This window comes from Echeneis naucrates, chromosome 16, assembly GCF_900963305.1.
Source record: "Echeneis naucrates chromosome 16, fEcheNa1.1, whole genome shotgun sequence".
NCBI classification, from domain to species: Eukaryota; Metazoa; Chordata; class Actinopteri; order Carangiformes; family Echeneidae; genus Echeneis; species Echeneis naucrates.
The window spans coordinates 16,409,216-16,692,576 of NC_042526.1; the positions used below are offsets into that span (position 1 = coordinate 16,409,216).

The 283,361-nt window shown below is 41.5% G+C and overlaps 21 protein-coding genes, 2 long non-coding RNA genes and 1 other non-coding gene across 35 annotated transcripts; 10 read left to right on the top strand and 14 right to left on the bottom strand.

Moving 5' to 3' along the window:
• The first annotated feature begins 1,153 nt into the window (after window positions 1–1,153).
• LOC115056055 (methionine aminopeptidase 2-like) lies at window positions 1,154–7,698 on the top strand. Its single transcript, XM_029522300.1, has 11 exons — window positions 1,154–1,328; window positions 2,127–2,240; window positions 2,475–2,537; window positions 3,220–3,322; window positions 3,570–3,731; window positions 3,915–4,096; window positions 4,305–4,399; window positions 5,343–5,439; window positions 5,532–5,635; window positions 6,734–6,849; window positions 7,022–7,698. The coding sequence occupies exons 1-11, from the start codon at window positions 1,154–1,156 to the stop codon at window positions 7,272–7,274; spliced, it is 1,464 nt and encodes a 487-aa protein (XP_029378160.1). The 3' UTR covers window positions 7,275–7,698.
• Window positions 7,699–9,083: 1,385 nt separating this feature from the next.
• LOC115056054 (netrin-4-like) lies at window positions 9,084–17,038 on the bottom strand. Of its 2 annotated transcripts, none has more exons than XM_029522299.1 (10): window positions 16,716–17,038; window positions 15,962–16,518; window positions 13,920–14,192; window positions 13,007–13,133; window positions 12,598–12,786; window positions 11,626–11,833; window positions 11,354–11,466; window positions 11,156–11,224; window positions 10,534–10,707; window positions 9,084–9,996 (listed from the first exon to the last, which is right to left on the bottom strand). In XM_029522299.1, exons 1-10 carry the CDS (start codon window positions 16,774–16,776, stop codon window positions 9,854–9,856), a joined length of 1,914 nt encoding a protein of 637 aa, XP_029378159.1. In that variant the 5' UTR covers window positions 16,777–17,038; the 3' UTR covers window positions 9,084–9,853. The 2 variants fall into 2 exon arrangements, with proteins under 2 accessions (XP_029378159.1, XP_029378158.1); XM_029522298.1 differs by having other exon boundaries at window positions 15,962–16,521.
• A 7,569-nt stretch (window positions 17,039–24,607) lies between these two features.
• Window positions 24,608–24,696, top strand: trnay-gua (transfer RNA tyrosine (anticodon GUA)). Its single transcript is given in 2 exon segments — window positions 24,608–24,644; window positions 24,661–24,696. It is a non-coding gene; the product is annotated as a tRNA-Tyr (tRNA).
• A 1,936-nt stretch (window positions 24,697–26,632) lies between these two features.
• Window positions 26,633–35,573, bottom strand: hal (histidine ammonia-lyase). Of its 4 annotated transcripts, none has more exons than XM_029523598.1 (21): window positions 34,833–35,573; window positions 31,807–32,236; window positions 31,564–31,624; window positions 31,296–31,323; window positions 31,136–31,210; window positions 30,975–31,047; window positions 30,754–30,820; window positions 30,609–30,646; window positions 30,378–30,503; window positions 30,075–30,214; window positions 29,843–29,890; window positions 29,508–29,655; window positions 29,298–29,393; window positions 28,910–28,968; window positions 28,741–28,821; window positions 28,496–28,561; window positions 28,252–28,417; window positions 27,909–28,043; window positions 27,263–27,371; window positions 27,065–27,134; window positions 26,839–26,973 (listed from the first exon to the last, which is right to left on the bottom strand). In XM_029523598.1, exons 2-21 carry the CDS (start codon window positions 32,051–32,053, stop codon window positions 26,839–26,841), a joined length of 1,968 nt encoding a protein of 655 aa, XP_029379458.1. In that variant the 5' UTR covers window positions 32,054–32,236; window positions 34,833–35,573. The 4 variants fall into 4 exon arrangements, with proteins under 4 accessions (XP_029379459.1, XP_029379460.1, XP_029379458.1 ...); XM_029523596.1 differs by lacking the exon at window positions 34,833–35,573 and adding an exon at window positions 32,497–32,720 and having other exon boundaries at window positions 31,807–32,251; XM_029523599.1 differs by lacking the exon at window positions 34,833–35,573 and having other exon boundaries at window positions 26,633–26,973; window positions 31,807–32,053.
• On the top strand, window positions 34,450–44,393 carry LOC115056848 (ETS domain-containing protein Elk-3). 2 transcript variants are annotated; one of them, XM_029523603.1, is made up of 5 exons: window positions 34,450–34,471; window positions 37,792–38,003; window positions 39,826–40,623; window positions 42,879–43,001; window positions 43,842–44,393. In XM_029523603.1, the coding sequence occupies exons 2-5, from the start codon at window positions 37,797–37,799 to the stop codon at window positions 43,938–43,940; spliced, it is 1,227 nt and encodes a 408-aa protein (XP_029379463.1). In that variant the 5' UTR covers window positions 34,450–34,471; window positions 37,792–37,796; the 3' UTR covers window positions 43,941–44,393. The 2 variants fall into 2 exon arrangements, with proteins under 2 accessions (XP_029379463.1, XP_029379462.1); XM_029523602.1 differs by lacking the exon at window positions 34,450–34,471 and adding an exon at window positions 34,843–35,234 and having other exon boundaries at window positions 37,795–38,003; window positions 39,826–40,629.
• A 943-nt stretch (window positions 44,394–45,336) lies between these two features.
• Window positions 45,337–72,373, bottom strand: LOC115056847 (cyclin-dependent kinase 17-like). The gene is made up of 17 exons (XM_029523601.1): window positions 71,991–72,373; window positions 62,943–63,091; window positions 57,495–57,659; window positions 56,729–56,862; window positions 52,933–53,058; window positions 50,785–50,841; window positions 50,507–50,621; window positions 49,621–49,715; window positions 49,374–49,436; window positions 48,782–48,905; window positions 48,460–48,580; window positions 47,672–47,769; window positions 47,414–47,519; window positions 46,951–46,993; window positions 46,670–46,760; window positions 46,424–46,498; window positions 45,337–46,230 (listed from the first exon to the last, which is right to left on the bottom strand). Exons 2-17 carry the CDS (start codon window positions 63,067–63,069, stop codon window positions 46,193–46,195), a joined length of 1,578 nt encoding a protein of 525 aa, XP_029379461.1. The 5' UTR covers window positions 63,070–63,091; window positions 71,991–72,373; the 3' UTR covers window positions 45,337–46,192.
• A 2,439-nt stretch (window positions 72,374–74,812) lies between these two features.
• Window positions 74,813–78,529, top strand: ucmab (upper zone of growth plate and cartilage matrix associated b). Its single transcript, XM_029523713.1, has 5 exons — window positions 74,813–74,889; window positions 75,086–75,148; window positions 75,245–75,340; window positions 78,241–78,339; window positions 78,432–78,529. Exons 1-5 carry the CDS (start codon window positions 74,832–74,834, stop codon window positions 78,527–78,529), a joined length of 414 nt encoding a protein of 137 aa, XP_029379573.1. The 5' UTR covers window positions 74,813–74,831.
• Window positions 78,530–79,597: 1,068 nt separating this feature from the next.
• Window positions 79,598–96,772, bottom strand: camk1db (calcium/calmodulin-dependent protein kinase 1Db). The gene is made up of 11 exons (XM_029522195.1): window positions 96,376–96,772; window positions 88,758–88,889; window positions 87,643–87,717; window positions 86,154–86,292; window positions 85,643–85,769; window positions 85,322–85,397; window positions 84,138–84,250; window positions 83,497–83,575; window positions 82,677–82,764; window positions 82,401–82,563; window positions 79,598–81,571 (listed from the first exon to the last, which is right to left on the bottom strand). The coding sequence occupies exons 1-11, from the start codon at window positions 96,468–96,470 to the stop codon at window positions 81,420–81,422; spliced, it is 1,239 nt and encodes a 412-aa protein (XP_029378055.1). The 5' UTR covers window positions 96,471–96,772; the 3' UTR covers window positions 79,598–81,419.
• A 1,339-nt stretch (window positions 96,773–98,111) lies between these two features.
• Window positions 98,112–112,473, bottom strand: dhtkd1 (dehydrogenase E1 and transketolase domain containing 1). Its single transcript, XM_029522194.1, is given in 18 exon segments — window positions 98,112–99,048; window positions 99,150–99,235; window positions 101,556–101,722; window positions 102,317–102,399; window positions 102,497–102,661; window positions 103,776–103,882; window positions 103,960–104,110; window positions 104,243–104,382; window positions 104,477–104,561; window positions 104,649–104,961; window positions 105,711–105,909; window positions 106,071–106,242; window positions 106,756–107,025; window positions 107,173–107,367; window positions 107,494–107,705; window positions 108,514–108,666; window positions 112,250–112,291; window positions 112,294–112,473. Coding segments are annotated over 18 exon segments (2,763 nt in total). The 5' UTR covers window positions 112,415–112,473; the 3' UTR covers window positions 98,112–98,946.
• On the top strand, window positions 98,687–102,419 carry LOC115056002 (uncharacterized). Its single transcript, XR_003841749.1, has 3 exons — window positions 98,687–99,065; window positions 99,157–99,258; window positions 101,360–102,419. It is a non-coding gene; the product is annotated as an uncharacterized LOC115056002 (long non-coding RNA).
• A 5,241-nt stretch (window positions 112,474–117,714) lies between the features above and the next one.
• LOC115055964 (CUGBP Elav-like family member 2) lies at window positions 117,715–145,074 on the bottom strand. 3 transcript variants are annotated; one of them, XM_029522115.1, is made up of 14 exons: window positions 144,962–145,074; window positions 134,181–134,371; window positions 131,104–131,186; window positions 129,468–129,516; window positions 128,813–128,947; window positions 127,858–127,937; window positions 126,440–126,601; window positions 125,365–125,428; window positions 124,373–124,507; window positions 123,661–123,789; window positions 122,622–122,798; window positions 122,309–122,452; window positions 121,639–121,818; window positions 117,715–120,682 (listed from the first exon to the last, which is right to left on the bottom strand). In XM_029522115.1, the coding sequence occupies exons 1-13, from the start codon at window positions 145,072–145,074 to the stop codon at window positions 121,691–121,693; spliced, it is 1,590 nt and encodes a 529-aa protein (XP_029377975.1). In that variant the 3' UTR covers window positions 117,715–120,682; window positions 121,639–121,690. The 3 variants fall into 3 exon arrangements, with proteins under 3 accessions (XP_029377975.1, XP_029377976.1, XP_029377977.1); XM_029522116.1 differs by lacking the exon at window positions 144,962–145,074 and adding an exon at window positions 142,303–142,575; XM_029522117.1 differs by lacking the exons at window positions 123,661–123,789; window positions 144,962–145,074 and adding an exon at window positions 142,303–142,575 and having other exon boundaries at window positions 122,309–122,458.
• A 3,783-nt stretch (window positions 145,075–148,857) lies between these two features.
• taf3 (TAF3 RNA polymerase II, TATA box binding protein (TBP)-associated facto) lies at window positions 148,858–156,547 on the bottom strand. The gene is made up of 7 exons (XM_029523747.1): window positions 156,193–156,547; window positions 155,485–155,727; window positions 153,289–155,111; window positions 153,121–153,203; window positions 152,277–152,547; window positions 152,033–152,139; window positions 148,858–150,844 (listed from the first exon to the last, which is right to left on the bottom strand). The coding sequence occupies exons 1-7, from the start codon at window positions 156,356–156,358 to the stop codon at window positions 150,730–150,732; spliced, it is 2,808 nt and encodes a 935-aa protein (XP_029379607.1). The 5' UTR covers window positions 156,359–156,547; the 3' UTR covers window positions 148,858–150,729.
• A 2,548-nt stretch (window positions 156,548–159,095) lies between these two features.
• tasor2 (transcription activation suppressor family member 2) lies at window positions 159,096–175,054 on the bottom strand. Of its 2 annotated transcripts, none has more exons than XM_029522983.1 (22): window positions 174,616–175,054; window positions 174,197–174,345; window positions 173,960–174,055; window positions 173,769–173,841; window positions 171,987–172,078; window positions 171,732–171,869; window positions 171,289–171,422; window positions 171,161–171,177; window positions 170,872–170,971; window positions 170,687–170,781; window positions 170,469–170,575; window positions 170,250–170,322; window positions 170,081–170,152; window positions 167,751–169,898; window positions 166,627–166,942; window positions 165,983–166,439; window positions 161,880–165,290; window positions 161,231–161,353; window positions 160,930–161,083; window positions 160,720–160,825; window positions 159,725–159,906; window positions 159,096–159,518 (listed from the first exon to the last, which is right to left on the bottom strand). In XM_029522983.1, exons 1-22 carry the CDS (start codon window positions 174,647–174,649, stop codon window positions 159,418–159,420), a joined length of 8,178 nt encoding a protein of 2,725 aa, XP_029378843.1. In that variant the 5' UTR covers window positions 174,650–175,054; the 3' UTR covers window positions 159,096–159,417. The 2 variants fall into 2 exon arrangements, with proteins under 2 accessions (XP_029378843.1, XP_029378842.1); XM_029522982.1 differs by having other exon boundaries at window positions 166,627–167,380.
• A 2,189-nt stretch (window positions 175,055–177,243) lies between these two features.
• On the top strand, window positions 177,244–181,734 carry asb13b (ankyrin repeat and SOCS box containing 13b). Its single transcript, XM_029523045.1, has 6 exons — window positions 177,244–177,441; window positions 178,359–178,558; window positions 178,636–178,786; window positions 179,442–179,576; window positions 180,257–180,448; window positions 180,548–181,734. The coding sequence occupies exons 1-6, from the start codon at window positions 177,399–177,401 to the stop codon at window positions 180,694–180,696; spliced, it is 870 nt and encodes a 289-aa protein (XP_029378905.1). The 5' UTR covers window positions 177,244–177,398; the 3' UTR covers window positions 180,697–181,734.
• Window positions 181,735–182,927: 1,193 nt separating this feature from the next.
• Window positions 182,928–189,625, bottom strand: LOC115056312 (neuroepithelial cell-transforming gene 1 protein-like). The gene is made up of 12 exons (XM_029522641.1): window positions 189,363–189,625; window positions 188,074–188,140; window positions 187,768–187,827; window positions 187,033–187,140; window positions 186,774–186,941; window positions 186,605–186,667; window positions 186,425–186,521; window positions 186,252–186,328; window positions 185,796–186,053; window positions 185,416–185,586; window positions 185,142–185,328; window positions 182,928–184,186 (listed from the first exon to the last, which is right to left on the bottom strand). Exons 1-12 carry the CDS (start codon window positions 189,506–189,508, stop codon window positions 183,855–183,857), a joined length of 1,734 nt encoding a protein of 577 aa, XP_029378501.1. The 5' UTR covers window positions 189,509–189,625; the 3' UTR covers window positions 182,928–183,854.
• Window positions 189,626–192,192: 2,567 nt separating this feature from the next.
• LOC115056313 (uncharacterized) lies at window positions 192,193–197,546 on the bottom strand. The gene is made up of 3 exons (XR_003841784.1): window positions 197,332–197,546; window positions 194,339–194,396; window positions 192,193–193,188 (listed from the first exon to the last, which is right to left on the bottom strand). It is a non-coding gene; the product is annotated as an uncharacterized LOC115056313 (long non-coding RNA).
• Window positions 197,547–203,487: 5,941 nt separating this feature from the next.
• LOC115056621 (vegetative cell wall protein gp1-like) lies at window positions 203,488–209,867 on the bottom strand. 3 transcript variants are annotated; one of them, XM_029523194.1, is made up of 9 exons: window positions 209,741–209,867; window positions 207,935–209,048; window positions 207,184–207,298; window positions 206,619–206,799; window positions 206,024–206,038; window positions 205,287–205,370; window positions 204,594–204,664; window positions 204,232–204,367; window positions 203,488–204,118 (listed from the first exon to the last, which is right to left on the bottom strand). In XM_029523194.1, the coding sequence occupies exons 1-9, from the start codon at window positions 209,816–209,818 to the stop codon at window positions 204,095–204,097; spliced, it is 1,818 nt and encodes a 605-aa protein (XP_029379054.1). In that variant the 5' UTR covers window positions 209,819–209,867; the 3' UTR covers window positions 203,488–204,094. The 3 variants fall into 3 exon arrangements, with proteins under 3 accessions (XP_029379054.1, XP_029379053.1, XP_029379052.1); XM_029523193.1 differs by having other exon boundaries at window positions 207,184–207,301; XM_029523192.1 differs by having other exon boundaries at window positions 207,184–207,319.
• Window positions 209,868–210,147: 280 nt separating this feature from the next.
• On the bottom strand, window positions 210,148–215,968 carry slc35b4 (solute carrier family 35 member B4). The gene is made up of 10 exons (XM_029523078.1): window positions 215,713–215,968; window positions 214,302–214,415; window positions 214,118–214,220; window positions 213,961–214,010; window positions 213,739–213,820; window positions 213,513–213,573; window positions 212,628–212,737; window positions 212,401–212,476; window positions 212,222–212,297; window positions 210,148–211,953 (listed from the first exon to the last, which is right to left on the bottom strand). Exons 1-10 carry the CDS (start codon window positions 215,787–215,789, stop codon window positions 211,704–211,706), a joined length of 999 nt encoding a protein of 332 aa, XP_029378938.1. The 5' UTR covers window positions 215,790–215,968; the 3' UTR covers window positions 210,148–211,703.
• A 682-nt stretch (window positions 215,969–216,650) lies between these two features.
• golt1bb (golgi transport 1Bb) lies at window positions 216,651–219,516 on the top strand. Its single transcript, XM_029523457.1, has 5 exons — window positions 216,651–216,768; window positions 217,330–217,421; window positions 217,528–217,706; window positions 217,798–217,879; window positions 219,073–219,516. Exons 1-5 carry the CDS (start codon window positions 216,744–216,746, stop codon window positions 219,109–219,111), a joined length of 417 nt encoding a protein of 138 aa, XP_029379317.1. The 5' UTR covers window positions 216,651–216,743; the 3' UTR covers window positions 219,112–219,516.
• A 3,805-nt stretch (window positions 219,517–223,321) lies between these two features.
• LOC115055985 (L-lactate dehydrogenase C chain) lies at window positions 223,322–226,390 on the bottom strand. 2 transcript variants are annotated; one of them, XM_029522165.1, is made up of 7 exons: window positions 226,057–226,390; window positions 225,442–225,559; window positions 225,097–225,270; window positions 224,847–225,020; window positions 224,638–224,755; window positions 224,124–224,247; window positions 223,322–223,993 (listed from the first exon to the last, which is right to left on the bottom strand). In XM_029522165.1, the coding sequence occupies exons 1-7, from the start codon at window positions 226,288–226,290 to the stop codon at window positions 223,826–223,828; spliced, it is 1,110 nt and encodes a 369-aa protein (XP_029378025.1). In that variant the 5' UTR covers window positions 226,291–226,390; the 3' UTR covers window positions 223,322–223,825. The 2 variants fall into 2 exon arrangements, with proteins under 2 accessions (XP_029378025.1, XP_029378026.1); XM_029522166.1 differs by lacking the exon at window positions 225,097–225,270.
• Window positions 226,391–230,054: 3,664 nt separating this feature from the next.
• Window positions 230,055–234,883, bottom strand: tmpob (thymopoietin b). Its single transcript, XM_029522930.1, has 6 exons — window positions 234,289–234,883; window positions 233,983–234,100; window positions 232,863–233,018; window positions 232,608–232,717; window positions 232,423–232,523; window positions 230,055–232,032 (listed from the first exon to the last, which is right to left on the bottom strand). Exons 1-6 carry the CDS (start codon window positions 234,520–234,522, stop codon window positions 231,648–231,650), a joined length of 1,104 nt encoding a protein of 367 aa, XP_029378790.1. The 5' UTR covers window positions 234,523–234,883; the 3' UTR covers window positions 230,055–231,647.
• A 27,234-nt stretch (window positions 234,884–262,117) lies between these two features.
• Window positions 262,118–264,947, top strand: LOC115056755 (parathyroid hormone-related protein-like). Its single transcript, XM_029523448.1, has 3 exons — window positions 262,118–262,511; window positions 262,690–262,808; window positions 263,410–264,947. The coding sequence occupies exons 2-3, from the start codon at window positions 262,705–262,707 to the stop codon at window positions 263,798–263,800; spliced, it is 495 nt and encodes a 164-aa protein (XP_029379308.1). The 5' UTR covers window positions 262,118–262,511; window positions 262,690–262,704; the 3' UTR covers window positions 263,801–264,947.
• Window positions 264,948–266,985: 2,038 nt separating this feature from the next.
• On the top strand, window positions 266,986–267,909 carry LOC115056241 (galanin receptor type 2). The gene has a single exon (XM_029522531.1). It carries the CDS (start codon window positions 266,986–266,988, stop codon window positions 267,907–267,909), a length of 924 nt encoding a protein of 307 aa, XP_029378391.1.
• An 11,832-nt stretch (window positions 267,910–279,741) lies between these two features.
• Window positions 279,742–281,178, top strand: LOC115056404 (shaker-related potassium channel tsha2-like). The gene has a single exon (XM_029522810.1). It carries the CDS (start codon window positions 279,742–279,744, stop codon window positions 281,176–281,178), a length of 1,437 nt encoding a protein of 478 aa, XP_029378670.1.
• The last annotated feature ends 2,183 nt before the right edge of the window (window positions 281,179–283,361 follow it).

Here is a 283,361-nt window from a genome sequence, read left to right on the forward strand (position 1 = left end):
TGGCACAGCAGACGGGACAGCTCGGTTAATAAGAGCGGGGCCGCCCGCCTGTAGGCATCCACCGGGCCGAGGTCCCGCATCGGTGCAGCAGGTGAAGCTCCGGGTCTCCCGGTCCCGCACGTCTCATCTGGCGGCTTTTCAGGGAGCTCGTCGCAGTCTCTGCTCTCCATCTTCCGATCACTGCACGCATAACGGAGGGAAATGGTTAACAACGTGTATGAGGAGCACGGCGGTGATCCGTGATGAACAGGGAGGTGACCTCAGAGTCCGCTCCTCCAGCTCAACTCCTCCGGCCGCCGCACTTAAAGGAGGCAAAACGCAGCTTCGAGCGGCTCTAACTCGGTTTGGTCTGGCCGGCTGAGGACAGATGATTTCAGATGTTAATCTCCGACAGTTTCTTTGACATTGCGGTTCGCCAAATCAATCATTGACCCACCTGGTCAAAGAAATACAAAGGCCCTGCTCTGTGTGCCGCCACCGGACCGGGACAAAACATTACCCCCCCCCCCCCAGAAACAAGATAATAATAATAAAAAACCCCACACAGGAATTAGTTTCAGGCTACAGAGAAACCCGCAGTGTGGGCTCCTGGTGTACAAAATAAGAGCGCTTTCCATCCAGCTCGGACTGATGTTGGTCCACCTGGTTGCCTGGTTACACACTTACAATAAATACCATTAATGATCGAGTCCAGGAAGCGGCTGGGTGGGGGGGGGGTCGGTGACAACAATACATAACAAAACACCGCTCACGGGATCAGATAAGGTGTCCATGTGGGACACCCGGTGACCTGAAGCCGGGTTCAGAGGAAAGTGCGGCTCCAGCAGGCCATGCATGTGACACGATGGACTCTCAAACAGCCATTTCAGCCTTTGCAGGATTCACAGGGATTGTGCTGTTCACCTAGAACTGTCTGTCCCTGAATGGGATTTTTTTTTTTTTTTTTTTTAAATCTCCTCACCCCCCCACACACACAGAGGAAGAGGAAATCTGATGATAAATGAAAGTTTTGTGCTCCTCCGGGATAGAGGAGGGATCGTCTTCCCTCTATCCGGGTCAAGTTGTTGCACAGAGATGGTCTAATAGCTCATTATTGGCTCAGCTGTCTCCAGCACGCTTTTCCGCTTTGACCACTGGAGGCTCTCAGCAGCTTATGCGTCACTTCATCCCTCAGTCACTGATCATGGCGGAGACGGAGCCACAGCACGAAGTGGACCCTCAACTTCTTAATGGGGACGACTTGAACGAGGAGAAAGAAGACGCTGATGCACCAGAATCAGTCAAGAAGAGGAGAAGAAAGAAGAAGAGGAGCAGGACCACCGCGCCAGGTAAAGAGACACCACTTTGCGGTCCGAGAATCGATGAGAAAATAGCGCAAAACAGTCTCCTCCGGTGCCGCTCGGCACGGAGCGAGAGCATTAGATATGCAGGACAGGAGACTTTTCATCCTGTCAGGTAGTGTCAATGTCCAGCTGTCCCAAGTCTGAGAGAGAGGCAACTGAGAGGCATCAGGAAACGGGACATTCTCAAAAAAAAAAAAAAAAAACAACCTAATTCTACCTCAAAACAGATTGAAAGAATTCATTTGAAGATATGGGTGATGGAATAAAATTTCATTTTTACTCCAGATTAAATATGTTCTATCCCATAAATCCCCCTAAGCTGCATGAAATTATGTAATGGAAGTATCAACAGTTTTAGTGCAATAAGATGACAAACACTCTTATTAAAAAAAAAAAAACACCATGAAGATCATTGCAGCTTTCCTGCCTCTAAAAGGGGAAACATAAATTCCCCCGAAAAGCCTCAGTTGTTGAACCTGACCTAAGTCAAGTGTGGTCCACACAGCACTGTCTCTGAAGGGCTAAATGTCATAATGCTGCAAGGTACATATGCCCTTGAGGGTATTGACTCCCAAGCTATAGAAAGAATTTATGCACAGACCCTGCCAAGTTGAGATTGTAGTGGATGCACTTTCTTTAAATGACTCTGAACCGCAAATTATTTACTCACTCTGTCTGTTTGTGTGTGTCTCTGTGTGCATGGCATGCATGTGCACGGGCCCCACTGGTGTACACGTGCGTGTTTACCAGCACATGCATGCACAACTGTGTGTGACTTTGCAGCAGGGACAAATGAGGCTGAGGGGGGCGGAGAAGCTGGAGGTGTTGGGGATGTGACAAAACAGTTGGAGCTGCACACACTGGAGGACAAAGAGCGGGAGGAGGATGGAGAAGAAGGTAACTCATCGTCACCACCATCATCAATATCGCCATTATCATTATCATCATCATCATCATCTGCAGTGCTGATTTTGCTGAACTTTAAGACCCTGGAAGTGCATGGTGAAATTCAGCCGGTCATATCTGCAATGAGATATCTGATTTTCAGTAGCATACTGGGAATAATGCCCAAGCCCCTGTCAATATTTCTCACTTTTCAGACTGTATTGAAACTAATGATGCTTTCAACAGATGGGGATGAGGGAGAGAACTCAGCTGGAAAGAAGAAGAAGAAGAAGAAGAAAAAGAAAGGACGTAAGCTTTTTTTTTTTGTTTTTTCTGAGTGCAGCATAATGCGTCTCTACAGTGTTACTACATATTTGGCTCTTTTCACTTGATACAGAAGTGAAATTCAAACTACAGTTCAAATCACAGTTTTATTCTGTTACATGCTCTTGAATGGATTAGATAGCTCTGGAGGAGCATTGTTCCGACTCAGCTACAGTACAGCCACATCATGAATCAAAATGAATGAACTCATTAGGTTAGTACAACAGGTGCACAAAAGCAGTTTGACGGGGCTTATAAACGTCATGCAAGTTCCGCGTTGCCGTACTGACACTGGGGGTGCAAGACAAATTGGTACAGGATCTTACACAACAAACAGATTGGGCTCAGTTAATGAGAGCAGATTCAACTTTAACAGCCAGTAAAAACAGTAAAGTCAGTCTAACAGTCCCAACTGAGAGCAAGTGATCCTAAAAAGGTGCTAATTATATAATCATCACAAGCTGCTGTAAAATACAAGTGCTTTTGTATTGGCATGGATGTTTCTTGCAAACAAGTTCCTCTTCCCATGGATGGCTCACTCAGATCTGTGAGTCAAGAGCAATCATTCTTTAGCTGTGCCTCACACTGATGTGAGGAACATAGGAAGGATAATTCCTGTTTTTGCTGCTGATCCTCTGCTTCTCCTTTGCTCCTATCTGGGCCACAGTGAAGGGACAGACTGACCCTCCCTCAGTCCCTATTTGTGAGCTGTATCCCAACGGAGACTTTCCAAAGGGAGAGGAATGTGAATACCCCCCATCAAAAGACGGGTGTGTGACCTCCACATTGTTGTCCACTGTGTGACATGATTATCGTTTATTTAGCTCTTTCTGTGTTGCACTTATTCACGTTGGACTCCACTCCACAGTGGGGCTTCAACGTGGAGCGTGCAGTTGAATTATTTCTCAAACTTGTCTTCAGTTAAAAAATTGAAGGGCTTCCCGAGATTGTGTTGTATTTATACAGTTTGTGTATGCGTCCGCTTCTCTCTCGTGTGCCTACCAACCCCTACGTCAGGCGCAGTGCAGCATGGCGGATCACCAGCGAAGAGAAACGGGCACTGGACAGGGCCAATGAGGAGATGTGGAGTGACTTCAGGCAGGCGGCCGAGGCACACCGACAGGTCCGCTCCTACGTCAGGAGCTGGATCAAGCCAGGGATGGCCATGATTGAGATCTGGTGAGACTTACACTGAAATATTGTCCCTGAGAGTCTTTGAAATGACTTTAATCTTGGGTCCTCATACTGACTTGAAATGGTCAGAACTGCTGTGTGGGTCCAACCTTTTTTTTTGCTCCTTTATCTCTTCTGACACCAGTCCCATTGTTCCTGTCCCTTTGTGTCGCTCTCTGTTTCCGGCAGTGAGAAGCTTGAAGACTGCTCCAGGAGGCTCATCAAAGAAAATGGGCTAAAGGCTGGCCTGGCCTTCCCCACCGGCTGTTCCATCAACCACTGTGCTGCTCACTACACCCCCAACGCAGGAGACCCCACCGTGCTGCGCTACGACGACGTCTGCAAAATTGACTTTGGAACTCACATCAACGGTAACAGCTCACTAATTACCTTTTTAAGAACTTGTGGAGCATTTATCACAACAGAGTAAAATGATAATGGAATTATAATTCTTACTGCCTGGAATAAACCGTCCTCATACGTTAATTAACTTTCCCGTCTTCTAGACTGAGGGATGCTGTGTTTCTGCAGAAATGAGCACCTTCCTGTCATGAATAATCAAATTGTTTGGTCTTTCAGGTCGAATAATAGACTGCGCTTTCACTGTCACTTTCAATCCAAAGTATGACAGGCTGCTGGAGGCCGTAAGAGATGCAACAAACACCGGTATCAGGGTAACCACATCTTCTTCTCATGCGTGATGCGTCTTTGCTCTGCTGGGTACATTTTACATAAAATCCTGGAGAAATGAGACTCATTTAGTTCAGTATTCACACCACACCGGTGTTGATATTCATAAATACATTGCAGTGAATTATGAACTTACTAAGTCTCTAGAGTAATACCATGGTCACAAAAACGTTTTTAGTTTCTTACAATTGATTCCGAATAAAATATGACTCAATGTGACTTGATTTGGCACAAAAGTTCTGTGGTAGGTTCATCATGTGTGATACTTGAATGTTCCCACACACCAAAATTGAAGAGCAGATGCATAGTGTAACTAACAGAAATGGTGTAGATACTGTTAGAGGCAGATAAAGTGTGAGAATTTCATATAATCAATATGTGCAGCAAGTACAGCAATAACATGGCAACAATCCAGTGGCTAATAAAGTACAGGCAAATGATCATTTAAGTTTATGTTTGAAATCTCACCCCTTTTGGATACAGCTAATAAATAATAATTTAAAAAAAACTAAGACAATACAAATTCAAAGCATCTACAAAACAAATATACTGAATATATATACTAACTTCGAAGTGCATTGGCTCAGTATCAATTTGTAGAAGTTTACAGATACATACAAAGCTGGGTAATAAATATTATGTAGTATCTAAATGTATTAGCGTTTAAAAGTTCATTAGGATTGTGTCTACCTGTCAAGTTGCCTCATATGATGAATGGTGTGTTCCTCGCTTCAGAGTTATTTAGGAACTTCTGGTTTTCTGCCTGCTGGAGAGTTTGTGTTCACCTCTAAATTATTCGAGCGCTGCTTATAAAAAAGACACAGCACAACTGGGGGTGACAAATATTTCTCACTCTGTAGGTTGTCTGTGCATGAGGAGTTCGCTGTAATTTAGTGATGCGTGTGCGTAAACACTTCTCCGTCCCAGTTTGCAGGAATCGATGTGCGCCTGTGCGATGTCGGTGAGACCATTCAGGAGGTCATGGAGTCATATGAAGTGGAGATCGATGGGAAAACATATCAAGGTAATGTGAGGCCGTTTTTCCACTCTCACCTCATGCACGGGTTCAGTCTGAGTCCGATTTGTGAAGCCTCTGCACGGTTGTTCTCTGCACAGTGAAGCCGATCAGGAATCTCAATGGTCACTCCATTGGACAGTACAGGATACACTCAGGGAAGACAGTCCCTATCGTCAAAGGTGGAGAGGCCACAAGGATGGAGGTCTGTATCCTCATCAGCACAACAGGATTAAAAGTTACTTCATCAGAGACAAGTGGGTGTGACTACATCCTGGGGCATGAAGCAGGACTGCAGCCTTTTTCACTGAAGTGCCTGAAATTAAACCTTCCTTAGCTGCTTGACCTTGCATATAAATAAATCCTTTTTAATTCTTAAGTGTAATTGGAAGAACACGCGGCTGGTTAGGGTTACAATGGGTTGTGGAGAAATGTTCCAATTCACTGCTCTAACAGCTTCTTAGTCACCCTCGTCAGCACTTTAATTACACCTTTAATGGAATTACCAGCCGCATCGAGGAGCAACACGTGTTAAAACTCCAGCTTCTCATTTCACTGCAACGGTGCTGAAAAGTGGGCATCCAGAGTTCATTAACAGAGCCGTGCTTTCGCCAAAGCTTTGCACTAACTAATCTAACTACACTGGACTACACTGAGATCCCTGGCTGGCTCACGTCTGCACAGCTGCAGTACATGACTGTATTTGGACAGAACTGAGCATTTTAATTGGGAAGTTGCTGCGTCAAGCTTTTTACCTGATGCTTCCAGGATAAAGGGGGGTTGGGGGGGTGCTGATGCTGATGTGGCAGCTTTGCGTATTGTATTTTTAGCTGTGTGTGTGTTGGTGTAACAGGGACATTACCCTCCTCTGTGATCAGAGGGTGCACGACTGTAGTGGCAGCTGGGCGTGCCATGGGGGCTGCTAGCACTTTGACTGATTATCGGTGCAGTGAGAGAGGGTGTCGCAGTCTTATCAGCTAATACCACAGGGACTCTAACAACAGCCACACGCTGATGGAGACAAAAGCGCCAATGAAACTCAGCCCATCAACTCACAGGAGGCGCTGCTCCTGAAAGGACACTTCTGTCCTTAATAGGCGACACACAAATACACAAATACACAAATACGTCAGCCACTCAAAACTTGAGGCTTTTGTTAGCATTTGCTCTCTGCACTCCCCCTGAGTGTTTGTCCCATTCACTAATGTCATACCCATTCAGTGCCACATACTTTAGATACATTTAGATGGAAACTTAAAAAAACTTTAAAAGTGAAAATGTCTTTCTTTCTGCTGCCTCTCAGGAAGGTGAAGCTTATGCCATCGAGACATTTGGCAGCACAGGAAGAGGTGCAGTCCATGATGACATGGAGTGTTCACACTACATGAAAAACTTCAATGTTGGGCATGTACCAATAAGGTCATTGTTTTAATCTTATTGCTGTGTTGAAATTCACAATATCCAGTTTGAAAATTATTCACAGAATGATCAGTTTTTTATTGACCACATCTGCGCGTTTGCATCTATAGATTGAACCTTGAGTTTGTTATGTTTGTCTCACTCCTGACTCCATGTTCTCACTGTGCCGCAGACTTCCGAGAGCTAAACACCTCTTGAATGTGATCAATGAGAACTTTGGCACCTTGGCATTCTGCCGCCGCTGGCTGGACCGCCTGGGCGAGAGCAAGTACCTGATGGCATTGAAGAATCTGTGTGACCTTGGCATCATAGACCCGTACCCACCTCTCTGCGACATCAAAGGCAGCTACACTGCCCAGTACGAGCACACCATCCTACTCAGGCCCACCTACAAGGAGGTAGTGAGCCGGGGAGATGACTACTAAGCATGTGCCAGAGCTCGAGGCAAACCAGGAGGAGCATGACAGCTCAGAGACAACAAACCTCTTCAGAATGATAGCAATTATGCAATATTTCTCAGACCTAAATTTCCACTGCTTGAGTACCTTTAGATAATTGTTAGCAAGAGCAAAAGACTTGTGTCATGGCAGTAGCTTACTAGTACTACTTTTTTTTCCCCCAAAGGACCGAGCCTGTAGACACTTCTTTATGAAGTGCAGTGTTGTCATTTTTAGTTACATTTTGACGTGCCGCTTTTAGGAATTATGCAAAAAAGAATATATGCAAGGGAATCATGCAAAAAAAATGTTTTGGTGAACACTTTGCCTAAAATGCTGTGCTTCATTTATTTATAGAAATAATGACAGTATATTTCTATATTTATTTGCTCTATTTTAATTTGAGGCAGTTTTTATAAGAAATAAATTGTTATAAATCTTGCATTGAATACTGTGTCCATATTAATGTAGCTGTAGCAGCTTAACATAATGAAGTGCATTAATACTAGACATGCATTCACCAGTTTATTAGAAACACTTAATGCAGTCTAATGCAAAAGTCCTGGTTTATTTAATGTAGCTTATAATATTAGTTTTTAGTTTAAACTGTTCTTGAGGTGTTGGTTGGGTTGCTATTATTATTGACATTGGAAATGTAGGTGTTTATTATTTTATCCACCACAAATGTTATCCTTCCAAATTATAAAGTTTTCTAATCCCCTTGAAAACAATTTTAACCCAAGCTGAATGTCGTAACCTTTATGAAGATGAGTCTGTTGTATGAGATTGCCTTAGTATTATATAGGTCTACCCAGTAAAGCCAGAACTCAGTGTGAATGATGATGTAAAATTTATTTAACCATCTAAAAGTGTATTTTGCTCATTTAACCAAAGGGGGGCAGTACTAAAGCATGGGTCAAACATCAGTCGACCACCTCTTCTCATAAAAATGTCACAGGAAGACACACCAGGCTATTAATAGCTTCCAGCTTCAGCATAATGTGAGCATGGAATGAAATAGACTTTTCCCAGAGGCATTAAAAATGAGCACACTGACTGCTGAGTTTATGTGGTTTAGATTTAAAAAAAAAAAAAAAAGGGGGGGGGGGGGGACGTGTGGGACACACAGAAATAGCAATACAAATATGACAATGACGACAGAGCACATTCATGTAGCCCAAATCACCACTTTGTCCTTAACAAGAACATTTTTGGTCCATCCTATTTGGTAAAGTCTTTCTGACAAGGACATGGGTGGTGATGTTATGACAGAGGGATGCTTCATGTCTCTACACACTGTTTGTCCTTCTCCTTGGAGACAGTGGACCAAGCCTATTCTTAACTGGGCCTAGCTCTGAAAGGGCCTGGGGGCTCTGGACCTGATACACTGTGATGTCAGTGAGTACCCAGGCTTTTAATACATATTTATTTTGGGGCAACAGGAGTCACAGGCCAAAAAGAGAAACATATGCTGAGAGAGCATGTGCTATCGTTCTCACAAACACACACACTGGCTCCCACAGGGTTGGGTTCAGAGGGGCCCTCTCAAGTCAATCCTCCTCATATGGAAGTAGGTTTTTTGAGGCAAGTAGAACATCCTTAAAGAATTGTATCTGAATTAAACAACCTAACAATCCACTTTTGTAAGTAAACCAGCTGTAAGAGCACCCTCAATCTTAAGTACTTTGGCTGCTTGCATGTGCTGCAAACCTGAGAGGGTGGAGTGGAGTGTATTTTGCTCTTGTCAGACAGCAGGCAGGCGAGTGTGCCAGAGCAAAGAAGAGCTGTTCAGATTAAGCCGCCTGATTCCTTTAATGTATTTTTTTTTTTTCATCCTCTCTCCTCATCCAGGAGTTACTTGTTCAGACCTGTACTGTCCCAGACTCACTGCCAAGGACATCAAGCATATGCACAGATCCACACTCTGATGTTGACTCATTCATGATTTATCACCAATATGTGCGAGGCCACAAGGATAATTCAGTCATGGCCTTTGCAAAATTTCAAAGTAAACAGCTCTCAGTGAGATAGATAGAAGAGGACGTGACTGTTTTGGCTCATCGACTCTGACAGCAACTTTGGCCAGGAAATAAAGTATAATTGAGTATTGAACATGCACTCCCTGTTGCTTTATAAATAACCGGGAAGAATGAAGAACTGAGGGATGCTGTGACACCAGAATGAGATTCTCACGTCAGCTTGGCCTGGATGAAGGTCTTACTTTGTTTTCCTTGACCCTTAAGTGACCGTGTGTGTGGAGGTATCTCCTTACAGTATGTGCTTACTTTTACCACAGTTTTTCAACAACCTCAGATTGGTAGTGTTGTGGGCTTTTTTGGTTGTGGAGTGGACGTGGGAAAACAACTGAACAGTGAAATCCCTATACGGGGGGCATTGCTTTTTTCTCTTTTTGTGTTCACTTTAGAGTCCAAACAGTGCCTGTTTCAAATACTCCATAACACATGTTCATCTTGCCCATTATTTCACTCATCCCATACATCATCTGTATATAACAGCTGATCTTCCACCTTTCCATTCCTCTGTACTTCACGTTTCTCAGCGATGTCCTACCGGCGGCCGCAGTCTCTCTTGAGCATATGGAAGATTTTGCGCCCCAGACTTGACTTCCAAGGTTTCACAAGACTCTTGCTATTGACCATGAGTCGACTGGTCCTCCAGTCTTCATAACCTGCCACTACATACTCAGATCCTGGAGAGAGGAGGGGGAGAGAGCGTCAGTGGATTTCAACTCTACTAAGGATGGCACAACAATTCACAGAACAGAGAAAAAAATCCCTTAAGTAAAAAAAGTACATCATTATATAAATATAATAAACAAGTTAGTCAAATACTCTGCTGTGTGCTTGGTGACTGTGGCCAGATATGATTATTATGAAGGGTTAAATGTGAAATGGTCTTATACCACAGAAGTGTCTCTAATCCTTAAACTGCAAATGTGTATTCTAATCTCAAAATCTCTGTAGGAATGACAACGATCTTATATTCAGCTCAAGGGTGGCAGATTATGGGCTCAAGAGTCAACTAATTATACTTAGTGTATAAGCAACAACATTTCTCAATCGAAGTGCTGGCGGCAACTTTTAACTTGATTAAGTTTAAGTTGTTAGACTTTTCTTATAGACTGTTTCTTCTTTTTGTTATTTTCTGTTGATTCTTTGAATCTCAAGAGCACTACAAATATAATATATTATTATTGTTGTTATTGTTATTGTTATTATTTGCTGACCTGGATTGAGGATGGGGCAAGTACAGCCTTGGATGGTCCAGGACTCTGGGTAAAGGGTGACACTTCCCCTCTGGATCTTCATCTGAGGGTTCTGGTACAAGATCTTCTTGACCTTGACCTCTACCTCTGCATGGGAGCCTTTGTCGTGAGCTGACATCACCTTCACCAGCAGCACTGCAAAGGAAGCGCTTCAATAAATCACTGTCAACAAATTAGCTCTGTGGAAAAACTTCCCAGCAGCTACTGACTTCACACTTCTCAAACCTTTAAACTTTGGCCCTAGTGACCTTTTCCTTAAGAGATTTTTTCGGGTAAAGTTGAAATCTGCCCACACAAGTGCTCATTGGGCACGTTAAGATGCATCTGAAAACTGAAGGGGCTAAATGCACTCAACATCACATTTTTCTTTTGTTCACAAAAAATACCAAGTGTCCCTTTCAGTTAAGGAATTGCATCACATAATATCAAGTGAAACAACCGGGAATGTTTTATAACATTTAACTTATAAACAGATCTGTTGGGTTTTAAGTTGCCACAGATTTCATATTATCATTGAATTAACCCACAATCCATAACTGTCAGGATTAATGCTAAATCAGTGACTGCATCAAACACAACTTACCGTAGTCGTACTCTGCAGCACAAAAGAGTTTCGGGCTGCCAAGGGTTACTTCTACACATTCACATTTCTCTGGAAAACAATCAATAACATTAATGTAAATCATCCCATCATGCTGAGTAGATTTCAGGCTTTAAAAAGCTGCATTTGTATCTGTGTTGGCTGATGAGGGTGCAGAGTGTGATATGACCTGCGACTCACCCGAGTGGTGCAGTGCAGAGAAAAGCTCCTCTACCCTAAAGAGTGCCTTCTCACTACTATTGCTGCTGTTTCCCATGTGGCCAGTGGCTGTATAGAAAACCTCCACATCTGAGCTGCGTTGCAGAGGCAAAACCAGTCAGATCCAGGGCTCTGCTCAGTGTTAACAACCCAGAGTGCACTCTGCTTGCACTCTGGGTTTAATTCTAGCATGCATCAATGTATCTGGCTTTACATTTTCTGATTCGTATAGCGATATAGGTTGTGGCTCTCACCCAGGAATGCAGTCACCAGTGTAGGGGTCACAATCCCCTGTGCAGTCACATGGACGGCAGCCGTATTCATGAAGCCCCCAGTATCCGATCATGCAGCTGTCACAGCGGGGGCCTCCGACCCCAGGTTTACAAGTGCATTCCCCACTGCTAGGGCTGCAGAGAGGGCTACCCCCTGAGAGGACAGAGCCCACAGGGTGGCAGGAACAGGCTGCAGAGGGAGAGAGGAGACAGGACAAGCTTGTTAACATCTCGGTGCCTCAGCGAAGAGGCAATCAAACAGTACATTATGTATATCCATGTGTGCAAATGATGAACATGCTAGAACAATAACTGACATATTTATTGTCTAAACAGTGAATTGCCACCGCAGTATAAAAGTGATATATGTTTTATCAATCTCGTATCGCAGGTGAACAGTTGAATGCATGTACTCAACATGCTTTAGTCGGCTGCAGTAAAAACAAATAGCAAGTCACTCCCCCTCTCACTGAATGGATGGTCCCTGGTGATGACAGATTGTTTTTTGTTACAGATTTGCTTCATCTGTTTCCAAAAATGGCCCGTTTGTTCTTAAAAATGCTGCAGCATGCCTGGTGGGGGGAGAGGGCAAGAATGGGAAAAATGTGCTCGCGTGGACCATGGGAAATTCCTTCATTGTTTGCAATAACAGTCACATTCCAAAACAGTAAGGCCTTCGTCATTCCTGCTAAGGAGCAGGCCGGAGTTATCTTACTCTCACATTATAGACATGACAGTGACTTAGAAAAGTGCTGAGGGAAAATACCTTTATCAAAGAGAAATCTATCTGCTTTAATCTGGAGGGTAAAAAAAAAAAATCAATTCTCCAAATATCAAAGGCTGCTTCTCTTAATTGGGATTCTCATCTGGCATTCATCCAGACAGAGTCATGCTTTCAGGAACAGAAAAGCTACACTCTGGGGGGAAAAGGGGGCAATTTAAAAAGGGCCTCACGTTTGCAGGAGTCGGGAGCTGTCTTTGGACGACTGGGGTCCCTGAAAAAGCCATTCTTACAGCTCTGGCAGTGACGGCCATCTGTGTTGTGGCGGCAGTCATCACACACGCCACCACTCCGTTGTCCTGATGCCAGCCACAGTCCCCGGCTTAAGTGACAGCTCTTGGCGTGACCGTTACACTTGCACTCTGTGTTAAGATGCACATACACAAAGAGATATTTTCCTTTGCTCGGCTCATCTTGCAAAACTTAGCGATAGCAAGTGACAGCTCTTATAGCTGCTGACATAAAAAGAGGAACTGCGCCGTTATTCATCAAGCATCAGTCTAAAAGGTCGCATGTGACATTATGATACTCATTTTGGAGATAAGTCTACATGCTGTGTGATTCTCTTGCCCCATCACTCACTCTGGCACTTATGTGGTGTCCCTATGATGCCATTGGCAGCCTGCCAGGGTCGGTCATTGTATAGAGGTGCACAGCGCTCACAGTGGTCACCAGCTGTGTTGTGTCTGCAAACACACTTGCCGTGGACCTACCAAGCAAACACAACAGGCAGAAAATAAACCATTCCTTCGATGTTTTTGGAAGCTGAACGCATCTCTAAATAGTCTCAAGTATAGCAATAATATATTGTATTGAGTATTTTCCTCTTTTGAATTTTATCTGTGTGTGTTTGTATGTGTCTCAACATCATTGCAAATGAAGGAAACTATGAGGACAGAAATAAACAAATCCTTACAAAAGGTACAAAAACATACATGACATATTTACTGATGCTGATTTCAAATTGCCTTCCCCGTGTTCTGTGTGATAAGTGTGTATTGCTACATAACCACAGTGATTACATGCTATGCAGCGTATTACTGCATATCTAACTTGTTCAAACCCCCCCAGGCCACGCTAGAATTAAACTGGTGCTCCTGTTCTCCATTTACAGTATAGACAATAACATGACAGAGACTTTGGGCTGTTAAAGCATTAAGATGAATACTATAATGAAGGTTTCCACATCTTTAAATCCCTCTAATGGTAGGTAAAGCTATGTCCTAATATCCAGTCTTCACTGCAACCCACAGGTTGTACAGCACATACCAGCCCACAGCTGTGTAACAAAGGACTGGTGGGAACAAAACCTCAAACCATCTACTCCCAATCTCACCACATCAACAAAAAACAGAGACCAGCGAAAACCGTCAGCAGGCTTCATCAAGACAAAACATCTTCACAACAGAACAAATTGTACAAGCATATTTGTTTGATGAAAGCCGGCGCACCTGCAAGCTGTATGTTACACAGAATCAAAACCAGAAAAGCTCACCATGTTACTGGTCTTCTGGGGGCTGGGCTGGTAGCCCCTGGCTGGAACACAGTGGTCAGCGTGTCCATTGCAGAGGCAGCTGCCTTTGACGATAAAGTCATATATTGCGTAGTGGTTAGTGGGGAGCACAGAAGAGCCAGGATGTTTGGCCTGACAGGGACACGGCTGCTGCTGCAGCAGACGGACTCTTAGGTTAGTGATCATGAGTTGGTCTTGAGCAGCTCGTCCATAGGGATCCACTGAGTGCCAGGGGGACAGAGCTTGATAGATTACCTGGAAATAGTAATAGACATGAGACTCTCTGAAAAACATTTGTTGTTTCACTGGTGAAGAAATTATGACATTGCTTTCTTATTTTAGTGATACCAAAAAATAAACAGGCATCAGTCTGGCTCTTTAAACAGTTGCTATTCTAAGTAAATCTGAGTAAACTCCAATGTAAACATGGACAAATGCCTCTTGTTCCCCTTCATTAAGTTTAATGTTTATCTTTCTCAAACAAACTGTATGTATTAAGGTGCTTAAAGATTTTGTGGAAATGTTGAATCTCCAAAATGTCTGGAACTATGAGCAGCTTTTTCTCCTCTAATTTAACCACACTGAACACCTCAAGCAGCATCAGCCCTGTATGTACAGTGTTTATAAATTATTACCTGCAAAAACACAAATATAATCTTTGCTGAAATGATAGGTGCCATTTTTTATTATAGTCTCAATCCATACTTAATAACATCCTACACTGTCCATCTGTACTGTTTACAAGTGGAATGCATTGATGTAATTTATTTAGTGGGTGCATGTCAAGAACAAGTGTATTCACTGTAAACTCGCACCTGCACTAACAAAAGGTTGTCTTGTGATGGCGGTGCATACATACTTCATGTCATTACTGCAAGCAGAGTGTATAGTATGGTGCTGTCTTAGTACGGAAAATGTTTACATTTTCTTGTAACATTTTGGGGATGTCTCTGAGCCTTGAGCAACAGAGACACTGATTATGATGCGTGTGGGGTTTACACCATGGAGCTGACAAACTGATAGACACATACTTGCTGCAAATACACTGCAATTATGAGATCAGTCAAAACCAAATATTCACTCAGACGCGGCCCTCCCAACATGGTCTGAGGCACTTTGGAGTAAAACTAATCTCTAGCTGACGCCGTCTGTGTGACTGGATGTGTCTGCCCATGAACTATCTATATCTGCTGCAGCAGGTACAAGTCCACATTGATTGACTGTTCAGTGTTGACGGTAATATCAACTTCATGATTAGATCTGTGCAACTGATAGCTTGACCTCAAGTCCCCATGCAGAGTTAACTAAATTATATGAATGTGTTGATAATAAAGACCATTCATTCCCAGGTGCTTGTGGTGGCTCTGTTCTTAAATTCAATCTGAGCCAGACTAAGCATCATCTCAACTTTCAGTAATTCACTTTTAGTTTTCACTCAGTAGGGATGGATCTAGAGACGTGGAGCTGTGCTGGGAAACTACTGCACACTAAAATACTCTCAAACAATGAAACCTGTAGCAAATCGTGTCAGTCCTGATTTGTTCAAATCAATGCTGCTGAAGTTTGTAATGTTAATTGGGTACATAGGGGAAAATCAAACAATGTTTTTTTTTCTCCTGCAAAATAACCAAATATATTGGTAGGAATAGTTTTAAAACAGGAGCAGAAATATTTGGGCCCTTGGCCTCCAAAAAATGTGGCCCTCAGAGCAAACTTAACTGAATAGCTCTGTAATAGATCATCTCAGTGCCAATAAATGGACATCAAGAGTGCTGGGGAAGTGTGCGTCAGCACCAACTTCCCTTCACCTAGTGTTGCTGTATGACACCTCTGTGTGCCTGAGCAGGCAAAAGCATCAGAGCAAGGTAGAGCAAGAAATTGAAATATAAAGCATAACAGATAACACTCCAAATCACTGAGCACTTAGAGTCAGTTCAGGCTGTTTCTCTTGTTTGCTTATTTTGGCCCCATCACACACACACACCCTCTCGGTATTGTCACACTTCATGAACCTGTGGACTCACCTCTCCTCTGGTGCAGGGAAAAGCTCCTGAATATTTGGATGTGCATGTTGCTTCGCTCTCTCCGACCGTTGAGCCCTCGGTGAGGCCAAACGCCTCCTCGCAGTCCCGGGCGTAGTACCGGAGGGTCTTCCACGTGCGTCCGTGATCCTGGGAGCGCTCCAGGGTCATGGCAGCGGGGCGGGGGGAGCGGAACAGGAGGATGAGGTGGGTGAAGAGGAACCGAGTCTCCAGGTCCAGCTGGAGGGTCTCCTCTGTCACCCCCTCCGCAGACTGCCACCAGGTGTCGGGGTAACGGAAGGAGGAGTCGCTCATGGCAGACGGAGGGTGCGCCTGGCTGGGGATGGCAGAGCTGCACTTGCCGCACTGAGCCGCCGGGCAGGCGTCCTTCCTGCGGGGAGCGGCTGTCTGCCGGTAGAAGCAGTAGGGCTCGGAAAAGTTGGAGCCGCACACTGTCTGGGCGCTCAGCACCCTTCCCTGGACCAGGTTACCCATCTGTGGGTTGCAGGATCTGCTGGAGCAGCTGCTCTCCGCAGCTGGATCTCTCCTTCGGGGCGTCTCTGCTGAGAAAAGTGTGCGTTTATTTTTGTATAATCTGTGTGAGGATGACAGAGCCGTACGTGTTTGCTCACTTAGATAGACAGTGCCTTAGGGGCTGTTCTGCTGCAAACGGATCGTGGTCACACGCGTTTGTTTCATTTACTCACATCCTCACAAATTACACGCGCAAAGGTTTGAACCACAAGTCTACACTCACCGTCTGGAAGAGGGGAGGATGCGCACAGCGGAAAAAGGATCAGTAAACTCCACAGTCTCATCCTGAAGGAGTTTAATTTTTGGACGCGAGCAGGAAGACACCTCCACCAGCTTGATCCAAGGAGTCCCACCTGTTAATAATCCGAAATTGCTCTAAAACAGAGAATAAACTAACATGCTGCTGGGACGTAGAAATGAGGAAACATAAATGACTGGAGTGCAAACGTATCTGTCTGTCATCGTGACGAAATGCCACGTTAATCTAAAGCAGTGCAATCCACGAGTTATGCAGTCATTATCCTTTCATTATTCCACCTCACACACTTCAAGGTTCAACTCTGCCGTGTAGAGTTCATTGACATTTGGGGATATGAAGAAGCAAGCACCGCCCTCCTCTGGATGTTTCCCACACCCCTCCCCTCCCCGATTCCTAAAAGCACTCCTTAAAAAATAGAAATGATATCAAAACCATCTCTGGAATGTTTGGGGGAAACATCAATCACCTTTTAATCTGAGAAGGGGATTGAAATAAAGAAAAGGGTTGTTACTCAAATGTGAAGAAAAACACACATTTACTGAACGATGAAGGAAATTAGTTGTCATCAGATCTACAGAGGAAATGAAATGTTTAGAGATGAAACATTGACTGCGGCATTTTGGCTGCTTCCATAAAACTACACAAGTACTGAAGTGTGTCACTGTTGCATTCCTTCCACATATCACCACTTATTTCTAACTGCCACTCATTAACCACGCTTTACCTGCCCCTCAGACAGACAAGTCCTGGACCTGAGGGGTCACATAACCCTCGACCCCTGTAATCATCCAGTTGCATGCCTTTTTTTAAACTTTAACACTGACTTCATCTATTGGGGAAAAGGAGACATTTCAAGGGGGAAAATACTGCATATGCATAACAGCCTCCTATATGCAGCTTCATCTGTGACTAACAAGATTTATCATTCTCAATTCATACCATGTAAAAGCTCTAAAGAAAAACTGGAGCAGACAGTCAAAGACAAGGCAGGCTGACGAGTAGAGGTGACAAGGGAGCAGTGTCATTTGGAATATACATTATACCTGTGAATACATGCGGTCAGGAGTGATTTGTTCTCGTTGTGAATGTGGCCTGTCACATGAATCATCCTCTCATATTTGTGCAAGTTAAAGAAGGAGAAGGGGAGTCATGAGCACTCTCCGTCACTTCCCTAAGGCATCCTGGCCCTGATGGATCAGAACATTCCTGGAATACTGTGACTCTCGTGACAGTGGTGGCCTCTTCTCTTACAAGGGGACGGGGTTCGTGTCTGTGTGTTTTTAGATTTGCATGGGTTATTTCAGGCGTCTCCAGACGATCCACCGGGGCACGGGCTGATGCACCTTGAGCTGTTCTCTTTGCACATCATTTGCTTGTTTTTCAATCGTAAAATCCCAGGGGTCACCACGAAAAATGCTGCAGGAAGGATGTCTAATCTTGGCCAGTCTGTGGTCTATTCCCCTGACAGGATGAAAGCAAGGAGCATTACAAACAAATTCCTTCAATCTCTTTAACTCCAGCTGTTTGTTGTTTTTCTCTGTTATGGCTCAACAGAATTAAAGTCATGTCATTTGGGGAATAATACACTAATTAGTTTATACTTCGCTTATGTGGTTTTTGGCAAAGACTTCAGTCAAAATGCTGATAACTCTTAAGCTACTGCCAGGAGTTTTTATCTCAGGTTAGCACTGGAAATATCAATGAGGGGAAACTAGCTACATTTCTGCAGCTCTCAAATTAATGTGTTATAGCTTGTTTGTTTTTACAGAACACAATGTGAAAAAGTGTCAATTTGCTGTTTTATGAGGGTGACATGTCAAAATATATCATGCCGGAGACACCACCAGACTTGGCCAAGAAACAGTCCAGAACATAGTGCCCAGTAAGACCACAACTCATTACTTGTGCTTATAGAACATTATAATTAATGACTTTAGGGGTGCTGTTGGGCAGAATTTGTTACTTTTAAACAGAACCAGTTTTCCTGAGCTCAGGTAACAAGCTGCCAGTTAAAGCTTCATATTTTACTATATTGGCAAGAGAAACTTCTCATTTAACTCCCAGAAAGGAAGGAAATGTTCCCCAAAACAATGCCTTCAACAGAAGGCATTGTTTTATGGGCTTTATATCCAGGAAGTATTCCACTTTTGTTGTATTGTAAAAGTTTCTAACTGGATACCACAAGAAAAGGTTTGTGCATATAAATGCAGTAGTCAACATGAGGCCGGATGATACCATGCAGCAGAGGGTTTAGATCATCCTTGTGTTGTCGGTACTGGACCTCCGCAACCAATTATGCTGCTGTAGTTTCATCATCTGATAGGCCAATAAGATGACACACTCAGGCCCGTTCCACTGCTTCTGGCTTGTTTTATTTCCAGACTGTAAAAGGATATGGCTCCCTCCTCCCCCCTCATGCTGCCATGTCACCTAGTACCTTCAGCTCACTGAACTGTCTCAACCCTTGCAAATAATCTGTCTACTCCCCTGTAAAAGCCAGACAAAAAGCCAGACATGCTCCAGGCGAGGAGGCTAGGTGCCGTGCCCGCGGGCTAGGCATTAAACGGAGGGAAGGCTCCCGAGACCCCCTGTTACTGGTTTTTACGCTTCCATTTTTTATGACGTTTATCACTGCTATCTGTCTGCTTCTCCCTAGTCATAACATTGCCCTCACCCATGTTTCATCAGCAGGCTCAATCTGTAATGAAAGAAAAAAATGAAACAAGGATCATTTTCTGTGAATATTAGTACTGAATTTCAACTCCTCCCATTATGTAGCTCATTTATTTTATAAAAAGACTGCAGTAAGATTCGACATTAATTAGCACAGCAAGTGGTTCACTCAGTCCGCCGTACACACGTTTCCCTCAGGAGCCTCCTCCATCCAGACGCCTCTGGAAGTTTACATTCTATATTTTATGTCACCTTTTGACATCCTGTCTCACTGCACAGGAAAGACTGAACAGATGACTGAGCACAGGCTTGAATTAACAGTCAGAGTGGCCAAATATACAGGGGAACTGTGGGAGTTTCACGTTCATAAAAGCCAGACGGGCGGATGTGTCATATTTTAGTTTTTTAATTGTTATTGGAGGAGAGCGGAAGGCCCAGAGACGGCTAACGCTTCACTGTGTCCCGTCATCCACCATGTGGCAGGAGTAGAAGGAAAAAAGAAAACCTAGAGTATCATTAACAGTGGGGAAAGTGACACTTTTTACTACTGTACAAACCACAGGTGCATGCTCTTCTTTGGTGTATTGAAAAACTGATAGCTGAAAGAGCGAACCTGCAGGAAACCAGCTACAATACATATTTTAAAATTACATAAATTACATGATGTTACAAATTTCTCAACATTGAAAGGTTTCTCTTGTCCGATATCACTGGAAAAACAGCTAAAAGAATGCAGTTAGATTTCTAAACAGACGTTTTGGCATAGGTTTTTGTTATCACTGGGCCTCCATCTTTAACATCAGTGCTAATTCAGTGTGTTTTTAAATCGTTAATCATTTTTGGCTGGCAATTGTTCTTTCGAAAACCAATAAGTGCAGATTTATTTATTGAATGATTGCCAATTTTGCACATATGTTGACATCAGTCAGCATCCTCTACATCTTTGGACAATCCGTGAATCCCATTACTAAGAATCATACGTGATGCTAAAAATGGAGACTGTGTAATGTGTGAGAAGCAAAACAGGAGAAATATCTCACCACTTTTCTTAGCAATCACTTCACACATGAACGTGGCCAAAATCCATGGCACCGTCTTTGTCTTTAACTTGGATGCATGATTTTCTCTGATGTCGGTCCTAGAAAATCAAGATATTAGCAGCAGCTTGGAAACGACTTGGAAGTTTGTTCCATTTGTGATAGCGATGGACAAGTTGTAATTTATTATATTCTTTAAAAAGGCCAGTTGGCACATTAAATCAACAGTGAAGTGTAAGAGTTTCTTGTAGACTGAAAATGTGATGGAAAATATGTAAATCAGCAGAGGAAAAGCATGTTACTTGTTATATAAAATTGGCTGTTATTCAGGTGCTTTTCAACATTTACCGTCAGCACAAAACCGTTCAATGAATTAATTTGAGTTACAAAGGACAGACTAGAAGCCTATTCAGTAGTCAGCATACTATTGACCTGGAGAATGGAAATAGCACATAATGGTGTGGTTGGCAGAGTGTCAGACTGTTATCAATAAGGGAGTTTGTGATCCTTATTAGGTAAGAATTAAACAAGGAATACCAATGAGAGGGGCACGGCAGCATAGTGGTTAGCGCTGTTGCCCCACAATAAGAATGTTGTGGGTTCGGATTTCCTCCCACCATCCAAAGACATCATGTTTGGATTAATTGGTGACTCTAAATTGTCTGTAGGTTTGAGTGTGAGTGTGAGTGGTTGTTGGTCTCTGTCTGTCTCTGTGTGTTAGCCCTGTGATGGACCGGTGACCTGTCCAGGGTGTAACCCGCCCTCACCCAGTGTGAGCTGGAATTGGCACCCCCCATGACCTTGAAGCGGATAAGCAGTAGAAGATAAATGAGTCAACACCAATGACAGAGTTTTTTTCATTGCAAAAATGGATAGCTGGCCATTCAGGGTGTAGCCCTTTCCCCGTAGCAAAAAGCCAAGTTCACAAGGGAAGACCCCTGAGGTTGTGACAGACAAGTGACCTTGGACTTTGGAGGATGCTTTTTGCTTGTTCCAAACTGAAACTTTGCTGGGACATTCCATTTATACAATTTTTCACCAACTTGTTGCATTTGTTTGTTTTTGAATGCATTTCTAGTGATAAAAAATTACAATAAGTCATAAAACATTTGAAAGTGCTGAGATAAGGGATTATTACTACAATATGCTATAATATATTTATGTTTGTGACATGACGTCTGCACGTGTGGTTGATGTGAAATGGCCTAAAGATCCACTTTGGTTGGCGAGCAAGGGGAGGCTGTTAGTGGTTCCCCTCAGATGCTCCGTTGAGAAGTAGACAGGACATAATCTCAGTAAAGGATGGAAAGGATTTGACTACTGGAGCCGCCTTGTGTTATGAGAGGAATGTCTGCTGCTTCACCAACGTGATCTTGCTTCACACTCCTGGCGGAATGTACCGTGTCTAAATGTGATGACATATCAGTAAGCAGAGATGTACACACAACCAACTGACTGACTACTTACCATTGAAAGTGTGAAATAAACCTGGATGAAAGTCATCATTGTTTCCACCTTGTTGCTTAACTAAATCATCAACATCTGTCTCTCAGTGAACCAGTGGCTGGTGAAAGAAGTGCTTAGATACTTACGTAAAAGGCAAAGATGTATGTATATAAATGTGTGTGTCCAACCTACTATTGTGTTTGCTTTTTCATACCCTTAAGACTGTGTTTCTATATTTGGTCCTTGTTTTTTTTGGGTATATCAAGCATATGTATGGAAGGAGATGAAAATAAACCTGACCCTATAAAAAAAGTAAAAGAGTTCACTCTGAAATTTGGTGAAGTAGAAAGTAAACGTCAGTTAAGTACAAATGCTGCACAATTTCTTAATTTAAGTATAGTAAATGTACTACGTTACTTTCCTCTACAAACCTGTCCTTGGTAAATGAGAGCTGTCCTGTCTGAAGGCACTGGCACTGCAGTTTGTTTCACGGTTAGAGAATCAGACAATCATGACCCAACACATTACGGTCTACAGATACTAAATTAATTAACTTTTCACCGTTTTTCCCCTCACTGTGTTTATGAATAAATCTAGCTGGAAGAGAAGGTCGGCTTGTATCCAACAATTTGGTGACTGGAGAAAACATACAATGATTTTCATAAGACAGAAATTGGATCTCTTGGTATATCATACTGCAGGGTCGCCCATTTTTCATTTGTTAAAATGGAGGAATGTTGCCACCCAGTGGTGAAAATTGAATTTTGGAATGAGGTAATCTACTAGCCAAATGGGTTTATACCACAGGTGTGCAAATAACAGCAAGGAGCAAGGCTTTGGTTCAAATCCCAGACCATGCAAGCAGTTTACCGTGCTTCATTTCCTACTAGTACTTGTCATGGTTGGACCATAACTCAATGCACTCAATTTAATTACCTCATCATTTACCAATACAAAGAAAAGAGACAAACTAACAATGTGCCTCTGGGTGTATTATGATTGTATATGGAATCTTAGGAATTGCAGTTAAGCAAATGTTAAATTTTTATAATCAACTAGTCTATTTTTCAGCAATGTACTTGTCTCCCTCTTGATTCTTTTGTGGGGCAATTTGCAACAATCATTTGGTAAAGTCTCCCGTTGAATATTATCCTTGTGCAGCCTAGCCTGGAGAACGTAATCTATTTTTGCAATGGTCGAGTAGTTCTAAGTAAGAACATTAAGTACATGGGTGTAATGGAAAAGGATTCCCAATCTCAAACTAAAGAAACAAATGTTCCATGTTCAAATTTGAAATGTTAATCTAATTTTTGTTGGTAAAATTACCTATGTGGAAACATCCTGCACCGATCTTTTGCTACTGTACCTGCTTATTAGCCTTAACTTGGTTCTTAACTGGTAACCTGAGGTTCAAGGGGTGGTTTTAATGTTCCACAGCACAGTCAGATTTTACTATCTTGACGTAAACCCAAATACAAATTTAATACACAGTAACTCCAATGTACAAATTCACCTTTACCTACATTTCACAGTTAACCCTCTGGAATGCAGAGACAACAGCAAAGTGTATAATGCTCATTTTAAGAGATAAGGCCTCCACAAACATTACAACAGGCACTGCTCATGGCACTGTAAAAGATGGCAGTGATGACAGGACAAATCAAATTCGTCTTTGTTCAGTGACCTCACTTCTGTTCAAATGTCCTCCAGGTGTTGTCCCTGAAATAAACTTTGCAATCACAGCTTTAAGAAGAGTTCGGACTCTTCAATGGCATCTATTTTTTAGAAGTAGCAGTTAGACTAGCCCCCAAATAATGATTTTGTTTAGGTATCAATAGTTAGACGAGCAGATAATGAATGATGCCTTAGAGGAGGTAGAACCTCTTGTGGTTTTGTTTGGTTCTGGCTTCATACATTGTCTTTACTTACCTCTTCTCCTGTGTTAGCTGGAGGATAGCCAGTGATCAGAGGTCTAAGCAATGCATCTCAATTTTTTCCCAAACACACTGCGGAGTAGACACACATTGCACATTAGAGATACACTACTCCACGCAAAAAAGTTACAAAGTTACTTTAGTGCTTCATTCAACTGACCAAGGATACAGTCCTGAGTTCAGCCTCTGCTCGACACGTATAGATCGTGTTGTTCTGCACTACAGCAACTACAAAGATGAATCAAACGTTTAATTGCGTAAAGAAATGTGACCCAAAGAAAAAAAAAGTATCTAAAGACATTTCTGTCACCAAACCTTTCCCACGACCATCTGTTTACAGAAGGAGAAGGTAGGTCTCGGTTCATTCTCATATGGCTCTTGTTTTAGTTACAAAGTGGGCTGGAGCTACAGGTGACATTAGCTAGCCTGAAGGTAGCCGTAGCACAAACATTATCTGCCTTTTTGCTTTCAATGCGTGAGAGCTTTTCAGTCAAGATTTTAATGTATATTTACATCATTTGCTCCAAAAACTAAACTTCGGGCAGTTTAGCATTTTCATTCACTGAATTAAAGCTAATGCTAATTACCGAAGTCGGCTAGGTGGGATGGCGAATTAGACCATTGCTAGGCAACCGACGTCCACTGCACTTCCGCCTTTTAGTTGTTAGCCATATTTACGGCGAAGGTACAACGAAAAGAGTAAAAATGTCTTTTCCCTGCGTTAGTCGAGCTTTGAATACGGCAGTTTTGGAGCACTGACAGCGTCCCTTCGATAGCTCAGTTGGTAGAGCGGAGGACTGTAGAGGCGTTGTAGCTGAAATCCTTAGGTCGCTGGTTCGAATCCGGCTCGAAGGAGACATGTTTTTTTTTTTTTTTTTTTTTTTAGTGGTGTTCCCTATCAGATTTCTTGGTTTCTTATTTCTGCCATATCAGTGTTTGTGCTTTTAGCCTCTGCACTTCCGGGACTTGTGGTAGGTAACGTTATAGAATGTTTTGGTCGATGCATTAAAACATCAAAATGATAAAACTTAACAAACCCTCCTCACTAACAAGTAGCTTTATGAGTCCAGACTGACTCCATGATGTGGAGATTACATGCTACAGGCCTCCTTCTTCTTATTGACGCTAAAGATGAACGTCTATGGCCTAGTGTGTTTGAAATTATTGTTGTCCTGTTGGCAATTAATTTTAGACAACTCAGATGTCTCCCTTATTGCATGATGGCAAGAACCTAAATATCCAAGTTCTGTAAAACGTCTGCACTCTATATAGAATATACAGTGGCGCAGATAAAAGTTTGTTGATAAACACTTCCAACATGGACCTGAACTGTAGGAGGTTAAGTGAGGTTGGGCTGTTGCCCTGGTGTTACCTGTAAATGAGGTGGATCTCAGGAGCCACTGTCAAACAGTGTGTTTGTGGTTCCTGTGGAATCGTTACTTGTTTGGAAAAGGTTGCGAGTGCAACAATGGAAATGAACTTGTTGACCCACCAAGGCCAAACACATGACAAAGTCTTTATTGTCGGCACAAGCGACTGCTGCACTCAGTGCTATAATCTATCATGAGTTGTTTGTGTAACCTTTGAATTTTCTGACCTAAACTGCTTTTACAAGTCTGTGAAATGACCCATCTTCCTTTGGTTTTTCCCATCTTCACCTGAAGGTGGCAGAGTGGCCTGTTAGAACAGACAGGTAGATGGTGTTCAGCTGTACTGGGAAGCTTTTGACAAACTTACTTCCCTTTAGAATAAACATATAATGAAGTTGCATGTGTGCGACATTACTTCCTATTTACACTGCGTGTATTTTAAATTTAGACACACACAAAGAATTTGTTGTATTTAAGTCAGTGAACTTGAAAATGGAGGATGGAAGTCTTCTGTGAAGAGGTTATTCATTGTTTGGGCTGTTCATCCATTTATGAATACATATTTACCAATTGGTGAATTGGATGAAACAGTCAGCAACCGATTAAAAAAATGTGTGGTGTTTGTTATAGTTACTGAATTATTATTGTCCGTTTTTCATGTAAAATGCCAACATCTTTCCAGGCCCTTAATGTCGGCAATTTAGTCAACATATATTTTTATTTCACATTTTGTTTGATAAAGCATGAAATCTGAATGCCACTGAATGGTTAGTAGTGAAGTCTTGTTCTGTACAATACACACACACACACAACTGACTTCCTTTTCCAATAATTATCTCATGACCGCTCAGATTTACACTGTGACCCTCCAGAGGGGCCCGTCCTGAGTTGGGAAACACTGGACTGTGTATCAATAAATCAAGTAAGCTGGTTGAAACTGGTTCTACCTTGACCTGATACAATGGTGAAAAAGAAGTACCCGCTGATGCAGAGACAATCTATTCACGTATTAATATTTTTGCATTGCTGTATTGTTATTTGCATGTCTGAGTGCTTTGTCAAGCATTTTATGTCATATTTTAAATTATGTCAATCCCAAATATAATCATGAGAAGAAGCAGGTTTCTCATAATTAAACATATAACTAAAGAATGCGGCTATAAAACATTTATTGTTGTTTAAGTTGTAAATGTAAAGATGTTCAGGATTTAACGATCTGTGTTGCCTTTATTATTTACATTTTTTTAACAAAACTGAACAATATTATCTTTGTAAAGGAGGAATTCATTCTACTGGATTAGGTTGTATGGATGTCACTGATAAAATGCACATTGAGTAAGTATATGAATATGCATATATATATATACAGTACCAGTAAATATCTTCCCTACTTATGTGAATGGCAAAGTGTGTCCCAACGTTTGACTGGTAGTGTATTTACATTCTTAAATTACCAGCATATCAAAGATTTAAGATTATTTTAATGTCACAAATCAAAGCCTACGTACAAGGGTCAAAACAACTTGGATCTTTAAAATCAATATTCAATCAAGCAGTCTTCATTCAAATTCAAAAAAACGTCAAACATTTTTAATTATAGAAAATTTAAAAAATTGTGAAAATGAATTCACTCATGACGGACACGCTTCCTTGGTGATGCCGGTGGGGGCTCCAGGGAGAAGGCAGTGGGAGAGACGGGACGGGACTCAGGGATGTACTCTGACTGATACTTGTCAATGTAAGGCTTGGCCACATTCCATACCTAAATTCAAAACATAAACATACAGTTTAATCTTTGTCCCTGAGAAGCTTAAATGTAAATTAGCAGTTGGTCCATAGATGTTTGCACTCGCCTTCTGGTCAAGTAGGAGACGGTGAATAGCTTCAATGTCTGGAGACATGAATCTGTCTTTAATCCACGGCCTGTTAATGACAGAAGAGTAAAGAGAGGGAGGCCATCAGAAGTGGAACAGGAGATAAATATTAACTATCCTGTTCATAATTTCAGTGGACTATAAGTTGAGTACCTTGGCCACATTTGTTTGACTTACTTGACCACACTGCGCACAAGTTCATAGACCTTCTCCAATGGAGTTGTGGTACGAAGTGGGCGCAGGAACTCAATACCCTGACAGGCCACCAGCAGCTCTATAGCAAGAACTAATCACAAAAATTAGCACTTAGATATTATCGGCATTTAGTTATTTTTTTTACCTGTAGTTTTATGTTGAACCACTGTATACACACTGATTTTAGACCATGCAAATGTTTGCTGACGGAACTTCATCCATAGTGTAAACTATGATGTTACCTTTGCACTTTTTTGTTACTGAATCACCAGTAACTGTCCTGTTTTTGTCTTTGAAAAAGAGGCAGTGGCTGATTTAAGCAATCATATTAAACTGGACATTGCCAAAAAAGCTGTTAGAGCTGTTTTGTTTATATACAGTTACTTTTGCTTCCAGTGTATTTGTGATTTATTACTTTGAGGTCACATTTCATATATTCAATCATTTTATTGACTCTTTATTTGGTGGTGTCTATGTGAAAAATTTCACCAGAGACCTACAAATAGAATCAGGCAATTGATCTAAGGGCAGTTTGTAAATGCGATAATAGGGTCACACAAACTTAGCAAAAACATCCGAATGTGCACTGTCAGGTTACTAGTAGATTATTAATAATGGCAAGTCCAACCTTGTTCCACATGCTCTATGACCCTCAGGGCCTTCCTGGCTGCCCAGCCTCCCATAGACACATGATCCTCTGTGGCAGCACTAGTGGACAAGGAGTCCACAGAGGCTGGATGGCACAAAACTTTGTTCTCGGAAACTAGACACCAAATAAAAAAGGGCAATAGAGTGAAGGGTAATTCATAAAGAGTCAGCACTTAATGTTAAAATGCCCTCCTGCTTGAAACAGTTTTTGTAGAAATTATTCTTCCTGAGATAGATGTTTAGAATTAAATTCAATCAACATGAAAATGTATTTCAATATATTTGATATGAATATCGCTTGTTTAATGTGTGTGCACACCAACCTAAAGCAGCAGCAGTGCAGTGGGCAATCATGAAGCCTGAGTTGAGTCCTCCATCGTTGACCAGGAAGGCAGGCAACTCACTCAGAGAGGGGTTACACAACCTCTCAATCCTTCTCTCACTGATAGAGGCCAGCTCATGGACCGCTATGGCTAAAAAGTCCAGAGCCTAAGAGGAAGGAGAGGCAATGAAGAGAGTAACAAAATCGACAACTAACACCACAAATGTATTTTATGAGTCACAAACCTTAGCTGGGTATTCGCCATGGAAATTCCCACCTGAAATGGTCTCACCTCTTTCTGCAAACACCATCTTATACAGCTGTTAAAGAAAATAGATTGCAAACTGCTTTTCCAAACAAAATCCAATGTACAATTTGTGACAGAGCATAGACGTTGTGGTTGGTCTAATTTTCAATTTAGAGTGCATAAACAAAGGTGACTCATTTTTATTCTAGCAAGAGATTTGGTTTGCAAGTCAGGGAAGGATACAGGGTTGTCAGTGGCACTGTTGATTTCTGTATTGATGATGTTCTGGACAAATGTTATTGTGTCATTGGTGACTCCATGAACCTGTGAAAAGAAAGATTAGAGAAAGGTTGTGCTCAAAATCTCCCCTGGCCAAAACTTGTAAGGTAAAAATCAACTTTGCTTGAGGTACCTGAGGGCAGCATCGCATGGTGTAGGCATCCTGGACCCTGTCACAGAAACGGTGGCTCTCTGGAACAAGCACACCAACACTCGTACTCTATGTTTACGTGTGTAAAGCAGGCACAATATTGTAATACTGTTTTTAAAAGTCTTTTGGGAAAAACAGTGTTCCAGCTCTAGAGCCTTGATCAAGTGCAGTGATAAAAGTATTTCTTAAAGAAATTGTGACAAACATGCAACATCCACAGTGGTGATCTTTCAGCCCCACTTATGTTTTAAGACAGAACCATTTGGCTGTGAGGAGTCATTGTTGCCAAATGTTAAGCGGGTAAAGATAAGCATGTATGATTAAAATGTAATATCTTGTTGCTTTTCTGTTTTAGAATCTGTCCTCTGACCTGCAATCTGGGATGGATGGTGGTCGGAATCCAGCAGTGAGCGGAAACGCTGGGCCACCTCTATCTGTCCTGGGTGGGGCCGCAGCATATGGATGTCTGTTTGGGAGGAGACGGAAAAATTAGTGACAGCAAGATGGAGGATCCTGAAATTGGAGGTGAACACTATGATTTAGTCTTGTGAGTTCGTTGAGCACCACTGATACTGCTCACCACTGTCAAAAGCCTTGGTGGTGCCCTTTAGCACCTCCAGGGTGAGAGCAGCAATGATGTCTGCTTGCTGGGCGATCGCCTGGGCTCGCTCCACCGCCTCTGCCCCCAAAGAGGTGATCATCTGCGTCCCATTGATCAGAGCAAGGCCCTGTGAGGGAGACACAGACATATTCTCCACATAAAGCAGCTATCACAAGAAAGCAGAGCGGTGTGCACGTCATTGTGCTACATTTTTGTTGTTAGAGAAAAGTTGTTCTTTAAAATTATGATAATGCCAAACAACTTTATTAGGGGCAAATCAAACATGAGCATGTGTGGTTGCTTTTAAATATTACCTCTTTTGGCTTTAGAGATATTGGCTTCAGTCCATGGGCGTCCAGGACCTGGCCAGAGATGAAAGGAGCAAAAACATGTAAAAGGTCAAGGGACATCAAAAAGCAAACATGAAGCAAACATGTTTTCCTGTTGGATCATGCAATCTATCACTTTCAAAAGGTAAGTGCACATTTCCTTCAGCATTCAGCAAATTATTGTCTTACAACCATGAAAAAGTGATTCTGATCTTACATATTTGGCATCTGCCCATCCACTCTTAGGAGACCACATTTTACCCTCTCCCATCAGCCCCAGGGCCAGGTGAGAGAGGGGCGCCAGGTCACCACTAGCTCCCACTGTTCCCTTCTCTGGGACAAATGAGAGGCAGGAAGCTGCAGGAGCAGAGTAAATAGATCAAGATTCATATCAAGAATCATGTGACAATCAGCTTCCTCCTATAATCCTTTAAATTAAGATATAATTTGTCTGTTATCTCAGTGAACTGAAGCTGATTACTCAGGAAAAGTGAGGGAGCTGGGCGCAGGATGAACATACCATTGAAGGCCTGGATCATGGCAAGAAGGGTTTCCAGAGAAATACCACTGTGGCCTTTGGCTAGAATATTGATCCTCAGAGCCAGCAGCATGCGAGTCCTCTCTGGGCTCAATGGGTTTCCCACACCTGCACACCACAGCTTATCATTGATGATGCTCACATAGATGAACAACTTGTTTGGAGATTTTCAAATCTAAACAAGATGGTGAGCTTCATGGAGACTTTTATTACCTGCTGAGTGTGACCGTACCAAGTTCTCCTGCAGCTCCCTGCAAAAAAAAAAAAAAAAAACATGGTCGTGGACAAAATTACTATATGAGAAAAAGCACATTTTCCAACATTTGACAGATAAAGTTGATAGTAAAAGCATCTTTACTTGAGCTTGCTGACAGGAATGACAGTTCGGGCAAATTTGCCAAAACCTGTTGTGATTCCGTAGACAACTGATGGCACAGAAGGAGATACAGGGGTGAAAACACAGAATCACAAAGAGAGTACAGAGACTGTAGTTTGGCAGCAGCTGGTTAATATTCAAATTAATGTGTGCAATGCCTTTGCATAGAGACACTTAAGGGTTTTATTCTTAAACCGTCTAACCTTTGTTTTCTTTGACAATGGTATCCAAAAGTTCTCTGGATTGCACAACTTTTGTTTCTGCCTCCGGAGTCAGCTGAAATTTTCAGTGAAGGGAATGATTGCAAAATGTCAAAGATTAAAAGACACAAGCAATACAACAACTGCAATTTGTCGATTATTACCTTTATCTTGTAGAGCCCCCTGCCTAGGTTGACCAAATCTGTTGATGTCAGGCTGTTACCATCCAAGTAAAGATACTGTACGGGGAAATGTGTGTTACTTTGAGGAAGAAATATATGACGTTTCATATTACAGCAGGAAATGGGTGAAGTGCAAACTTACGTTTTCAGGTTCTTTGTATGCTGCCGTTCTGTTTCACATAGTTTATTTAAGGATAACATTCAGCAAAATGATAATAAAAGACCTAAGTTTTCTTACTGAAATAATAAACCCCGTGTTATTGCATTTGACAATAATTAACACAGATTTATTGTACTTTTCTAAACGTTAGCGTTACCCATAACTGAAAACAATGTAATTGTGTTATTATCCACATGATTTAGCCACCATATGCCCACTATATGACACAAATACACGAGTTTGAGGATACAGATGAGAAACTCCAGGCTCCCATGGAATAAAGTCAGGAGACATGGTATCTCCTTTAATGGCTGAAAGCAAAATACCACAAGTTGTGCAGATTATTCACAATTGATTAGTCATGTAATTACGTTAAACTTTTTTTCTACTTACGAACGACAAAGTATGCACAATTACGCGCGGCTGGAGGTGAAGGATCACCTTAAATATGAAGGACAAACTTCTTATGTTTTGTCATGCATACGGTCATTACCAAGTTCGACGAAGTCATTATCCTCTAGCACATCCTCGATGGTGTCATCCGAGTCCAGCAAACCCAAACCCTGGCACCTGCGCACCACGAAGCGGGTGTCCTTGAGCACCGCGATGCCTCCGTTGTCCGGTTTGTTCTTCGTGTAGCGCTTCAGGGCCTCTTGCGCGAGCCACTGGATGGTTTTGGTGGTATCCCGGCACGGCACGGCCAGCCATTCATCTCGGATGTGGACGGTAAAACGAGGCATCGCGCTTCGGCGGGGCTCTGCAGCAGTGAGCGCTGCTCGTCGCTGCGCAAAGTAGGACCCTCCGGCGCGCCAAGTTCAGCCGCCAATCAGACGCCCCGCTGCGGAGTCCCGCCTCGCCGCTGTCTCACCTCTGGGACCCACTGACCCCAGGTCAGTCACACAGATCAATGAAGTTCTTTTTTTCTGTGCAGACATGGTCTGTATTGATTGACAGGTAACCGGAATAAAGCAATTATTACTCTACTATCTAAAATCCAGTATCTGCTGCCTCTGCTTGTTGTCTCAGTCAACTTTAATCTCAAAATGATTGATGAAATTATGAAAAATAACTGGAATTGAACAGTGAGGTAAATGACACCTTTACTTTTTTTTTATTTTTTATTTTTTTTAGATATTTTGAATGCATGTTAATGACCAAAAAAAAAGGTATAAAAAAGGTGTACCTTTTTTGTCATATTTCATATGACATATTTCTTTCCTTGACCTTGGGCTTTTCTCTGCCTGCATGGGTTTCCTCTGGGTACTCCAGTTTCCTCCCACCGTCCAAAGACATCATGTTTGGGTTTACTGGTGACTTTAAATTCTCCATAGGTCTGCGTGGGAGTGTGAGGGGTTGTTGGTCTTTGTCTGTCTCTGTATGTTGGCCCTGTGATGGTGACCTGTCCAGGGTGTACCCCTCAAATTCTGATACTTACTTACTTATATACTCAATAAACAATAAATATAAGTTACTAATAGCTATGGAACACGCTCTTACTGGAAGACACTGAAGGAATGGCATTTATTCACAAGGCCAAGCTGTTCAAATTACATCAGATCAGTGTACTTCGAACTATTTCTGTTGCAATGTACGCAATCACAAGGATCCAATCTATCTCCCTGATTTGCTGTGTAGAATGGACTAATCCAAAATGTCCTCAAGGTCATGGAGGTTTTTGAGTTTTTCTATTTGTGATAATTGATTCAAACGTTTCATTTTGATGCACTTCAAACTGATTAACTGTTATGTTTTTGTTTGTTTGTTTATTTCTTTAAATGGTGGGATTCAAGAGGTAGTCAAGATCTACACCGCAATAACTTGCATGGTTTGTGTCCACAAGAAAAAGGTTGCATGTGTTGATAAAATCTGAGCATGTGTTCTTCAGATTCCCACTTCATACAGGTGCTGCTAGCACTGCCACCTTTACTGAAACCTGTACCTATGTGCTTTCCATTACAGACTAACACAAAACATACTGTACAACACAACCAGACTATTGTTGCTAAAAAATATTTGTATTATAGTCAAAAATGTATAATATGCAATAAATTCCATCACCTTCCTCCACTGCTGTGGCAGCTTTGACCTTCACTGAATCAAACACAATAGTAGGTCTGATTCACCAGATCCACAGTGTGGTAACATTTTCCCTGAGTGGCTGAGATCGCAGGCTCTGGTTCAACAAACTCACTGAGGAACAAATGAGTGTGCAATCTACACTAAACTGTGGGAAAACAGATGGATCAGATACAACGCCAGCAAAAATGTACACAATCTTTTTGCCTAAATGTTAGAATGTCTTGGTGTCCCTTTGGACAAAGTAACAGGAGCATATATTTGCAACGCTCCTGGCTTAACGGGATGAGGACCTTAACTCCATGCTGTCTCCCTTTGCTATTGCAGTTATTCCTAATATCAAATAAAGGAAACATAATAATATCACACAAGCAAATCCTACAAGAGATTTCCAGTTTTAGCAGGCTAACCTCTGCCTCTGCCCTGCAAAGTAGCATCAAATAGGGAATTAAATCAATAGGCAACAACCGAATTATTCATCATATGGTAAATAATTTAATATATCCTATCTGTTCTTATTTACAAACATATTCAAAATACTTCAACAAAATCAATGCTATTCCTGCATGTGTATTTTTATTTGATCTTTGATATTTGATTTAATTTACTGACATAAAAATTATATTCTATACAATGGCAAGTGAATAATTCAAATGATGTAACATCACCATAGAGGCTTAATTTACAGAGTTACAGAAGTAAGGGGAGCTAATATTGCTAACTGTAATGCTTTAATGGTAAACTCAGTGGTTTGACCTTTTTAAACTAATAATCCACATCTTAACATTGGCCAGGTATTTTGTTAACATGAAGATTTTTTACTTTACTTTACTTTACTTTTTACTACTTTCTCTGAAATCTAATGTTAGCAAGGCCTGGCTATCCAAAATTATGATTCTGTGGGATCCATTGATTACTCTTGCAGTTTTACATATTTAAACACATATCCAGAAAACTTTTCAGCTTAGTTGTGCCAACTAACTGATGACTCATGACTATTGTGTTAACAGTAAAGAGAAGTTTGTTTGCGTTTATCCTAATAAAAACGCACACACTCTTTTCACCCAAAGTTCAAATTTCCATCAAACTCACATCAAATCACTACAAATCCATTTCTTTTTATTTTTGGTCTGCTGAAGGGCAAGAAGCCCATTAATGTTGTGAAAAAGGGCTGAAATTAAAAGTGGCTTGGTATAGCGATAATGAGGGAAATGAAGATTTATGAAGTCACCACATTATTCACATAATCCAAAGTATACACTCTTAAACCACTTCCTACAAGAATTCATTCCTATTGCTTGCAAGCTGTGTTGAAAGAAAATAAAAAATTGACTGGGTTATTTCATTTAAAAGTATTTCACCAAGTGTCCCCGTATCCAGATGCTGGTTTCCTGCACTCCATTGTAATGTAGTGAAAGTAAACAGGGTGAGACCTAAACTCACATGACTCCGGGCCCGTGGGATGGAGAATGGTTGAAGTTAACGAGGCGCGCTTGAAAGCACCACGTCGCTCGCCCTCGGACTGATGATGTCAGTTTACGGACTTTAGGAGTTTCTGGAGGACCATGTGTGCCGATCCTGTGTGAGCAGGCGGGAGGGAGGAGAGGAGGGGAGGAAAAGTGTGTTTACACAGACGGCAAACTGCCTGGGGAATCGTAGGGGAGAGGAAGTCAGCCGGCTCTGTCTGCCTGCTCCAACTTCCTGCTCAGAAAAAGAAAAAGCCCAGGATCCTATTTCAGTCCAGCACAACTGTGCCGACCAGAAGTAAGCATGGAAAAACAAGGGATCACTCCAGCCTCGCCGTAAAGTTTCGCGGAGGGACAAAGACAAAGTCAGAGATTGCAGGTAATGTAAAAATCTAATTAACCGACTCTTTCCAATGGACGGCGCTTTGTTGGCCGGTGATCTGAGTTGTCTGAGCGGTCGTCCGAACTTCATGTGAGCTGTCTTCACCTAAAGCCCTCCGATCGGGACAGCTTTAAAGTTTCAGGACAGTTTTGGACACATTTGTGCCTTCTTCCGGTCCGAGCCACATCTTGAAAACGAGTCAGTGAGGGCAGAGGAGAGATCCAGACCTCAGTAAACTCACGGAGTCTCCAACTTTTAACTCCGGGACACAAGAGGAGCCTCCAAACATACGGAGGCAAACAAAAGGCGAGCAGGGCAGAAAAACAGCCCGGCAGCCGTCGCTTCTGTTTAGAGATGCTTTTTTTTTTTTTTTTTTATGGGGCCCCTGTTGAATTTTCCACCGTCTGCGAACAGGAAGAGAGCAGATTTAGTCATGGCTAAGTAATGTCTGCACACACCATCTAATCTCATTAGGAGTTTCCGTTCAGCCAACACACTGGATGGCTTTGTGCGCACGGCGAGGGTTCTCACACTGAGCATCCGCAGCAGGGCTCCCCATCCCCGGCCAGAAGCCCCCACAGTGTCCCTGTCATTTCCCTGAAAAGAGCTCCAGCCTCGGATCTCAGGGTGACGAGTCACCTCGCTGTTGTGGCTGCCATGCAGGCTTTTATCTGCAGCGTTATCGCTATGATATACATGCAGTGAGTCAGCTGTGAGATTATCTTCACTGTGTGGTCTTACACATCCTGCTCCCTGCTGTCTGAGGTGTTTCTGCCCTGCACCGGCTGCAGGAAACTCACCATCTTGCATCTTGCATAGGTGTATGTGTAGAAATCACACTGGCCAAAGCGTAGACCTGTCAGCATGGTGGCTCTGTACTGCTAGGCTCTGCTTGTGCCTCAAAGCATTTAAAAGCCAAATCAAAGTCTGGGTCCCGAGCGGGTTTAAGGGTGGAGCTTTGAAAAGGGGACAATGATTTGATCTTTTGACCTTTTTCCTCTGGGACTCCTGTGGGAAGTGTGGCAGGACTGGGGAAATGCTCCCCTGCTGTGGGATCCCCTCTCCTCAACATTTGTCCTTGGAAGTAGAATAGGAGGAAGTCCTGACTTTGACAGGTTTGCAGTTTCACATGGCAGATAAAAAACTCAGGGGATAGTTTTTGTCGGAAGCGAGTGCAGCCCTCACCGCCTCCCTCCTGTCTGGGCAGAGACACTGTGCGCAGTGGTTGAAAGGCTAATTTGTTATCATTGCGATTGTGAACATCATTCACTAATCACTCCACACACTGATAAGACCAAAGGCAGCAGGAGATGGCAATGCAGTCAGTCCAGTTGGACTGTGGGCAGCGAGGAAAACTTCAGTGCTACAGCCAAAACCACACCTGAGCAATAATTAGACAACCGCTTTTAAATCATCTTTGAGGAGTATACCCGTGCTCATTTTTCTAAAGAACCCGATAGCCAAGAGAGAATAGGATAAATAGAACTGAGTCAAAAATTGGCAAAACTATGATTAAAAAATAGTAAATATGAGACTAATGAATTTATAAATTAGCGTGTCAATTTCATGTCTGTCTCAGTCTCAGTCTGTGCCGTACTGAGATTTGAATCAATACGTATGTCTGATGTAGCCCTATTCATCACTGACTGATCAGAAACTATTGTTTGAAAGAAGAACCCAAGGTGACCTTGGTTTCACAAAATTATTTGCTTTGTCTAATTAGGAGTCATATACAGTTTGAGAAAAATACGATTTGTGAGTGATGCCGGAAGGTTTTGAGGTTTATTCATTGATAAATTGCTCAACAATTAACCAATTATCTAAATAAATTATTATTTTATTTTTTTTTTTTTCATTTGACCATTGGTTTAATCGACTGTTATAGTCTGCGGTGACAGGAAAACAAGCCCCCTCATTATTAATATGTGAGCTGCCAGCAGGCAGACAGGAGCTTCAAGGCTGCACATTCCTCTATTAAAGGAATAACCCACCCTGGGCCCGTCATACTTCCTGTGGAGAGAGGGCCAGGTTGAACCGCAGCATATTTCTGGCTTGAGCTGTTGTTCCTCCTTATATTTTTTTTTCTCTTCTACTGCTGCTACATTACACTGCACTCTTTAACACACACTGTTCTATTCATCAGCGCTCTCCTGTCTGACACCACATGTTAAAGCTCAAACAGGCTGGTCCTTCTTCAGCCTGTAAACTCATTCAGTCCGTGCAGAGTCACATAAAAAGGCTTTTGTTAGCTTACACAGGTAAAGATAATGGAAAGTCACGAGCACAAGAGGATGCTGCTTGTTTCCCTTGGTGGTTTGAATTTTACTTATTCCGTCTTTGCTGCCTCAAATGTATATTCAGTGTGTCTGCAGGTAGTTTTGGCATGTTTTCTATATACTCTGACACCTCTGAGTGGTTTTTTTCTAAATGTGTCCACGAGAAAAACTCCTAACCTTTTATCATTAAAATGAACAATTAGAGATTAGTGTCTGCCTGTCTGTGTCAGATTTCTTCCCTGTCCTCACGCTGCTCATGTGATCTTAATGTCTCCCTGAAGGTATGGACAGTGCCATCACTCTGTGGCAGTTCCTGCTGCAGCTGCTACTTGACCAGAGTCACAAGCACTTGATATGTTGGACGTCCACCGACGGCGAGTTCAAACTCCTGAAGTCAGAGGAAGTGGCCAAGCTCTGGGGCCTACGCAAGAACAAGACCAACATGAACTACGACAAGCTGAGCAGAGCCCTGCGCTACTATTACGACAAGGTAAAGCAACTGATCACATATAGCAGCTACTTCTGTGTATTTGCCCGGCTAATCTTCCCACAGCAGCTGTTGTAACTGATGGAACCATGTAAAAGTTGTTTAGTTCCACGATAAATTATTTGCTGTGCTTCTCTATTAACCCACAGTCTCTCTTGATAGACACTTCCACTTCCTCTTTCTTGTCAAATGCACAATAGTGATCTGGTTATGATGTAGCACTGTAGCACTCCTTCAGAGCGACAGTTTGCCATTTTGGGCTGAAATGGTGTCCAGCTTCTATCAATATGTGATGTGATTACTTTACAACCCCTTAAAAAAAAAAAAAAAAAAAAAAAAGTTGTGCACTGTGTTAAATGTTAATGAAAACTGAATGCAATGATTTGCAAATCTCATTAACTCATATTTTGAACGAATATACTAGCTACTTTTGAATTTGATGGCAGCAACACGTCTCAGAAAAGTTTGGAAAAGGGTAACAAAAGGCTGGAAAAGTATGTGGTACTGAAAAGAGACAGCTGGAGGAACATTTTGCAATGCATAACATTCATTGCCAACAAGTCACCAGATTGATTGGGTATAAAAAAGAGCATTTTAGAAAGGCTGAGTCTGTCAGAAGTAAAGCTGGGCAGAGGTTCACCAGTCTGAATAACGGTGCCTACAAAATAATGTTCCTCAATACAAATCCTTCAACGCTCATCATTTACAGTACGTAATCTCATCAAAAGATTCAGAGAATCCGGACAAATCTCTGGCCACAAGGGACAATGCTGAAAACCAATTTTGGATGATGGTGACGTATGGGCCCCCCCATACAGGCGGCGCTGCGTTAAAAACAGTTATGGCTCTGAAATGGCGCTCACGAACACTTCCAGAAATCACTGTGTGAACACAGATCGCTGTGCCATCCACAAAAGCAGGTTAAAGCTCTACCATGCAAAGAAGAAACCATATTTAAACACGATCTCTTGGCTGAAGCTCCTTTAGAATGGACTAAGGCAAATTGGAAAACTGTTCTGTGGTCAGACGAGACGAAATTTGGAGTTTGTTGCAGAAACCACACAGAGACGCTGCATCCTCCGGACGAAAGAGAGAGACCATCTGCCTTGTTGTCAGCCCTCATCTCTGACGGTGATGTGGTACCTTAGTGCCTATGACATGAGCAGCTTACACGCCAATGTTGATAGGTACATACAGGTTTTAGAGCAATATGTGCATCAATCCAGATGACGTCTGTTTTCCGAGAAAGACTTGCATATTTCAGCAAGACAATGTTGAACCACATACTGCATCTATTACAACAGCGTGACTTCGTAGTAGAAGAGTACGGGAGCTCAACTGGCCTGCCTGCAGTCCAGACCTCTCACCAACTGAAAACATTTGGTGCATCGTGAAACAAATAATGTGACAAAGACCCAGGACTGTTGAGCAGCTAGAATCCTATATCAGGCAAGAAAGGGACCACATTCCTCCCCCAAAACTCCAGCTAATGGTGTCCTCAGGTTCCAGATGTTCACAGGCTGCTGTGAAAGAAGAGTCATGACACACAGTGGTGAGGATGGCCTGTTCCGACTTTTTTAAGATGCGTCAATGCCATCCAATTCAAAATTACCTCCTATTTTTTTCGTAGAATGGTAAATTTTCTATGTATGTTGTCTATGTGCTATTATGAGAAATATTTGGGTCATGAAATTTGCAAATCATTTGCTCTGTTTTTATTTCGATTTTACAGTCCCCCTACTTTTTGGGAATACGGGTCGAGTTATTATTTAATCAATTTGATGGCTACATTGTGTCTCAACAATAATGATTGTCTGTTTCACAGAATATCATCAAGAAGGTGATTGGCCAGAAGTTTGTCTATAAGTTTGTGTCCTTTCCTGAGATCCTGAAGATGGACCCGCAGGCAGTGGAGATGGGCCTGGCCTCTGGGCGGTTTCCCCTCCAGGATGGAGAGGCACCTGAGCTGGAGGTGGAGGAGGAGGAGGAAGAGGAAAGTGAGGAGGAGGCACAGAGGAGGACCCTGGCAGCCCTGGAGGCGCAGCAGTGTCGCAACGACTACCTCCGCTCGGGTCTCTACTCCTCCTTCAGCATCAGCTCCCTGCAGAACCAGCCGGAGCTTCTCCGTGCCCTGCGGGAGCGCCAGGAGGAGCCACGCTCAGTCATTCGCTTTGGCACCAACGCCAGCGACAGGGGCTCCCCTCCCTCTGCCAAGCCTGAGTCCTACGTCTCCCACAGGCCATCCAGACTCGCCTCGCATTCCCACTCCCCGTCCTCACCCCACACTCAACCCAGCCAAAGCTGGAGCCCTGCCCCCAAGGAGGAGAACGAGGAGGAGGAGGAGGAGGAGGACTCTGACCAGAGTGCTCAGCCCCTCAACCTCTCCTCTGGGCACAGGGAGCGGGCCCTTCAGCCACCTGACAAGAGAGGCAGCAGCAGTAGCAGAGGGGGCTCTGTTAGTAATAGTGGTAACCAAGGAGATGGACTCCCACCAAAAAGCAAAAAGCCCAAAGCTTTGGAGATCTCCGCCCCATCCCTGCTGCTGGCAGGGACCGACATCGGCTCCATCGCCCTCAACAGCCCAGCACTCCCCTCTGGCTCCCTCACTCCTGCCTTCTTCACAGCACAGGTGAGAATCGTCCGAATGATGCCAAGCCATCAGGAAGCACACTGAATGCATCTGTTTGTCCCCTCTGGTGTAGACATGAGTCAGATGGTTGAGAGTCTAATTATGTTAGTGCCTTGGGGGGACGATGGCCCATTAAGTGTCTTTCAAGGTGTTTCCCAGCCTTTTGCCCAGCGTACACCCCAATGACAGCCAAGAGCCTAAAAACAGCCCCATTTGTCCAGTTGTACAGAAATCTAAGTGGTTTAAATCAAATGATATAAAGTAAACCTGCAAAAGTTTAAAAAAAAAAAAAAAAGTCACCAAAGTTCATGTGCCTTTTTCCGATCAGTCATCTTACAGCTTTCTTGCCACAGTGTAAATGAAAGATGCCTTGAAAGTTAATGCAAATAATGACTACAGGTCGTGATGACTTATAAACCCTTTGAAACAGATGTTGTGGCTTCACAGCAGCACGGTTTCCAGAATTCAGCCTCATCGAACTAGTTTGTGATGAACTGGACTGAAGGTCAAAGAAATTGAAATTGCACGTGCGACACGTTGGTGCGAACCTCTGCAACAGTGTTGGGAGTGAACAATATTTTATCCGAGTGAAAAATTCTGATTGCACCGTTGATTTAATACCCTTTTTAAATGCATTTAACCCATCTTTCATCTTCCAAAACACTGAGATGTTGCACTTAAAAATTCAGTAACAGCTGAAAAAAACTAAAAACTTTGGACTTGTAATGTTTGCTGGGTTCAAATCAACCCTGGATGTTACTGATGGCTGACATTATTCAGCACGTGCTAACACATCCACATCCATGTTACCCTATCAAACATTTTTACAAGTTCTCTTATTTCATTGCTCAATAATTTAAGACAAACTGGAGAGTATGTCTCTCCACGTCTCAGCCACAGCTGGAGTATAGCTCGCCCTCTCAGAAGGAAGACAAATGATGCTATCTGTTTCCGTCCCCTCCGTGTAGCGGTCTGGCTGGATAGATCCCATCATTTCCTCATGGCCAGAGTCAATATGATGTCAGAATTAATGTGTTCAGGGAGCAGCAACGGACATCTGACACAGGCTGGCATGTTTAGTGGAATCACTTCTACCATATTTTAGGAGTCATTTGACCCAAATTTTCAGAGGAACAGAGAAGGAAAGGTATTGAGAAGGTAAAGGAGTTTGACACGAGGCCAAATGTGCACTGGAATTTATGCATCGTGCTGACAAATGCAAATTTCCAGTCGTTTACTGAGTCATTGTGTTTGGTTTAGGAGATTGCTGCCAGAATGTTTGTGTGCTTCTATGGAGAAATATGTTTACAGTAAAAGCAAAGACATGAGACACACATCGGTAAAATGTAAAATGGGAATTTGTTTGTGTGAAATTCAGTAGTTTAACAACACAACAACATGAATATGGATTCTTCTGTGATTTTTTTTTTTTTTTTTTTTTTGGGGGGGCGGCGCAAATTTAAAGCCAACTTTAGCCCAATCGAGCTGTGACATTTAGTTTCTTTTAATCTTTGCCATGCCACAAGCATCAGCTGGTATTTAATAATCTCCCTCAGTTAATGATGTTTACGTTGGAGTTGCTGCAGAGTAGAATGACTCTGCCATGTAAGAGGTTTGTCCAGACTCCAGACATGAAGAGGTGTTACTGCTGCTCTCTGAACTCTGTTTATCAGGGTGCAAAGAGGGGGACCAGAGGAAAACAAGCGATTTACAGAAATCTTCTCCAACTTATGAGAGCAGGGAAGAGGCCCTAAGTGATGCCATATGCTCCAATAATTCCATTAATAATCGGAGCAGGGCTGCTCCCTCCGCAACACTGGCTCACTTCTCAGAGGTGACACAGGGGAAAGTCGGGGGGAGGTGGAGAGAAGACCAGAGGAGAGAGGGAGAAATTGATTTCATATGTTTTCTCTCTAGTTGGTGTTCCAAGTGCTTCACGAAATCCCCCCACCCGCCCCCCTAAAAATCTACAACCCCCACCGTCCACCTCCTCTCCTCCCCACGTCACCCCTGTATTCTTGGGGAGAAACCACAGACTTCCTTCCTGCTCCGTTAGTTTATTTTTCCAAACGCCAATACACGTCCATTTACCATCTGAGCATGTTTTGCATTAGCAGAGCCCTCAGAGAAATGCTGTCCAACTAGTCGCTCTGTGTTTGTCTTTAAAAAAAAAAAAATCATTTGTCTTCACTGGTTTCTCTTATTTACACAAAAACCTCCCTCACGCTCTCCCTCTGTTTCCTCTTCAGACTCCCTCCGGTTTGTTACTGGCTCACAGTCCGCTGTTGTCAGGCATCCACTTCTGGAGCAGCCTGAGCCCTGTCGCCCCGCTCAGCCCCGCCCGGCTGCAAGGCCATAGTTCCCTTTTCCAGGTAAGAGAAACGCACATACAGACAAGACGGATGGACAGACAAAAAGGTGTGGACGTGGATAGACGGGGACAAAAATAGCAGGGGATGAGAGCAGAAGGTGTGCTGAAAGGATTATTGTTCCCTGGTCGTAAAGCTGAAGAGGAAGTTGTGTGACTGTGCAGGTGAAATTAGTGCTGTAGCGAAATCCCCGTTCGCCCCAGCTGTTGTATACAGATGCTGCAAAAGATGAACACACACACAAAATTGGTTCATCATTCTAGACAACTTTGGCTCCTTCGAGAAGTTAACATTTTCCCTTCATAATGTCATTGAACTTAAGTGTCAGTTTGAAGTCCTGGGAGTCTAGATCTTACAGATTTAGCATTATTCAATGGCAGACAGAAAATGTACATAAAACAAGATGTTTTCGAGATCTGCAAACTGTCAGACACCAACGGTGGTGAAACGAGTCGACTTAGTGAGCCGGTCCAACAGAGGTGTCCTGTTTCAGCGCTTGTGAGAGAAAGGAAATCCTGTGAATACTTCCTGTTTGAGCCCAGGGGAGCCAGTTTGAACAGGGTGGACTGGTTTGAGAGCTGCTCCTCATTTGTGAAACACACACACCGGATTCTTTGTGCACAAATAATGTTGACTTCTCCTTCTGTTGCGGACGTGCAGGGGACAGACGAAAAGGAAGAAGCACAATGAAAAAAAAAAAAAAAACAACTGAAGAAAAAAAAAAAAAAAAAAAAACAGGAAACCAGTGCAGTGACAAAGCTGCTGTTCCTCACCGGAAAGCAGCTTTCATAGAGCCGCCGTCCCCTCCTAACTAACTCCCAGCCCCTTTCTCTTCCTCCACAGTTCCCCAGTCTAATCAACGGACACATGCCTGTCCCTCTGCCAAACCTAGAAGGAACACCCTCCTCCCTGCTCCTGTCCCCCACCACCCACAAATCCTGATCCCGGACTGTGAAAAACCTGCCATTGTCGTCATCCATCTCTTGTTGAAGGCCTCTCAGTCATTATCAGCAGCAGTGATCTCTTCCGTCTTGTCAAGAAATTGGCTTAAGGAACATCCAACGAGACAGCATGTGAGCTCACTTTTTTTCTTTTTGGTTCTTTTGTTTTTGCACTCGAGTTACTTCAGATTCCAGTGGGTGAAAGCACTTGGTAAAAAGCCATATGCCATGATGTCTATGAGGCATCTTGGTCCTTTGTGATTAAATAAACTTCCACATGACTCAGTCCGCAATGGACAGTAGTGGTGCGTAGCTAGCTGCAAAAAGCTAACCAGTCGCACATTCTGAGCAGAGAGCTTTGTTGTTTTAATCTTGTAATAAAGGAAAAAAAAGTGAAAAAGAAGTTAAAAAAAAAAAAAAAAAAAAATTCTTAAATGTTCATCACAATGTGAAACTGGTTGCTTCACTTGTGTGTTATTGTATGTAATGTATGCACTATGCTTCTCTGATAGTACCGGCTGTGCCTTGTTGTCCTATTTTTCTTTATTTCTAAATCTTTTAATGAAGACGAGATTTCAAATCAATGAAAACCCTTGTAACACTTCTGTTTTTTTTTTTTACTGATATACAGTATGTATTCTGTATATTTTTTTGTATTGTGAAGAATGTCTTGTCATTTTCAATAAACAAAGCATTGAATGCTTCAACACAGGTGCCTTCAGATTTTACAGCGGCGAAAGCGTTACAGGAGGAAAAGCAAGTACAAACCAGTTCAAGTAAAATCCTGTTTAAACTTTAGATTTAATTTTCTTAACTCTGGAAAAAAAAGCTCAAAGATGGGAGGACATCTGCAATGAAATCCCACAACAATAACGATTATCTACAAATAAAGAGAAAGAATGTCTTACAAAACATCTTTTGTAACACTGTTAAACAGACTGACTCAGTATCTTATTCACTAGGGGCAGGATTATAGCTAGTGCTCCCTGAATCAGGAGTTCAGTGGCCATGTGCTTCCTCATACAACAGAGCAGGCATGCAACATAATGATGGAGGCAACTGAGGAAAAAAAAAAAAAAAAAAAAGGACCCATTTTTACAGTTGATGGAGATGGGAATGGCAGAAAGGAGAACACACGTTGGTAAAGACAGCTAATTCCAACACTGGGCAGGAATTCACTTTACATCTGCGCTTTGAAACAGATCAGAGGAGAAAATGTGTCAAACTGAGGCAGGGAAGAAAAAGGACAAGGAGGCTGCTCTTTAGTTAAATATTTGGGATTTCCAAAGAATTTAAGAGGCGTATCTAACCCTGTTATGCCTCTGTTCATAATTCCATGTTGCCTTTCTCTTCCTGCATTTGTTCATTGGTCACGACAGAGACCACAGCATCCTGGAATGATTTGCCAGCATCTGACAAAAATGGTCTTTTTTTTTTTGTGTGTTTTTGTTGTTTTTTTGTTTTTTTTTTTATTCTCCCCACAGAGCTTGGCAGCACTGCTCTCGTATTAGCCTCCAGTTAGGATAAAACTGAGTTATTACATCAAAGCTGGCCTCAGAAACCTTCAGAATAAACGCTTTCAAAAGATTTATGCTGTTAGGAACAGAACTGTGGCAATTGAGACATGATCAAACCCTCCTGAGCTGCTACAGAAACATCCCTGTCTGTCTCCTGGTGGGCCATACACACAGACACACAGACACACAGACACACACACACAGACACACAGACACACACACACAGACACACACACACAGACACACACACACACACACACACACACACACACACACACACACGCGCACACTGAGGAGCTGTGAGGTGGACATTTTATGTATGAAAATGGAAATGATGACAAAAAATGTATCACTAAAAATACCACCACTTCAAGAGAAAAAAAATAATTAAAAATCTATATACATTGCATGTATTCGTTAAAGTGACTGAGCCCGTTAGATTTCTAGACAGTAGTTGGATTTAGCAGCAAATTCTCTTCTCAATAAATATAGATGTACAGTATATAAATGTCTCTTTTGGGCCATAATCAGGCCAAACCTGGGAGGGTGTCACTCTGTGGAGGTTCCCAAGTTCTTTTGGGGGGGAAGCGATGATGATTATGATGGTGATGATGTTCCATGCCAACATCCGTCTCAAGTTACTGATCCATCAGTGAGACCGTATAGCCAGGACATCCTTCCCAAATAAAAATAATAAAAAAAGTAAAAAAAAAAAAAAAAAAGCAGTCCAGAGAGTCTAAAACAACATGCTTTGTCTTCTGCTCTTTCCGTTGCCTGAAGGAGAAAGGGAGAGGCACAATTAGACATTTATTTATTTTACAAAAGCTAACCAATCACTGCTGACTGTGTTGCTGAGGCCAATCCTAATCATGCACCTGTCCTTTTCCTTAGTCCATCAATAACCCCCTCCCCTCTTACAGTTTTAAAACGACCAGTCAAAGGACTGACTGCTGCGTTGTCTGCTCACCTGACTCGGGGTGTAAGTTCCGGTAGCCGGGATCTTTCTGCAGCTGCACCTCCTTCAGTGTGAATATGGATATGTCTGCCAGAGAGGCAGAGTCCGTCAGTGCTACAGAACTTAAGCCTTGCCAGCACAATAATGTCTTTGTTATGAGGCTATAACTGATCCTTGATGTTCATTGCAATATCCTTCAAATTGTACCTAACAGGGACTGCCAAGTCTGCAATACTGCATTGCCATTTCATGACTCACTCTCTGGCAGTGTGTGCACACGTGGCCCCAGGCTCCTGAAGTACGGCTGTCTCATTGCTTCATCAGCAGAGATCCTCTTTTTTGACTCGTACTAAGAAATTTAGGGCAGTAAAAGAAACACATGATCATTAAAGAACAATGAATTGGGTTGGAAGTAATTGTGTATGAGCTGATGTGCTCTGATGAACATCCTTCCAAAAATACAACTCCAACATACCTGCAAAATGTGTCATGGTGCTTTTAATGTGGCATTAATGCCTGACAAGTACTGAGAGACTCACTTTTAAGAATGACATCAGCAGGTCAATGCCATCAGTGTCCAACCTGCAGCAAGGGAGGAGGGGGGGGGGGGGGGGGGGGGGAGAGAGAGTAGGAGCAGGGAGGTCAGCAGAGGTGGGGTGACTCACAGATGCGGGTGAGTGTAAGGAAGGAAATGGTCAACTATTCCACAGGATTTCCTTACAGGAAGCGACAGAGAGCACACACTGCTAACTAAACAAACCAATAATACTAATGTCCAATTCCCTAAAAAGTTCCACACACAGCAGCAGCGCTCTCTGATACCTGGGTCTGATCAGAAACACTTGCTCATTTCCATCTCCAGTGATTAGAGGGCTAACAAGAGAAGTGAGGGGGTTGTATTGAGAGACTTCAAAAGTGTATAACGGTTAGAATATACTTAGATGAAACACCGTATAGGCTGTCTACACACAGAAGATGCAAAGACAGCAGAACCAGTTTTACCTGGGAGCGTGGTTAATGAGGGGTTGGGCCTTGTACTTGGGAAACTTGTAGGACTTGAACTCGTCGATAGAAGATATTCCAGGCCAGCTGTCTTCTATTGGAGTGCCTGTGGGGGGACATTCAGTCGACCCTGTTAGAAGCAGGCTTTACTGCGGCAGCTGGAAGGGCTGCCAAAGGGGCTACATGTTAGGGTTGATGTGATTAAAGGCTCATCTGGAAAGTGTGAGCGGTTCCCTGTCAGCAGGGGGCAGCACTGACCTAGAAGCCTGAAGATGAGGTGCAGCTCGTCTTCCACCGTGGAACCTGGGAACAGGGGCCTGCCGGCAGCCATCTCGTAGAATATGCAGCCCACACCCCTGAGAGGACGCCACACATGGTAGAGATCTGAGTCTGAGTGAAGCTTTGACGCACCCAGACTAATGCAAAAGGTCACCTGCAGTTAAACTAACACTAACTTCTTGCATCAAACCCCACAAATTGTTCAAAAATCAGCGAGGTTCAAACTGTCTGATGAAAGAAGCAGGCAAGATTCGATGTGACTTGGGCTGCCAAAACAGATGCGTCCCGTATTTGAAAATGACAAGATGCGTTTCTCTGTCTATATCTACAAGAATGATCTTGTTTGCGTAAGGCATTATAATGCGTAATGTAAACACAACAATTACTTCATTTTAGTTCAACATCAGGAAGTTGGCATCCCTAGATCTGACAAAGTAGCAGAGCACTTTGAAGTACAAAGTACCATTTATAGTCAAATTCCTGAAGAGTCTGGATCCTTTCTTTAGCACCGTGCGCCACATCAAAGTCACCTGTCTGCTCAGAGGAGCATCAACCAAGTGAGGAAGCTCCAAACATCTGTGCTCATTTCACAAATCACTGAAGCAACCCAAGGCTTAAAATCATTTCATAAAAAATTCTCTGTAATTGAGGACTGTTTTTGCCTCTGAAGTGTGTAGCGATGCGGGCATAGACAGAGAGAGAGGCCTGGAGTCTGATCAGTGTTTTCAAACAGTTGAAATCACCCCTGTTGAGGGAGGCCCACTCACCACATGTCTATCTGTGTGGAGTACTCAGAGGAGCCCAGCAGCACATCGGGAGGCCGATACCACAGTGTTACCACCTCATTAGAGTATGTTTTAGTGGGCACAGACTTGGCCCTCGCCAGGCCTGTGGAGCCAAGACATGAAAAATAAAAACAGATCCAAAGGACACATTTAATAGAAATTCATATGAATGGTTTCATGGCAGAAAACTACACTCAGCTGTTTCAACTGTGTTCAATTCAGTATTAGCAAAATACAGATGATTGCAGTTTTCAATGATTTAAAGGCTGATGGCTTTGTGACGATTGATTGTTTTGGTTTTTACCGAAGTCGGCCAATTTGAGTTCCCCTCTGTCGTTGATGAGCAGGTTTTGCGGCTTCAGGTCTCTGTGAAGAACTTTCCGTCTGTGACAGTATGCCAAGCCTCGAAGTATCTGGAAGAGAAAGATCTGGAGAAAGACATGTTTGATCCTGATGGTTAATTCTGTTTCATATAAAGGTGATATAAAAAGGAAAAAATACATAATAAAAGCTGATTCTGGACTTCTACTTTATCAAAACCCCTGTGGGAATGGATAATTCAAGAGAACTTGTTTGTCTTGTTTGTTCAACAGCAGAAAGGGTTTATCATTGTGACATACAAGAGGCATGCATCCTCATTTTGTTTCATTACATAATCATTTTTGTATTTAGGGATTTCTATCTCTTTTCATAAAAAAAAAAATGTAAATACATTTAAACACCACAAAGCAATTATTGGTGAGTGAAGTAAATAAACGAATCAGACTAAAAATGTATGCACACTCCACCACCAGGGGGCACTAAAACAGCGTTCTTCACATTGACAGCAACAAACAACCAAAGTCAAGGAAGTTGATGAAGCTGGCCAGGCCAGCAGGCCGCCTGTGGAGGCTCACCTTGACATTCAGCATGCTCAGGATGTTCCCACAGTCGTCCATGTACTGCTTCAGATCCTTGTCCTGGACGAGAGAACGAGGGGGGGGGGGGCGGCACAGACAGAGAGAGGGAGATAGAGACAACAGTTGGTAAGCAGGCCCTTATCTGCACAGGGTCATGAATAATAATGAAGTAAAACAAATTCATTTTAGCTAAATAACATGTGAGTCATGCAGAAAGTGAGGGCAGAGGCTTTGTTAGTCTCACCAGGTATTCAAACACCAGTGTGAGCGACTTGTCTGTGTGCACGATGTCATGCAGGGTCACGATGTTTGCGTGTTTCAGGTCCTTCAGTAGTGACACTGGGGGAAAAAGAAAAAGGCGACAGTTGGAGCAATGAGGATGTTTAATTTTTCATCTCCTTGTCCTAGTGTTGATGATACGGTCTGTTTGTTCTCAAATGTTTAACATCTAATGTTTCAATGTTTCAACAGGAATCTAAATCCACCGCACTTAAATTCTTGACTCGTGTCTTCTGCTTTGTGATATTCGACTCATCTTCCAGTCGCAGTTCAACTGTTAATCAGTTCAGTATCACACTTTGTAATATCCTGATTTGTCTTTTAATTTAATATTGTGGTGTTGTGGTATCTTTTATCATGAGTGCTCATTATTAGACTATGTTGCATTCACTGTGGTACAGCACAAACATTATTATGTGTTTGGTTTTTATTTAATGTTACTCGTACCTGCGTTTGTTTTTCTGACTAATGAGCTGGGTTTTTATTCTCATTTCTCTTTTTTGGTGGCATCCTGTTTTATCCCTTAACTGTTATGTCTCCCTTCTACCAGGAAATATTACTTCCAACCAATTTAACTATAGCTTTTTGCTGAGTGAAGAAAATAAAAATAGCAGAGAAATTTATTATTACTTAATCAACATTAAGCTGTGAATCCATGTGAGACCATAAGTGAACAGAAGATTTCACGGTCACTAAGCAACTACCCATAATACATTTCTTGTTTGCATGTGTGTTTGTTTTTTTTTAACTGGCTAAAAAATTGCAGAGACACCAGCTCATCAGAAAAGGCCGTAAACTTCCACCACCATATCCACGTGGCACTGTTTGGGCTTTGTGTATAAAGCTCGTACCTTCTCGGATCGCCGTGCATGGTGCCCCCTCCTCGTGCTCCAGTCTGATCTCCTTCAAAGCTACAAGGTTGTCTGTCAGCTTACTCCTGCCCTTGAAGACTGTAGCGTACGTGCCCTGGAGGATAGAGGGGGGCAAGAAAAGAGGTGAGGACAGAAAGCTCGACTAATACAGCATAGTTTTGTTCCATCAGAGGTCAAAAGCAAACTTTAGAACTGTGTCAGTCCATGATATTTCACAGAATATGAGAACATTAGCACCTGGTGGAAAACTAACGTACCTCCCCCAGTTTGTCCAGTTTGATGTAGGTCTCCAGCTTCCCAAATCCAATTTCTGACTAGAAGAGAAAAGGACACGCAGTGTTAATGAGGGTAGTGTCTTTATTAGTACTGACAAGACACCACAACAAATCCTTCTGATGGCCTCGCAGCGACGGGGGGGGGGGTAAGGAGGTCACGCAGCCCCAGCCACCATCATCGCTAATCTCTTGTGACAAAGGGCTGTTGGCTTTTACAAAGTGCTTGTTTATTGGCAGAACTTTATATTTATAGAGCACATTCAGCACTCAACTATAAACTGAATGTACTAATTTCTTATCAATTTGGCAAAACATGATTTGGTTTTTGTTGTTAAAACAGGAGGACTGGATGCTTTTGTTATGGTAGTCAACTAACGTTTAGTTTGAATTGAAGAGGTGATGTAAGTGCATATCATGTTCTTAAAAAAAATGAGACGATGCACATTCACTTGATAGTCACTCTGCTACAAGAAATAAATACAAACTTTTTAATAACCAAGTTGCGGTTTTAATTATCAATAAGTAAGTGGTTTAAGATTTAGATCCACAGGTCCTTGTCTTGACAAAAATGACAACCAACTTTAAAACTAAAGGCAGCATCAGGCTTTGACCCTCTGTACAGAAGAAAAGATCCTCATAAACTGAGAGGTCTGGTTGGTGAACACAGACTGCAGGGGAGCATGTATGCAAATGTGGTGGCCTAGGTGAGGCTCGGCTCGCACAGATGCGCATTCAAATTTAAGAGCACAAACTCATTGTTGAGGCAGCTGACAAAGTGAATGCTGAGGTGTTTGTGTAAAAATGCACGTCGACAGGCTGAGAGGATGAGAACGGTCTGTGGTCAGGCTGTGAGCTCCGTCTCTCCTCTTCAGGTTAAATAAAACATCAGTCTCACAGCTTTGTTTTTTTTATTTATACTCTCAGTCCGTCACTGACGAGCACTCTCCTCCTTATTCTCTCCACTTCTGTCTGATTCTCCTACACACTCCCCCGTGAAGTCAAGACTCCACTCTTAGGCGTAGGCAGTGTTTTAGTACATTTATATAAGCGCAGTGAATCGCTCCTGATTCTTGTCCTGACAGGACATTCATTCACCAGCAGGACACTGCTGGTTAAGATGACGGCTGCGAGGATGTGATGAAACATTGAGTTTAATGAGTCATTGCTGTCTACTACGTGAGTTTGTGCCACAGTTTCTACTGAGGGAGATGAAGTAGCTAAACAGCATGTTATCATCTTTGTTAACAACTGATGGGTGACACGGCTGTGTTTAAAGTACACTCAAAATCCACCAATTACATAACAGTCTATAAGAGCCATGCTTTAAAGCCTCTGAATTATCCTTCTGCAATTCACAAATGAATTGTCTGTAAAATGTCCTTCCATTTTATCAGGCTGCATCCTCCTCTCTTCTGATATAAAGCATGGGTTTAGTTTAGCCTTCGGTCAGAGCTTCAGTTTTCATTTGTTGAATCTGCCGATTATGTTCTCGACTGTTCAGCCTCTAAAATGTCAGAGATGAAATAATCTATTCGAGAGTTTTCTCTGTCAACTTTAAAATCAAAAAAGAGTTGGTTTCTAATCAAATGACACACAGAAAATCCTCATAATTGAGGAGCTGAGATGAGGATACCGATGATTTATAGATGGTAAAATAATTTCTTCAATAAAAGAATGATTTATGTGGGATGTTGTGGGAATATGGCTTCTTATTAAGAAACATTGAGATCATCTCTCTGTGTCTTTTTGAGCTAAAACAATGCAACTAATGGGGATATGAAATACTTGCTTTTGTTCCTCCCTCCAACCTATAAATTCAGACAGAAGCTCTGAGAGGATCATGGCATCTCTGGGGAATCAGTGTTTTGCTTAAGGGCACTGAAGCAGGAAGTTTTCTTGCAAACAAAGCAGTGAGAAAACGGAAAGATGATTCCCCTGCTGTGACTCCTTTCCACCAATTTCTTACTTTATTTTTTTGGGAATTTTGCTCCGCAACAGCTGACTGTATGGAGACAGACATGAAACAGGTGGGGGGAAAAACTGTATTCTACAGTTTGTGTCTTAGCCATTAGTCATCAGAGACACTTCTTTTTAAATTTTCACCACTCTATCTATCCCTCCCCTCCTCACCAGTGATGCTCTGCGGGAGCGACGGCTCAGCGGCTGGTCAAAGGGTGGGCTGCTCAGCTGAAGCTTCTCCAGGTAACCGTCAGGTATCCGGATGTCGGCCGGCAGAGATAGACGTTTGTTTAGGTCCTGCACGCGCGGATGCACACACACATGCACACAAATATAAAAAAAACAAAACAAAACAGGAGATCATTAAAAACAGTGTCAAAATGAGGCCAACCATGAAAAAAAAAAAAAAAACTGAAGTAAACCCTGACCAAACACAGTAAGCCCTGAATAAATACCACTGATTGATAACAAGACCCAGAATAAACTGGTAGATTCTGCAAGAGCCAGCTCGAGACAGGCAGTCTTAGGCCTCACTGGTCAACAGAGCGGCTACTGAGTGTATGTGTGCGTGTGTGTATACACTGTATAAAGACACGTAGAGCTGCATGCATCTATACAGTTTTGTGTAGACTTGTGTACATATTAAAAGCTGCCTTCAGCGTTCAGGGTAAATTCTTTTTCCAAGCAGCAAAGTCCTTAAGTATGATCCTAATGACTTGTTATGTAAAATCAAACACACATTCACAATACGTCTGGATTTTTCCCATCATGCATTACCTCTGTTTGTTAGATTATTGTTAATCCGGTCTCCCGCTCTCTCTCTGCTTTAAAATGACTTCCGCCCCTATGAAATAACACTGGACGCTTAGCAACTCCCTCCTGTTAAATACAACAACATGGCTCTTTGAACTTTCCACATTTCAACAACAAGCTCATTGATCAATGTGTAAGTGAACGCGCTGGAATGCTGGACACACGAGCTGTGACACTGACTCAGCTTCTTGTCTCTTTGTCTAAAACGGACCCGTTCATGCCCCACTGAATTTAATGCTACAGAAGACACACTGACACATAATTCAACAGGTTATGTCAGGTAATGTCTGTTTTCACCGCTGTGAAGATTACACATATAAATATTAGTTTGATCCTTTTACCTGTTTTACAACAGTGAACTGAATATCTTTCTGTCATGTTGGGACAGAAAAATCACTCGAAGGACGTTAAGTTTTGGGTAGTTGTGATTGCAACATTTCCTCTTTTAGGACCAAATCTGCTATAAATGCAACTCTGTCTGTTTTTGAACCCCACTGCACACACTGTGGTGCGTGCTGTAGGCCCAGGATTGGCGGTCTGTCCTCAGGGCCAGTGATGAACATCCATCGCCTGACCTTTGCACCCCCACCCTCCTCTACTTGTCCAATCAACCCGGCCTAATCTGTTACAACGGGGCCCATCTGGACCGTATTAAAGTAATCCTTGTGATGTAATCCCAAAACAGCACTGCTTCCTCTACAGCAAGAGGACAATCCATTACCTGACCTCAGACAGTGGGCCTTCTTCACCCTTCCTCATGCACTTCCTTCCCCCTCCTCTTCCGTCTCTACTGTCTCTAATCTGAGTGTGACAGCAGCACAGAGACATAAAATGGAGCCACACAGTGAGTTCGCAGTTGGATCACTTCATGAACAACAGGCCTTCAGTCAATTGTGCTGCCCCCAACGGCATGAACAACACAGAGTGTTTGATGGCCACGAGAAAGAATATGAGTGTAACTGCGTGTGTGCTTCTGGTCGGCAGTTTCTCTTTGTGAAACAGTCACAGGAAGTGTGAAGTACACTGCTTGCAAGCACTCTCAACACAGAACGTGAGGTGATGCGTCATGTCTTTGTGCACAGGTAGTCCAAAGAGGAGTAAGCTGCTTACTTGCACATTTAAAGGTTGTCTGTTTTTTTGTTTGTTTTTTTTTTTTTTTGGAGTTTTGCATGCTAGGTTTCTTTGAGTAGTTGCAAGACTGCTCAAAAATCTCAAGACGTCTTTTCATAAACTCAATCAATAAACACTTTCAGAGGAAGTGTGTGTTCTTCAACCACAAGACTTTTACCCTCATGAACACCCGGCAGGTGTTGTGCAAAATGTGGTTCATTGGAAAGATGTCAATATCAACGACACAAAAAAATTGAAACAAAACACAATAAAAATGGAATTCAATTCAGGCACAGTACTTTGAAAATATTCACCAGAGATTAAAGGACTTTCTCTTCATCTTTATATGTGAGTTACCGATTACTAAGGCTCAAACAGCCGGGCTAAACAGCTTGGCTTTCTCCCACAGTTCAAAGGAACAAACCTTAGGTTCACTGGTGACTGTAAATTGCCCATGAGTGTGAATATTAGTTTGTGAGGCCTATGATGGACAGGTGGCCTGTCCAGGGTGAAACCCGCCCTTGTCCTATGTCAACCGGGATTGGCTCCAGCCCCCGGTGACCATGTACAGAGTTGGTGTATAGCTAAAGGATTGATGGAAAACAGCCATGCTGAAATTGAAATGAGACTGAGAAACTGTCGAAGTGATTTTGTTTCTTTAGTTTTCTTTAATGCTTGATAATGTTAAACTGAATAAAAAGGGAAAGAAAAATGTGTGAGGGAAAACCTTCACTGACACTGCACTTTCACTATATCACTGTTGTTCCTTAACTGGGGAGTCATACATCCATACAATCCCATTAGGAGCCATTAAGGTGGATTTAAAGGGCCTCCTGTTGGTTATGTTGTGAAGAAAGACAGTTTAAAATGGACATATGTCAATGTTAATTAAGATAAGACTTAGTTCTTGATTATGCATAACATATAACAAATGCACGATGCATCAAACACTGACCACATTTTTTCCACCACATGAACCTATGAAAGCATCTGATGCAAGTCTGTGTCATAAAACAGCAAAGTTCAAGCAGACCCACTGAGCAGACTTTATCTGTCACCTTAAACAACAGCAGTGTCATTTCTCCTGCAGCTTTTCACCACCTTTCATGCTTCCACTGGATTAAAGCTGATCAGGTTCTCAATTTGTGTGCACGTCTGTCTTCCCATATGTCCCTTTAAATCTACCTCAGAATTTTCATCTCTGCAGTGAGGCACAGAGATTTTTTGTTTTCAAATCTTTAAACTTGACAGTATTTACAAAAATTCTGAGTTCAGAAAATCCTTGTGGTGAAATGAAATCCCTCTTTAACAACAAAAAAAATTCTATTAATAACAATGTGAAGTGTTTCCATAATGTGTTGACATTATGCAACCACCAGAGGAATGTCAAAATCTGGCTGCCCATGACTGACTCAGTGTGTATGTGTTTGTTGTGTGTGTGTGTGTGTGTGTGTGTGTGTGGGTGTGTGTGCTTGCATGCGAGAGAGAGAGAGAGAGAGAGAGAGAGAGAGAGAGAGAGAGAGAGAGAGAGAGAGTGTATGAGAGGGGGTTCAGTGGGTGGAGGTGATGGCTAGTGGAAAACCTTTACAAAACACATTTCAGAAGTATGCTCATAAGTACAGTATGTGGACACATACTCTGTGTGTGTATGTGTGTGTCTCTCTCATGTTGAGATTATGTGGGCAGCGGAGGACTTTTGCACATTGTGACACACTATGAAAATACACCTACACTGAGTTACAGTGCAGAGCAATGCATCGTCGTGAAGAAAAAAAGCCCTTTGTTAAACGCTGAGAATCTTTTGTGTCTTTACGGATTAATTATCACTATCAATTAATCATCAGTGACAAAGTTGAGGATGAACTGCTGAGCCAGGTAAAAGCCCTGGCCGTTAAATGTGTCACAATTCATTCAAATAGCAACATGTTCAAACATCAGTGCACGTCAATTGTGGCCAGTCACTGGCAACCCATGAAGGTGAACTTGATTTTTTAAAAAGCAGAAAGGCTGCGCAGGGAAAAAGTCAGTCTGAAGAAGATCTCACCTCTGCAGAGATACGCCTGTTCCCTCTGTTCCTCAGACAAACGCCTGTGGGCGACTGGACCTCGTCAGAGGAAGTGCCTGACGCCTGGTCGCTCTCCCCGTCCGACCCCATCTTCAGGTTCTCATGGACAATATCTAAAACAGACGGAGAGAGATGGAGGCAGTGAACGAGGGTTTGAGTGTGAGAGGCCTGTGGAAACAGGGCAGGGCTCAGCACCAGGAAAGAAAAACACTTTCAGCAGCTCCACTGTTCTTATCAAGCTCCTGGCTTTGTCCAACACATAATATACATGAGAAGCGAATGAGTTTTGATCAGTTCAACTGATAGATTTCATTTATTTCATCGCCACAGGCAAACCCATTTATCACACTGGCACTGTTTCCCCATGTCTAAACAAACTCAGCTTTCATACATATAAAACAGGCTGCCAGCTTCTTGTGTTTATCTTTACATCAGGAAATGCCCAGAATTTAAATATTGTCTCCGGGCTGAGGTTTACTTTGGAGTCTCATTTATTGTAATGGTTCGTTGCATGACTGAACGTGACAGTTGTATTTCTTGATTTATGCGTCTGTCCATGCTGGCATGTCTAACACGTTTTCACACATAATATTTCCGACTGGGGCTCAGCCGACTCACATCAGCTTCTACATTTGGACATTTGTGAGCTCTTTGACAGTTTCACAACTTAATCAGGGATAAAATCTAACCACTGCTATAACTTCTACATGGACAATGTAAGAGCCTGTGTGTGTGTATGTCTCACCAAGGCGACTACCATTGCGAGGCATGACCATGAGAGACCCCAGCCCTCCTCCAATGACACTCTGAGGTCGTCGCAGTGGCGGCTTTTTGATGGAGCCTGTGTACTGGTGAAGGAAGGAGTGGACACTGTGGGCTGACGGAGGACGGCCGTTCCTCACTATAGGCTCTGCAAACAGAGGCAAAATTCCCTTTAAAAACTGATGCGCATTTGAGTGTGAACTGCAAGGAGAGATGGTGAATTTTAGCGACACCAATAACTATATTTAATGAAGATCAGCATTAGTTTTGATACCAACAAGCGCTTTTATATAAATAGAAACTTTTTCTTGATCAAACCTTAAATGAAGAGTCCTTGAATTTTTATTAAATTACATTTATATTTAATTCAGATTTTGATATACATTTTTGTACTTTTTCAAAAAGGAAAATGAAATGCCCCATTAAAGATTAAAACAATTTCCTTTAGTGCTGTTTTTACACCAGTTTTGGGTTCAATCAGCTGGACAAGATTTGGAAAGGAAAACCAAATCTGCTGCATCAACAGCACAGATGTTCGTCAAAAGCAGGACTCTCTTTAGAGCTGGCAAAACTGAGCAATCAAAAGACAAGGGCCCTGATTGAAGTGTATATTTCAGCCTCTCATGGATAAATATAAGGCTCAAAACTCCTCCGCAAGTTGGGCTGTATTTTTTGCGAAAATGTATATAATGGATGTTACACATTTTGGCTAAGGGTATCTGATTAGTTCTCTTTATAATCATCATTTGGTTGACAGTTCATTAAATCTTTCATGATAATTGGGATGTCATGAGGATTTGAGGTGATTTTGCTGTCAAAGCTTTGTGATGCAGTGTTTATAAACGACTGGCTCCACAAAACAACACCAGACTGCATGAAATAATCACTATCGTTACGTAAGAGCTTTTAAGTGTTAATCTGCAGCTGTATAGGTTTTCATGTAATATTTTATCTGCCGTGACTTGATAAGATACACATTGCGTGATAACTACTACAGCACATAAAGCATGTGCTTCTATAAATGGATTTTATGTAAGAAGACTGAATTTTAATTTTCTTTCTCAGGGTTTAGAGAACAGATCAAAAGTGTCGAGCTGAGTGAGAAACAGTCCGACTAAGTGAAAACATTAAGGAGGATCCAGGATGGATGAATTATAAAACTTAAGGGCTGTAAGATATGCAAATAATAATAATAATAATAATAATTATTATTATTATTACATTATTAAAATGATCATTGCATTGCAGTTATTTTGCTATTGCATTTTCTACTTAATTTCTTTATGTTTAAAGAATATGGTTTGTACTCCTGAAGCACTGCAACACTGACTATGATAACAATGTACAACAAATATTTACCGTTATCACAACAGCAGCATAAAACAAACAAACAGTTCCTTGTAATTTGGATGAAGTAATCTAACAGTGTGATTTTGATTATAGTTTGATTTATTGTGTCATCATCATCATCATCAGTAGTTCAAACAAAAACAAAGTGATTTGATGTAATCTGATGTTAACAAGCTTGGATTTTTCCAGAAGATCACACTCTTGCACCAAACTAGACTAACACGTGTGAACAGAGCCGACCACAGTGTGGTCTCTTCTCTCAACCAGTGTAACTCTCATCCTGTAAACAGTCAGTATGAAAAGAGAGAGTTTAGTTTGCAAACAAAATGCCTTGTGGTCCATGTTGTATAGTTTGTCTTGGCAGAAAGTGTCTGACAAAGAAGCAAGTTGACAAAAACCAAAAGAGGAGCCAAGAGAGTGGGAAAGGATCTTTTCTGTACAAGCAACACCTATTGAAATATCGACTGCAATCGTGAGCCCCAGAGAAGCAGTTTAGCAGGACGGAGCTCAGACAGAAGGATACTATAGGACACATGCAGCAAGGGCAATGGGGATTAGGACTGGACATAAGGCAACCGAGTCAATAATTCCATCAGAGATAAGAGAGATGACTACAAAGCATATACATCAGTGACTGTTAGACAAACTTGAACTTTACATATGTGGTCAAAATGCTATTTGTCACAGACAGTCAAGGTTCAAGTACACTCTAAGTTCTTTGTGCTTTAGAAAGCGATGAAACCAGCAGCCAAATATGCAAACAGGCTGAGTGGTCTGGGCTAGTGAGCGGAGAACAGGACTGGCAGATGAGAAAGACCTGATTTTTATTGTAATGATTTTTACATTAATGTGATTGTGAAGCACTTCGATTTGTCAGGTATCGGATTAGTCTTCCAGTTCACTTTATCCTCTAAACAGTAAATCTGTTTTAGCAGATAAGGACTGATACCACAATACAAAATGAATTGCCCCGCAACTATTGTTTTTATTATCAATTTATGTATTGACTTGTTCTTTGATTAAAAACTCAAAAGGCATTCAGTTTATTATCATAAAAGATAAAATATTTGCATTTGAGGAGCTGGAATCAGGGTCTCTTTAAAAAATGAGTGCAAATGATTTTTGATTTCTGATCAATTATTACATCATTTTTTTAAATTTAAAAATCATGTATACACTTATATTTACGTATGGTTGACTTTATCGGGCCAAATCTGAAAATAAAAAAAAATATATTATTACAAGAGCATCCTAGACAGTGGACAGAGACCTGGACGAAATCATATTGCCAATATTTTGATTTAGATTTTCCCATGACAGTTAAAACAGTAAATCTTGGCTCAGTGACTATCGTCTTGGCTTTGCTTTGCTTCCCTTCCTACACCTATTTAGACTGATGCCGCCCTTAATGATTTGCCATCAGCCACTGGCCCTGATTTTCAAGCAACTACGTGTTATCTGTCACATATATCTTCAACAGGAACATGCCAGAGGAACGAAAATAAGACATGCACTTCACAGGGTTTCACATCATCATGTATCTACACGGTCCGTAACAAATGGTTTCACTGTGTTACCAGTTTCAGCAAAGATGCCACAAAAATCTAAAGTTGGCATATTATGTATGTCCTATATTTATTTTTTGTATATGTTTTTTTTTTTTGCACTCAGCAACATTGTCTGGACTTGGAAGTGCATCAGTGTGCAAAAGCTTCAGGAAGTTTAGATGTTTCATCTCATCACCCAGCGCCATCAGGCAGCTGTTACTTTTCAGTAAAACAATGAATCCAAACATAAAACTAGAATCGTAACGAACTATCTTCAAACTTGTGGAGTCAGCCACTTTAAAAATAAAAAAAGGGATTTTTTTTCTCCCAACTATCCTCCAAACTTTAGCAACTTTAGCGCTGTATATTAAACATTTCCTAGATTGCCTGTGAAACTACAGAAGTACACAGCCCCCATGTGATACCCAGGTCCTTATGCCACCTCTCTTATCTCTGTGCAGCTGCTTCTGTCGCTGGCCGGAGTTATTTGTGTTATATAATCAGATCAGGACCAAAATGCATTCCCCAATCTGAGTTAAGATCACATCTCATCTGGCCACTCCATTCAGTCTACTCTCTACCCCACTAAATGTTACACGGACTGCTAAAATGCCCTCACCCAACCACCCACACCCACACACACACACACACACTATGTTTCTGTGTCCCCACTCACTAAGCACAGAACACTCTGGCCAAACCTGGTGTTAATCACCACACAAAAAGCTCTTTACAAAGCCCAGTTAGTTCTCAGAGAGGGGGGGTGGGGGGTGGCAAGGGGGGCTGCTTGGACGAGACGATCTGTTTGATTGAAGAAGGGGAAGAAAAAAAACTTCTTCTTTGGACAAAAGATGAGAGGAAACTGAGGACAAGTCTGAAAGCAGCTCAGCGAGGCCAAAAGAGACGAAGAGGAGCTGAAAGATGCAAAAATAAAAAACATAAAAAAGGGGTGGGAGACATCAAGATGCCTGACTGGTTTTACCAAGCCATCCAAGTCGCCGTGGTGATGTCATGGAAACCCTAGAATGTTTCCAGACCATGAGCACCATGGCAACAATGTGGTGGCACACCAAGGACTGCTGCCTTCTTGCTTCCTACAGAGTTCATGAATATCAGCAGAGATAAGGTGATGTGGCGCCCTGCCTTATTTTGACGCCTTGAAGGCCACAGCCTTCAGTTGGCTCCAGATGAATGATATAGCCACGTACAGTGTGAACAGCAATGTGTGAGCAGATGAGTGCAACACATAGACTGACCACAGTCAAAGTTGTGAAGTGGAAAGAGTTGCAACACTTTTTGTTAAGAGCTCAATGGTTTAAGGATCTCCAAAGGTTTATCAGTGCAAAAGTTAATTCTGTTGTGGTTTTTAAGAAATTACAACTGTTAGAGATCTAAAATAAACCATTCAGCAGAAGTACAGTACAGGCCAGAAATTTGGACACGCTTTCCTATTCATTTGAATGAGAAGGTGTGTCCAAACGTTTGGCCTGTACTGTATACCTTTCTGATTCTGGGTCAGTATGAGATAGACTTTGGATTTGGCTTTTTAGTTGTAATAAATTCCACTGCAGCATACATAACTGTGCTGAATGTCTTACATGTTGGTCTGGTGTTTGGATATGAATTCTTGGATTTCATTGCTTTATCCTTCACATGTCCTGACATCCTCCTTCCACTCTTCATGTCAGATAACCTTCACTCAACCCCTGAACCACTTTTCTGCAAATGCAGTAGTTAGACTGTCAAGTACCTTATTTATTCACTGATGCAGAAATAAGTCAATCAACATCAGAATCCCTAGCACCCACAGGAATCTGCCAGAAATTATTAACTCATCCACACAGTACTACAATTTGTTTTATTGTGTAATATTAATACTTAATTCGTCAATATTGAAAATCAATTGAGAGACTAATTAAATGCAACTCTGAGTACTACATCAGTCCAGACTTTATGAAGTCTATAATCTTCAGTTTTTCTTACAGCTTTGGTAAAGACGGGTTTACCTGTGTCATAATTTATCTAACATTATTATCATAAAGAGGAACATTTCTCAGAGCTGTAGCTGTCAAAATAACAGTGACGATGAATCAACGCCCTTCTAAAATAGCTTCAATCATGTAACTGGAATTTCTTGCATTCAAAGCTGCATGTTTTTAAACAGCTGTAAATTTCTACAGCAATGCTAGCTGTACCACCTGTGGTTGTAAATTTCTTAAACCCTTGGAGTCATAATTACAGTCTTAAATGTAGTTAAATAAATGTGTATTATATGTGTTTTGTGAGGTTACTGTGACCTTTGAGCCCCAAATTTGAATTTGTGGATACTTGAATGTGAGTGAATCTGAAGAAACTCCTTTAATCTGTTACAGAGATGTCACATTTCAATTGTCATTAGATACTGCCTGCACAAGAATGTGACAGACGGACGGACGGACGGACAAGCTGAAAACGTGACGGCTGTCACGGGGTCAGTGTCATCCATGAATCTCTCCATACATGTAAACATCTGCAGTCGCTGCTGTAAAACTCACCACTGTCCTTCAAACCATTCTCCTCAATGGTCATCTGCTCGGCCAGCTCAGATAGCGACTCGTCAATGGTGTGGCTGCCTCGAAGCGTCTGAGAGAGTCGCCTCTTGAACCGCTTCATCTTCTCCATTGAGCTCTCAGGTAGGGGAGGCCTGCGGTTGACAAAACACAAAAAATGTATTTGAGTTGAGGTAAAAATTTGTGTCAAGTAAAAAAAACTAAGTTATTATTTTGGTCACAGAAGAGTATTCCCGCAGTCTGGAAGTTGAAGGGATGACTAACATGAACTTCTTTTAACTAAAAAGAATACATCTCATCCTTTTACAGTCATGATTCACGATCAACACTGAGGGAACAAACAAAGACGGACCAATTAGCTCTGTGACATTTAATATGACTCAGCTCATTCAGGCACGTTACTTTGCATTCTTTGCCCTGGGAAAACATGACGAGTTGGTGAGAGATTCTTGCGGCCGAGTTTAGAGTACAGTCCCTGGCACAGCAAACTATAAAAGCAAATCTTAAACCTGGGATTTGCTTCTGAATGGAGGACTAGTCTGGGCCACATTGAGTCCACATCACACATTCCAGTTGCATTTACTGAGTGCATGAGAGTGACTGAGTGTGAGAGCCTGTATTTGTGTTTGTGCGTGTGCGTGCGTGAGAAAAAGAGAGAGAGAGAGAGAGAGAGAGAGAGAGAATTTGAGTGAAAGTATTTCAACTCCTGACAGAAGATATCTGGGAATGTTTGACAGGAACAGATTACGAGCAGCCTCTCCCTGTGACCTAAATGTGTTGTGATCATGACTCTACTACAACTGCAAGCCTGGACCTGTGTCTGTCTGTGACGATGGTGGTGATGATGATGATGACAACGATGAGTAAAACCAGACATGAAAACACATGAGCAGTGCAAGCCCTGGGGGCTCAATGCCTCTCAATGATTCCCCAGTGACAGCAGATTTTTGTCTTCCAAATATCTCTCCTAACGCCAAGAGACGGCTCGACTCTGTAGATCTGTCTTCAGTATGACTGAACATTGACTTCATGTTGGCAATAGACACTTTTTTTTTTTTACCTGTGTGATTTTATAAAATAAAGTAGTCACACATATTTTGAGATAAGTCTTATCTCAAAATAACTCTTATCTCAAAATATCTGTAGTATATTATTGGCATGTAATACTCATATTTGAAATGCTGAAAATAAATGCTTGGCATTTGTTTTGTTAAATGAATCAAATTTTGTTTTTGATTATAGAGCACGGAAAAATACAACATAAGAGCCTAAAACATGACGACTGCAGTTTATCGGAAGACAAAAGTGGTTTCAAAACCATGGTGACTTCAGTTCAAAACTTTCATTTCACAAGAAAAACTCAGTGAAATCAACAACTGAAAAAAAAAAAAAAATCTGGGTGAAAATTAGGCCATCCGACTCCTGTATCGTCTTAGAGTGGCTTCTCTAAAAAGTTTGTCCACAGAGTGTTTTGAGGCTGTGAGCCTGTTCCCTGTACACAGTGGACAGCAGCAGCCGCATGTCTGAACTGGGCTGCCATCCAAAGCAAACTGGGACAGTGCAAAGAAAAAATGTGAAACCGTAGAGCAGGAGCAGTTAAAACTGCAGAGGAGAAATTCACACAATATTCACATCATTGACACTTTCATAGGGCAGTGAAAATCTGAACTGGAATGTCCCTGGATTCAGTTACCGGTTCAGTTTCGGACCATGATCTTCCTCGTTTGGTTCCAGTCAGGAATGTTTACCACACATTTTCCTCTTCTTTATATTGTCAGAAAGGCAAAAACGTGTTGTCCATGGTCAGAAACTCAGTCAAACTAATATCTGGATATGCCGATACGACGATCAGAAAAACTGATGTGAGAAAAGAAATTCACCAGTTTAACTCTGCACTCCCACACCTTCAGCACTCAGGGTGAATATTTTAAAAAGAAACCATCTAAAAGAAATCAATGCAGCAGAGCCACATCATGCATGCTTCTAAGATTACCCATAATGCAAATGAACAACAGACCGCTGGGACAGAGTGCATTCAGGTGCATTACGCTAGTAACTGCATCTCATTCTGAAACTCAAGCAGAGATGTGGAGCAGTTGCAGGGGTGTGTTGCTTGCCTCCTGATTTCTGTCATTTACGGATCCAACCCACGCCGACTCCAGTGACACAACCTGAGACAATTCATCAGATTTCACATACAGTAACACTCCCCAAGACTAGCTGTGACCTGTTTTCTGAGTGTCCCCACCTCCTTCATGTAAAAGGCACAAGACTCTTTTCAGTCACAGCCTCACTTTTCATCTGAGACTGGTCAGAAAGTATATTTTAAAATGACTATCTTGTCCGCCACACCATTCATCTTAATTTGTTCCTCTGTGTGCTATTAGTCAAGTAACAATCAGTCAAATTATTACAAGCACTAAGACAAGCAGAACATCCAATCAACTGTCACAGTAGCTTCACATCAGTCAGCTCTGCCTCGTCATGACACATCAGCTCCAGCACAGGCAAGCAGTCATCGACTGAGCAGCTCTCAGCGTTACCCACAATCCTGCAGCAGATCTGAAACACAGCCAGGGGGGAGAGACAGCACAGTCATAGCTGAGTGGAAACAATTTCTCCAGCAGTTATGGGGTGATGGAGATAAGGCACACATCAAAAAGTGTTCCAGTTGATTTTTTTCAGGCAAAGATATCTAACACGTTCTTGTTCCCACTTCTTAAATGTGACTTGTTCATTTTTTGTGCTAATATGCGATTTTTCCATGTTAAAATGTCTAAAAATAACTAGACCCGTGTTATATATTTTGATGTGCACTTCACATCATATTTCTATCAATTCACACACCTACAGAAACATTTATATCAAACCAATTGGTATAAACTGACAATTTGCTGTTGACTTTTTCAGTCCACCTCTCCCCAGTTTCCTTGGAGATATTTAAGATCCGATAATGACCGTGGATGTTATAACTTGGATATGACCTCCTCTTATCCAGCACACTGGGCTGATATGAATCACTTTCTGAAGGCTTCATGGAAACTCACAGTGTACAGAACAGCAGCAGAAAGTGGGGAGTGGGGGGGTGGTCCACTGTGCGCCCCCATTCACTGGCCCACATTCCTGCTCTGGGATTGAGTGGGGTGCTTTGGACATGATCCCTGTTCCGAGCCTCAGCCTCCCTTTCTTAAGTAGGCTGGATTGAAGTCTGAGCTCCAGGCCCGCTGGGAGGAGGAGGAGGAAGAGGAGGGAAGGAGGGGTGGTGACTGGAGTGGAAGGGTCCGAGCACCGCACTGATTCGGGATTTGTTTCCACGGCAACCCTGCTGCTTTTTCCATGTTGAAAATGCAGAGCGCAGCAGGAGACAGCACACCCTATAGCTGCCCCCCTGCCACACCACTATGTTTTTATCCCCTACAGCATCTGCCACTACACCACTTTCACAGTACCAGACCAGCTCTATATCTTCAGCTGTATGCTTAGGTGCATTTCCCATGTCTGTTTCCCTGGCAGCACAGTAAGCAGACGATATATGGGGGGGATGCAGGATAAACAGTAGGGGGGGGCTGAGTTAAGGATGCTGCAGAGGTGACAACTGACATATGCTTCATATAGATTCTGCCTTTTTCCTGCTGTGCTGATGATGCAAAGAGGGCTACATTAATGGTAAGACCACAGTTGCTCCTGTGAGGAATCGCCTCCCCCACAGCACACCAACACAAGCAAACATGACAGCGGAAATGTCTGCAATTGTTCCACTTCTGCCAAATAAACCAATCAAACCACATCCACCATCCCAGCTACTGTGTGACTGCTTTCTGGGCCACACACAGAAACAGGAAAGCAAGGTCACCACCTCTCCATGACCCCTCCAGGCTCCAGTAAACCACCTAACATCGCTGAGTTTCAGTTTGACAGGGGTCCTAGAAAACTCCCAACTCTCCTCCCCCCGGTTGCTTCACTCACAGAAAGAGACAGGGAACAAGGGTAACTGTTGGCATGAATCATGGGTGAGCTCAGCCTTGCTTTTCTAAAGAGCAGCCTTTTCTCATCCTGGCCAAGACAATAAGGACATGAGTGAAGTAGCTGGCTCCATTATGGAGGCCTTACATAAAGGCTGTATTGTGCACTTTCTGAGCAGACGCGGGAGGTAGCGGCGTGCTGAACAGAGAAGCGCTGAGCATGACAACCAGGCATGCCGCCCCCACGCCTTTCCCTGCACACACTGCAGTAGGTGAGGCTTTACTTCAGCAGTTAGACTTGTTTGAACCTCATCGTAGCTGAGGACACAAAGGCTCTCATCATATTTGAACTCTTTTCCAGCCGCACTGACGCTCATTCTTTCCTCAGCCTGCTTTCGTGCCTTTCGCACGTGTCACCTGCGTCCTCAGGGCCGAGTGGTGACAGACAGCTGGTGTGCATGTGTGTGTGTTCTGCAGGCACCTCAGCCAGGGCCTGTGATCAGAGCAGGGCAGGCCAGACCAGTGACGCACAGCCACAGCTCTCAGAGGCAATAAGATTCAACGTTGGCTGATTAACTCTGCTGCCATGGTTACGGCAGCTTGAGTGACAGGCATGCTCCTCTTTAAGTCTTCTCTGTGACCTGCAGTCAGATAGTAAACGGCCAGGTTCAAAACTGCAGGTTGGTATCTGCAGAGTTGTGGTATCATTCTGTTACTCAAGGACACACATTTATGTGTTGTTCCTGCATTTAAGGTAATTTTCAATTGTGCATTTAGTGTAATATTCATATTGTGTTGACGACTGACTAATTTTTCATTTTTCACAACAGTTGATGCTTTCAGCCTTTAAAATGACTGAATTTGCTCCTTTCCCTGTTCTGTTGTTCTAGAGCCCTTCTTGGGTTTTGTGATCTGTATGTTTAATCTTAATATAGTCTAATATTAATCATTTTGTGAATCCTTAAAAATCATGGTCAGATCTTCTCATTACTTGCGTGACCTGACACACACACACACAGGTTTCAGGGTGATTTGTGGCTCATCTAATCTGGAAAAAGACAACCTCTGCCAGAGCCAGAAGGAATTAATGTGGTTTTATGAGATGCAACATTTACCTTTAGGGAGAAACCAGCGACACAGTGACGCACCCAGCTAATGCCAGACACCTAAACACTGAGGCTGTTGTTTAGACCCTCAACACCTCAATGGCCTGATCACAATCAGGGAGTTAAAATGATCCATTCTCAAAACTATAGAGGCCACAACTGAATCATCAACTCACCACTGCCACTATTACTGTGGACACTGAACCAAATCACTTTAAGTGGTGTTATGACTGTGTCAGACATTTGTCAGTAAATGTACACACTCACGCGCAGAACACTATGTTGTAGGTTGACTGAAATGCAAAGTTTAGTTTTTGAATGTCTTATTAAAGAATTGCTGTTAATTAAAAAATGGATTTCCCTCCAGAAATGTCCTGATTAGAAGATTAACAATGACTTTGAAATTAATTAAATTAAAAAAAGAAAATCAAGGCCCACTCATACTTTACAGGAACGAGATTAAAGACCTGAGTGAATTGTGACAGATAGGCTTATTAATCTTTCTTCTTAATATTGCTGCTACTCCTTTTTCTCAATGTTATATTCAGATAATAAAGCCGTGTTTATTCAAGATAAAAGGCCCCATGATTATCACAGACTTCTGTTTGGCTCATTACAAAGATAGTCGTCCAGGCACAGACTTGTCTGATCTGAGTCAAGTCACCTGGTGTGCGCTTGAGAGCAGAGCATTAGCATCTGAGAGAGCGACAATTAGCCTTCCCCTCGCTGCCTGTGTGTCTGCTCTCATCCTCGCACCAGCAGCCCAGGCAGGTCCTGAGAGCCTTTCACAACTGTTAAAAGGGAACCACAGCGCAGACTCCTGTCTAATACATCACAATGTATGTTCCCATATCAAAATTCAAAACACAAGCAGTTTACAGTAGACTTTGTAGTCATTGCACACACCTGTATGCCAGTCACAGTTACACATACCACATGTTTGCAATGCATGGAAGATTGTTTTTATAATTAAATACTTTTCAGCTACATAACTAGTGAAAGTGAAATGTTACTATGAAGCTCAAACATGTGAGTGAACAATTTCAAATAACAGCTGTTAATTGATTTATTGCAATAAAGTCCCAAATATTACATAGTTTTATCTTCTTGGGTGTAAATATTTCACTTTATATTCTGAGTCAGAACAAGAATATCTTGGGAGAAAACATTATTGTGGTTTTAAGATATATAAACAGATGTTACATCAATCAGCTGCCAACTTTAACACATTAGTGATGTTGCTAAATTGCAAAAGAAAAAAAACTAAATACCAAAGATGTAGAAGCCAAGTAATCAATCAATCATCAACCACTATTTTTTTTTCTTTTTTGTGTGTGTGTCCATTAATCCATCATTTCAGTTCCTGTCTTTATTATCCTACTGATCTATGCAGCAGAAGAAAAAGGGAAATATTGTGGGAAAACCCATTGTTCTTTCCAAACAGTGAGCAGAGAGAAACTCTTGAAGATTTAAATAAAAATGGAAAATCGATTCAGACAGGACGTGACATGCATTGTAAGCTGTTGAAAAGCAGTCTATATTCTCAGTGCCTGATTAGAGAACCCCACTGAGCTGATGCTGCGGGGTCCTGGATGTTTCCAAATTCTGTCAATTAAAAACTCAAACAAACAGATCTAACGTGTTTTTTATTAAACCACTGTACACCTAATTAGAAAACATTTGATGCATCTCAACAATGTGAAACCACTCGGGCTGTCATAACGTTGGTATGGATGACAGTTTAAGTACGTCTGTTTCCAAATAAAGATCAGACAAGTGTTCAGACAGCTCCTGCAAACCCTGCCAAGAGTGATGGGAAAAATGGGCAATATTTGTCCCTCACCTGTTTCAGACATTAATACCACAGATGACGACCCAGATATGTGGCGTTAGTTATTACTGTATAACTCAATCAAACAGGTTCTCAGCCAGTTGGCTCAAGGCTGGAGGGTGGGTGGGGGGTGGAGACTTTACCAACAGGCATTTCCACATTCAGATGGAGATAGAGAATCTGGGAGCGACAGCGGGAAAACTTGCAAGCAACAACATCCGCCCCCCCCATATGGGGCTACCACATGTGATAGGACGGCGCTGAATGCTGGTTCGGGCGTTCTTATGTTAATGCAGCAGAGAAAAGAGTTTGTATTCATGGCTATCTATAGACAGGAGAGGTGCCTGTGACATAGCAGCTGCTCTCCAGAGAGTGGTGACACATTAACCTTCAGCCAGCTGTCTTAGCCTGCCGCTTAAACATGAGCTCACACACATACACAGAAAGAGCCCACAGTTGCATTAGGGAATAGGCAATAGGGAATAGGGAATTCAAAATAAAGTTGATGAAATTCGGTCTTAATTTGAGTATGAAGTTCTGGCAAAAACACATCCCTTCACATGTAAACCTGCGCACACCATCACATGCTGGACCATCATCTGATCTTCACTGGGACTCAAGGGATCAGCACGACGTAGCTACAGCTGTTTCACAGTAGGTCAGGTTACCCTGCTCTCACCACCCCCAAGGCCTTCACCAAGGGAACGGCCCCATGTCAAACCAACACACGGGCACATGGCCTCCCCCGCCCCAGCAGCTCCCTGCACTCCTGAAGCTACAGGGCTCGGCATCAGGTGGTTCGATCCTGAAAGCTGACACACCTGAAAATTCCGAATGGCAAACATTTGGCAATAGAGCTCGCCAGCTTGTAGCCATCAAACAACTGAAAAGCTGCTCAGAAGAAATGTGCAGGTCAAAGTGCAGTGACAGCTCTTTTATTCAGACATCCGCAAAACATTATGAACTATAAGCACTGACCAACAGGGCCAGACATTCAACATCAACACAATACTTAACTTAAAACTGTAAGCTCGGCCAAGATAATAATTTAATGTCTTTAGTTACACTGCTTAAAAATTCAACCTGGCTGTTCGGGATGTTTTTTAGAGATGCTATAAACAAATCTCAGTGAAACTCAAGTCAGCAGACTGACTATTATAATGTTTGTCAAAGAGAGATTCGTTCCAGGTTTCAATAGTCTGCGTTAGTGTGAGACAGATACCTAATGAAGCGTAGATAATACAGTATCAGTGACAGCAGCTATAAAAGAAACATGATGGGAGGACGACAAATCTGTAATTACATCAGCCCAAGGGTGTTCTCACACCAAAATGAACTTTCTCATCAATTCACCACAAGAATCGCCCATCTAGAAAAACGTCTTCATCTCTGGACATTTCTCTCTCTCTCACACACACACACACACACACACACACACACACACACACACACACACACACACACACACACACACGTTAACTCCCTGTAAAAACAAGAACAAGACTTCATTGAAAGCTGGCAATCCTAGAAGCTGCAGGAGTCTCTCTGTTCCCTGAGCAGGCTGTCCTGGACTCCATACCTACAGCAGCTGAAAGAGCTTAAACTCTTACTTCTGTGTGTGTGTGTGTGTGTGTGTGTGTGTGTGTGTGTGTGTGTGTGTGTGTGTGTATGTATGTGTGTGTGTGTGTGTATGTGTGTGTGTGTTAGAGAGAGAGAGAGAGTTCACAGACTGGTACAGTTGTTTCTGAAGTAGATGGTGAAAATATTCAGAGCAGAAGGACAGGACATTTTTAAAAATGTGGGTCAGTGAATGTTTTGGTAGCAAAATATGGAAGATGATACACGGAGAAGGCGACAACCCGCCGGCCGACTGTTTGTGTTGCTCCGGCTGATATCTGACAACAACTGACACAAATGTTTAACCCGCGCGGGCCAAAGCGGTGGACCGTAACCTCCCTGAGCCGGGGCACTGCGGCCGCTGACCGGTGTGAAGGAAACACCGCTGCATTGACACCGAGCGTGTTTTTTTGTTATCAAACCCATGCTGGTGGAAATGTTGACGGACTCGGCCGCCGCAGTTTCTCTCTGCGGTGAATCCACACTAACTACGCCGACAACCGTGAAGGGCTCTCACCAGAAACGAGGCGCGGTGCTCCGCCCGGAGTCCCCGACCTCGGAGCTTCTTCTCAGGCCGGATGCCGTCGTTCCCTCCGAGCGTGAAAAAAAAAAAACACAGAAAACCCGGCAGCGACCACTTCTCCTCCTTCTCCTCCTCCTTCTTCTTCTTCTTCTTTGTGGTCTCGGCTGGTGGCGGCTACTTTCTGGTCCTCAGTGTCGCTGATATCCGGGGCTTGTACCGACCGGCAGCATGGCTCCTCCGCGGGTCTTAAAGTTCGCCTGCCGGCTGAGAGTCGGAGCTCCGCTGCGGGTCCGTCCTCAGAGCGGAGGCACCATGTCAGTGTGAGGCGGACGGCGGCGATCACTGGCTGATTTGAGCGTGTCCTCTCTCCGCCTGCCCGCCTGCCACCACAGCCGTGTCAAGTCCCTGTCAGCGGGGGAGCAGCGCCCCCCACTGCCGCTCCGGGCGGCGGCACAGAGGCCGACACAGCGGCCCCACAGCGGCCCCTGCTGGAGGGCCGATACACTCCACTGAAATCATTAGTCTACCTATCGAACTAAACCAAACACTGTTGCAAACGTATATTTCATTTCCCCCACAACATACAGAAAAACAGAGAGAAGCCCATTAGACTAGTGTCAGTGGTGGGAACAGCTCTCAGGAGATGTGGCCTCAGTATCTCTTCACATCCTCTATTCAGTTTGATGAATGAATGAGGTGGATGAAATAATAGGACCACTTGTCATCATAATGTCATCCTATAAAATGATCATACAGAAGAATCAGTAATTTTCCAAAACAATGTCTGTAATGCCGACCTCAATGAGGAAATGATTCACTGCAGGAGCGTGTTAATGGGAGAATGGTGTTGACCTGCTGCCACCTATTAAACTGTCAGCTGAGTGTGCATCATCAGAAACCGGAGTCATCAGTGTAAAAGAGGTGCCTGTGCAGCATCAATCTTTGTCACACTTTTACAAATGACTGAATCTGCTGTGGTTACAATGCTAGTCAGAAATAAATGTTCATTGTGAGGAAAGACTGGCGTCTCAAGTTTCAACATGTTAAGACACCTTTCCAACACGTTCCGCAGTATGAAGGTTTCACTATGACAGGCTCCACTGTTAGATTTAAGAAAGTCAAAAAATTTTTTTCAGCCATCACACTTTATTTATAAAGCTAGTAATGCCAGGGATTAACATTGATAGGAGCCAATTTATGTTGGCCCTGAGGTCAAACAATCAACAAACGAAGACGCACATACATGACATTTAAAGATATATACGGTCAATTAATGTCAGATCGTCAATTAACATATGATTATATTTCATTTTGTGACAGCAGCTCCTTATCTGTGATATAGTTTGAGCTACAATGTTGTTCCAAGGTTGTATGAAAAACAGGCCTTTTCAATTAAAACAACTTTGAGTTTCCGTCTTCAGCAATATTTTTTCAAATAAATCATAACCACAGAGTTATTTTGTAATGATGAGAATGTAAAACAAATCTTTGACAGGATTTTACTGTGTTTACCAGCAGCTCACGTCATTAAATCCACTCCCGGATACTTCAGCCTGAGAATCACAAAATAAATTGGACCTAAGTTTATTTACATTATTAATTTATTTGGAGTTTGCTGTCAGAAGTAGGTTAGCAACAACATATCATACCCCCGTAGCTGGGTTACTTTCAGTCACCACCAGCTGTTCTTTTCCTTCTCATGAGACATCTTCTTCCAACTTAACCCGATCTAGCTTTGCTATTTAATGGTAATGCTGCTTAAACCTATGGTTTAGATGTAGTAAATATGTATAGAACATTGTCATTTAAAATGATATAATTGTACCTTTTAATTAATTCATCAACAGGTTATTCATATAGACATGCGATGTTAAAACTTGTTGAATGTAAATTTAGCCTCTTACAAGTGATGGTATATTATTGGGAATTATTGTAAATCAGTATATGAAGACATAATTTTCAAATTTCTGCATTCAGCTTCATGTCAAAAACGAATCCATTCCTGGGACTCTGGCCTAACTTAGAAATCATCTTGTCAGTTAAAACCTCGCAAGTTCTGTTGCATTAACCATCTCCATTCTCTTAAAACATCATATTCTGTGCAGATAAGAGCGATTTCCTCCTCTTACATGTTTCTTTTCATTTACTTGAGCAAAACATTCTCACTATACTTTTTCTCACACCCCTCCCTCAACTCCTTTCTCCTTGGACTGTCCCACAAAACAATTTAAGGTTTCTGGGGCACGGCCAGAATTCAGTTGGGAAAAAACTCAAGCAAACAGATGGCTGCATATTTTCTTGCACTCAGGAGCAGAGAGAGTGGCCTTGTTTAGGTGCCCATTTCAGCTCCAAAGAAGACATTTGGCAAAAAAAAACCCCAGCTCTTCTTTCCCAGGGCTTCTTTCAAGTCACTTTATCTTTTTACAGAAATGTAAATGTTTTTGTTGTCTGTCATCCATTTTCTCTCAAGTGAGTCCAGATATTAACCAGGTGAGTTCTGCATTTTTAGCCTGTGGTGTCATATCCATATTGAGCCCTAAGTTTTCTCCTCCATGACTACGAGAACAACATCATAAAGTAAATGTTAAGTTCACATGAACTGGCACCTCAGGGGAACGCTTAATGACAAAAATGTAAGCTCAAATCCGAACCCACATCACCCTCCTGTCCCCTCTCCAGCTTATCAGATCTGCTTGGTCACTCCCTCTCTCCTCTGACAGGCGGTCAACATACCTCATCTCTCCCACTTCACCTCTCACGCGCTTCTTACTCACCTTTCTCCCTCCTGGTCTCAGTCACTGCTTGAATCCCAACGGGTCAGACACAGAGCTAAAGATGTCCTGGACATATGTGACCCTCCTGGCTCTCCTCACTCTGTTTGTTGCACTGTCCTGTGAGTCTGTTGCCGAGAATTGCTGGATCTAGTTTTTTTTTGTTGTTGTTGTTGTTGTTGCATTTAATTTGCATATGGATGAGGAGTTTCTTGTTTAGACACATTTCTGATAGCAGTCTGGTTCCTTTGTTTTCCATGGAGAGGTTTGCATGAAGGCTTAGATTTTGTGCTTTTCATGCTTTGCTTTTTGATGCAGTGCCTCCAGAGGCCGACTCTGCAGCTGTGCTGAGCAGCACAGGCAACGCTAAAGATCCACAAGGTGAGGGTCTGCATCAGCTGCACCTCATCTGTTGTTCATCCTCTGTTTTTCCACCCGCCATGTTGAGAACCGAAACTTCTCCTGCTTCCATTGCAGTTCCACCGAGGGGGATTTTCATGAAGGAGGCCGATGCATCACATTTCTTCAGGAGACGCACGAGACGGGGGGTAAAGTCACAGGACGAGATCAGTGGTGAGTTCAGATCTTCACTCATACTGATTTATACAGTTACGCCAGAATGGGTATCATCATATGTCATCAAGCTGACAAATGATTCATGAGAAAGACATTTATTCCCATTAAATCATTAGGTCTCACTTTCAAGAAATTAGCATTTACAAAGAAACCAAACATTTCTTTATAATATGAATTACTTGTGCTCTTTTATCAACACCTAAGTCTACAGGACTCTTCTGTGTTTGTACTGTATTACCCCAGTGATGGACTTATTTCTCTCATTTCAAAAACCTTTAGCTTGGTACTCAGTAATAGATAAAAATCACCCGTTAAATTTACGGTCAGAGAAACAGGTTTACTGCTGTCTGAATGTTTTTTTATGACTGTGGCAGCCAGCAGCTGTTAACTGCTTTCTGGACCTGACCTGACCAGGGACCACCTCAGACCTGTCTGGTCCCACAGCAGCTCTGCCTCCTGTGCCGGAGGCTACAGCAGGAGTCACGGGCCAGCATGGAGCTCAAACACACTCGCATCAGCGTAGAGCTGTCAATATCCTCAGTGAACGTTCAGAGAAAATTCACACACAGCACCGTGTTTGACATTCTTGGGTGATTTAGTAGCTCGCTTACCTACTGTCCCGCCAACAGGAAGGTGAGAGCACACGCTGTCACTGCAGCTCTGAATAAAAGTTATGTAACATGCTGCAGGGCTGTGTGCTTGTAACAACAACAAGACACCGTCTGTAAAGGAGGAATAAATTGAACACAAAGCCAAGAACACAGTGAAAGGGCTGAGATGGACGAGTGAGTGGGTGAGCGGTTGGGAGCTGAATGAGGAATGTGCCGACACACAGGCAAAGCGGGGTCAGAGAAAAACCAACTACTAAAAGAGAGACTAATATATTGTGCTGACTTTGAAGAGCCTGTGCTGCAGAATAATGACTGCAAAGGAAAATATTTGACAGATTTATTAACCAAAGCTAGAGAAAGAGCGGTATAAATATGGGGGAATTTTGACAACAACAGAAAAACATCTGGAAGAGCTAACAAAATAAAAATGGACTACTGTTGTCCCCATTCCACTTTTTTCATCTCCAGGTCAAAAAAACCAATCAGAAAAGTGCTCTGTAAAACTTACAAGGATTAAAATGATTTACAGCCAGGTGGCTGAGCTCCACCTCACATTGCGCGCACAGGCTTGTTCAGGGAATCCCCTTAAAAGGTCAAAGGTTAGGACCTGACTTTCAAAAGGTTAGCATCTCGATCTTAAACCTTTCCTATTCAATCTGATGGCTCTTTCTAATGTTTCTTTGAGTTTCATTGGAATTAACCTGCCCACACATGACAGGCAACTACTTCTGCATGCTGTGGTCCTCTTCATGTCTGAACTTGCCAGTCAGAAAGGTCACATGGAGGCTATTTGAAGTTCTTGGCTTCACTTCTCTGTATCTATATTATTAGTTTCAATTCTGAATTAAGCTAGATGTTGGATTTGGTAGCAATACAGTTCAAAGGTTGTGCCACACATTTTTCCTCTGAAAATAACTCCCACATCACAGTGGCTTGATTCCATTTTTTGTGTAAAAATGCTTCCCAAAACTCAGCCAAAGTTGAGATACGTAAGACAAAAGCAGTCTTGGACAAATCAGTCACTCATTCAGTCATTCCATTCAGAGAGTTTCAGTGGGATTTGATCAGACTTCAGCAGAACTTGATGATGAGCAGATCATTTGAATCAGGTGTGTTGGAGCAGGAAACATCTAAAACATGCAGGACAGTGACCCTTCAGGACCGGAGTTGGACACCTCTGATCTAGAGGATTATCAATGAAAGATAAAGGAATTATGGCCATGGAGTTTAATGTATCCAGGTATTATATCAGCAAAAACCAGCAGACCAGAGACAACTAAAAGTATCCACTTGTATTGTGTAACTGCTGCTGCTGAAGTCTCATTCGTTCATTCATTCATCTTCAACCGCTTATCCGTTTCCGGGTCGCGGGCTGCATTCTCATACTAGTTTTAATTGAAATTCACTTGTGGTTGGATTTTGTCTTTCAATCACATACATTCTAATTGTAGGTCAGGACCCAGACAATGTACGCATGGGCTTTGTATGGACTGCCTTTCTTGATCAAGACAGAATTTGAGATATGAGTCATTAACTTCTTCCACCACCTTGTGCGCCTAGGTTTCATGTGTTTGTGGCTTAGACACAATCAGCCTCTGAATCATAGCTTTACCACGAATACCAGTTCGACAAAGTTCAGTACCAAGACCTTTATTATTAATGCCACCAACAACAGTCACAGGACAAATGTTTCTGCAGAATGAGCATTTCAGGTAGTACAGAACATTTGAATTTACTTGTGTATTAGTATATTAAGAAGCAGTTTGAGTGCAGGATTTCTGCTATGACGAAATGTCTAATATTGTCGTATTGGCACTTATTTACATAACAGACTTGAATGTGTTTTTCACTCCTGTCATTCTTAAAGCTTTATTAAATATTTCAAAGTGTGCTCAGATATTTTGGCTTCAAACATTGATAATTTTTTTCAATAGCCTTGTTGCTTTTGTGATAAAAGCACAAATCAGATTAATATGAGCTCCAAACATAGAAACGAAGAAATATGAAAGCAATGAGACGCGAGTCTCGGAGAAGCAGATTTTAAATAACTCTGCATTTGATATGCGACCAATGCTGTTCCTGTATAGCTCTTCTTGGTAGCTTGTCTGTCAGACCTTTCGAAAGATGATATTTCTTTACATTTTAAAATAGTTCAAAGTCATATATTTATGTCTTCACCTCTCCTTTCTCAGCAATAGCAGCAGCTCTGCGAAATGATATGAAAATTTACTTTCCAAAGGCTCCTTTATTTATAAGTCATTTCATCACTCTCCTCTCTGCTTGCAGCTGAGCAGAGGCTGGTTTTGGCTGCAGATGAACGGAAAAGAGAGTTTCACGAGGAGAAGAGGAATGAGTTTGAGAGTTACGCTGAAGAGGAGCATGATGGTATGTGAACTCTTCATCTGATGCAGCTAAAAGGGATCAGCTCATTCAATGCACCAGCTCGCTCATCTACTTAAGCAGTTTCAATCTTTCAGAACAAAATGAGAGGACCAGAGAGAGCACGGAGCAGTGGAGGGAGTTTCACTACGATGGGATGCATCCTCCCCACGAGTACAATCGTCACACCATCTGAGTGTGTGGAGCAGGAAGAGACGAGAGGTGGGATGCTGTGAGCTGACAGGATATCACCACGGTGATGCTCTTTACCACAGACTTTGACCCCTGTGACAGATTCACACCGGTTTGATTTCCTCACTGCCTGGGCTCTGTTAAAGTGATAAAATAACTGCCAACCCTTTCAGTTTTTCATTAGATTTCATTATTTTATTTCTTTTTTGTCTTTAATTTGCTTTGCCTGAAACTGTGTTTGATGCAGGTGATAAAAAAGGTCATAAAGCATTATTATTACGATTCTTATAACAAGTAATTAAATATTCTGTTTTATATGTTCGTGTTGTATTAACAAATACTTAGTCTTTTTATTTAGAGTTGCAATTAACGTCACGTGGCTCAGCCATTGCTTGATTAAAAAATGTAGAATATTTTTAATAAAAATCTCTATTAAAAATATATATATATGATTGAACAAGCACAAATGCAAAAAGTTGATTATTATTGTCACATTTGAGAAGCTTTTGTCATCTCTGCTTAAAATAACATTAAAAGGCGTTCACACACACATAAAGGTACAGTAAATAAACACAAACAGTACCATTACTTGTGTTTTACGATTGATTAAAGCCAATTCTTCATAATGAAGTCTGATAAAACTACGCTATCAGAAATCCAAACAGATTTATTTGGTATTACAGATCCATTGTATTGAGGCATGCTTAACAGCCCATGTCTGTGAAACATCAAATAGCAGCATTATTTTAAAACTGGTGACATCAGTTAATTTAAAATCCACTCTCATGCAATTAGGAAACATTCAGTACTTGAAGCCGACAAACCAAAGTGAAATATGCATTTTTAGTAGAAAGAGAAGAACTATCCTGGGTTAAATAGAAGCATAACAATTTTTAACACTCGTGTTCACACATAAGTGTGAATACACTGTACTTACTCATGTTTACTATATGTTTGTAATGACATTAGTTAAATATTTTAGCTTAGTTATCCAGTTTCTAATAATAAAAAAAAAAACTGACGTGCATACCCTAACTTGATATTTACTCTTCATCAAAGAGGCAATGACACATGCAAACAAACCTTTTTAATACATGAATCTCTACAACTCCAAAAACCAGTTCAGTAACAATATGTAACACATGCATACTGAGGGGGTGCTTTTTTTTGTTTGTTTTTTAGTTTGGGTTTTTTTTTTTTTGTTTTGTTTTTTTTTGTCAGTTTTTTGTTTTTCGGTGGGAAGTTGGGACCAGGGTGCCGGAAAGACAAAACTAAAACACTCAAACCCAAGCAAATTGTGTTGTTGACATCTCTATTTACAGTAAATAGAGGCTTAAAGTCCATATGCTGATATTCACCACAACATTTTTCGATTTTGCACAGTGACAAAGCCCTTCATGTTGGGCTTGTTCTGGTGGAGTGTTATTTTCTCCCCGTCATTCAAAATGAGTGATTTAAAAATAAAATAGAGGTACCACAGAGAAAATGCAAAGCCAGGTCCCTTCCCTTCTCTGTGTGAAAGAATGAGAAGGAGAATGAGTCCTCCGGCTAAATTCAACAGGCTGGTATGAAAGCACAGTGATTAAACAGAGAGTGAGCTGTTTACAGACCAGCCACTTCATGAGCAGGAGCAAGCACAATATTTAGACTACTTGACTGTACACTACTGAAAGGACAACTCTGCAAGGGGAGGAATCCTTATTAAGATACATTTTGGTTAATTTGTCATTTCACATTTTTACTGCAGACAAGAACACACACTTCACTTATAAACACTTCCCTTAAATCTATTTTGCATGGCCTTTAATGGGAAAATTACTGTTCAGTGTGAGTTGCACGATGCATGGTCACATGTTACAAATGATGGACTCAAGAAAACTGTCAATCTCTCCTAATGGCACATTAGCGTAGTATGCAGGATTTAGAGGTTTTTCTTTTCCGCTATCTCCCCATTGCCTCCCCTGCAGCCCCAGCACCGAAAGAGGGGTTTGGATAGCCTCATGTCAGAGCACATCCCTGAGAAGTAATCACATCGCGACAATACATGATTGCCATCCTGTGGTCAAGTAAGACTTCACAGTCACTTTAAGATTGACTGATTAATCAAATAAAACGAGTAACAACTATTAGATACGGTACCTTTATAATTCAGTGAAATAATTTTTCAGTCCAGTATAATTTCTGCAAGTGGCATTCTTACAAAAGTCACAATATGTTGTAAGAAAATAAATAATCCAATACATTAGTGCAACGCACCGGCCCTCTCAGCGATCACACTCCATGACCAACCTTCCATGTCCACACAGTTGGAAACAAGCGATTACACATACTGTCATACTGTTGCGAGTCATATGAGTCTGTGAGCCATTGTAGCAAAATACCACAGAAAAAGAACAATGAGAACTTCAGAGTGCAGATAATATCACAATTATTTACCAACAGCTTGAAGCTTATGTGTCACTTGCATAACACAAGTCCAATCAGTTCCAGGCAGGATATTTACACAAGCCATACCGAGGAGCGTCCTGTCTCAAGATGCTCACAGTCAAAAACGACAGCAGCTTTAATAATTAGTTCCCTTTAGTGTGGCACTTCCCAGACCAGCTGCTTGTTTGTTTGCCAGCCATGATCGAGGCTGAACATGCCTTCCACAATAACTTCTGTTGAGCCTCTGCCCCTCTGCACTTCCAGGTCTGTATGGCAGTGGGAGGGGAAGCAGCGGGGTGCCGTGCTGAGCCAATGCTCCTGAAATTCCTCCCGTGGTTTGCAGAAACATGGTGGGAGGGTGCGGGATGGGCAAACTGGGCAACAATGTTGAATCACGAGGTCTGGGACGGCTTCATCCGATCTCAAAGCTCCGTGGTCTCCCAGCTCACCTCCCGCGGAACCTGGCGTCATTTAGTCCCAGTGTGGATGACGGTGACAGTGGAGGGTCGAGGCCGCGACGGTTCGGCCATCACCGGCAGTTCCTCTCGAACAGGAGAAGAAGCATCAGAGTCCTGATTGTACACCTTAACAGCAGATGGCATTGGAGCTATAGGAGAACCTGTGGAACAAAATAAAAGAAATGTGAGGAATTATTTTAACAGTTCCCTTTTTTTTTTTTTCCCCAAAGTCAGAGGCATTCAGGTTAAAAGGATGACGGTGGCAATACAGGATGCTGGTCATCATCTAAGAGCTCTGACTTTACTGTACAGTTACTAACCCTAACCCTAACCTTAATTTCTTAAAAAAAAAAAAAAAAAGAAAAAAGAAAAAAAGAGAGGGGTAAATAATTTCTGAAAAAGCTGGGCACTCTTTTCCATAAATGGCACTCATAAAAATGTATATATATATATATATATATTATAATTAATAATTGTTTGGCCTTACTTTCATAGTTTATTGCCTGATAATTTGGTTCAGAACGTGAACATTTATTGATTCATTTATATTGATTTAAACAAAGAAAGGCCAAAAATGCTCACATTTCAATACAAGAAGCAAATAATGATTGTCTGCCAGTCAAATAATCATTTCACCACAAACATAGGGAAAAGGGACGATGACATAATCCTATTTTTAAATTAACTAATTCATTCAACTCATTAATTAATCAGATTAATCAGATTTTTTTTTTTAACAGTTCGACAGTTCGATTTGAAATACAGTTCTCAGTTTAAAAAATATCTTAATTAAACGCTACCAGACATATTGTGACCACATGGCTCATGTCTAACCCAGTTGACTCTGTTAATTGAAAACAACACCTCAAGAGCTTTTTTAAACTAATCAGCGTGACGGAGGACGCGGCAGAGTGAACAGAGATCAGCTGAGTGCAGCAGTAAGAGACGGACATGTCCATGTCAACAGAGAGCAGCTGGAGTGGCACTCACAGTTCTTCAGGGAGAGCGGGGCGCAGTCCACGGACTGGCTCTTGGCTGGAGCTCGGCTCTGAGGGTTGGGCGGCGGGTTGTTGCTGTTGATGCTGCTGCTGAAGCTGGTGCCCAGTTGCAGACGCCTCATATGGCGGACGACAGCTGTCGCATTGAAGGCTTGCTGTAAAGAAAAAGACGTGCATGTTTTTGCAATTCCAAAACAAAGAGAATCGTTAGTCTGTCATATTAAAGGCAATACGTTGTATGGAAAAAAAGATGCCATCTTCTACTTACCCTCCATTTGCTTTTGGCAAAGTTTTTGCGTATCTGCCGACTGACTGACTCGTGTATGTTCTTGCAGAGAGCCGTGTCTCCAGCAATCCTGTATATTAGAGTAATTTCTCTTAAAACGTGAAAAAATAACATGAAATCACACAGAAACACACCATTGGCAAAGTTATTTATATTAATGTCTGTAAAATATTGGGCATTCATCCTCAGGCCACTTTCCTACTTGCTTCATTTATTTCCATTCTTCTAAAACATCTGTGATTGATGGAGCGCTGTTTTTACAGCAGGTCACACACTATACTGCGCGCCGTCCCATTAATCAAAATATCTGTGTGTGAAACCTCGTCGACGAAACTCATTTCTCTCTGTTATGACACCTGTTACTGGTGTCACAAAGCACAGATTCGTATGTGAAGGACCACCTGCCTGGGACCCAAAGGCGTATTAGTAGCAAACAGACTTTCACATTGGCTGCTTCAGCTAGAGACAGCGGCCCACGCCAGCCTTCTCTTGTTAGCTCCGGCTCAGGCCTGGGAAGACATCCTAATTGTTCATTAGAGCTTCCACATTCTTCAAGGATCCTTCAGGACGCCAGCCACTAATTGGAAGCCATCTATTCAGCAGATTTCTCCCCGAGGGCTGGCAGTGCTGAGGCAGAGGTGGGTTTGCAGCTCGGAGCCATGGCGACGGATGATAGTGGGAGGACATGCTCTCTACGCGTAAGCCTGGAAATCTGAGCCTTACTGTTGTTTAATCGCACCAAAATGTGCGGTCACCTGTGATAGTCTGGCTGAGGCGCAGTGTGTGTTGGTTCATTTCTCACCATGGGTGCTGAAGGGCCTGGTCACACGTGAATCTCTTCTTTGGGTCCTTCTCCATTAGGCAGCTGATGAAGTCTTTGGCTATGAAAGCAGTTGAAAAAAGGTCAAGAGGACGTCCAAGTGAGAAAATCTCACATACTCTGCTGCACTCAAGGATTCAAATGTTTATTTTAAGTCTGGTGTTAAAAAAATTTGAATAATTTAGTAATAATTATAAAAGAAAAAGGCACAGATACGAAATAGCAGCTCTGCTATTTCAGTTCTTGAAATCAACTACTGTCTATATACAATTTTATAAATGTCACTCAGATCAGCTGACACAAAAACTCCTGTTAAGGTCAGGGTTAGGCTAACCCTAATCCGTCCTGTTGAAAAATCTAATTAGTTTAAAGCTATAAACGTAAAATAAATGCCTACATTTCTACAAACTTACTACAAACTTACCAAAAAAGGCATACAATTTTATTATTTAATGATATTTATGTTTATGTTTTTCCATTTGTCTCAATTTGCCTTCTACAGTTTCATGAGTTTGTCTGCGTGAAGGGAACAAGATGTAATGTTGTCATGTTGAACTGTCATACTGAAGCAATTTAGTTATTTCAGGTTCTTATGAAAACACAAACAGTGCGTCGTAGCTCACCAGAGTCTGATATGTCATCCCAGTACGGTGCATCAAACTCATAGTCGGCCTTGAGAATCTGCTCAAAGAGCTTTGAATCGTTCTCGTCGTAGAAGGGAGGGTAACCACAAAGCCTGAGAAGATGAAGATGGTGGATTACACAACAACAATCCATCATGTAAGTGTCGTCCTCCATCTGACATTAGAAATTTTAACCCAAATCTAAACAGGATTTGCTATGGCCTAATCTCATTCTCTGGCAGGTTGATTTTTCATATCGCACGCAACAGGAGATGCTTCTGGAGGATTAAAGAGTCCGCATGAAGACTAAGAGGGAACAAAAACAAAGCATTTTCATATGATAAAGAAAAAAGGAGACATGCAAATCGCAGATATACAACAGAAATCCATGCTATGTGTTTAATTAGCGCAACAGTATAAATGAGTCAACAATGACCCGCATCATTTGTGAGGGCTTCGGAAACTGTTCCATCTCAAAAATCATCTTTTCTAATTAGATCAATGTTTTCTTCTTTGCTAATGAGCGACACCGCTTTTTTAGCTACTTTTCAGTGAGAGCTGTAAAGGCTGAACAGCAGCTGGGGGGATCCCGCAGTTGTATCGTAAGAATAATATCTTTAACATGATTTCATGTTTCACATCTTTAACCTCACTGTCATGTGACCTCAGAGAGTATTACATTTGTCACGGTGTCACTTAGGTCCAAACTGAAATTTTTCAGTTTAGCTTAGTTATCCAGTTTGAAATTTTTGGAAGAATAAAATAATAGCCAACGATACAATAACTTTTGATTTACCACTTTTATTTCACTTAATAATGACCCCTCAGTCGCAGTTGAACTCTGTTAGCATAATAAAATAAATTGAATGCTACATGCATTGCTACATGCTACAATGACTGGAAAAGGGACTAAATGTCTACACAAAGACGATTTAAAGGATTTGTTTGTAAGTTTCCTTGGTCGGTGATGCGGTTGTGTCATAAGGTTATCATCCCCTCTCTGAGCTAGTTACCAGGTTAACATCAGCGTATGGGGACATCTATTCATCTATATGTCTCAGAGAGTAAAAGAATGAAGTTTGAAGTTGAGCAGTTTTTCTGAAGTGTGAAGTGGTAAAACAAATGTTAGCCTTTTTTTTTATACATAATGTTTTTAATCTTATTTAAATTACGTGAATACTCACAGAATATAAGCGATGACTCCAATAGACCAGCAGTCCACAGCTTTACTGTAGGGCTTCTGTGCTAAAACCTCAGGAGCTGCAACAATGAAATACATTCTTAACATGGTCGGACAAACTAATACTCATGTAGTGAAAAAATGTGAACCGATCTTTGCCCAGAGGCTGAGGCTGGAGAAGAATGTGAGTGCAGGGGTTTGCCTGCAGCAGATGGCTAAGGTTAACCTGTGGTTACTGGCAGATTAGATCAGGTCATGTTTATTCAACTAGAGCATCTAATTACGTCAGAGCAGGTTTAGACCAGAGCTCAGAAGGCTTCCTCACCCACATAACCTGGAGTCCCACAGGCGGTAGCCATCACATCACCCGTTCCCTCCATCTTTGACAGGCCAAAGTCGCTGATCATGATCTTTGAGTCATCATGAGGACTGAAGTACAACAGGTTTTCAGGCTGAAAACAAAAAGAAAGAGTCCAACAGTGTCTGTCTTTGTTTTTCCAGAAGAGCTTTTCCACTTTTAGATCAGATTTTTCAGATTTTAGATTCATTTCAGTCACAGGCACTAACATGTCAGAGAAAATGTCAAACAAACTCCCCTGGATTTGACATTTGTGAGAGGAGGGAGTTTTGTGTCTCACTGAAGTGTCACCACTTTTACTGAGAAAGTAAATCTCTGACATTTAACGACAGTGAGTGATCCACACAGAGAGCTCATGTAATATGGCTCACACATGCTAAATGGTCCCCTTTCAGTAAGACTGGAGACTTCTCTCTTGTCTTCAACATCAAATACAGGGAATTCTGCGAAGCACCAAGAATATCAAATACGGTCGTACCTTCAGGTCTCGGTGCACTATCCCCATGGAGTGCAGATAATTGACTGCATCCAAAACCTGCTTAATCAGCCTGCTGGCATCCATCTCTGTATAGAAGCCCTTTTCCACGATGCGGTCAAAAAGCTCACCTCCAGATACCCTGTCAGCACACAGAAAACAGCAGCTCTGGTTTGTGTAGCAGTAAAACATAATAATGAAAACGTAGTTCACATTGGACTTATAAAAATCAGTGATTGTAGAGTGCTTCACAAGGGGAAGGGAATCTAATAGAATATCAAAACATTAAAATTTCAAATGAACTAATACGTTCCCATACACTTTTTCATGTCTCACATACAAGACAAAGATTTGAATGCATAGGCCTTACACATGTGCATGTTTGCTGATGTAAATACAGATTCAAGTCTGACTCATAAGAAACAGATTTTTTTTTTCCTGCCTACACAGATTTCACTGGTGCTTGATACATTGCACATTTAAGAATGATTGACTGCATAATATTCATAGGCCAACAAGTGTTCTCCACTAAAAGCTGCCAAGTTCCGAACATACAGAAGCACCTTACATACAGCTGTAAACACGATGCAAATATACGCTGGTCCTCCCCCTACATTAACAGTCTCAATGTTATAATACCTTTCAAAACAGGAGATTTCTCCAGTGTGGATCTGTGGGCCTATTCCAATATGTGCCTGCTCTCAACCTGAGCATATACGTCCCCTGATCTTCAGCAGATTAATTATTTACTGTCAGTGTTCCTGAACTCTAAGATAGCCTTCCTGTTGAAACTTTCTTTAAAGCTCTACTGAAAGCGCAATTTCGCACACCTGCATTTCTTATGTTACAATTTGCAATAATGACAATCTGCTGTTACACCTGAAGGCAACATGATTCACCTTTCAGAGGTACACACAGGGTTTATATTCTGCACTCGTCACAAACTACGAAAAGATGTGGCGAGACAAAGTAAGGTTCTGGGTCTGGTTTTCTGGTTTCTTGGATTCTCTGTGAAATCTTCAGATTTCGCATGTTCTCCCAAAGGAATCCAGATTGGTTGACTTGTTTAAAAAAAAATGTACATATTTTTTAAAGCTGTGGACGCAGTATTACTTGTTCCTTTGCTGAGCTGATTGTTACACGGCAAATGGATATTTGGGGACTTTCAAATATTGGCAATTACAATTGACATTAACAAAGCGAATAGGAAGATTTAGCTAGGTGCCAAATTATTATTTTAATGTACTTTTGGATTCATGCAAACTTTTTTTTATTTCAATATGGAAGTTATCTTGCTTTTATTGTAGTGTGTATGTTACAGAAAGACTCTCATTTAAAGCATCACTGAGCTCACTCAGATATGCAGGTGAGGGTAAAAATGGATCAAGGACATTACGGGCACCCAGTTCAAGCAAAAACGGAACACATTATCCAAATGATGGGACACAAGGGGCTGACCTAAAGAAACAAAGTGGTGGATTGATGTACTTACAGCTGCATTATGAGGTACAGGTGGTTTGAGCTCTCATAGATGTCCTCCAGTGCCACTATATTTTCGTGCTTTATCCTGGTGAGAGAGAACAGAAAATTCACTTTGCTTGCTCTCAGCCTCGCCTCACAACAGCACAGGCCACCGATGAGGCCCAATTAGCCTTTTCTTTTGTGAAAGCGACACCCTGCCACCTGAAAACAGATTTGTTTTCTTTGTGCTTTCTGTTGAAACACATTCCCTGCTTACACTTTGTGTGTCTTTATGCACCTTCGCCATGCCTGTCCAAAATGAATCCAGCAAAGCATATCATTCACACGAGGGAGAAAACCTTTTGTGTGTGAGGGAGAGCGAAGGGGGATGCTAATCAATGAGTCGTGAAGCAGCAAACCCGTCACTAGCAGCACCTGAAGGAGATAATACAGGGCAGCTCAAGATGCTGGGAGTCTGTGTCCTGGCAACCAACCAGCAAGGTTTTAGGGGGAGAAAAACGCCTCGGCAATGAGAAATGCAGATGACCGAGCGTGTTAAGAAGGGCATGGGGCTGAAAAAGAAAAGGTGAGGGTGGAGGAGGAGGAGGCTCAAAGGACTAAACAATCATCAGAACTTCCTTTCCTACTTCAGTACATAAAATTGTGTTGCATTTTATAGGCTTTTACAGTAACAGACACAAACAAGAGACGTGAAAAGAGCGGCGAAAAACTCAAAAAAAAAAGGAAATGAGAAATAAAACTTGAAAGAAGAGACAGAGGGAGGAAGTCAAAGGATAGCAACTGTAGCCAGGCAACTACGCCCAACAACCAACGTGCTCTCTGCAGGAGTGACTGCTGACTGAGCTTCTCGGGGGATTTACCCATCACACCCTGCAAGAGGACGAATTGTCACCTACTGTTACTGCAGTCCTACCCTAGCCTGTATTGGTCCCAAAATGGTGGGTAGGTGCGATGTGACGAGGGCGTCACTTAAGCCTGACAATGACTGTTGAATAAGAGAGCGAGAGAGGCAACCCAAATCTGAGTAATCAGTCAGAGCTTCCTCCTCCCCGGGGACGATGCAAATATTGGCCCTTTTTCTAAGAAGTGAAAACTCCCCCTGTGGCTTAGCCAGCCAGTACCTACTTCCTGAGCACGGCGATTTCATTTTCAATGCTCGTCTCCTTTCCCTTCAGCGCTTTCTTTGGGATGCATTTGATTGCAACCATCTTCCCTGTGGCCTTCTCCCGAGCCATCACCACTTCGGAAAAAGCCCCGCTGTTGGAGAAAAAGAGAAACATGTTAGTCCCGCTTTATGTGCACTCAGGCAATATTGACACAGAAAACCTATCGTCAGTGAGTAGACAGAGCACTCAGAGGCAGACAGGCCAGAGTACACAAACAGCATATTGGGAATATTTACTGAGAACTGGCACTGTCCCCCAGTAGAGCCAAGAGCCGCCTGTGTTGGCTTACGCTTGGTGCTTGTGTGCAGTGAAAAGCATGGCAAACACTTTTAAAAGAGCCATTTAGGATGGCTGATAGCGTGTCTTCCTTGGCCATCTGTCTATATACATGAGAGCCTTTAAAAACAAATGCTGAATTAAGGGAATATTTGCTGGAGCAATGTGTATCTGTTGCTATGATACAACATCCAGTCCATCTTAATAAATCTCCCTGAGAATGGAGCATAGTTTTCTTTTCTACCTCTTCTTTTCATTACACACCTTCACAGGTGCCTTTTTTTACTTCATTGAGCCCGTGAGGACAATTTGATGTGAAAAACAAAAGAAACTTAGATGGAAACTTTTTTCTTCACTTTTTTTTGTTTAATGTCTCTTAAACTCAGCTGTTGGTATGAAACCACAACATGTACAATGATAATGTAATAAAGACGACATACTGTCTGCTGCAGTAGAACTGAGACTTTTGGCAAATCATCGGCTTTCCAAAGGTGTCGTGAAGACAAAAATCTGAGGGGATTGACCGCCTCAAACAGAAACACAGCCGCCATCAAAAGGTCCATCATGTTCTCCAAGTGCAATCAGTCCCAGCCGACAGGCCCAGGACTCACTGCAGCTCACTTCACGACATGTTGCAGTGAGCTGCGGCCACTGTGGCCATCAAATCCATCCTAATCCCTCAGTCCACCATCACACAGGGAGGGGGGAGGGTCAGTCAGAGCCACAACACACAAGTACACACTGCAGAGCAACACACTACCTGCTCACCAAGCCCGACCCCCCGCGTGATGAGCTGGGAGACACAGAGCAAACAAACAGAAGAGTGAGGCCTCAGAGCATACGCCCTTCTGACTTTGACCTCATTCTGGCGTGTGGGACAATATGTAAATTCAAGGGCTTGTGTAGGAGAACTGGTTTGTTACAGCACATACCCACACAGGCGCACGCGCACACACACACACACACACACACACAGAGGCCCTCCCCGCACAATTGTTGCTGTGAGGACAATGAGCATCATTTCTCTATTCAGCGCATGTGACCGACTCCTACAGCTTTGTGGTCATGAAGAACTCCACCATCAAGTAGAGCTTGTCAAGCAACTATCGCTCTGCTTTTTCAGAGCACACTTTCTGCACCCCGAGACACAAACCCTGATGGAAACCACAGGAAACCTGTGAACTAACAGAGAGGTTGGTAAAGCATGTAGCACCATCACTTCCTGTGAATGACAACATGACAGAATCCAAGCCTGTGACTTCTCTTGCTCTGTCAGAGTACGAGGAACGACAAACTGCTGCGAGCACCTCGGAGCAGTCAGTCTGTGAATTCATGGCTCAGAGAGAAGGGAGGCTGTGATGTCTGCTGAAGACATGCATATGGTGATACATGCACACACTACAGCTGATGAGATTAGACAAAGCAGATACCACTTTCATCTTAGCCCCTTTTTAGCACAAATGCTGAGCATTTGATGAAGATAAGGATTCAATGTTTCCTTTGTTGTCCCACAGCAAATGAAATGTTTCCAGATGTCTGACAGCTGCTCAGCCACTTTATGGCTATTTGTTCAACTCATTTTTAATCAAGAACGCTACTTAAAGATCCACCAAATAAAAGGATTGGTTAGTCATAATACCACATAACACATTTTCTCTTGAACAACCCTTGACGTGATCTGAGGCAGCATAAAAGGAAGTGAGGAAGCTCCTTATGAACTGGTCCCTCAAATCACATCATTCTACCAGGCAAAATAAATAATGATTGTATCAGTGTAAAATGTCTCCAGTACCGCAGACTGCACAGCCAAGTCAACATCCTGACTCACTTGGCTGAAGAGAGCACAGATCTCCGTGACATGAGCTGTGTGTGTGTGTGTGTGTGTGTGTGTGTGTGTGTGTGTGTGTGTGTGTGTGTGTGTGTGTGTGTGTGTGTGTGTGTGTGTGTGCGTGTCACAACTACACCACACTATGTTCAGGATATCGAAGCCAAACCGGCTTACTAACGTGAGATGTGGGCTGCTCTCTGTGTGAATACCTCTGCTGATGCTGCTGGTGCAAAGCAAAGTCTTGCATCAACCATTGACTTGATGGAGGAAATGTTTCTATTTTTTTGTTTTATTTTTTGTTGAGTTTGTTTGTTTTTATAGAGGGGGTAGGAGGGTCTCTGTGAGTGAGGCTGCTTTATTGACATTCCCGGGCAGTGCATGCTTTGCGGTGCTGCTGAGTAATCACACTGAATCATCTTGTGTAAGATGCATTACAGCAGCTCGTTACGCAACATATGTGATGGAAAGGTCCAGGTAGAGCTGCTGCTGGTGCAGCTGCCGGTCAGTCACCCTTCAACAACTTCAGCCAGGAATCGGACAGGTGACGAGATCATTGAGACCTCCTTTTTACAGTTAAAGTTAGAGATGTTCAGTAATCAAGTCTGATTTGACAAATTACTTTTAGAAGCATGTCCAGTAAACTAACTTTTACACATTTTTGCTGAGACTCATCATATTTGGTAATAAGTTGTATTGGCAGCAGCCCATTCTGCAGTTACACAAAATGCTTATTTTTAACAGACTTCACACCACCATCTGTTCTGCTGAGATATGCTACTCTGTCTGCTCACTCAGAGTTTTAGAAACTATAGATTCTGTCAGACAAAATATGTGATGTGTTTTTTTCTCAACTCAACTTATGCATTATTGTCGCCATCATCATCACAATCATTGTATGGAATATATCACAAGTGCCAAAATGCTGCCCTTGAAAATCTGGGATCCAGGATTTGTTTTTCTGTTTGCGCTACAGAATCTGAACCAGTGCCAATTGGCCCGCTGCTTTGGTCCAGATGGAAATGTCTCAAGATTTACTTGAATAGACCGCCCTGGCCAACACTGAATTGGCCATTTATTGTGCTTTTTATGCACAATCAGTGACGGAAAATCCATGTGAAATGATACCGCTGGAGTGAAGGCAAACTTAGCCTCTGGTAAAATGCACAAGTACCATCCATATCTTTTGTAAAAACTTGTTTCTTGATACATCTCCATAGAAATACTGTCAACAGTTTGGTTCCCAGTTTTGCTCCTCACAACTCAGACCAGCCAAAACCGGTTTTCTGTCATTCCAGGTAGTAAACAGCATTGATCTTTTGCTGCAGAGTTAAATGAACTGCAGTCATACAATTCAGATGAAATCCAGTAGCTCCGGCAATCCCAGCAACTGAAACTGGAAACCATTAAATGCCCACACACAGTCGACCTGAGGCTAGTTTCCAGGAATTTGCACTTTGTGTTCACCAGACTGTTCATCAAGCAGGAAAGCTGATAAGAGTTAATGTCACTCATAGACATCCAAAAAGCACATTACTCGACACTGAGGGGAAACATTTGGCAGAAATGCATTGGAAGCCACAAACCAGCCTGATAGTGAGAGGCTGAGTTATTTTAATAAGATGAAAACTGCCTCCTGAGCTCCGATATTTGGCCATCTGAGGCACTTCAACACGACAGGATGGCTCTGTAGTCATTCAGTGAGGCAGGACGGGCATGAATACTGAATATAATTCAGGAAATGACTACACACCCAACAAACTACGCATCAGTAAATTATTTCACTCTCCATCATTGCAGCCCATGACAAAGGTCATCCTCCCACACTGAAATGAGCTGGTGGGAAGTGGGAGATAGTGTCTTCTTCAGTAGATGCAACCAAGGACTTCCACCTTCCTGGTTGCCTAGCTGCCATTTTCACTTCTTTCAGGCTACTTTCAAGGACCCTACGAGTCGCTTTGTATCAGAGAATGCTCAGTGCTGTGAAGGCAACACTTTAAAGCATCACAGACAAGCCAGGGTCAGTTTAATATTGGTAATATTGGTGGTAGAGGCTTCTTTATTCATTAATATCAAATTAAGAAAATGTGAGTTTCCTCCCTCTTGGTTGTAAGGAAAGATAAAGACTTTAGCCTCATAGGGCAAGAAGTGACATGAATTAGTCAGCAGCTGCAGTGGGAGCCGACAGAAGATGACTGCACTTTCATCTCAGGCAGTGGGATTCTGGAAATACATGACAAAGCACTTATCAGCAATGCAATTTGAAAGCATAATTTAAAAACATTAAGGTAAAGCTCAAAGTTTTATGCTTGAGAGTCTTGATTTGCTGGGTTTTTTCAGGGCAGATACTGAAATTTGTCAGATTAGTTCCCCCAGCTCAGAGTGCTTTAGCATGTTTTAGCTTTTGGGCCCACATGCTTCCATTTTGGATCAATTGCAAGACTAAACTATCTCAAACATTTCTCCACTGCAGCCACTCGCTCTTTATTGGCCAATATTAACCGATGGTTGAACTGAAAGTTAATGCTGATGAATAAAGTGTATCAGCCCATGTGAACTTTAACCAGTGTCCACAGCAATACTGAGCTTTTTGGACGAATGTAGTTTTAATTATGAAGTGACTAGTCCACATTAAATACCAATAAAAAAAATTTTGCAGCTGTAAAGTGGCTTTCGATGCCACAGCAGGGCCTCGCCTGTTGTGGGCTTATGTAAAAATGAATGTACTGAGGAAAGATCTGAGAAAAACCATTCTCTGAAAGCTTAGTATCAGTGGTTTGTCTGACGTGGGGGATTTCAAAGCGAAAAAGTTGGATAAGTGCATGTTTAATCACCAGCCGGGCTCTAGTGTGTTGTTAAAAGCGGTCCTAAACAAACAGCAGAACATCCCTGCTGTGAGCGGCAGCCCTGCCTCATGCCGCACATTAGCAGCACTTTGCCCACCTGGGATCTGAGGGCGTTTGTGGTCAGGTTAGTTAATTTGCTTCCACAGAGTATCAGCAGCTTACAGGTCTGAAATTAGCTGAGAGACAAGTGACGGCGTGCAAGGAGAACGGGCTTCCGCTGCAATGATCTCATTAGCTCATAACATTCAAAGCACAGGGAAGAAGTGTGTCCAAAGCCTGAGTGACACGGGAGCAGACTTCCTGCTCCAAACCTGTTAATATCTCATCGGTTTGTAACGTTCGCGCACACAGTGGCCTCTGACCTCTGGTTCTCCCTTTGCTTCATAATATGTTCACCTGTGAGTCATGTTTTCGCCTTAGCACACCAAACACGTTCCAGTCAGTGGAACTAAACTATGACAATAACCTGAAAGATTGTGGCTATCATGAACACCTCATTTCAGACTAATGACTGTGAGCTGTGCACCATTCAAAACATGAAAAAAAAAAAAAAACAAAGAAGATTTTAAGGTCGTGCCGATAATGCTACTTTATACTGGTGGGAAGTTTACATAAAATGAAGCAAATTTGATATATTAATGTTAAAGTCCATGAGTTGAAAATCAGCATGCAAACTAACCAGCGGATGTCGGTGTCTGATAAATGCACTGCAGCAAAGCCTACTATAATTTTCTATTGAGGTACAGAAGAATGATTAATGAACATCAAGTGGACAGAGCTCTGAAACTTAACACCCAGTGGACGACACACCGCAGAGAGATAAACAATCTCTGACACTGATGGGGAAACTATACGGGGACTCTAGAGCGAAAAGTTACAGCAAGAAGAGGGCAGAGGGGGATAATCTGTGCCTCTTCCTCTGGACAAGAGTCCTTCTCATCCATTTTTAATCCAGGTAAAGCTGCAGGGCCGCTGGGCTTTGCTGCCCTCGGCGGCCTATTGTGAACCCATGCTGTGCAGCAACACAGCACTCCCTGATTAAGATGCACAGGAGCTGGTAAATGGGACTTAAAGTCAATCAGGACAAGTACAGGCTGTGCAATATGTAACATAAGGGGCCGAACTGTGACACACTGGCACCCCGAAGCAGTTTGTTGGGTTGTGGGCGAGAGATCTGTTCTTCCAACCTGGGCCATTGTGTGGACAGTAAATCATGATGATTCACTTGTGTTTTTCAGAGGCCTTTCACACGTAAATGGAAGCCTTGGGGAAATGAAAGCTGCCTCCAGGTTTGAATGCCTTACGGTTTAGTCGAACAGCTGAACTGCACTTTATGAATCACCACACTCTGTATGAGAATTTTATGCTGCTGCTCCTCATGAGAAACCACAGAGCGGTTCACATAGTCAGAGGATGGGGACGAAGCCAAGAAGATGCCAGTTATTCCAAAGCTTTCGCATGATGAGTTTGCTTATCTTATAGCAGCAAACCACAATGAGAGCTTCCTCTAGTTTATGAATGACCCCCTTCTCAGGCCTTCTTTTCGGCCCAGTTTCACACCAGAGTCTGAACTCAAATAAAAAAAAAAAAAGCAAAACAAAACAAAACCACACACACACACACACACACATTTCCCAAGGGAGACATGGGCCTTTCCAGAATCCAGAGTCAAGGGAGGAGGGACAAAGACCAGCAGGGAAATTAGAAGACTATACATTAAATGTGTGAAACCACCTTGTAATCGATCACAAAGCCGACAGCCTGAGAGTTGTGCGGCGTGCTCAGTCTAGACCGGTTACCAGCAGCAGATCGGGTCCCGTATGCAGGGGAACACTCGGATTCCCCTTCAGCCGCATAACTTATTCAAAGAAGAAGAAAAGACGCGAAGTCAAGCAGCACTAACAGTGGACCAAAATAAACTGTGGAATTCGCCTCCTCTGTTGTCCCAGGGCAAGAGAAGGACCTCGACCAAAGGGGTGCTTGAACTGCACGAAGAAGACAAAGGAAGCTGAGCCTGAACAGCTCTCTTCAGAGAGTTTACTGTACAAACAAGTGCCTGATGGATCCATACACCCCAGACACAATGTTTCTCCAATCTGGGCCCGTGTTTGAAGAAGAGGAAGACTTTAGGTCATCACAGATGGTCATGCGATGCTGATTTCATGTCTTTTGTGAATGGAAATAGGCCCCTTGTCTCTGTCACACTTGTTCTGTTTCACTAAACGACCCCAAACAAATGGCTGCCGGTGCAAAGCCCGGATCAGATCAGATCAGATCAGATCAGATCAGGTCTGGTCTGGTCTGGTCTGCAGGGCCAACAGAAACAAGGTGCAGTGGTTGCTGAATGAAATGTTACATAAAGAGGGAGCCTGATCATCATGACCCTCCTGGGGACAGTTCACTGATTCGGACCCTTAAATTGTGCCCCTGAGCGGGCAGTGAGTGGACCAGGCCCGGTCTCCGTGTGTCTGTCCCCGACTCTCAGTGACTTCAACACGGATTCAACAGCTGTCAGTCTGCGCTGCGCTTCCGTTTAACCGCACAATGTGTCGTTGTTGCCTGGCGCTAAATTTGCACAACTGGGTACAAAAGTTTCCACAAAGCAAAGGCTGCCTTATCTGGTTACTCACGTCCCGAGGACTTCCTTGAAGTCAAAGGTTGTCTTGATGTCATCGACGTGCTTTTTCCAAGAGCCATCGCCGGACTCGCCGTTTTCTTTCGCCATGTCGCACCGGGGTGGTGGCAGAGGAGAGGAGGAGACGCTGCCGGAGGATCACCGCGGCCGCCTCATCCAACCAGAGCAAACAAAGAAAAAGAGAAAGAAATGGACCAGAGAAGTAATGCACTTCAGTGTTTCACCACAGGCTCCCTGGCTGTTAGTCAAGCGGACTCCGTGTGTTCTTCAGCCCGTGCATGCAGCCAGCCGAGCCCGGGGAGGGAGGTCCGTCCTACCGGGGGAGCTTATTTGACTAATCTGTTTGACGTAGCGGATCCCGAGCCTGAGCTTCCCCGCTGCTCAGATCACTGTGACGGGGAAACACTGGCTCTCCCTCCTCCTCCTCCTCCTCCTCCTCCTGATGTGGCCGGGCGGGATTCAGGCAGAGAGAGGCGGGGATGTGGTGAGCTGAGGTCGGGCTGCTGCTGCCGCCGCCTCCCCATCCGACACCTGCGACCATTAAAGGGTTCGCACTGCACCAAATCCCCGGCAGACAGCCCGGGTCTGTGTGTGCTGACAGCCGCCCTCACAGCTCCAGTCCCCGGCTTGTTGCCCCATCACAAGCTCCCATTCAGCGGGAGCAGGAATTTAAAGGCAGGGGCGTAGCTGGGAGTTGTGGGGGCGACCCCCTCACCCAACAAAATAACATTTCTAGACATATTCAGCATACACCCTGATGCGATGCCATTTTGTTTCCACTTTTGTTTAAGCCAATACGAGTTTCTTCTTAAATGAATATTTTGTTCACCTACTAGCACCAAACCATCAGCGGATTTGGAAACATTGTTCTTTGATTCTCGATCTTTCTGGTGTGGCATCTTCCAGCCTGGAAAACCAGAGCAAAAGAGATCAGAGGTTCAGGGTGGTGTCCTGAAACTTTACCATGAGTTTATATATGCTAGAGCTGCAACAACTAGCCCACAAAGGGATCAGTTTATCAGATTAAATAGAGTTTCATATTCATTCAATGTGCTTCTAATTTAACTATTGCTGTTTTATTAGATTTATTCACAAAAGACTCAATAGCTGTGGTGACTTCATTCTCACTTTGCTCTCTTTATTTCATGGCAGTCTCCAAGGCTGGAGATCGGCTAAGTTGCTTCACTAATCGGCAGTTTATGAGAGGATAAATAATTTCTAAGTGGCAAGCAGAAACTCAGCTGCCTGGATCAGCTCCAGTAGAAACACTGGAACACTTCATCACACTCATGTCTTTATAAAAGGTGGTGAAGATATATACATTCAGATCAATCAATCCATGAGGAACTCCATAAAACTTGAGTCTACAAATACAGTCCTGCAATAAAGACTTTATGAAAGCTAGAAACCTCAGTCTTCACATCTGTTATACAGTCTAAGTTCATAGACGTAAATGGGGTGGCCAAAATAATAGAAACCTCTGTTTGTATAAAGTGATCACAGTTCACATGATTTTATCAGTTTAACTAGAATTGAGTACCCCTAAATTCAAGTAAAATGAGTGTTTAACTAACTTCAGTTAGATCAGTTCCTCATCATGTGGTGGAATGAAATATCCAAATCTGTCACTTGTGCAAAAACAGCAATACAGGGTCAAAATACATTATCACAGTCACAGAGACTCATTATCATGCAACAGTATATCAGACTCAACAGGTGAGACAAGGCACGCAAAGTTGAAAATAATTTATTTCAAAATATTTTCATTTGAATATTCAGTTTACTGTTTATTTACATTAGCCCTTCAGTAACAGTGCTGTGAACACCAGTGGGAGTTCAAACAATCAGATACTTTTGAGCACAGATCTGACATCACATCTCCAGTTTATCCCACTCACAGGACGGGTGGGATCCACAACTAACGGCCACAATGGTAACATTTCCTCAAAATGTAATCTGAAAGTATTGCAATTGTTCTGTAAACGTGATAAGGTTAATGCTCTGGGATTGCAACCAAGACACGTATGTGTTTTGAATCCTGAGATGTGAAGCCTGCACATATTTCACACAGGCAAGACACACTCCTGAGGGCTACAAATACCGAGGTCAGCTAGAAGTAGCTCCTGTTCTACAATCGCACTGTAAACATTGTCTCCAAGGCCTCATTCAGATGAACCAAATTAGCTGAGGTGTTTCGGTTTTTGTTTTTTTTTTTTCCCTCTTACCATCATGCCTTTAAGCTAAAATGAACAAAACTCATGTTAATTAGAGAGAGGGGGAAAAACAAACTAAATTCAGGCCTCAACTTTGAACCACATACATAATTAAAGCCTGTTTGACTATAAGAGTGCAATAAAATGATTAACACTACTCTCTTTAAAACGTTAGAGTTTTTCTTTTAATTACTGATTAATTTGGTGTAAAACTAGAGGTCCCATGTATCTGTGTCTCAGCAGCTCTTCTCTTTAGTGATGAAAGTGTGAAGACCACACCAGATTCAGTATGTGGTACCTTACTGCTGCTTGTATACTGTTCATTATTTGTGTGTTCCCAGTCTGGTTGGGCATTAGGAGAAGGTAGCGGTGAGGATGGCCTCTTGCTGCAGATGATGGAGGGTCCCGATACCAACAGCAGGGGCAGGCAGAGCAGGTCGGCTGACTAACCGCAGCTGAGGAGGACAGACGAGTGAGTGCTGTGTGTTCAAATTCAACACCTCAGCAACTTTCCACAGAGCTTTATATTGCTGATATCAGTCCAAACACCGCTCACCTTGCAGGCCAGCTGCTTTTCGAACCTTGGAGCTACAAAAGACCAGGGGCCCATGTTCTGAGGTTCCTCCTGGCTCCAAATGAACTCTGAGGAGGAATCACAACGAAAAGTGAGTAGAGCTGATGGTAAAAGAGGAAGTAGTTTGCAGCGTTTTTCAGGACAAGAAAACAGCCTTCACTTCAATGAAACAGAGACATGAAGTGAAACCTAAACTTTGAGGTTTGGTTCAACAAGTTTACAAACAAGTCTGAATCATTTTATTAATATCTATTTTTCCTGGGTCTTACGTTATTTGTTGCAATTTTCCTCAGTTTTTATTTTTCGTCACCTGTAACACACTTTGAACCTGGTTTCTTGTTTAATATTTTAGAATAATAAATGGAAATTTTATAAGAAAAGTTATTTCAGAAAAGACAAACTAAGGATTACGATCCATGTTGTTGCACTGGCAAAATTTCCCATTAGGTCAAACCAACAAACTCCTCGTTGTTGATCACACAGCCTTCAAACTTTGCTGCTGTGGATCATGAAGCATGTTAGAAAATTGAGGGATTGACCTAAACCTCAATAACAGACCGCATCAAGTTACAAAGAGAGGTGTAGGTTGGATTTCATCAGTGGGGAAAACAGCCAATCGCTGCAAAATGTTCTAAAAATATCATCCAATAATTAATCATTATGACCAAACTGTATTTGTAGTCTCTTCTTTCCATGTATGTATAACCAAACAATTACCTTTCATCTCCTGATCGAAAATAATATTTTGATCAATAGAAAATTTTTTACTAAATATCCAACTTGCATTTCTAAAGTCAATGTGTCATTAAACTCCTTCAAGTAAGATTTATTTTGTAGCTTTGCAACATTAAACACACTATTATTATTAACATTATCTAAATATTCCAGCTCTGAGTGGGGCCCACAGACTTTATTACAGCCTCCACCAAAGCATTAGGGCGTCATGTATGTTGAATGACAATCTCACGACTACATTCAGAGGTTAAACACAGAGGGCAGATATTATACTGAAGGCTATTACTACATTTTAATCAACCCAGATCATGTAGATTTTAGTGGTGGGAGAGTAGTGTGACTCAGCTCGCTTTTAATAAATGATGCAAATAGACTGTAAACGTGACAGCAGGAGGAATGAGGGGGAAAGTACTCTCTTGCAAAGCCCAGATGAAATTGTGACAAATCCAAGGGGTGACTCTGGTTATTTGAGCTCTTAATGTGGAAAAAGGCCATTAAATGCATCCAGTTTCTCTGATGTGCTATAATTGTGGTGCAGCTCAATGGAGGAAACAAAATCACCATCACTAAGTACAGTTAACAGCCAGAAAATGCCAAAGGTTCTTCGGTAATGAGAAACATGCTGCGACCAGTTGTTCTTAATGCTTGTAAAGTTTTACACAACAAAATGAAGCATAACATCAGAGTCTCATTCAACCACTGTGGGTGGACGCAAGCACAAAAATCACTAATCGGCTGCCCCTGGGGTCCGGTGAAACTCAAGCTCGCTGTCTAATGCTGTCTAACAAAACTGGTGACTATTACGTTTATATTTAAGTCTCCACATCCTCCTCAGTGACATTCAACTTAGTGTGACTCACTCGTGTAACCGAGTGTGTAATTGCCTTTCTGGCCAACACTCAAATGCAGCTGGAGGTGTCATCAAGTAACAGTAGTGAACAAGTTTAGTGAAGGAAAATCCCCTTCATCACAAAAATACAACATAAATCTATCCAATGTCAGCAAAAGTTCAATTGCTCAGTGTGTCGGATGTTTGAAATAATTGTGTCACATTCAAGACAAGGACAGAATTGAAGGACTAGTGCCTCACAATGACCTGGAAAAATGTCTCCATGGTTTACCTTTAGTAGGACAGACTATTCTAATGGCATCTTTGTATAAAAACAAACAACTTCCCCCAAAGAAATCCTCCAAAAAACAAGCCAATGTTAAAAGGATCAAAACTAAGCAGTTGTTTTTAAACTCCACATTCATATCTGGAAAAAAAAAAAAATTGAAGACCTGTGCTCTATTCCCCTTTTGTTATTTTATTTATTTATTTATTTTATTTTTTTTATGAATTTACCTTCCTGACATCTTTTAAATGTCAACGCCTTATTAAGTTTATGTAAGCAGAAAGGCCTTGATTTTGGAAAAGTGCTTCATAAATTAACTTGTCTTTCCTCTTTTTCCATCAGTCACACAGACTAAGACGTCTCATCTAGCATTGCTCAAGGAAATGCCTCAGACTTCACGACTTTTGCGAAACACAGGAAGAACATATTGTCCACTTGTAATCCACTTGGCAAATGGCAGAATGACACCAACTGCTGCTGAAAAGACAGGAGCTCTGTCTGACAGGAGACAGAGGGGGTGGGGGCCATGGCACTTTACCTGTGGCACTGGGATACTTTTTGAGCTCCTGCTGCAGAGCCACCAGTGGGAACGGACATAGCTCCTCAACACGGACCAGTGCTGTGTGCTGATTTGCTGCTGATGCCTCCCTCTGTTTCAGCAGAGCATAGTAGTGTTTCCCTGAGCACAGCACCACCCTTTGGACGCTGGATGAAATAAGACAAAATGGATTTAATGCACTTGATAAATTACTTACAGAATGGCTTTAAACCCAGTTTAAGCAGGTTTTCTCTAACTAAAAACCTGACTAGTCCACAGATACTGCAAGGGCAGACCTGCAATATGAATTATTCATTTTAAAATTCACAGATCAGCCATTATGGACCACCTGCCTATTACTGTGGAAGTCCTCCCTTTGCCCCCAAAATAGCCCTGCCCTACCAAGGCCTGGCTATGGCACCAAGACGTGAGCAGCAAGTCCTTTAAGTCTGTAAGATGTGAGGTGGGGGCTCCTTGGGTCAGCCTTGGATAGGCCTTGTTTGTCCAGCTCATCCAGCAGATGGACTGTGATCTGGAGTCAACACCTTGAACTGGTTCTAACACCATTGCGGAACCATTTTTCAAATCATTTTTAATCCGTTTCACAGCTATTCTTACACTTGCAATTCCACATCTTGAGGGCAAAAATTTTTCCTGTGCCACCTCAATGAGACAGCCAGTGTCATTCATTTCACCTGTGAGTGATCATAATGTTATGGCTGATCAGTGAATTTCACCACATTGAGGACCAGACATCCTACCTTTCTGGTGACACTGAAGTGTCACCTAACACTGGTCTGAAAGACGTTCCTGGTGCAAGTTGAGCCAGACTGGACACTGCACCCTGCAAAAAAAAAAAAGTGTTCACCAACTTAATACATACAAATACCTGTAAAAGTTGGAAATAAAGTAATAAACCATGTTCTTGACAACTGACTTACAGAAAATCTGAGTAGCGTCTTTGGTCCAACGACGATGAGAGGCTTACGGAAGCTTCGGACCATCTGTCGCCTCAGCAGGTGGAAGTACTGGGCTGGAGTGGTGGGATTGACCACAGCCATGTTGACAGTGTCATTGTCCACACCCTCCTCTTTACTGTCACACATCTGAGCAGCAGAATAAGACAAATTAGCAATTTACAATCAAGGTAATGTATAACACCAACAACTGGCCATGTAAAAGGTTGAAGGTAGAGAGCACAGATATTCACATATTTAACCTGGTTTGTCTGTGACAGAATACAAACGTCATGATTTTCTTTAGCAGAGATTGACCTTTCTACCAGTGAATAAGTATCAGCAGTGAGAGAGTAGTAATTCAAAGACAACACTAAAAATTAACAGCTTGTGGTTGAATGACTCCATCAGTCAGACCAGTTTTAGATGAACACCCTGTTTATCCAGTAATATATTAAACATTTGTGTGAAATATTGCCGTAATTGCTGTGTGACCTCTTGAATAATGTTCAAGCAGTGTTTTGTGGGGTTACACACAACCTTCACCATTGATCAATGCCAAATTTGAATAAAGTTCCCTCAAGGTGTTGCTGGGCTATCACATCAACAAGGTCAAAACTGCGTTTGAGAGCTCTCTGTGTACTGTATTCTGTTCATCCTGGAGTTCTAGTGAATGTTTAAGAAGTTCCGTGAATGTGCTACTGAAATAACATGTCTACAAGTATGAAACAACCCGTTCCTCAGGCTGTCAGGCCCAGCTTAAGAATAAAAATGTTTGTCTCTTTGCCCCTCTGAAACTCATCATGATGGTAGCAACCTGTTCTGAGATGAAATGACAGGATTTGTAGACCTGAATAGAGGTAGAGGTGGAGTTTCAAAATTAAAAGGCCATTGCAGACACTAGACTGTGTTTGATACAACTGTGTAATTTAGTCCACTTCAACCCCAGGCAAAAGCTCTATCCTCTATGGATTGGGATCTGAGAAATCTATCATGAGAGAGGGGGTCTCGTCGTTCGCCTGAGCCCTTCAGCTCAGAAACTTACTGAGCTAAAGACTTACTGCCTTGCAAGAGTTAAAAAAAGATACTTTATATTCATAAGAATTATAATTATATCCATTGCACATGGGTTTTATTAGCTTGAACGACAAACTGCTGATATGAGGCGCTCTTGTTTGTTTGGCTTTCAAACTGCTCCATATTACTAAGAGCCAAGACAAACTTTCAGACAAAAAAAATATATGTGAAGAACAGTGACACAGACCTGGAGGAATCGCTCCATACGACAGGAAGAGTGTTCAGGCCCGGCCCCATCGTAGCCATGAGGCAGCAGGATCACCATCCCACACTGTAGCAGCCATTTGGCTTCACCTGGACACGCAGCAGATTCATAAGGATTTGAGAACGTTTGGAAAATCTTAAATAGTGTGGTTTAGGTGAGGGGATACCTCCCGTGATGAAGGTATCAAAGATGATCTGTGCTCCATTGAAGAAATCTCCAAACTGAGCTTCCCAGATAGGGAGAAGCTTCGGCTGTGCGATACTCATGCCGTATTCAAATCCAAGCACCGCCTCCTCAGACAGCGGACTGTTACACACCTATAAACACCACAATAACACAATATGTCACAAGAAAGATAGATGTCAGTGGAAAAGAATTGAGGCCAGAACTAATCTGTTAAATACTGATTCAGACATATTGTGTCCCACTCAAGGTTTTATTTGTTTTACCTCCAGGAAGCCTTTCTGCTGAGGACTGATGTGGTTTAGAGGGATGTACATGTCATTGGTGTCCTGACATACCACCATGGCATGACGCTGACTGAATGTACCTCTTCCAACATCCTGCCCGCTGATTCGAATGTTAAAACCTGCAAGAACAAACATCTGAAATATTTAAATCCTTTTATGCAATAAAAATTCAACTTAAGATTTGATTCGATGCTTCTCCGGCTTGACACTGACCTTGGCTGAGAAGAGAGCCAAAAGCCAAGGCCTCTGCTGTGGACCAGTCCAGTTTGGTGCCCTCCTCTAACTTGTTTAAGCGAGCCTGAGTTCACAGAAGAGGGAAAAATAAGGCAATCTGTAGCATCGACGCAAAACCACTTAACAGAGATGGATGAGGTGATGAACGCACCTGTACGTGGGTCTTCCCGAGGTGACTGTGCAGCTGGATGTGCTCAGGGATGTCCACAGATTTTGCCCCAACAAACTGCAGCAGAGGAATGGGCACACCCGTGTCCCAGGTGGTGACTCTGAGCTGAGGCTCAACCAGATCCCCCCAGCGGCCCTGCAGGTTGGTGGGTGGGGGGCTGTACAGGGTCATGTTGGCCAGCTTGTCATTGAGCATGCCATAGTATTTGGATTTGATATTGTCACGCTCTGCTTCGGTCATCAGACCCTCAGAGATCAGCAGGTCGGAATAAGAGTCAGGGACGCTCTTGCGGGACCTGCAATACAGCAACAATGTGACAATGTCACAGTTTGTGTAGGTGTGTGTTTGAGCGCAACTGTGACGTTGTATATTTGTGTGTTTGTGTATTGTGTTCTGCCTTAAGGAAAGATGGTTCATCTATTTTTCCTCCCAATAAGCCTGAACTTTAAGTTTAGTTCCTCAAATACACCAGTGGAAGACGTTGGATGGGGATGTTTTACTTCAGTGTTACATCATATTATAGCATTGGATAATTATTATCATTGACCGCACTAAGGCTGAATTTACATTTTTATATACTGACAATGATTTAATTTACATCCTTATAACTTCTAACATCTTAATCTGCAAATCTGTATTTCTCTTTTAAGAGTATCAAGAGGGATATTGTCATCCTCAGAGAAAGAAAGATAATCCAAAACGTGTTCTCATGATCAGCCAGTATTAATTTATACGGCAAATTTTGACAAACATCTTTTTTGAGGGTTCCCAGCCTGAGCCCTCGGTTACAAGGGCCCTGGTTAGTGGGATGATGAATGAGGCAGGGAAGGGACAAGCCATTTTTGGCCTAATCTCTCATACAGTTAGATTTAGATGAAACTATCAGAGGTTGAGGAGATCTGACAACAGTACAAAATTGTTTCTTCTTCATCTTCTCAAAATTTTTTTTTTTTTTAGAAATCTGTAGAAATATGTGGTACTTTATATTTCGACACATTTTCATTGCTGCAAAGGTTAAAGTAAACAAGCTGAAGTCTAACTGACCGGATGATCTTGTACATGGCTGGGTTGGTGAAGAAAGGCTCATCCAGCTCGTTGTGGCCCCACTGACGGTAGCAGATCAGATCCAGGATCACATCATTTCTAAAGCGCCGCTGATATTCCACAGCCAGCCGGGTGGCCCGCACCACCTCCTCTGCATCGTCTCCGTTCACATGGATCACAGCACAATTCACCATCTTGCCTGCAATACAAATCTCGGACTATAACTAATACTACTGTGTTATTTTTTTCTAAAAAACAAATCGCATGTACCATTTGTGTCACACAATATTTGATAATCAGAGGGTCCATGTAAAAATTTTCACTTGACTAATCCATATAATGTATATGAGTTTCACTGACCTACATCACTACAGTACAATGAGGACCTCCCCCTCTCTGATGGAGTGGTGTAGCCCACTTGGTTGTTTACAATAAGGTGGATGCTCCCACCAACTCTGTAGTGGGGGAGGTTTGTGAGGGTCAAAGTTTCTGGGACGATGCCTTGACCAGTGAAAGAGCCATCACCATGGACCTGAGGAGAAAAGAATAACACAATCTCTTCATTTCACTAAGTTTTAATCATCCAGAGAGCTTCATAACAACTCCCTGTTTTACATCACACTAACTTCTGCCTTTTTGAACTGAGTCTATAAGTTACTCTAATGTGGCTTGCTATCATCTCTTAATTTGAGAAATCAAACTTGGGTCAGGCATGAAAAGCAAAGCAGGCCCTTAGCTGACTTAAACTGAGAATCCACACATCTTGGCCTAAAGAGTCTGTGAAAACAGATTTTTTTTGTCAGTGATAGTTTTTTTCAGTTTATCAACCTGATAAATAGTTTTTCAGTTTTTGACTAAACAAATATCTAACACCTGTTTGATCTGATTAGTGTTGTTGAGAATCCCTTTGCTGTAACCATTATCTCACTTAAATTTATGAAAATGTATTGGCATTATTACATCTGTGATAATCTGTTCATTTTATCTTCACAGTTTGGTTGTGTTTTTTGTTGTTATTAATGTATTAGGTGTTGTAATTCTATACCTGCAGACAGATGACTTGGTCCCCTGGCTGGGCGCTGTCTTTGGGGGAGTAGTCACCTTCTTCCCTGAGCTGCTGTCTGGCACGGGTCTTGCCCTGGGCCACTGGATTGATGGCCTCAAGGTGAGATGGATTGGGTAGCATGGTCACGTGAAGAGGGTGCTCAGCTCCGAAGTCCAACTCCACTGAGGAGGTGAGGTGGGAGAGAACGTCACCAATGGCAGGCGAGGTGTCAGGGAACTCGCTGAGGCCACGCATCTTACGAAACATGAGCTGGAAAGAGAAATGGTGGAAGGACTTTAATGTTGAATAGTCTACAATTTCACAGCTGACTTTATGTTAATGACTAATTACAGACATTCCAAAAAAAAGGGGTGAAAGTAAATGTGTCTACTTGAAAAACTGTGAAGGCTGTCTGACCTCTGATGGAAACTTCAGCAGGCCTGTCAGGAGGTTCAGGCGGCCTCTGTGGGGCATGCCAATGACAATGTCAGTGACTCCACTGTGGGCTGACTGGTAGAAAAGCTCGTAGAAAAAGCCCATCATGCTCTCCGCACCTTCTCCTCCATAACGTTTCACAGTAGCAAACTTGGTGGCCAAGAAGTGATCAAATTCCTAAAAAGTTTGACAGGAAGTAAATAAAAATATTCATCAAAACAATACCAGACAAATACCACGTGAAATGTGAGCACGCGCTCCAGATGTGTGCTGGGCTTTTTTTTTTTTTTTTCTTGCACTTACCTGAGATTCCAGCATGATCTTGGCCAGCTGTCTCCTCTCCTCAGTGGAGAATTTTTTCCTCTTGAGCTCCTCAAAGCAATCAGCGAACCATTCTCTCTCCTCCAGGCTGCTCAGCTGGCTGGTCTCCACTGACACATGGCCACAGTAGGCTTCTTCCAGGTAGGCCTGAACCTCTTCCACTGAAGCTTCCGTCTTTCCAAAGTGCCGTAGACCTGAAGGAAGACAGTTTCCCTGAATCAGCAAATGTTCAGGAGTTAGGTATAAAACTGACAAATATCAGCATATGTACCCTGCTTCATATGCAAATAAAGAGTTGTTCTGCTTTAGCCAGTCAGACCGACAGATCCAGTGACAATCTGACTGTGTAAATGTTAGTGTGAGAGCGAGGACTGTGTTAATGCACAGCTCCGTAATGAAGTAAGCTTTCATCCGTTTGTAATTGCAAAATATGTTTAGTTCATTCTGAAAATGTGTTGGGAATAATTACACTGCAGCAGACGAGGTGTCTTTCAATGGCTCAGGACATGTGGTGGATCTCAAATGAAATCCTGAATGGGTCATGTGCGTGTGTTCACACCTTAACTTAGTGTTGATATTGAAATCACCTGAGGCTGTTTAGCCGTGGTGTTAAGATACAAGCAATAATAATGCGGCACTGATAGAGTATATACATTTTTAGATGATAGACTGAAAATCATTAGCATGGGGAACCTGGGTTTTTCCACATTACCTTCAACCGAACAGCTGAGTTAATATTAGCTCTATGTTGACCATTTATTATTAATTATTCTAGATAAAATGTAAAAGAGCCATTTTCTGCATAGTGAGTGTATACTGCTGATACCTTCACTACAGTCTAGTGATAACATCACTCTGTAATGAGTATTTTGATGTTTGTGTTCTTTTTTTAAAATTCAAATGTATTAATGTGATTGTCATCACTGCAACGCAACTCATGCATGAAGAAGTTACTAATGCTGATCGCGATCCTGAGATGTTCCTGAATCTTGAATCACATACCTGAGGTGTTGAGTAGTCCTCTGATGGTTCCAGCCAGCATGCTGATCTCAGGGACCGTGTCAGCCACCGGCTGCTGGGGCAGGAGGGGGTTTATTTTTGCAGCCTTGTGTCCATGTGCTCTGTATGCTTCCACCAGCCGGGCCAGACCGTGATCTGAGTGCAAAGCAACACAGTCAGGTAGAGTCGTCTGTCAACAACACTGTCAGACTGGGAGAATCTGGGAGAGACAGTCGGAGATTAGGGGAGACGGTTGGAGACTGGGAGAGGGGCTGGGAGAGGCTGGGAGAGACAAGTCTAGTCTGCAGCAGGGATGCCTTCACTGACATAAGAGACATAAGGTACCTAAGAAATAACATCCACTTCATTGTTCTTTGTGATACACAAGATCCATTTATTTGTGTTCACATGATCAAACATACATGTTACAAAAACACCAGCATGGTGCTGCTTTGCATTCCATTGCGTGCAGTCAAAAACTGTTGCCTCCTTCCCCTCTGGAACACACCTGCTGAACCAACAAAAGGTTCCTAGATTAAACAGGCCACAGCATCACTCAAGTGAAACCAATTAACACCCATCACCCCACAATCTGCCTCTACACACCGGACCCCTTATTGGCATGGCCTGCAGACATGGCAATTCGATACAAACAACAATAACAGGAGCAAGATATATTACCATACATGAAAATTCAGTTTTTAGTGACCCAATTTACACCTCTGGTATCAGACAAAAGTTTAGTCACAGGTCTCTCAATAACACAGTTTTAGTCTGTAGTTTCACAGAGCGCACTATTCCCTTTGCATCAGGAAAAATCTCCAACACCTTTCCAAGAAGCCAGGAACCACGAGAAGCTGCCGTATCCATGACAACATCTCCAACAGCCAAACTCTGTTTTCTTTGATTCCACTTTTGTCTTTCTTGCAACAGTGGCAGATATTTCCAAATCCATCGTTTCCAAAACAAGTCTGAAATGTACTGCACTTGTCTCCAACGATGCTTCACATACATGTCTTCGGAAGATCTGCCATCCATAGTTCCATGGCTCTGCCTGCAATATTGGCACTGAGATATGATCTATTTCACAGCTGCATTGGCGTTGGTAATCCAATATTTCCTCCGAAGTGTACATAATGTATGGTTTTGCCCACTGTGTCCCAGAAATTGGTGAAAGTCTCTGAGAAAAAGCCTGGAGATATGCTGATCCTTGGAAGGGATGAGGGGATGTTTTTCCTCTGAAGGCACTGTTCCTTCCCTCCAACTCTTAAGAGACAATCTTCCAACATGGGATCAAGCTTGTAAATTGAACTTTGTCTGCTTACTGTACCTTTCTCAGACAGCAGAGAGGAAATTTCACTAGCAAATGATTGCCAGTTAAGCTTCAGCCAAAACCTTTGCTGTCAAAACACTGCTTTTCAGCTTGACAGTGGTGTTTTCCCCTTCCACTTGACCAGTTTGTGATTCAGAGGCATTCAAATCCTTTATCTGATGACTGAGCTTCAACAGATGCTTTTTCAGTCTCAGAAACCAAGCCACTGACACCAAGTTTTCTCCAATCGGAAAAATAGTAGTCACTAGTCAATAGTAGTCATTCAGTACATCATGACTAGGCATACACATAGGCATCCCTTTTTAACTCTGGATCAGCACAAACCACTTTAACTTCATGATGATTTGCTGGCCAATCTGCCTCAGACTCCCAGAGAAACCTGGGTCCCTCCAGCCAACTTTGATTTTCTATTTAGTCTGACCTTCATCCCTCTGGATGCAGCGTCGGCTGGATATGCCAATATGCCTCCATTGAGAAGGGCTTGAGACTTCCCTTATGTCTGACGCCCTGGTTGCCACAAAGTGTTGTTCCTGTGATGTTTAATTGCTGCATGAGGCGTTCAGAGCAAAATGTAGCTGTGCTACCAGGATCCAGGAATGCATAAATCATTCAATTTATTTTTGTGGACTTGACCTGCCCTGGGGCAATAGAGAGAATGCAGCAGCCATTTCCGGCCCTTATGCGTCCACATATCTGGGAGGAAGTTAATGGATTAACTTTGGGTGGCTCACCAGTTTGTTGTGACTCAGCATTGGCCTTTGGGATATAAAGTCAAGTGGGATGCCGTTGATCGCAAACCTCACAGACCAAGCGCTTGTTACAGTCACAGCTTATGTGTCCCACTCTTAAACATCCACAACATATTCCTTTTTACTTTAGGAATCTGATCTTTTCACTGTGTTTTTTACGTTGGAACTGCTAGCATTTCTCCAAAAGGTGAGCATGTGAACAGCAAGAACAATACAAAACATAGTTCCAGAATGACTTCCTTTTCCTTGTTTTAAAGCAGTTACATTCTGTGGTACATTTACTTCAATATTTCCAAACATCGGATCAGAAAGAATCCTCACGTTTCTCCAAAAGTGCAGCATCAACAAAATGAGCCCTCTTATTATCTCCCCATAATATCATGAGCAACAGAGCTCCATTTTTCACAAAGTTTATATGGCAACTTGGAAACAACTGCCATCATTGTGCTTGCCATGTGCAATTCCTGCATATGAGGAAGCTCTTCCATCATATTACAGCATCCATGTGGGAACAAAGCATAGGCTTGCAAAGAAATTCTCTGACTTTACTCTTTTCAGGCCAAAGCCCTTTAAATATGTGCAACAGCAAGTTTGTACTTGTTGCCGAAATGTTCTTGATGCAGTGACTTAGCCACAATAAAGCCACGTTGCACCAATTCCCTTGGCTGCCCTCTGGTGAACTGTTCCAGGTAGCACAGTCAGTCAGTCTTACTGGCTTTGTCCTCCTCACCTTGTTCAAACAATTTAATGAAAGCTTTATATTGAAATTGATCTCCTTCACCATCATCACCAAATGAAGTCTGATCCTTTTGTATTTCCTCCTACTTTGTGTTACCTGTGCAGTTGTTTTTTCAGACTGCAGAACACTTGACATTTCCACCGACAATGGATTGTGGGTTGTTTTTTTTGTGTGTGTGTGTTTTATTTGCATGTCAATTGCTTGTTGTGGTTTACTTTTTGGCATAAACCAACCCTTTGGGTTTGTGTTTTAAAGGCTGCAGGATCATATTCATTTGCCATGGGGTTAAGTGCGTTTCCACTTTTCTCTTTCAAAATAAGAGTTCACGCCATCTGTTGATACCTTAACTTGTCCAAAATCTGATGTAGCAAGTTCAGTCTCCAACTCGAGCTGCTCATTTTTCCTTTTTATTTGTTGCTCCATTGCATGTCGTCCCTTTCAAGCTGCTGCTTTTATTTGTGCACAGGAAGTCGTACTTGATCTGTTACTTGTTGCACTTTTGTTTGAATGTTTACCCACAAAACACCGCCATCGGGTTCAACATCATCATGTTCAACACCATTATTTTCAACACACCGACCCAACTTCTGACACACAATTTTCATTAGATTTCACCCATTCATCAACATTGTCAATAGTCATCATCGTGCATCATTTTAGCTTTGAACCAGGTTTTATGCCTTTCTTTTAGTTCTTTAGTACTTCAGTACTGCATTTGAACCTCGTATCGTTTTCCTTGCTTTGTTTAGTTTGGCCTTTCTACCATTTTGCAGTCTGCCAATCTGGTCAGCCAGTTCAACAGAAAGTTTGAAAACTCGTTGTCCCCACAGCCGGCAGCAACAGCTGCTCGCCGGGTGTCCACCCATTCAGAGCCGACCACCGGCTCCGGCTCCCGGATCACTGACCTTGGTTGAGTGCAGCGAGGCGGTCTTTCTCCACCTTGTGGTCTCTGTCTGTGTGTTTGGGCCGGTAGCCGTAGACGCCTCTCTCGGTGTGGTAGCCGCAGCCGGCCGCCGTCCGGCCGACTGCCGGAGGAAGACGGAGTCCGCCCAGACACTTTCTGAGGAGCAGCACGGCCGACATGTTGGCGGAACCAGAGTTAGACCCTCAGGGTGACGGCAGGTATGGCTCACGCAGCGGCAGCCATACTGCAACAAGAGTGGGCGGGGGACGGTGCCGGCAGCCCATTGGCTCAGCTGCCTGTCTGCGTCACCAACCGCCCAACCAATCAGGGCCGACCTCCGAACCCGGACCGGAGCTCTGGGCGAACTGTGTCTTGGGGGAAGAACCCTGACCCCATGACCTGGAGTCAAGAGTTAGTCCACGTAAGTAAACACAAAAAGCGTGGAGGCTCTCAATTTGATGAGGCACGGTCAGCCCAACAGGAAGGGTTTGAGACTAAACTGGAGGAAAGATGTGGGCGAACAGATTTCAGATGATAGATGGATGAAGTTGGTTGCATCCTGGCATAACTGTTCTCGTGAAGCACAACCTGGTCTTCAGTACAATTTGTTTAATAGAAATCATTGGACACCCAGTAAAATGGCCAAACTAACAATAACACGGACGGACTGACTGGGAGATTATGGATACATTTGGCTGCTACTAGGATGTAGAATAATTCTGAGACATTAGAAGTCATCTACTCCTTGCTGCTTTAAGGAATGGGTTGAACTAATGACAAGAGCGGCTACTTTTGAGCGAGTCACATACAGAGTAAAAGGGAGGGTTAGGGGGTTAGGGGGTTAGGGGTAGGGCTAAAACGTAGGGTGTAGTGGGTGTATTGGGACTGGGCCGATATCTTCAGTCAAGTCTGGGGCTCCTTCTTGACATCAATAGAGCGGTTCTCTCTCTAAGTGTGAAGAATGAGAAGACAAACGTAAAACTTTAATGTGAGGCACATTTTTTTGTTTGCTTGTTTTTTGTTTATTTGTTCCTGTTAATGCTCGTTTTTGTACATATGTTTTTATTTTAAAACAGGACAGTGGATGATGTGTATGTCTTCTATTTTGTGATGATAGCATATGTTGTACTGTCTGTGAAAAATATGAATAAAACGATAAACCAACTGTCGCATTTCATACATAGATTTATGGATATTAGTCATGTGGTTCACCTAAGAAACGTTAATAATCGACCAGCAGCGGAAAAATAAATCCAACATTTTATGAAAAGGTAGGTCCATGGGAAAACCAAGAACCTGGCAATCCTGTTTTACTGCTTCATAAAATTGATTTTCGTTGAACTTTATTTTGCCAGCTAAAATGTTTCAGCACCCTGGGTGGGTCTGTCGGGCTACAGTAACTGTAGCTTAGTTAGTTAAGCGCTTGACTGTGTATAATATAGGCTGTTTCTGTTTCTGTTGCTAAAGAGGCTGAGGTCCTTCAACATCAGCCAGGCAGTGCTGAGGATGTCTCTCGAGTCTGTTGTATAGGTGTTGTTTTTTTTTTTTTTTGCTGTTGTGTGCTGGACAGCAGGCTGAAGGCAGCAGAAGCCAACAGAGTAATTAAACTAAGGCCAGTGATGCTGTGCGGATGAAGCTGGACTGCCTGTCAGAGAGGAAGACACTGTCCAAACTGTGAGTGAGACGCTGAGACGCCTCCCAGTCACTGCATGACTTAGTGGTCAGCTTCAGCCTCAGACTTATTCATATATATATATATATATATATATATATCATCAGTCCACCAAGTTTCAAGAGACATAAATTGACATGCATAAGCATGCCTTCATGACAGAATTAATGAATTGAACAGTAGACTCATTATCATCATTCATGATCTAGAAGCAATTTTAATTGAAGGGGGAAAAGCTATAGCCATTTTTCTCCTCACCTGGGGTATTCCCAGGAGGTTGGATGGAGGATGCAAAAGACCAGTTGTTTGAAGGAGAAGAAACCCAAGCGTTTATGGTTGGGGGAGGGACGACAAATCAACTTTTATTTTTCTAATTAAAGGAAAACTAAATGATTCTCCTTTTCCTGTTCCATTTGTACAAAAATGTTCTTTCTTTCTTCCTCTTTTTTACCCAACATGTAATATCCTTGAGTCTTTTAATGTTTCCAGAAAGATGCATCGTAAACAAAGACATACTGATGTTTCCAAAAGCAGCTGAAGCCTCTCCACTACTGGCTACATTTCCAAGGAGAATGAAGCAGGAAATACTTCTACAAGTCTTTTAGAAGTCATATTATGCAAATGAAATACAATTTACCACCACCAACCACCTCGGGCTCCTGGTGCAGTGAGATGGACCCTCAACAGTTTGCATACAGACCTGGCATTGTTGTGGAAGACGCTGTCATCGACCTGCTGCACAGATGTCTACCCCTAATCCACACCTGGAGACCGCTGGGGACAAAGTGGGGGTCATGCTTTTCGACTTCTCCAGTGCTTTAAACACCATCCAGCCATCACCGCTCAGGGAGCTGGAGTGGGCTGTAACCTGGCTGCATGGACCACAAATACATCGCCAAGAGACCACAGTATGTGAGGCTTTGTGACTGTGTTTCTGATGTGCTAGTCTGCAGCACGGGGGCTCCAGTGTGCTATCACCATCATCTTCCTCTTCCCCCTGTGCACAACTGACTTCACACACGACACTGACAGCTGCCACCTCCAGAAATTCTCTGATGATACAGCCATTGTTGGATGTGTACCTCATGGTAACAATCTAGAGTACAACTTTGTCAACTGGCGTGAACGGCCAGTTCAGTGAAATGCCAGTAAGACAAAGGAGGTGGTGATCGGCTTCAGCAGGAAGCCACTGCTGTGCCAGTAAACATCTGGGGTCTGGACATAGAGATGGTGGAGTACAAATACCTGGGTGATCACCTCAACGATAAACTGGACCGGTCACTCGACACCGACGGACTGTACAAAAACGGCCAGAGTCGTCTTCACCTACTGAGAAAACTGAGGTCCTTTGGAATGTGCAGGCCTCTGCTCAGGACTTTCTATGACTCTGTGGCGGCCTCTGCCATCTTTTATGCAGTGGTCTGCTGGAGCAGCGGGAGTTCAGAGAGCGACAGGAAGAGGCTCAACAAGCTGGCCAGAAGACCCGGATCTGTCCCGGACTGCTCTCTGGACCCCATTGAGGCGGTGGGTGAGAGGAGGATGTTGGCCAAACTGACATCCATCATGGACAACCCCTCCCACCTCCCTTATGACACTGTGGGAGAACTTAGCAGCTCCTCAGGAACAGACTGTTGCACCCTTGGTGCAAGTAGGAGCGCTACGGCAAGTCATTCATTCCAGCATCAGACTGTATAACACCGCTGTTACTGCAATAAAGCCTGCACTCTGGACCAATTACATTTACACTGTCACTTTATCGTTATCACTGCCACCATATACTTTTTTCTATACTGTTTCTAGTACTTCTACTCCTTGTTTCTATTCTTGTATTTATTATGTACCTGTGGTTGCTGCTGTAACAACAACATACTCTTAATCTCAATTTTAAATGAAATGTATGTATAATAAATTGGATGAGACCTTGTGCTTCATCTAAAAGGATATTGAATAGATAAGATTATGAAAAACCCCAGCCTGCTCACAAAGATATAGTAAATCCACAGCAACTGTGGTTTTATAACTGAGATATTGATTGAAAAATATTTGACACAATCACTTCTTGGAGCCATTTTGTTAAATCTAAAATGACAAGGAGCTGTGCTGCAGCTCCTCCTCTCACACAACCGTCTGTCGCAATGACTGATGCAATGCTGCAGAATAGTGCGCTAGCTGACGGGTGAGGTCGAGCTCTCATTGTGTGCCTTCACAGTCTTATCATTTTCTCTCGCATCTGCGGTAAAAGCTCTGGTGTAACTGAGGCAGCTGAGGCAGGTGAACAAGCCATAAGCCTCTGACATGTGGAGTGTAAAGTGTTGCAGAAAAATAATCTTAAATGTTATAAAACATTCAGACTCTTTGGGCACTGTAATAACGACAGTTTGGGCTACAGTAGATTTAATCCACATGCACAGCTATCATCAGTGAAGTCTCTTCACCAACCAAAAATAAAACTATTCTCTGGAGCTGATCTTTGATTTTAGAGCGTTTCCAGGAAGCAGAGCCACCATTTCTATTGTTGGGATTGTTATTAAGGCAGAACAGCAGAAAATGGTGGAAAGCGTCTATTAATTCCCAGAACTCAACATGACATCTGCAGATTTGTTTCCGTTTGAGGAAAAGTTCAACACCCTGGATAAAAATCAATAAAGCATACATTAAAAATGCCTAATCTGGTGATTAATTGGTGGTTTAAGCTGTAAAAGCAAATTTCATCTCACCATTACTGCAGTCATGAACTGAGCTTTCTAGTGACAGCTACTGTGACGTGTAACGCAAAAATAAACTAAAGTCACCCCTCAACCCTTCAGACACCAGGTACATGGAAATCCCCCCCCCAAATCTGTTCCTGCTTGGAAAGAAGCAAAGTGAACCACAACAAATAGAAACAAGTTAGCAAGACATGACACACTGGGGGAGGGAGGGGTGGTTTGTAAAATGTCTTTACAACACTGGACAAGCACAAAGACACACCAAGACACACGGTCCATATTAGGGGAAATGGTTTAATTTGGAGACAGAGGCAAAGAAACACACCACACATGAACAAACATTGACCAAAAAAGAACACAGAGTCTTTCAGCTACACACTCCGCTATGGGGAAAAAACAGAAAACTCTACACAGGTAAAAAGCAAGGCTCAAACTAAACAGATAGTTAAGTCTTTAACTAAGACAATTATCCACACAAGTTCCTGAAATCCTGATGACCAATAAACTATGTGGACTGCACAGATACTAACATGAAACTTACCACAATTTAGAGGATCCCAACCCCCCCAAACTGAAACCGATTAACGAAGTGAGGAACATGTAGTAAGATCAAAATCAAGCATCTTTTGGAGACAAAAAGAAAAAAAAAAAAAAAAAAAAAGAAAAAAAAAATTGCTTGACACTACCAAGAGGCCAAACTCGAGACCTGGTCAAGGCGAGGCCACATTGAGAGGCCAGACAATTTTTTTTCCAATATAGATTTTTTTTCTTTAATTTCCAATATAAAAAGCTTCACTGGTACAAAATACATATGAACAACCAGCTGTAGAAATTGGAAAGCCTGTGTATCTCTTTTTCTTTTTCAAATCCCACCCAGTTTCAACAACAACAAAAAAAAAAAAAAAAAGAAAAGAAAGTTGACTTAACAGAAAAAAAAAGAAAGAAAAAAAAACTACTGTATGTATAATAAAGATCACATCAAGATGCACCCACTTTGGCTTTCATCGAGAAGACAAAAACATCTATTAAATTATTGGTGTAACATGAACCAAAAAAAACAAAACAAATCTACCAATTATCAGACAAAACACAGGAAAAGATTTTTTTCTCTCTCTCTTCTTTTGGATCAGGATAATATCTATATAGATGCAAAGCTACCACACGGTCAAAAAGAATAGCACTTCAGAATATGAAAACAGACGAAAAAAAGTGATTGTTAGAGCCCCGAATGGGATTTGTGATGGAAGCCCCTGAAGAGAGTCAAGTTCTTGTTGGGACTGCTGTGAACTGTACATTGTGCTCTCTCTCTTTTTTTTCTTTTTTTTTTTTATGTTTTTCTCTCTTTTTTTTTATTAATTCATTCACAGTAACACTTCAACATACACTGCAAATCACCACATTCTTGCAATCATTTCAGTGTTTTACACGATTTGAGATCTTAACATGGCTCCCTAATTGTTTTTCTTCTCCCCTCCTTTTACACTCCAGTTGTAGCTCACTTTGGACTTTAACTCAAAAATTGCTCAACACATGCGATCAGCAATTGTGTTACAATACACGTGTTCACACTCACTAAGAAAGAGGTTTAACCTTCAAATGTATAGGGAAGTTTATTGTTTATCTACAATTTTTAACCAACTGTTCAAATTGAGTACATCACAATACATAACTCCAATAACCAGTAACTCAACACACAGAGCTGGGGAAGAAGGGGGGGGGGGGGACATGAGCAGGTGACAAGAGCTTTCATGACACTGGCATAAATAGACAAAAAGGCGAACTGCAGCAATCTCTAAACCAAGGCCTAATAAGGATGTGTAGGCAGTTTCTAGACGTATATATGGCACTTTGAATATTGTATTGCATTTGGATAGAAAAAACACTGTAAAAAGCACATGCCCATATTAAAAAGTGAAATAAGTGGTACCTTGAAAATTCTGGGATTATAATCACACACAACATTCTGCAAAAGTGATTAGCTCCCACAATTGTGCTTAACGTTTCCCTACAAAACTACACTTAACTCCAGCACTGTTTCAAATTTGGTACCTCTCTTTAACTTTTTTTTTTTTTTTTTTTTTTTTTTTTTTTTGGAATATTTATGTATTTTGAGAAAAGAAAAAAAAAACCCAAACCTAAAAAGGTCAAATGGTGACAATTGTGCATTTGTGTCATAATCCTGTGTGAGTGTCTACTTTCAACTTTCTCACACCCAAAAAAAAAACAAAAAAACAAAACAAAACAAACAAACCCTGAGTTGACAACTCTTTAGCGCCATCAGGTACGCAGTTTTAGGGAACCCTTCTTTGGGGGGAGGGGGGTGAAGTGGTTGTTATTTTACCAGGGTTGTATTGACAGAAAATACCACCCCAATTAAAAAAAAAAAAAAAAAGTGTAAACTTTGTGCTGAAAAAATGGAATGTATTTGTAAACCAACACTATTGTGGTGGACTTAGTATTAATGTGCCGTGCATCGTGTCTGACTGAAACATGATACTGGAAGTCACTTAAAAGAACAATCAGCAAAACACAAAAATAAAAAGCAAGTGTGTGTTTGTGTCTATAAAACGTGCAGAGACCCACAGGCCGTGTGTTCTGTCCAAGTGATCTCCTTCAGGGGCTCCCACATTTGCAATCACAGAAAGTGTTGTGTGTTGCAGTTTGTGTGTGTATAAAGAAGACTAGGTAATATTACAGGAAAGAGTATTGTGTAAATTCAAAAACACTGAGTTTGACACATGGGCACTTTAACAAAATAAAACAAAGACATTGTCTGGCATCTGTATGATTAACAGACACTGTAAATCAACTTTCAACATGAGGCATCCAAACTAAACCAAAGTGAAACATCCATTAATCAAATTATTAATTCACAGAAAGTCAACAAGATGTACCGTGGAACTTGAATATATATCTTTAACGCAAGGAGGGAAGAAAAAAAAAAAAAAAAAAAAAAAAAAAAGTTAGCGCCTACTTACTCAAAATGTGACCCTTAAAAAAAGTACTTTTTTCCATAGAAGTTGAAATTACAATTAATGCAGAGGAATTTTTGACTGAAAGTGTTTTGAATCTACTAGAAATGACCCTCAAATGGTCATGCTGATCAAAGTGATTTTAGTCCTCTTTAAAAATGTAATACACTGAAGACCCCCCCCCACCCCCCTCCCCGACACAAATGACATTACAACATAATCTACAAAAAACCCAACATTTTGCCTGGGTTCTGTTAGTTAAACTTCTATAGATTCAATGGTATAAAATATAGGTAATCTAAGTGTGCATTTAAACCACAGATTGTCTATTTGTGAATCAGTTCTAAAAAAGTTGACTCATGTAGGTAGTCATTTCTCTAAACAGAGCAAATGTACCTTTTATTGTGCCATCAATAGTTCAAAAAAAGGTAAATACACTGGATATTTTTGTAAATGAAAAGAAAATATATTTTTAAATAGCCTTGGTGTAAATCTTCACACTGCCCACAAAATGTAGAGATCATTACAGAGCACTGAGAGGGGGTTTACTGGTCAGACTTTTAAAAGTGTTGGAAAGTGGTCTGAAGCATTTTTTTTTAAGAAGCCAACATATTGCTAATGGCACCAAATAGCACAGCTGTGTGCCAATCCCTGTATTCAACTTTCAAGTGAACTTTACTGAGAGAGGTAAAAAGAAAGCAACATAAAAAAAACAAAAACCAAAAAAGCTAAATTAAAAATAAGAAATCCCACAGGTTTTTTTTCTATTTAAAACATTCCAAAAACAAAAAAGGTCTCTTAAATGGATTCAACGTAGGTAAGTTTTCACATTGATTTACTTGACCTCTCTCCCACCTGTCACATTTCTATACAGAAAAAACAAAAAATATACATGCAGAAAAGAAAAAAACTAAACAAAAAATAAAACAGGTTGAGCTAAGGTCAAAGGTCAGTGGGTGGCCAGGTATTGGTCAGGCGAGCTTAGAGAGACATCACAGACAATGGTGGGATGATGAGGCCAGGAGTTTGGCTTGGCTTTCAACATCATGAAGACATGCTAGGCTAATGATGAGCAAACAGGCATGGAGATTTGTTCTAAAAAAGGAACAAAAACACGAAAGGAAGAGGGGGAGAGAGGGGGGGAGGGAGAGAGAGAGCGAGAGAGAGAAAGGGAGAGAGAGAGAGAGAAAGAGAAGAGACAAAGGAGAGAAGAGAAAGTTAGGGGCACAGCACAAGAATCGTTTAGCCATGAGGCACAAAAACCAACAAAAACAATGCCAATCACCACATACAGTAAGGACAGTGCATTAAACATTTCCCCCTATCTCGCTGGACACACAAAAACAATGCACAGATTTAAGGTAGTGACACCACCAGGACACATGGCAGAGACTCAACATGCACAAACTGTATACTTGGCACCCAAAGAGATCCATCTAGAGCCAGTCCCTTGTGGGAGACATGGAGGATGGATGGAATGACTGGAAGAGGTTGTTAATAGAGAAAGAGAGGTAGCCTAGCTCAACATGGTTCAGATGATACAGAGTGGGGGAGAAAATGAGACGGATATAGGGCAAGAAAGATAGAAAAAAATTTGAGTGCAAAGGATTCTCACAATACAAGTGACACAAACGAGACAGACTACACGTAAAAAGCCAAACACAAGTTGAAGCTTTGGGCTCTGGGGGGGTCTACGTGGTCTGGCTTCAGCCCTTCAACACAACAACGGATCCTTAGTCAACCTGTCTAACTTGACCTGAAGGCAATGAAATGGCATGAAGACACACCTGATGCTCTCCACTAAATACAGTGACACAAAATACCTTCAGCAAACACCGACTCCAGTGACAGTCATAAATAATCATATACATTAAAATATTTAATCTGACTCAAATTACATGAGAAAACTGCAGGAATGAAATACAAATGTGAACCGATCATCGCAACCCTCTTTTTAGGAATAGGGTAAGTCTCCCTCCTGTGGTGGGCTCCTTTTCCCCCTGCCCCACTGAGTCTCTGCTGTGGTGACCTTGGCTGGAGGGTGAACTTACCCTAGCAGTGCTAGCATTAGAGCTGGGAAGGGGGAAGGCCCCAGGGCTAGGATCAGTAGGGTTTGCTGTCATTCTTGGAACGCTTCAGCTGAACCTTCAGCCTCTTCATTCCAATTTGGAAACCGTTCATGGCCTGGATGGCAGCTTGAGCAGAGACAGGATTGTCATAGCTGACGAATCCTAAAGGTGAAAAGGTGGAGAACACATGTTACATGTAGAAACTTAGCACCATGTTTCAGTATCAATACACCCCCTTTACTTCAACCAGACATTCAATATGACTATTTTTATCTTTACTGTGTTTTTAAGCACCACAGGTGACAGTTTGCAGCTTCGTTGAAAAAGGGGTTCTCTCCCCATTGACAACTCTGGTTCTATGCTGGTTTGGCAGTGTCTTTCTATAAATGAGCACTGCACCAAATCAAATAACCTTTCATTACAAGAAGGCCAAGCTGTACTGGACAATGTCACAGAATTTGAAATATGAAAAGAAACTTTTTTTTTTTTTTTTTTAAACACACAATCAACAATGTCTGTTTACTGTTTCAAAAGCGTGCTCAAAAGCGTTCTCAAAGACAAATTCATACAAGGTAGTGCCACACCAGAGCTGGCAAAGCTTATCAGCTAGGATAAATAGACATTCAGAGACCAGTATTGCCAAATCACTTACCAAAGCACTTGCTCAGATTGGTCTGTTTGTCAATGAAGACTTTGGCAGAAACCACATTTCCAAAAGGCATGAACATCTGCAGAAGATCTTGATCCCCAAACTCCTGTGGCAGGTGGTAGATAAACAGGTTGGCGCCCTCTGGCCCTGTTCCAGTTGGGTAAATAAATAAATAAATAAAATAAATATATATATATATATATAAACAAACATTAAAATACAAAATAAATAAAATAAGAATTCAAGTTAAAAACTTTTCATCACTTGTCATCCGTGTCATTTGTCATGTTCATTGTGTGCACTGAGATCCCCTCACCTTCCTTCTGGCTGCCAGCAATGCTCTGCTGCATGAGAGATTGGCCATAGAGGGAGGGCAAGGCGGAGGCTGTATACTGCTGCATCCCTGAGTAGGCCTGAGTCAGAGCATCCATGGAGCTGGCTGCTGACCCATTGGCCATGGAGGCTCCTAGGCCCCCGTTCATGGCCCCCATACCTGGAAAAAACATTCAAATTGGTGAACACACACTCAAAGGTTGTACAAGTTGTAAAATGTCTGTGTCAAACACTTAAGCTGCTTTAAATTATTTTGACCACTAGGTGGTAGACAAACAATCTCTGACGCCTCTTATTATTGTTTGCATCATTTTTCTTAGCCAATGCATGACACAGCTTAGCCAATAATGCATTGTGTATGAGATAGATAGATAGATACATTATTTACCAGACTGGGAAATTGCAGTTTGGGCGAGGGAGAGAAAGAGTGGCACGGAGTATTTGACTGAAAACTATGGCTGTTAATTCACAGCTGAACCTAGAATAATTTTTTATCCATTTGAATTGTGAAGTATTTCAATTTCATTACAAGACCTTAATGAGACTAAGCAGTCTTTTGGCAGAAGACGTCAGTCCAGGCTGTGGTCTTTCAATTTGGCCAAGGATGCATTGTGCATGTGTAATGTTGCTAAAAGAATGACATCAGATCTTGGTGCATATCCTCAATGCTGATCACCTCAGATGGATTTTAACAGCAGGTCTGAACAGGGCAGAGTGTTGTTGAGGGATATTACTCAGTTTATGTTCCTTCATGACAATTAAAAAAATGAAAGCCATGAGAACTTTCAAAAACTTAATTTAAATGTCTTTTTCTCATTCTCAGTTTGGGTTATTTAAACAAACAGCAGCTGGTGAGGGCATGTCATTTAGACAATATAAAGGCCTGTATGTGATCATTTGTGAATGCACAATGGGCCAAGATGTTTGATGAACAATTGGATATAGAAACCCGATAATGTGCATATAATCGGACACGGACACACGCGCGCACACACAATATCTAGTAGAGATCAGCTTCTCACCACTGACGCTGCTGGTGAGAGCGTTAAGGTTGTTGAGGCCCACAGAGGTCCCAGTCAGACCCTGCAGGGTGCCCAGTGATGCCAAGGTGTTCATGGCAGCACCAGCACTGGAACCTGCTGTTGAGCCAGCTGTTGGGACAATAAAAAGGAAATATGGGTTTCTACAGGGCTGATGGGCTCATGTTCAGAACACTTAGATATCTGGCATCTTTGCCATAAAGTGTTATGGATATGAGAGGGGCAGTTAAAAAAAAAACTGTCAGTTAACAAGGAGATGTCATTACCTCCACTACAATATGCTTAAACGAAGATGGAGCCAATATACATTTACACAGATTAAAAGGAAATGGGGACTCTCATAAAAATTAATGCCAGTTATTAACCTCTATAAAAATCAATGACGAATGGCTGTCGACCACAAATGGTGGGTGAGAGACGTTTGCAGAGCAGTTGGTGGGTGCCATTACAGCAGCAGGAGCACTGACTTGTGGATATTCATATCTCAATAGCTGAGACATTTTTATTCAAACTTCTACTTAAATGTTCAATTTAACGCTAAACCAGGAAAACAGACACTGTTTATTTACCAATGACAAAAAAGGTCAAAAGCTCTATGGGCAAATCTGATCCACACAGTAATCTAATGGAACTAAATGATGAAATGTCTTTAATGCTTTATATACACAGCACCTACTACAAGTGTTCTAATTACCTGGACTGGCCAACGCCCCCAGGGCTCCAGTATTTGTAGACAGGGCATTGGTGGAAGTCGGGCTGCCCGTACTCTGAGCTGCTGCAGCAGCAGCAGCTAATGTGGCCAGGTTCTGCAGCTGAAGGGGATTCACACCTACAGAGAAAAAAAAAGAAACAGAGCTTACACATTTGTCTTCATGTTTTTGCAGAGAAATTATTTTTCAGAAAGAGTTGGATCCAATTCAAGAAAATGTCATTTGGCTGCTTCATCAATTTATAACATTCTGGTTGAATGCTGGGGTTTTGGAACTCAGGATTTTTCTGGAGTGGTCAGTACTGCTAGGCTACTACAAATTTGACATGGTTTTCCAAGAAAATTCTACATTTCCAGAATACAGACATTTTGTCTGTGCAACTTTATATAATTATTATGTCATAGTATGGTTGTAACTCAATTTTATAATTATTGAAGAGGATTATATGTGGTGTCCCTGTAATTAATCTGACCACTGCCCATTAATTCTTTCTAGCCAAAGTCTTTGAGAAACTTACCTGTCATCTTTATCCATCTGTAGCATTAATATGTTTTGCCAGTCATGTCTAAGCCATTATATTTAGTCACTTGCTTTTGTTTGGTACAATAACAGGATTAGCTGTCATGTCTCACTTATTAGATATAGTACTTTTTAGCATTACATTTTGAAATTCAACTCACAAAGTGGACTCTGTTGTAGCTGTAAAGAATCAGTGTATGCTTAAAACAGAGAGCATTAATTCTAACGCACTAAGGTTACAGTGATGTGCTGAGCATTTGTCTTTAAAAGGATCTGCCCAGAATAGAAGCACTGATTAATGTGCCACTGATCTGACAGGAGAATGTGAATTTACAGTACTTAAAACCATGTCGGCACAGAGCACTAAATAACAAGGTTGGTGACACGAGAAAATCCGGCTAGTTCACATGTAAGAAAATCTTAACAGTGGTCTCATCATCTGAAATGATGAACTTACCTCCTAGCCTCTGAATACCATTGAAATTGCCTTGGTTACTGGTAGATGAGGCCTGCTGGAGCAACTGTTGACAAAGAATAAAGACCAAAGTCAATAATCAATCAGTGGATACAACGTTAGGTCTTATTTCCAAGTGCAGTTATGATTGCTTTTTCCAAAAAAAATTTTTTTTCCCTGTCAATAATATCTCTTAATATGTAGTTTTTAGTTGCTTTGGTTGTGGCAATAGTCACCAAGTGTAGCAAGTCAGAGATTTACACATTTTGATTTTTATATGATAAAATAGAATTTTTCGTTCCTGTTCAAAATTCTTGTTATATTTAGATGAATAAAATAGCACCATATTGATTTTCAAGTGGACGGAATAATGTTAATAGCTCTTGTTTTTGTGCCAGAAAAACAAACGACTCAGCTAGTCGTGTAGTGAACATGTTAAAGTCACATGTTCTCTGGCTCCAATTCAGAGTAGGCACACGTGAGTCACATGCCTGTGTCCTGCAGCCAGAACACAAACTGAGCAAGACAAGATGTTCCTTGTCTGAGCCAAACATGATCAATTTATTGCTTAGAACTGAATACTGGGTGGTATTTCACATTATAGCTTGTTTAGAAAACTGAATTACACAGTCCCCCCCCCCCAAAAAAGATGAAAATTTCTGTTGTAAGGCTGCATACATTATAGACAATGACTGGTGCACTACTGTGCATGACTGTTTAATAAAAAGGATGTTAATGTAAATAAATAAATAAATAAAGTAACAAAAATGCAGCACCACTTTTATAAAAATCCCAGGTTTGGTGCATTCATGATTCATGACTTTAAGCACCTTACAAAACTACATCTGTCTCCATCTTCACAAATCTCCTACAAACCTTAGACACCATGTTTTAGATGCCTAATGTATTGCCTTATAGGTGCCATTTTAAATTTTTAGCAGCTTAAGTTTTTTTTTTTTTTTTTTTTTAAACTTGGCTTTCTTTTGTGTGTTTGTGTAAAAACTCAGGACAAAATGTCTCAACTAAAATTAAGCTTTGCAGAGAGAAACCCTGTGACATATCCATGTCTAACACTTACAGCCAGGTACTGAGGTGTGAGGGTCCCCAGGCCAGCCAGGTTTCCCCAGGTGGAGGCGCTGTTGAGTTGCTGGATCTGCTGTACTAGCTGCTGCTGCAAGCGCCTCTGCTCCTTATCTCTCTGTGTGTCTGCAAACTTCACCACCAAAGGTGAGGAACAGCCCTGCAGCAGTGAAGATGTAACAGATGTTAGAACAGTTCAGAAAACCCATAAAGACCAACTTTGTATCCATTGATGCAAGGACACGATCATTGCAAGGAATAAAAAAAATAAACAAATAAATAATTTGAAAAAGAGGAGGGGGGGGGGGCTCTATTATCTATGCCTCAAGACAGTTTTTAATGCATGTTGCATTCATATCAAAGCTAACACAGAGGACATCTGCCATGCATAGCTGAGCGAGGCCACATTCAAAAAAAAAAAAAAAGGCATAGAACAATGCTGCAGACACCAAATCTTTTTAGCATTAAATGGAGTCCACAGACAAGCAGACAACAGATGGAGACAATTTAAAAAAAAAAAAAAAAAAAGGAGAGACATTCGAACGAATATATGTCAGCAGACACTGACAAGAAAAATGCATTACAATACACACAATCTCGCAAACAAACAGTCACATACTGTTTGGACAGACGCATGGACGCGAGGCATGCGGTGCAAAAGTATTTTGAGAGTTGAGAGCCAGACAGGGACCAGGCTGGACAGGGAAAATGGCTTCTGCACCAGCAGCACTTCCCATGGCAGCTGAAAATTGGGGAGGCTATAGTACTGGGAAGTGGTGGGATAGGTGGCACCACCACCGGGGCCTGTGTTTAATCTGGTATGAGGAGTGTTATGTTTGGTTGGGCTCCTAATTAGAGTTGGTCTGATGCTTCACTGGGGAGCCTCTGACCTGCTAGCTGTCAAATTACTGCTGCTCCACTTCCACAAAGACTATGCTGGCTACACAAGGGCATGGGCCCAGTTTTTGAAGAAATCTAATAGGCTAGCTGCACCAGTCTAGAGTAATTCTTTGTTAACCTTCATTCGATGTGGGCTTTTCCCTGTGGTTTAAAATATAGACTGATTATGGTAGACTCTGGGGACTAGGCTCTAAAATATTATCAGAATCAATAAATGAGATCCATTTAGTCCAGCACAAAACTGGAGATGACTTTTTATTTACTTTCTTTCATGTCCTGTTAACAGTGGATTTTACAGCTATGTGCAATACAACACTTCAAGTTTTGTTCAATTATTTTTCAGACAGAAGTGTAATTTTGTAATTAGTTGGGGTTTTGGCTTTGGGAATGACTCATACTCTTATGAATGGATGCAATCTTCTTGGACAGGTTCTTCAGCTTTTCAACACAAGGGGGCAGCAAAACGTAGAGGGGGAGGGGGGAGGGGTGAGAAATAGGTGCTAAGGGGTACAGTACCTCCATAGTCTGAGAGTGATGCATGGTTTTGATTGCATTCTGTGCCATTGCCCTGGTAGCAAATGTGACAAACGCACAGCCTGTAGGGGGGGAACAATAGGAGAGAGGGGGGAGGGGGACAAGAAGAAACAAAACAAGACAAAAGGTTTGGACAACTCGTTATGAACCCCAAAAAAACACATTACAGTACAGAAAATGGCAACTCCCAAGCACACAGAACCATCCTCACTGGTTAGCACATGGAGAAAGAACACAACAAGGAGAACAGTAACACGTCACATGAGCACAGTGATCGACGGATTAAATTGCCACCCAAAGAGGCTTGACTATGTGGTGTCATGGTGAAACAGTCAACATGATTATACACACATAAAATGCACAAATTAAAAAAAACACACTGAAAGGATTTGATTTGCTCAAATATGTAAGATTTTCAAACAGAGGGTCATAAGGTCCACTTCAAATTACCAGAGAAAGCAGAAATTCATGGCTAACTGTCTCTGCGGTGAGTTTTTAATCACTTGCCCGTACGTCAACATGAGAGCCTTGTGCTGCCTACTATCTGAGGCTTTATGCAGCAGAGAGCTATATAGGAGATGCGACAGGCTAATTCCAGCCTTTGTAGAGTGTGATGAAGGAGGTGGTAGAGGAGGAGCTGAGCAGTCCGCCAGCTGAGCCCACGAACACCAGCAGCCAGTGGTTGCCAAGGCAACGGGCCATTGTACCGGACATTGAGTGCAGTGGCCCTTCACTGTGAGATGGGGAGTGTCACAGTGATAGGATAGACTATGGGCATTGAATGGGTGCCACTGGAGGCGAATAGCACTTGATAAGGAGGTGGAGGGAGTTGAAATGAAGAAGCGGGAGGAACCTTTATAAATGCTTTGTGGGAGCTTATACTCAGCTACACCGAAGTTGGCGGCTGCAAGGCCAAGAACACAGTGCCAACACCCACCTCTGCTCTGACCATCTGGTCCCCGGAGAATTCGGCACTCTTCGATCTGTCCGAAAGACGAGAACATCATTCTGACCTCGTTTTCGCCGTATTTCTTTGAAACCATTCCGATGAAGAGTTTTCTGTCCTCTACCGCTGCAAAGGGATGGAAAAAGAACAGCTATTCAGTCAAACCCTAACAATTATGGAGCTATGAAAGCAACAGCTACATCAGGTGCTAAATCTTGCACCTCTTTTTTTTTTTTTCTCCTCTTGTTCAACCTCCCAACTTGTCATGCTGCCACATTTTCTGTCTCTCAGTCAAGATGCCAGTGTCTTCTACAAATCTCTGCAACTTGCAGCTTTGTTTTCCTCAGTATCTACTTTTCTGGACAGATGACTACATCATCCATTTGTGCTCTCTTCCAGATCCTCTATACCTGACCAACTCATCTCACATTTATGTCCTTTAAAGCCCTTAATCCTCCAAGACCCTGACACTATAAAGAACGTATGTAATTGCTGCACAGTCCCTGAGCCCAGTCCTTCTCAGCCCTCCATTTTGGTATGAAGTAGACATAGTCCAGCCCCTGGTCATTTGTCACTTTTGTCTTGTGCAATTTTTTTCCAACATCATTGCTTGGTTAGTCTCATCCTGCATTTTGGACGCACTTACCACTTGTTTTCTCACTGTCAGCGGGTTTCATCTGAATAGGATGATGCATCTGGAAGAAAAAAAGATGAAGAAATGTTTGACACTAGATCTGCATCATACACCCAAGAAAAAAAAAAAAATCTCCAAGCACCCTCTTGTTTTCTTCTGTCTCTAGGACCATCATCCCACACCACTTTGAGATTCAGGAAGAAATATCTGAGTAGTTGTCTGGGATCAAGTATACAATTTCACTCTCACTGAAATGTAGACTTGTGATTGAATTTATCGATTTGTCCTGTCAACATCTTTCATTCTTCTTCAGAACAGTTACACAGAGATGGACAAGGAAGCCATTCCCACATTTCTTATTTTTCAGACTTTGACATAATAGATTCTTATCCACTACCTCATTACATACAGATACAAGGCGTGGCAAATCTGAGCTGTCAAATCTCTCATTCAAGTCAACTTAACATCAATGAGCTTATCACTACTTGTAAAACTGCATTCATCTGTATATGAAAGTGGATCCTGGCCAAGGACCTGTCACTTGAGGATATTTAATGAATACTGTTTGTGAAAATACATCCACTTCCAAGTTCTGTCAATTCACACAACTTCAAGTGAATATATTTTTAGCCTTTTTACCTGTCACGTGATGTGAGAGAAGAAATAAATCTAGGCGCGAGATGCCTGAGCAGATTGTATTTATGAAAAAGTGGTAGGTTTGTTTTTGATAAGCACTATAGAAAAACAGACAGATGGCCTGCTCAGTAAGGGCACTGGCTAGCGTCACTTACCCAGGAGAGCAAAGCACAGAAGGGAAAGAGAACAGGAACAGGGAACAAGCTTTTCCACTGCCACGCAAACCAAACTCAGTCACCTGCAGTCAATGCCAGTAACAGTAAGACCAGGAACTGGAATTTGGGAGCTGAGCTTTCAGACCACACATTTATTGAAATGTCTGGCGGATTGATAGTCTTCTGGTAAGAAGTGTCAGGCCTGTATACTATTGTGCAGTATTTACCTGTAACCTCGCCAACAGAGGCTCCTATTCCAATAGACTGAGCTATTGATTTAATTGACAGCTGGAGTTGTTTGGTATAGATTTAATTGATGGGAAGCAAAGTAATTTTGAACAGGGTTGGGCAGATTTGTAGAGGTTTAACAAGCAACTGCACTTATTCCAGTTGACTGGGCTTTAATCTTGCTAGATATATCAGGTGAGGATTTAAGAAGACCACTATCACTCTCACCCAACTCCCTTGTTAAATAGAATTCAACTCACCTGGTCTTATATATCTAACTTAGGGAAATAAAAATGCAGATGTACATCAATGATTCATGAAGACAAGCATTAATAATTTGTTCCACTTTGTGGCAATTGGATCATGTGCCTCACTGTATAATCCGCTGCCTGGTCAAGTATACTTTACCTGACACTGGGGCAGATGTGCGTGTTGGGTCAGTATATCAATTCTGTGTGGAGAGGTTGAGGTGTGGTGTTCATGTATAGGGGGGGTTGAGATATTTCTAAGGCCAGACAGGCGTTCAGTGAGCTGAGAGCTCATTATCGGTCAGCACAGAGTTCACAGCCTGCACCAGGGATGCAGAGGGGCTCAAGCAGCTAAAAGGAGTCCATACTGTGCTTACTCACCCCACTTAAAGTCTTTATGTTGTGCAGTGCATTCTGGGCCTCCAGTGCAGCTTTTCTTGTATAAAAAGTTACAAAACAGCATCCTGCAGAGAGAGAAAGAGGGACAAACAATTGGTGGGGGGGGGCAACATCATTAAAACAGTGCATATAGGCAGTAAATGTAATACAACAAAATACTGCAGAGGAGGAGAAAAGTTACATGGATGAAAGCATGTTCTCCATATATCACATGCTAGAAACATGTGACAGGATATTCTTAGCACCAACTGTTCACTGGTGCACTCAGCTCATGTTGGAGCTTGCAGCGAGGACAGTGGAGTAATGAGATAGTTGTGTGACATGGTAACAGAGATGACAACAGGGTTACAAATCTGTCAGGACACACTGATGCACCATCCACAGGTCAACGCAGCCTGGGCAAGCCAGGGCACAGTACCAATAATTATCAACATGTCCAAAACGGTGGTGGCACATTGCATAAGAATGCAATCACACTCAAACATGCATTCAGCAGGCACAACAACAGCACAAAGAAAAAAGAGGGACCAAGAGTGAGAGCAAGGGAGAGCAATCACAGGAGGAGAGAGGTCGTGGGGGAGGGGGATGAAGAAAAGAAGAGCGGGGGAGGAAGAGAAAAAAAAGCCTCTCATCCTTCCGTCCCAGCAGACCGCCAGTGGCGTTCCAGCCTGTCAGTTTCACTGGGCTGGGGAAGTGGAGCACTGCAGCGTCTCTGACCTACATAGTGTGTATTATGCTGTTACTCGAGCTCCCAGGCCGCGGGGAGGGCTGTTAAAACTCTAATATGCATCAAGCTTCTCTCCTCTCTCTCACAACCATCTGAGTTCCCTCTTTCTCCGCTGTTTAGCCTTGCCTCCGATTTACTGGAGCTAAATAAACCATCCAGAGAGGCGTGATAGTTATCAGATGATTTTTTCATGATCTGCAGTAGACGTGACCCAAAAACAGCTGCAAATCTGTACTCCTCAATAGGTTCATGCCAAAGTAAACAATCAAAATGGAAGTGGGATTAACAGCAATTTCAAAGAATAAATCAACAAAAGCAAGATTGATAACATAAGAAAGGGGAGATGGGCGTATTATCTGCCAGGCAAATAAACATGGGCCTGATAGCATCAGGCTGTCATGCTTTTTTAAAAACTAGCCCCCCACTTCTCCCAGCAGGAGTACGACGACTGGAAAATAAGGACAGGATTTAAATTGATGGGGGTGGGGTTCCTGCAGCAACAAATTCAGCTTTTACAGGGTCGGAGACCACTGTGATCAAGCCAGATTATCTATTAGAATACATTAACATGTCAATAGGCCATCACAGCTGACACTCTGCATAGCACAGGGGAGGGCTCTGCTAAGGAGGAGGAGGGAGAGGGGGGGGGGCTTTGAACTCTAGTCTCCCAATGAACCGCACAGTACTGGCTGTATATTTATATACACGTGCAGCATAATAAGCACCCTGGAGATTATCTGGTACAGCTTTGAACATAACTCATTATTTGGTGATGTTGGATGTTCATTTCTGTTAAAAATGCCTAATCATGTGGGTTCAAGAACTGCTGTCCTTGTGACAGACTGCTGCTGCTGACACAATGGAGACTCTTTTTGACCAAATACTCAGATTCGAGTCAGAAACCCAAGGAACTACATCAGCATCCAATCTCATCCGTGCTTGTATTGTAGCAGACGACATATGGATTACATGTTGTCAATATGCACAACCTAGTTGAAAATTGTCATTGAACCATTGCGAACAACTACTTTTTATGCCTAATAATGTCTAAATATGCTATTTGGCATACCTGACTTTGAACTGACTGGTTGATGCTGGCAACTCGTCAAATTAGCTATGTTTGTCCAAAAAGTATGATTTGGAGGTTGTGATTCATAAATGAAGCAACACAGGCTCTAAAATGGCAACGTTGCCTGTAAATTCAGCTGAAGGCACAATTACAACTGTTGGCAATTCACTTTGAAAGAGCCGCATGGTTCAACTTTATCAGTCAGTCAGCAACGGACACTTGCGTTTATAGAGCTGACCTCAGAATTGAAGTTGCCAAAAAGCCAAAAAGCTGCAGAGACAACACAGTCATCTTGTTATTTTTTGTAAATTATTTGTTTGTATAGATGCTAGAGAGGACATAGAAATGCCTGCCAGTGAGAGGACATTGTAAAGCTGTCGAACTTGAGAAACGCAAGTACAACGGGGGGAGACGCACTCGAAAAATACCTCAACCAATATTTTTACTATTTTAATATTTTAGACTTGCATCAAACCTGGCACCGCCACCACCACACTAAAACCCAAGAGTGGATTAGTGCCTTTAGCCATTGGGGATCCACCAACTTTCAAGGGAACTGAAATGTGGGTGGTGTTGTAAACCCACCACAGTTACATAAGGGAGACTGTCATTTACTTTATTCACCTGCAGTTAGTTACAGTAGACTGAGCACTTGTCGTGGCAGCTCTCTGCAGACAGCAGGCTTCCACTTCAGTCTCCTCTAATTGCAACCTAAAGTGAATCACTCATCTCGAGCACCATATCCTAAGTGAGCGCATTAATGGTTGTCTTAATGGAAAATTGCATTTAAGTAACACTTTGTTCATATAATGCTGCTTTGAAAACCAGTATAGCAAAGTAAAAAGAAAAATAATACATTTCTTCAATGCAGGGTTATGGAAGAAATGTTTTTTCTTTTTAACCTTGATGCAAAAGATGATTGAATCATCTCATTTGTAAGTACAAATATAGGTGCATAATATTTGGTGGCAACCAATGCTGCACTTTCTGTGAAGGACTGCAAAATGCAAATGTAGATGATGTGATGGTAGTTTAACACTAAAAGCCAGGATGACGCAGATAACGTTAGGGAAGATTACCAATATTTTTCTGTCCAAATTAATTATTGCAGTGTGCAACAATGTATTTTATATCTAATTGATTGACCAGCCCATCTACGTATTACCCCCAATTAAAAAAACATTTCAAAATTCTTGTGTTTTACTGCCTTTGTGACACAGTGTACCAAACAACCACTTGGATGATTTTATACTCCTGCTATACCTTTGCTTTGGGGGGGATTCTGGGTGCGATCACGGAGGATGTTGATCTGGTGCACAGCTCCAAATGGCTCAAAAAGCTCTTTTAGCTCTGTTTCTGACCAGGAGCGTGGGATCTGTCCCACAAACATCTTGATGGAGTCTGGGTCCGGCTGGTCCAAATGCTCCAACGACCCATTCATCTTGCTGCCGTTGCTAAGAGAAACAAGCAAGAAAAAACAATTTGTAAGTCAGTACCACAAAAAATATGTGTCCACAAAAAATTCTTTGCTAAAGTTGGAATCAATGGTATAGATAGGTAAGATATTTTTACACTTTGTTAGAGAAGACAAAAAAAAATGGCAGGCAGCTTTTAAACAGAGTGGATGAATGCATGAACGCGTTCTGGGGGAACAACTACTTCTGATGTTAATATGGCATTGCTTTTTTTATGAAATAAAGGAACTGATAGAATGTCACAGCAGGAATTGCACTGTCATTGACAGCTTACAAGCATTTGCTGCACTGCATCATGTTTCAGTTAAACACAAATGTTGAGCTTCTTTCACACAGGTAGCATCGAGCACTTCTATGGAAGAGAAGGTAGTCTGCTGTGACAAGATAATCTTCCATTTTAAGTCTCAATAGTTAGTTCTAGATAGATTTATATAATTTGAGAATGTTGTTAATTTATTGGCTTGTTAGCTCAATGAGTCTTCCTTGCTCTGACTACAGCTGACTCTCTTCTCAATCACTGTTTAAACCAGAGGTGGGCAATTATTTTCAATCAAGCACACCCGCACTATGCCAGCACTTCAAAATAAAAGTTGATTTAGATCCTTGATGTCATGGGCCGGAAGTGGCGATTGTGTGGACCAAATACAGCCCGCCGGCTACACAATGCCCACATCTGGTTTGAACCAATAACAGGCTCAAGTGGTGTGGTAGATGGCCTACATTCCCCTTCTAAGATTACTTACTAAAATGCTAATAATATTTAGTCAATATTCTTTTTCATACATTTTTAATTTTATATTAATTAGTCGAATGGTATGGAGGTCATGGAATCCTAAAAACTGTGGCTATTTGAAATGTACACAGCAGTAGATGTTGAAATGATGCACTGTTTACTCGCAGGATGACAATAACAACATGCTATGCCACAACAGGCGTAGTAGAGCAATGGTGGCGATAAGTGAAATAATAAATCATGACATTTTCCTTAGAGGCAAGTCTTGGGGAAAGATAATCAATACCAGTGTACTCCCAACTACAGCACCTCTCACAAAAATCAAACAAGCATTTTCTGATGGCAGTGGAATGAAGCCCCAATAACTGCCATCCACAGGTACAAAGCAAAGTACACATTTAAGAACTACAGAGAAATACCTACTACATCAATAAAGCCAATGTGGACAGGCATAGGACAAAATCAGAGTCCCTAAATTCTTCAAATAACGTTGTACCAGTTACACTGACAGAAAGACACAAATGTAGAAACTTTAGCAACAGACCTCTGCACGCGAGCCATCCATCGTTTACAAATTGAGCCCAGTCGTTCCGCAGAAACACCAAACTCCTTGAGGGACTTAAATGACATGCTAACAATTCACACTTTAGCCCTTGTTCTTATGAAATCCAACTCTGTGCTCAGTGTGGACCGTTTTGTTTTCCAAAAGTTTCTCAATACACTCAATTGATAGCATATAAAACGATTTAAAAAAAAAAAAAAAAAAAAAAAAAAAAAAAAGCTTCAGCGTAACAAAACCCTCTACACCAAAAAGGGGTGACTGCCCCCCCCTCCCACCAGCTCCGACAGCTACACGATGAAAACAGCACTGCAGAGCTCTAAACCTCCAAGAATCACTGGTTAGCAGACAGAGATTTTGCAGTACATCTCCTCCTCAGGCGCTCTGGCGATGGTACAGAGAGTAACCTACAGCTCCTTCACCACAGCAGGGGAACAATCACATATTGTTCCCCCATGCTGGAGAACACTATTCACCGTTCCTCCACAGCACAATGGGCCAAGTCAGAGGGATGCTTTGGAACACGTCGAAGGCTACGTCTGCTAAGGCCACAGCACTTGTGTGTGTGAAACCATTTATCCAGCTTTGCCAGGGACACTGCGACGCCATTTTGCTGAGGGCCCTTTAATGAAACCTCTCCGTAAAAACAGCAAACCATACTCAAAAAGCATAGGTGTCACAGCAAACAAACTGGAAAGCACCAAATAAACTCTCTTTAACATTAATTCACCTGCTGATCCCCCTGCAACTCTAGATTGTCTCTTTAGCTAAAAAGGCAATGTGACTATTAATAACGTCTTTGGTCTTACCACAAACTCCACAAAATGGCTATTTTAATATCTGTATAATATCTGTGCTTTATCCATTTATACTGGTTTTTATAGCAATTCAAGTCCTAAAAATTGTTGATTAATTGAAGCCTTTTGACTAAACAGAACTACACTGCACAGTGAAGAGTCCACAGAACAGTCCTGTCACACAAAGAGACGACGACAGCAAAAATTGAGGAAAGGGAAAAACAACAGCAACAGAAATTATGGTTGAAAAAAAAAAAAAAAAAAAAAAAGGAAATGACTGCTAGGCAGGAAATGGTCCAGCTTCTCATCTGACTCTCAGCTGAACACAGAAGAAGAGATTCCTTTACACACCCGGTAACTAGCCCTGCTAGCTCAGCTACTGCAAAGGTGACAGCTGCCTAAAAGGATCAGTGTCTGCCAGAGCCATATCAGTTTTAAGTGTCACTTGCTGATAAAAACTTGTATCTGTGAGAGGAACTAAAGTATCTATCCTGTTAAAGCAGCATAATTTTATGTCAATAAAGAAATGGCATTATGCCAATACAATGGTGGTGTTGGTGTGACACAAGTAAGGAGTTTCAATGAAAACACAAAAGGCTGTGTGTTAACAGTAATCCCTATATAAAGGCACACTGCCATTTTTCTTTTAAGCCAAATATTTTAGCTGATGAATCTTTACTCTTCACAGACATACACAAAATGTTGCCACAGTATTGATTAGGGTACAGACTCAGAAATACCACAACTGATTCTATCAATACTGCAGAGCTCACAGTGCTCACAGACAGTAGTGTTGAAGTCTTTTGCTGAGATTCCACAAACAGCTCTGTGATGTGGCAGTTCACAGCGCTCCAAGACGCCCTGCAGCAGCTGACGAGCCAGTCACAGCCAGAGCCGCGACAGTTGCATGCTTACTGCTGCACCACCCATAAAAACAGGTGATTTATCGGGACCATGTGTCCTGTCGGTGAGCTCTGACCTCACAAGTATGCCAACAACACCTTTACTTTGCCCATAATAGAAAGTCAGCCAAAGGGCCTGCTGATATACATGTTGAAAGCTCAGCATTGTGTGTGTGGACGATACTCATCCTCAGACCTCCAGGGCCACACCAATACCGGATCACATGATTTTGTTTTGTCATGCTCCCCACTACTTGTAGGCAATTATTTCTTTCAGGCATTGCTACTCTAAATGTATCGTTGCAATCACTATTCATTGTTATTCCACCCTTGCAATGTCAATTCAACAGTCACAATGGTGCTTTGAAAACAACTGTGTTGAGGAAATGCTATACCTAACGCCGAGTTGTTTCCTGTTTTGACTAATAGATTAAGATTTGCTGCTGTGTCTTGAATTAATTTGGCAACCAGCAGCCAACCGATCTAACGCTTTACAAGGGATGATAAAAAGAAAAGTCAAAGTTCACATGGATACAAATAATGTTTCAGAGAAAAGAGGAACAGTCAAATGAAACAACTGAATGCTAGTAATGCCCTCAATGTAAGAAATAAAAAAATAAATAAATAAAACAGAACAAAACATGAAGGTTCTTCTTTTAGGAGGCCACTGGCCTTATAAGCTCATTCAATAGGACACAGAAGGCCTCTAATGCCTTTAATATCTTGACATCTGTCATGTAGAACATAAAGGCCCAACTCCAACTCTTCCAACTCCATCCATTTTCTCCACTACTACTTGGAGAGATGGAATATTTTTGACAGGTTGAATAAGCTTTCACAAGCACTGAATAAAAATATCCTCATGACAGGCTTGAAGTTAAAGACTAACCACAGAAAACAGGAGCAGGATTTACAGAACAGTTGCTGTAGGCCCCTCAAGACACTCAAGATTCATGGCCCAGGTCTATAAAAACAAGTCACAACCAACAATGGATGTCACTGGAGGCCAAAAACAGGAGGACAACGCATTATTTGATTTCCGTAGCAAGTGGTCGGCCCTAATCAGCACTCTGATTCTGATGAGAAGTTATTAGGATATTTCCTCCTGCCGTTAACTCCAGTTCAGCTCAATATGGCTTGATTTCATTGTTGTATTTCCCCTGATGAAGACAGACATTTGCAATCAGGCTCCGAATTGGCTGTATGTTAACAGACTGCCGGCATCTGATGACAAGGCCCACCCAATTAGCCCCATAATCACACCAAGTGCCCCTGGTGATTATAGATGGTGTTGCCAAAGTAAAGCTTGTGTGAGCAAACAGTGAAACATTCAATGAAATAAACTGTGCTCACACGTCACACACGTCACTGTTAGATGGTGCAAGAATATAAATCTTCAGGTGGAGCTCACAGGAACAGGCAGCAGCTCTGCCTTCAGAGACACTTTCACACTAAAAGCAGTGGCTTACACTGGCTTAGTCACTACATTAGACTTTAGTCTAACCTAATGAGACTCAAACCCTTTTCAACTATCATCGTGGTGTGTCTTCACAGGCACAGTCACATGATGACAAAGGATCTAACTCACTGTTGAGAAATGTTTTCTTTATTAAAAGAAAAGAAAAAAAAAAGGCTAAGAGGCATTCCATATCTACTGAGAAAAATCCCAAATTTTTCCCTGTGGTGAATTACTTTCTACCATCTCCCTAGTTCCAACAATCAATCAATTTCCATTTGCAGTGCTAGTTTGCTGACAGAGAATCTCCTGTATGTGATTTTTTTTTTTTATTTTATTATTTTTTAAAAACCCACTACACTGCATTCTGAGACTACATACCTACTGAAGATTCTCTGGTACAGATGAAGGGTAGCGTCTGAGTAGTACACACATGAAGCAAGATAGCGACTCAATGCGATTCAATGTCAATTATCTTCCCTAATCAGAAATGCACTCAAGCAGACCTGACACGGGCTTTATAGTAAGAAGGTGTTTGATGTCCAGTTATCCTAATTCATCTGACACATTTACCTGGGACATTAGTGCTGCAGGCAATGTCTAAAAGTGTCAGGATTGCCGTACATGTGAAAACTGATTTTGTGACACATATTAATGCAAAATTAACAAAAAAAAAAAAATCAATATTTGCAAATTGAACTGATTTCTTGTCACTAAAGGCCACTAAACACCTTGACATCAAAATGATCAGACATATTACACTTTGGGACAGTTGGCAAGAAAGCATTGTGCATGCAATAGCTAGCAATTTCTGAAAGGATTGCAAAACAATTCTGTTTTAAATTCAAGGATTAATTTCTCAACAAATAACTTTGCCTGTAAAGTAAAACTACAGGAAAAAAAAAACCCACTGGCTGAACTGGCTCTCTCAAAAAGGAAATTCATCAAATTCTAAAAACACTTGAGTATCTAAACCCAGAGACAATTTGGCATGTCTCCCTAAAAATCAACAACTTAATCAAAGAAGTTGCACTGGCAATTAATAAATAAAATGCACAGGGTGGCTGACAACTTCAGTGCACAGAGGCTTTTGCACCACAAAGTATCGATACAAAATTGATTCCCTAGCCATCACACCCCCTAAATCCACTCCATTACTGCTACTCTTGAGTTGTCCACTGAAGAAATCCCCCGATCACCAATCAGCTGATTGCACTTTGTGCCACTGTCCTCCACTCAGTAGCATACCAACCTAGACAGTGAATAATTTTGACAAAGCTGTGCAAATCCATAGACAACTTTAGAATGATACACTTATTTTGAAGCTTCAACATACTTCCAGAAAAGACTTTGGTTAATATCTAAACAGCCCAAGAATACTGACATTGTTATGGGCATAGTGGCTGTATCTAGTCTTATGTAACCCTGGCCCACTATATCTTTTCTTTGCAAAGTTTGCTGAAGAATTTGCGCAACCTTCACATCACCCCATGCTAGTGATAGTTCACTTGATTATGGGCTTTTAAGGATTTATGCATCTAGCTGCATAACAGCCAGTCTTGCAATAGTTGATGCGCCACACCAGCAGCGAAACAGGTAACAGGCTAGATCAGAGCCCTCCTACTCTTGGCCTTCGACATCTGGCTGCATGGCACTCTCTCACCAGTGCATCTCCCACAGCAATGGAAGGGAAAAGAACAGCTGGCCTGAGCAGTCCTGGACCCTGTGCCAAGCTCCTACACTTTGCACAGATCAACAGCTCTGTGGCCAAAACAAAAGGGTTCACCCTGATGCGTAGCTTACCAACATTACACTATGCCTGTGTTGGCTGCCACAGGATCAAGCTTAAGCCCTGACAGTCACTTTCACTGTCAACAATCAAATCAATCAAATACAGCTGGCGCAAGATCTAATCCCACTGTTGCCAAGTGTGACACGCCAGATGTTCCTAAAAACAAAATACCTTTCTAATAGGTGACATATTAACAAAACCAGGTTGTTTGACTTTTTGTTTTTTTGTAACCACAGACTTACAATGATTAGCGAATTTACCCATGAAAAAAACTTTATCTGCAAGTATTTCAATCATCTATTAGTTATGAGTCATTCAAAGCTAATTATTACGAGTTAAGAGTTGCTCCTTTTGTGATTGCATTAAAGTAGTTTGTATTATTTAAGATTTTGGACTGTTTGTCAGATAAAACAGGACATTTAACTGAGTCATCTTGCGCCCTCGGATATGTTGGGCATTTCTCACACAAACAATTGCTTAGGAAGATAACTAGAAGGTTAATGAGTTATGATGATAATTGGTGGACTGAACCATGGAACTAAATAAAGGGTAAAGTTCACACAGACTACAGCGGCCTCGTTAGATCGAAAGAACAGTGAAAAATGCTACGAGGGATCTTCCTTACTGGAAACCAAGAAAATCTGACTATTACGTAAAACTCAGAAGGCTCAGTTTCGATGAAAACATACAGAGAACACTGTCGAAAGTACAAACATTTAAATTTTAAACAGCTTCAAAAGCGGGCTGTGGTTTTGATAACGCTTTTGTCAGACATGATTAGCTGAGGTTAGGGAGAGACAACAGTAACTAGTAGGTCTGTGCTCGGTCTTTTCTCCTTTGTTTACATGTCCTGTCACAAGATTTCCATTAATGGCTCAATAATGTAGGAAACCACGTGTTAGTGCAGTTAAGTAAGCACTCCGTCCAACATGGAGGGGGCTGCAGCTAGCTCGCGTCGCTAGCTGCGGCTAGCACGCATGCACACGGCTGCCTACTTTTGGCCAGTAACACCAACAAAAATAGATCAAGACGACAAAATTATGCATTATTGGCAAACTTTAGACCAGCTAATTAAAAAAACTAATTAATACCATACCTATACTCGGGGCACTTCCTTAGAGGAGTGACCGATTTAAACGCCAACGTTAACTTGTAAATAACTGACTAATGGGCGTTAAATCGTAAGTCGCCTCAGAGAAAGAAGGTGCTGCAAGTGGCACAAGCAGGCGCAGCGGGTTGTTGTGCTTTTACAAGCCAATCGATGCCGCTTTTCCGAGCTGATACCGAAACGTGTTACCTCCGGAAGCACATGTCACTTGACTATTGTAGCGCCGAGCAAACTGCGTTTTCGTCCGGCTACAGGCGGTGATCGGCGTTAGCTCGGGCGGTGTGTGCTCGGCCCCGGTTAGGAGGGCTCTCGAGTTTACTTAGCCGACTTCCCTCGGTGGTAAAGCCGATATCGGCGAAGTCGGGCGAACTAGTTCAACTCCAGGTGAGCGGTCCGTGTCATTAGCACAGTTAGCATCCCAGCTGCCGTAAAGCTAACATTAGCCAACTCCCAACTCGCCCCGAACTGTCTCCGTTTCTTTGTTAAAGAAGAAAAAAAAACAACCCACAAATATCCACATCGGCCAAAAGCATAGAACACCGCTCGACAGCTGGATTACTTACATGGTGTCAGTCGAAGTCATTAGCCGACTTTCCGTCAGAGGGTGGAAATCTAGGTTGAATGCCGAAGTCATGCTCAAAAAAAAAAAAAAAAAAAAAAAAACAACAGCGTCTCTCTAACAATGAGAAGCGACGTCCGCTCACTCACAAGAGGCTCAACTCCTGCGAGACGGCGAGGAGACGAAGCAGAGCAGGTGCAGGGAGGGGGCGTCTTCCTCAAAACTGCATCAGAGAGCGAAGGGCCACCGGTATCCGCCTTATTCCTTCCTCCCGGTTTCTCGCTCGTCCCCGACTGAAATAAAAGCAGGCGAGCCGCTGTCACTGCACACCGAGCTGCAGCAAACCAGAGGCGTGGCCTCTTCAACAAAAGTCTGAGCCCATGCTGCTGCTGCTGCTGCTGCTGAGGAGCCTCCACCGACTCTACCCGAAGCTAAATTACTCTGATGTCCCCACAGAGGCTGGCAAACGGTGTTCTGTGGAGAGTTTGCTGACCCATGTGTAGGTTATGATGTTGTTGTGTCTGATTTGGCATCACCTCGGGTCCCTGTGCACACTCGTACACCATGTTCACACGGGAGGGCTGCACATTAGAGTCAGACCCCACTGTGTGGGAAGCCTAGTTTGGATTAGTGAGGGACCTAACGACCCTTATTAGATGGACGAGTTACCATCAAGATTTACAATGCACCTTGGTGATCCACTTTCACCCAGGCATCCAAAATAACGCACCTTTTTCTCGTACTGTGGATGGGCGAACAATTCTTTTCCAATCAAAAGTAAGATAGCTGAAAAACAGTTTTTCTCGGTGTCTCCACTTTTGGTTTTCCCCAAGGTCATAGGTCATGTTTGCCTTTGTGCTGGCCTGTTGTTACCCTGGGGGAGGGGGAGACTATCTTCTTTTGTTGTGCTGGACTTGCAGGGCGAGGCCTCTACACTTGGGGGGAAAGGTAGGAGGGGTTGTTGTCAAGTACTGTTTGCATTACCACAGAGGCGAGATGGGTGGGTGGGTGGGTGTGGGACAGCCTAATTATCAAACCATTCATTATTGCCCCAGAAGCTGCACAATCAAAAAATATTATTCATAGCGAGTGTTAAGAAACATCCCATTTATGAAATCCAACTTAATCCTTGTATCCATAGCAATTTCAAGGCAACCTGGCACCAGTACAGAGTATGCTGTATTAAATGGTGCCAAAAAAAGGTTTGTATGCATAATGTAATACGGAACCTGTTTTGTCATACATGCAGTCAAGCCCACTATGCAACATGCATTACCATTAAGCTTGGGGGCCTGCTATAAAAAGGTAGTCAAAACCTCTCCGGAGAATCGGGTTTCATTAAGATGGAGAAAAAATACAATAATGTCATCCAATCTGCAGCATCCACATATTTCTTTTGACTCAATGAGATCTCAGGGGATCTTATTGAATAGATTTGTCATAAAAGAAGCAGGATTCTTGTAAAGAGCCGCCCCGTTTCCCTTGTGGTTATGTACAATATAATACAGTATACAGTATAATTTTCTGTGCAGTGCATAACGCTATTGAAACTGATGTTGTTTTCTTGTTATTTCACAGCATCTGGCATGCATCTTTTTGTCTTCTCTTTAGACGTGTGTATTGAAATGGATTCCAGAGGCCAATGCCTAGTTGCTGGCACCTTCTAATACTAGCCTCCTGTTCTTAATCTGAGATGATTACTACTGTAATCCTATAATAATCCTCTGTACATACCATGCTGTTTACATCAACTGTTTTTCCGGTAGTGGAATTGAAGTCCCATTGGTCAGTAATCATTGTCCAGCATTTAAATTTGTAACCTTCTATTGACAACACTATGTAGTGTAAAAATAGGACAGCTTCAAACCAATATGGGCCGCGTTGTGTCAAACATGTCATCTTGAACATGTTTTTTTTTTTTTTCGTTTTGGCATTCCTACAAGTCTTAGATGGTGAGATGGAACTCCATCAGCTTTCTAGAGGAGATCTATTATGTCAAGATGTACCAAGCACATGCCATAATGGTATCTTATCGATTTCCAGTTCCCTGTAATGTACACAAACTCAACAGTGGGTATAAATGTTCCATCTTCCTTTTCTAGAGATAATTCCTATGTTGTGTTTTAATGAGGAAGGACAGTAAGGCCTGTCATGGTTTCAGGAGATATCTAATCACACCTTTGTGTTTTTCAGTCAACTGTGCAATTCAGAGAAATGCACCTGCATCACTGACACATTCACATGTCTCTTTCATTATGTTATAGTTGAAGCTATTATCCAAGCCCCTGCTGAACTTTGAATAAGACAGAAAAGGGAATTAAATTCTGTGTCCGTGCAAATCTTGATTTTTCAATTCTGGTATGTTTTAACCGTCTAAAAATAAAGCACCGCTTTGTGTTTAAATTGTTTGTATTGTGTGTGGATGGGATTGATTGGAATAGCCAAATTTATGAGATTTAAATACACGATTTCTGCATTTGTGGGGATGCAGGGGCACCAGGAGAACACTGCCCTGGACACAGTCCCAATCACAGCCGGAAGAACCCCTCAACTGGAAACAATACACCCTATGACAATATCCAGCCTAGACAAAGAGGCAGTCCAAATACAGGCTGCTCCACAAAAGCTAGCCCAGATTTCACTGAGGGGCAACCCCAACGTACCTCATAGGCAGGTCTTCATTCCTGACAGAGATCCCGGCCGCAGAGGGGGGACAGCGCATGCTATTGGCATACAAGCTCTGCACCAGGGCCAGCTCAGAAGAGTGTTCCAACATCGGTGCTCTGGAAAAATCCACCCGGTGTAATGGACACTTTCTTCTCTTTCCCTCTTTCTTCTATGTGTTTCTCTCCCTTTCTCTGTCTCCCGCCCACTCCTTCTCCTCGGTTTAGTGCAGCACAGCGGCGCCCACCCCCTTTGCTGACTGGCGTGGCTGAAATAATCCTCTCTGACAGCTCATCATGCGCTAATGCATTGTGCTGCCTGCGGCAGCCCAGTTTGCAGGCTGTAAAGCTGTGGCCACAGTAGCACTCCAGCACTAATTGACACCCATATTAGAAAAACTTCAGGAAATTGGACATGGATGATTTATTCCCACTGTCAGGTTGGGGAAAATAGAAGCAACAACACAGTTGCCATAAAAGCTCATCCACAAGTCCTGGTTCTGTGGCATGCCTCTGTGGCTGTTGGCGTGTACCTAAACCAGTGAAACAATACATGCGCGCATTCATTGTGGACAGTAAAAAAGAATTTCATTGTACAGGGAAACGTGTTTCTGTGAATCTTGAAACAAGCACTCCATATACATACCGAGGCAGAGAATTCCTTGAAAATGGTTACTCAAGCCTGGTATCCCTATATCTGTGTCTATTAGCCATTATATAATTTTCAGAATTCATGAAATATTCAGGAGCAGCACAGAGGAATAGTGGTTAGCACTATTGGCGCACAACAAGAAGGTTGTGGGTTCAGTTCCCGGCCTGGGGCCTTTCTGTGTGGAGTTTGCATGTTCTCCCCGTGCTTGCGCCAGTTTCCTCCCAAAGACATGATGTTTGCGTTAACTGGTGACTCTAAATTGTCCGTAGGTCTGAGTATGAGTGTGAGCGGTTGTTGGTCTCTGTCTGTCTCTGTGTGCTGGCCCTGTGACGGACTGGTGACCTGTTCCAGGGTGTACCCCGCCCTCACCCAGTGTGAGCTGGGACTGGCAGCAGCAGCAGTAGTAGATGAATGAATGACTGAATGAGATATTCAGCTCATTTTCTTTACACCTGTAAATACTGCAGCTAAACATCATATCCACTCTCTGTTCAGCTCCTCTGAGTTGGCTAATGAGAAATAACTGGATGACAGGTGGAGAGCTTCACAGCCTCATGCCATTTCTGGAGTGGATAGGGATAAAGATACCCTGCCAGAACATACGCAAACATTAGAGTCAGCATGAATATGTGTAAGGTAGAGACAGTACAGTGCTGTCACTATCATTCACCATTAGGCTGCAATCGATGTGCACTGGGATTGATGTACCTACGTTGGTTCAAAGTTCATTTAAAAGCCAGTGACTACGGTACAGGCCCATTTGTGTTCCTTAATAATGCAACTCCAGTATATCATGCAGATCTACTCAAAATAAAGACATGGGCCTCTATATAATGCTTCAGAAGGTTGTAGGGCAGGAAATAATTCCCCACATTACAATTGAACCGGTTGGACTCTGTAATCACGGTGGAAGGATTCAGAGCGAAGGGTGGAAGGATTCAGAGCGAAGGGTGGATGGACAAGAATAGAAGAGCTTTATCAAGAAACCGGGCAGGTCAATTTGCATCTGACAAAGCTCATTTGTTTATGCTTTGAGCCTCATATTTTTGGATGTGTTGAGGGCCAAGCAGTTTCTGAACATCAGTGAACTCCTCTATTATAAGTGGCACGCTTAAAATGTGTTTTGGCATCAATGTGCCATCTGATTAAAAATTAAAAGTGTAATTTGTCACAATATTCTTCACACAAAACCCCAGAGAAGTGAAATGTAGGTCTCATTCTCCCATAGGTGTTGTGTCCCTTTAGCGTAATTTGACATTAAGTAGGAAAGTCATTTGAAACAAGGTCATGTCATGTGCATCTGTTTAGTTGAGAAGATCAGCATGCTCTCCCTCTGATTTTAGTGCAATGCTCCTCATTTCCAGGCTCACTCTTTCTGCTGACATGAATATTTTAACACTGGTGTTGAAATCCAGTTATGTGTGATGTGTTGCTGCTTAGTATGTCTGTCAGTGCCAAAACTGAACTACCGAAGTCCATTCCTGCCTGCGCCGATCAACCAACATTTATGACCGCTGAAATCCACCCAATGCTAATGAGGTGTGCTCAAACTTGTTGCGATTGATGGATGGAAAATGGTATGGGAATGCTGTAAGACATACATCTGTAGTGCAGTGAAATTCTGAACACTGTTAGTGAACACAGCAGAGATATGCTGGTTTATCACCCACTTCCTGTTCATAGGTTTTAGTGCTGCAGCTGAAGAAAAAAAGCGCTCATGCCTGTCGTGTAATAAGTCACATAACAGCATGTTTCCAGCACTGCAGGTGGTCGCGTGATGAGTGAAAGTAATCATCAGCTTTCCCTTTCTACCATTCCTGGGGTCCCTTGGGACTAATGGTTCGAGCCAGTTGTGTCTGTGTTTTTGTGGGTTAAAACTGAAAGTGTCATAGCTCAGTGACCAATGTGCTCTGAAGTGTGGCCTACACCCAAGCACCATGTGCATGAGTTGTGACGGTAACTAAGTGAAACTAATTTGGCACTTGATTTTGAAACATTATCGGCCATTTTTGTATAAATGAGCAGCCTGTGTTCAATTAAAGAATCTTATATAGCCCTCTACATGCATGTAGACAAAGTGAAACATTTGGGGGCTGCTGGAGCCAATCCCAGCTCACACGGGGTGAGGGTGGGGTCACCCTGGGCAGGTCACCAGTCTCTTGTAGGACCAACAACCACTCACACTCAGACCTACAGACAGTTTAGAGTCACCAGTTAACCCAAACATGATGAGTGGCAGGAAACCAGAGTACCCGGAGCAAACCCACGCAGGCACAGGGAGCACATGTAAACTCGACACAGGCAGGCAGCCGGCTGGGAACTGAACCCACAACCTTCTTGTTGTGGGGCAACAGCACTAACCATGCCCGTGCTGCCGCATCTTATTTAATAAAAATGTGTTTCTTTTTATAACGTCAGACGTGTCAGAACTTTATCTGTACAAATACCACGCAGTAAAATTTATGATCCAACAGATGCAAGCTTCGACTGCATGAAACCTGACACCAGCATGTGTAATTGCGGGGGGAGGAGGAGGTGGGGGGGGGGGGGGGGGGGGGGGGGGTTAGACCTGATCAGTAGAGGACACTGCTGTGTATCTATGACATTTCTTTTTTTAATTTTAATTCACACAATTAGTTTTCTTTTTCCACAAAAGAGCCATTTCTATAAAAAGTCAATTTATAAAAATAAATAAATAAATGTCACTGCTGTGAAATGAGTGCTTGTGTTGTTTGCATGAGTGGATACATCTCATATGATAAAAAGCTACACCACATTGAAATGTCAGCTTATTTTGCATGGACAGAAGCCATTTTACTTCCCCCTTTTCTCTGGCCACGCATGATTTTTTTTTTCCCTACTTCCTCTTTAACGTTATTGGAAGATGCTGAGCAGATTGACATTAAAAGCCATATATGGAGTGACAAACACTCCAGAAAGAGGTGAATGCATCAGGTTTGCTTTCTGTCTCGAGATTATGTTAAGCATCTGTGACTAATTTAAGCATTATATCTGAGGGCCTGAAAGTTAATCCTGTCTATTACCCAAGTATGACCAAATAAGACCATTCAACAAATCGGTGATTGGTTGTGCCACAGTTCCTTTTTAAAAACAGGATATTAATGAAAAAGTGGATTTTGGTGCCTGACTGAGGTTGTTAATGGTGTTCATATCATCACAGTAATACCAGTCAAGAGAGCAAAGTTTCAAAGACAGATGTAAAAACATAGCATGAGCAAAGAACTGTTGTCCAAGCAGGATTTAATAAAACTAGTCCACGTGTCTAACCTTAGAAGGATGAATATTAATAGGCCGAGGCTTGTTAACAGGTGAAGCTCATTCAGCTTAACACTTTTAAATGCTAAAACAGTTTCTTTAATTGTTCTGCACCAAAAAAATATTGCGGATGTGTCACAATATCAACCAGCTAGACTCCTGAAGCCGCCTGAGTTAGGTAGAGCTCAGGGTCAAATATGTAAAGCTCCAGATGAGAGGTGATAAAACCTGCTCCAGATGTAAAAGTGCAGTATTTGTCCTGGAAAAGGTTGGATCAAACATGCAATATCTTTATCATAATTATAGTTCTCTATTAACCAGAGGAAACATGTTTTACTACTGTCACAGCTTGTGAGGAGCAGTAAATCTGATTTACAGCCCCACTTGCCTATAGCCTCCCTCATGAAGGGCAACAAGTCTCAAGCTGGCTCACTTCAGTGCATAGCTGGCAATATTCCACATGGGAGCCAACTGAGAGACACCTGTTACATTTCTTACATTCATAATGTGGTGAAACATGTTTTTTTTTTTTTTTTTTTGCTGTGCTGCCTCAACATGTCAGCTGCAGCAGCAGCAGCCTAATGCCACAGTGACGGTGCATGAAGAATGACACCGTGTGGTTGTTCAGGGAAGGGCGAAAACAGCTGCTGCCAATTTTGTTTTTAGACTCAATCACACAGGATATTCTGGTGAGTTCCTCAAAATCCACAAACTGTGGCTATGAAGCACCGTCCCACATATCTTATTTGGGTGTAAACACAGAATGAACAGCAGAATGGCCCCAAATGTAAGCTAATGCATTCCACAGACAACAGGGATCTCGAACTTGATCTCAGACCAGCTAGACTCAACTGTGAAAATTCAACATATGACAAATTAATGTGTCATCACATCTGAAATGAGCAGGAACAAAACTCAACATCTGAAAACTGGTTTGTTAAAATATTTCCAATCTATTTTTGTAAAGTAAATGCAAACAAACAGCTACTGGAACAAAAACGGGGATGTGAAAGCAGAGATGCTTGTCAAAGTTTAAAATAAAGGACAGAAAATTTAGGTACAATGTTGATGGTAATGAGATTAACATCTTAAAGTCTGTGAGTACACAGACTGCTCATCTTTAATATTGAAATATCAGCGAAATGAATTACATTACAAGCACAGCTACAGTATAACTTCGGGACAAATCCATATGAAGAAAAAATAAAAATACAAACTTTAAATTTAAAAAATGTACAGAAATTACAGAAAATAATTTGAGTTAAAAACCAATATCTGGAAATGGATTTAATAAGTCAGAATCCTAAGAACAAAATGCACTTGGCTTGAAAGTTGGTATTTACACATTTATACACGCCTGATGCCAACATCATTATATACATAACATTTCAATGTTACTGCAGAGAACTGAGAAAATGTTTGACTTTGAGGTCTTTCCTTTTGTGGTAAAGTGACAGAAACAAAGAGAAAGGATGTCAGCTGTTGTCTTGCTCTGCCTTGTTGAGCTCTCACCTGTCATTTGGTCATTGGCATGGTCTCCTGATACAAACATAACTGTCATGATTTCCTGCGACTGGATTTCCAAAAACAACAAGCAAACGATTTAAAGGTGAATGAGGAACACCACAGAGCTCACAAGAGAACTCAGGCTGGATATGTGCTGGTTAAAGCCTTTTTTCTTACCAAGTCACATTGCATCATGGCTGACATCATTAAAAAAAAAAAAATCATTAGAAGTTAGAATCAGCCACAATTTTAAACTTTCTTTTTTATTTTACAGCAGTGCCACGAGTGTTCAGCAATGGCTTTTAGTCCAAAATATGTGCTTTTTTGCATAGTCTCAGTGTGGTTTGTGTTTCCTTTTCTTGTGTTTTTTGTCCTTCTTCTTGCTGGAACATTTAATACAGAACCACTGCTGGTCTTCTGGAGGCGCTGCAGAGATCCCAACACAGGGCCTGAGCACACAAGAGAAGAGGAGGATACAGCTTTTCTACTTGGAGTATTATACCACAGGTGTTGGTTTAAAAAAAAAAAAAAAAAAAAAAAAGCACAGCAGGTTGGGATGAGTCTTTTAGTTTAGCATGCCCTGTCAATGAAATGATTATGTAATATTTTCCTCAAAATGGGAAAGAAAAATGAAGCACCAACCCTGAATCAAAGGCTAAAGAACTTTAGTGTTGGAGGGGCGCGCCACATATAACTTGAAAATCCAACTAATACTGCTCTAGTTAAAAAGGTTTTCCTTTGAAGACACAATGAACTTGTTCTTACTTATGTATTATTTTGAGTCTTGTCGGATTATGTTTTTTCTGTCATTTTTTATGACTTGTCAATTTTTCAAATATACTTGTGTGTGTAAAAATGTCAAAATAAACTTTTTAGCAATTGTGGAACACTTGGGAAGTGCAAGTGTCCCACCTAAAGTCTCACAGCTGTTGTCTAGCAAATGCAAGAGAGTAACCAGAGCTTAAATATCACGGTTTCTTAGTAAGTCACAAATTAAAAATTTAAGCAATTTGCTGAACTGAACTTTGATGATTTCATGTCTCTGAATAGAAATTTATGACCAACTACCAGTATCACCCACATACGTCTGCTACAGATGTTCTTTTACATGGTTGCTTGAAAGACAAGCTGCCACTATATGGGAATCATCCTCTCTCCTACACAGAGACTGCTGTTCTTCCAGGACAACAGAGTAAATGCTGTGAAAAAACTGACAGTAATTATAAATATTATAAACTCAAGTTAATTGACATTTTCCTATCTACTTTAAATTCACAAATAGGCACATCAGGGTCCTTTGTAAGTTGTCTAATTGTTATAATTACAGCAAATGAGCAGTCATTTAAAGTTAACATTTTTCAAAATAAATTATATTTTTGTCTTTCTTTTTGTTCCCCTGCTGTACTGAAAATGTAGAAAATTATGACCTTCAAATTGAAACCGAGGTATTTCCACAATAGTGGATTTTGTGTGCAGTGACACTCCTGACTTTCAACAACAGGCATGAATACACATCAGTGAATTAAGACTGTAATTAACTGTAAAAACTGCAATTAAATTGTCCCTTATGCAAAATTATCATGTTACAGAAAAACTGAGTATGGCAGAAAAAAGAAAAGGTATAATAAGTCTCTTACCAATGATACCAATCATCACAGTCATCACATCCTATCATGGGACTGCCATCATCAGGTTTGTTGCATCCAGGACAAATCCAGATCTGGTTTCCCCATTCATCTCGAATCTTGGGTAATTACAGATAGTTAAAAAAAAAAAAAAAATTCAGTGGCATAATGCTAACTAAGAAATGATGCATAGTGGCCATAAAAAACACTGACTCATATCATTGGTGTAATCAATATAGTAGATACTAGCACTCACCACGTAGGTACTAACGGTCTCCGTCACCACACTGCGCACTGGAGGTTTGAGGGAAGCGGCAGGAGACAGCATAGGTGCCAGGGAAAGCAAGGATGACGGGGCAGGAGAGACTGGAACTGAAGGCACAGGAGGGGGCAGAGGAGGTGCGACTGGGGGAAGTATTGGGGGAAGTGGAGGTGTCCGAGGGCGATTCCCTGGTCCAGACTTGGCAGCCGGGGTCTTGGGTGTTGGCGTCTTAGGTTCTGAATTTGGTACCACCTTGCTGATAACGCTGGTGAAGGACAAAGACAGTCAGCATGAGCATATATACAACATAACATGATTTTTATATGACGTTGTGCTTTGTATCACGCTTCTTTAAAAATAAATTGTAATGCACTGTTGTGCATGGTCTCTTACTTTTTTTTTTAAAACCATACTCAGGCTTCTCTTGAAAATTAGACCTCACTCTTAGTGGGACTTAATTTAAACACAGGGTACACATTTAAAATTTTTTGCACATTATGCCCAAGACCAACACAGTTTCAGTATAGATAACAAAATTAAATGTTTTTATCTTTGGGTAAAATAAACATCATTTTGCCTCTCAAATATTTTTTACATTTTCAGTGCAAAAATTTTGATGAGTTGAAAAATGAATAACAATATATTATTTTATAATAATAATAATAATAAATTACATTATTAGAAAATAAGTACCCAAGACTAACAGTACTAAAATAATGCAACTAGCACCTTGCTGATTAAACCTCAATATCCTCATTGTAAAACTGGCCCTTGGTTTTATTTGAGTTGAGAAGGGAAACCTATCAAATTATTACAAAGATAGAAACATTTAGCTCACATTTTGTCCTGGCCTGCTCCCACCCTGAGTGTCAGTCTGGGGATAACTGGAGATGGTAAAGCAGCCGGAGTATCTACTTTCACCTGAGGAAAAAGGAAGGTCCAAGATGATCAGAAACAACACACTAAGAGTGTGCTATAATAATAAACTGAACAAAAGAAAATGTACCTTCTCCAATCGAATCCTCTCTTTTTCCTTTTCTTTTTCTCGTTTTTCCTTTTCCCTCTCCTTTTCTTTCCTTTTCTCTTCTTTCTCCCTCTCCTTTTCTTTGGCCTTGTCTCGCTCCTTATCTTTCTCTTTATCTTTCTTTTTCTTCTTCTCCTTCTTATCTTTCTTCTTGTCCTTCTCTTTGCTCTTTATTTCTTTTTCCTGGAGGATTGGGGCCAAAGAAGGAAGCATGGAGGGTATGCGCAGGCAGGCAGAGGGGCTAAACAGTGGTGGGATTTCACCCAGAGCAAAAGGAGCTAAAGCAGATTGTTTTTGTCTGTCCTCTTTACTTCTGTCTTTACCCTTTTCTCTTTTATCTTTGTCCTTTTTACTTTTTTCTTTATCCTTCTTTTTGTCTTTGTGTTTTTCCTTCTCTTTCTTGGGGACATCTCCATCTCTGGATTTCATCTTAATGGAGCCCTCAGGCAGAGTGAAGTCGCGCTGAACAAAGAGCTCCTCATCCTTCACTCCAAAGTCCTTCCAGGGCATCTTTACATCCTTGGAAAACTCCTTATTTTTATCCCTGTTCTTATCCTTATTCTTCTCTTTTATCTTTCCCTTGTCCTTTTCCCGGTCTTTGTCTTTCGGCTTGTCTTTCTCCTTCTTCTTCATCTTAGTTTTGAGCTCCTTCTTCAGCTTTTTCTTCACATCAACTGATGCCACAATCTTGTTTTTCTCCTCAAACACCTTGAGCAGAGGTTCAGGAGTAGGTGGTGAGGCTGATCCTGACGACACATATTCTCCTTGGTTCGGCTGGGGTGCGGACGGACCCCCCTGATTGACCTTTCTGATCACCTCATTGATTGAATCATCCATAGTCCAGTTTCCTAGGCCTGGATGTGCCTGGAGGTGAAGTGGCGTAGATGTGTCCTTTATAGAGTTGCTGACGCCAATCGGGACTTTAGGAGTAGATGGCTCCATAATAGTCAGTCTCCTGGGGCTAGAGAATCCATTGCTATCTGAATCAGAGCCAGATGAGAAAGCAAAAGGATCAGGCTCGCGCTCAGCACATGCTCTGGCGATCACAGCATCAATGGAATCATCGATAGCTGTATTATCAGGCTCGAGTTTCTTGAAGGGACCCTCTGCTAACTCCCTCTCCTCAATATTCTGACGCATATGGATGTTCTCTTTGCCCATCCTCTCACTGAGTGCAGACAGTGGTAGCTTGTGCACATTCTCTGTCTTTGTTGGCGGTTGAGATGTTTTGACTGAGCTCATCTTTGGGCTCTTGGGGCTTTTGGGACTCTTTGTCCTGCCTGGGGATTTCTTACTTTCCTTAGACGGTTTTGGAGACTGGATGGGACTGCCACCCACTGGAAGTGGAATGACCCCTTTAGGGGACTTAGTCCGTTGTCTGCCAGGGGAGGAGACCTTAGGCTTTCTTCCTGGAGTGGTGAGGCCCTTTTGATCAGAGTGTTTTGGTACTACTGGCTGAGGTCTGAAGGAAGGCAGGTCTCCAGAAGGTGTTTCAGGTGACAGGGGGTCAAGGCTATCGTGAGAAGGCAGCATGCCCGGGGGAACGCGTTGCGGGTTGAGAGAAGTAAGGGGTTCCCGGGGCTCAACCCCCCATTCTGGACTGAGGCCAGGGCACATGCGCGGCCTCTTGAAGGTAGGCATTATACCGACGGCTGCATCAGGGCTGTCTAAGTGCCTCTTCAGTGGGTGGTTCTCATCATTCACCGTCTCATCTTCTTCAATTTCTTCTTCATCCTCTTCCAGTGGCACCTGCATAGCTTCAGCTGAGGTGCCCATGTCAGCAAGGACCTCCTCCTCCTCCTCTTCTAGAGAAGAAAAGGACAAAAACACACAGTTTAACACTGTTTTAATTCAGTCTCTCTGAAATTACATAAACACAGCACCTCCTTCGGCATATTTCCAGGTTATTATAGTATCTATACTTATAAGTCCAAACCCAAATATATGTTTGTGTATGTTCAATTGCTGAATCATGAGGCAAGCATATTTTGGACAAACACACATCAATCTTAGTTTGGTGCAAAAAGTACTGCCAACCTGGATGGATACTTGTATTTTCTGTATAATTTATAGTTAAGCTGCAAACTTGTTGACCATTCTAAAAAACTTATGGAAAACAAAAATATGCACACACATTTATATGTGTGTTTACATGTGTGTTGCCATTTATGTGCTGACCTTCTTGTAAGGAGACCAATGGTGGCATGTAATCTGGAATGTAGTCCTTCCTCTCCTCAGCATCTCTGGCTCCAGGCTGGGGGAATTGGAGGACATTGTTTTTGCCAACAGGAAAGAGCGGCGTCTGATGGGCAAAGGCCACGGGCTCCAGGTTGTGAACATAATCCTCCATTTCATTTAGACTCACACCCAGGAGCCTGAAAGCCTGGCTGACATCCTCCAGGACTGGGTCCGTTCGTCCATCTGAAATGTAGCATCAAAAAAGGCTGTTAAACCTTAGACTACCCTCTGTGTGCGTCTCCATCACTAGAGAAATGTGTGTTCTTGAGTTGACGATAACCTGGGGGAAAGGTGTGACTACAGTCTAGTGCTTTGGCTGCACATACATGGAAGTGCCCTGAGTGATGTTGACATTCACACTAACGCAATGCTCAACAGGTTTCACAATGATAGGGACAAATTTACACATAATGCAACGCTCTGCCAACTAACTCATGTGAAATCAGCTACTCACTCGGCGTTGGCCAGAACTGGAAGGCATCGTAGCCACAGCAAAACAACACATGGGAGCAGTTTAGCAGTGTAGCTACTGTACTTTTTGACACATCAACCTTTGCTAGGGGGCGCCAGCTCCGGATCCCGTCAACAACAACGACTACTTCGGGCTTATGGTTAAAAAGTAATCGGAGTGATAAATGAAGCACTTACAGAGCTCAGAGTACCGATGGCAGACCCTGGCCAGCTGCTGAATATATCGATGCAGCACATCGGACAGCAGGTCGCACGCAGTGAGCTGAACCGCATCCCAGCCCAGAGCCTGGCAGATCTGCGCCACCGACACACGCAGCAGCGAGCGGGCATAGCTCTCGCACATCTCGCTGACTTAGTTACGGTACTAATCCCGGTCAATTCCTCTTCCAAAACATGTTCCTGGTCTTCATGTTTCACCAAACCCGCGGGGCTTTAGAAAACCCGCTCCCGCGGTTAATTTTGGACATCTACTTCAGTAAATATATTGGCGCTTTTGCCAGAGTCGCCATCTTGATTCCCTCGATAGACCCATCCCCGAAATCTCGATTGCGCATGCGCCGAGGTCAGCGGCGGCCTACAGGGCTGTGCTGCGTTCAGGAGCCTCATCGGCGCCCGGAGATGTGCAGGAAAACGGACGGGCCTCTAAATGTCGCCGCATGCGCTGCATGCTGCGCTGGTAGATCTGTTGGACCGCCAAAATGTCCGCTTCAGTTACAAGACAAGCCCAACGATCCGGATCCCAAACACGTGATTTCTTTTTGGAAACAAATCTTAACGTAACCCCATTTCACTCCGCAACAGCTGAGTCACGTCGAAAGTGGAGGGAAGCCGAGGTCAACGATTGTAGACGACCGGACTCATCTTCCATGATGGCTCCACAAACCAACCACTGAGCAACAAGTGACAACTGACCAATCCCTGGAGTCACCTCATCACTATAACTTATTTAATCTTCTAGGTAGAAACCATCACTTCAGAAGGACCACATTTCAACTGGCAAATATAAATATTTCTTTCGTTTTTTTCCCCCTTAATTTGTATATAATGGCTAATTCACATTTCTTACACATTGGACCCTGGACAAATTAACAAAAAACGAAACAATACATGCATACAAAAGAATCTTGTCAGTTGCATTGATGATGAAAACAGTTATGATTAGCCGTACTCATTGGACAAAGTGTTCTGATGGCTGTGTGGATTTAATTAGTCCAAAGCAATTTGTGCAACTCTTTCCAACAAATATTTTCCCACTGGATGCCTCTGCAAGGCCAGTGCCACGAGATGGCGCATGAGCGCTAATTACGGATATTCTAAATCTGCTACTGATCAACTTCTGCTGACAGAAACAGAGTAAACCTGGGCCACACCTCACCACTAGATCATTATGAGACAGAACATGCACAAGGTCTAGGTTTTATGATTTAACCCAGAATACTGGCCTATTCATTTGACTGAAAATAACTCTATACAAGGTTATGCATTGTCATTATGCTGTGTCATTGCTTTTTTAATATTTATCAAAAGGATTATTGTTGTGTGCCTGATAATCATTTTGTATAATAACATAGAAGTATATGAAACGAGGCCATCAGTATTCAATGACATTTTACATTTTTCTGCCTGAATAAGTTATGCATGACTACAAATGTACATAATTTACAATTTACTGTCTAACAAAGAAAACTCAAACTGAAAGCTGCAGTCAATAAAGAGTATGTCTCGATGTCTCTTCATCTTCTCATTTCCAAGGTGCAAAGTGTGTGGGAAAGTTGATTGGTTGCTCCATGTTTTAAATACTCATTCACGTTTGTCACAGCCTGTTGATTAGACATAAGTTAATTAGTATTGCAATGTAAGTGGCATTTGATGAATCAAGCTTAGGTTGTTGTAGTATCAAATTCAAACAATAAAGGGATCACAGACAATCACTGATTGCCATCATTTATAAAAAAAAATTCAAATATGTAGTAAAGTTGAATAACTTTGAATAACTAACCCCTGAAAAACAGGGTTAATGAAGTTAATCATTTTCTATCTATGGATCTACATTTCTTCTTTTTAATTTTAATAAGATTACAATACTATGCAGAGGTGTACTTGTAATGGTTTTATAGACAAACACAGCGACGCTACTTTTTTAGGAAGTTGAAACATGCTGGACTTGGGAGCTCAGTCCTGACCTCATTCTACTGATATGCTGTGCAGAGCTCCTACGTCACAGTGTGGCATGACAGTGCGGCTGCTCTGCTGCAGAGAAAAAGGCCCTGCACAGGGTGGTGAAAGCTGCACAAAAAATTTTGGGTAGCAGCCTAACCACCCACCACCACAGACACGCAGCCAAATGCAGGAAGAGAGCCTCCAACATCATGAAGGACCTCCCCTCCCTTCAGGCCAGAGGTGGAGGAGCATCAGAAGCAGAACCACCAGACTCAACAACAGCTTTTATCCACAAGCTATTAAGCTGCTGAACTCTGTTGGTCTGCTTTAAACACTCACACACACACATCCCTGTCTAACAGTTTCATATCCTGTCTGTGCATGCATAAGTTATGACAATAAAACTATAGTATTACTAGTAAAGTAATACTATACAATAACTTGTGTGTGTGTGTGTGTGGGTGGGGGGGAATTCTCTATACCACTGGTATGGTGAAACCAAGATTTTGAAGCATTTCCTGCAGATAAACTTGTTAGTGTTTTCCAAGTATAATTTATATTTATATTTCCAGTTTATTGGTCATCTGATATCAAATTTTACAGTGTTGTGGGTGTTGCACCTATAAGGATGCTATTGGACCAAAATATTGTAAGACAGCTCTTTATTTGGAGTTGTGTTGCACAGAATTATGCCTACAAAATTAAGCATTTTCAGCATTTTGAACTAATGTTAGGGGTTGAGAGTCATATGCAACTTTATTAGTGTATAGTACAAATTTTAAATATGAAACAGCATTTAGCTTTGTAATAAGGTCTGAATAGAGTACAGTAACTGTTTTATATATATATATATCGATATATATATAAAAGAATGTTTGAAGTTTTTGACCCTAAAAACATCAAAGACAAACACTAGTAAGGATTGTGCTGCAGCTTTATAAAGTCAATCTTATCAGTAAACGCAAAATTATTACCACATAAAAATCACATTATTTAGCAAAATGACAATATAATTTACAGAAAAAACACAAAACTAAATGAACACAGTATGTACAGCAAACCTGCCGGTATGTAGGCAGTAATTGTCACTCTATTCATTAACTGAATAACTGAGTTTACAAAGTAAGAGAATAAATTATGAAATTAAGGAGAGTACATTTGTAGTCCGTTTGAAATAACCTAAACTGGTGAAGTATAGATTTTTCCTTTTTGTGTTCTTGAGGTCACATGCATCTGACATTTTCAGGTCAGACAAAATCTTTCATTGATAGAATTTGTCAGGAAAGAGTCCATTGTCATTGTTAAAATTCCATTTCTCCCAAATGTACCATTGGCCGTTGTATCTGTCAAAACAAGAAAACATATATAGAACATTAAGATAACAGAAAAAAGGGTTCACTCTAACATCAGGTGATTTTATTATGTGCTGTGTTTTAACATGGTCAGTTTTGTGGCACTGAAACATGGAAAAACTGATCAAACCTAATTAGAGTGTGTCACATCACTCACTCGGTGCCAAAGTAAATGTGTTCATGTGTTAGGATCTCACCAGTTATAAAAATAGGGTAGCGGGCAGATATATTCTGAACTTGCAGGCGGATCAAACATGTGAGATAGTCAGGTTGATCTCTTGACATGAGGTCACACTCGTGGTAAGGCAAGACCTCCAGTATTCCAGTTTCTTGACAAGAGTTCAAGACTTGCTTCTTCTCTTTGACCTCTTCACTAACCCTACACATGGGAGAAGAAAAGCAATACTAAGTATTCAGTACACCAGCTTTGACATAGTGCACCAAAAAAAAAAAAAAACAGTTTGTTAAATTATGGCTGTCTGCAAATCTACAAATGTATACAGGGCATTTGGAAAAATACAGTGGCTGACGGCAGATGGTCAATTAAAGATGCAATGGGAAAATTTCTGCATAATAATTCACAGGTATTCGTATACACAAGTCAAACTTAAAAATTGGGCATATGAATGAGTACTTATGCAAATGAAACAACCAAGCCAACATTTACCTTTGTTTACTTCTCTTTTCTGGAAAAAGTGATCAGAAATATTACAAACTGTAGCGTGAATCACTGCCAGATTTACTCCAGCTGTGCTTATAAAGGGACAAAGCTCTCCGTTCGATGGGTGTCAGTAGTACAAGCACAATGAATATTGCTCTCATTCACCAGCAGGGTTGAAGTTTGATCTTGTGGAATGATTAAATCACAGTATCTTTTGGTACTCTATCTGTAATGATTACCAAACAATATGAAGTAAACATTCTGACTATTTATTTATTTACTTAAATGTTCTACATGTTTTATTTATAGTTTTGTCAATTTTCTTCCTTTTAGCTTCTTGGTTTGTCTTAAATCTAATCAATATTTGCTACTTCTAGGCGCCAGAGTTCTTCTTGTACTTTTACTTTGGTTATTCGTTCTTGATTCATTTACTGCAACATGTTCTTCTCAGTGTAATTATGTGGTTTTGCTTATTGAAAATTAATAAAATACTGACATTTCATAAAAACTTATCTGGAAGTAGACGCCTACCTTGATTTTTCTTTTAGTCGCCGACTGTTTCTGTAGTGTAGCATCCATTTCCACTTCCCTGTTCTTCTTAATTCTCGCAAGACTTCTGCAAATTTTCTCATGTCACCTAGGAAGAAAGAGAGAAAGAAAGAAACAGATGTAATCAAACTTGGTTGAATTATAATAATCACATAGCAAAATCTGTCAACAAAACGTCTGCAGTCTACATACAGATACTAAGGGTCTCCAGTACTGCCATGTCAAGCATTACAAAGCCTCCCTGCACAAACAGCTCCTGGTAGGTGAGATTCACAACATCATCTGGTTCATCGATGCCAGCAAACTGCACACCCGGTGACTTCTTCAGTTCAAGCAAATGTGGGACCTGAAGTAACAGAGAGCAAGGCATCAATTTATGAGTGGCCATTGCAGTGCGTGTGTGCACGCGTGCCCATATGTATATAAATACATGTATATGTGTGTGAGTGTATATTTTATAAAAATTTTTTTTACAGTTCCTGATTTTTTTTACCTCACAAATGTGCTCTGCAATGTCTTCATTCCTGAGGATGATGAGTAGGGATGCAGAACTATCCTCACTGAGGAAAAACTCAGATGGCTGTACGGCAGTATGGCCCTCTGCTTCTAAATGTGCCTTTTGAAAATAAAAACCAAAATAGCAATTTTGCACTAGTAAGTTTCATTGTTTCGATGAAAGAAGGGGAAAGAAACTTGTCTGTATTTGTTCATTTTGAAGTCAAAGCTGAGAAGTCCTATTCAGCAGTGGCAATTGAAAATTTGCTCCTTCCACTTTGCAATGCACATATCATATTGCATACTGTCTGTGAGCTAGTTGCTTAATGTAATAAATAAACTTGTCTGAAGACCTGCTGAGTGACTTCACTTCAAGGCTATATCCCGACCCGTGGGCAAACAGGTCATGTCAAAATGCCGGACGTTATATGAACAGTTCCTCTTGCCTGATGTTAAGCGATACTTAAGAGATAAACCTTACAAATGTCACTAAGCTGCGGTATTTATCTGTAATCTGGGCACATCCTTCCACTGGTCCATATGACAGGGATGTATAGGAAAAGATAAAAGTTTGCAAGACAGACACTGCAACACCAAAATACAGAATATAGACTGAAATTACAGCAGAAGTTTAAAACTTGTTTTACCTTGGTTTCCTCAAACAGTTCATCATCTGATGTCACCAATATGTAGAATTTGTTCTTTGTCTTGCAGGATTTCTTCACAACTGAGTTCAGACAACTGCGGAAGCTCTCGTCCATCTCTCTCTTCATTTTATAACAGAAGTCAAAATGGCTACTTGGCTCAGGCTTTGTGTAACTTGTATCCATTGTGAAGTTCGTCGGTCTGGATTGAACCTTCTGGACAGCACAAATGTCATTCATTTTTTCTTCATATAACCTCACACATTCTGCAGTCACATCAGACACTCCAGCATGTTCCTTCAGAGTCCTTCCTTGTGCTGGAGATGATTTTTGAAGATGCAAAGTCCTTTCTTCTGTTGAGTCTGCCATGCTCTTCCTGTCAGACACATCTACCTTGAACTTTTGTCCATCGAGTAACGGAGTGTCCAGGAACTCCCCTGAGTCCTCCTGCTCTTCTAGACTGGAAAAGCACACAGTCACAGGACTGGTGCAGGACAAACTTGATTTGTCCTGTGAGTCCTTGTGGTAGACATCTTCTCTCTTATTCCTTTTCAGAAGCTGTTTCATTTGCTCTGAGAAGATGAGAGTCTCCTTTTCCAATGAAACCTGAGTGATATCATCTTGAAGGCACTGCTGAGAAACCTGGTCTAGAAAAAAATGCGATCTCTTCCGATTGGTGTTGAAGATTGTACACACAAGCGAGCTTTGAGGTCCCAGGTCACCAATTACAGCACTGTCTTTGTGTTCAACAAATGAAGAAGATGCTTCTGAGCACGCTGTCGGATCAACCTCTCTGTTCTCTTCAGTTGTTATCTCAACTTTTTCAAGCAAACTACATGACAAGGAGCCTTGGTGTCCATCACTTTTTACTGATTCAAAAGACTCTGTGGACAGAGATGATGGTGAAATCTTGGTGTCCTTTATTTGGTCTTGATTAGCAGGATCTAAAAATGCCAATTTCGCTCTTTCTGAGTTGGATTTGGTTTCAACTACATTTGACAAACAACTCTCTCTGGACTCTTGTCTATCATCAATTAGTCCGGAGGAGAAATGTTCTGTCTTGTTTGCTGTGGTAGTGGGAGTGGCAGTTACGGCTACTGAGGTTTCAGTTTGGTCGCTTTTAGCAGAGTATTGTATTTTTCCATCTTTAGAGTTGCAGTGTACCTGACATTCATCACTTTTAGAAGGTTTTACAGCCATGACAGGACGCTGACTGTGTGAGCGGAGTTCGAGATTTAAATTTGACTGTTGTGCTGTTTTATGCCTGCCTTGATTAATATTAGATGTAAAGGTGTGCAAACCCTCTGAGGGGACAGATGTATAGGAATGACAATAATCTTGTCCTACAGAGGTTTCCTTCTTTTGGTCTCCTCTCTCAAAATTATGTGGCAGAAGTGGTGAGTCTGTTTTCTTCAGCTGCAACCTAACACCAAGTACCTTCTCTAATTTACTTTTGAAAGGTGATATAATAAAGTGATCTGGCGATTGTTTGTGCAGTTCATGAGATGTGGAGGGCGATGCTTCCACTAGTTTATTACTCATTTTCTTAAAGTCAGCTGAAGTGTGGCTTGAGCTTACACATGCAGGGGTATGCTTGATGTCGAGGTTCGGGGTTTGATCAATATAGTTTTTCATATGAGCTGTTTCCATTTGGTTCACTTTGTCAATGTGGCTTGGTTTGCACAAAAGCTTATCTATACTCTGTAGCACTCTTAAGGTTCTTAGTTCAAGATCAGGATGAAGAGGTTTCTGATCACTCCCAACTGTGGGGTGAGTTTGGAGTTTTTGCTCACAAGGCATCTCATCATCGACAGGCTTTGAGCTGTTAAGGCATTCATGAGTTTTGTAGCTTTCATTGCTACTGAAAGCAGAAGTACTCCTGCAAGGGCCTGAACATGGTACCCAGTCGTACGGCCTCTCATCCAAAGTTGGTGTAGGACATCTGTTATCACACTCACTTCCTGATCCCATTTCATGGTTTGTTTCACTTGTACCAAGAAGTAAAACTTTGTCAGCAGAGAGTGTACGCGTTTCAGCTGTACTGCTTATTTCTCTGATCATGTCAAAGTATGAAGCGTTATTGATGATTGGCATTTCCTTCTGGCTTTGAACGGCTTCTTCAACCTTGCTTTGTTGCTGTGGGATATTTGGTTGCAGCATATCCTCTCCAGAGATGTCTAGTCCTATAAATGGAATTAAAATCCCACTAGAACCCATTTCCAAACGCTCATTTGTTCTCTCCATTGCCAGATCTGTTTCTTTCGTCAGTGTCTCAAAGGCTTCACATTTTTTCACAGCCTCGTCCTGAGGTGAATGTGGGTTGGAATGAAATGCTTCTTCTTGGGCTGTGCTACCATCCTCTTTCTTTTCCACAGCTGATGTTGTATGATCACTATTCCGTCCTTCTTCCAAACTGTCCTTGGTCTTTGGGATTGACTCTGCTTGACAAGACTCAAGGGATGTGGGCAATTCTACCGTCTGATGTTGCACCTTGTCTGCCAAACAAATATCATTTTCTGACATATCCTCACTTGTAGTTTGATTGTCATCTTGCTCCATTTCAGAGACAATGACAGGAACCTTTCCTAGAAGTACCTTTTCACCTGCCAACGCATGTCCATTTGTAGGAAGCTCTCTCAACTGGAAATCCCTGCAGGCAGCATCTTCATGGTTTGCTTGAGATGGCGCTTGGCAACAACAGTCTGGAATGCAATCTTTCTTTACTGAACCAGGACTTTCACACATGATAGACAAAGGTTGTTCACTTAGATCTCCTTCAACTACAGCAGCTGAAACGCAACAGTCTGTTTCATCAAGTACATTGCCTTCTCCAATGCCATCTTGACCTGTAGTAATTTCCCCTGCCTGTTCTGTACCACAATCAACATCATCATCATTTTCACTGTAGCTCGAAGAAACAGATTTAGGTTCCTCTGTGGATATCTGCTTCTCTTGATCAATCACTTCTAGGAAAGCTTCTATTTTTCTTTTTTGGCTTGAGTTTTCTTTTACTTCCCAATTTACTTTTGATTTAATGTAATCACGCTCAGCCACTTTATCTGCTTCTTTGTCGGACTCTCCGTTTTTGTCTCTCATAGATTCGCATGAATTTTTCTCATGTTTTTGAGCCAAACTTGTCTTCAGATTTTCAAGGTCGTCATTCTTAGATGTGTTGTCTTCACTGCATCCATGTGACACATGGCCAGTTCCTGAGGCAGTTGCAACATTTCCTCTCTCAAGTAATGCCTTTTCTGTTTCTTCTTGTAGAGGACTGAATAATCCATCATCTTTGAAAGATGCTTTATCAAAGCCAGCATTTTGGGAAGGAGTAGAAGATTTGTCCTCTTCATAGCTATCGCCAACCTTGCTCATGTCATTGATCTTCTCTGTAGAATGTACCATTGTTTTGTGACACTGGAAGAAGAAAGAAATGGCACAATATAAAAATTACATATTAAAAACACTTGTTCATTCAGTGAAAGCTATGGATGCTTTTTCTTTTGGCTTATTTTGAACTATTATTTGCTGTAAACTTGAAGGTTATTTATGCAATGGATGCATCAGCAACTCCAACAATGCCTATTGCAAACAACAAAAGCTGTGATTAAATCCCTCCACGCAGGGTTAGACAGGTAACTAAAATTTTATGCAGAGCAGTAATGGAGATAACAGAAAACAAGGTTTGTGGAAAACAACATCTAAATATCAGCCATTTTCTTGCAAATGGCAGATATATTCCAAACCACTGGTAGAATGATAGGAGTCCATAACAGTGGCTAAGACTAACTAACTGGTGGGCGCTGTATAATTCAGCCTGAACAAGTTGGAGCCTGATACATGGTTAGTTTGGCAACTTGTTCAAAAGTTGCATGCCCAGTCTTGTGGAACACTAACCACTGGCAATCTGTATGTGGAATATCACTCCTGTTGGAGAAAAGAGACTTAAGCAGAAGCACAGGGCCCTGATAGTACGCTTCCATTCTTCAGTGGCTGCGCTTAACGAAGATGAAGGTATGCCCTGTTGGAGTCTATGTGGCAAAAAGCATTTTGGGGTCTATAAATGGGCAAAATGGGATAGTGTCATGTACTCCACTTTAGAAACAAACCTGAAGTGTGGCTACCGCGGATGACTCCATTGTGTTCACTGTTTCACTTGCTTCTGTCAGTTCACTGGATCCAGAAGTCCCTCTTTTACTGACTTGAGGTTCTGCAGCAACAGTCTCTGAATTGCCGTTTTTCAGAGACAAGTCCAAAACAGCTGATTCTTGGTCTAAGGAAGAGTTATCTTTCTTACTGAGGTCCAAAGCTTTTGAAGGTGAAGGGTCTTGTTTGTCTGCTACAGTTGAGGAAGCACCAAATGAATTTGCCTTAAGCTCAAGGACGACTGGTGCCGCTGGGACCATTTTAGTGGACATTTCCACAGAATCGCTCCCTTCTGAAGAGTCACCATTTGAGTCCATCTGAAAGAACCTGGCTGTTGATCGGCTGTAAAATAGTCCTATCCATATGTGGACAATGAGCTGTACCTCTTCAGCTGTGTCTTGAATGGAGTAATCCCATGGGCTGTTAAAGATAGAGAAAAAAGGCTGTTTTAGTCAAGTCACATTTCATGTGATCAATACGGAAAGTTGACTTTACTGTATATGGTATATTGTCATGCAGAGAAGAAAACATTTTCAACATAGGAAAAGAAAGATTCTTTATTGTCAATGCTGAGATACTTTTCATAAATTAAAATAAAAATACATACCCATGCAAGGCTCGTACGACAGTTCTGTCCCTGAAGTCATTTGAAAACCTGCTGTCTCGATTAAAGTCGTAGTTTTCGTTCCATTCCCTTGTGACTTGGATAGATGCACCTTTCTTAACGAAAGTGCGGGAGTGTCTGAACTTTCTCCTGCCCGGCATGTGTTTTTTCAGGTGCTCTGGAGTCCTGCGGTTGAGTTCAAGTTTGTCTTCGTGACAAACAGTGGGGTGTAGTGTTTGAATTCCATCGCCATACAACTGCTGGTAAGCCTGCAGCAGTCTGGTGGAACCACTTAAAGGGGATACCTGGAAGGGTGTACCTGGCAAACCCAGTGGAAGAGGGGAAGATGGGGGCAGTGAGTAAGTATGTTCTTTAGAAATGAAACCAACCAATTCACTTTCCCCTGCAAGATGGCTCGGTGAATGAGATTTGAAAGGCTGAGTGGGTATAGCAGCAGGCTGTCTAAGCAGAGCATGAAGAACTGACTCTTGTTCGGCACTGGTAACATCTTTTGTAAGGCCACACTTCTTCAAACTTGTCTCAGGTTTTCTTTCAAGTGCTGGGTCTGGTTGTGGTGGAACCTGGTCTTTACCGGCACCAAGTGCCAAGTCAGCAAGCAAGTTCAAAGCATCTGTGGATGAGCAAGAACTGCTCACTCTTTCCTTAACAGTCTTCCTGACAGAATTATTCCTAGTACACTCTTTAGATTTGAGCTTTTCAGTGGTAAAACAAGCTGGGGTTTGAAAGTGCAACCACCCTGTGAAGACAAAACATAGGAGAAAAAAGAGAAAATGCATGAAAATAAAAGTAGCACATTGAAAGCATTTGAAATATATTAATACATTATGATTATGAATTTTTAACGGTGCCACGGGTCCTAATCTGTTAAACCATCTTTTGGTGCAAATGGATAGCACTGGCCAAGCACAGGATAAGCAAGAGAAGCGCAAAAGCAAACTAAAAACTACAAACACATTAGCCACATGCAGTTATAGCATGTTGAAGACAGTTGCAGAAGAAAGAGAACCCAGAAAAGGAAGAGTCAGTTTGAATGTCAAGCACAATATTGGAAGGATTTTACTGATTCTACAAAATGTGCATTCCAAGAATAAGGAATTTTGACTTACATTTCTTTTTAATATATTCTGTAGGGATGCCTTGATGCCTTCTGATTTTTTTAATCCTACTCCTCCTTTGGAAAATTGATGGAGGCCTTTGTATGATTTCAGGATGTTTGACTTGAAGGGTTTGTTCTTTAGTCTCTGTCTGGACTTCCCATACTTGGGAATCCTGACTCTCCTGTACTTGAATAGGTTTTACTCTAGGGGTCAGCCCTAAAGCATATGCAAAAACAGGATCGACAGATTCACTGATCACAGTCAAACTTGAAACTGCGTCATTACTCTTCAACGTCTCAGCATCAGTTTCACCTTTACCCTTCTTCATACAAGGTTCAATGTTCTGGGCAGCATCTGTGGTCATTCCACCTGACACAAGGAAATTGTTTTTTCTCTTTCCCCTTAAAAGAACCGATTTCAATTTATTCAAAAGAAAATCTCCTTTTGATGCGCACGTTCTTTGGGAGGGTGGGTCAGCTAGCTTTTCTCTTACCGGCTCCGGGCAGAAAGTGTCCATACTGTCTATATCTAAAGAACGCTCATTACTCTCAGGTTCCAATGGAAATAAACAATCTGATTGTTTCAGAAGCCTATCTTCAGTTTTATTATGACCCGTCACAACATTTTGAAGAGGGTTTGCTCCGTCCTTAGATGTTGTGGCCACTCTTTCATCCAAAGCTGCCTCTGGAGCACTGCCATAGTCTTGTTCCATGTCGACTGTGGCATGAGCATTCACACCCTCCACCAACAGTTTTTCAGTGTGCTGTTCATCTTTTGCAAACTCAGGTTTATCCTTCATACATGTAATTCGATCAGCAACATCTACAGAGCCAAAAGGAACCAAAATTCTGCCACATTCGCTGACAACTGGCTTTATATCCCAGCGCTCTGTTTTCTTCCTCAAAGGACAAATTTCAAGTTCCACTGAAACATTGACCTCTGAGCTCTGCTGGTCATGAGCTGAATTTTTCTCTTGTGCTACTCTAACAGCCGCAGCCCGAACTTTCTTACTCTTAGTTGATAGTTTTCCAAATTTCCGTCTTCGCCTTGGTAATTTTCTCCAATCAACAATGAGTGGCCCAGCATTGAGTTTTGAGTTGCCCGATAGTTCCTTGGCCTCGTCCTTCTGACTCATGGAGATATCAACCTCCCCTGGTATTTTGACAGTCGGTAAACTGACATTTCCACCACTTGCTTTAGGCGCCTTTTTAAAACCTTTGGGAGGTCTCCTACATAGTTTCCCCCCTTTTCTTTTTTTGGCATTGGTCTCATCGTTCCCTTTATTGTTGATTTGGACTGTTCCATCATGCAGACAGTGATCTTCTGCTGTTTGCAATTTGGCAGCTGAAAAACCTGAAAGCTGAAACTCATTTTGTTTTGTTGCTGATACAGTACTGATGACACTTATACTCTCATCAGTGAGAGTTTGTTCTGCTGAAGTGATGCTGACAATCAGCTCTGCTGAAAGGTCATCTGACGTAGGGTGAATCAGCAGATTCTGTCTCACTGCATCATCAGTTTTTACTTCAATAGACATTTCAGTTTTTTCTTTGTCTTTGGTTGTGTCTCCTGCTTGCATGTCATCCAATGCAACAGTTTGAGGTTCATTTGTAGAGTCAACCAGTGCTCCTGCATTTGTTAAACAACTGTGTGCAGGTGTCTCAGAATTTACAGGACATGTCTGCTCTGACAACCTGTCCTCCGACCCCATGTCTATAGGACTGGCTGGTGCCTCCTCAGGAGATGACAGACAGATGTAGACATCGTCATCAAGGTCTTCTCTTCGTTCCTCTTGTCCAGCTGCCAAAATCTCTGAAGCCCTGGACACTGGTAGTTGAAAGGAGTCTGGTTTGCTCATGTATGACCTTAAGTTCTCCCATGCCCTCTTAGTCCAATCAGGGGTTGAGTATAGGTGATTATGTGTATCCAGAACATCATACTGATCTGGAAACATGTTTACTTCCCTTGAGGGACTTAATGGCAACCCAGGATTAATTAATGTTGCATAATTCTGTATGTGTTGAGCCAAAACTTCACATAGTTCTTCACTTGCATCAAACAGTGTTTTCTCAGCTTCACTCTCAGCGTAAGTTAGTACTGGGAGAATCCAAAGGATGTCAGATGACGCAGTTGCCTTTCTCTGTCCAGATTTTGTGCCTGTAATAAATCAAGAAGCAATTATTTTAATTTCTTCTAATTTTGCCCTGAGTGTTTATTACTGCTTATCAGTACATGCTACAGGTGTCATTGAGTAGGAGAAGAATCTGAGGAGAGGAGGGGAAAAAAAAAAAAAAAAAAAAAAAAAAAACTATCTTCTGATTAACACAAGCTGAAATTACCTCTTTGTATAGCTCGCGAGTCTGGAAAAACAAACATGCCTTGCAGGACCTCAGTTTCATTTGATCCAGTATCTAAAAAGACACAAGGACATGTAGCTAAAGTTGGATTTTAGTTAGTAAGAAAGATATACTTTTGTTATGAGACTGTCAGTATCATAAGCTCTCTTACCATCATATGTGAAGACATGGGAAGAATGCAACAGGATAAGCAAACCACGGTCATTCAGTCGAACAGGGAGAGCCTATAAATAAATGGGCTTGTCAAGTACTTTTGTTATTGTTAGACATCAAATAAAATATGCCACAAACCCCCACCCCACAAAGTGATATTAATCTTGGTGCCACTGTCCCAAAAGAAAATAATAGACATTACTATAAAAACACTTACAAGATCCTTCTCCTTGATCTGCTCCAGAAGTAAAGAGAGAGCGCTGGTTTCTTCCACGTCAGAGGAAATCAGCTCACACACACTGCAGTACAAGTTGTCGAGAGAGACTGAAAGGCAGAAGAAACCCATATTCTTTACCATATATTTACTAAATACAGGATTTGTCAAAACTTTCCTTGTTGTTACTCTTGGATAATAATAAAATCTTGAAAACATACCTTCACCACAGAAGAAGGTTTCAAAGACTCCCTTTGGTAACAGTTGTATGAGATTTGACATGGAAATTGCTCTGTCAACTTTGAGCACTGGTGGCCTAAAATGGAAACAAACACAAAGAACAATATAGTTTACACAATCTAATGATTGAATTGTATATATAATACAGCAGATATTTTGAACTTACAGTTTTGCAGGAATCAAAGCTCCTCCTGTAGACCTCAGTGTGACATTATAAAACTGGTTGCCTATTTGAAGCTTACCCTTCCAGGGTAGGTAATGACAAACTGAAATGAAATCAAATACAACTATTGAAAAGTCCTTTTGCATTTTCATTGGTGTCCATTTCTAGTAACTGCTTCATTAGGTACACCTGTTAAATTTAATTTTACTATTCGTTGTAAGCTACATAACTGTAGAGTACATGTACTTCTTAGTGACAAAGAAAAATCTTGACTGGACTTGCTGTTGCTTACCCTGTTTTTTCTTTTCACTGAAAAGAGAAATTAGGAAACAATCAGTATCTGTTGACTATTATATTAAATTGTATTATATCAGAAATGAACTGGAGGGAAAATGACTTCTTACTATAGTGTCACAGTACCTGGTCTCTGGTTGCACTACAAACGTTGCATCGGTGTCCGTATATGAAAATGATACAATAGCAAAAGGACAGGCGGCACTGGGAGACTGAGCTGTTTCGTCACTTTCATCACCTATCAGCTCATACATGTAATACTGCAAGACAAAAGCATGAGGCACATGAGTTGCCTTCTTAACATGTATTAAGTTGCACAAGAGTACTGTGCTCACAAGAATACATCTATGCACATCTGATGACTGATACTGATAAAGTACTGGTGGTAGGTGGAATGATCTGATGAAATTAATTTGTAGTTGTTTTACATTGTTATTTACATGCATTTATATTTGTGTGTAGGTTTAGCGCTTACGTGTAAGGATGAAAGCAGTGAAAAACAGCAGAATAGGATCAATGTTATGAAACCGGTGAACAAATTTAGCCCATCCACACCTGGCTCCCCCTACCTGGGTTCTCTCAAAAGCAAGAAAGGAGCTGGTTTGTGCAGACACTGAGGGCAGCTGCTCCGACACATGGCAGTCAAACCCCACAGTGGGTGCCGTGAAATTCTGTGTGTAGTTCTCCAAAACTTTTTTAACTTTCCCCTGGTGGTAACCATAAAAGGAAAAATTATTATTAATAGAATATTTTTTCCTTTGAATAAAAACACAATGATCAAAGTTCTCACATAAAACCATCTGAAAACTCGCATTTCTCAGTACCTTTGTCAGTCTGATGATGGCAATGTATCCAGATTTGCCATGATACCAGCGATTCAGATCCAAACAGTCAGAGTACATCGAGATATAAACACCTGAGTAAGCACAGCAGACTTTCACTTAAAGTGTGTTCGGATAGAAAAGAATACACAGGGAAGGTGAATTTTATATTATAATTTTTAACGCTTGAAGGTGACTTTTCAAACAACTGACATTCCTAAAGCAGTCCAGCCACACCTTAAGATTTCACAATCGTGTAGGACACAGCACACATTCATTTACTATCTGCATGAACTCCCAAACTGTAACGGAATATAGCCTCACGACAACTTCAACAGGCCTCAATACTGACACTGCTCTGCATCCACCAACAAAATTACTACAGGTGAAAATTACAAAGTGAAAAGTGTAAAAAGAACTGCAAATCCAAAATATTGGCGTTTACTTGTGGTATTTTTAAGTTAAGAAAGGACAAAGCAGGAACAGCTTAGGTCTTGTTTAAAATGAGTTTGACATGAAGGATATGGGTTTCTCCTTCAGTGAAAGTCACATTTGTAGGCCTGTACATATTTCAAAACATAGTGCATTTACTCAAGTGACTTAAGAGCCCATTTTGTATAAAATACAACTAAGCAACTATCAAGAGGTCATCAGAGAAGCATTCAAAGCCTTGATTATTTAATTCTAAAAAGCACAGTTAAATAATTATGAATTGGTACAGATAAGATTTTGAATTAAGTGGAATTGTCCAGAAAACAAGAACTTAAAAAAATCTGAATGTAGGAGCTAAAACCAACCATCTCAAGACCGGCTTGGCAGGTTAGGGCAGTTTTACTTGACTCCCTCAGCTGTGACCTGCTGTTTAAAAGTGGAAAACAACTACATATCATTGATGATAGCATATCTTTAATGTACCTTTAATCCATACAGAGTCAGTAATAATGTAAGGAATTCATGTTTTTGGTATAAGAAGTTATCTTATATATGTGGGAAATCTCCAAAAATCAAATTTAAAATATGTTAAAACTTAAAATAAATCAAAAGAGTAATGGACGTTAAGTCACAGACTGTCCTCGTGCAATGCTGCTACATTTAAAAACATGCAACACAGTGGGGCTGTTGTTTTCACGTCAAATGAAAAACAGCTCCGTATAGAGGACTTTGACCAATCTTTATATCTGATGACCTCTAAACTAACCACAGCCTAAAACAGGTAGACAACTAGTGCAGACAATAATTAAGAAGCAACATTTCTTTTTGTTCCCTCTAATTTTGAAGGTTTACGGCAAAATAGATGCAGCAGTAAGTGCATATTTAAATTCAGTGAGATCTGTGTTCAATGTGCAGTAAAACAGACCTTAAATGAAAACACTGCCTTTCCATGTCCAAAACCAATGACACTGTGAATATCTTAATCGCAAAATCAGTTTCTGTTTCACATTCACTTTCATTTCTATACATTTATTTAACTGATTCTTTTTGTTTCACTTTCAAATACAGAGGGACACAGGGAACGTAATATGGACTACTTCTTGCCTTACATACACTAGAGTCTCCACTAAGGACAACATGCTTGTTGTGGACAAATTCCTGGATAAGGCCGTCAAGGTAAGGCTTAAAGTAGATCTGCAATTTCTCCAAATGGTGTCTTGGCTTTCTGCAATGAAATACGATCTCTTTGTTGTTCAAGGCTGAACAGTTATATTCATAACTGACTTGTGCCTGTGAGCTCACCATCGGTAGACATTGTTCGAGTTTAAGGAAGTAGAACGAATGATAATTTACCCTTGCAAGGATCTCCCAGAGTTGTACATGTACCATTTCTCGTGTGAACACCAGTGTCTCCAAGTGCATGAGCCTTAAAAGTAGAGGTTAAAAACAAACAAACAAACAAACAAAAAAAAAACATCAGCATGGTTGGAAGGCTTGTGGAAACACTTCTTGTGTACAAGTGTGGCAGTGTGTGATATGTGTACCTCGCTGACATCGTCAAATAGTAAAAAGCCATAAGTTTCCTCCAAATCTTCCTCTGAGTATCCTGCTGCCCTCTTCTTTGCCCTGAAGGTATTATACTGATAGAGATTAAAAAAAATAAAAAAAATCAATGTAACCAAAACCTTAATGCCATTTTCAATTCTTGTTGATGTTACTTTTGCAAAGAGCAGCTGCTGTTTTCATGTCTTCCCCGAAAATAAATGAATGTGTAAACAGACCTTTTTTTCCAGAGCCGGGTTCTTCACCAAGACTGCAGACTTATATTTAAAAGACAGATGAGACTCCTCATACAAGTAGGCACTCTGAAGTGGAGCCAGAATGCCGTTTCGAAATTCGTCAGAAGTGTCTGAAACGGGGACTAAGACACCTAAAAGTGGACAGAGACACACACAGGAGCTCAACGCACAGCAGACATGGCGTCAACAGACCACAGAGGTTTTTTTGCTCACGAGAGAGAAAAAAAAAAAGTTTTCTAAGTCTGGGACTATTTGTTCTAAGAGGGGACCAGGCAGGACCCGTCGTGTCCATTTGCCATTGGGTTTATATAACATTAGCAGGAATACACGAGTGGAAATAAACATCCGAGCCACGTCTGTGAGGAAAGTTAAGAGTTGCATGAAGGGAGAAGGCTCGTCACCTTTACTCGAGGCGCCACCATTTCCACTTTCCATTGCTGGAATCTTATGAAATCTGTCGCTCTCCCTTTGCCCTTCGTGGAAAAAAGCCGTGTCCAGTGTTAAACGTTACAGGTGGATTGGAATTTAGTCCTTTATGTCTCGTGTCTGATAATCCTCTGAAAGTCACTCGTGCTTTCGCCGCAGTTTCCACAGACATATTAATGCGACAACCTGGAAGTTAGAAAATGCGACAGAGTCCAAACAGGGCAGATATTTCCACCGAAATCTGCTTCGGTCGCTTCCGTGCTGGCGGGTCCGGGCGAAGGGGAGAGCTCTCCGGTCTCCAGCGTGTCTTCTCGGATGGACCAGGAACGCGTGAACGGTCCGTTTCGAAAAGGAAACAGAAACCTACCGAGGGGAAGCATCCATCTTGAAAGTGAACACTGCGACTGAGCGGCGGTGAGATTAGATCCCGGCAGTGCTCACGTCTCCGCTCTGCTTCCTCTTTCCTGGATGGTGGATGACTGACTAACCGACTAACCCAAACGATGCCGACCACCATCCGGTGTGGTTGAACGGCACGCTGCTGTGTTGGCCCGATATATTTGGGTTTACTGACAACAACATGGTAACAGCAGCGACATTGGGTCCATCCAACTTTTAGCTTCACTTGTCTGAATAATATGGAGCCATGGCCCATCACGTGTCTCCGTCTAATAGATCACCAATTTTAATCTCAAGATCAGTATTTTTGAAATTCGCCATCATATGCTGTGAATCGAGCGATCCCCAACCATCAAGCTCATGGCAGTTTGATTGTGCCTCATGGTTTATGCTTTTGGTTTTGAAGCCGGCCTTGGCTTTTAAACTTAAACTCCTTTGGGTTCTCATCTCTTTAATGATGATTCACTTCCAGAGGATTGATTTCAGAGTAACACCATTGTACCTTTTTGCTTTTCCACTTTGTTTTTTGTGATGCAAAACAAAATAAAAGCCATTTTTTTTCAAAAACTATTGTAGACTAACGATTCATTGTGGCAGAAACTGTTCTCCCAAATTTGTCTTTACGTGCTAGTTATGACAAGAGCGACCAAGGAACTCAAACTACATTGATATAGACTGGTTAAGTTGGCATAAATTTTCATCATCACTACAAGCTTTCTATAATATTAACCTTAAAATATCAAAAGTGTTTCTCATTGTAGTCATGTACTTCATAAAATCCAAACAGTATTAAAACAAATAGCTTTTCATTTGCTGAGGTTTTGCTCTACAGGACAGACAATACGTTTTGTTGTCAAATTTGTTGATAATGTGCTTACCAACAGGACTAAAACAGCCATCAAAGCACAGTGAAACAACCCTGTCATGTTTCTGGTAGACCAATGTAAACACAAATATGAAGAGCCTTGCTATATTTCTATGCAGCGACAGCGACCAGATGTAACGCAACAGGAAATACCTAAGGATGTGCAGAGTCATCACTACAGTCACACATATTAAGTGTTAATGCTTGCTATGGGGGACAACATGAAAGAAGAAATGGGGTGTCCCTTGAATGGTGAATAGAAAATATTGCTTGAATGCACCTGTGTTTCAACAGGGGCAACATTCAAGTTCTCTGATTGGTGAAAGACTTTACTGCTCCTTGACTATATACAGTTCTGGCAAAGCTAAGTAGCTCTTGCAAGCTCAAAATATCATCTCATGCCAGATACATGAGAAGGCACCTGTCCAGCCGAGGGGAAGACCTGGAGTTGCTTGGCAGTTTTAAGCCGCATAGAAAAGCGTTTCATTGCAATGAGCAAGCAGTCATTGAGAAATGGGTGCTCTAATGATGTGTATTTTTTGGTATTTTTCTTCTCAACTCCAGCCTAATAAGGGATAGGCCTATTACTAACATAAATGAAAACATGAAGCTGAGCGCTTTTCCCAACAGTGTGGTTTTTAATCTTTAAATTGCAGATAACCGATTTGCCTTCATTTTTGAAACTGTTCAATAGGCTTACATATTCCAATCAAAACTGCAATGTATAATCAGAAAGGCTTATCTCCTTTTGTGGTATGGCCGTATTTTCAAGATACAATGACAAAGCCTGAGGGAAGTGAAAGGTTATGACTGAACAAAGAACAAATACTAGAAATCTTTAAGCAGGAAGAACTATTTGCCCACTTTATGAATCAGCCATATGTAGCAATCCCTAATTCCTAACCAACAAAACTTAAACCATGTGTTTAAAATAGTAGATAGTATAAAAAGAAATACATTGTTCACAGCACATGATATCTCGGTGAATGCCACATTGGCCAAACATAACACACACTGTTCATTTTTCAATATTATTTAATGATTGCAGTGTAAAGGCTTTATTTTTATAGATCAGCACATTATTATTAGTCCCTGTTATTAGTAGTGGTAGTGGTATTATTGGTTATTAATAATACTATTGGCAAGCTATCTAAACAGAAATCTTCTCTCCGGAGACTGAGGAGACATTTCCAGGTGGTTGCGTCAAATAGACGAATAAATTACTTGATAGCTTCAACACGGTGTTGGTTCTTCTTTTCTTTAACTCCAGCACCTAACTCCCCTTGCAGGACTTTAAATGGTCTCCTCCTTGTAGGCCATCCGCCTACATTTCCCATGACTCCACAGCTTTGTTTATTTGGACTGCAGTTCGGGGGCCACGGACCGAGCGGCCGGCTGTCAGGTGTGTTTTCGGTATGCCGACCTGGGCTCCATGACGGACTCCCTGTGCGGCTGAGTCTTCGTGGTCGACGGGGAGCAGCGCGGTAACATGAAATGGAGATCACCCGGACCAGGCCGTCTTTGTACGGAGAAATCGGTAAGTAGCTTAGAGCCGGCGGCCATCGGTTACCGGAGACAGCCATGACGCCAGAGAGCCGGATCGGTTTTATCGGACCGGCCGCGATTAGGTTTCACTTCCCGGCGATTGCAGGTCGGTGACATTGCGCTGCAGCTGAGTTAGGAGCTTGTCGGTGTTCGTGTTAAAGCATCGAGCCTAGAAAACACGACTCACGGTGTCATAGCTCCGGTACATGTCGGCTTCTGTCACACTGGGTCTGTGAGGATTCGTGAAATAAACATTAACAGCCAACTACTGTTAATAATACATTTATTGAGTTTGATTAAAAAACAGTATAAACACACGATGGATTCATATTTTATTTGTAAATGAATTTCATATTTTTGTGTATTTGTCTCCTGGATGGCCTAAAGAAATTTGAAAATATCCCCCATGCTTTAGGACACTGTAATGAGAATTTTTAAAAGTTTTCCTTTGGGATTTAGGAAGGATTTTTTTGTGTTTAAAAACTAACTAACTAATAATCAGAATAATAATCATCAGATGAATCTATTATCAAACGATTATTATTTTTAGCCTTTGGTCATAGGACACACAAAACAACCCAAATCTGATTGCTGTGAAAAATACTTTGTTCATGTAGATACAGATATACAGCATGACACCATGTGGCCTTTCAAACTGAGTTAGAAGAAGAAGAAGACATCACAGGATGAAGACCGACATAAATACTCGTATATTATAGGGAATTCCTGAAAATCTCACAATGGTTCCCTTTTTCCCACTTTGTGCATGAGAATAAACAAAGGAGAAACAACATCTCAAATATATTTGCACAATTGGGATGACACAATCAAGTTGAAGGCATGATTAATCACATGTCCCACATCATGAATGGACAGTCTCAGTCTTTGTCTGATTTCACTTATTCGCAGCTCATGGTCTTGGATTTTGGACAGACCGGTCAGCGGTGCATGAGGCGGCTGCGCAGGGCAGAGCCCTCCAGCTGCAGCAGCTGATTGAGGGAGGAGCTGCAGTCAACATTGTCGCTGTTGACTCCATCACCCCACTGCATGAGGCATGCATACAGGGACAGACCCAGTGTGTCAGGCTGCTGCTGAACGCTGGTGCACAGGTGAGCTGCTGTCCCCATTGACGCATGTTTGACATATTGATGGACATGTGATTGAATTATGCCTTTGTGTCCTACAGGTGGACGCCCGTAACATCGATGGTAGCACTCCACTGTGTGATGCCTGTGCAGCTGGCAGCCTTGAGTGTGTTAAGCTTCTGTTGGAGTATGGAGCAACGGTTAACCCTCCACTGTTTACCTTCTCACCTCTTCATGAGGCATGCATGGGAGGTATATGTTGCTACATACAAGATCAAGACGTCTTTGCTTCACTCTCACATTTCCGCACAGTGTTGGTGCAGTAGCAAGTATCTGGGAGGACTAGTTTTCTGTCTCTGTGGGTAAAATTAAATGAGTCAGAATATTTCTGTCTTTATGTTCCTCAGTGTTCCTGTTAAATATTGCCGGTAACTTAGGGTTTATGTAAGATTCAGGGAGGGCGGGGTTTTACTTGCTGCATAATCAGATGGAAAGCATTTGAACATTTTGATAGTTTCTCGGCAGGGACTTAAAACGAAAGAAGGAGCAAACAGCTGAACAAAGAAAGTAGAATCTAATCCTCTGTGGAAGACGTGCCTCTGTGGTCCAGACATCTTGAGCTCTCAATTCCTATTTATAGGCCTTTTAAGATTTGCAAAAGAAAAAAAAAAAACATTTACAGATTAACAGTAATACTTAAGAACCACCGTGCTGCTGGTAGTGGTTATAAAATCTATTTAAGATAAGCGGCAGCTCCCGTCCTTTGTGAAGGACAAAAGGACAAACAGCCACGTATTTTCTCCCTCCAGGGAATTCTTTCCTTCAGCTGTGCACAGACAGAAGATACGCTGCAGGATATCTAATTTTGTTCTGAATAGAAATAATTTTTCCCTGTTCATTCTTGTAGGCAATTCAGAATGTGTTCAGCTCATGATTGATCAAGGAGCTTTCATGGAGGCTCATGACTGCCACTATGGGACACCGCTTCATGTAGCCTGTGCCCGGCAACACTACGACTGCGCCAAAGTTCTCCTCAGTGCAGGTGAGGCCAGGTTTGGTTTTTAATGCAGTGTCACTGATTAATTAATTATACATAAAAAAAGAACAATTTTCTGGTCATTAGAACTACATCTAAAGAAAATTTTTCATTTTGAATTAAAAAAACTGTAAAGCTGTCATAAAATATTTTCAAGATCTGAAAACCTGGAAAAAACAACAACAATGAAGTAGAATCATCACATTACAAAAAACAGCTTGGTTACTATAAATGGGACTTTTAGACTTGTTTTGCAAATCTCTTGCCATTCCTTATTTACATTGTCTTTGTTGTCTGTGATGCGCCACAAGCGGTTGAAGCAGGCATTAATGTGGGCAGAGAGAAAGCTGTGAAACTTAAAGTTAGCCCACGGTCAAATGCTACCAAGTGAATTTACCCTAAAAATATATATTTCCATCAGTTGTTCTCCCAGCTCCTACGCAAAATGGGAGCGTAGTTGTGCATATAGTATCTGTTAGTTGATCTGACATATATAAATTGAGAACCTGCCCACTGTTGCAGCATTCACCCCATACTATAATAAATCGCTGATTTGTTCTTACATGTCCTGCCAGGGATAGTCTTTTGTAAGGTGCATATGACATTTATTATCTATGTGCAAACACAAGTGCTGCAGACAACAGTCCTCCTTTTCTCACTCATGCAGTTCTCTTCCTTTCCCTAAGGGGCAAATGTTAATGCTGCCAAGCTCCATGAGACAGCTCTTCATCATGCAGCCAAAGTAAAGAACGTTGACTTGGTCGAGCTACTTGTGGAATTTGGGGGGAATGTGTATGCCAGGGATAACCTGAACAAGAAGCCCATCCAGTACACCAGCCTGGGATCTCCCAGTTACCTCTGCCTTGAGTTCTATGAGAGTACGTCTGTGCACATAAAGCATGCAACCTTTTACTGTGTATGCAGATAATCAAAATGATGCGCTTGAATATAACCACTGTTGTTGTCTCCTCCCTTAGATACTCCCCTCAGTCTGCAGCAGATCAGCAGAGTTGTTGTTAGGAGGTCTCTTGGCACAAGAGCACGTGACGTTGTTTCCAAGCTGGGTTTACCCAATCGCATCATAAGTTTTCTTTCTTATATGCCACCTCCAGTGATTGAAATGTAATCACAATGTGAAACTCCAAATGCAGGTAAATCTGGACCTGCTATGTCTGCTGCCCCTGTGGATATCTCTGCAGAAAGTCATGTGACTGGTGCTGGTGTTGATGTTGGGGGAAGAAATCTGATTCCTGCCAGGGTGCACAGAGACTTCATTAGATACTCAGTCTGTTGACTGAACCAGACTGAAAAAGGCTTAATTTGTTCATCCTCTCAGTCCTAAATTAAAACCTGTGTGACCATTAGGGAACAGCCAGGTATAACAGCTGATACACCGTCAGCATGTGAAACTATTACTGTAACCAAGAAGCAAACAGTTGGCCAGTGGGCACAGATTGTTAGTGGGATCTGATTGGACCAAAAGAAGTTGTTCGTTCACTTAATCTCTGCTGTTTCATTCAATGCAGAAAGTAGAAAAATGGCTGTCCATGGTAATGAATAGAGGTAAGATTTAACCACACAGTCTGGAGAACATGACACCTTGCTAGTAAGGGCCTGCTCACCAATCTTCCAGCTGTGCAGCTTACTTGAATGATTCTGGCTGATCGGATCTCTTCTCAGGTTTCTGTTGGCGTTACCTTCTTGCGCTTGTTGAAAAAGTCATTGCTCTAATTAACACATTTTAGATTTACAAGGTCAAGGTAACGCAGTTTAGCTCAGTTTGCCTTCAACCTGGGCAGCAATATAATCAGCTTCGATGACTAAACACAACCTAAACACTGTTAATTCTCAGAGGCTTTAACAACACGCCAAGCATTTCACATCACTTGGAGTCATTTCAGATGGAGAGGATGTCACTTTTTGTTTGGCTTCATTTCTTACTGGAGTTTGTCCTTGGCTTGCTCACAATGACCAAGTAAATGTGAATATCAGTGTGATTTACATCATCATCCTGGATTACTTTGTTTACTCCTGAGGATAGATGAAGTGGTTTGAGTAGAATTTGTATTTATTTGTATATATTCTTTGACTATTTCTTTTTAATGTAAATGTGTAAATAATACAGATGGTTCTACCTCTCTTAAATTTGTGTAAATAAATAGACCAAAACCTATTTTGTGCTATCTTTTAGTATGATTTCATTTTAAAAAATTTTGAATTCAGTATTAGTTTCTTTTCAACAAATTAATTATTGATATCGCATTGAAACAATCAGAAACAGAAGAGAACTTTTTTTTTTTAAACTACAATGTGTACTTTTTAAAATGATATGTTCAAGGCAGTCAAGTATTCAAAGGATGGGAGGAAAATAATTTGGGGAAAAAAGCTACACTTCGCGTCAAGATTATCACAACACAGAGGCATCAGGATGGTGATGGAAAGAAGGGCTGAAGATGAGATGAGGGCAATCTGCAGTCACAGTCTGAAACAAAAAAGGAGATGCACAGAAGCACAGAAAATAAATGAATGCATTCAGCACATTTCAGTTAACCCGTTCAAACAAGAGCAAAGCCCGACAAAGCATTAATTAGGCAGATACACGCGCTTAACTAAATAAAAGTAATGGCCAAGGAGTTGTGTTTAACAGTGATAAGCCTCAGTGTGTAGAAAGCACCTTCAGGCTGCAGCAATGATGATTTAACCACATAGTAGCTCCCCGACTTAGATACATTTTGAGGTGATCATGAAATGAGGCCTTTTTCTGCCAAAAATATCTTTTTTTGGTTTTGACATTGATTCCTGTTTGAAATACAGCTGTGACAATTTTTCTGCTAAAGGGGAACTAAGTAGCTAATTTGTAGGAAGTGGGCTTCGGGATAATCACGGTGAATGAACCACACAGCCAAGAGGAAGCCTGAGAGGCCATGGTCAGGGGTTTGTGGGCGCAAAGAGCAGGGGTGCTGACAACATGCCTCTTGGTTTGACTTTAACCGCTGGGCATCTAACCATCAGCAGATAGACTACCTGCACTTGCTGCCCTCATCAACTTCGGGAAACTGCATGTTCAACAACGTCCTACTTCAGCAGAAAACTCAATCCTGAGGAAGATTGTTTCAGCAAAGCTGTGAAGATGGTAAGAGTTGGCTGCAAATACAACAGGTTCAACATCTGACATTTTGTTTTCTCTATAGGGTTCTTTAAGATAAGCAAGTGTCCTACTCCCTCACTCTGGTGAATCAGAAGTGGATAGTGTTTAGTTTAAAGTTGAGGAATAACACCAGAAAACAAAGGCACGACATCATATTAATCAGAATCAGAATTAAGCAGTAAAAGTGACTTTCAATAGATTTTGATTATTCAAATGGATTTAATTAAAAATGCAATCTTTTTTTTCTACAAACAAAGTATGAAGATAAAATGTACACACATGTAAGACATTACAGATACTCCCACTATTATATACATTAAGAAAGAAGTCAAGTTCATAATTCAGCTAAGTGTCTGTTTTACAAATGTTGCAACACACTGTCAAACAGCTCTGTCACTGTAAAAAGGAAGTGGCAATCGGGACAGAGTAGAAGCATGTTGTGTAACAAACAAGCCCTCAGTAAGTTATATTCAGGACTTTGAGTACAAATGTTTTACTTTTTTAATGATTGACAGTTTGCCACTGAAAACTTATGGACTGGATTCCTTGTTTTGAGCAAAGCTTTTTAGCTCGTCACACTGAAGCCAATTTTCTGCTCATTATCTAACGTTAAACATTTTTAGCTACATATCTCAGTCAACTTCTCTCTTTACCAAGAGCTGAGGTTATCAGAGCATCTGTTGCTTGCTCCTTTATCTTTTCACTGACAACACAACAGACAAATGCACACAAGCTGCTTACCATATAGCTGCTCTGACATTTTCATCAAGCAAGCAAAAAAAAAAAAAAAAGTTAAAATGTGCAAAACTGAAATGATCAGAAACAAAAGCGCTAAAGTTATACACAAAAAGTTATACCACAAAAGTGGTATAACTTTGTTTTAAACCCTAATTTCAAACACATTAAGCTGGTGAAAACATTTCTGCTACACTAGCACATTAGCTTTTTTTTGTAAACTAATTTCATAGTTTAAGACTAGAATTTGATTTACAATTTGATGGAAATGATTGGAAAGGCTTTTTTCAGTGCAGCTACAGGAGAAGCAAGAGCGCAAAATCAGTGGTTGCATGAAAATTCATTAATATGTGACAAACAAGGCACATGCTCATAGTGAACCATCAAACTAGGTCAGATGTCTACACTCCAGTCTCCTTCCTCTTTACTGAGCCTCGTTGCTTCTGGTCCAGTCTGGTTTTTGAGAGTGTCTGCGGCCTGAGTTTAGGGCCACACACAGGGAGGTTGTTCTCATTTGTCTCCTCATCATACACAGGGGCCAAGAGTGTGGACGAGCGCCGTCTGGCCCTGACAGCTTCTTCCTGCTGAACTTTAGGTGGAGCCTCCTGTTGTTGGGCCATCGCAGTGCGCAGACAATTGAGCCATTGCTGTTTGTGGTAGACATCATTGACATGCAGGGTGTGGGACTGGCCATGGGACGGATCCAGAGAACTCACACGGAAAACATTCTTGACTGGAGACATGTAAAACAGAAACACAGAAAAAAGTGAAAATATCTCTTGAAGGACTAATGTGTAAGAATTAGTGGCATCTAGTTGTGAAGTTGCAAACTGCAACAAACTGAAAGCCCCTCCCCTTGCCTCACATCCACAAACAAGCATGAGTAAAGCTAAGATGGGCTTCACATAACATGGACATAAAAAGAGCATGTTTGGTTTGTTAGGGTTAGGGTTACATGGTAGATGACCTGCTCTCTGTGTAGATATAAAGGGCTCATTAAAGCACAGTTGTTAGTTTCAGGTGATTATACAAGAATGAAAGCATAAATATTATGTTTATATTATATTTCTGCAAATAAATCTTACACATCCATTAAGACTGCAAAGTCTAGACAAAATCCTGTTTTGATGTCCTCCAAATATTTTCTATATTCAGCTTTGATTGATCTGCCCCTTTTTTCAATTTGTTGTTTAAGTAAGAAACAGAAAAAAAGAAAATGTAGGTCACAAAATGAGCGAAGCAGATTTTCTGCTGATGAAAGGAATGACATGATTATTCTGATGATTGTTGTATTGCTGTAAACCAGTGGCATGTAATCTAGATGTGATTTGAGGTGCAGTTAAATACACAATGTCAGTAAAACCTGGATGGAAAATTACTTACTGAGTTATGTAAGTCCACATTTCCAGTACAAATATACTAAAAGAGAAAGTCTGCTGCAGTAACATGAATAAATACAGAATGTATTTACTTTTCAGTGAAATTTAAGGACCACTAACTGCTCTGTCTTTATATTGGTTCCTTGTACAAACATCAGCCACTACTGCAGCAAGGACATAATTCCAGCAAAGCTTAGTTCCACTGTTGAACACAAGGACCTCAACCAATCCCCCCCTTTAAAGCTCAGCATATGTTCAGAGTATAAAAAGATAATGGCACAATTTTGAAGTGGTTTTCATTCAGCTCACCTTTCTCTGGATTGGTGAAAGCCCCTCTGAATGACCCTCCCATCCGGATTTCTCCATCCTGCAGGTCCTCTAGAGCCAAGTCCCGAACAGGGATTGGTTGTCGATACACCTGGAAGCAGCTCCTGTCGTTTCGTGTCACTGGTCGGGTCAAAACCAGCAGCTCAGAAAAGAGAAATACATGCAGCCTCTGTGGAAGAACACAATGGCATAAAAAAACTGCATGTAGACAGTAACTCCATAATGTGTGGGTGATAAGTGCAATCTTTATTCTTACCGAACCGCTCTTGCTCCGCAGCTCACCATGACAAAGTAGGTTCTTACAGGTATCTATGAGAGGGTCCCGCTGCTTATCATCGAGATACTCCAGTTTGTCGATATAATACTGGCATTCAGACTCCCCTTTCCTCACATTGATGTCAGACAGAATCTCCTGGATTATGGTGATCTGGATAATGAAAAAGTTATCAGATGGCTACTTGTGAAAACACAAAGCTGAATCACTGGTGAAATATTTCATTAATATAAAATGAAGGAGTATTATCATCTGTTATACCCATGACAAGAATAAAGATAATAATTAACCTTAATGGCTATAGATTTATTGACTAACAGCTTCACATGAGCAACAGTTATGTCTGTGAGAGGAAATCATACAGCTTTTTCCAGACTGGGCCCATCTGGGTGATCAGGAGGAGTGTGTCTCAAGATCTCTCGCAGTAACAGTGGATATTTCACCAGGCGTGACCGTGGGATGTCGAGGAAGCTCCAGAGGTCAAGCTTCCTGCTGAAAGGTGACTCCAGACAGCGCTGCAGGAAGTCCTGGACACGCCTGTCCTGCTTTTTCTGATCCAGCAGAGCTTTGGCTGCAAGTTGGTTGCTGCAGTAGTTCTTGTAGGCATTCAAACCAGGCAGCTGCGAAGATCCAATACAGGATTCAAGCTAATATTTTGTCATAAGTCTACTATTTGAAAACCATATTTTAATAGGTTAATCCACCCATCAGAAATTTCTCCATGCCCAATCTCATTAATGAATAATTATTTTGATGAATAATTCATGTTGGTCAGGTAAAGATCCTCTCAGAATGTATTAATTTGCTGCCATACATACCCAGTCTATTACTATTTGTCCGATCTGAGCTACTGTTCCATTGGGGCCTGTTTCCTCAGTTAGTTTCATCAGTAAGTCTGCATATAAAGCAAATCAAGAGCAATCTTGGTCAGAAACACTTGGTAGAGTCAAGTAACCAAAATCAAAGCCAAGTAATTTTGGCAATATCATACCCTCATGTAACGGGATGTAAGCATCCAGATCCCCAAATATGTGAGCCAGTTCTTCCTCTGTCATGATGGACAGCTTTAGCATGGGATCATGATATGCCTGAAGATAAGCAAAATAAGCTGTTGACAAAGAAAGTGCAAATGTCCATTTAAAAAAAACAAGCTTTTTTTTTCCCCCCAAACCTTTCGTGCAAGTTGGAGATCTTCGATTAGATCCTGCTCTCCCCTATAAAGCTCATAAATTGCCTGCAGGACAAATGTAAAAGCATAAGATCAACCAAAGCAGGGAAAGTCAGTGTTTCCCCTCTTTGTACTTTTTAAGATAACCATACAGCAGACTGAAGCACACAACCTCTTGTCTCTTGATCTCCTTGGTGGTGAACGTGCTCTTCTGATGGATGTCCAGTGTCTCTGACCACAGCGTACTGTTCCTGCGTTTGGTAGGAGTGGGACCTACCGCCTTGCTGCTGGATCTGAGGGACATCCCAGGCGACTTGGAGTCACCCCGTAATGACATTGACTTAAAAAAATAAAAAAATAAATAAAAATCAGTCAAAGTAATTATACTTAAATTTCCACATATGTGTAATCTGAGCTACTAATATCTGTACCTGGATAGTCTGGCCAAAGCGTCGTACTGCCCCATTCTTTGAAGGTGATATCAAGTTGACAAGGGAGGAAACTTTGGCTAGTGGTCGAACACGCTTGTTACTGGGTTCCTGCGAATGGAGGAAATTAACTTTATTCAATTCCACTTATTGTATTAAGATGTACACTGTAGTGCTGCAACTATATCTTGATTACCATGGTTTTGTTGTATAAAACAAGTAAACATTGAAATTACAATGTTTCCCTTTTATTTTTAATTATTTTATTCAAGTCATAACAGCTGATTTTTAAAATTTCAGCCACATGTAGTTTTTACTTATAATAACAATATTTATTATAATGGAAAATCAGAGTAAAGATCATAACCGTTGTTATTTGAGTCTAATATTATACAATAGTATCAAAATGCATTTGTTGGTGGTGTATAAGAAATGCATTAAACCTCTCAATATACTGACATTACAGTCTTAATAGACCGTTGAGCACCAATGTGGCTCAGATTTTCTTTCACCATCGTCATTTCGTCAAACAGACACTGGTTGTGCCAGTTTGGAGGATGGGAGGGATTATACTGAGCACATAACACATAAGAGTGCTCACAGCTGCCTGCCTAGCTGAGTACCTGAGTCATACAAATGGATTAAAGTTTGAGCAACGAAAGCAGGTTGGAGGCAGCACTCAAGAGTGTGACACTAGACCTGCACCCAGTGAACAAAGAAGGCCATGCTGACTCTCACCTTCAGGTCAAAGCTTGACAAACTGACAGTGTCATCCTCCTTCTCTTTGCGCTTTCTCTTCTACAGATATATGGGAAAGACATGCTTGTTACTTATGTTTTGCATTCAAACTAATGATTCTCAGCACAACTTAACATGTAGAAAACTCAGCTAAGTATCAGAGATATAGTCCATGTAGAAGTCACATCTGTGGCTTTCAACACAGCCATGCTTCATTTTTGATCTGCTCTGCAGACAGAGAATATCATAAGGATGTGATCGCTGCAATGTAATACGATACCCTTATGTTTTTTAACATGAACTTACTAGGCTGAAGTCCCATGGTGTCCCTGGTGTCAGAAAGGTGAAGGAGCTGCCTCTCTGCAGTGGAGGTCTACAAAAAAAACAAACAAACAAACAACCAACGACAAAAAACAAGAACAGAAAATGATAAATTAGACAGAGAGAAAAACAAAAACTTTGGAAAAGTATGGTCTTCCAATAATAAAAAACAAGACAGACAATGGCAGATGAGGCACTCAAGAAACAACTTTATGACTTTCAGTTCATTCATTCTGGCCAGTTTAATCAATGTAACCAAACGTAGATGGAGATAAAAAGCCACAGTTTTAGCAGGAAACAAATGGTAATGTCTGCAATGACTTTTCTATCACACTGCTGTCTTACTCACACTTATGTTTCAAATGTGTCAAGTGTTGCTAATGGTGATCGAGGGATATTAACAATACAAGGAGTTGGATTTCTCACTCCCTCCACAGGAAAAATGTCAGCTATGGTGACAAAATAACAAGGCTTCAGATAGTTTCAGTGTCTTCTTCAGAAATGACTCCCAAAGGGTCCAGATCAAGTCAATGGTCAGTTGAACACACTGCTAAAAACAACCCACTTCTTGTCCTCATGCCTGTAAGCCATGCTGAAATTACCCTTTCTGATGATATCAATATTTAAGTCGGCAAAAACAAATAGAGGTGTAAAGCAGGTCAAATTCAGTAGACTTGTGTATATACGGGCAACTGCCCTGTTTCAGATGTAAAACCAATACATTGGCTAATAGAATAAAATAAAACATAACTTTGCTGAATTCCTTTTGGTGAATTAAACATTATAGCAATGGGGAATAGCACAGTCTACTAATAATCTGCTGATATAATTAAGAAAACATAAAAAAAACCTTACTAATTCCAACTGCTGAAAAGCACAAATTTGTTGACTTCTTTTGTCTGTTTTCTTCAATTTTAGTTGAAAACAATTTATTAACAATATCGTTTTCAAGTAAAAATAACTATAAAAAGACAAATTCTACCACCTACCATATTGAGTATTTTTTAAATATACATTGTAATATGCGTCCATTCTTTAATACTTGTCATGAAATAAAAGATGTTTTCAATACTTTACATCTCATTTAACATTTAAAGTTTTCGGTATGTTTTCCGAGGTGTACTTGAAGGCATCTTGTGCCGGTTACAATACCAATCGCTCCCGTTGACCACCCAGTTAACCTTAGCGCTAATAAACAGCTAAATAGACTCATGCTATAGAAGTAGTCACCAAATAAATTATGCTTTTCGCATTTTAAGATGTGGTCCACGTACTTTTTGGAGTTATTTCTCCGGAGTATTTGTGGAGAGGGCCCAGCGTCGGTGATGACACTGTTGATGGACGTCCTCGATGACACCCTGCGGAGCGTCTGTTTGTTATTTTCCGCCGCTTTTCCACAAACTTCCTCGGTTTCTTCCATTTTGCACCAGCTTTGTATTTGAAATCCCTTCTGCCGAGGAGATTTACAGCTGAGAGAGCAAAGGACGACGACCAGCCGAGGAAATATAGCCTCGGTGTGTACAAAGAAAGCGGCGGATCGATGACTACAGGACGCACCACGGCGGAAGTTTGAATATGGCGGAAACTTGGAAACGGACCAATCAGGAGAGACCTCCGAGGACAGATGGGGCGGGGCCTGTCACGAAGGCGGGGAAACATGTAACCAAGCAGACTTCGAATTATGTCTTTAGATAGATAGATACCCTATTTATTAGTATTTAAACTCAACATTCAACATTTATTAAACATGAGCATTTAAATATTTGAATATAATAATAAAATAAACAACACGATATTGTTTCTCCCACTTATCCGCATATTACAGATTTTAATCTAAATATCCAACACTGCTCGATTATTTTCATGGCCTGTTATAAGGGCATATTAACATCTCATTTATCTACCCGTAAGATGACCCTCGTAAATTCAGTGGAGATGATTTGGAATTGCATGCATCTCTCGATGTGAGGTGTCACAGCTGACAGAGCATCTCAGGGCAAACACTACATGGTGATGTTGTCAACGACGTGTGAGAGATTCATGTTGTCTCGCTGGAGAGCTTTGGGACCTATAATGTATTGTCCATAGACTCAACTAGTCAACACATGGCCACCACCTGTGTGTACAGGTTGGTCATATTATACAGTTTTAATAATAATGGTCTATATGATGGTCTTTCTGCTTACCCTGCTATGCTGCTCCTTGGTATATTAACAACCACAGCCCTATTTGTTGATGAGATAGTGTAACTATTTTCATATGTAATTGCCTGTACATGAGCATATTTTGAACTACGTGTCTAATTGTGCATCTTCTTATTGTCTGGGATATTTTCAGCTAATTTTTCTCTTGTGAGTCAAAAATGCATCAACGTGCTTTGTAATAGAGTCGATTCTGATGCTGAGTCCCATTATTCTGCTGCCATGTGTGTAGGAGTTGATAGATCTCTGAAGATGACAGGTTACACACACTGCAATGCAGACAGAGTTTGTATTAAAGGGGGCGTCAGCAGATAACCAGCGTCATACTTCTGCCCCAGGCCACTCATTCACCCTTCCTGTCAGGGTTCATGAGCCAAACTGGAGAAAGAGAGTAAATCATTTTCTGGCATGAAAGAGAAACTATAATAACAATGTGTAAAATGTCTCATTTGAATATGTTGACTCATTTTTGCTCAGAGACAGGGATGCATATATAAACAAAGATAAATATAGCCATATTAATGTTATATCAGGATGTCCAGCTCAAACTTCATCTCATGCATATTGCATTTGATGTATATTTTACCAGACAGAAACTTTTTTCATTCCGTTGAAAACATTTATTCATCTTCTGCCACTATCTGTTTCTGGGTTGCTGGAGCCAATCCCAGTTCATTCTGGGTGAGGGTGGGGTCTGCCTGGACAGGTCACCAGTCCATCACAGGGCCAACGCACAGAGACCAACAACCACTCACACTCAGACAATTTAGAGTCACCAGTTAACCTGAATAGGTACCAGGCCGGGAACTGAACCCGTGACCTTCTTCATGTGGGGCAACAGCGCTAACCACTGTGCCGCTTTGCTCCCCTCCAAATAAACAATAAATGTAAACTTTGATGAAAAAACAAAATAATGTTGTCAGTAATTCTATCACTCAACTTTCTTTGCTTTAGTGCACAGTTCATGAATAATAGATCATCTCAAAGAAGACTTGATGAAGACAATGCAATATAACCAACTTTGTTTCTTTTCTTTTTGACCTCCACATAAGGATTGAGACTAAATTTTATTGGGACCCTGTTAGCATCTTTGACCGTCAGATGTAGGAAGACCTGGCTATCAGTCAGACTTGACAAGATAAGCTCCCTGGACCCTGCAGGTCTGTCCTTGATGAGCACATCATCCCTCTATCTGCCGTGGCCATGATGTATGGCACATAACATCACTGCTGTGGCATCTTCATGGAGTCAAAGGCGAGGGTGCATTTTGAAATGGCTCCTTAGAGAAAAGAGAACATGAACTGTGCCTTCATACATATGGCTCCAAGGCAAACAAAACATCTGTGGAAGAAAGTGTTTATAGTTGGACATGATGATAACCATGCTATAAACGCATAGCTGTAGTTTAAGGAAGAACTTCACCACAAAGTGCATTTGATAGCTATTTTCTGTTGGATGGTAGTCCACAGCAGATATTTGTCCCGTTGTTCTGGAACTGTATATGCTCAATGTTCTACTGCCTTGAGCTCACCCTAACCCTAATCCTAACCCTGGATAATATTCAAATTAATCCTTCTTAAGCTTGAAACTTGAAACTATTTGACAAAAAAATGTTACAGCTCTAGAGGTTCCTGTCGTTAACATTTAACATCAACCTCAGTATGCTCACAATCATGCAATGTCATGACAACCGGTCCAACGCCATCTGGTGAAGAAGATCCTTTTATGTGATAGAAAGCTTCAGAGTCGCTACTGAATGTTTTTAGTGGTCAGACTGTCAACTACTATTTCCAAGATGAAGAATGAACTTTCAGTTTCCACTAGGATTTCTTTGACTCTCAAATAATATCTTGCCATTAAAATCCAACAGATGTTGAATGACTTTAAATGAGGCAAATTGATTATCCCATTTTTATTCATATTAAATTGAGGGTTCTTACAGTTTTCATTAACACCCACTATCACCCACTATCTTTTATCTTATCTTCTTATATCTCGCATTCAAAATGTTATATAAATAAAAATAAAAAATACATATCAAAGGATGAAGTGGATGTGTTTAAGAAGTGTATGTAACTTCCTGTACATATCTTTCTGTTCAATTCATAAACCTTATTTTAGGATTTTGCTGCTCCATCATTACATGGTGTGGTTGGCCCAGTAGCTTTTGGTGGCTGATGTGAGCTGAAGTTAGCTTCGGATGGACGTAATTGTGTAACTGATATGACTCAGTCTGACTTTATGACTTGTCATGCTTCTTTTACAGTATTGGTCATTATCTCTTAATGGGCATGTTTGGCCTCTGCTTGGGAAAAAAAAATGAAACAATTTCAATGAAGCTTCCGAAATGTAATAAACAACAGAGCCAATGGAAACTGAATGGATGAATAAAGGCAGACTGACGATAATACACAGGCTTGACTTGACTAGAGACACAGGCAGGGAGAAAAGGAAAGCACAACAACAGCTGTGACCTGTTAGTGACTGAAGCAGGAGAGTACAGTTATTTATACAAATGCGACCTACTTTTAAGCATCACAAGAACATGCAGTATTTCATGGTATTCATGTACAGAATCTGTACATGCTGATAGTCCACCTCCCAGAACACTGATTTCATATGGTGCTAGAGACTGGGTACAAACATCTATGCTACCAAATGAAATCAGTTTCTGAGTGCAGTCCTTTACTCATCACCTCTTCTGATTGTTATGACAGCACATTGTTCAACCAATATACGATACAAGATGTGTTGGAGACACAATATGGGGTTCTCCATATTGTGTAATAAGTGATGGGAAGCCTTGTGGTGCGAAGTGGATGCAGATGTGGGTCAAAGGTTGCTGTTGACTGGAGAGGGAAGCTGTCTGGTTCGTCGCCTTCTCTGCTTTTGGCTCGTTCTACAAATGACCAGTAGAGGGTGTGGTTAAGCTGAAAGCCAGAAAGAAAACCGTGGTGGAAGAACAAATTTGACCCCATGAATTTCAAAGAGATCATTTTGAAGATAAAAGAGAAAATATTTAACACACACACACACCTGCCTGGATCTGAGTTCAATAGTTAAGACTAAAATCATCACAAAAATTATCACATTATTATAGTAAAGATGTCACATAAAGTTTTAGGCTGATAGTTTTTTATTCCTCTGAATAATTTGAACTGAGATGAGTGTTTTGTTTTTTGTTTTTTGTTTTTTCATTTGTAAATCTTTTGCTTACAGCTTCTTTTCCTTTATGCAGAGCATGGGATAATATTTACTCTCATATCTGTATGTTAAATATGGCTAAACAGATTGTGGGCTCACTGATTAAGAGAAGACTACACCTTAAATTATGAAAGGACACAGTATGTCTTTCTGAGAAATATGTGCCAAATTCTCAATTTAATGAGTTCATTTTTATGCTAATTATACATTTTTCTAATTGCTACAATTTAAAAGTTATTTGAAAGTAATTTTGCACAGCTTAGCCATTTGTAACAGTTAAAGTATGAGTCTCTTGCTAACTGACTGTAAATTCACACTTACAATGCAAACATGAGAGTGGTGAGAAAGTGTTAGTCTTTTTCTCAGCGGGTCAAACTATTCCCTTAATCCCATAAAAGCAAAGTGTACAGAAGAAAAAGCCAAACTGAGGATGGACTGATGCAGAGGTTTGTTGAACACCTCAATGCTTGCCCTGCTGATGTCATTGCAGTATTACTCATCATGTAACAAGGAAACATCCTCCATTCAGGGCTTGTCTATAAGATCAAAAGCTGCCCCCCCCCCCCCCCCACACACACACACACAAACACACACACAAACAAACAGAAGCAGGTAGGTGGCAGAAGTGAAAAAACAAACAAAATAACCCATACATTACGGTTGAATAATCAACTCTGATCTATAGATAAAGCTGAGATTGTTTACATTAAATGTGCTACATAAAAATATCAGGTCCTGCAGGTAATAACAATGTCTCTTCCATAGGCGGTATGAATCATGTTTGTTCCCAGATGGCTTCATTGGAACAGGAGCTGAAAGGGGTGAATGTTTATCATATGACTCACTGTTCGTCACACCTCCTCTTCCCCATCCATCCTACCAGGTCCATGGGCCAAATCTCATCTGAGTAAATATAAATCCATCACATAGAGGCAAACAGACACTGATTAATACATGTCTTCATTCAAGGAGAAGAATTGTTATTGTGCAATCTTTCCACATCACAGAAAAACAACATGGGATGGGTTAAGAGAGAGGAAATTAAACTCAGGGTTTGCGGGTAAATGGTCTGCATCACCAAACTGTGAGGATGGCTGCTAAATAAAGCAGCTAAATAATAGTGGTTACCCCAGGAGGCATCCAGAGATACTGTACTCATCAATTTATTGCTCATCTCTACAATATTTTCGTCTGGTGTCATCAGCCATCCAAGAATTGAGAGTGAGAGTGAGTGAGTCAGTGATCACTCATGTATGAGGAGCAGGAAGTCAGTGGAGACTCATAGATGAAGAGGATATGATGGGGGTGCTGTATCATTCCCAATGAGCTCATACTGACGGTATGTCTCCACTTTTGTCTTCATATTGAAGTGAAGGCTCCTCAGCACACTTAAGTGAGTTCTTATGTAGGGCAGGCTCAGCAATTATCTTTATGTTGGAAGATATATATGTGCAATCATGCTCATGCTCAAGCACTGCAATAGGGGGAGAGTGAATGTGGCAGGAAGGATTCCTACTCATCTTGACAGGACTGAGGAGCTTACGGAACCCAACCAGGGTGGAACCTACATCTGTGATCATGAAACACTGACCAGCAATTTTGATCAGGTTAAATTTCTGCACAAAAAGGAAACACGAGTAAATTAAAGTTAATTGAAGCATTTACTCTTCAAAATGGCAGTTTTACTTTGCTTACCACCAACAAGGCAGCAATAGTAATAGATTTTTTGTGGACGCAGACAAACATCAGCTTTAGCTACAGGGCGTTGCTTCCTTCAGGTCAAAGGAAAATACATCCACACATTTTCTATAGTGAGAAGGCATGAGATTGTCAGTGTAATATATATAAGACTTCGGCCAAGTGTCCACCCAATGAAATGATATATGGTGGTTGGGGGGGGGGTCTAATATTTTAGGGTTTTTATGTCTTTATTCTGAGAACATTGAGTTGCAGAGAGGCCCAGGGAGTAGAGCGATAGAGAGAAGGGAATGGCATGCAACATATGTCCTTGGGTCAGAGTCGAACCTGGGACACGGAGATAACTCAGCATGCGCGCTAACCCCTGAGTACTGCAGCCACGCTCGAATGTTTTATGGTCCATTCACCATTCTCCTAAATAGAATCAACATTTAAAAAATCATTTTGAAGATTGAAGATAATTTGAAACCATAAACTCATCACGTTACTGTATCTCAGCGAGACTTTTATTGTGGTGTTGCAGCGGACATATTGTCTGACTTCCAGTTGCTGGTGTCACTGGTGTTTCCATTTTATTCATATCGAGTCTTTCTCTTCCTCGCTCCTAATTTCTCTGAATTGTTGTGCTGGACATGTAGTTATTCCTCAGCCTCCTGCTTTCTATCTTATTAAAGTACCTTATTTTCTGAACAGCAAGGCTCAGTGTATTGTAGGCACTCATATACTTCTCTGCAGTTCCTGAGCAGCTTGGAAACCAGAGTGGCTTGAGCCACTGGCCCAGTCCCTTTTGAAAATAATCTTCAAAGTCAGCTACTGGACCAATATCGTGTCCAAATATCAGTCTGTCAGTCTGTCATTCAGGGACTTTCCAGATTAGAGGGCTAACCCTGCTGTTGGAAGCCAGCCAATAAAATACACACTGTAGTTCCATTCAGCCTTCAGATATCAAAGTGGCATTGTCTTAATCCTGCTTCGATCGAAACCAAGTAACTTTGGGCATTTAGCCAGTGAAAGTAGCTCAGCCCCATCTCTGTCAGATTGTGACATAGGAAGCTGCAGATTAACTAAACCACTTCCTTGTCTATAAACAGTCAATGATGTATGAAAGTTGGATGTGCGTCACATACCAAGACTCCATGCAATCAGCCTTGTGATAGATGTGTCATGCAAAAACATTTCCTGGGCTTTTGCTTTTTGAGGAGGCAACAACACAAATATGGATGAATAATAAGAACATAGCTCAGGATGGATGGCTAAAAGGAAAAAAAAATTACTTTCCTCAAAATGAGAGAAATAAATATTCCTCTCTTTAACGTTGAAGGATGAGTACCAGGGGATTTTAAAGACTTGCCAGTCTTGCAGGTAATTACTCTGGAGCTTTATTGCCTTGACTAAGATCAGTGACTGTACCGACAAAGAAAGACTTCATCACATGCAGGATTTAAGTGACAGAATGAGGTTTGTGGAGTGTTTTCTGTAGCTATATATACCAACAGCAATGTAGGACAGCATTCAGGTGTGGTCACCTGACACTGACAAATGTTAACATTTAGATATTTACATAGTGAGGTACAGATAGAATGTGTACACAACATAATTTAGTATAACCCAAGTTAAGGCTTGAAAATCAGTCTCTTAGACTCACAAAGTGGCATCACATTTATCTGTGAGGACAGACAGGAGTGAGAGGCGGAAAGTGTTTTCTCTGAGAGGGACTACGTCAATTCTTGTGTCACTGCATATAAAATTAGGAGAGGTGCCAGAGAAAACACATCTCTGGATTTCTTTTCGGGAAACAGTCCCAATTAATATCCTCCCACCATTAAGACTAACTTGAATGTCTTATTCATGTCAGAGTTGTTCACTTTTTGCCACGTTTAAAGCCAAATGAGCCTTGGCTGCTCGTGTTTGGAGACACGATGGAGAAGAGTCTCCTGTCATGGCTACAAATGACTGACTGCAGTTCAGAAATAGACTGAAAGTGAAACTGTTACGTCACTTTGTGTAGCCCTCCCTGACATTCAATATGACAAGTAGTGACATAGTAGGACTGTGAATAAAACGGCATATGTATCTTGAAAACATTGAAGAAACTGTTCATATTGATCGATAAAACAGACGGAAAAACACAAACACTAACCTGTTGCAGGTCATCCATCACCTATCACACAAAGCACTATTTCCTCCCTGGAGATTCACGCTTGCTCTGATTGAAAGCCTGTCCAAGCTCATGCTGTACTGAAGTGTCATACTGCACTGTCGGAGCAGTATCCTCTTTACGTGTGTGTGTGTGTTTGTGTGTGTGAACATGTTGAACAGCAGCAGTTATAAGATGGAGATGCCACCGAAAGCACGCCCCCCTTGTCTCTCTCTCTCTCTCTCCCTCTCTTTTCTCTCTATCCCTCCCTCTCTCTGCTCTTTACAGTGACTGTGAACTGTTCATCTACTGCTGTGCCAGAGTCATTGTTGGAACTGTGAGTCAACATAACCCCCTCCCCACACACACACACACACACACACTCAGATAGACTGTACCTTTATGACAGAAAGTAATATGGGTGTAACTATGGTAGATATGAGTGTTTTACAAGCTTAAGAAACTTTGTACAAGATTAACAGCCATACAGAACATAAAATTCACTGTGACAGACGCATCAGAGCTCACAGACACAGAGACACTACACACCCAGCATGACAAAGCATCCCTACTCTTGCCAACACAAACAAGCAATTACTCCATTTACACACTTCAGTGCATAATCCTCGTGATAGATTTCCTCACTGCTTCCACATGACCAGCGATATAAAGCTCTGTAAAAACCTCCCAGTGGTATTTTTTCCTTGATTCCTCCCAAATAGAGCAGGATTAGACTCAAGACCTCCCTCAAATAAGCAAAATAAACTGTGTGGAGAAAACAGGAATATACTTCTGTTGAACTAGACCGGACATGACATATTCCATTATTGTCAGGAAAAACAAGGCTTGTGCAAACTTCACAACTTCCTCCATGAGTGAAACCACGCAACCTGGGGAATTCCTGGCCAGAGCGGGAAAAGGCAAGGGTGGAATTATATCCACATTGTGATGGCAGGTGAGGGAGCACGACTCACAGAGCAGGAATCTTACCCTGTATTCCTGTGGTGTGACTGGAAATGGAGTAAGTGGGCGTCTGCCATAGGCCATAGGGATACACATGGACACACTTTATGCCCAGCCCCCATCAACAACTACATACTTCCCTTCCCAGAATCCATGCCTGTATGTTGAGTCAGCTGACCATGGGATGAATAAGCCCGCTCTCCTCCTTTCATTTTCCATCTTGTTAATGCCAAAGGAAGTGGTTGTGAGGGTTGAGTCACACCAATCTCTCAGCCCAATCTCCCAAAGATCCCCTCCCTCCTCATCACAACAACAGCACCACACATGTTTCACATGCTGGTGGTCGGCCAGCATTCTCCTGAACTGATGTACGCACCTGCTACTCTTCACTCTTCCTTCCGCCTCACACCTTTTACCCTAATCTCTTTCACTTTCTTGTGTCCTACCAGCAGTGTGTGAGTCCACAGCTGCAGCACCATTAGGACGCCTCTCTGGGGGTCCACGGTCACACAGCTTGCCTCTGTCCGTGACCAAAAATCCTAACAATCCTTGTACCGGGTTAGTATCCCTAACCCTTCCCAACTGCATCGCCAGAGGACAACTCTACTTTAAAGATTCAGAGACTGAATATATATTCTCTCTTCTCTCTCTCTCTCTCTGTTTGCGTAACTTTCACAAACATCTTGCAGAAGCATTGGCATTGTTACTGTGTAGATATTGCTGTCATGACCCTTCCTTACCAAAATGCTCAGTTGTACCTCATGGTCTGCACTGAATAAGGAGCTATATCAAGATAGTCTGGCTTTTGCATTTATATACAGCCAGAGGGCGAAGAATCCAAGCTGAATTAAACATTATCTACATTTTGATGTGTGAGCTAAGATGATTGCTGCTGTTCTCATCTGTTGTATGTGAAACGTGGAATTACAGTCATGAATGTGATAGTTTAGTAGATAAAGGAAAGTAGAGGGAAACAGCTTGCCTGGTTGGCCAACCTGCTTGTTTTTCATTAGTTTTATGTTCAATACACAATGTTCTCCCTATTTGCCACTTGAGTAATTTTGAGATCTGTATGGTGTCAATATTTTGTTGATTGTATTAAATGTAAACCTGCAGCTTCTCATATACATTGCTAAAAGGAACATGGATGTATTATCAGGAATGTATATTGAACATCTATAATATAAATGTTAGGCCAGAGGTGCAAGTTTACTGTCTGCCTGCGTCTCCTGTGTACCTGACCTGCACCCCGTGGCATTGTTATGTGAATATCCAGCAGACAACACACTCTGGGTTCAGCAAGCAACAAGGTGACAAGAAAAACACACACAGCCTAAACCACAAGTAGCGTTATATAACAGTCCTGCTCAAGTAGTCTGCCTCGGATGCGTCCTTGGTAACAATCACTATAACACCACTGAAGAAAGGACAGAATTGCATAACGACAAACATCACTTCCTCCCAAAACTCTATGCATCTGAACCCACATACTGTGCATGGAGCTCAGGTGATAATGTCAAGGATTTGATGTTTGGAACTGTATGTTTCAGCAGCCAGAGTTATGATTAATAAAATACATGCAACTCTGCAGCTTCAAAACGTTGTTTTGTTTTTTGACAATATGTACGCCTCCCACACCAACAGCAATAGAGATGAACAGTTTCCCTTCAAAGGCGCAGCGCATCCTTGATTTTATAACATGTATTTGATGATAAGCTGGGATGTGGCGCTCGTGTAGACAATATGCCAGTCTTTATGTAAGTGTAATACGAGTTATTCTGTGGTTTTTCTGAGAACACTGAGTGGGAGATGAGGTTGCAGTGACAGGCTTTTCTCTGTGGAATGAGAAAACTGGACACAAATATCACTCCTGTCTGCTGTGATTTTATTTTATTTCGTCTATCATACACTCTGGCAACTCAAATTCATTACTCACCTTCAAATCCCAAATGCCCATGTCCTTGAGAGAAATCTAAATGCTACTTTTCATTTTTGCCTACACAAGCTTGCACCACCATCTGGGAACCACAGAGAACAGCCTGGACTGTTATTGCTGGAGGGAGCATGATTGAGTTCACGTAGATGGTGCAAACACAGAAGTCACTGAAGGAAGCGTTAGGGACTTGAGCTTGATTCCAGCTACCATGGATAACTAATGTAATGATGAATGTCAATGAGCAGCTGAATGGAAGCAGTTGTTTGAAGATTGATGTGCTCCTGCCAAGATTTCACTGAACACAAAGGAAGTCCTGCCAGAGGAGCTTGGCAGTAGTCAAGTTGAGAGATACCTCAGGCCTAAGGAGTTGAGGTACTAAGCCAGGTAAGGCCTGATTTTCCTGATGTTATTTTGAGCAAAGCAACATGGCCAGAGGCCAGAGGATAATTTCCCAGGATGACTAGACATTCAGTCTTAAAGAGAGGTTTAGTTTAAGGTGGCGCTCCTGCATTTTTAGATATGTCAGGCAGGCTGAGCTCCACATAGAGACTGGGTTGTTAGCTGGGAATAACAGCTAATGATCATCAGTATAGCAATGATAAGAGAAGCTGTGAGAGTAAATAATTGAGCCTGAGGTGGAAGAGTATATGGCAAAGATGAAAGATCCCGTAAGCGATCCTAGGGGCACTCCAGAAGGGAGGGTGGGCTGAGCATGTTTGTGCTTGCCAAGCCAAAACAATCACCTGTGTTGTCCATCCTATGGAAACTTGATATTGCTCTCTTAAGGTTGATTGTTGCATTTCTTTCCAGGTTGACGCATCTACTTTGACTATTTTAAAAATCTTGTTAGTACCCCAATGTAATCTCATGTTGCACTGAATTTGTTGCTTCTTTTAAATCCATCTATTCATCGATATCCAGCCAATCTTTCACAGTTTAGTTATCGCCTCAGGTGAAAACTTTAAAGGCCAGCTCCTTTTAAACTCATCTGTTTTTACTGGAACTACATTCAGCCTGATGCATAGAGTAACCTTTGTGTAGTGCATGCACAAGAAATGGTCCGTTATTAGCAAGACTTCAGAATGTCAGGTTGTATTGATTCAAAAGTTATGCTGAGTCAGAAACAACGAATGCGTTACTGTAGTCAATTTGGTCTGAACAACAGCATCCTCTGCAGCACGGAGTAAACAGACTACTAGGCAAATGAATACGGGGCAAGCTCTGCTCTGGTTTAAAACCCAGGGTTAACATGAATGCTCAAAGCGGAAGGATCATGGTGATGGACGTTTCTTACCTCTGCACATCTGTTCTGACTTGTTCCCAGATAAAAATCCTTAGCAGTCTGCTCTCCTTCACTTTCCTTCAATGAAGGCAGCCCAAACCTCAGCGATAACGGTTAGAGTCCAGAGGCGGCCGTTGGAGACATCTCCCCACCAGAGAGCCACCAGTGTCCAGGTGGACACTGGCTTTCACTCAGAAATTTTGACATAATTTTTGAGACTGAGGGGTCTGTGATCATCTCCTCTGTCCTCTCATCTGAGGGAAGTGAGTCAAAGCAAATGCAGGGTGTCTGACTATAACCTGAAAATTATCAGACGAGCTGATCTGTGATCTGCTCTCTGACCGCAGATATAAAACGTGCTGGCAACAATTTCCTGTTTACACATTCAGACAACAATGTTAACATTTTGTGGAATAATTTTTTGGGCCACGTGTTTGGAAGCAGATGAAAGGAAAGTCCCTTTACAGTTTGAGATCTTTTATGTTTGCTGTCATTTCCATCGTTACGAAATCAGTGTTGAACAATGATTTGTTCAAAGACAATGCAGTTTACTGCAGTGCAGATATAGTTTAATGGCGCTGCTGGGGAGCTTTTTTAAAACTGAATTAAAGCCTTTATCTCTTAAATGAACATGCAAAGTTTTTCAGCTACACTTCTATTCATACATATAGCTGAAATACTTTGCATGTTGCATGTTGCATGTGCGCAGTGTCACACAACCACACAGCTACCAAAGCACATGCTCACTTCCTGATGAAGCAGTCATGCAGACCTAACATATCTAACACCACAGGCCAAGCTTATACAAATATTTTACAAATATTTTACTTCCTCCAAACCATTTTCAAAACTATAAATAGCGAAGTTTTTTAATAATCATTCTCATTTTTTGTTCTTTTATGAAGATACCAACTGAAATTACAAGAAAGAAACAAAATAAATAAATAAAATAAAATAAAAAAAAAAGCTGATTTTTTGGCATGAGCCGTGTGCTGGGGATCAATATCATGCTGAAAAATAAAATCATTCCCAATCAGGACCTTTCCACAAGGAATGGAATGATTAATTTCGACCTGTCTGCACTTCTTTTTTCAGCATTCACGATCTCAATTCGACAATATCGCCAACGCCACTGGCAGAAACACAGCCCCAAACCAGGACAGACCGTCCAGTGTTTCACTGATGGACACAAACATTTCAAATTTGGATTCGTTATTCAATAATTCTCTTTTCCAGTGATCTTCATTCAAATCTTTATGAGCTTCAGCATATTTCAGCCTTTTCACCCTCTTCACCTTCAGAAAATATAGTTTCCTGGCTGCTACCCTTCTACAAAGACCATTCATGATCAAGTATCTTTGAACGGTAGTATCAAGTTGGCATCCTAATGAAGCTTCCAGATGTTGAGCCAGGTCCTTGCTGGACTTCCTTCTGTCACTGAAAGTAGAAACTCTGAGAAACTTCTCATCATTCAGTCTTTATTTCAAAATTATTCTGCTCCTTTTTTTGTCTTTGACCTCTCCTGATACTTTCTTTGGCTTGAGTACCACATCTTAAGTATGTTTTTTTTTTCTTTCCAGAGCAAAATAATGATTTCATGTATGTTAAATTCTGTGATCTTTGGTATTTTTAATGGAATGATGTGACTGAAAGTTGCTCTTATACACATTAGCAAGCTTCAAATGAGTTGAACTCAGGTGTAATGGGGTCACACCAAATAAACCTATGAAATTTTTTTTTATTCGTCAAATACAACTACTAATTTTCCTGGATTTTCTGGCTGTTTTCTAATTTAGACGGATAAATAATTATCTATGGTCCTTATAACGTTGCTAAAAGACTAAGTCTTTCACAGCACTGTATATTTAAAGTTGTACCATTGTTCAAAGGGATCAACAGTGTAGAAATCTGACTCCTACTGTAAAAATTACACCTGAGTAACGACAGCAATCACTGAAATAAGAAAGTCAATTTTAAGATTGAACAAAACTATTTATTGTGACACAGACAGATTTTTGTGTGTGAACGCACCAAACTGTAAAAAAGGTAAGTTGAAAGTGAGAACTGAAACCTCAATTACTTATGTACAGTACAATAACCTTGAACACGTTATATCACAGAATGCACTTCTCTGCCAACTATTAATCAGCTTTTTTTGACGTACAGTGTTCGTATGAGATCTAACCTGAATGAGAGTCTGCTCAGTCAAGTCAGTCGCAGTGGCGTCAGTCAGTCGCAGTGGCGTCAAAGTGTCTGTGATGAACTTTGATCTCATGTCTCCTTTGTAATTTTTTGCCTCGCAACAAAGAAAGGTGCTCAAAACTATCCTCCTTTTATTTATCTTTTTTTTTGGTATCAGCACAATTGGTTTTACTGTGATCTCAAGAACCCATGAGGTTGTGGACATGAAGTGTTTGTTAAAGCGACATTATGTTTCTGTGGCACTAGCACAAGACCAGATTACCGACCTGAAGGTCTATGGCACTTTGACACACAGTAAACTGTCCCCGGTGACTCCTCTCTGTAGATTTCTTCACATCAGCAAGTTTGCCGAATGTATGGACATCCTCATCAGGTAGTCCACCTTAACCTCCAGTGCTCTGTTTATTCTGTGTATGAAGAAAAATTCTGTCAAGATCAATCAGAAATAAGCGTTTTGGGTTTTTTTTGTTTGTTTGTTTGTTTTTTTTTACATATAACAACAGCGGAGAATCTGGCGTACCTTCTTGCTGTTTTCCACACACTTCATGTAGGCTGAGGCAATACTCGAGCAGGACAGGGTCCTTCCAGGATTCTCTATGTAGCATTTTAAAATCTGACTTTGCAGGTCTCCACATACTGGTTGGATCTTGAAATGTCTGAGAGCACAAAAGCACAGATGTTGAAATACCACGCCGTTTTGAGGGATGGCACAACTTTACACTCAAATAGCTCTTCACGTACAACATGCACGGCCTTATTCCATGTCAGTGAAGTCTGGCATCCAACTAAACACAACACACACGGGTGTATAAACGCTTTGGTTGCATGGATATGTTCGTACATTTGCAGATAGAGTATAAGATATTTACATAACTGACTTACGCAAAACGGCTTTGTGTGTCGTCCTTGCCTTTCTGGTAGCTCTCAGCAGTCACTTTGCAAAATTCAGTACACTATCAAAGAGGTAAACACACCACAAGATACATCAGCACTGTTCAATAAGAAGATGTTTCAAGGCAACAGAGAATCTTTGACATCATGGACCTTGAAATACAAAGACACAGGACAATAACCAAAAAAAAAAAAAAAAAAAAACAAACCTTCAAATAAAATATGCGGATTTCTATGGAGAAGAAAATACAGTAAGTGGTATAGGGGTAAAAAAAGGATTGCTGATGTAACGCCAAAGGAAGTGAAGAATTGGACAGCTGTTTGTTTTAGATTAAAATTGTGGTTGTAGAGTTTTGTATTTGCTTAATTTATGTTCATTTATTGGGAGGGAGAGAGAAGTACGCAGCAAAATAATGAACGTGTCAGGTATCGATTTTCAGGAGGCCAGCAGGGATTGGCTTTATCTGTCAGTGCGAGAGCAGGAAGTGGACGAATCTCATTAAGTCTTCGAGGCTTATCTCCTTTGTTTCTGTTTAATGTCAAAGTACATTGGGTCAAATGCCAGAACAAGACCATCCAATGATAGGGCAGAAGTGTGACTTTGTTTTGTCATAGTGCCCCTTAGTGGCACAAGTGATTAATGCAGCTTGAAACGCAGGAAAAGTATGAAAAAAATCCACTTACCCTTTTTTCAAGTTTTGCAACATGTCCCTTGAAGAGCGCTTCTCGCTCCTTTAACTCTTGCTCCATCTCCTCCAGTTGATGAGCCTGAGTGAGTTCACCATAATTATAACAACATCACCACCTCTTACACCAGTACATTAAATGCCAATAGTGTGGTTCGGTGGTTCTTACGGGTACACCCTGTGATTAATTTTTTCAGCTGAGCACCCCCAGTTTGGGGGTACTCAGCTGAAAAACCCTAAAGTATTTTTAAGGGCTTTTAAGTAGTTTTTAACATATATATATATATTTTTGTTAAATCTCACGTACCCCCTGGAGTGCCTTCAAGTACCCCCAAAGGTACACATACCCCCATTTGAGAACCACTGCTATAGTTCACCATCTCATCGTTTAGATTGGTTTCAGAAGAAATTCAATTCAAGCCTCTTGACTTAATTGATACTGACAATTCTTTTCTGACTTTGATTGTTCCTTGCTACTTTCAGCTGTGGCCAGGTCTAAATTAAAAAAAAAGAAAAAAAAGAAAAAATAAAGAGTCAAACCTTGATGGGATTCACTAAGCCAAATAAAGGACATATAAGAAACTGTAGATAAAATAATATTTTGTGGAGAGTGACGCCCAGTTTAAACAATGACTTTGTGTTTACTGTAGATGCAAAAAACAGAGATGCGATGGCTGCCAAAGCAGAGCGATAGTAAAGGATCAATTCATGCATGCAGGATTTCTCCTGCCTTACCTTCAGCTCCATCCACTGAAACAAACAGGGGGGCAACAAAGAGAAAGAGGCACAGTAAGAGGAGGAAAGACTATCACTATATACTATATTCACAAGAGATCCTGACACATACAGTACTGTGCAAAGGTTTTAGGACACCTAGATCATCATCGAACAGGCTCTGCTCTGTCCAAAATTCATTCAGCAGCCACTAGACAACAATATAAAGCCAAAGTCTTAGTGAAGTGACTGCAGGGCCAGAGGAGGCAGGGCAAGAAGAACATGGAGGGCTTGTGCAGATGGCCTGGCCCCATCATGGAGTCAGTCTGGGCTCACATGAAGAGACAGAAGAAAGTCACTTTTTCTCCCTTAATGCACAATGGTATAGGTGTATCCTGAAGCAATCTTGTTACAAGTGTTCTATTCTATTCTAGATATAACAGTAAGTGAGAGACACAGGTTTACTGATGCTATTGCTTCGTATTTAATCAAATATTTTTTTAAACGGCAAATAACAACATGTTGTTTTTGAAGCCTCCTCATATTATTTGTAGTGTTTAAACCTTTTGCACAGCACTGTCCATAGAGGTCATGTGTGTCTCCTGTTTATTCTTACATAAAGCTGTGCTGTCAGTCTCACGTCCTGCGTCTTAAAGCGCTCCTTTGTGATGGCCTCTGTCAGCTTCTCCTTGTACGCAGCCTTCTCCGCCTCCAGTGTCGTCTTCACCAGCTCCTTCACCTGGGCCTGAGCAGCTGCCCTGGCCTCGGCCTGAGCCTGAGCCCTCATCTCCTCCAGCCTCCACATACAAGGATCACCATTCAGAACATTTCCTGCAGTCTACATCTGATTCAGTGAGTGAGAACGACCAGTAGAGTGGCAGGAAATTTATCTGCTGGAATGTGCATATATACAGATATATATAAACAAAGTCTAAAAAATTTGTTGGCTCCAGTTTTATACCTGTACAATTGAAAAGCAAATTTGTCTTTCTTCTCTCACACTGTTGGTTAGACAAATATGGGACATTTGAAGATGTCACTGAGACACCTCTTAGTCTTTTCTTACAATTCTATTATATTAATTAATTGATTAAGTGTGGGAAGTGCTCGGCACCTTTTTATGCATTTTCCTGTGATATTAATTAGTGTCTTACTGGTCCCTTTATAATCTCTGTCCTTACTGCCTCTGCAGCTCCTGCCTCCTCTGGTCGATCTCCTCCTCCAGACTTCTCTGCAGCTGCTCTTGGATCTTCTGCCTCATCTTTTCCTCGACCACTTCAGGAGAATCGGGCAAGGCTGCTTGTGAACAAATGAAATCTGGGGTAAGAAAATCAGGTTGTTAGTTTATCTCAAACCGTTCTATATCTATTAAACGATAGATGCAGTCCCTCCTGCCAACCTGCACAGATGAGGAGTACAGATAATGGATGGATGGAGGATAAAAGAACTAATATCTATCTATTAACTTCTATTAAAGAGTTTGAGTAGCATGGTCCGCCCTGCACAGTGGTTTGCTCTATCATCTCACAGCCAGAAGGTTCTCGGCTTGTATATTAGGGTTAGGGTCGTTGTGCCTGACTTGGTAGGGTTGTTCTGGATGCTCCTGCTTCCTCCCACGATCCAAGGACATGCAGTTTTAGGTTAAGTGGTGACCCTGATTTGCCTGTCGGTCTGAGTTTGAACATGGATGGATTTTTGTGCCAAAACACACAAACAATATGTGGGCAGTTATCATGTGGATATTTTTTTTTATTATAATCCATCTCTAACTACATGCAAACTGTAGTATTCAATCCTGCTTCTCTATTCAAAATGACATCATGTGTCTCAGGGAGATGTAATAAAACACACAGAGTTGAGCACTATGTCAATTCCAGAAAATTTGTCTCACAAATCAGCACTTGAATGGATATTGAGATGAACGTCACTTACCTTCATCAGAAGCTGGTGGCACTGAGGCATCAACAAGTACTTCATCCTCTATGGGGGCCAGAGGCTGCGTGGGAATGGTCTTCTCAGGAACTGGACCAGATGGAGGTGGTACCAGAGGTTTACGATCAGGTGCATCAGTGGGAATGACAGACAGCTCCACACAGTGACACGGAGGGCAGGGTTCTTCCAAAGGGAGGCCTGGAGGCGGTGGAACCAGTTCAGCTGGAGTTGGTGGATCAACAAATGGAGCCAAAACTGGCTGCACATCTTCAGCTGCATCAGGCGGGACTGCAGGCTCTGCCTGAGGGGGCATGTCTACAGCTTCAAACAGAGCTGAATCAGCAAGGGAGGCTGGAATTTCTGGTTCAAAGGGTGGCAGGTCAACAGCGCTGGGAGACTGAACCACTTCCTCTGGTTGGACTGAAGGGACAATGGCCTCAGGAAGTTGAACAGATGGAGCAGCAGCAGGTTCAGGAGGTGGAGGTGCTGGTTTCTCAGGCCCAGATGGAGCTGCAGCAGCAGGTTCAGGAGGTGGAGGTGCTGGTTTCTCAGGTCCAGATGGAGCTGCAGCAGCAGGCTCAGGAGGTGGAGGTGCTGGTTTCTCAGGTCCAGATGGAGCTGCAGCAGCAGGCTCAGGAGGTGGAGGTGCTGGTTTCTCAGGTCCAGATGGAGCTGCAGCAGCAGGCTCAAGAGGTGGAGGTGCTGGTTTCTCAGGTCCAGATGGAGCTGCAGCAGCTGAGGGTGAATCAACAAGTGGGGGAGGGAAAAAACGTTCAGGAGGAGGCAGAACTGTTGACTCTGCTGCAGTTGGGGGAGGTGCGGATTGACTAGATTCCTCTGGTTGAACAGAGGGGGGAGGGAGAGTGTGAAACTTCACAGGAGGAGGGGGGGGCATTTTTACAGTAACAGGAGCAGGGTCCACTGGTGGGGGTGTAGGTGGGGCCTCCTGGGAGGGGGGAGGTGTCGGAAGAGGTACGAGATGGTCGATAGAAGCGGGAAATGAGGGAGGTGTTTGTGTTTCAGGGAAGTGAGAAGGAGGAGCTTCATCCTGTGAGGGCGGAGGATGGACGACCTGCGACGGCTGTCTCATGCGTTTGATGACTCTGTCAGACAGCTGGAGGAAATAATGCAGATTTAGATATGGTTCAAGGTACACATTAGCGAGTGTTCAATCTGATTTCTTTTCCACAGAAATTACAGAAAGTGTTTTTCAGTCTTACTACATTTAGTGCTGATCTACAGCAAACCTGGAGTATTTTGCTGTGCAAGCAATTATTATTCTGTATTTTTTGTCGTTGTCTAAAGACGTCCTGTGACAAAGATGTTGGGATTCTTCTTCTTAACATTATTGCTAATATTAATATTCAAAAGAAAGGAGTAACGGCACGGAAAACCACATTTCTGTTTAACCTTTTCAACCTTATGGAAAATCCTGCCCTGTGTTGTATTATTATTATTATTATTTTGAGGAAATCTTAATTAAAATATCAAGTTAGACAAATGCATAATAGGTTTTCTTCAAATGATCAATTGACCGCCAACCATGTTCATCTATTTATTTATTTTTAAGAAATAAATATTAAACATTAAACGCCCCAGCCTGACCAGTCCATCTCCTGCCCTGACAGCAATAACATGGACAAATACCACTAAACTGGATATTTAGTGAAAAACAAACAAAAAAACACGTGACTCTGCAGACATCATCTCTGCTGCAGCAGCTCTGCAGACTGGAGGTGCATGGACCTTTAGTTTCTCTGAAAGCTTCCTAATGGAGTTGCGCTTGTTTCCAGAGCTTTCACTCACCCTGATGCCCTTCACAAGTGTGACTCCTCCGACTCCACCGTCTTCATGGGAAAGGTGACTGGGGCCGTTCCCCCCCATCCTCACCGCAGATCCTAAGTCCACAGCCTGTGGTGGAGGATCCGAGTTATCTCTGAAGTTCCAACAGCTGAGACTGAGCCGCCCCGCCCACCTCTGACCCAACAACATCAGCTGCCATTGGCTGAGCTGAACAACGCCCCCCCGGGTTGGTCAGCTGGCTCATGAAACCAGTGAGATGTTAAGAGTACATTGTGTCCCAACGTAAAAAAAATAAAATAAAACTATCTAGAAAAAAAACTTTTAAAGGAAAACATCTTGTTGTTCTGACTTTGGAAAAACCGGGGGAATAATCTTTAAGTGCTGGCACGGCGTTATTGTAATTTCACTGATAACGTTTTTAACATTTTTATTGTGCATGTTTCCACATGTTGACAAATGCTGCCCATGTTCACCTGAGACAATATGACATGAAAAATAAAATCCATGAACTCCATAAATGATCCCTCCATATTTCTCCTGTGATAATATCTTCAGCTGCTCCCTTTAGTGAGTGTATGAATGTTAGCCTCACATTAATATGAGATCAGTCAGATTACATGTGTATTTCACATCATGTAAATATGGATAAAATCAGATCTCCCCTCTCAAATAAATATTCACACACTACAGGCCAAAATTCATGACTTTGCTTGTATAACATACTAATGCAAAGAAATAACTTTGCTGAAATTCTGTATTTCTTCAGTGAAAACACCAAAACCATCAACAAATTGATCCTGTTCTCAATAAAATAATAAATACTCTGTCACCTTTACTATGAATTACTCCACTGTTGAAAACCATCTCTAACAGATGAAGTATTTACTGGTAGCATGGAGTATGGAGTATGGAGTATCTGGCAACAAATAGTGTCCAGTTGTGTTAAGAATTTAGACAACCTTTCAATAATTTAACAGAATATTGGTGACCTGTTAAAAGCTGAAATAAGATGTAAACAATGATATATCTAAGGCTCCAGCGAATTCACTTTTTTTTTTCTCCCCCCAAATTGGGCTACAAACAAAGTACCATCATCAAGTATCTTGTTTTGACTAACCAATAGTCAACAACCCCCCCCCCCCTAATATCCCATGTAATGTTATGTGAAGCGACTCACATTTTAAATGTAGAAATCATTGTGTTGAGGATTTTTGCCTTATGAAAATATCTTCCGGACAACGCCACTATTAGCTAAAATAAATTGATTGTGTAACTGCTAATTGTTCGGTAAGTGACAAGTGATCACTGCAGTTCTCACCTTTTAGGTACAGAACAGCACTATCACGGATTCAGAGTCCCCTGATACGTACAAGTATCATGCTCTAGCTCTGTTTTTGGTCTTTTCCAACTCCTGAAGGGAAATATCTGACTCTTATATCTGACCCTGACGTTAATTTGTTCACCAGGTCACCTGCTATGTGTTAACTATGGTCTCAGCTGAGTATGTGATCTGTGGTGGACCTTAAAACAGCTACACAAAAGTAGAGCTGATGAGAATCAGAAATGAAGTAAAAAAGAAGTAAAATGTGACGTTAAGGGCAATAAAACAAGGAGTTAAATGATGCTAAAATGCTCTGTCAACCTCTGAAATGTTGGGTAATTATTGTCTGTGGTTTGATAACTACAACCTACCTCTCTGTAGCACACTGTCATGATGTAATTGTCATTATTAAAACAGAAATGCTGATTAGACCTGTATTTAAGCTGAATAGCTTCAGCAGGAACCAAGTAGCTATAACTAACCAAACATGTTGTGTATATGGGTGAGGGATTTACTACAACCAATGATCTGTGATGAAAATAAAATTAAATCACTGTAAAAAAAAAAAACAAAAAAAAAAACAAAACAAAACAAAACAAAAATACTAAGTACAGTAACATCAAGTCCATACAGTGGCTGTCCTCTTCACTCTGCCTTCTTGTCCTTGTCAGTGGGTCCACGCAGAGCTGCCTGAACGCTGCTCCAAACCTCAGTGTACAGCAGAGTTCCCAGGAAGACCACAGCCGTGCCAACCCAGTGCCAGGCAGTGAACGGGTTTTGGAAGTAAATGATGGAGAAGATGAGGCTGAGGAACTTTCTGAGTGTTACCACCAAGGTGACGGTCAGCGAGGCACATTCTGTGGTCAGGATGAAAACGCCACGGATGCACACGTATCTGGAGAAGCTGGTTAAAGTCTCCAACAAGACTGAGAGAAAAAAATGCCACTGTTGTTGCTTTCATTGGTGGAATATAAACAACAAGGATGTTGATTTCTTAACGTTTTCAGAGTAGGAACATATTAATCACCAAAAAACCAGTAAAATGTTGTACAATCTATATCACAAAAACAATCAACACATTGTGATTTTAAATACAACAATATAATTGTGTTACTGTGGCCAAAAATACAAGCAAGTATATCCGCCTTTCTTAATCAGGATACTGTGTGATGATGTTGATCAGCAGGTAGAGCCACATGATCGGTATGGCCAGTCCAACCACAGGAATGACTACTGGAGCTGAAATGAGAAGATATTTATTTAGATCAGTAAAAGGCACAAAGCCAGAGAAAAAACAATTTAAACATCTGCAAAGTTTCTTGTATGGATCATTGGAACTCACTGCTCTGATTGAAGAGGACACAGTGTTTGTAGATGTCTGTCGACAGAAGCAGGAAGCCCGGCAGAGGCAAACAGTGCTGACAAAGACATAAGCAATGAAAACAGTTACCTAAATTATGCATCTTAAATCAGAGGAATTCAAACAGTTTCCTGAAAAACCGACATCTGTGTCATCAATGAGTTTTAGCCAAATTTTGAAGATTGAATTGTTTCTTTAAGAAAACTCACGTTATAGAAAAGAGCCTCTTTGGAGTGTTTTCCATACTGTTTGTACAGTGTCTCCTGAAAAATCCCCATCCTTGCAGACATCAGCAGCGCAAATGTCAACATGCCAATACCTACAAAACATAAATGAAGAAGAAAAAAAAAACAACTGTGGTTTTTACCGCATCCTGTTCATGTTACTGTTTGCACGAAGCTCGACCTTGCTGACGTGTTAACCTATTGGTCTGTATTTTTCCAGGGACAGTGCTCATTAACAAGACTAGGCCATATAGGAGGAGGGAAGGCTGGATCTGACCTGCTCTGGGTTAGGTAAATCTGTCCTGATTGCGTGTTAGAGTCTGTCAGTCACACAGTAACCACAAACCATCATTTAGAAAAATAAACTTCACATTATACAGCAAAAGACTTGAAGACCATAAACTCATTACGAAAAGTTTTACTGAGTTAATATCTCAAGACAGAAGTAGGGCCATTTTCCCATAGACCGCAACACAATCTGACTTATTCTTGCCAGCAGTGGCGTTCTCCCTGATGGTCATGAGGTAGAATGCAGGTTTAAGGCTCTTCAGCATCGGCTTTACTTTTCAGACCAAGAATCTATGTCCATCTATGTTGTTATATTTATTTTACATCTATTCGTTACTTTCTGAGTGTAACATCATGTTACACCAACTAAGAGAGGGAACAATTGCTGTCTTATCTATAATTGATCACTGATAATTCTTATATATGAGCATCCATTGGTTCTAGCTTCTCAGCTGTTTATGACATTTAAATTGAAAGCCTTTTGAGAAGCTGCCTCTGTTCAAAACCACTGTACAAAATCATTTGTTGCAGCCCGAGAGCAAATGAAATGTAATTTCAAAAACAGTAGGACTGAAAACTCACCTATAAGCCAGTGGACAAAGGCATAAAATCCTTGTTCTTCTGATCCCTCTTTGGCCACATTCTGTAAATTCACAAAAGACAAAAGAAGCTTATGTGAATGAATATTACATGTCAAGGTGGAGCATGTCTATAGTCAGAGACAAAACAGCAATGAATTAAATTCAGTATATGTATAGCAACAAGCCTCAAGATGAGGGAAATGTGACTGCTTCTGCAGGAGACTCACCACTTGTTTGGCAGACATGATGGTGCAGATGAAGATACCAGCTGACACTAAAGCTATAGACAGATATTTGCTGGCTGAATACCTGCAGAGAGAGAAGGTGGGATACAAGTTACTGATATGAATCCACTCAAGGATGTAATGTGACAGTGCAGAAAAGCTCTGGGATAAAACGTTTGTTCGACAGATTCAACAGTTTTGAGTTGTCAGAAGAGGCACCTATACCTTTTCTTCAGGATGATTATTCCCATGATCATGTTAGCGATGAGTGATCCCTGGAAAGAGACAAGCTGCAGTTAAAGCTTGGAGATGCAAGGGATAGATGGAGGGTGGTGATAGCAGGAAATGGTTAACAGTAAAGGTGAAAAGCAGGAATTCGTACTGATCTGAAGATCATGTGAAGCGGCATGGAGATGTTGAAGTTGAGAGCGTAATTGTTGATCACACTGACTGTGAAGAACATCGTCACCATGAACACGTAGTTCCTGCCAAAAAGCGAGAAAAAAGGATTGTTTTTGTGTCTGCATTTGGAAAATAAAGTTGAGCTTTTTGTTTTGTTTTTTTACCTGACCGGGATCGCTGGTTTCTTCCTCCCAAAGCTTGTTTCAAAGATAAAGCCTTCCAAAGCGATGAATAGAAACTGAGCGAAGGTGACAATGTTGCCACATCCTGGAAACTCTCTTAAAACAGAAGCAATGAGGAAAATAAATGGAAAATGACTTCTTCATTTATTATTTGTCTTCTCTCTATGGCATTTTTTAATATCGTTGATCTTTGTCATAATCCAGGCTCAGTGTCCAAGACAAAGAGGGAGACCACACAAGGTTTTACAGTACATTAAATTCAAATTTATTTTTAAATTAAGAATAGCTCAACCTAGTTAGGTCAGTAATGAATGCAGTTTTGTGTATAGAGTGTACAGAGTCAATGTTCTCTGTGCGAGAACGACCAAAAATAACCAAAAAAAAAAACAACAAAAAAAACAAAACAAAACAAAACAAAACTCAAACAAACCCCAAAGTAGGCAATCGTGGCAAGAGATAAATGAGAAATATATATCACGCTCAGTAACTCCACCACTCTCATAAGCAGCGCCTGAAAAACAACAACCTGCCAACCACTCAGTTAGTCATTACTTGATGAACGTAACATCATAATGTTGCACAAACTACGAGACAAAACAATAGTTGTCTCATCCATAACGTATTTGTGATAATTCAATTCTCAATTATCATTATTCAATCCACACAAGGAGAATGGGCGGGGTTGTCACACATATCACCCTATATCGTTTTCCATACTGTAGTAATTACCATCTCAGTTTTCTGTGATCATATATATTTTTTTAATCTTACAGTGCAGTTAAGGTTCAGTTATTGATGTGCTATAGTATATAGTAGTTTTCAATTACTTATTTCAATGCTTATTTTATAAAATATAAACAAACATATAATTTATTTACACACTGAGACTATTAGCAATTGAGGACAGTGGGGATTTGCTATCAATGAACAATTCAACAAATGGTGAGTAGTTTTTTATAGATTGAAGAAACTTTACACGTTTACACATGTTTCTCTGTGTTCTGAGCACTATGGGGACAAAGTGAAAGTTGGAACAAATTAATTTCACTCTCTTTTTGTGTTATCGGTGAAACTTTATCAGAAACTTTAATAGCTGATCCTAACTTGTGTTTCATGACTGTCGTTTGTAACTTTCGCCTTCAGAAAGTCACTTCAGAAAAACAATTCACGAACATCACAAAACCGTAAAATAAAGAGCAAACCTGAAGTGTGAGCTACAAGCTAATGGCTCAGAGTTTCACTGGGACTTCAACTATGACCCCCCCCCCCCCCCCCCCTCAAAATGCTAACGGTGTTAGCAGCAGGATACAGTAACAATGGCTGCTGCAGAACAGGGACAACCTTTGTCCCTGAATAAATCTCTGACAGAGACAGCCTGAAGTTTGTCACTGACCTGACCAGCAGCTCCAGAAACACCACATTGCTGCAGCATCCGACAAAAACCAGAACAACAGCGAAAGACGTCCCCATGGTGATTTTCAGCAGGGAAACTTGGAGGGAACTGCGCCAACTTCTTCACCTTATGTTTCTCATTGACGCATTTTTGTAAACAAATGAATAAATAAGATAAAAGAGCGGTTTGTGCTTAGAGTATGTATATTCTTTCCCTCACAAACTCCGGGCTCAGATGAACACGTCTGGACGTCAGATTGCGCTCTTCCTCACTCCCAGCGCTCATGGGAGTTGTAGTTCGTCTGAGACGTAATGAAAAAGGCGCCCATCGTCTTGGACGATCTCTGTATTAAAAAAAAAAAAGTTAAACGTATTTATTGTTAGCACGAATGAATATTAAAACGTCTAAAATATCAGGAAACGTCCTAAATTAATGCAATGAAGTTGTCACGCACGGACGTTTGAGCGTGCATACGTCACAAATAAAAGCGTTTTTTTTTTAAGAGCACTCACTTCGCTCATAATTATGGACGCCATAAAACACAGAGAGAGATATAATGTTCTTTCACTCATTCATTCCGTGTTGATAAGCCATACTTGGATTCTGGGATAACACCGACATGTTCATGTACAGAGGCCCGCGTGTTTGATTACATTTCTAAAGAAGATCTCCTGTGTTACAGCAGGGTTCAGTAGACGGCCAGCTACTAAGTTGTTTTCTGAGATATTATCAATGAGTTGATTCTGGTGATTAAATACATGACATATCTTTAGAGCCTATAAAACTGAATTGGACGAACAAAGTACTTCCCTGTTAGGGAGAGTTTTGGTTCCTTGTGCCGTGAGAGGCAGAACACAGGAGTGTCAGCTGTAAACTCAGCTCGACGTTATAGACGATCTTTGGAGGACTACCCGCTGGCGTGGCCTGTCTAGCCGCTAGCTTCCCTCCGCCGCCGCTGCAGCAACAGTTTGACCAGCGCCAACATCCGAGGCAGCGGGCCGGACTCTGGACGAGCTGCAGCGGCCGCCACCATGATCTCACTCACGGATTCACAGAGTGAGTTCAGCTCAGCTCGGCTCGGCTCGGATTGGTCTGCCGGTCTTTGTCTTTGTAGCGTCGCCGGGTTTGTATGAGCCCGGTCCAGCTGAACTGTGGGGTTAAAAGGGCCCACGCTATTGGCTGGGGTGGCTGTGATGTCACGTATCATTGCGTCATTGCGGACTATTTAAAATAGAGGAAGTGATAATTAACCTTATTCATTTATTTTATTCATCATCGCGCACCGTTGGTTGAACAAAACCAAGCATTTTTATCCTTTACATCCTTTAAATGGAAATCACAAGTTTAATTCATTAGGTTTCTTTTCTCATGTGGTTCCAATTATTTTTTCTACATCTATCTATCTATCTATTATGTAGTTTCATATTTCATATAGTTTCTTATTTGCATTAATATATTGGACACTATTGTGTAATTCATATTTTGACCAACTTCATTTTGCTATTATTTTCACCTCGTTAGTTTCTGCTTCAGTGGACATAAAATGTTTATTTTATAAATAGTTAATGATGTGTGATGTATCTAGGTACATATAGTAACGGCTCTTACACTTGACAGAAATCGGCATGGGGCTGACAGGATTCGGTGTGTTTTTCCTGTTTTTTGGAATGATGCTTTTTTTTGACAAAGCGCTTCTGGCCATTGGAAATGTGAGTTGATCAGTGATACCACCACACAGCACACCACAAAAATATCCCTATTATTTTTGAAGGATGTTAGACTTACACTGTGTGTGTGTCTGTTCATGTCTTACAGATTCTGTTTGTTTCCGGTCTGTCCTTTGTCATTGGCCTGGAGCGTACATTCAGATTTTTCTTCCAGAAACACAAAGTAAAAGCCACTAGTTTCTTCCTGGGTGGAGTCTTTGTGGTTCTCATTGGCTGGCCCATCATTGGAGTCGTCCTGGAGATCTATGGCTTCTTCCTCTTATTCAGGTTAGCTCAAACAGAAAGTAAACAAACCATGTCATCAGTTTTTTTGAATAAATGTGAACTGCCTGCGGTCTCATTATATTCTCTGTAACAGGGGATTCTTCCCAGTGGCAGTGGGCTTCATCAGACGAGTACCTGTGCTTGGCTCTTTACTCAGTTTACCAGGGATCAGAACCGTGAGTATCATGTTACCATGAAACCATGTTTATCTTTTCCCTCTTTTTTTTTTTTTTTTTCCCCCTATCTGGGGTTGCCACAGCAGGTCAGCTCTGTGACTTGCATGATTGATTTGACTACAGCCTTTATGCCAGATGTCCTTCCACAACCCTCCCCATTTCTCTGGGCTTGGGACCGGCACAAGTTCACCATTGATTTGCCTTGTGGTTGGGGTTTGAACTCGGGGTCTCTGCATACAAAGCATGCGCTCTAACACTGAGCCACGTCCCTGGGCCCGAAAACATATATACATTTAACATACATTGAATGATGACAGACTTAAAACTTTTCTCTCACAAAAATGTTCTTTTCTGTTTATATACATTCATAGTGGTGCGTATTGAACCTCCTAAATTACAAGCTGTTGACCACAAGTTAGTCCACAAAGGCAAAGTGTAATCAAAGATGCATAAACTAACAATGATTTTCCTTTTTCAAATATTCAGATATTTTTATTATTAATCAACTCTTTTATTCAACGGTATCTTTTACTTTTTAAAGACAGTGCAGCTAAATATATATATAGTAACTATCACAGGTAAACATTGTAATCCTAAATAGTTTTGTTTTTTTTTCCAGAGTGAGACACGACTGAAAGCTCTTGAAGAATCTCAAAAATTTAGATTTCTTTGTTAACACTTGGTAAAAATGCAAGTGTTTACAGTGTACCTCTTGTGTTGCCAAAGGACGACGTCTCATGACCTTGTCCTCGTGGGTTTCCCCACTCACAGCCCGTTGTCTGTCAGAAGTTCATAAAGACAGTCAGTGTTCAGGATCAGTCATGACGTCCGCTCTCCCGACGCAGTTCTGGTACATTTACTGAACTCTACTCCGCGACAGAGTGCTTATACGAAGTGAATTCAATGCTGAAGTGCCTTAAACCTTCATCCTTTAATGACCATTAAGGGGAAACTCCCACTTCTCCACTTAGACAATGATTTATCCCACAGTAAACATTTTTTCATCTCATATTTATGTTTGACTCTTGAAAAACATTCGTTTTATCTTTTTACATTCTTCATTGTGTTTTATCCACTTAAACCGATGTCCTTATTTCTCACCTTTTGCTTTTAATATTTTTATTACATTCTGAATAAGTTGTAGAATGTCCATTTGATGAATAACTTTGGATTGTCATCTGTTTCATTTTCAGCTGGTGGACAAAATTGGCGAGAGCAACACAATGGTATAGGACAGGGCTGAGGAGAGTTTCAGTATTTATCATAGATTCTGCTACTATACATTTTGGCCATTGCCACTTCAACCCAAATATCTGCACAGAAGACACAAGTTAGTGTGTGACATGACGTTTCCTCTGAAGGAAATTGTTCTGTACCCGAGTGCCACTGGACAAAATTACCAAGAGATATTTTTATTTTTATTTTTTTTTTTATTTTTAAGGCTGGAGACAGGACTCCATTGTATCATTCCAGTCTGAGAAATATGGAATAATGATTGGGGACCACTGGATAAGGGGACCTTTTATAGCATCCACTCCTTCAGATTGTGCCTCAACAGTCACTGAGAGCATTTTTTTAAATCCTCTATGAAGTGCTACTGGGAATTTGTAAATTGAAATAAAAAAGGTTGAGCTAAATGTTACTTAGGCAAAGAAACCTGTTTTGGAAAAGGTCTAAGAAGGTTGTTGTGGAGCTGTTTTAACGTACCTTTTGTATTTGCATACTTGAAATAAACTGTCTCTTTTATATATTTATTGTATACTTTTTTTTGGCATATTTAAATGTCACAATGATAGTTAGTTCACTAGCTAGTTTTATTTATTACAATTATAATTGCACAGTACAGATCCATGAAAGAAGTTGTTCATCACTGGAACAAAACAAAACAAAACAAAAAAACTTTGACGCAGTTTTGACTTTTTTTCTGTCGGAAAAGCATTTGCTTTCAGCTGCTAATCCAACACCTGGTCCATGTCAGGACCCCTGGGGAACACCAATACTAAATCTTGCTGGGCATCATGCTCTTCCTGTATCAAGGAAGTGTTAATGGGCCCATCGCCTTATCATCCATCTATAAGTCTAAAGCGTGGGTTGTTTTTAAAGTGTTGCTTGTATTTATTAAAGTGCACAGGGGTTACTTTTTAACTAACTGCGTGACTTGTCATGCCATGTGCCACGTTCAGTAGCAGCTTTTACACAATCCTCAGCCTCAGGCCTGCTGTATGTGTCTACACCCACATGTGAGCTGTCATCACTTTAGCTTCATTCATAAAAACCTCAGCAGTGTCATCCTCATGAAGTGACTTGGTCAGGACACCGTGCCGCGGCTGATCAGGAATCCTAAGAGTTGAGACCTTTCTCATGCTTCTGTGGTTAATGAGCAGCGACAGTTTTAACAGCACCTGTCACTGTCATCAATTCAGATGTGATGTGTGATGTCATTAAGCCACAGATCAGCCTCGTCACTGACGGTGATAATAAGCAGGTTTTCTTTGGTGATCATAGTTTATCAGCAGCGAGGAGGACAAACACAGACCAAACGTTTAGCACAAACTGCAGCGTGCAGAGAAACAAGAATTCACGGTAAGATATTACTATAATTATCATTCATTTGACTGGCCAATCAGAGGTTTTTTTACTTCACTTGAGAGTTGGACAAATTTACACTTTACGTTTTCCTTGCTTTCTTTAAATCTCAATACTAAGCATTCTGGCACAGTATACTTCATTTTGGGCTTTATACAACACTAAATTCTACTTTTAGGAACATTACTTTGAAATTAATGGAAAAAAAAAAGCAATATTAAATCAACATTTGAAAATCCTTTTGCCTTATATAAGCAGCTAAAGACTGTGCAAACAATGCGTGCAAAGGTAGTTACAATACAGTTATACAGTAGAAAATATGAACATTAACAAATAAAACTTAACCTGAAAGGGGGAGAATAGCTGTGTATACTACTTAAAAAGTTGCAGTGTGTTTTCTTAAAAGATCTCTTAATATTTATTAGCACTCCAAAAGGCTGATAGCACACTACAATGCTGTTGGCAGAAGTAATTTTTAATGTATGTCTGTCCGGAGACTGAATGGATGAATAAATGACAATATATAAAAGTGCAGCTGTTATTATACACTGTATAGTTACATTGAAATAATTCTTATAGGTAACATAATCATATCAGGAAATGGCTGTCCTCCACATTTAATTAAACTAAATGTGTTTGCAGGATTCAGCAATGTCTCTTCTAATCACCTTGTTTGTGGTGACATTGGTTACTCAGTGCTGGACTGCACCTCAGGTGAGATTTCCTTCTTCATTTTAAGCTGAATTTAATCATGAAATTGTGAAAATTACAGTGACAAAAAAACTTTTTTTCTTGGATCGTTTTTCAGCGGAGAAACTGGACTCCTCAGGCGATGTTATATCTAAAAGGAGCACGTAAGAGCACATCCACAGCAGGGAGGGCTTGTTCTGTCCTGTCTTGTTAGAAACACACACAAAAAAAAAAAAATTAGTAATAATAAATGCGTTGACTCCTGATGTTTTACAGAGGGACATCGCTCAGTGTTGGAGCGGACCAGAAGAGAGCAGGAAGACCCTGTATGTTCAGGTCAGTTGTAAATACTGACAGGACCATCAAATGTCAATTTCACCATCAGACGTCATCCAATAATTCAGAAAGCACAGAACTAATGACTCTGCTTAATAATGCTTAGCAAACCGTTTACTGATCCCTTGTAGATTAGTTATTAGCCATTATTGAGGACAACATGTGGGCTGTCAGGTTGTGGAATTTCTCTGGCTGGTGTTTGTCTTCATAATGGAAAACGTCCAAATTGTAGATTTCTTTTGCTGTTGCTGTTTTCTATTTAGAGTTATTTATACTTTTCACTGATCTGGTGAAAAGTATAAAGGTTACCATTACTTTTCTAATTGTGGCTTGATTTTTTTACTAATTTGAGAGTGAAAACTTGACTTGAAGAGATGACTATTTAATGAGCCACAGTAAAGAGCGATATTCAATAAACTGGCAACAAGAAAATCCTTTTACAACTGGTCTATAGCTGGTCTATGAAGTCCAAAGTCTAAAATCTATAAAATATAAACATTCATTAACCACAAATAGATGGTGGTATGTTAATTCTCCAATGTTTGGATCTAATATCTCGATTGTACAGTTTTGTCCCCCCCCCCTCCAAATGTCTCTGCAGTGACTCATAACCAGAGCAGTGATAGGCTGAAGTCTTTCCTCCTGGACCTTCTGCAGCAAGCTGAGGTAGAGGTGGGAGACCCTTCACTAAAATACCCAGAGGATCAGGAGGAGAGGTTCAACTCTTGGTGAACTGTTGTCTGAAATCACTTCTACAACTTCTTTTCTAATATTGTTGCATTTCCTTGTATATCATTATGCCTTTCTTTATGTTAATAGTTGCTGTTTGTCTTTACTTGTCATTAAATTACAAGAAATTATTAAATTGAATGCTATATAAATAAATGTGTCTTGCCTGTGAGCTGTTATTGTTAAAGTCTGAACCAGATGAATAGTTTAAATTATTTTCCCCTGGACGAGCTTCCAGCTCACAATGTGAGTTCAGCTCGGAGATTATTTCCTTTCACACTGGTACAACGGATTAAGCAAAAAAAAAAAACAAACAAAACCTCAGCTTGGAGCAACAATTAAGTCAATTCCTCCACACAGTGATTAACGCCAGGCTAAACAGCACTCAGTCAGACATCATCACATTGTCGACACTGGGCCATGAAGAGAGGAGGCCCAGTGGCTTTTATTGGGGATGGCAGCTTGACCGAGCTGTGACTGGGTCAAAAAGAGGTCAGCAGCTGAGGAGTCTAGGGTCTAATCCTTTACACGCACTGAATGCTGAATAAAGTTAAAAGTTGTTTTTTTTTTTTGGTGAAAGCACACATTTAGTTTTAGAAGATGTTCAATGTATGGGGATTTTACAATTCTGTGAAATGTAGAATTCACAGACTAAAGATACAAAACTATAGCTCTGATCTATAAATCAATGCCAAGGCTTAGATAATTAAAGCCTATTTTCTCTTCGTTAACGATACAAAGGATTTCTTGGAGAGAAAATATTGAACTTATGCATGTTTATTTGCAATTTCTGTTTGTGCATCGTGTGTATTACAGCAGTGCTATACATCTGTTATGTCTACGGTTCATCCATGTGGGGTCACTCAGGGGCCCTGACATTGGGTGAGTCTGGTCAGTCCATGTCAGAGTTGGGGTTAGACAGACACACTCACACTTATGCAATTGTTGGACTCACCAATGGAGACTGTGGGAGAAAGCTGAGGTGCCTGAAGGAAACCCACACAGGCAAATAACACGCAAACTCCACACAGAAAGGCCCCGGAAGCTTCTTACTATGAGGTGATGATGATGACCATTCCACCACTGTGCCGCCCTAAACAGATACCACTGATGGATATCGCCGTGTGCAGAAGAGCAAACATGAATGAAGAAGGAGGAGCTACAAAAGTAGAAGCCAACGATGGGGTCTTGTTGTGAATTGCTGAGAACAAAGCAAAGCACTGCCCAGTTACTCTATTGTTCCGAATGACGTGCTCCGGAAGCGCATCGTTAAAATGAATAACTGAACGTCTGCACCTCTTGTATCTTCAAGCATCAATAAATTTTTTATTACACATCAAAACACCATGAATGGCACGAGGTCCCACAGTTGAGGACACTCAGCTGATGTCAAATTATGTCTGACATGAGACGTGAACAAGCTCTGACACTCTACAGCTAAATCCGACAAGATCAAGATCAATTCTCAGTTCATGCTGCAGCGACTCTACAGAGGGCAGTGAGCTGACGGTGTGGAGTGAGGAGCCATCTGGATTCACTGAGTGCACAGTAATGGAAAGCAGGAGCAGTTGGGACAGAGCAGCTATGTTGCCTCCTGCTGTTCAGTTAGACATCCTGCAGCTCCCTCTGGATGTCCCACAATGTGTTGGCACTGGCCTGCAGTTGGGCCACCTCATCATCTGTCAGGGTCATGTTGATCACGCTGGCCACGCCCCCGCTGTTCAACACGCAGGGCAGACTCAGATACACGTCATCGCTGATTCCATACATGCCCTGTTGGCCGACACAAAGCATAAATATCTAGAAAAAATGGGGGCAGAGCCACTGCTCTGTCCTGGGTTATGTTGTTATTTTGTTTTTCAGTCTATAAGGGTGAGTCTAAATGTGCGTGAACATCCTTTACCTTCACCATTGTGGAAACAGGGTGAACCTTGTTCATGTTTCGGATGAGACTCTCTGTCAGGTCAGCTACACTCAGACCGATGGCCCAGTTGGTGAAACCCTTCAGTTTGATCACCTCATAAGCACTGAGGGACACATGGGTACAACTTGAGAACTATTTGTGTACTATTTAAGGTTTTAACTTGTAATTATTGGTTCACTTTCAAACGTTATAAAGAATTAATGTGAGCTGCTAAAAATAACCTCAAATAACACAAGTATGCTCTTTTTTCAGGCATATTTGCCAAAGTGCACTGCTTTTATTGGAAGTGGGAAATATCGATCAAATGACATAAAATCATTTGCGTCTCATTTATTTTTAACTATACGGATATAAATTTGATGAATGTTGATGATTCATTCATTCTTCTTGTACATGATAAAATTATTCATTCAGTGAGATGCATATCAACATCTGAGTATTTTTCTACCGTACAATTGCGTTATCAATAAAGGAGATGTGAACCGTGGTCTACCTGTCCACCACCATTTTGTGGGTCTCTTTCCAGTTCTCATCGTCAGCGTCAGTGCCAATTTCTGGGTTTAATGTCTGCAGGTTGACTCCAGCTACGTTTGTTCCGCTCCACACAGGAACTGAAACACATGTGAACCGTCAGCCTCCTCTCAATGTGTACCTTTCAGGAAGTTACTTCTGACAGCTGACAAAAGTGCCACATATCCTCACCACTTGTATCTCCATGTTCTCCCAGGATCCATCCGTTGAAGCTGCTGGGGTGGATTCCCAGTTTGTCGGCCATCAGGAAGCGGAAACGGGCCGAGTCCAGGTTGGTGCCACTGCCAATGACGCGGTGCTTGGGAAAGCTGCTGAGTTTCCAGGTTACATAGGTCAGCACGTCCACTGTTAGACAGAGTTGTTATTGCTACTGTCGTGTGTGAGAAAAAATGCGGTGTAATTAAAGCGTGTTAGGCAGAACCTGGGTTGGAAACCACAATGATGATGCAGTCGGGGCTGTATTTGACAATCTGGGGAACGATGTGTTTGAAGATGTTGACGTTTCTCTGGACGAGGTTCAGCCTGCTCTCACCCTCCTGCTGACGCACTCCAGCTGTCACCACCACAATCCGGGAGTTTGCTGTCACCGAGTAATCTGAAAGAGAGGAAAAGAGGGAGCTTCTCTGTCATCATGAGAAGAAGAAGAAGATAAAAGCGCCATCCTTACTCTCATAGTGTGATCAAAACCCGAAACGCTTTGGCTACAAGCCAGACCTGCACTGTGCTTATCAAACTGAGAGTGAGTTCTCTGTGTTCGTGAACGTACCTTTGTCTGCAACTATTTTTGGGGTTTTGAGGAAGAGGCTGCCGTGCTGCAGGTCCATCATCTCTCCTTTCAGCTTGTCCTCCATCACGTCCACCAGGGCCAGCTCATCAGCCAGCTCCTGCACACATCAGGGAAGGTGAAGTCGGCCCACGAGACAGACGAGCTTCACCTCATTCAGAAACCTAACTGCTTTTTATTACAGGTGAAATTCCTATTTAAAGCGCCTGAAAAGGATGGAGCTGTTATATATACAGCACCCCATTTAGCCTCCCCCTCATGTCACTTCTAAAAGCCACAGCTTTCTTGCACATTTGTGCTAGCATAGGGCCTCATGACATGTTGTGACTATGCCTTGTTTTTTTTGTACATGTTTATTGACAAATTGATGGAAGAAAATAAGAGAAATTATCACTGCTGTCCAATTTCGCCTGGAGAAGAGAAGCTGGGCTGATTTAGTTGGAAGCAACACACGTGTTTCTCTGTCATTGTCATCACACCTACTCAAGGACAGGGCAAACAGATCAGACACCAAAAGATCAGTAATCCAGAGTCAGTCTCAGAGGCTTTTGGGTATAGCCAGTCCTGTCGCAACAGCAGGGAGCAGGGTAATCTTACCCTGAGCAGGATGCTGACAGCACAGGCCATTCCAACCTGGCCCACACCCACAACTGTCACTTTGTTCCTCGGGGGCTCAGGAGGACCGCTGAACAGCGGGGTGATCAGCTTCTGCAGGATTGAGGCCATTTTAAATGCTGGTGAATGTAAATGAAGCAAAGAGAGGAAGAAAGGAAGAAGACTGTTACTGGTTAGCCACACAGAGTGTGGTGGTCTTTGATAAGTGATAAACATTTCATACAAGACACACCCAAGGCAAACAGTCCTGCAACCACAACACAGGCCATGTACTCAAAGTCTATAAATACTGCATTCAGCATGGCATGTTAAAGTCAGCGTGTAGCGGGATTACAAATTAAGAACAGCATTCATCTCTGCAGCACTAATGGAAGCATGGCTTCTCTGACATCTAGCTCCATCACAAGAAAAAAATGAAAAGAGACTGACTGAACTCTGTCCCACACATTAGCCTCCTGCAGAGTTCACCTTCAAAAGACACATAGCCAGACACAAAAATGGCAGCAATACTTGCATTGTTGGACGATGCTCCGAGCTGCAAGGTATAAATACCACCATGTAATCAGCATGGCAAACTGAAAGAATACCTAAGGTGTGCTTCCACAGAGCTGCGCAGCCCCTGCATCCACAACACCTCCCAGAGTCACTGCTAATGCAATCCAGTCAGCTGCAGCAGCAGCACAGAGCTCATATGATTCAGGGCCAGACTGGGGAGCTGTGAGCTGCACAGAGCTCCACTCCTCCCCTCCCCTCCCCTCCCCTCCCCTCCCCTCCCCTCCCCTCTCCTCTCCTCTCCTCTCCCTCCACCCTCCTGCCCAAATGGAAGATGGGGCCTCCTAATCGGATGCCAAACTTGACTGACTGACTGCAGACTGTTAAAGGAGTTAGTATAATCCCTTAACACTGTGTCCATCTGCTGCACCTGCTCTATGGACCAACATAAACTTGGAACTAAAAGGATGTCTCAGAAGAACAACTGATTGATTCCTCTCTTTATTACTATCAATTTATGTAATAATTTGTGTTGTCCTAATTCTCAGTTTGAGATGAGCACAGTGCAATGCGTTAGCCATTATTACAACTATAACAATGCCATTGTTAAGAGAATGTGAATTATACATGACTTAGTGAATATTCGGCAACATTATTCATTTGGGGGCCAGTTTGACTAGCAGCATCAAACTTGTGAAGAGCTGGAGGTATTGATGCATGTGAAAAATGATCCCACACATTAAACAGGGTATATACAGGCTCATCAAAAGTCCTAGTTGAAATTGTCCATTCAATAGCTGTCGTTAAACTGGAAGACCAAGAGAGAGTGCTGTGCACTCCAAACATGTGAACCATGAGCAGTTACTGGCTCAGCCTGCAAGGTCACGGGGGGGACAGCAGTTTCACGATAAATACACGGTTGGTGCCTGAATGGTTAATCACAAAATTCAAATTTGGGTAGTTCATTTTCATGCTTATGTTGTAGAAAGGGTGGCTGTCTGGACCTGACGAATGTGTGTGTGACACAGACAAGTCACACTTGAACTTGAACTGTTGCAGCAAAGAAGAAGATATGCCAGATAAAATCACTCATAAAGCTGCACGTTAAACTGTGGAGTATAATCCATAAACGTTTAATAATTCTACACAATTTTACGTTGGAAAGACCTAAAGTGCAGGCATAACATGGTGTGTTGTGTAAGTTTTCCTTTCTTCCCTCCAGAAACTCCAAAACACAACACAAACTCTGCTAATGATGCTTTAGCTGCTAGTCCGTTCTTTGTGATAAAGAAAGACCTTCACCTTTAGATGCTGCAGACGATTCTTAGCACTGAAAAATAGCAGTCAAACATCCGTAAAAACAACTTTAAACAGACCCACTTATACATTGCTGATAAATAGATTTCTAAAATGTAAAATGGGACTCAAGTTAAGCTTTTGTTGCTGTTGTTGGCAAAAATGTTCTACTTTCTTCACAAAAAAAAATCAAGTTTGGTATAATTGTAAATAAATACAATCCTCCCCATCAAGTAAAATAACACAACCATCTCAGTCCAGATCTGTCGGCTTCCTACAAATTTACTCAATATGAAGCCCTGACGGTTTACCTGTTGTCTTGAGGGTCCAGCTAAATTAAGAATACATTTTTGGTCCTTTTTCCTAATCTGCAGGTGGACTCACCTTGTCGTGCTGCTGTGTGCGCCTGCTCCTCTGCGGTGCTGTCAGGCTGCAGCCTACTGGATTTAATTGACTAAGCCTCTCCGTCCCCGACAGTCAGTTTGGCTCAGCACTTTTCACCTCAGTCAGCTGGTACAACATTCACTAGATAAACATTAAATAAAGATAAGTTAAGAAAAACTGGTGCCAAAGAAAACCTTGTTTCTGCAGATCAAAACTAATTTTGAAGTTGAGTCTTTTGACCCACCCCTGAATCTCTTAACTGCACTTCATCTTCAAAGGAAGCACTGTTAATAACTAGATATGATCTGATTAGCTGTGAAGAGCAGGTGCACTCAAAATTACTATTACTCAGATTCTTTGTATTTACTTACAATCAGCCAGTTTCTGCCGCAGTTATAGAAACATTGTTTCTCGTGCGTAACTCCACAAAAGTTTTCCCCGGAGGTCCAAAACACGAAACAAAACAAACAAAAAACTACTCATTTAATCCCCAGGAGAGGGCGTATAGTTTTAGTCCAAGTGTCTCTTCTTGGTTTAGCAGCATCTGGAAGTTGTTTGACATCCTAATGGATCATATTCTCCATTCATATTAAGTCTTATAATTCTGTCCTGATTCATACTGTAAATCTACCCCATGCTCTGGTGTGGGTTTACAGCGTCCTCTTGGCTGTCACAGAACAGCATGGTCACTCATATTTACTCTGCACGTGGATGAAATCAGCGTAGAGACATCACGTCCACAAATGATGGCAATGCATCACATTAAAACACAAGGATGGGTGGGTTCAGTGTGACAACTTGAAAAAAAAAAAAAAGTGGATTTCTCTACATTTCTGGGTTCTCAGAATCAAAGAATGAAATGTGTAGAAAGTGTTGAGTGCTTTCGTCTATTTTAAATGAGCAGGACACAGAGTTAATACACACCCAGCAGCTGCCAGCACGGGCCAGTCTCACAGGGTGAACTACAGGGACCTGAGAGGATGTCATCAGCTGGATCAAATTTACCAGAGTCACAGCAGGAAAAGGGGAACGTATTGGAAGAACATTTGACGCAATCAAAAGACTCAAGTCACGGACAACTTGATGGCAGATATGTTTATATTGTGGGCAAGGCTAAAAAAATGTCAGTTCAGTAAAATCAAAGTATTGTGCTGCTCCTGAATTCAGTGTTAGGTAATTGAATAATGGTAAGCGTTATAAACAGCTAACACATGTAAGTCCTCCTATTTACTACTGATGAGCTATGAGGGAATATATATTTCATTAATGTGTATTTGGCAGCAATTAAAGGTTATTGTGTAAAGTGTGATTTTATATTTTATGATGGTTGAAGGTGGTGGATCTGGTAGGCAAATAAATTCACATTTACACAATGACATTAAATTAGTCTGTTAATTATCTCTGAAATTTGTATATGCTGGTAATGCTGAATATGAGGAACCATTTTGCATTGTATTAGTTTTGTGTTATTCTACCTTACGCTTGTAGTTGATCTTTTACGGAAGGTGGAAGGGCTTCTTAAAAACTTGACGAGCTACATTTTTTGCAAATGATGTATACAACTATGTCTGTGCATACTTCCAGCAGTTTACTGCTCTGGGGATGTGTGAGCACCCGCCATTTTTTACAGTGTCAGAAAGCCTCTTGAAAACTTGCCAAATAGTAACATGATGTTCATTATTATATACAATTAATTATCATACCCACATAAGTATGGGTTGCTGCCATAAATTAATTCAAAGTGCTGGTTTAGTCCCTAACCTAGAGTTTGAGCTGAGCCATAGAAAATAAAAGAAAAAAAAAAAATGTCTCGTGACAACCAAGTTTATTTTATGATACACCGCCTACATTATCATAAATAAACAGATTAAAAATCCTTACCCACATAACCCGTCATTTCTGTCCTTTGTGGGAGAGCTGCCTGATGATAAATCAGTTGTTAGGTCAGTAAGGTTCAAATTAAGATACAGTATCACTTGTGTGTATTTTATATTGCTTTCAAATGCAACCTTAAAATGTGCTATAAAAAAGTTGAACACACCACCTTAGAAAAATATCAAAGTAGAAACAAAGACCCCCAGAAATCTTCCCACCCTTGTGAATAAATCCTGGCACCTTGGAGGAACCTACAGCGTCTGAATTATGATAATTTGCACAGGCAGAAGTAATCAAGAGCTCTGAAGAGATTACACTTAACCCAAAATATTTACTTTGTCCAGATTTGCCATTGTTTTGTTTTTTTTTTATACGTGCAGTCAGTGAGGTGGGCTATGTGGGTGCACTGCAACAGCCAGTCCTGCATTCAGGACTGAAGGATCAGAAATCCAACAAAAACAAGAAAATAAAAGAAAGCACAACAGAGCACTAAAACCCAAGCATGTAAACTTATTTGGGCACAGCGGCAGGGCTGGAATAAAACAGCAATTTGAGTTTTTTTTCAAGGAGTCCTTGAAATTAATCATCTGCTAAAAGGCCAACTGATTTAAAAGATGTTTTAAAATTGAAGAGGATGGTACACCATCTCAAAAGGACAGTAAATTGTCTTTGTCAGTAAAAATCATGATTACAATATAGAGTGACCAGTTTTATCAGTTTAGTTATAAACATGGAGCCAAACATGATGTCTCAAGCAGAGATCAGCCACAAAAAAGGGGGGAAAGGAAAAAAAACAAAAAAAAAAACCTTTTTACTTATTATTTGACTTATTTTTACTTCAACTTGAACATGGGCTGATTTTCCTCATGCAGTGATGTGACCTGATTACACCATGCGTGTCCTCCAAGCACAGACCACAATAAAGAGGTTGAGCTGAATTGACCTGAGCACCATAGAAATAATGAATCATTCTACCTAATTCTACAGCTAGAGAAATTTTTGAAATTCATAGAGACACGTGTAGACATTCTGGTATTAGTAGTAGCGCTGATTTGTGCTTGAAAAATAGGAGGGCACTAAGTGCTAACAGTGTCCAGGCACTTCACCATCAGAAAAACACCTGGCACAGAGCATTAAAAACTACAGTATGACTTTCAAAAACTATAACCATGCATGGATAAACTTGCCTCTCCATTCTGCACTTGTTTCTACAGACAAGGGTTAAATACACACAAAGACACAAACAATTCACAGATTAAAATGAACGTTAAAATTAGTCTCTTCTGACTGCCACAAAACAGTGTTATCCAGTAGCTACTGTTTGAGTTATACCTCCCTCTTGTGGTGGGAGGAAAGCATGAATCCAGAGAGGAATTTGTTTACTGTTGTAATTAAATCTGTCCTTTGTCCAACCATGTAGGAAAATGTAAGAGGCGAGCCAAGTTTACTGCTTAAGTTGTGGTGTGCTGTGGCAGGTGCAGGGAGATGGGATGGGGATGGTCATGGCAAGGGGCTGCTGAGGGTCTTTACTTGCCACCACCCTCTGTAGAACCACTGCTGCTGATGCCCAGATAAGTTGCTGCGTTGTTCACAGCGCCCTGGAGTGGGACGACGACGCTGTCCAGGAGGCCTTTGATGGTGTTGACCTGATCCTCATCCAGGTTCTGGTAGGCATAGTAAACACAAACACCTACCACAACAAGGAGCAGGAGCTTGAACAACATGGACAGGACACCTCGTCCAGCTTCGGGTTTGCTTGAAGAGATAATGGTGCTCGGTTGAGCGAAAGATTCAGAGTAGGAGCGGCTCTCGGTCCAGACGCTGTGTTGTATGCGGGAGTCATCCAGCCAGTACTCACTTGGTTTTACAGGTCGACCAGCAGCCCCTCGGATTGGGCGCCTGCAAGTCGCACTGATCAGAGAAACAATAAAGACTTGAAATGTTAATTCCGCACAAACACTTCACACACTGTTCAATGTACTTGCTTTCCACACAAACGTCCAATTAGAACTCCCATTTATCTTCATTCAAGTGACATCTAGTCAGGTGGTATTGAGACAGCTGTCAAATCTGACTCCTAAGACCACCTTAAATGTATGGGTTAAATTTCCCAATGTCTGTGGTCTCTGATGTGACAGTTGTCTTCATGAAAACTGAACAATCTCCACCAACTGAAAAAAAAAAAAAAGACTTGGAATACACTTGGGAGCTATGAGCTCTATTCCTCCAACTTATAGGCTAAAATTTAGGTCGCCCAAATGAAGAAAGAAGTGAAAAGAAGAATTCATGATTAATTGTTACCTGATTCCTGTTGGTGTGCTTATTTCATTGGCAAGGATATCTTCAACAACACTTTCATTGGCCTTCTTTGGGGTCTCTTCAATAATTATTTCCTCCAAAATCTGTCAGTACAATATAAACACAAGCTCACAAAAACAGAAATAACATTTATTGACAAGGTCAAGAATCAAAAAAATGATTTTCACCTTGGTTTGTCGTCTGCTGCTGGTTCTGACGGTGACTGGAGCTTTCCCTCGGCTCCTCACAGGTCTCTCTACCACAGGGACTGGCTCTGGTTCAGCAGCAGCCATATCATCTGGGGGGGGGGGAAAACAGGTGACATAAAAAAAAAAAATTGTAGATCTCAATAAACCGGTAAGACAACCGTTTGTTATGTTATTTCTTTTGATAGGTATAGTAACTTTTCTAAAATGCTTGAGCAGTTTGCAGTCATTACTCACCATCTTCCTTGTCACTGTACTGGTCAGAATTTGTGTTTCCATTCTGGTTAGTGTCAGCCTTGGGAAGAGTTGTGACATCTGTAGGAGCTTCTGGTTCAGCTGGAGGCTGATCCAACAGCTTCTGCAGCTTCTTCTCATATAACTTACGGGTGGTGGCTGAATGGAGTGAGCAGAAGAATAAAAAGAGGTAAATTAAATTGTACGTTTTACTTTCACTTCACCAGGACATAAATTTTTTTAAATAAATAATCCTACCCACTGATGCATGCAGTACTGCTTCAATGAGCAACATCTGCAAATGTCTATAACAACTTATTTTAACGGTGAAATATGATTAATAAATTATATGCTGTTGCAAATATATCTCAGAAACTTGGCATTCATGTAATGTACTCAAAAGAATTTTTTACTACTACAAGTCTTTAAAGAAATTAGCTCTATTTTCCATTTTCTCTACTGTCAAAAGTTCAACTTGACCTTTTTTTTGATAAACTTAAACCAAATAACACCAACAACGCAATTACTTGTCTGTTTTGTATTCAAAATTAGTAAACACCATCATGTGACATATGATTAAGAGACACACATATTAGTAATACTTCCAGATTATCTCATTGCAACCTCTATTTGGATAAAACACAGAAAATAAATGTAAGGATGGATGGATAGATTTACCCATTTAAATAAATAAATAAATAAAAAGCTTTATAATTTCAGATTTCAAGTAAAAGTCAGATTTCTGGAACAACAGTGCTGAGGATTTCCCTGCAGGTTTTACCTAAAATCATATTTTACACATAACATTGAAAGTCGCTGAGACATTGTTCAATCAAATTGTAAAATCTGAAATACTCCCTTTCTTAAAAAAAAAAAAAAAATGTAGACACTGTTAAATATTGATATCCATATTGGATAGAAAAATATGAGTTTCATGGCTTTGATTTTTTTAAACATACCCAGAAAACACACAAGCCTGATGAGATACTTGAAACAAAGACAAACGACATGCTTCACTTCATTCAAAATGCCTTGCATCTTTGTCTTCATTATTTACATGAAAGAGTCGTAACGTCAAGTGTCCTTCAGTAACTAGCATGTTCACCATCCTCCGGTAACTCACCAACAATGGGCCCTGAGTCCACACCATGCCTGGCCAGCTGCTGTCTTAAATCTTCATCTGTGAGCTCTGTCACCTCCAGCTCCTCTGTGCGGGGCTTGTCTGTCTTTTTGGTCGCTTTCTGCACGAATAATACAAAAAAAAAAGGAAGGAATAAAATAATATGTAATACACTCACGTGAATAAATCAAAGCTAGCCTCACATATACACCGCAGCGTCGCATCAGTTATCCACAAATAGATAATGATAATAATTAAAAAAAAAAAAACAACTACGAAAATGTCTCATTAAAACGAAACCAAACTTACTCTGCCAGAGCGACTTTTGTTGGACACCACGGGAGCAGGCAGCTCGTCGTCGCTGGAGAATGTGTCTGCTGGCGGGCTCTTCTTGTTGTTCAGCGCGGTTAAGTTTTTCAGGTACAGCTGCACGTACACTTCTTTTTTATGCTCTCCGCTGGGAAGTGGCACATTGTTGGCAGCGAGCTCGTTCTTCAGCTTATCTTTGGTGAGTACCGACGGGTCTTCGAGAAATTCTGCCATGTTTTCGCGTTTCCTTTTCCACCTATGTGAAGCCTCCGTACGTGTTTTTTTTTTTTTTTTGCCGCTTCAATCTGCAGCTAGAAAAAACATCAACAACAGCGGGAACGTGACCGAGCAGCGCTGTTGTCAAACAGGACTGGCGCCGACCCGCCGCTAGCGGGGAAGAAGCGGTTTTGCTAAAATACCGTTAGGCCGAGTCTCTTAGCCCGATACTTAACTCTCCGACTGCGGCCTCTGATTTTTCTGAGCACACTCACACGTGAGTCGCGACTGGAGCTGGAGCAGAAAATCTAAATTAACCGGTTGCAACCTAACTAAATTAGCTTAGCTTCCACCCGGTCCACTTGCCTCTGTCTGTCCGCGGTCGCAACAAGGCTAAGAAAGAAGCAGAGCCGCTATTGGCTGGAGGCCCGCAGTACGCCGGCCTCTGATTGGCCTGCTATGAATGGAACGGTCACAGGCCGCCGCCACAAAGAAACCGCAACCTGTGTTTTAGATAATGGCCCCGCGCTAACCCGAAGCACGACATGGATACGACTGTCGAAGTTTACCGGCCTTATTTAAGTTACTATGACTGATGAACCAGCCGAAGTCATCCTGAGTGACCCTGTCGAGTCGCAGTGAGTGATGAGAGAACAATGTTAATGGCGGCTCAGTGCCAGTGACACTTAGCCGGGTTTACTGTGGCGTTTTGTCTCATCCTGCATGGTGACTGACAGTTCGCTCTATAAATAAATAAATAATACACCGATAATAAACCTGCTGCTCGGCACCTGTGAACATCTACAACACATGGCTATTTCCTCATTTCCCCAGAAAGTAACCAGCACTCAGGAGCTGAAATCGTTCAGCTGAAAGAAGACCTGCTGATAATGAAGTTTTCTAGAATAAAGTTCGCCACTGCCATCTTCTCAAATGTGTTTAGGTTTGCCATTTGTAACCTCTCTGGTGATCAAACAAAAAAAAGTCTGCATTCTGAAAGTACTTTTCACTATTTTCTGACTTTTATATGCTTGGTAAAAGGTCAATTATTACAGACCAGAATGGCTCTGGGTAGAGTGGGTACCTCCAGCTAGGTCAGGGGCGGTTGAAATAGCAGAAAAACACCATGTATAGCAATATTGACAAAAGTAGTAAATTCTTGGATCTGACCCTCTTTGCTGATGGACACCAACAAGGATTAACTGCATTTTTATCACAGTTCAAACGTGTTCAAACTTTATAACTGTTCACACAACATAATATTATCAGTAAGTAAGTAGCATGAAAAACAAAGATGTGTTTCTCAATGAGATAAAACAGGAATAATGGTAATATGGCACTTTTGAGCTCTATTGCACTGTATGCCAAACAGATCTAAGCTACTTCCCATTTATTCTGTACAGTTTGATAATGAATTGTTGGTTGCAGCCTGAGAACAGTTATATGAAGGAATAATGCTACATTCCTTAACGTTTTCTGTGTTCAAGCACTTAATATGCAGAAGAAAATGTAACTTAACAACAAATTAACTCATAAACTACAACAAATCAGTTTAAGATGGAGGATGTGGGAAAGTTGCTATTTTTGCAAGAGGGGAAAATTTGTTTTGATATGATTTGAAGCAAAGATAGGTAATTTGAAATGGCTATAATCTTGGTTTTTATGTTACGTAATTTGTGACCAAACATTAAGACCATGTAGTTGAAGTCTGCTCATGTAACAGAAGAGGGCAGCATCAGCCACATTATGGGTTACACTGGAGCTCTGGATTTAGTATCCTTTCCAAAACACTGACATTTAATTAACAAAACTAAAAAAAAGGGTCAATTTCCTCATTCAGTAATTCAGTAATGCTAGTTCTAATGTGTTTTTGTAAAGGCTGAATGACCAACTGGGAAAAGTTTGCATCTGCCTTGGGCGACTCAAATCCCCAATTTCTCTCTGTGTTGTCTGGGTTTCCATAATCAGATTAATCACAGATTTGTTAAAAGATTTGCACCAGAATAATAAAATATCAAATATGACTGATCTAACGCTTTCCTTCCGCTTCTGGTCTTGAAGAATAATTCATTTCTTTAAACCCTTATCTGTTTTTGTTTATCTTCAGTTTAGCATGCTTTTTGTGTTTTGTTAGTGTTTTAGTTAGTTTAATAGTGTTTTCATGAAAATGCTTAAATTTTCATAGTCAAATCATTAACAGAAAATGTAATCACAGGTGTATCGTAGGTCTGCAACCAACAACTATTTATACGATCAACATTCCTGGTAGTTGTTTTCTTCTTTGATTGATATGCAAAAAATAAAAAATAAATAAATAAATCCAGAAAGAAGGGAAAAAAAAACAACAACATATAACTGTATTCAAATGTTCTTCTTTGTCTGGCCAAAAAAAAAAAAGAAGAAAAACAACAAACAACGAGTTTGTTTCCAGACAAGAGCCAGTCACGATCTTCAAGAACAATGAATGGCTCATATTTAAGGAGTAAATTCATGAATCAATTTGCTCCTGTTTGTCTGTGTTGAATCTGCTTTTCAGAGTTTAGCACTAATCAAGCTTTCCTGAAAGTGCTCCTGCGTTGAAGAGCAACAACATCATCAGAATGTTTTCCATTATTTTTCAACCACACAGCTGTTTCTGCACATCTGAGCGTTCCCAGTATTGTGTGAAAGTTTGAAGCATTTTTGATATTTAATTATTAATGATGATGCAATACCACAAACGTGTCTGGTTGGTTCCAGAGTAACTCTACACCCTAATAGTGACTCTCCTAATGACACACTAAATAGGCTCTGGCTCTTCTCATAGGACAACTTGCTGCTCTTTAATTTTGCTGAAAATTAAATATCGTCACATTTTGGAGTGGAAAGAGAAAGATGTCAAATCAGACTGTGGGGAAGTGATGGCAATTTTTGGAGTAACCTAATAAACAGTGAACTGTATTGAATAGTTAAATACATGTGAGCAGCAATTGGATGTCCTGCAAACAGGCTCATTTGCAGTATTTACTGAAATCTCATGGAACCAATCAGTTAATCAATAATGAAACGTAATCTCCAGAAGCAGCACCTTCTCAGTCAGCGTGCAAGAAACTACTGTCCGTCAAAGTACTCTGAGCATGCTAGTCTCTAAGTGTGTGGTGCAGTGCAACCTCCCTGCCTTCCTGCAGTGGGGACAGTGGTCTGGAGTAGCAGTGTGTGGCTCCCCACCTGTCCTTCAGGACTGCCTCTCAAAGCTTTCTGGGATGCTGCTGCAGAAACCAAGCAATTGATCCCCACCTCAGCTGCAAGCCACACTAAACTACGCCACTGGACAACTAGTTCAGCTTTTCCATAATGGATTTGCCAAAGGAGTGTGCACATAAAAAATGTTGAGCCCTTTAGAAACACCTCTTAAGCTTTCTTTGTATGTAATTTATACAGAAAATAAAGTTCACGCCAAGAATCATACAGCGTGCCTCTTTAGGCATAACAGTCATGGCCTCTGAAAAATGATCAAAGGCGCCTCTTTAATCATCAAAAGTCACATTTTCCTGACAGATTATTGTAAAACAAGTTTAGAGAACAAACGTAACAATTGGCAGGAAGACAAAACACAGTTTATGAGAATTTAAAGGCCTGTGTGAAGGTACATTAAGACAATTGTTTATCATTGGGACACAAGACACATCTCAAGTGAACATAAACTCAAACGTCTGTGTTCTTAAAGTGGATTTCTGATCACTTAGAAAAATGTTGAACACAAACTCCTTGGTCAAGTTTATCTTGGATATTAAGTATTTCTAAATCCCAATTGAGCCAACCACAGAAGTAGCTTAGGAAAAGTCAACGTTTACCACCCAGAAAATGTCTGATCCAATTCTACTGACACAACAAAACACATACTTGTGAAATCAACATTACTAAATTTCAACACCCTATGATCATAGTCCTGTCATCTCATGGGCGTAAACGTGTTGCTTAGGCCAGATTTCTATAGCTACCAAACATTCAGTTGTGCGTTTCTTTTATTTATTTATTTTTTTAAATAAAAGTTTATTCTGTTTCGCAAAATTCACACATTAAGATTTTTAAAGTGCCACAGTACAAAAAAGGTCTGTTTTGCTGGACTAATCTAGCACAACTATCTCTAATCCTCAGAGGATGTTATTACTCAGAGCCAAACTAATTAAGATCAAGTCCTGGGCAGTTTCCTGTACAAAAAGGAGGGTAGGATGCGGGCAGCGGGAACAGTGTATTTCACAGAAGTTGAGATTTGTGTGTCCTGGCCTAGGAACAGCCAACTAGTAGTGCTCACACTGTATATTTTCATCTGTTGACAATCCAAACTCTACTTAAAGGACACACATTTAGTTGTAGACATTTCTGTCAGGAGGAAAAATGAGACTGCCTCTCTGGCCCTTGTTGATGCCCATTTGGCCCCCTGCCTGTTTGTATCATAGGTACTACTGCATTATGATTTGAACTTTTCCTGTTTTATTTGGCCATTGAGTACAGACACACACTTGCTCATGTCCTCACTGAACTTCAGGCAAACATTACTATGTGTGAACTTCCATGTAGTCCACACTGTCCACCCATTGGACACTATTCGGGGGAAAACTAATGTAGGCCATCCATCTCCTAAAAATGTAATGCATTGACATGAAAGGATCAACACATATTTGATCTGTTAGAGCCACTCAGTGCCTATTCTCCAGCAGCTGACCGAAACAAGCTCCACTGCTGTAAATCTTTGATCCATTTCACAATTCGGGAGCTTAAAGACACTATTAACACACTTAAAGGGGCTGTAATCAATATTTTTTATTTTATTTTAAAAGGGCCAACCTATAAATTTAACAAAAACAAAGGAAAGCTGCTGGGCTTACTTCAGGCACACTTGCACAGAGCCAAGGGTGTTGTTAAAATGCCTTTATTGCGTTAAGGCATATCAGGTTATAATATGTAACAGAAATCCCTCAAGAAGGAGCAAGAAGCACGCTGACTGGTTTCGACCACAGTAGTCCTCCACACGTCCCTTGACATCTTAAGCTCTGCACAAGTGTGCCTGAGATCAGCCCAGCAGCTTCCCCTTTTATGAAGTAATTATTTTATCCTCCATATCCATTTGCATTCACCTGGAGAACAGCACAAGCACAAACACTTGGTCTTTCTTTATCTATTGTTATTTCTTGATAGAGTTGTTAATGGAACCAGCAGTTGCCTTGACCTCAATGACGTTTTTAGCATCAGTAGAGTTTTGTTTGTTAAATCTCAGCTGACAAAAAGCATTAGGTGCAGCAGACCATAGATATTCCTCCAGACCAACACTGGGCAACATGCTTAGTTCTGCTAACTATGAAACAATGTTATTATTTTGTGTATACCATGTTTCTGCTGACTTCAGACCAAACAAAAACTGTTCATCTAAGCCTGTGTGAGTGAGCTACTGTGTGCCAAACACAGTGAACAACCTTAACCAAACAGAAGTGTAGCCATTGTCCCAAAGTGCAGACCTGACAATTCTCAACCATTCAGCAAGTGACACAAAGTTCTTCTGCCAGAACAGCTAGCAATGGGAAAATTTCCTTAGTTAAGAGAAAATGACAGTAAAGTCCAGTGAAGTGTCAAAACACTCACAAAGCTTTCATATCTCAGGCACCATATATTTGACTCCGCTCATGACTGACCACCAGACAGGCCTTTTCTTAAGTGTCTGACATGGTGGAACCGAAAGGCCAGTGGCTTGCGACTAAAAAGAGAGGGCAACCTCACACAGGTGACTGCCAGACTCTTGAGTTAACAGGAAAGGAATATTTCCGTGCTTAGTTTGGCCAAAGCTCTCAACAGACCTGCCTCTGCTTAGTTTTTCTGTCCACAAGGCTGAACACCGGTACTGGACCAGTATAGGAAGAGCCAAGGGCTTCTCAAAGCCTCCTGTGATGTGTGAGACAGCAATGCCCCTGAACTGTTTCCTCTCTTTCCCCGATACCTGCACTCTGAGCTCACAGGCCCCTCACTCAAGCAAGGGTCACCATTCAGGATCGTCAGCAATAACTACCTAATGAATGAGGAGTAGACAATCAACAGAGACTCAGCAGCACTCATAATTGCAAGTGCCAGATCAGGGAACATGCCAACAACTCAGTGCATTCAGCATATTATTGCAATCGTTGGCAGGACTCAAGCTCAATTTTCAATTAAGTACCAAAAAAGAAAAGGGAATGGGTTTTATCAAAGCTGACAACAAGAGACCTCTTTCAAGACCTTTGTATGAGGTGCTTCCATAGAATGACATGACTGTGTTTGTAATTTCCTTGCTGGTTGATTTAGAGGTATTTTCTGGTGTCAAGTTATTTTAAGTAATAGCTCTCAGATCCAGCTCCTGCAGCCAGAACACATTCCCCAAAAACCTGGTACTTCAGCTGATATGATCTTATTTATTCAAACTTGAAAACTGAAACTTCTAGGCCTCACACTGTCTTGCTGCCTGAATGAACTGCTCTTTAGCTGGACCTACATCAGAACTATTTGGTCAAGGGGCAAGGAGGTGCACCGTGTGGAAAAAGCACTTGTCGTCATGTTTACTGTCCTTCCAGGAGGCAGTCTTGAGGGTTCGGCTCTTGTAGCAGCTCATAGTTTTGGGTAGTAAAACACCGGGGGCCTATCGATGCTCTGAAGCCTCACAGCGTGGCTCATCCGTGCCAGCGGTAAAGGACAAATGTGCCAAAGTCTGCTGGGTTTGGCTCTTTTCTCACCCCCTGGCTTCCAACACCCATGTATCCAGCTGAGGTACAATAATTTGACACCTCTTAAGCAGCTGGACCCTTTAGCGTGACAACCGCTGCTTTGTTTTATATTCCTGCGTATTTTGAACGCAATAAAAAATTACAGTCAGCAACATCTAAACTGTGTTTTTATCCACTTTGGACTTATGCCCCTCCCCACCCCCTTCAATCTCCTTTATCCCTCCCTTTCCTATGTGGGATTTAACGTACACTTTGTGGTAACCTTGCTAAGTTATCAATTTTTTCTATGTTCTCTCACACTGAATAAAGGCTTGTTTCTCTGCGCCTGCTTGTTAAGACATCAAGGACAGCTCCCTCCATCTGGCATTAAGTATTGCTGGTGCCAGTGTCGGGTTAACTGACACTCCTGCACTTAAACTAATGGCAGCGAACAGTCATCTCCCATGAGGTGCTCACCTTGGAAAAAATCACCCAGTTCCCTCATCCCCAATCATAGTGGTGCTCCCGCCACCCACTGAATGAATCCATGGGCATGAAAAGAGGGATTGTTTCACTATTGAGGCATATATAAGGGCAAATGAAAACATGTAATACGCATGTCCTGTCTCGGATTTGCCCTCCTTTAGAGTTCAATGAGACGTTGAGGAGTGGGAAGAGTAGAACAACATGCAAACAGAAAAAGGCAGGCTCAGCAAATCATCATCTTCATGAGAAGAAAACATGCAAGGACATAAACAAGTAGCACAAACAAAATAAATAAAGCAAAAATAGTCAATCACTAAACATTCAGATGCTTCAAAACTAGTTGCCATCCAAGTTAAATATCAGAGAAGTTTTACTTCTGAATGGATTTGTTTTTAAGGGGACCATGTAAAGTCATGTGGTGAGTATATTTTGTCTCAAAATTAAGTGCAATTTCATTCATCTATTTTTTGATGATATGTTGTAGACTCAGAGCTGTTCCACTAGTTTACACAGAGGGTATTTTTCATAAAGAGTTCAGCTTTTTTCTTTTCTTTTCTTTTGCGGTTAGCTGTTATGTAGCTGTGCCGCAGATCAAATTTTCCCACTAAATTCCCCGGGACCTCTAATTATCTTCTTATTTAATCCCATGTCACTTTGCATTAATTGGACACTGACTACTCCCATCTCTGGTAAGTTGTGATATTATCTTGTCCAGGTGAGCCCATGGCAAAAAGATGCATCTCTCAGACCACATGAGTGAAACATCACAACCCGTCCTCCCCTGAACCCCCTATTCAATGGAAACCTAAACAGTTTTTTAAGAATGAAGAGGTTTTTCAGTTTGTTGCTAAATATAGGCCAGCCCGGTGGGAGGTGGCAGGTTTCAGAGCCATTTTCAACAAAGATGAGCCCCAGGTCCTGCCCAGAGCCCAGCGGGTGGTGACTGCCGGTGGTCCGCCTTTCTCTTATGCACCGGCTCTTAAGTAAACACTGCAATCCTGCGGTCAGCTACAGCATGGCAACGAACGAAAGGACTCACTGTGCAGTTGCACACAGCTATGGTGTGTTGTCTCCCCTAGCCCACTCAATCTTGGCCCCTCCCCGTCACAGAGGCCTGGGCAGCAGTTGGGGGCCAGCGACAGACCTAGATGTGTGATCCCAGAAGCCTGTAGTGTTCTCCTGGTGAGGGCAGTGTTGGACTTCACCTCCCAGACCTCACTGACAGACCAATTTAAATCTGGAGAAAAAAAATCTTAACTTAAGATCGATTGCTTATTGTCTTTTTTCCTAGAAAACATCTTCAAAATAATATTAATTTTGTGGCATCAATAGGTACAAATTCCATCATGAAGTCAAGACATCCGAGTCTCCAGACCTTCGAAAATGTATCCCAAGACTGGGAAGTCTAAATGTGTTGCAGGTGATTGGCTGTGTAGGCGCATTAACTATGGAAGCATGCAATGGGAGGCTGCGTTGAATGTTGTAGCCTGGTCTTCTGCTAATTGTAGCCAAAAGCTCGTGGCTGTGTTTATGTCCCTGTATTTCATGCGTGTAGGAAACGTGAGGAGAGATCTGCAGAAGTGTGGCTGTACTGTGTTTTCAAATTCTAACTTTCTCTTTTCCTCTCCAGATTTCTGCTTACCCCAGCTTTTAAACAACTGGGACATTAGAAATGTCAAACAGGGGTAGCCTGAACAGTTAAGTAAGCAAGTGGAGTTATGTATTTATCACATTCACAAGTTGAGCATGTTGAGGAATAACATCCAGAAATATCAGGTTCAACCAGGAAATACTGAAATCTGAATGTTTCTATCAGAGGGCCAGGATAATATGCCATTAATCATCAGGATCATATCCAATAAAGTGCCATATTAATCAACACAGTGGAGAACTGACAGCCCCAGTCCTTATCCACTGAGGAAAATAAGGGGCAACAGGTAGGCCTTTATCCATTGAGCTCTGTTCTTGTATTGCTCCCCTATACACGGAGATCATAATTCGGGGAGTCTCAGTGACTACCTGTAAGGACCACAGGGGTGGTAAATAGCAGGGCTGTGGCTTTCTGAGCTTCTTAGTGGTGCGGGCAGAAGGATTTACGGTAACTCTCAGACAAGCGTTCACAGCTTGAACTCTTGGCATGGATTTGATATTGTCCCTGGCTGAGCATCAAACCCACTGAACCTGAGGTCCAAAAGTACCTACACAAAACCCTAGGATGTATGAATGATAAATCTCCGACATTTAGTGGCAGAACAAAAAAAAAAAAAAAAAAGTATTGGCCTTGCTGGGGATATCAATTTTAAATTTAATTCACAGTGAGAGCACATACTGGGTGGTTTGATTGACCAGAGATCAGCTTCTAGTTTAATTGACATGCTCTTCTCTTTTGGGCGAGGATATGAGTTTTCCTGCAAATTCAGCACAGGTGCAACATTAGAAAGGGACCCTGCAGTGTAAGAGGTGCAACAATTGCCAGTGGGGGTGATATAGAATATCCACTCTGATTTGAGGGGCACTGACCAAGTTATCTTTATGTTCATGTTCAGTTCTTCTGGGACGCATAATTTATTTCTCTACGTAACTGGACCTTTTCTCAGTGCCTGCTTTTGCAGGCACTTATGGTTTTGATAAAGGAGAGCAGCTCCATGAGATTTCCTGAGTGGGGTTCAATGATGAAACCATATGGCAAAAACAGCTCAAGAAGTTAATACATTTGACATGCAGAGAAGCATAATGGATCAATTCAGTAATCCATTCTGGTAAGAAGGATTACAATTGAAACTGAGTCTGTTTTGCAAATCACAAGTATCATTATCGCCTGTGTTACATTCGGGCAAAAGCATCACATACAAGGCTGAAGCAGTATTTTATTAATGTGCTGACTGCTAATGATGCCAGGAGGTGCTTTACAAAGCCGCAGGACTGAACGTAAGGTCAAAGAGGATACGCAGAGCCAAACACACTGACCGCCACCCTGGAGAAAAAAGCCATGGTGCTAATATTAGGTGGAAGACTGATTACAGTGCTACTATTAGGTTATGGCATCGATTATAGTCCAAAGCAGAAACGCCTTCAGCACTTCTCTTTGGTGTTCATGCCCTCGGTCTTCAATGGCACACTACATGATATTATGAAGAGCCAGACCAAACATACCGAAGCAGACCACAGGGTTACTCACAGCCCCTGCACATTCTTTGGAGGCTGAAATGTGACCGGCTCCTATTTTTCAGCAGCTTGTCAGACTCAGTGTGGTGCAGGGAGGTAAACTAGGAGGGAAAACTGTTGTCACCTTTCTATAGCTTTTACTTTTTCTGTATTACAGGATGGCAACTTCAGGTGTCAAAATGAAATGAAAAAAGATGGATAGGGTGGATGAGACCTGGCAGTGACCACGGATATGGAAAGCAGAGTTGTACTTACGGCATCAGCGGCAGACAGTAAATGGAGATTAGTTTATTGGTGAAGCTTTGCAAGTTGTTGGACACACTCTGGTAAAGTAATAAGTGTAATAACCACACACATTAAGACACATAATGCCATATGTGAGACTGAAATTGAAGTGACAACATAATGATTCGGGGTGAATTCAGTGAAAATATTTGAAGCAGCCTGAAGAAGCTGTACACATCCAGCTGTGTGTGAGATGCCAAAAACACTGCCTTGGTGGATGGCGTCGTCTCCATTTCCAAAAACATTTTTTTTTTCTATATCTTCCCGCTATCCTGGTGGACAGCATCATTAGAGACTTGGACTGGAAAACACTGTCGGGCATTCAATATGTCCGAGCTTGTCGTCAGATGAAGCTCATTTTGAAAAAATGCTTGTTATGACTGCTGCTAACCATATCCACCCACTCTGTTCCCAGTGAGAGGGGACAGAGAGGAGGAAGTCTTTCAGTCTGTCAGGTCAGCTTGCAGCAGCCTATCAAGCTGCTGCAAGCTGGACAGTGCTTTAAGTGAAACTTTGCATGCCTATAACCTGCTGGTGACACAACATGACATAGGGAAGTGGCTCCAGTAGCAAGTAAGCTTTTACAGAAAGAAATCGCTGAATTGATTATAATTTAAGTGACTGTTGTATTACAGCAGTGGAGTTGTTTGTATGCGGAGCATTATGGACCACTGTAGTAGCTGCTGTTGAGGAAACTCACATTTCCCTCTATACTGGATTCCCCTCTGTGACATTTTTGGACATTGGTGTTACAGCTTCCTTGGTGAAACCCTTCCTTTTGATTACTAGAATTACTGAAGCTTGATTGACATCGAGCTTTGTGTTGTCACACTGGACTATCTGGGGACAATCCACTCAAACTGGGTCAGGGTTATTCAGTGGGACCCTTTGCTGACGACCTTTTAAGTATGAAAGACTGATCAGTCTGTACCTTGTTTCCAGCATATCATTACAAATAGTTCCTGTAGCTGCAGGTTTCCTCCAGCCACAAAAAGCCCACACTCTGCTTCCTTCAAGCACAACCACAAAAGCAGTTCACCTCGTGATTGACCAAAACTCACAATGAAAGTCTAAAACAGGCCTCGATTCTCCAAGAAACACAGCCAACTTTACAGCTGAAGTAGATTTCAATAAATTTTAATTTCCGCAGCCACTTGCCCAGTCTTGAAAACGTAATGAATTAGCAAACAAAAGCCTCAAAAGAATTCCCTCCCATTTCTCTTTACTCAATGGACTACCATTGACCACATAAGCAAAACAAAAGATGGCATGTTTATTTTTCTGCGGTGGGGCTGTTTCAACGGAACGATTATTCACTGACACCACCTTCAAAGGTTCTTCAATCAAAGGTCTGAGGCACCACTGATAGTGCTGAGCTACAGCTGCAACACTGCAGTACAGTGAAAGACATTGTCACATTATAATTAGTTAAGAAATGAAAGGTATGTTTTGTATATTTTGTCAGGGGAAAAAAGTAAGCTTTGCAAAGTACTTCTCTTAAAAAGGCTTTATTGCCGCAGAGCTGAGTGGTCTGGTGTTTAACTCTTTACCTCACAAGGCAAAATGGATCATTGGTATTTATCACTACACACTCACTATCAGGGGGGCAGAGTGACTGAATGCAGCACTAACACAAGTCCAGGTGGTGGGTTGAGTCACATTATCTGTATAGATAATAGTGAGCAATAATATACAGACAACAGTGAAACACCAGTTTCAATTGACATCTTAATGCCAATTGATGCCACATGTTCCACCAGTGAAAGCCTTAGCAGCAATGAGAGCATGCAAATGCCTTAAACATCATGTTTACGTTCACATTTATTCATCTGGGAGACACTTTCACCGAAGGGGTCGTGCAAGAGACAGGAAAAACATTTTCGATGCAACAGGGCATTTTTGCAAAAGTACCAAGCGCCGTTTCTGTACATGTACAGAGAAGCAACAGGTGTTTATACAAAAAAAAAAAAAAACTTTAGATGGACACAAAGCTAACTGGAATGTGGAGGAGGTAAAGTAAGATGGAAACTCTGCATGGTGACCACTTCCATGATAACTCAGAGGATTTTAGACACTTTAGACTTTTTAGAAAGTTGAAATTTCACTGGACATAAAGTTCCCATTTATTTATTGGATTATTAAAATACAGCTGTAAGTCCAAATTTACATAAACTTGGAAAAAAATTTAGATTTTTTTTACTATTATTATTTTGTAAATTCTCTATTCTTCCTCTTTGTTGTTCTCCTTTCAAGTTTTGTCTATTCATATGTAAGTACTGAGGACAAAGTGAAGCTGGAGTTAAACTCCTTGTATTTGTGAACATACTATTGTGATGACGATTCTGATCCTGAAAATATGAGTGATTGCGAGGAAAAGATGAAGTTTTCTGGTGTGGTTGTGCCATGACCTAAATATCATTGAGCCACTTTTGGGGACCGCCCAATGTGCACTTCATGTAAGAAAATCAAAGGATTGACAGAATCCAGAGATTTATTTATTTATCTGTTTTTTTCCTACATGACAAAAGGAATGTATTTATCTAAAAATATCAAAAAGGACTGCAGGCTCAGTGATGCTAAAGGGGCAATACGAAAGAACAAATGGCATTTACATTTTTTTTGGAAAAGGTTATCTCATTGCATTCTTTATAGCTGTGCTTTTTTTTTTTAAAGGCCATGCTGTTCTGTGATGTCTGATTGTGATTTGAAACATATTATAAAAATAAAAGTAATGTGTCCTGTAGGAACGGTGCCGATGTGACAGGGTATGTAAACGTATGAGCAGAACGGCAATTATGTCCATGTTATATAATAATGACAAAAATATGAGTAGAAATAGAACAGATGTGTGTGAAAATTCATTTGCCCTCGTTGCGTCGTGTCGCCCTGGCAGGAGCAGGCTGATTGCAGAAAATGCCTGGGTGTTTGTTTGTTTGTGCTTGTGTAACTCTGGGTGTATACTGTGTGCGTGTATGTAAGTGGGCTGTGTGTGGCCAGACTCGCTGGGCTGATCTTGGCCCCCGGCTGTTGCTGGCGTTCAGCATGTCTGTAAAGAAACAGCTGGAGGCAAAGCCAACACCGGTCCTGCTCAGAAGCTCAGCCCTGCCAGCAGCGACAGAGTCCAGAACTTTCCATGGTCCCGCGTCGCCATGCCAACAGGGTCTTGGCACCACACAGCTGTCCTGATCTGCACACCTGGCCCACCAAGAGTCCAGAATCACCTCTCCTGTCACTGTGTGATGAACAGGTCATTTACAACCCAAGTGTTTGTGTGTTTTTAAGAGTTATGGGCCCAGGTAAAGAAAACACCGTGGCAGTGGACCTCCTGTGTGTTGCCCTAATCAAACAGAGCTGAGAACCTAAGCGCTGCAGAATAGCTGGGTTTGAATTTGTTCAGACTTGTAGTGTGGAAAACCCACACAGAGACATATTCAAAAAGAAACGACATTATGGAAATGGACCTTGATAAAGATTTGTTTTGTTTGTTTTTGATAGTGCCACTGAGTTTTGTGGTTTCAGCTTGAACATGTCTTATTAGAGCTCACAACTTTAGGGAAGTATATGAAATTCACTCCTTTAAACTATGAAACATATTAAATGCTGAGCATGTTTTCCAAAGCGAAACAATGCCCAGGTTTCTCTGGACTGAAGGTGACTCATTTTATGGAGTTATCCTTTAGCTAAACTTTTTGAAATGCAAGTTTTAGGAACTATAAGGCACTTTAAGTCTAAGCACTGGACAGATTTTAGAGGCAACGACAACACAGCAATTTGTCAGACGCCTTTGTCCATTTTTTTTTCTTGCTTCACTATTTTGCTCACTAACTTCTGACTTACATGATGAAAAGGAAAAGTAGCTATTATACTACATACACTAATGTCCAGTTTGCTACCTGGCAAATATCACACGATAGTGATTCTAATGAAAGCTTTTACTTTTGTTGTTACGCCTGTGTCTGAACAGAAAGAGGAGGATAAGAAAAATCATTATTGTGGGGCTGGTTGAGATGGCTTAAAACATCAATGTCCCAGTTGTTAAAAACTTTAACCGCATTAACACTCTTGATATTGGACAATGGGACCGAGTAGTTAGACAAGCTGGTTGTGTTGCCTTTGGTCGCGATGCATTTAGCATTCTCCATTATCTTGCAGGAGATGAGGCAAATGTTTGTATGATCATCTCCAAAAGTCACAGTTTCTTTCTGTTCAAAGTAAAATCCTGCAAAACTGCAAACATAAAGGCAGCCAGTAGCATTTCTAGACAACTCAGTTTTAATGGCTCAAACTCTGGAGTGGTGGGGAAGCCTACAACAAACACAGTAAAAGTGATGTGTTCTAAAGTCAAGATTTATTAGTGCGGATGGAGCCCAGGCTTCATTGTTTGTGCCTCTTTACGTCCATTAATGTTATTTGAATGTGGCAGTAGCACATGGCTGAACGCAAGGGGACTGTTTGGGAAAAGACACATTAAGAAAAGTAACCAAATCTAACAATATGAATAAGATTAAGTTGGTGGGAGTGTTTAAATGTTGGCTTTGACACTGTTTTGGTTTCACTGCAAAGCCCTCGTATTTACAGACTGTCGACAACAATGATCCCTGAGCTTAAAGGAGAGGACAGAGAGATACAAACAAAGGATAATGCTTGTTAATGAACTGATTTCGTGCTTCTTCATCGTGAAGGAGAGGGCACAATGCTTATACTGTTGGTCAAATCAAACAAGCAATTTGAGAATATATCATTCTAGGAAATTATAGCAGGCATTTCCTACTATTTTCTTACACTACAGAGACATTAAGAGATTTAAGAAAGTAACGGGGAAATGGAGATACAAGGACACTATGAAAAAAAAAAAGTGCACAGTGAAATGCACAGTGGTGGTATTACATCTTTGCAACACAAAAACAAAATAATCCCTTTAACTATGAGTGCCAGATATGTTAGTTCTGCTGGGGACAGAACATAAAGACCAGATGATGCGGTTTGGTCTGTCATAATCACATTTGAATTGAGCTAACTTTCTCTGTAATAGACTTCCAGGCTAAAGGAGTGACAGACACTGAGTTTGTATTGAATTTGAAGGATATTTTGTTCCCCGTTCGGCTTGCTGAGCACAAACTGACTGCAACAGCTTGTACTGCTGAAGCACTGCATTCCTGGGAGGTATGTTGACCAAATATGCACCATGAAACCCCGATCCGAACACAGCCAAAACGCTGTCACAAACTTCAGCTCTCTAGATGAGGCTCTGTTCTGCCCAGCAACTTATCTATAGCTCTGGCCGATTTATTCTCTGACAACGTCTTGGCTTTAAACTCTGTTGATGTGTTCTTGAGTCAGTTGTGACCAGCTACTCTAATCTAATTACAGAAAAAAACCATTTCCAAACCAGATATTTCAGGAGGAAAAATAATGGGTTATGCACATCATAAAAATGCACATTTCACCAGGTGTATCTTGGCTCAGCATTTTTAAAAGAAGCCAAACTTTATTGCCACTAGAGAAAAAGTTGTAATTTTTAAAGTGGTGTGTGCATTAAAGTCATTATTTCTTGTCCTGTCTCTCTGGATATAGTTCCCACCCGTGATATCTCAGCGTAAACTTTTACACGCAAACACACCTGGGGAAAACATGATTTGTGTATGGATGTCCAACATGTGAACATTTTGATTGATGGGCAGCTAAAGAACACAGGCCGATCCTTATTAGAGGCTGCAGCCTGCCAGCTCTTGAGGGATGCGTGGGCATGTCCTCCTTGGTAAGTGATCAGGTGTTTGACTCTGTCTGGTAGGAAGGAAGTCCTTATTAATGTTGAGGCTCAGCAACCTCAGGCATGCTCGCCCACACACGCGCACGCACACACACACACACGCACACAAACGCACTCCCATCCAAACAGCACAGGCCTGCTCTCAGTGTGGTTCATTAGTGTAGAGGATGGCTGGTGTGCTCTTACACGAGAAGTCCTGATTGGGAGCAGATATCTACAGCTGTGGAGGTGTTAAAATAAATCTAACGACATATTTTATTGGTTTTACCTCCTCTGTGATTTTTCTCTGTTCTGGCTTTTGTTTCAAGAGAATATTCATTCATTCATCTTCTAACATTTATCCGTTTCTGGGTCACAGGGGGTGCTGGAGCCCATCCCAGCTCACACTGGGTGAGTGCGGGGTCGTCCTGGACAGAGACCAACAACCACTCACACTCACACTCAGACCTACGGACAATTTAGAGTCACCAGTTAACCCAAACATGATGTCTTTGGACGGTGCACGCAGAGGGAGAAGGTGCAGAGGCCCCAGGCCTGGAAAACGAACCCGCTACCTTCTTGTTGTAGGGCAACAGCGCTAACCACTATGCCGCCGTGCTGCCCAGAGTTCTTATTACTGCATTAAATGATTTTTGTACCACTTGGGGGCAGTAGAACAAGATGAAAATAACACGTTTAGTTTTACATTTAGTTCGCAAATTTTTGACTGACAGGGAACCAAATGAACATTCATTTGGAGTTAATCATTTGGGCTTGTAGTGAAGGTGACTGCATCTTCAATCTTATATTTTCTCTGTTAGGTTGGAATTAGATTGACACCCTCTCTGATGTCTGTACATTAAATATGAGACGACAGCTTAGTTTAGGAAAAACACTGGAGAGAGTTATAACAGCTAGAGTGACAAGCTGTCCCACCATCTAAAGCTCACTGGTTGAATGTTACAATGTTTAATCTGTACAATAAGCGATATGAGGCCAAACCTAATCTGTTGCAGGACAGTATATGCGTAATGCAGTACTGATATCACTGCAGTAGCTGGCTTCATCTGTTTACTTCTCTTCAGCTTTCTGTGCTCATATATACAGTGTTTTCATACAGCCCAGTTCCTAATAAAGATTTTCTCACTTCCAACTTTCATCCTGTATTCTGAAAACAGGACCTATTAAGAGTAGACGTTAACTTTAAAGCAATTTCAAAGCTGCTGCTTTGCTGCAATGATTGAGGTTGCGTAACTATAATATCGTCTGACAAATGAATCAGATGTGGTGCTGTGAGTTCAGCTAAATTTACTTTAGTAAAATGAGCACTGACAGGACAGGAGTGACACAGCACCTTACTGCTCTGCCACTCACTGAACACGCTGGATATGAGAAGACATTACTGGCCGCTCTCTTTGAAAAGCCAAGTTTGCCCAAAAAGTCACCAAGTTTGCTATTAGGTGTTTTTTTGTTCCTGAATGCAGCAACAAATACTCCAAGTCGGCAGCACCGCAGGTTGTGAATACCTCTCTCATGGAAACCATTAACGTTATTTTGAAAGATCAAACTCAGTCATCTGTTCAACTAACCAAAAGTGGACCCATGAACACTAAACTCCCATTTATGATATTAGCACTCATCCTCCATTCAAATGTTGGCAAAAAGAAAATCCAAATATTATTATAAGGAAAATATCTGGCTTTTCAGCTGTAAAAGCCGCTACATTCATCAGCTAGTTGCTAACTATGTCTGTCTGCTGTTTGGTGGTGGGCAAGTGTGCAGAGTAATGTGGGTTTTTCAAGCTCTTTGCTGAAAACAGCTGCCTGCTGTGGCTAGAAATGACAGAGTGGCGAGACTGAAGCAAAACCGTAAAATTGCAGGTCTTAAATCCAAAACAATGAGTTTAAAGACCCCAAACTGCTCCGCAGAGCAGAAAACTGTAGAGTCTGGTGATAGCTCCGGGTTCCCCCCCGACAAGCAATTCCTTCTACATACAAGTAAGCCTACGATCCACTTAATATACAACATTGATTAGCTAGCTGTAGACTGCATCCTTAAACTTCGCCGAGACATTATTTTTTTGTGTGCTGCGGGAATCCCCTCTTCTCCAACATGAAATGCCAGCAACCTGTGAAATGAACACATCACACTTACACAGCCACTTCACTCCCACCATTAACACTGAACTTTAAAGGTCTACAACAACTCTTTTCCCCCTGTAATCCATCTGCACCACAAAGCTCAACTCTCCTTGGGGACAGTGTAATATAAACATATTCAGCATGCCTCAGTATTTCCAAAGCCACCCACACAAGCCAAACCCCATCAGAGAGAAAGGGGATCTAGGTCTGAATCAGTGCTGCTTTATTTACAACTCTTACAAAACAAACTTTTAAAAGCTAATTCCTTTTTGCTCATGCAGTGGGGAGGCAATGAAAGACTGGCCTTATGTTACATGGTTGTGAGACCGTGGGCAGCACAAAACAAACAGTTGGGAGCTCTGCCTTCCTTCCTTTGCTTTACAAGGGGATGCAGATTGGAGAAATATGTTGGCTGTTGTGAGCAAATCCGCTTCATGGATTTAGACTGTTGGAAAACCACAGTCGGACAGAAAACATGCTGCTTGGCCAGAGCCCGTGTTTGAATTACACTCAGTGTTGATTTATCTCCTGCCCAGAGTATGCAATCAAATGTCTAATGGTCTCACTGTTCATTAGTGAATTAACACTTTTGAACATTTACATCATTGAGGCCGAGCACGTGTTTTCACTTTCTGAAAGAAAAAGTTATTTTAGAGGTTTTGCTCAAAGGGTGGGGATATTTTTCTTTGTATGAACCATTCTTAAAAATATAGGATGACAAGACAAGTTTCAACGAAACAACTAAAAAGGTTAACACAAGACCACAACAATCTGAAAACTATGCCTTGTAAAGATTTAAAAGGAACATTACTAGCAACTTTAAAGGCCCAATCTATAATTGTGTGGCCTGTACTTTCAATCATTCATCACAGTGCTGCTGCATTTTCTTAGCTTGAATAACAAATAAACACAAACCTTTAAATCCCTTCATCAATAGAATGTTTTTGAAGTTTCTGTCTTGAATGACCATTTTATTCAAATTTATTTTCATATTTAGATATTTAAATCATCCTACAGGACTGAATTGATCGATCTCTCTAGTCAAAAAATTATTGCGTTAATATTTGACATGTTCTTATTCGCTCTTAGAAAAGTCCATTGAATTCTAGTTTAGGTAAATCCAGTATCCGTGAACCGGGTCTTCTATCATGTCATCAGTTTTTTCTGCTACTCTCAGAGAAAAAAAAAGCTCATGCAGTTTTCAAAGTCTGTCTGTCTGTGTTTGAGTAAATTTTTCTGTAACAAAAGTCGTTGCCTTCAGTACAAGGACATGATTGCCACACAATTTTGGCTTTATAAACCACCTGGAACGCATTCTCAGTAAAATAACAAATCTCTGCTATTGCAGACGGTAACAGTTCCTTTTATAAAGAGAATTTGGTAAAACGACATCACAGGCTGAACTCGGCCAATTAAGAATAACTTATCAAACATAAGATATCCTTTCATCATAACGTGCCATTGATTCTGAGAGTATCTTCTTTTCCTTGATTCTTCAGTTGGGACTGTGTCTAATACTATTTTCACAGTGAATTAACTATATCTCATTGATTGAGGGAATTTTTTCAAATCTCTATCACAGTTTTCATGATAATTTTTTCAGCCAAAACCCCCATAAAATGTATTTATTATTATATAAAATTAATGAAATTTGCCAATAATCACATAATATATTAAATCAGGGGATTATCCCTTCATTATTTAACTTATACAATTGCTTTTTCTGAATCTGTCATTTAAAATTACTCAAACTTATGTTGTTCTTTAAACCACCACTCAAATAATTTTTTCCCTTTGTGGGTTATTTTTTTAAGACTACACTTCCTTTTGTGTATTCTACTAAGTTTGAGCCCTCCAATTCTCTGGTTGGCCTTGATATCCTTCCATGGTCTGAGAGAGCTTTAAAAAGTCTACAGTGTTCTCCAGTTTTCGTGGAGAAGCAGAAAATTGAGAGGTGAAAACTGAGGCCGGGGAGCACCGTGCCAGTCACTGTGCCCTGGTGAACACGAAGCGGGTGGCCTCGCTCGACGCAGGATAAAGCTGTCCAGAGGCTGCCTTCAGCATCCGTGTCTGTCTGCCAAGCGCTGCTAGCATGTCCCAGGGCAGGCTGGGAGAACAAGACCGCTCAACAAGACCTCTGCATTGAGTGCAGTCCATTTAAAATAGCCTATGGATAAATAAATAGAGCACCTAAGTTCACTGTACAGTAATTGGTCAGGAAACCAACAGAGACAAGCTCATTTACAGTAAATGGATCAGCTTTGAGTCAGTGAAGTGCACTTGGCTCAGACTGTGCATTATAACGATTTGGAAATTTCAAGTGAGGCATTTTTTTTTTTTTTTTTTTCAGTGTTTAAATATTCACTGAAATGTCTCCTAGATAAATTTTTTCACTGGGAAAACAATAATCAACAGGTATGTGTCTGTTGGAGCTCGGGTAAATATAGGATGATGTTAAATATAGAAACATTACAGCGACTACTTATAGATGATGTAAGAGCAAATTTAAACTTGCAAGGAAAACAACAGTAGTGTGATAATATTAATGTAACATCATATAATGTTTCTACATGTTAACTTTTTCAAGGACATGCAAAACCATGTACACAGAGTCCCTCTCTTACTCCCTAACGCGCTCACTCACTCACACACTCACACACACACACACACACACACACACACACACACACACACACACAGTGGTTAGCCTGGCCAACCTTGTTGACCCACTGGCTTAGCTGTGGTTGCACGCTGGACGCAAAGCACTCATTAACGATTTGAGCCTGCTCTTCAGTTGAGCAAACAAACAGACTCAGCCCGTCATTACCGTAACACCATGTGTGTGTGGTCTTCTCAATCAGACCTCTATTGATTCTTCAATTTTCACCGGGGCTGAGGCAATGCGAAATGGCACGATTTGTCAAGTGAGTTAGAGATGTGGAGCACACAGACTTGTGGCATGTTTCAAAACAGTTAACACACTGGCAGACACATTTTTCATCAGCCCCAAATACTGCACAGTAGTTGTTGCAGTGGGCAGGAGTCTGTTCCACAGGCAATGCCACGGCATCACCACAAGCCACAAAACATAAAACACCACAGTAGGTTTTATGTTGTGTGTAAAATGCACATCATAACTGAGAGCGCTTGCCCTTCTCCATCAGCCCTGCTTTCTGCCCCAGACAGAGCTATCTTTACATGGACGAGCAGTGCAGAGTCTCACTGTAAGATGTGCTGTGTGTGTTGCTTGGCATCCAGGCAGAAGTTTATGGTAATGCTTTGGGTGATAGGTCAGGGGCAGGAGGATGGTGGCGATTGGTGGTGGCTGTGTGGTGACTGTGTGGGGTTTCAGGCCGCATCCAGCTGGCCTGGGATCTGGCCTCTGAGGTCAGGAGAGTGAGAGGGGGGCATCAGACGTGGGGCAGCCTGTGGTTTGGGCTTTGGGTTTGGGGGGGGGGGGGGGGCAAGCAAGGAGCCCCCTCTCCGTTCTAGAGCCTGGGGCACAGGGCCACTGCAGAGAGGCTGGCCACAGTCAGACACCCCAGCATCAACATCTGCCAGGAGAGAAATGCTAATGTGGTGGGCGGCTAAGAAGACCAGGTCAAAGACTCAAGCTTTGGACTTGTTTTTCTTATTTCTACTCCCATCTATGGCATGATCACACACACGGTTTAATCATAAAATGGACAGCATTTCAGATTTTCACTACACACGAGCTCAAACATTGAATAGATGAGTGCAAGAAAACTCCATTTCAGATGAGAGGAGAACTGTGCCAGGTAGGAATCATTTCATCTTAGAAATACATTTTACAGGCAAAATGTCTAGTGGCAGATATTTCCTGTCTGAAAAATAATGATTTAATGTACCTGTGTTCTAGACTGAGTCTGGACAACATGCTTTTGTCCTGGTTGGACCTCCCCCGACTCACTGTCTCCAGGAGCTTGACATTTATGGCTTATATAAAAAGAATCTAGCTGTAAATAAGAAATCAGCCCTGAAGCACTACCTGAGGAGGATTATCATATATCAAGCAGCAGAAACAGAAACAGACAAATCTTGCAGCTACTTTCCGATCAAATAAATGCGTGACGAAGGAGGCCATGTTTGGGTAACCCTGAGCAGGAATTAGGTAATGTTCAGGATGTACGCCTCTTAAAGTGTGGAGCAGTGACCCTTTCCTGACATTCGGACTAAACCGCCCATTGTGCATTGTGGCTTGAGACCTAAAAGTCTGCATTTGCTGTAGGAAGCATCACATTGAATCCTCTAAATTTACACGTAACATGTGAGACAATCGTCATGTCTGTGTAAAATTTATTATTACACATTGATGTCTGTTTACATCACAATCCTGAAAGAAAAAAAAAAAAAAGGAAATAAAAGCCTCAAGAGGAATCCCTGTCCAGTTTTGTTTAAAAGTATTTCTCTTTGCTAAAATATCTGCACTGCCCCTGGGACTGTATGCACACTGTTGCCCATGTGCTGTAATCAAAGGTTCACGTTCCCGACTTGGTTCACCAGCTGGTCCCCAACTGTTTGCCTGTTGCTTGGTGCTGAGTGGGTCATGTACAGTTGGTTTTAATATTTTCTGACTGAAAACAGTTGCCTGCTGTGGCTTAAAAACGACCCTCCGAGAGAGTGAGAACGAACCAAGAAAGTTAAGTTACAGACCACACAGCCACACAAAGAGCGAGTACCAAGCGCAGCACTTCCAAAGAAATCAGGAAACATTTTGGAATGAAATTATGAAAGGTTTTAAATTTTAATCATGGTGACCACAGAAATGTAGAATATGTAATCATGACTTTGTTTAACTATTTCAATACTTGTATTTGTTCTGAGCACATTTTATTACTAAATGGAAAATATGTTGTTTAATAACTCAAAGCTGACTTACAAGCTTTTTCCATCTCAGTCTTTCTTGGCTGATGGAGTTTGTTCAGTTGTTATAGCTGAGTTCAGCTGTTATGTCTCTGTTGTCATTATGTGGCTGCGATGATTAAGGTTTAGTCATATGATTAGTGAGTTTAAAAATATTAAAATACCTAAAAATGTGTTTTGAACTCATCAAGTCACAGGTCTGTCAGAAAAGATACTCTAAACCACAGTTAACAGCCTCAGCACATACAAAGAAAAGGTCAGACAGCTCATTTCCATTCACAGAGTTTGCCATCTAACCAAATAAATCACTGTGTAGCATTTCTACAGCAACTCAGAGGAAAACTGATTTCGATGCAGGATTTTTCTGGGAGCCGTAGTAAATTTGATGACCTCTCTACCCTTCAACATACCAGAGGGGAGCACCCACATCCAGTGCAGAAAAAACTTTAGCAAAAGTGATGTTTTAAGTACCAATAAACCACCGAGAGAAAAGAAAGCAGAGTACATCAATTTAAAATTTCGTCTCTCGGGCTTTCATATTAAAAGCTGCCTCAGCAGCACAGCTGTTGAAAAAAGCTGACCGAGAAGAAGGTAAAGGCGAATAAAGAGCATTCCAGGAATGACAGTTATGATTGGTAGGTGTGAATGATTAGCAGCAAACTCTTCCAACTGCCCACAATACGACATTATAAAGCATGCCTCGAATGAACTAACTGAAATGGTCCGTACAGTAACTCGCCGTTAAAAAACCATTAAGGAGGGAAAGTAACTCTGCAAAACTCATTTTTCAACTGAGGTTTTCCAGGATAACAAACCTGAAGTTCTCATGTGAATAAATGGCCAAGCGATCAAAGAGGCCATTATCAGATACACGAAAAACCTGATTCTGCTCTTTGCACTTAAATACATGGTTACAGGTGATATATGAATGCCACACAACAGAAACTGCAAAAAAAACAGGGCTTGGATGTTTTTAAGCGTTGACGTCTTCAGTTTTCTTCAGTGCTCACAGTTCACTCAGAGCAGTGTTCGGAGTTCCAGGGGAGTGGTGCTCTAACAGAGTAAAAAAATAAGAATAGAAGCCACTGACAGCGTCATAGTGTGACTTGTGTGGGAATTAACAGTGACTTACTGGCACGAACAGAATTATGAAATATATGCCAAGTACAGAGCGACTCTGAACGTAACTCCACAACAAAAGCAGGAACTGTTACAGCAACTACAGCCAGGATTTATGACATAATAGGGCGGGCCAATATAGGGAATTCGTACAACACATCCAAAAATAGATGCTGGACTCTGAATTTAAAGATGAAACAAGGGTGTTTCTCTGGATGCTGAGTGTGTATGAGCTGGTTGCTGAGAACAGGAGGTACAGAGTGTTTGAATCTGGGGTGGGTATATGGTCCATACTGTATGACTGAATGTGAAGTAAGTGCAGCGTGAAAAGGATGAAAAACGGACAGGAATACTGCTCTGTGTTGGGAGTGCAATTTAGCATGAATCAAAAGCAGCTTTCCTGGCTCCTGTTCCATATGCTGCTGTCTGCCAGGAAATGGGATTTTTTTTTTTTTTTTTAAGATTTTTTTGCAGGTAAAGTCTTTGCAGAATGGAATCGAATGAGGTATTTTTTTCCTTTCCCAATGTTAAAGTGTTGGAAGTTCGAGGCAGACTCACTGGAAACAGAAGAAAGCTGGGTTTTGGAGACGGCAGGGGGGTCTGCCATATATTTGTCCCAGCCCCAAACCCCTTGTGGACCCCCTTGCTGAATTGAATCATGACTGCTTATAAAATACTGAGCCCTCTATTAAGTAATTTACTACCAACTGCTCTCCAGTCTAGCCTAAAGTGATTTTACTAATCATCACAACTTACCGTTATAATTTATGAGTTTTATTCATGAGGAGAAATGCAAGTTATTCCGTCCAGTAAAACAGTACAAGTAGGTGCAACAGCCACAAAAATGACTCCGGGTTTTAAATGGACTGTATTCACCTCAATCATCACACTCTCAGTTTGGCAAACACAGTTTTTATCATCGTAATCAGAAAAGGTTTACCTACATTTTTTTGTTTTTTGGTCAAATTAATATAATGATGATAAGAGTTGTCATCTAACCAGAAAAGTACTTTTTAATAATATCTGTGATAGTATTACTGGGAATAAAGTTGTGAAGTCAGAGGTTTTACTTCAAGTCATTCTGATGGGAATATTAATGTTTGTACAAAGTTGCAACACAAACTATCCAGTGGTCGGTGATTTGCAGTGAGCAGAGGACCAACTGATCGAGGAGCTGAGCTACATTAGAGCATGTCAGACGAAGAAAAAGCACCAAATGTTTGTAGAGAGGTAGAATTTATAGTCAGTCCTCTTTATCATCACAGGCTACTCTATTGTTGCTCAACTGATTGGTCATGACCAGTTATAAATCACAGGAATATTTAACTGGGTTGCAAAGAGTCTGCAGCTAAACACAAACCATATATTCCCATAAATTCTGAGCACACATACAGTATTATCCATTTTCAGATTAATTTATGCGATTGAGTCCAATTACATTTTGCAAAGAAATACAACTCATTCTACCGACTTTGGGTGCAAAGGACAGATTTAAGTGTCACTGCTTGTCTCTGGATTTAACAGGATGGACAACAAAGTTGCGGTCCTTAATTTTGACATTTTAACACATTAGCAGTGTGACAGCGTGAGAGCAACGTCAACTGGCTGGTCTCAGTGTGAATGGCATCAAAGCTCTGAACAAAAATGAAAAGTCCCTCCAGCAGATGAATCCCCCTGACTGGAGGTCTTCTAAAGCTTTCATCTAAAATTATTATCATTGCCTAATTTTAATTTAGCCGCATGGTGGTTCCAGCTCTTCTTTTTCTAGGGCTGGATGTGCAAGCGCATGCTAACTAAGATGGTGTGAGCACGCTGATGTTTGATGACGTTTAGCTGAATGCACAGCTGTGCAAACGCACACATGAGTGCCTCAGTGTTATTACGAACAAAACAACTGATGTCCGTTTACAGTTTCAGCTGCAGCGTATAAACAATCTGATGTGCCATCAATCATGTGGAACTGTCAGTACAGTACAGTAAAAAAGTGTGTGTTATCTCCAACTGTAAATGTATTGAAATGAAAATCGCATTTTCTGTTGTCATGTACAACATATTCTGCTGAGTGGATGCCTGCAATCACTATCAAAATACTAACTGATACTTTCCAATATCTATTTATATATAGTAATAATGCATATGCATTTAAAACAGCCAATAAAGTAATTTTAATAGAGAATTGTTCAGCCGTAAAGCCCTGTATGATAAAAACCAATGCAAAACCCTTGCTGTGCATTTCAGTGTGAAGCATTCTGTCAGCCAATGCGATACTAAAAATACCTCAGAGCTACCTCTTACATTAGGCCACAGAGCTTTAGCACATGTATTTATTCCATTTTCTGTGAAATGTTGAATGCAGCTGAATCACTGGGTTTAGTGCCTGAGAATACATACAGTGAGCCTGGGCTTGTCTCTGGCTGCCTTAATGTAAAGCTTTCCACTTTCCTTACAAGCCGAATATCAGAGATACCTCAGAGCCCACTGTAACCATTCGGTGGTGAGCTGGTTTGCTGAGGCAAAGTGGAGGTGAATTGAAAGGTCTGCAGTGAGAGGCTGTGGGTTAGGTTTCTCTGAGGTTATGGTCATTCTCCCCTGGGAAAGTGGTTAGGCCTGGCTGTTTACTTTGGAGTAGCCCTGCCCCTCCCCTTATACTGTACACTCTCTGCTTGGTAACCCGTGATTAGCTTCGTTGGTGCACACCTGTCATTTCTCCCCTCCTTATGATGGAGTTATTCATACACCTAATTTAGAAAATGATGCTAAAGTAATTAAAAAAACAAAAAAAACAAAACAAAAAAAAAAAAAACACTACATTTTCCCAAGCTCATATTAAGTATGCTCTTTGTTAAATGTTGGGTTCAATGCCGCATGGGCGCCACCTTCTTGTCACGGCAGGTGTGTGTGAGGGGCCTGGGGGGAGGGAGAAAGGCGAGGGTTGGGACATTGGGGAGGGTGTTAGGACTAGACTTAATGGGTAAAGGCTAAGGTAGTGCCTGCATCTTCACCCAAAGAGGAGTCTTTCTCTCTGTGCCTCTCTCAGGCAGACTCACACAGGCTCGCCCACAGTGCTGCACTGAAAAACCCTCTCAGCTCTGCTCTCGCCTCTGGCCACCAGAGAAGATGCTTCGGTGTTACTCTTCATGAGATTGCTACAGGATCAAGCGGAGTGGCAGCTCTGCAGCTCTGGGCTGCTGCTGCTCTTTCTATCTTTATCTCGCTTTTAATTGGGACGCTGGGGAGAAATAAATAGCTCAACACACACTGTTGGGAGGCAAATGAATGGAGCAGACTGACGGGGGATTTCCCCAGGCTGCCTTCACACCCATGGATCTGGACACAAGTTTTGAAGTTGCCAAATTTTATTTGGCAGAATAATTTTTCTTTTTGGTTTACGAATTTATTTTTGCTACTCGACCATCAAAAAGCTTGCAAAGTGAACTTTTTGTGGATTTTTATAATAGAAATTTATATCATGTAAGTCTTAAAGTTTCTACTTATCTTTAAAAAGTTTTTTTTGGCACAAGTAATGCCACCTGGGAGATCGTACCTACCCAGGATCTGTTAAAAAGCAGATAAATGATTTCATAGTAAATGAAAGTTTGGAATCGTCAGGTAAAGTGACTGATGTAATATTCATTTCTGCGTTCTTCAGCTCTTTGGCTTGAGGATGTGCTCCATAGTCGTGCTTCATCAGTGGAGTCTGGCTGTGTTGTTGCTGTGCTCTCCAGTGACTCTTGATGGGAGACCAATTGATGCACTGAGTGGCAGAACGTGAGTTCTTTTTACTTTTTCTTTCTTTATTTTACACGTGTTAAACAATAAATGTGGTTCAATATGCAAATCTGACAAACGAGAGGGTCACTAACATTTAAATATATCAGAGAAAAAACATCCCGATGTCTGGAGTTAGCAAACAGAGCCACTCTTTACCTGTACAGATGGCACTTCAGTGCAGGAGATTTTCTGTGTCAGGTCTGTTCTTTTTTGGGGTCTTGAGCTCAGACTAGTGATGGCTTTCAGAAACTTGTTTATGCTGCCACCTACTGTAGTAATGGTTTAAGTTTGAATTTCTGCGGTCAACACTTCTAAAACTGTTCAACACATAATCTCAACACCACAGTGTGAATGAACTCACAACAAGAGTCCAAACATTAAAGGTGATAAAGACTTTTTGTTCAGGCTTACTCAGAAGTCAGACATTTTTTGGATTTGTTTCACTGGAAATCTGAGAGGAATCAGACATAACAAAAAAACAATCTAATCATACAGGACGATGAAAGGCAAAACAAATAAAATAATGTTAGTGTCTTTTACTCCACATTCTGTTTTCATTACATGTTGTCTGAGTCTGTTTTCTCTGTCCTGCTTTAAGGAGGAGGTCAGTGAGCCACGCCCAGCTCATGCATGACAAGGGCCGCTCTTTGCAGGAGTTCAAGCGTCGCACGTGGCTGCAGGAGCTGCTGGAGGAGGTGCACACCGCCGATGAGAGAGAGCCACCTGTGCAGAGCAGAACTCCTAGCCAAACCTTCAGTGGGAACGCTCTGCACCAGAAGCCCCCAGGGGCCACCAAAAATCTGCCTGAAAGGTTCAGGCTGGACAGAGAGGGCCCTAACCTGCCCCAGGAGACGAACAAGGCTCTGGCTTATAAGGACCAGCCACTGAAAGTGGCCACCAAAAGGAAGAAAAAGGTGCGGTTAGGCCGACGCAGAGAGAATGACAAGAAACGGAGGCGGGCACGGTCTGTCGTGATGAAGGAGCCATGAAGGATGCAGCAACCTGGCTGAGGGACTCCTTACAGCCTTTATAGGGTGCTGCACTGAGACACTGACACAGCTCCAGACTGAGTGAGGCCTCACTGACTAACTGCGGCTGACTCTGGCAGCCATATCAAGGACCCAGGGCTGTGCATGTATGATAATCCTTTGCCATGTGTGTGTTGTGTCATGTTGTGTAATACAGTCTCATACTTCCCGGAGTTTCATCATAACATCTTAAGTCCATATTTATTTTGGAATGTCTTAATGCCTCCGTAACCCTGACTCAATTCAAAACAGTGGTATCATCTGTAAACAGTGTGCACAGGTAGAGGATAGGAGGAAGTATTTATTGCCTGAATATAGCCTAATTCCACAGACATTTGGATGTCAAATGGTGTACTTTTGTTTGGCTCTGTATATGTTGACTGTCGTGGACCTATGGTTATAGACATACTGTTCAATCAATCCATCTGTTCAAAGCGTTCTGCCATAATTTATTTGACTTTGAAAGTGTATATTTATTTTGTGAATGTATCATGGTGCTGCTGACTAAATTCCATAATGCACTTTAGTTAAATCATGTAAATGTTCTTTTGTGGTTAAGTTGGAATCTGATGTTTTCGTTTGTTTGTTTAGTTTTTTTTGTTTGTTTAAAGTTTTTGATGGTTCTGCTTTCCCTCCCTAACTTAGATCCCTCATGGACTTGTAACTTATTGGATGCTTCATCAAACCCACTCTCATCATTTTACATTATAGTTTATTTTTATAGAACAAGCCTGAGCCAGGGGCTGTCAGACTCATTTAATGTTCTTCACTTGCACTGAGAACATAATGTATATGTTTCCAGTTAATCACACATTAAAAATGTAGCCATTAGAAATATTATTGATTCCCGGTGTCTTTGTTCATCAGTCATACCTGACTGAATTCTGTCATTTACAGTAAACTATGTAACTCAGTTGGAAGGCGATTTAGTCATTACTGGTGGAGTTGATGGTTCTATTTCCGCCTCCAAAAACTGTCCCTAAACAAGAGACCGAAACCCAAACTGCCCCCACAAACCAACGGCACCTCTCAGCATCCTTGAAGCAAAACAGCAGTTAAAATACAAAAAATGCTTGTTTTATATTTGTCCTCAAAAAAAAAAAAAAAACGGCCTGAAACATGCAGTACAATAAAGTCATTACAAAGTAGATAAATCCACAAAATGTTTCCCCAACTGAATTGCTTAACTCTGTAAAATAAAAAGTAAAAGATCTGTGGCTGAAACTATTATTATTGTTATTGTTAATTCCAGAAACACAAGATCTTACTAGACACTTCATGGTCTGACCATTATCTGCCCTTCTGTTCCTGAGTCACAGGAAATCACGCTGGTGATGTCACAGGTGGAGCTGACCTTTGACCTTTTGTATGTGAAAGGTCACCATTTCATCTTTTCATCCTACTTTATGTTGCCTTAAATTTTGTCACAACTAGTGTATGAATTCTTTTGTTAAGATCAAAACTTAGCTCTGTAAAATGAATTGTGACCTTTGACCTTTGGCTAAGATTTTGTTCTTTAACGATTCCATTATTTTACTGGAAACGAAATCACAGACAAAATTAAGCAAAAAAAAAAAAAAAAAAAAGACAACAAGAACATTAAGTACAGAAGATTAACCTGTACCATGGTTGCCGGATTCATCCCTAAAGCCTGAAGTTGGATATCAGCAGACCTGTGTCATACTACCAACTACACGAGTGGGGCTAAAACAAGGAAACAAGGTGATGTAATGAACGTGTGCCTGACGGAAAAGTCCCTTTCAGTTTTTTCTGGACTATTTTATGCCATTTATCATGAGCTCTATAACCTTGCTGTTGACAGAGCAGAAATATGTGAATGATTTGTGTTGGTTGTATATTCTTATTGAAAGGGTTTGGGGGCTTAAACGGTAAAAACATCAATGTTTTTGTTGACTTTTGGGTTGGAACAGAGCAGAGTGAAAGCTGTTAATGTCCCACTTGAGAACATGTGGCGTTTTTAACAGCTGCTGACTGAACGGCACTGACACTGGTAATGGAGGGGATAGCAAATGCATCAGCACCAGCTATATCCTGTGCTAAGAGCAGTAGTGTACACCATAGGCCATTAGCTGACACAGAGCCATAAATGTAGTGGAAAGCATGATAAAGCTGCCGTCAGGAGGCTGCAGCTCACATCGAAGAAATCAATCAAACAACGGAGAGACACAATAATATCTTCAGAGAAGGGGAGGGATGTGATCAATGGACTACGCTGTTCTTTCTGCGGCGAGTGACAATCTTATGGCAGATAGGGTTTTTCTGTTCTGTTTTTTTTTTTTTTTTTTTTTAATATAACTTATACAGTAAGAAGAAAAACTCCTGAAAAACACTGGAGGTCAACAATAACTGTGGCAGATCAGGAGAGGTCAGTGCAGGTTTTGAGACACCACGCAGCCTGAGTCGCTGAGGGTAGATAGGTAGGTTTCTTTATGTCACAGTCACAGAGAGACACATGTAAATATTAAGGAAACATGTTTGAGCTGAAGAAGGCATATATCCTCCCACAATAAGACAAAAGGCATGTTCAGAACACCTCTGTCCTCCCAACAGCCGGTCAGAGGCTGTTCCTCTTTAAACCAAGTCAACCAGAATCAATGGGACCCAAGTGATGTTTGCCTTTCTTCCCACCACATGCAGTAATCACACTTTGGAATGAGCCCTGAGAGACTGCCACCACTCCCCTTTAGCCCAGTTACACAGGATGGACAGAAAAAGAGAAAACTGCTTCTTCAATTATGAGGACCGTTCACTCACAAAGATGAACTGGAAGACACTTCTTTGAGGAAAGATGATGGTGAGTTTGTTGAAGCTAAAATTATATTAGCTGTGTTAAAAAAAAACAGACTCCGTGCCTTGGGTGTGCGTGATCTTGTGCTTTATTTCTTAAAATGCAACACACTAATATACTCTTTTCCTGAGAGTCCTTTTAGATCGTTACTCTTCCTTAAGAATAACAATCATGTTCATCCTTGAGTAATCTGAGTAATTATTTTCTGGATTAATCCGTTGTTTTGTTAGCCCAATAAAGTTGCATTTTAATTCTTCTGTTTGACAAATTAAAAAGGCAAAAGAAGATTCATTATTGTTGTCATTATTTTTCAAGGTGCTGTCAGGCAGGTGATAATATGGCTGTTCCCAATAGCTATGGGCTGATCTTTGCCTGTACCTGTGGAGTGATCCTGGGCATTGGGCTCTGTGCCAACTTACTGGTCTTCTCTTTGTTTGCCAAATACAACACGTTGCGTAAGAACTGCCTGGACATCCTCTTACTCAGCATGACTCTGGCTGACTTCCTCACCCTCCTGCTCATCCCCTTCACTCTGCAATCAGCTGTCAGCTACTCCTGGCCTCTGGGTGACACCTCCTGCAAGATCTACCAGTTCCTGCTGGCCTTCAGCCTGGCAGCTAGCACCTACTCACTATGTGCTGTGTCTGTGACGCGTGCTATGATCATCACTAACCCGTACCAGCCGCCCACCATGGACCTGGTCATCCTTATGTTTGTACTGGTCTGGGCCCTCAGCTTCTTCATCAGCTTGCCGCTGCGAATGTTTGCTACCAAAGAGAGCGTGGGCCAAAGCCTGGCAAACTTCTCCTTCTGCCTTCCAACCATTCATGAGCACCACTACCAAGTGGTGCTCAGCCAGTTTGTACTTTACTACTTTGTTCCAATGCTGGTCATCGCCTTCAACTATGTCCGTCTGGCTCGTTTCCTCCACAAGAGCCCCGTAATGTCGGTGTCTAGCGCCAGGAACACCCGCAGAGCCTCAGTCATGGTGTTCTTGGCTGCTGCTACCTTCTCCATGTGCTGGCTGCCTGGCTATGTGCTGGAGCTGTGTGTGTACCTTGGGCTGTATCGCCACGGACAGGCTTGGGAGATGTTCTACTTTATCTGTACCGTGCTCCAGTACCTCCACCCCTGTGTCAACCCTGTGCTCTACGTGCTGCTGTCTAAGCGCTACCGCCACAGGAGGGCAGCCTGGCTCTTCAACTGCAACAGGAACAAGGTGAAGCCGCAGGTCAGCAGTGTCACCACTGACAGTTTTTAAACTCTGCTCGCCTCAACGCAAGATGCGGACAGTCATTGTTTGCCTGTACAACTGCTGGCACAAACCAACGACTGCTTTGAAGAGGAGACTGGCTGTGTTTTGTCATTACATACACGTCAGATATTAAAAAGCATCTAAAAGTTATTTATTCAGTCACCATCTACCGCAAAAAAAATATTAGCAGCTCTATCTGAAAGTCTCAGAAGCAAAACTCAAATAACTGACTGTCTCCCTGTTAATGCTACAGTTTTCTGTTTTCTAAGCCATTTGAAGCTATTCAAATTCATTCTCAATTTAAGGACAATGATGCAATTTACTGCATATTTTGCCCTGTGAAATATTTTGTGTAGTATGTACACATCTTGTGTATCAGTTTTGTTGTTCCTTCATTATTACCAGCATCTGTCTCATGAAAATCTTAATTAGAAGATGGAAATCAATTTCACTCCTCTCTGACAACTTCAACTTTATTTATTGAGAGAATATAAATCGAAATTAAAAAACTTGTTTGACTGTTACCATTTAAAATAAGAACATCTGTTCAAATTTGAACATGCTTTAACACAACAAAAGCCATCTTTATGGTTGGTTGTGGTTGTTTGGTACGGTGGAGAGCCAGTTCGCCTCTTCATCAGTGGCATGAGACAAAGCCCCACACATTTTCTCTACAGAACAGGGCAGCAGGTCTATCTGACGGCATATAAAGACGTTTTCTCATGTCAGACTAAATTTGGTGTCCGTTTGTTTCAATGCTATTTCATGGCAACAGAAGTTTTTCAAAAAAATGTATCCGCTCACTAAGCTCTCTAAAGAGCTGCGATGCTGCATTCTGATTATTGGAAAATCTCAGCACAGCAATCCCTTAAAAACATGCCACTGCTCATAGAGCATAAGCTTTCACAGGGCAGGGCAGTTATCCTTCCAAGATGTAACAAATCATTCAGTTGGTTTTGCTACTTTGGCAACGTGTAGCCATTAAACATGAGCAAGATGATCTACTAGTCTTACAATGCCTAACTAGTAATGAAAAACCACGGGGTAAGCTGCAGCCTCTCATCTTCATGCACTTTAATTGAGCCGTCAGAACGACCCAGCCAGAATATGACATGATTATGATTCCAAACAAAAAAGTTATGATTGCTTCGGTTTATTATTGCACCATTGATAAATTCTATTCACACAGGAAAATATCTGCTACAAAAGTGGATCCTGAATTGGCCAGTTTCTTTTTTAATCTTGTGATTTTGGTGACATGCAAAGTAAAGAGATGGTGAAGAGCCATCAGACAAATCAATAATTGTTATGTTGGAAGTCTAAATGTGGGATATCACAGTTAACCCTCGCCACCGCTTAACATCCTTCATATTGCCCTGTCCTCTGGGTCAAAAATGGCCTGCCTCAACTAAACCTATCAAATAGAGAAGATTAATTGAATTTAGAACTTCAAATCTTTTTGGATTTGAGGTAACAGCCTGCTATTTGTCACACACACTTTGTGAATGTTTATAATTTGCCTTTTTAACACTGCTGAAAATTTGCATTTAATGAATAGACTCCACTCGTTTTTTCCCCATCATATTACAATAGTTTCAAGCTAAATTTGGCTCAATTCCTTTTGTTGCACATAATCAATTAATTAACCAACTTATTTTATATACAACATGCTAGTAAACAGTAACCAAAGCTTTGGACCCTTTTCACATTTTGGCTTGAGAAATGAAGCTCCTGGTTTTAGTTCATTATTTTATCAACATATTGTTCCCTATTCAACAAGTACAACCTGAGATCATTGGCCAGCTGATGATCCAAGCTATTGTTGTCCCATCTGTACTGCATAATAAAAAAAAACATAAGCCAAAAGTACATTACCAGCAATGGTCCTGTGTATTTTAGGGAAGGTAACTCTGGAAAGGAGTCCCTGGCTGTCTGTTGGATGGATCAACAGTAACACCACCAACTTCATGCCAGTCGTTGCTAACCACAACACACACAGCAGATAAAAACACAGACCTGTGTTCTTACTGTTTTCTCAGGCGACAGGCCTGAAATGTGAAGTGGTCAAGAGTCTGAAGGGAGCTGTGCAGCAGGTGTTTTGTTAGACAGAAAGCGAAGGGATTGGCAAAAGGAAATAACAAGGCCAGATGAGTCCTGGCGGCCGCTGCAGTAATAGGAGACAAACTGCCCCTCCCTGTCAGCTCACCCCCCTGACTTTTGGCCTTCTCCTTAGTGTACAGCAAGGGCAGCTGGCCTGACTCGTACAAGGCGGTTATCTGCAGTCCATCAGCATGTTGGATATGGTGAAGCAATACAGAGCACGTGCTCAGGCCCTTATGGACTTCAAGTGAAACTGTTCAATGAACCACAGTCTGCAGCAAGACCTGCAACCTCTGAACACAGACCACTGATCCAGAAACAATAATAGCAGATATTGAACTCATAAATGCTCTAATTTCTCTGTGAAATTCACTTTTTTAGGCACGTTCTGATAATCTGTGCAGAGACTAGTTCACAATCACAGTAACCTTGGCTTCAGTAATCTCATTTGAGTTATTTACACATTATTGGTTGAATATAATTGTTAATTATATTATTTGCTATTAATCCAAAACTTTCAACACTGTGATTTTGGTTTTATTTACTTAAGATCAGTCAGAGAGGAAGTCAGAAGTAAGACATTTGCAACGATAATGTTGGACCACTGTTGGTTGTTAGGGAATAATCAAATATCAGATTTGTTGCACATGTAGCATTTATCACACTGAGCTTTTTGAATATTTAGTAGCAAAACTAAGATGAGCGACGCCGCGATGGACTGGCGACCTGCCCAGGGTGTACCGCACCCTGCCCAATGTGAGCTGGGATGAGCTCCAGCCCCCTCTGTGACCCGGAAACAGATAAGCGGTAGAAGATGAATGAATGAAAGATAAGAGATGCTCTAAAACAACTTTACACCAGTTTTACGGCTAAAATGTTGAGTGGTTATTTATTTTTTAAGCACAAACAATAAAAATGAAGCATTTTGCAGCTTCACAAATAGAAGGATTTTCCGTCTCTCTTGGTCTTCTGTGACAGTTTTAGGACTATTTGTTGGACCAGACAACATTAGACTACATTTTTTAATATCATCTTGCACTCTGGAAACCAAATTATTGTTAGCTGCAGCCCTAATTTAGTTACAATATATCCAGGATGGATCTCAGATGTGGTAGGTTAGAGGGCTGTGATTTTCCACCCCTATCAGATCACAGTCCATTTATTTTGAACTTTGCTCTCTCTGTAACGTGCCTGTCGCTCTTTGCCTGTGATCCTGTTATGCTCATCATGTAGGATTTCCTGTTTAAGGCAGAGAATAAATCAGAGCATGTTTTTTTAAACACTTCCTGAAACTCAGCTGAGCGTTTGATGACATTTGTTCAATACATTTTATCGTTTTTTCTGTTTATCTCGACCGATAATCAGGCATCACATCAAGGCAGTAATACTGGGGTGATGTTCACATCTACCATTACCTCAAAATTCTTATCCTTTTTTTTTTTTGGCAGACCGCTAATAAAAAAAACTGATGTGTGATTTCTGACTCATTGCATGAATTTAATCTGATTAAAAAACTACTATGCAAACACTTCTTCTGGGTTTTTATTCCCTCAAAAACTCATGTGAAGAGAATTCAAAGTAGTTAGTAGAGTTTTGTTTTTTTTTTTATCACCTTTGTGATATAGCATCTTCCTGCCATTTCCAAAATACTTTGAGGACGCACAGGCCGAGAGAACAAAAGTTTGTCACGTCAGCATGTTCCTCAGGAAAGTTTATTCATGCGATGCTAAATCAGTTTTTGAGAGCAATACTTGTGAGTCATAAAATCCAGCAAAGCACACAAATCAAACAATTTTTGTAAAGGCTGGAGAGACTTTCCAGAACATCTACACAGAAGCTGTTGCCAGAATGTAATTCAATTACAGTGCCACTGAAAACTCCTGGCGTGATCACTATGCATCTATTGCATGAAGCAACCTTTTCAGGGAGATCTAGATTTATTAAGATGACAGCCGCAACATTTTATTACCTATTATATTGGATGAGAGGGTACAGTCTACTATTTAAAAGTAATGTGGGGTCCAACTTGCAATGGAGAGGGTAAATATTTGGAGTTTAATAGGTCCGATTTACATATTTTCTCTCTTTAGCACGGCAGCTCTGAAAACAATCCCCTGCTGACTACAGGGACTGTGTTGTGTTTTATGTGTCAGTGAAAATATTTTTTTTCTATGACCTGTAAAAGCCTTTTACATTAATGACAATTACTTAAAATTCTAATTAGATGTAATGTTGTGAATGTTTCATGTATATGCGTTTGTGTATGTATGTATGTATTTACTAATTTTTATGATTTAATTATGTACATAATTCTTTACTTATTTTTTTGTTTGTTAGTTTTTTGACATACTTGTCATTAATTTATAGATCATATTGTTCTGCTTAATCTGGCAAAATAATTTCTTCAGTTTTATCTTATTTCAAATGTAAGTTACACTACTGACTCAAATATATGTCCTGCAAAAAGTGACCTAAATTATAACAATCCAGAAAAATTTTGATTCCTAAATTTTTAACACCTAAATAAAACACACAATCCAGCAGTCCTGCAATACATAACAACACAATATGACTTAAGTTTGTCAGCTGGAGCTGAAATTTGTTTGATATATTGTTAGCACAACATCATCTTTCATGCATATTGAAAATGCCATCCATACATCTTCACTGTTTCATTTGAAATGAACAGGCTGAAGGTCAAAGGTCAACCATTAAAACTCAGTGGGGCTGTATTTCTGATGGACTGTCTCGACTGTAGGTGGCATTAAGGATATTTGGATGTTTTAAACTCATATTTAGCTCCTTGTTTTTTTAACTTAATACATAACAGACAGGAACAGACCCAAAAGTTCCATTTTGCTGAAAATACTTCCCCTTGCACCAAACATTGTTGAACGTGTGCTTTCACTGAAGTAAAGATACGAATAACTCTTCCATTCCACACAAAGTGCACTATTTTCAGAGCTGTGTTTCAAATGTCTGTCCTCTCGTGGTCACATATTGGTTAACACAAAATGAAACCACTCAAAACTTTGTTGCTTTCTAAGTAAATCATTTTAGATTTCTCAAAATACATTTAATGACCAACATGAAAGTCAGATTTTAGGCAACACACTGTAATTTGTGCAACAGTATTGATAATTGATACAACAACACCACTGCGTCCAAACAGGCTGACATACACTTCCCTTTACATGCAGGTGTTTTTCATCAAAGTGCTGCTTCAAATCATCATCATGTTGCTGCGACATGCATTGAAAAAATGAACGTAAGGCCAGTGTACAGTGTGGCAAACTGAATTTTGGGAATTCCTGAGAGACCACATTCTTGACAAGTTAAGCAATGCACATAGCTGACAGTAAATAGTTGTGGCTACACACTGTAGGATCAGAGGGCTCTTGCCATGAGCTAATCATTCCATGTGCCATATAGGCGAGTGTTGAAGGAGCGCTGCCTGTTTATTTATAGGAGTCGCTGAGGTTCCAACGCAGAGGGTTGCTCTTTGAGCTGGATTCAATTACAGCTCTGGTGAAAGCTGAAAATACAGCATCTATACAGACATAAACATGAGTATAAAGCCTTAATAGGGATCTATAAGCCTTGTTTATTGTGCTGTGCTTACAGCAGTTGAAGCACACAATCTCTCTCGCAAATAGGTTTCAAATGAAATATTAAACACAGTAAGCCCATACTGTGAATACTCACATGAGATGCTTCTTTCTTTTCTTTAAATGTTGACTCAAATGTACTTATGGGAGGCGAATGTTTGTGACTGAATATATAATAACTAAGATGGCAACAGCATCCCCCATGGTTAGCCCAACTCAGCATGCGCTGTCATCATCTCAAAACCAGTTAACCAGCCGCTGCACAAGGAATGCTTGAGTTAACATTCAAGTTAGCTACACAACTAAAACGAAACAAAGCACTCGTTGCAGTTAAGGACACAGAGAATTCGGTTCAGAAAAACAGGGAGAGAAATCAGCCCTGTGGTTTGAATTGGCCTTGATTGTGAACATGAGGAAGTAATGAAAGATTTATTGATGAACAGGTACAAAGATTTCAAGGAACCCAAGGAACTGAGAAACGCTATCAGACAAATGGCAACAACATGGAGTCCAGATGGTCAGCGCTGGCCTCCGCCTGACCTAATCTCAAGGTTCAAGTCTGTTTGTGTTGTAGAGCTCACTGTAACATGTTGTGACATGGCAGGTGAGGTACAAAAAAGGAAAATGTTGGCGTTAACACTGAGTAAACTGAGCTTTCGAACAAGTGAGGCCTTGTAAGTGCCAGTGTAAATATGGCTCTTCCTATAAAGAAAATAATCAGAAAAAGGAAAAACCTGCACTTACTTCAAATGATTCTTGAAATTATTTTTGCAGGCAGTGAGTTTTTTGATGAATTGGCTGTAGAGTCTTCAGGAGAGACCAGTCAGGGTGTAAAGCATTGAAATCTACCTGCAGAACAAGAGTTGCAGTGTGCGACAATGAAAGCATTGGCGTCAGCAGAAACTGTGATAATCATCCTGTCCGAGCTGGAGAGACAGTTCAAATCCAGCAGCATCACCAGGTCACTGTGGTCTTGGTTGTTTGTGGTAGGTGGGTTGCTGAAGAGGCTTTTTTTTTTTTAATCCAGCAAGGTCATAACTCTAATGCATGCATTTGCTGGAAGGAATAACTGTCATGGTTTAGTATTAATGTAGAACTAATGTTGACAAATACTGCTCTGGTCAGTGTCTCAGTCAACATCTAGCTTTTATTCATCCATGATAGCGAAAGAGCACAAAAGATTACTGCTGCGTGCTCTTGTTAGACGTCACAGATTACAGTTAGAAATTAGTATAACAATACAAGGAGAGTGGCCGTGGTTCCTGCTTCGAGTTTGGTTAATGTGAGCGGCAGGTTTTGTGCTAACAAGGTGATTTTTGTTTCACGTTGTCAAAATGGCAAAAAAGTTTCATTCGCTTAATAGCAACAGGGAAGACAATTTGAAAACTTGATTTGCCACAAGGCAATGTGGCTTTGGACACTGCCTCTCCATGACAATATCAAAAGTGTCAGAAAATAGTGAAATATTTTCACTTCCTCAGGTGACTTTCTTAGTAGCCAACACCAAATCCAGTTTTACGATGATACGAAACAGAGAAAATCCTCACATTTGAGAAGGAGGAACTGCAGGATGTGTATCATGTTTTTTCTTGATTATTGTCTTAAATAATAGATTGTCAAAATAAAGATTAAGATCTAATTCTTAGTACATTGACAGCTCTGTTGGATCTGGTGACAAGATATGACGAATACATCAAAATCAGGGTAAACCGGTACTCATGGAAGTCAACAGGAACTCAGTCAGCCCGGCTGACAGTAGTGTTTGACAGCAGAATCATATACACATAAATTTAGCGGTAAAACTTTAACTTTGAGACCTTTGAAGTTAGCCTTGATTTATCACACGTGTGTTGCGCCCGCGAACTGATCCCCATGCAAACGACCCCGGCCTGGATTTTTGACGACACGTCTACTAAAAAAGGGAAAGGCCTGATTAAGGAGTGAAATGATAATCCGAGGTAGACGTAGGGCAGGAGGTAATTCCAAGGAACCCTGCCCTCCGGATCTGGGCATCCGGTTTCATCTCTCGCTGCATGCCCTGTTACCTATCAGCAAAAACATGAACATCAACTTCAGATGACAGCAGGCTAAAATTGGTGGCTATCAAACCCAGGAACTGGCAAGCAGTTTGGCTGGGGTATCTGCTTTCCGGAGTGGAAGCCCTGGGTTCAGACACCTCAGGGTGAGGAGACCGTAAGCAGAGCGAATATGGGGACAGCATAAACACAGCTTAGGCTCTATTAGGAAAAAACTTTCACACTAATAATTAGCCATAGTTGCACACGCTCCTCACATCCCAGCCACATACACTGCCTGATGGCGGGAGGTGCTCTGTAATTTAGACAAAGGTCACTCTGCAGTATGAGATTTTATCAACATAGTGACTGTCACATCCCCACGTAGGGACAGCGGAAGCATAGAGCTCATGACTTTCATTGGTCAAAAGATCTAGCAGGGCCAGTATGATCTTACTGCAGACATACTGAACATATCAGCTGTTACACGAGAAAACTGAAGTACAGATATGCCAAACAAATCCAGCAGTTTAGTTAATATATAAACCGAATGTAGGGAGCACTTTAAAAGACATTTCTTGATGGTATGCATTGATGAATATAGTTTAGGCATTTGTTAAAACAGTTATGACAAGTACAGATGGCATTATTATCCTATAGTGACTAGATTAAAACTGGATTTCACTCCACATAGTCATACCTCTGACTAAAAGCGACCTCTCATAATAACAAATGTGCTGTTATGTCAATATCGACGTGTTATACTTCATGATATAGTTTTGCCGGAGCTAGCTGCTTGATCAATAATTTAAGAGAAATGAAAATGCATTTTGACAACTAATAATTTTGCATTTTTTTGCACATGCAAAAATTGCAAATATTTGATGGCTCCTGTTCAAAGTGTGTCTTTGTGTTTTGGCCAAATCAGACAAAATTACAAGTCTGACAACTTCAACAGGCTTTTCATGGCAATTTATAATAAATCTAAAAAGAGTCTAATCTGCAGATTAACAGAAAATTGTCTTAAGGTTCAGCCCTATTGAGCAAATTTCTCCCAAAATATTGATAAATTAACTACACAGGAAAACACCAACCCCATTTTAAGCCCTTGTTTTTGACCTACAAAGCAACCAAATAACTGCTTGAAGAGAGTTTTCCCATCTCAATCCTAAATTTTGCTTTTGAGACTTAATGTAAAACAGCATGAATCAGAGGCCTTCTATAGACTCATTCCAGTGTCTCAGACGCTGTCATCACCGGAGTGTACATCGGACTGGGTCAAACGCCCCCTATTTCATTTCAAACAGTGTAGCTGGCACTAGAGTGATGTGATCTGAAGGGCTGTTGACTAGCAGGGTTGACCTTCTGAAAACTCCTCTTTCAATTTATAACACACTTTCACACACACAAAAACATGATACGCACATGCGTTCATTCACCAATTGCACTAATAGCAATGCCGGATACACACTTACAGAAATACACACACACTGTGCAAATACTTGGCCTGGGGTTCGGGAAGAGGTGAAAGCCAAGGGGAGTCACTGACACAAGTTGGTCCTGTGATTACCTCACGTCTGTAATGGATTAGGAAGGAAACTCATCCTGTCTATATTTAGACAAAGACGAGCTTCAGAGGATGAAGTACACTTAATCAACATTGTAATAAACACTGGCTCCTTCTAAAGACTCATTCAATCAATGTTCCTATTAAAATGAATTATTTTATTGACATCATGACTATGAATTATTCACTCATCTCATTCAGTCATAATGGATGTTTTGTCATGCCATTGCAACAGTTTGGCTTCACTGATGATTGGGTTTACCATCATATCATCACATCTGGTAATGTTAAATTATGGTATTAATTATTAGCCAAGAGCACAGATTTAACGCTAAATGTTTTTCCTGAAGAATGATAAGAAAGCAGATGTTTTTGTTGCTGTGGGTGAATCCACAGTATCTTGTTACCAACGGGGGTCTCCTGGATTCATTGAGCCATTAATAACGATGGGAGGTTCCTCGCTGTCAGCATTTGTGCAGCTGAAGGCTTCAGGGCATGTGTCTCCCAGCTATGTCCTATGACATGCTGTCCCTGTTAAGTGTGCACACACACACATATATATTTCACTGTACAGATGCTGTATCATGACAATGAAGGCTATCTTATCTTATCTTACATATTTATTTTTATATTTACAGATTGTCTGTCCATTTTCATTTATGCATGGTAAAAAGCCTCACGTGGCAACAGAGGAGACAGCAAAAGTATACTATTATTGAATCATCACACTAGTCTACTCTACCACTACTCTACAAAGATCCGATTGAAATGCCAGCCACGAATACCAAGAATGATCATTTCAGTTGACAGAAAATGGGCACTGCATGTCCTAACTGAGTAATTCATTTGAATTCATGTCTCTTTTTTTTCTGCGTTGACCAATAAATATGACACACACGTCCATTCCTCAGCTTGTTTGTTATTGTTTGTTTCCTTGGATACGGTCAAGGCCTAACATCTCAATTTGACCCAGACAGTCATCTGGTGAACGCTATACGCTAACACTTTAGCAGCAGGCGACACCGCGTCGTGACACAGACTATGACTCTGAAATCCAACCCTTTGTTCAGTAATGGAGAGACCTCAATAACTGTGATACTCTGGGACCCTGTGCTTATTAATTCAATTATAAATGAATAACAAACAAACTCTGAATTAACAGTTTGTGATGGCATGTTGTACCCACCAGACATTGCCCCCATATATCTAATAATTCAAAACGTCCAGACTGGTTTTAGTCATGCTCATCAGCACACTGTAGCTATTGCTGTATTCCAGTGTCTAAAACTGCTGCGACTGATATAACTGATACAGCTTTATGAAAGTAATCAAAGCGGGGGAAACTGTGCTATAAATAGCTGACAATGCAGCAGTACACATATAACATTGCTCTGTAACGAGGTGCATGTGTTTGGAACATGCAGGGCTGGAGCACCCCGTTGAATTGGGACTGAGTCCATACAGGCGCTGATAAGATTGGAGATACTTGTTGTTTTTTTTTTGTTGTGGTTGCACCTCAGTGACCCCAAGGCCAGGAAACTTGTCTTCTGGGGCTCCCCGTGTTCCAGGTTGTACAACTTAGCCTATTAAACTGCAACGAACAGTGAATGTTATTTTGGCTGAGACTTCCTGAAGACGCTAACCTCTCTGGCTACTCAAGTGTCAGTCAGGCCAGCAGTTTCCACTGGCTGTGTCCAGCAGGGCGTCTGGTTATATGGGTCTATGTGCCCAAAAGCATTCAAGTTATTTTGTCTTATTTATTCCAAGACACATTTAATATGGAGCAGCAGAAAAACAAACCCTGTACACTTTACAAGCTCTAGCCATTGCTCATCTCCACTTGTACTGTGTCTAAAAGTGTGGGCTGTGACCCAAAGTAGACACAGACCAGGTCTTGGAGGTTCCCCTTGTGACAAGAATAGCCCCATGATTTCATGAATGAGGGACCTGCTGGGTGAGAGACTCCATTTTTGACTCCGTGCTCAGGATCTGAAAAAACGCTGGACTTTACTCTGAATACAACATTAATTAGAGCAATAATGTTTTTTTTAAAAAGACATACATAAAACATGCAGACCAAAGGTTAAAAAAAGGCTCGATTTGTCAGGCTACCTGATGTTTACTTGGAACTCCTTCCAGTGCTGCAGAGAAGGGGCTGAGTGTGAGAGGGACAGCAGCAGCAGCAAGTGTCATCTGGTCTTCCAACTTGGGGAGGGCTTTGGAGTTTAAAATGGTGTGAATATGATAGCCATCTCTAGCCATCGGTATAGCTTATGCAAGTGGAGATCTGTCTGCAGCATTGAAAGTTGACGGTTCAGCGGCACTAATCTGACAAAAGGGCGGTGTAAATGAACAACGGCACAACCGTTTTGGATACTGATAAAGAAAAGTGCTGGGGCTTTTTTGGGGAGCTTAAAAAAAGAGAGGACTCGGCCTGAATCTCTGGCGGCTGCATGAGAAAGAGAGTTGGGAGGACGCACGGGCAAAAGGGCAAGAGGAAGGCACCGGGGAGGTGAGTGACGGATTTACCCACGGAGGGGTAAAAAAGATGACCGTGGTGTCCCAGGAGAACCACGACGGGACTGTGGTCGTTACTCCCCTGTTGCAAGATGCTGCTGGTCTGGAACCGGCGGACCAGGAGTGCAGCGAGAGGGTGTTCATCAACATCTCCGGCCTGCGCTTCGAGACGCAGCTGAAGACCCTGTCCCGCTTCCCGAGCACGCTTCTGGGAGACCCGCGTAAAAGGATGCGCTTCTTTGACCCACTCAGGAATGAATACTTCTTTGACAGAAACAGGCCGAGCTTTGACGCCATTCTCTACTATTACCAGTCAGGGGGGCGGCTCAGGAGGCCGGTGAGTGTGCCTGTGGACATTTTCCTGGAAGAAATAAAGTTTTATGAACTTGAGGAAGAAGCCATCGAGCTTTTCCGAGAGGATGAGGGCTTGGCCCGGGAGGAGGACCGCCCGCTGCCCACCAACGAGCTACAGCGCCAGCTGTGGCTCCTGTTTGAGTATCCGGAGAGTTCGGGACCTGCGCGGATAATCGCCATTGTGTCAGTTGTGGTCATTTTGATATCCATTGTCATTTTCTGCTTGGAGACGCTACCCGAGTTCAGAGAGGTCCCCGCGGTGCTGGACAACCACGTCAATGGAAGCGCTCCCGGCAAAGCGCCCAGCCCCTTCACAGACCCGTTTTTCATGGTGGAGACACTTTGCATCGTGTGGTTCTCTTTCGAGTTCACCATGAGGTTCCTGTCGTGTCCCAGCAAAGCGGCCTTCTTTAAGAACCTCATGAACCTGATCGATGTGGTGGCCATAGCTCCGTACTTCATCACCCTGGGCATGGATCTGGCGGAGCATCAGGGCAGCAGCCAGCAGGCCGCCTCCCTGGCCATACTCAGGGTCATCCGTCTAGTCCGCGTCTTTAGGATCTTCAAACTCTCCAGGCACTCCAAGGGTCTCCAGATTCTCGGCCAAACGCTTCACGCAAGCCTCAGGGAGCTGGGTCTGCTCATATTCTTCCTGCTCATCGGAGTGGTTTTATTCTCCAGTTCAGTTTATTTTGCTGAGGCAGAAGACCCAGACTCTGGATTTTCCAGCATACCCGATGCGTTCTGGTGGGCTGTGGTTACAATGACCACGGTCGGCTATGGAGACATGTGTCCCTCCACCATTTGGGGGAAATTCGTTGGATCTTTGTGCGCCATCGCCGGAGTGCTCACCATAGCTTTACCGGTCCCTGTCATTGTGTCCAATTTCAATTACTTCTACCACAGAGAAAACGAGGAGGAGGAAAATGTTCACTATGTGCACGTGACCTGCGGGCAGCAGGATCAGCTCTCCTTTAATGAATGTGATTCAAAGAACAGCAGCCGGTCGCTCTCCAAAACTGGGTCCTATCAGGAGAGCGACGACATGGAAAGTCTGACATATCCAAACATAAACCCGCAGGAGATATACACAGGGAAACTGACAGATGTGTGACGAAGATGGGCGCGTGTCTGCTGCAGTTACGCTCCATGTCAGATGCTGCTGGTGTTTTTTATGCACAACGGCTGCAACGGTTCCCAAAAGAGGAGCCTCAGATATAAAGTTTAAAACTCGCTTCATAACAAAGATCGGCTTAATACCCAGTCCAACTTCATTCACCAGATGAGCAAATCGATTCCCCCCACTGCTAAGACCTTTCTCGTTGTGGGTTTAACGGTACGACAGTGAAAACTTTTAATTATACAGCAGTAATTGAACTTCAAACGTCCAACTCCATTGGTGATCGGGCCGGTGCGTGTTCTTTGCCTATTCACGATGCCAAAGCTTTTGATAAAGTGCACACAAGCCAACAAGGTGATCTTTGTCCCGCTTGGTCTGGGCTTTGCACTGGTCACAAGTCAGTGAGAGGGCGTGTCTTGTTTGACTCTCATTGATGTGGCGGCGCAGAGCGTGACCCCGTGCGTAAAGACCAGAGGCTTTTGGCATCGCACGGCGCGGCATCACATGGACACGCGGTAGGATATAAAAATTGGACTGCGATAAAAGTTTGAAGATTGCTGTAAAGTTTAAGTCAACTTCATCACAGTTTCTGTAGCTTTTGGAAATCTCGTTTTATTCCGTTTGACTTGCAGGTTGTCGTCAGTATACTGTACTAAGGTTTTACATTAGAGTTAAATTGGCCCGATAGTGAAGAGTTAAATATCTCATAATCACAGGCACGAATGGAGGAACGTTATGTATGAAGGTGAACGATGCAACTGAAAGTACATTACGATAAAAAAAAACAACAACAACAACAACAGGGGTTTAAAATACACATTAGGATAAAAGGAACAGCAAATTTTCCACTAAAACAACATAAAATTGTCATTACGTATGAGACATATGTCAACACATCTGACTTTCTCTGCAGTGTGTAACACGCCTCTTGTGGAGTAAGTGAGCAGGGAGCGCCACTCTGTGGAAGATAAATCCTCCTGCAGACACTCTTGTGCTCAGGAAGATCAGTGTGGGAAATGAACTTAAGCTCCAAAGTCTTTGCACTGTTGCAGCTGTACCCCACTGACTCAGTGTGGACGCGGATGCTTGTGATGGTGAACTAAGCTCACTAGATGCCTGACTGATTTCTCTCCACTCCCCATGTTAACACGGTGAGTTTTGTTTTCTGCTTACTTTCAGGAGGCAGACAATGAAGTGGAGCTCGCAACAAACACAAGTGTGGCATTCTGATCTTCCCCAAACTGTTGGATGATTTTCTCACGGATTATTGCCAGTGATGTAGCCAACAGGGGCCTCACGGTGGACGCGCATTGTGTGTATTATTAGCAGGCAAACGACATTCTTTTGTGTAGGCTTTGTAAATGACCACGCTTTCCTTGTATAAAAAAAAAACTTTGTGTACATAATGCGTTTTTGTACATCTGAATTTCCCCATTTCTTATGCTGCTTATAGTGCAAAGTTGTAAAAGCAACATACTTCTGTTTTTACATTCATTGCATTGCAGCTCGCTGTAAACAACATAGCCAAAAGCATTATTGTGCAATGTCTGCATGACATGGATTCATTTTGAATTTCAAATGTAATAAAATATTTATTTTTCTAATTTAAAAATGTATGTCAACTTAACTTAATCCTTTTTATAAATAAATCACGACCGGAGAACAAACCACTCTTTATGCTTTCATTCTCAGAGAAGCGCACATCAGACTCAGAGATCAGTCAAGTCATTTGAGTCAGAATTACAAATTCACTCCCATTAATTAGTCCAATGCACTGTCTCTGTCGGTGCTGAATGATGGAAGAAAAGGCGCTGGCTGACCAAGCCTTGACTCAAAAGCAACGAAGTTAAAAAAAAAAGCAAAAAACACTCCTATAGTGATAAATGAAGGGAGGTTTTGGTGGCACACTTTAACCGATTAGACCGGGATTCTGGCATTCTTTTCATTCTTTTTTTTTTTTTTTTGTTGAATGTGTGTTTTTAAAAGGCAACATCTATGCCCCTCACTGTCTAGGCCTTACACTCACAGTTCACATGGGCAAATAGAAGTCACCGCTTGCTTGTTGTGATATTTCACTTTAATCGTGTTTGCTTTGGGAGTTTGACCCAATCATTTGCGCTGTCCGTGGTTCTGAAATGGATCCCGCAGGCCTCTGTGGAGCAACAATCCACTAAAGT

Coding starts and splice junctions, on each gene's coding strand:
- LOC115056055 (XM_029522300.1), top strand. CDS start 1,154: ATGCGTCACTTCATCCCTCAGTCACTGATCATGGCGGAGACGGAGCCA. Junction 3,323..3,569: donor TACCCCCCATCAAAAGACGG/GTGTGTGACCTC, acceptor CCCCTACGTCAG/GCGCAGTGCAGCATGGCGGA. Junction 5,440..5,531: donor CGATGGGAAAACATATCAAG/GTAATGTGAGGC, acceptor TTCTCTGCACAG/TGAAGCCGATCAGGAATCTC.
- LOC115056054 (XM_029522298.1), bottom strand. CDS start 16,776: ATGAGACTGTGGAGTTTACTGATCCTTTTTCCGCTGTGCGCATCCTCC. Junction 16,522..16,715: donor ATCCTCCCCTCTTCCAGACG/GTGAGTGTAGAC, acceptor CACTTTTCTCAG/CAGAGACGCCCCGAAGGAGA. Junction 10,708..11,155: donor TGCTGCAGAGTACGACTACG/GTAAGTTGTGTT, acceptor CTTCCTTTGCAG/TGCTGCTGGTGAAGGTGATG.
- hal (XM_029523599.1), bottom strand. CDS start 32,053: ATGCCTCGTTTTACCGTCCACATCCGAGATGAATGGCTGGCCGTGCCG. Junction 28,418..28,495: donor ATGGCGAATACCCAGCTAAG/GTTTGTGACTCA, acceptor CCTTCCTCTTAG/GCTCTGGACTTTTTAGCCAT. Junction 28,044..28,251: donor CTGCACTGCTGCTGCTTTAG/GTTGGTGTGCAC, acceptor TTTGGTGTCTAG/TTTCCGAGAACAAAGTTTTG.
- LOC115056848 (XM_029523602.1), top strand. CDS start 37,797: ATGGACAGTGCCATCACTCTGTGGCAGTTCCTGCTGCAGCTGCTACTT. Junction 38,004..39,825: donor TGCGCTACTATTACGACAAG/GTAAAGCAACTG, acceptor TCTGTTTCACAG/AATATCATCAAGAAGGTGAT. Junction 40,630..42,878: donor CTGCCTTCTTCACAGCACAG/GTGAGAATCGTC, acceptor TTTCCTCTTCAG/ACTCCCTCCGGTTTGTTACT.
- LOC115056847 (XM_029523601.1), bottom strand. CDS start 63,069: ATGGAGAAGATGAAGCGGTTCAAGAGGCGACTCTCTCAGACGCTTCGA. Junction 46,761..46,950: donor TGCTGATGTCATTCTTAAAA/GTGAGTCTCTCA, acceptor TAAATTTCTTAG/TACGAGTCAAAAAAGAGGAT. Junction 46,499..46,669: donor TGTGCACACACTGCCAGAGA/GTGAGTCATGAA, acceptor CCTCTCTGGCAG/ACATATCCATATTCACACTG.
- ucmab (XM_029523713.1), top strand. CDS start 74,832: ATGTCCTGGACATATGTGACCCTCCTGGCTCTCCTCACTCTGTTTGTT. Junction 75,341..78,240: donor GTCACAGGACGAGATCAGTG/GTGAGTTCAGAT, acceptor CTCTGCTTGCAG/CTGAGCAGAGGCTGGTTTTG. Junction 78,340..78,431: donor CGCTGAAGAGGAGCATGATG/GTATGTGAACTC, acceptor TCAATCTTTCAG/AACAAAATGAGAGGACCAGA.
- camk1db (XM_029522195.1), bottom strand. CDS start 96,470: ATGGCGAAAGAAAACGGCGAGTCCGGCGATGGCTCTTGGAAAAAGCAC. Junction 86,293..87,642: donor CTGTACCTCATAATGCAGCT/GTAAGTACATCA, acceptor GTGTGCTGACAG/GGTATCTGGAGGTGAGCTTT. Junction 84,251..85,321: donor GGAGTCATCGCTTATATTCT/GTGAGTATTCAC, acceptor TCATCTTCTCAG/GCTTTGTGGTTACCCTCCCT.
- LOC115055964 (XM_029522115.1), bottom strand. CDS start 145,074: ATGTTGGAACACTCTTCTGAGCTGGCCCTGGTGCAGAGCTTGTATGCC. Junction 128,948..129,467: donor TGACAGTGAGAAAACAAGTG/GTAAGTGCGTCC, acceptor ATCCCTTTGCAG/CGGTAGAGGACAGAAAACTC. Junction 123,790..124,372: donor GGGGGCGTTGGCCAGTCCAG/GTAATTAGAACA, acceptor TTGTCCCAACAG/CTGGCTCAACAGCAGGTTCC.
- taf3 (XM_029523747.1), bottom strand. CDS start 156,358: ATGTGCGAGAGCTATGCCCGCTCGCTGCTGCGTGTGTCGGTGGCGCAG. Junction 155,728..156,192: donor CCATCGGTACTCTGAGCTCT/GTAAGTGCTTCA, acceptor GCTACATTTCAG/ATGGACGAACGGACCCAGTC. Junction 152,548..153,120: donor GGAGCAGGCCAGGACAAAAT/GTGAGCTAAATG, acceptor GTCCTTCACCAG/CGTTATCAGCAAGGTGGTAC.
- tasor2 (XM_029522982.1), bottom strand. CDS start 174,649: ATGGAAAGTGGAAATGGTGGCGCCTCGAGTAAAG. Junction 170,576..170,686: donor AACCTTCTTCTGTGGTGAAG/GTATGTTTTCAA, acceptor TCTGCCTTTCAG/TCTCTCTCGACAACTTGTAC. Junction 160,826..160,929: donor ACTGGAGACCCTTAGTATCT/GTATGTAGACTG, acceptor CTTTCTTCCTAG/GTGACATGAGAAAATTTGCA.
- asb13b (XM_029523045.1), top strand. CDS start 177,399: ATGGAGATCACCCGGACCAGGCCGTCTTTGTACGGAGAAATCG. Junction 178,559..178,635: donor TGCTGAACGCTGGTGCACAG/GTGAGCTGCTGT, acceptor TGTGTCCTACAG/GTGGACGCCCGTAACATCGA. Junction 179,577..180,256: donor CAAAGTTCTCCTCAGTGCAG/GTGAGGCCAGGT, acceptor CCTTTCCCTAAG/GGGCAAATGTTAATGCTGCC.
- LOC115056312 (XM_029522641.1), bottom strand. CDS start 189,508: ATGGAAGAAACCGAGGAAGTTTGTGGAAAAGCGGCGGAAAATAACAAA. Junction 187,828..188,073: donor CACCATGGGACTTCAGCCTA/GTAAGTTCATGT, acceptor ATATATCTGTAG/AAGAGAAAGCGCAAAGAGAA. Junction 186,522..186,604: donor ATCTCCAACTTGCACGAAAG/GTTTGGGGGGAA, acceptor GCTTATCTTCAG/GCATATCATGATCCCATGCT.
- LOC115056621 (XM_029523192.1), bottom strand. CDS start 209,818: ATGGGGGGGAACGGCCCCAGTCACCTTTCCCATGAAGACGGTGGAGTC. Junction 209,049..209,740: donor CACTTGTGAAGGGCATCAGG/GTGAGTGAAAGC, acceptor TATTTCCTCCAG/CTGTCTGACAGAGTCATCAA. Junction 206,800..207,183: donor AGGCAGGAGCTGCAGAGGCA/GTAAGGACAGAG, acceptor TTGTATGTGGAG/GCTGGAGGAGATGAGGGCTC.
- slc35b4 (XM_029523078.1), bottom strand. CDS start 215,789: ATGGGGACGTCTTTCGCTGTTGTTCTGGTTTTTGTCGGATGCTGCAGC. Junction 214,221..214,301: donor AAACCAGCGATCCCGGTCAG/GTAAAAAAACAA, acceptor GCTTTTTGGCAG/GAACTACGTGTTCATGGTGA. Junction 211,954..212,221: donor CTGATCAACATCATCACACA/GTATCCTGATTA, acceptor CAGCTTCTCCAG/ATACGTGTGCATCCGTGGCG.
- golt1bb (XM_029523457.1), top strand. CDS start 216,744: ATGATCTCACTCACGGATTCACAGA. Junction 217,422..217,527: donor CGCTTCTGGCCATTGGAAAT/GTGAGTTGATCA, acceptor CATGTCTTACAG/ATTCTGTTTGTTTCCGGTCT. Junction 217,880..219,072: donor GTTTACCAGGGATCAGAACC/GTGAGTATCATG, acceptor TTTCATTTTCAG/CTGGTGGACAAAATTGGCGA.
- LOC115055985 (XM_029522165.1), bottom strand. CDS start 226,290: ATGTTTATCACTTATCAAAGACCACCACACTCTGTGTGGCTAACCAGT. Junction 225,271..225,441: donor AAAAATAGTTGCAGACAAAG/GTACGTTCACGA, acceptor CCTCTCTTTCAG/ATTACTCGGTGACAGCAAAC. Junction 224,248..224,637: donor CACAAAATGGTGGTGGACAG/GTAGACCACGGT, acceptor TGTGTCCCTCAG/TGCTTATGAGGTGATCAAAC.
- tmpob (XM_029522930.1), bottom strand. CDS start 234,522: ATGGCAGAATTTCTCGAAGACCCGTCGGTACTCACCAAAGATAAGCTG. Junction 234,101..234,288: donor ACAAAAGTCGCTCTGGCAGA/GTAAGTTTGGTT, acceptor TTATTCGTGCAG/AAAGCGACCAAAAAGACAGA. Junction 232,524..232,607: donor GCAGCAGACGACAAACCAAG/GTGAAAATCATT, acceptor TTGTACTGACAG/ATTTTGGAGGAAATAATTAT.
- LOC115056755 (XM_029523448.1), top strand. CDS start 262,705: ATGTGCTCCATAGTCGTGCTTCATCAGTGGAGTCTGGCTGTGTTGTTG. Junction 262,809..263,409: donor GATGCACTGAGTGGCAGAAC/GTGAGTTCTTTT, acceptor TCCTGCTTTAAG/GAGGAGGTCAGTGAGCCACG.
- LOC115056241 (XM_029522531.1), top strand. CDS start 266,986: ATGGCTGTTCCCAATAGCTATGGGCTGATCTTTGCCTGTACCTGTGGA.
- LOC115056404 (XM_029522810.1), top strand. CDS start 279,742: ATGACCGTGGTGTCCCAGGAGAACCACGACGGGACTGTGGTCGTTACT.